Genomic DNA, 268,331 nt, shown 5'->3' with positions numbered 1-268,331 from the left:
ATTCTATATTAGTGTTTTTGTGCATAAGTGATAGATAGATAGATAGATAGATAGATAGATAGATAGATAGATAGATATGCACCACATTTATTTTCCCTTTTGTTTTAGGGGGGCACAAAAATAATAACTTGCCTCCTGGCATCTGGTATGAACTTATGCCACTGCGCTAATGCGATCATTTCATTTAGACATTGCAGGGACGAGCTCCTTTCGAAGCCCCTGTCCTTGCAAGGTGAGGCAGAGAGTGACTGGGGAGACAGTGGGTGACTGGGGAGGCAAAAGGTGATGGAGGAGGCAATGGATAACAGGAAGAAGCTGTAGGTGACAGGGAGAAACAGTGGGTGATGGTGGCAGAGGGTGGCATGAAAAGGCAGAGGGTGACTGGGGAGGCAATAGGTGACATAGGAGGCAGTGGGTAATAGGGAGAAGCAGTGGGTCACAGGGGGTAGGCAGAGGGTGTCGGGTGACGGAGAGGCAGTGGGTGGCAGGGAGAAGCAAAGGATGGCAGTGGGTGAGGGGGAGGCAGTGGGTGGCAGCAAAAAGCAGTTGGTGACGGGGGGAGTGGGTGAAAGAGAAGCAGTGGGTGGCAAGGAGCAGCATAGGGTGTCAGGAAAGACAGTGGGTGACTGGGGAGGCAAAGGGTGACATAGGAGGCAGTTGGTAACAGGTAGAACGAGTGGCTCACATGGGGAGGCAGAGGGTGACAGGGAAAGACAGAGTGGCAAGGGGTGACTGGATGACAGGTAGAGACAGGGTGATAGGGGGGAGGCAGATCATGGCATGGAAAGGCAGAGAGTGACTGGTGAGGCAATACTTGACATAGGAGGCAGTGAGTAATAGGGAGAAGCAGTGGGTGACAGGGGAGGCAGAGGGTGACGGAGAGGCAGTGGGTGGCAGGGAGAAGCAGAGGATGGCAGTGGGTGACAGGAGGCAGCAGTGGGTGGCAAGGAGCAGCAAAGGGTGGCAGGGAAGACAGTGAGTGACTGGGGACGTAGTGGGAGGCTAAGGGTGACATAGGACACAATAGGTAACAGGGAGAACCAGTGGGTGACAGGGGGAGGTAGTAGATGAGAAAGACAGAGGGTGCAGTGCGTTTCAAGGGGGAGGCAGTGGATGACAGGGGGAGGCAATGGGTTTTTAATAAAAAAAAAAAAATTCTGTTCCCCCCTCCAGTTCCCACACTGTGGGCCTCATTCAGAGGCGGTCGGAGGATGCAAGCGGTCGCTCAGAAACTGGGTGGTCACTTGCATCCTGACCGCCCACCTCTGTTGCGGTCATTAGGCTGTGGGTTAACACCCACAGCTCTAACGACCGCTCGGGTGATGGTCGCGATGGTCAGAGACCATTGCGACCATTGAGGCTTACGACGAGACCCTAGGGTAGGGTCTCCCTTGTCATAAGCCCCGGAGAGCTTCTGGCTCTGTCTGAGCCGGAAGCTCTCCACTGACATCACTAGTGATGTCAGTGGGGCCTCCCCCAAATGGTGGGTGTTCCCATGGGAACGCCTCCGTTTGGGCTGCCACCCCCCCGGCCCGCCTTCCAAACGGGGCGAGCTGTCAATCAACATCGACAGCTCGCCCCCTTTGGAAAGAGACCCACTACGACCGGCGCTGTCGGTCGTAGCGGGTCTCACGCATGCGCACGACGGCGCCGGCGTGCGCATGCTCTGTGGGGGCCATCGACCCGGTCCGAGCGCATCGGCGCTAACGACCGGGTCTGAATGACCCCCAGTGTGCTCCCCTTTTCCCTCATAGGGTCTGTGCTCAACACTCCCCTCATTCCTCCTCCTGCTTAAGTTTCTTCTCCCTACACAGCAATCAACACACATTCTGTGTCCTCCCACCCTGGCAGCAGTGGTCCCCCAGGCTGCACTTACTTAACAACATCTGCACAGACTGCAGAGAGAGTCTGGCAGCTGGCACCTCTGAGTCTGCTGCTGAGGCTTGCTGCCTGTGTGTCAGTTTCTGCTGCTGGGCAGGAGGACAAGAGAAGCTGAGCACTGGGGTGGGGGCGGGGCTGCCTGATGACTCCTCAGATCTCTCAGGAAGTGATCCGAGGAGTCTGAAATAACAGACAGTTCAACTGGTTTCACTCTCCTCAGAGGGGTCATCAACCTCACCCCATGTGAGTCGTGACCCCAAGCTGGGATGGCCGTGACCCACTTTGAGGTCACGACCCACAGTTTGAGAACTGCTGCTCTAGTCTAATCTATAGTGTCAGATCACCATCTGAGTGTCTCTGTTGTCAGCCTTCCCTTTGTATGTGTCTCTAGTCTAATCTATAGTGTCTGCTCACCATCTAAGTGACCCTATAGTGTCAGCCCTCCCCCTCTATGTGCCTCTGTAGTGTCAGCCCTCCCCCTCTATGTGCCTCTGTAGTGTCAGCCCTCCCCCTATATGTGTGTCTATACTCTATAGTGTCAGTTTACCATCAGAGTGCCTCTGTAGTGTCAGCCCTTCCCCTCTGTGTCTCTCTAGTGTCAGCTCACCATCTGTGGATCTCCATAATCTCAGACCTTCCCTCTCCGTGTGTTTTCCTCACTTACCTGTATCTTCTCTTCCTCCTAATGGTGGTTGAAGGCTCCTCACTGACAGCCTCTTCTTAAGCGCACTCAGCGCTGACGTCACGTGTGCAGAGAAGGGGAAAAAATAAAAAATAAACTTTATAGGACGGGTCACGTGATCCTAGCCCCGGCCCTCATGCCTGCTTAATGCAGCAGCGCAGGCACAGGGAGGCCAAGCCTGTCATGGGAGGAAGGGAGCAGTCCGAGCTGAGTCGGAGAAGCTCCGGCTGGGAAGCCTCCCATGCCCCTCCCTCTTTAATCCGGCTCTGCCTCATCACTGGTGTGTGTGGCTTTGTGCAGCTGCAGCTCTGCTGGGTGGGTACACTTCTTGGAGGAATCAATTCTTGGCAGCTAGCACTGGCTGTGAGCCAATGAGAAGCTACCACTTGGCAGCTTCTCATTGACTGGCGGCCCGTGAGCCACGATTGGCTGGCGGCCAGTGCTGCAGTTTACTAATACTGCAGTCCGGGACCCAATACTCCAGCCCCAGATATATGTCAGCGCCTCCGCTGATCGAGATGTGTCCCCAGCGGGACATATCTCTATACAATGCCACTGCTGTTCCAGCGCTGGGATCCCATACTGGATCTCAGGACTGGTACACTCTTTAGTGAGGCTAAAATGAAGTGGGGCCGGGAAGTGGCGGTATGTCATACCACCGTATACCGCCCCACTTCGACCACTGCCCCAGATTATACCATCACCCAAGCCTATATCGTCATCCCATCCTGTGTTGTGTATAAATTACAGCTGCGCTCCTCATTAGATTGGGGATTCATTGTCCACTTTAGTGGATGTGAGCTCCATTTTAGTCCATATCATCACCACACCCCCTACACATCTTCTGACCTGTGCTACAGGAGGAGCAGTTGCACTCTGGGATATGGTTGCATGGAGTTGCCCCTCTGACTCGCTGAAATTCATGTAGAGGGACCATGGGTAGGGACTGGGAGTAGGGACACTATAATCAGAGAATGCAGTTTTAGCTGCTTTATTCCATTTTTTTAAACCATATACTCTGAAAATGTTTATGCAAATCTCAGCAGAGGTGTTTTGTGATGCAATGGCTAACGCGGACACACACACAGAAAAAAAAACCAGATTGATTGATTGAATTAATTTTTGGGGGGCACTTGGGAGGGAGAGCACACGAAGGAGGCAGTAGCCTCTTGATAAACGACACAGGCAGCACCCCTCTGCAGCTACATTGCTGATAAATGTGGCTAACGCGCGCACACACACAGAAAAAAAATACTTTATTTTTTTCACACTCGGGGGGAACGCACCCCTGAATGAGGCTGCAGCCCCTTGAAAAATTACACAGGCAGCATCCCTGTGCACCTACGATGCTGATAAGTGTGGCACTAACGTACACACACATACACACACAAAGAAAAAAAAATTCACCTTGGGGGTGAAGAGCACCTCTGATAACACAGCAGCACAGCTAGCTAGCCAGCCCCTATGGACAGGACAACAGTCAGCCAGCCCCTTTGGACAACAGCCAGCCCCTATGGAGTGGACAGGACAACAGCCAGCCCCTATATGAACAACAGCCAGCCCCGCACCCTATGCACATTAAGCAGCCAGCCCCTGAGTGACAACAGTAGCCAGCCCCTATGCCCAGCATCAGCAACAGCACAGCACAGCGATCATATTCACAGCCCCCTCCCTCTTCACTCTTCATAGCTAGAATGAAAAATGGCGGCGATCGTGGGACCTTTTATACAATCCAAAACCCGGGAGAATCAGACAACGCGATGATGATGTTTTGCCTCATTTTGAAATCCGAGTCAGGCGGGGAAAACCCAAGCCGACTCGGATCTGCCTCATATCTCCTAAGTTCGGGTGGGTTCAGATGTCTGAAATCCGAACCCGCTCATCTCTTTTTCAAATCAGCACTGTAATGTGTGCCGTGTAACAGTGCAAGGGCTTGCTTGTGCTCTCTTCTCTTTCCTCCTCTTCCTTTGGAGAAGATGAGGCGCAAACTGCCGGGCAATATCTCCCAATAATATTTTTTTTCTAAAATATATTTTAGAGTTCTAAATTTACCAAGCTCTTGATATCTATTAAAAGAGGACACATTTCTATGACATTAAGGGGTGATTCAGATGTGGATGCTGTTGCAGTAGTGACTGCAAATATTGTTGCAGTATCTACTTTATGTTAATGCACCTTGAGATGGGCGTCCTATGAAGACGCCCAATGGCAGTGGCACAAATCCGCCAATGTGTGTACCAAAATTATCTATCGGCAGACCATCGGCCTATGGCAGGCGCAAAGGGACCATGGCCACCGATGCCAGTGAAATTGCTTCTTTAGACGCAGTTGCTGACACTGACACACCTGCGTCATGTCCCTGTCTGTTAGCCCCCCATTTACTGCCCAGAAAAACCCATCAAAATTGCCTTCCATTCAATTTCGATCTGCGCCCCCCCCAGAGGTAGCCGCTGGGATGCATGCACAGTGCCTCTCGGACACATGCGCAGAGGGAAGACTTGAGTTACTCAGGTGACTGATGTTCATTAAAGTGATCCGATGGCTGTATCCTTGGACATAACAGCGGATCACAGAAGCCGGCAGGAGACGTCTATTTACACAAGACACCTCCTGTGGCATTAGCAAATTTACACAGAGCTGCCGTGTCCAAGGACGCTGCGGCTGTGTGATATGCGTACAACTCTGAATCAGGCCCCTAGTGCACTGTACTCCCCAAAAATTGTGGATTTTTCCATCCAAAACTTTTTTTTTTTAGTGCATATCTTTTTGCAGATGCAAGTCTGGATTGGGACTGTGGCCCTGATTCAGAGCCGGATGCTCTGAAAGAGCGCTTGCTCTGAATCAGGGCGTTTTTTTTTTTTTTTAGGAGCGGCCTCCTGGCCGCTCGCATAGCTGTGGGTGACCACCCACAGCTATTGCGAGCGGCCAGGATGATGGTCCCGATGGTCTTGACCATCGCGACCATCGGGCTTGCGACGAGACCCTTGTGGTAGGGTCTCGTGGCCACAAGCCCCAGAGAGCTTCCGGCTCTAATAGAGCCAGAAGCTCTCCCACTGACATCACTGGTGAATCACTGGTGATGTCAGTGGGGCCGCCCACAAACGGCAGGCGTTCGCTTGGGAACGCCTCCGTTTGTGAAGCCACCCCCCCGCCACGCCTACAAAACGGGGCGAGCTGTCGATCAACATCGACAGCCGCCCCTTTTGCAGTGAGCCACGGAGCGAGTGCTTTTTGCGCTCGCTCTGGGGCTCGCGCATGCGCACTGGGCCGCCATCGACCCGCTTGCGAGTGCTATGCGCTTGCGAGCGGGTTTGAATCAGGCCCTGTGTACGACTAGAGAGCTGGAATGGGGGCTGGGTGGGCGTGGAGATCCAGTAAAGGGACGTGCAGGTGCTAAAAATTGCAGTAAGGGTGTGTATGTGGGGGTATTGGGGGGACCAGGGGTAGTAATATGTAACTTTGCCTAGGTCGCCATGAAAGCTTGCACCAGCCCTGACTGTTTGGCATAATGTGAATTGTTGGGACTATTCTTTGGTTGGCTTTGAACCAATCATAAAGGCAGAGGAACCCACCGCAAAGCACACCGCCATATTGCAGCCACGCTCAAAATCTTAGCAGCATCCTCTTCTGAGCAGGAGGTACCAAACTACTGTTCTTTGTTACACCCATTCTACAGCAACGTGACTTGTAAAATATCTTGGTGGCCCTAAGGGTTGAATCTGGGACCACCCATTACCAAGTGTCTAGTTTTGCCTATGGCGCCTACTTGTGCTTAAAATGTGCACAATAAAAACATTTGTAAAAATGTTTTGTGACTAATAAAGTGTATATGTGCAATAACATGTGAAGTATAATTTGTAAACAGTTTGAGGTCTAAATCTTATTAAGGCAATTGCATAACATATACAGTGTCTCAGTGCATGACTTTTCAACCAAAAGTGATGAACATCAGTCGTTTTGATGGTAAAAAGTAAAATGCAATTTATTTACTATAAAATAAGGTATAACCAAGCACCATAAAATGATTCCACAGTTAATATAAGGCAATAAAAAAACACCAAATAGATGTAAAAAAAGACTAAGTAAGATTTAAAAACAACGAATAGGTATTGAGCTGATCTCGCATTCAGGTCAGGATAGCACAGCTAGCGCGTTTTGTCTGGTTTACAGGCTTATAGATTAAAAAACATCATTGAATTCAAGTTCATCGTTTTCATTCAAGGTTTACCGTTTGTGTTATGAAAATAGTTTAAATGTATCCATTTAAGATGCCTTTACTTTCCTCAAATTTACATGGTGTTTTCATTAAAGACTGCAGTGCCTACCCGTCGTTGCCAAGTGATTATTAATTTTATTCAGTTATGCAGAGTAATTATTCATTTTATTCAATAATACTGAATTGATGTTTAAAGTATTATGTGGATGGAGACTCTCTCACCTGGTTATCAGTGAGATCAGCCAGTATGTCTGCTTAGAGCCATGCAGGCAGTGTGGCCACCTCTTTCACTGGGATCATCTGGAGCTTAGCAGTCACAAGCTCCACCCCCCAGATTACACTAGGAGCTGCTGCTGGAAGAAGCCCAATATCTCTGTAATGGCCATTATAGAGATTGTATTGGTGTGTGGAGAAAGGGTTGGTGTATGTGTGTGTGGAAGGCCGTGCACTGAAGGCCGTGCTGGGAGCAAGTGCACAGCTGCAGCGGCAGATGGAGATGTGTCCCCAGTGGAACACATCGACGGCCGGCGCTGGGATGCTGTTTCTGCTCCCAGCACCGGGTTAACAAAGATGGCGTGTAGCCGGCGCTGGGACAGAGTGTCAGTCCCACCTAATTAATGATTGCAGACACCAGTGTTGAACTAGAAAACACGTATAGTGGGCGTTGGCATCAGCGCTAATTTCAGGAAGGATGTGCAAACATAATAGTATATTAAAATACTTATTAAATTTATTGAAAGCACAGTGTGCAAAAAACGACAATGGTAAAATCCACAGTACAGCAATAAATAAAATGACATAAGATATAAAATGCAATGGGAGCAACAGTGAACGCCATGGCGAGCCGCTTTCATAGCCCCGCCCACTCGCAGCATCTTATATTATATGCCGCAGACCGGGTGCAGTCAGTCCGATGGTGAAGGAGGAAAGAAGACCTCATGAAGAAAAGTAGATGAGCATCGCGACAAGAGCTCCAGCGCCCACGGAAGAAGCCTGAATATGCCGCGATCAAAAAGAAAGAACAGCGGCGCTGGCTGGTCAGGACGGGACAGCGGCAGAAGAATTCGGCTGAGGACCGGAGAGGACTCACTATTGGTGCCCTGAAGTAGGCAGGCCCATGAGTCTGAGCCCTCATTAAGATGGGAACCCAGGACATTAGGCCCAGGTTCACTTTTTGTGCCCTGCAGTAGGCAGGTTAGTGGCCTGAGCCCTTTGAAGTGCCCTTGGGTATTAGACCCAGGGGACTATAAGTTTATTTAGGCAGGCATAAGGCCCATGGTAAATGGCCCTGGTTAGTAGGCCCAGGTAACTAAAATTATGAGTAAATAAGCAATCCCTGCATATTTTATTACAGAGGTGTGATTAGCTTTGCGGCACTCACCCTCAAGCTACCCCTCACAGGGAGAGCTGACAGACTCCCACTAAAGCAATGTTATTTTCTTTTGGCAGCTAGAAGAGGAGCTGGCCAGCTCTAGTTAGGCAGGTAGACAACACTTAAAGGGACAGTACCGTGATTTGCTTTTGTTGTAAAATTCCTGTCTGTTATTGTGGTTGTTATTCCGTGCAGGGCAAACGTGTTAGAACTTTAATGTTAAATGTTGTGCCGCACTTCACACACAGTAGGTTGAGGGTGATGTTGTTGTAGTTAGTGTAGTGGTGTGACACACTTAAGTTAGGTTTAGGCCCTGCACGGCTGTGGTGTTTGGTTATCTCCTTACACAGACCTGTAGACAAGTGAACAAGAGTGGACACTGTGAGAAACATCTGTGCGTGTACTGTCTCTTACTGTCTGTCTCTTCCTGTATCTTTCCTTCTGGGCGGACAGTGGACCTTAGACTCCGGTGCAAGGTTGAGTCTTCACCTGGTGCGCAAGTACCTATTGGTGAAACTCGGGATCTGAGGCCAAAAGTGCCAGTGATCAGGGCCATAACTAGGGTAGTGTGACCAGTGCCATGGCACAGGGCACCGCAAGGCAGGGGGTGCTGATTGGGCCTGTCAATTTTCCTGTTTATTATCATTCTCACTTGTAGCTTCCTCTTCTCATCCCCAGTATCTCCTGGCCTCCCCTATCTCTTTCCTGGCCCTTACCCATAAGGCAATGGCACTTTATCGGGTGCACTATCATGTTCCTATATGAAAAATGGGTGGGGGGAGCGCCAATGCTCTTTCTGGCACAGGGCCCCAGAAAGTCTAGTTACGGCTTTGCCGGTGATGATCTTCACTTAAAACCCGAATCCCTATTTCAAGTGGTTCTCAGTCCAGTAGACGCACGGTCTGTTTTGAGGAAGAACGGCCCTCACTTCATCTCCTTCCTGCTAGGTCATCATTACCGTGTCCAGTTTAGCATACAAGGATTGTCTGAAGGTGAGAGGGTGCAACGCCAGGTAAGCACGCACCTCTCTTACATGTGTATAGCCTATGTTAGTTACTGAGAAAATTTCAAGAAACATTTCAGTGAAAACCTGATTAATATCCGTTAAGTAGCTAGATTATCACGAACATACTTACAAACAAACAATTTTAGATAGATATAGATAGATAGAGAGTTAGGGGCCTATTCATTAAGCCTTGGAGAAAGATAAAATGGATGGAGATAAAGTACCAATCAGCTCCTGTCACTTTTCAACACAGCCTGTACAGTGACAGTTAGGAGATAATTGGTTGGTACTTTATCACTCTCCACTGTATCACTATCCAAGGCTTAGCGAATAGACCCCATAGAGAGAGAGATAGATTATGGCCGTAGATTTCACAAACTTGAAAAACACTTAGATCATCTGTGAATTTAATTTTGTGTCTACAGTTTGCGAATGTCCAGGTACATTTTTGCGAAAAATTATTTGCGCAATTCAAAAAATCTGAGGTGTCTGATCAATGTCCAATATACACTTTACCTTTTCACATGCTAGTACCTATTGCAAATGGCAGTGAGAACGAATAAACTGTTATCTTTCTTTAACATCCCCCACCTGCTATAGGTTATAAAAGGGGGTAATGAGAAGGACTCACTAGTTAAATTAACCTTCTTTTTTCAGCCTCCCAATCTAAAGTTTAATTTCTTCCTAACAACATATTGGGATCTAACTTGACCCCTGAATGATTATTTTCCAGGGATGTAATATGTTGATCGGAGTTTAACGCCCCATTGGCATTACAACTAGAGATGAGCGGGTTCGGTTCCCTGAAAACCGAACCCACTCGAACTACGGGGATCAGAGGCAGATCAGAGTCTGCTCGGGTTTTCCCGCCTGACTCGGATCTGAAAACGAGGCAAAATGTCATCATCCCGCTGTCGGATTCTCGCGGGTTTTGGATTTTATAAAGGTCCTGCGATTTCCGCCATTTTTCATTCTGGCTGTGGAGAGTGAAGAGGGAGGGAGCTGGGAGCTGTGCTGTGCTGTTGTTAATACTTGTTATTGTTAATTGCACGCTGATGCTGTGCATAGGGACTGGCTACTGTTGTCCATAAGGGCTGGCTGGCTATCTGTTCTCGTGTCCAACTCCATAGTGGCTGTCTGCTGTTGTCCTGTCCATAGGGGCTGGCTGGCTGTCGTTGTCCTGTCCATAGGGGCTGGCTGGCTGTCATTGTCCTGTCCATAGGGGCTGGCTGGCTTGCGTCCTGTCCATAGGGGCTGACTGTTGTCCTGTCCATAGGGGCTGGCTGTCCAGGGGTTGCTCTGTCCTTCAGGAGTGCTCTTCACCAACCCCCAGTGTAAAATTAAAGAAAAAAAAAATAGTGTTAGCCACACTTGTCATCAGTGCAGGGGTGCCGTGCTGCTGTCTGTTAAGGGGCTGCTGCCTTTTTTCAAGGGTTCACCCCAGTGTTAAAAAAATAAAAAATAAATAAACAATTTTTTTTGTGTGGCGTGTTAGCCACACCTGTCATCGGCGTAGGTGTGCAGGGGTACTGTGCTGCTGTCAAGGGGCTGCTGGCTCAAAAATAAAAAATAAAATTTGTGTGTGTGTGTGTATGTCAGCCACACCTGGCTGTCACTGTCATTGGCGCAGCTGTGCAGCTGTCTGTCGAGGGGCTGCTGCCCAAAATAATAAAAATAAAACCAACATTTTTTTTGTGTGTAGTTGTATGCATAGGGAGTATGGAGGACAGTCACATGACTGGAGAGCAGGATCCAAATACCAGTCTTGTAGCTATGGGCAGCAGTCATGATGATGATGCAGGGCCGTCAGCATCATCAATGAAGGCCGATGTACCAGGACTTGAGTCAGGCCAAATAGTCAGGGTAAAAAAAAAATAAACTTTCACCCTGTTAAAGCAAAAAAAATTTAAAAGCTAAGTCAGCTTTAGAAAAACAAAAAATTGGCAATATGCCATTCACTACATGAAGTGGCAAGGAAAGGATAAGGCATTGGCCTGTATTTATGACTGATGGTTCTAGTGATAATTTAAGCTTCTCTGCTTGTAGAAGAGGTACAAAAAAAATGTAAATTGTTAAGACGAGTAAGACACCGGAACCAACTGTGTGCTCGGAAAAATCAGAAATCCCAGAGGAGAGTCCAAGTGTGTTCGCAGTTGTCTGACCTTTCTAATACTATACTTGAAGAGGATCCTCCTTCAACCATTTGTGTGCCTTCTGACGTAGAAATCGAGGATGCTTCTGTGGAATTGCACGAGGAGAATGAGGATATTTATGTAGTTGGCGATAACAAGGATGATGAGGATGTTGATGCTGATGATGAGGATGTTGATGGCGAGGATGCTTGTATAAAAATTGTAAATCAGGCAACAGTTGTTGCCCATGGTGGGAAAAATCCCATTGTTGCCATGCCTGGGACCAAAAAATCCACTTCTCATGTGTGGCATTAATTCCACCCAAACCCGGACAACCTTTGCCAAGCCATTTGTAGAGGTAAGGACCATATCCATCTTGGAACCTCCTCCCTGTTACATCACTTACAGCGCATTCATCAAATCGGAAAGGGTACAGAAATTTTGGGGACAAAAAAAACAAACAACAATCAGTCCAGTGTCACCAAGCTGCTCCCTTCTATCTGGATCCAAGCACCTGCAATATCCACCATCAACTGCATCATCATCGACATCCTCATTTGTGATCAGAAGTAGTCCTGCATCCAATATCATAAGGACTGACTCCTCTCCTATCCGTTATTCCTCAGAAGGATCCTTGAGTGCTACGTCTGTTGCTGCTGCTGCTGTTGTTGCTATAAGTGGATCTTCACCCCAGAAGGGGACCAGGAAGAAGACTACTTTTAGTAGTTCAGGAAGTTCAACAAAACAATTGACTATCACACAGTCCCTTGCATTGGCGAACAAGTATGACAGCAAACACCGAGCTGCACAGCGGATTACTGATGCCATAACAGCTATGCTGGTATTAGATGTGTATCCAGTGTCCACCATTAATGCAGTGGGTTTTACCCAGTTAATGGAGGTCCTGTGTCCCCGCTACAATGTGCCTTCTAGATTCCACTTCTCTAGAATAGCAATTCCCAATCTGTACAAGGGCATTAAAAAAAAAATCTTATTAATGTCCTCCGAATTGCCGCTGTGCCCACTGTCCACTTAACCACAGATATGTGGACAAGTGGGACAGGGCAAACTAAAGATTACATGACTGTGACAGCCCACTGTGTAGGTATATTGCCTCCAACTGTGCAAACAGCAGCAGCATCTAACAAATGCCAGCTCATTCAGAGGCAGGCTACTATGTGCATCACCGGTTTCACTAAGATGCATACCACTGAGAACCTCTTAGAGAAACTCATGGAAATCATTGCAAAATGGTTTACCCCACTTGGACTCTCCTCTGGATTTGTGATTTCTGACAATGCCAGCAATATTGTGCGAGCATTACATGTGGGTGAATTAGATCACATACCATGTTTTGCTCACACAATTAATCTGGTGGTGCAACATTTTTTTAAAAATGACAGGGGCGTGCAGGAGATGCTCTCGGTGGCCAGAAAGATTTCTGGACATTTTCGACATGCAGCAACTGCATGTCGCAGATTGCAGAACCAGCAAGAACTGTTGAATTTACCCTGCCATCAGCTGAAGTAAGAGGTAGTAACTATGTGGAATTCTACCCTCTATATGCTTCAGCGGATGGAGGAGCAGAAAAAGGCCATCCAAGGCTAAACTATGACCTATGACATAGGGAGAGGAGCAGGAATGCATCTTAGTCAAGCACAGTGGAGAATAATTTCCATGTTGTGCAAGGTTCTCAAACCCTTTGAACTTGCCATACATGAAGTTAGTTCAGACACTGCCAGCTTGAGTCAGGTCATTCCCCTCATCACACTTTTGCAAAAGCAGCTGGAGAAACTGAAGGAGGAGCTGAAATGGAGTGATTCTGCTAAGTATGTGAGATTTGTAGATCAAGCCCTTCATTTGTTTTGACAGGATCCAAGGGTGATCAATCTCTTGAAATCAGATCACTATATTCTGGCGACCATACTTGATCCTAGGTTTAAGTCATACCTTGTGTCTTTCTTTCCAATGGCCATAAATCTGAAAAGATGCAAAGAGCTGGCGGTGAAAGAATTGTCAGCTCTAGCGGAATGTGACATGGCAGCATCTCCTCCTTCAGTTTCTACAGCTGCCAGTAAAAAAATAAATTTTCCTAAGAGACCCACTGCTGGTGGTGATGCAGATCAGTCAGCAAAATCTAATGACATCTGGTTGGGTCTAAAAGAACTGCCTACAATGAGTGACATGTCTATCGTGACTTTGTCTGCTACTGTCACCGTTCAGAGAATGGTGGATGACTATTTTAGGGATAGCATCCAAATAGGCATGTCAGACAGTCCGTTTCACTACTGGCAGGAAAAAGAGGCAATTTGGAGTCCCTTACACAGACTGGCTTTTATGTACTTAAGTTGCCCACCCTCCAGTGTGTACTCTGAAATAGTTTTCAGCGCAGCCGGGAACCTTGTCAGTGATCGTCGTAGGAGGTTACTTCCCCAAAATGTGGAAAAGATGATGTTCATCAAAATTAATTACAAATTCCACGAGGAAGACCTTTACCAACACTTAAGTGCAAAAAGACATTAGCGTCTGACTCTGTAATGGTGGATTCCAGCGGGGACAAATTCATATTGTGTGAAGAAGAGGAGGATGCACACACTGATGGGGATGACAATGATGAAGACGATGACGACATCTTATCTAATGTATTGTAAAGCCAGTTTGTGTATGGATCATTGCCACCAAAGTCCACTGCGCATTGACAGCTTGTTTTTTTTTGGGGGGGGGGCAAACAAACCAATCATTTCAGCCACAAGTGGCAATTCCTGTCACTGAAGTGATTGGTTTGTTAAACTGTGAATGCCCTGTTTCATATAAACACACACAACATAAGGGTGGGTTGGAGGGCCCAAGGACAATTCCATCTTGCACCTTTTTCCTTTCCATTATGTGCTGGTTGGGGCATTGCTGCCTGACATTTTTAATGTTATGGTTTATGAATGTCCAGAAATTGGAATGGCCACAGACAGCATCTCCTGCATGCCCCTTTCATTTTTTTAATAGAAAATTTTGAACCAATTGCTGCTTGTTGTGTCAACCCAACGGCACAAGTCGCACAATAGTGACATTCAGCCAAGGGTTCTCAGCCCTTAAGGCTGCTACATGGTCCAAAGGCCGCATCCTGCTTCATGGCCCAAAGGCCAGCTGTCGTCACTCCTCACCAGCCCTCAAGACTGTAATGGCCGCAACTTGCCAAGAATTCTAGGCCTCAAGGCTGTTGCAGGACTAATCATAGCTCTGCATTCCACTACTACTCAGCCCGGAGGCTGCATCAACAATTAACTATCAACTATCAATTCTTCAGCCAGGGACTGCACCAATTATCAATTCTTCAGCCAGGGGCTGCATTGATTATCAATTCTTCAGCCAGCCAGGGGCTGCATTACTAATCCATTCTTCAGCCATCCAGGGGCTGCACCAATTATCAATTCTTCAGCCAGGGGCTGCACCACCAATTATCAATTCTTCAGCCAGGGGCTGCACCACCAATTATCAACTCAGCCAGGGGCTGCACCAATTATCAATTCTTCAGCCAGTCAGGGGCTGCACCAATTATCAATTCTTCAGCCAGCCAGGGGCTGCACCACCAATTATCAATTCTTCAGCCAGCCAGGGGCTGCACCAATTATCATTCTTCAGCCAGGGGCTGCACCATCAATTATCAATTCTTCAGCCACCCAGGGGCTGCACCAATTATCAATTCTTCTGCCAGGGGCTGCACCACCAATTATCAATTCTTCAGCCAGTGGCTGCACCACCAATTATCAATTCTTCAGCCAGCCAGGGGCTGCACCACCAATTATCAATTCTTCAGCCAGGAGCTGCATTAATTATCAATTCTTCAGCCAGCCAGGGGTTGCACCAATTATCAATTCCTCAGCCAGGGACTGCACCACCTATTATCAATTCTTCAGCCAGCCAGGGGCTGCACCAATTATCAATTCTTCAGCCAGGGGCTGCACCACCAATTATCAATTCTTCAGCCAGGAGCTGCACCACCAATTATCAATTCTTCAGCCAGCCAGGGGCTGCACCACCAGTTATCAATTCTTCAGCCAGCAAGGAGCTGCACCACCAATTATCAATTATTCAGCCAGCCAGGGGCTGCACCACCAATTATCAATTCTTCAGCCAGGGGCTGCACCACCAATTATCAATTCTTCAGCCAGCCAGGGGCTGCACCAATTATCAATTCTTCAGCCAGGGGCTGCACCAACAATTATCAATTCTTCAGCCAGCCAGGGGCTGCACCACCAATTATCAATTCTTCAGCCAGGGTCTGCACCACCAATTATCAATTCTTCAGCCAGGGTCTGCACCACCAATTATCAATTCTTCAGCCAGCCATGGGCTGCACCACCAATTATCAATTCTTCAGCCAGCCAGGGGCTGCACCAATTATCAATTCTTCAGCCAGGGGCTGCACCACCAATTAGCAATTCTTCAGCCAGGGGCGGCACCACCAATTATCAATTCTTCAGCCAGCCATGGGCTGCACCACCAACTATCAATTCTTCAGCCAGCCAGGGGCTGCACCCATTATCAATTCTTCAGACAGGGGCTGCACCACCAATTATCAATTCTTCAGCCAGGGGCTTCACCAATTAATAATTCTTCAGCCAGTGGCTGCACCAATTATCAATTCTTCAGCCAGGGGCTGCACCACCAATTGTCAATTCTTCAGCCAGGAGCTGCATTAATTATCAATGCTTTAGCCAGCCAGGGGCTGCACCAATTATCAATTCTTCAGCCAGGGGCTGCACCATCAAATATCAATTCTTCAGCCAGCCAGGGGCTGCACCAAATATCAATTCAGCCAGGGGCTTCACCAATTATTATTTCTTCAGCCAGGGGCTGCACCAATTATCAATTCTTCAGCCAGCCAGGGGCTGCACCACCAATTATCAATTCTTCAGCCAGGGGCTGCATTAATTATCAATTCTTCAGTCAGTCAGGGGCTGCACCAATTATCAATTGAGCCAGGGGCTGCACCAATTATTAATTCTTCAGCCAGCCAGGGGCTGCACCAATTATCAATTCAGCCAGGGGCTGCATTAATTATCAACTCATCAGCCAGCCAGGGGCTGCACCACCAATTATCAATTCTTCAGCCAGGGGCTGCACCACCAATTATCAATTCTTCAGCCAGCCAGGGGCTGCACCAATTATCAATTCTTCAGCCAGCCAGGGGCTGCACCAATTATCAATTCAGCCAGGGGCTGCACCAATTATCAATTCAGCCAGGGGCTGCACCAATTATCAATTCAGCCAGGGGCTGCACCAATTATTAATTCAGCCAGGGGCTGCACCAATTATTAATTCTTCAGCCAGTGGCTGCATCAATTATCAATTCTTCAGCCAGGGGCTGCACCAGTTATCAATTCTTCAACTAGGGGCTGCACCAATCATCAATTATTCAGCCAGGGGCTGCACCAATCATCAATTCTTCAGCCAGGGGCTGCACCAATTATCAATTCTTCAGAAGGGGGCTGCACCACCAATTATCAATTCTTCAGCCAGCCAGGAGCTGCACCAATTATCAATTCAGCCAGGGGCTGCACCAATTATCAATTCAGCCAGGGGCTGCACCAATTATTAATTCTTCAGCCAGGAGCTGCACCAATTATCATTTATCAACTCTTTTTACTTCAGTCAGTAGTTGCGCCAACTATCAACTATCAATTCTTCAATCCTCAAGGGGTACCCCATGCATCATCTTTGCACAGTCCTCAACTCTATTGATCAATCAGTTTTGAGCCAGATAGCTGGATGCAACGTTTTGGCCCTTTAAGTTTAACTAGATGAAAAAAAAATCAATATTGTGGTCAAAAGTGACTGGAAACGAGTGAGAATAAATGTTATTGAGGTTAATAATACCGTAGGAACAAAAAAAAGGCCCATTTTATGTGAGTGTAGCTGTTTTTATGATTTTTTTAAAGAAAAAATCCAGATCGAAAACCGAAAAACAAAACACGGAGGTGAGGTTTTGGCAAAACCAATCCAGATCCAAAACCAAAACACGGGGGTCAGTGCAAACCTCTAATTACAACTCTTCCATCCAGATCTGTATCAATGAGCTCACAGCAGGTAGAAGGGAATCTTTGGCCCTCCAGTGGTCACTCTTATAACCGTCTCATCCAACAAATTAACAATGCAAATATAAAAGGGGATAAACCAAGATGACATACCTATTTTAGAAACACAGTGGTAAGAGGGAAGAGCAGGGTAATAGGCAGAAAACTAAACAGTTACAATAACAAAAAAAAATGAATCATGGTAAGAAATATAGTAATTCACTATATTATATGACTATAATGTAATAGACACAATATTAATGGTTAACTGTTTATACAGTTTTTTTATGATAGAAATCTCTTAACAAAACACAAACACATACAGTAAAATAAATAATCGACAGTATTATTTGAAGACTTATTGTGCGTACACACGGTACGATAAAAATTAACGATATGAATGATAACGATATCGTTCATCGTTTTATCGTTCATATCATTAATTTTTAGGTACCGACCAACTTGCCTATGACCAACGACGCATGTACTCGCATGGACTATAAAGTTATCGCTCCATAGGGGTCCGCGATCGTTGATCGTTTGTGGTTTTTTGGTGTGTGGATGAAAGATATCGTTCATTCAGCAGATTGTTCAGCGATATCGTTATCGCTGATGATCGTCCCGTGTGTATGCACCATTAGGATGTGAATCAGTGTTGTTGCTGTTGATTCAAGTATAAATTTGTATTAAAGTGACTGATTCAAACCAAGCTGGCCCAGTTTTTAGCAAGTTAAAGATCTCATGAGGTGTGCAACAACTAACAACTCTCGGTAACACAAATGAACACTATACTTTACTTGGTTATATCTATATTCTATACAAAGCGATATCCTTTTGTCACTGTTTCTAACTTGTTTAGTGGATTCAGGGCTTGATTCACTACCGATCATGCACGCAGTTCAACTGCGATAGTATGATAATCCATTGCGATCGCCATGCCATCGCAGTACAACATAAGGACACCCACTTTAACTTACACACATTCGTAATGTTTAGCAAGACTGCAAAACCATCGGTACCCTAGAGTAGCATTGCAGCTCACGCACCCTTTAACAAACTCTGACCTTACTCAGGAATTGCTAACTTCCTCGCAGGCTATGAGTGGATAATCTATGCATACCCCTGCAATGGCGTTCAAATACACTGGCACACCTGTGTTTCCCCGCCCACCCCTCCAACACCACCCACACACGGCACTTCCTGTCACTCTGCAATGGAAACAATAAAAGTGTGGGAAAGGCCCAACCTTCTAGAATATAATCAAAAAATATATATAAATATAAAATGGTCCCAAATATGTCCACAAGTTCACTAGAAAAATAGAAGAAAGTTTCCTCCTTCAATTTTCAGAGTAGAATGATTCCAACAAATAAGATCCTCGTGGTTGACATGCAAAAAAAGGAAAAATCGCAATTTAGCGTAATATGTTCATTTTAATCACATGGCATGAATAATAACATAAAACAAACATGTATCCAACATTTAAAATCCTCCACCAATATCAAAACAGCGTACCAGAGATGGCGGTGTATAATGCACACCCATTCACATATAGGCCATAAAATCCAAAGTCTCACGGGTTCAACCTGGAATGGCAGCTCCTGGATGTGCACTCCTCGCCTTGATGTTGAAAAATCCACTGGTGCTGTGTTCCTTTACCAACGCGTTTCAACTCCTATTTGGAGTCTTTTTCAAGGTGTGTGTAGTTGGTGGTTTAGTCAGTCCTTAAATATCCCTTACTACCCTCTGATAGGTCAATCTGGGTAGCAGGAGTTCAATAATAAAATCTATTTATTCATTATAAAAATAAAACAATAATATTACCTTTATAAATATAGACACATCTAAATCCGCTTTTATAAATCTAAAATAGAAATAGATAATATAAATAGCGCTTCACTCCTAGAGCGCACCGTCCAGTGGGGAAACGTCACTTCCTGTTTACACAACACCTGGAAGTGTACCGCCAGTTTCCCCGACATGAACTAACCATATGGCCCTTAACACGGCTCGTGTCAGCCCGGATGTCCTCCCAACAATACGGTCCTCTCCACAGCGTCGCAACCGGAAGCTACACTCGCGCATCCCCGCCGGTGCACAGGAACAAACCTGTCCTACGCACTCTGCAATGGGTCTGCATAGTCACTGCAGTCTTCATCGCTGTGGCCGGTTCGCGCATACGAGATTCTGGCAACAAACGTGGCAGCTGGGTTGTAATACCTCCACTTATATAGCACAGTCCCTGGCACACAGCACCGTCTCTGGTATGTGGTTCAGAGGCACATCGTCTTACAATGTAGAAAAAACTAAGGAGATGCGTGGAGATGTCGCACATGGGCAATAGCTCACTAAGAATCCAGATCGGAGGTCGCAGCAGTGGTGCAACTCCAGCAGTGACTAGGATTTTAATGAAGTAGACGGGAAGGGAGAATGCCAAAGGCATTATGCCAAGACTGTTGTATTGTTAGTTATTAGTTTTATCCTTTATTTATATGGCGCCACAAGGGTTCCGAAGCGCCTAACAAGTACAAAAACAAAGTACAGAAACAGTACATAAAAACAGTTGAACAGAACAAGAAAACACTGACATACAGTATAAGACATTGCAGGACAAGTACATGGTATATAAACATTGCTGCAACAGTAACAGGATGGCAAAAGTCAAGGGTTAGGTGCTGTTATAAAGGAGTATAGAGTAGGTAACAATATAAGCAAAGGAAGGAAAAGCACATGAGGGAAGAGGGCCCTGCTCATGAGAGCACATTCTAAAGGAGAAGGGCATATAGACAGGGGTGACACAGATGGGGTAGACAGTGAGCATGGAACAGAGGGTTAGAATGACAGATGGTTGGATTCTGGTTTTACATTATGTGAGCAAGTAAGATTTACCCCTCTGACATTCTACTTTACGTGACAGTACTTGTAGGTGTCTGCGGAATGCCATGGTTGTTACTGTAGGTGTCTGTGGAAATCCATGGTTGTTACTGTAGGTGTCTGTGGAAAGCCATGGTTGTTACTATAGGTGTCTGTGGAAAGCCATGGTTGTTACTGTATGGCTAAGGTGTGAACCAGCAGTCTCAGGTAAATGTAGAAATTGGTGAAAGTAGTTGTTGTAAAGAGATGTTCAGATGTAAAATAATGATAACTTGTGATAGAGTGTGGATTCCATAAGGCACATTTATTGATTTAGAGGGTGATGGGGGACACATGGGGTTTGCAGGGTATTTATTCCGTATTAAAACCACTGTGTTTGTGTGGGGCCTGGATTTGGTGATATGTCACCAGATAATAAAAGCAGAAGGATAGAGAAGTAGATATAGTTGTAGGAGGTGTGTAAAAGTTTTCTATAGTGACACAATGAGGCTGTAATAGTCAATGTATGATAAAAAGAAAGCTCATGAGTTTTTAGAGGAGGGGAGTGAATTAATATGGCTGCAATGAGCACAGAGAGGTGAGATGCAGGGAGAGTTAAGGATGTTATATCCTTAGAGAAAATATAAAGAATAGTTTTGATTAAAGGAAATGTGTACTACATGATGAGTATTAGGTTTGTTACTTTAAAAAACTGATTTCCTTAAAATGTATCTAAATCTGAAATTACCTTAGATGTTGGTCAATGTTTGTTCAACTGTTTGATTTGTCATGTTATCACACTTTGTGCCTATAACCCCAGCTGCCCCTATACTGAATATAAAGGAGTGGTATCATTGATTAAGACAGGCTACATCTGACTCAATTGGTTTGCTGATCAAAGGAGATAACTTGCTCTGAGTTGGAGCAAAAACCAGGCCAGATATATACCATAAACCAGGGGTTCCCAACCACGGTCCTCAAGACACACTAACAGTCCAAGTTTTAAGGATAGCCACACTTGAGCACAGGTGACTTAATTAGTACCTTAGTTATTTTGATTTAACCACCTGTGTTCAAGCATGGATATCACTAAAACCAGGACTGTTGGTGTGCCTTGAGGACCGAGGTTGGGAATCACTGCCATAAACTATGCTTCACTGAACAATATAGACTATACATGTAAAAACAAATCTATGCAAGAGAGGAAATATCACATACATTTAAAACTGCACATGATTGCATGAAGGTCTATGCAGAGTATATATGCAGTAGGCAGGATGAGAGAGGAAATATCACATACCTGAGGGATGAAATGAAATAAACAGATGATTAGTCCATATTCATGCAGGATAACTGTTTGATTAACTGTTATGTTATCACACTTTGTGCCTTTAACACTTGGTGCTTTTAACCCCAGATGCCAAACAGCCCCAGCTGCCCCTATACTGAAGATAAAGCTGTCAGCGGACACCGATAATATTTTTTAACAATACAATTACATTAGCATTCTCCAACATATCAGGCCTGATTCTGATTTGGGAATAAAGAAATAAAAATAAAGTAACTGTGCACCTGGACAAACCATGTAGCATGCACAAACAAGTGTAGTCATGCACCACAGGGGCGTGTTTGTGCATTAGATTTGCATATAGCACATGTACTGGGTTTTTGGAATTGTAGAGAGAGCAGAGCAATGAGCTGCAACACAAAAGATGTCATCTGTGGAATTGTTTTTCCACATCTTTTGTTTTGCAGCTCTTTGGACTCTCTCGGTGCAATTCCAAACATCCAGCACATGTACTATGTGCAATGCTAATGTATTTGGCACAGACTCTCACAGCAGGTATATTATGCAATTCAGTTCTGACTGAGTAAGTCTATGACTAGTAACTTAAATTTATGAAACCGGGGCCTGATTCCAGTGTACAAGGCGTGATGCACAGGCGTGATGATTCCAGGCCTGATGCACAGTGGCAAGGATATGGCTGTGCAATACCATCTAACTAAAATGCAAATACAGCAGGAGGTGTCTGTAGGAAGTATGCAGACCCTGGGCTTGGCACGCCTACAAAAAGGGGGCGACACACCCCGTTTTGTACAACAAAGTCATGGTCGCCTCTCCCGCTCTGCCCCAAACACTGCAGCATGTCAATCTATGACTGTGGGCCTGATTCAGCAAGGATCACAATTTCAAAGCTGCACGCAGGCATATACTGTAGTGTGTAGTGCACGCAGACAGCTTTGCAATTGCGATCCTTGCAGATATGGTAATGCAGCAGGAGTCATCATGCCTCCTGTGCATTACTTATCCAAGCTGCATTGTCCAACGCAGCATCGGATGAACTGCGTAATATCAGCTGGTTAAGGTGACCCATGGGGTCACGCAGCCGGCCGCCGCAGTTTAAAGGAAGAGGCCAGGAAATCTCTCTCAACCGACGGAGATCCTGGCTTCTTCCCTCCCCACCAACGGCGGTGACACTCCTCTATTTCGGTTAAACGGAGGCTGTCACCACCCCCTCCCCGCCCCCAAATGGCTGCAGACTGTCAATCACTGACAGTCTTCTGCCAGTTTACGTGCAGCCTTGCAGACCCATTCTGCACATGCGCAGAACGGGTCATGTGCCTGCGCAGATTCCCGAACATCAATAATCTGCACTAGTGTGCACTGCTGAATCAGGCCCTGTGAGCGATCACGCAGGACTTGTTCTGCACATGTGCGGAATGGGTTCATTGAGTTACGTACATATCAGAATCCGGCAGACAGTTACTATTAGAACTTACTTACATATAAAGATAAGGCGTCTTAAAAGCTGACTACAGTTGATCTGAAGCCAGCAGAGCTGGTTCTAGACCAAGTAGAGCCCAGGGTGAATAGTCCCTTTGGTGCCCCCCTTAAAAAAAATCTATACTGTTTTTTGTGTGTACTAAATAAAAATACACCTTACCTATATAGTGGTTTCTCTGCAATGAGAAACCTCTGCTGAAAATAATCCTCCTTGGGCAGACAGTGTCTTCAGTCAGCATTCACTATTCATGTAGGAGTTCACAAGGGTCCGGGGGATGCCTGTTTGTGTAAACCCAATGTCATCACCATTCAACAGAGGTTCAACCAGACTCGTGACTCCTGTGTCAGCTCCTGCCCCATGTCCCCGCCAGCCTCCTTGCCTCTGTGTCTCTCCAGCCTCTTCCTCCTGTCACTCCAGCTCCATATTTCCAGTCTCCTACCCCATCACTCCAGCCTCCTGCCCCATCTCTCAAGCCTCCTGCCCAGTCACTTCAGCCTCCTGATTCTGTCACTACAGCATGCTCTCTCTCCAGCCTTCTGCCCCATGTCTCTCCAGCCCCATCTTTCCAGATGGGGCTCCTAATAAAAGGCCCTACCAGCCCATCTCTGGAAGGCAAGCAGGGACACCACTGGAAGTGAGTGGCCTGGACAGCGGCTCAGCCTCAGCTCCTTTTTGCACCAGGGAAGGGAGGATGACGTGATGTTGTGACTTCAGCATCATGATCCCGGCAGCCCTGGCTTCGGCCAAGCAAAATAGAGGAGCTGTCTGTCACGCTACTGAGCACTTTGACTTTTTCAGAGACGCAGTAGGGACATAATGGTGGTGCTGCAGCTGTAAGGGTCGAGCGATTTGGCGTACCAGCCTCTAATTTCTTAATGGTACTTCATACTGGCCCATACCGCCGTACTTTCACCACTGTAAGGGGTGCAAATTCATATTTTTTTGCATGTGGTGTAAATACCGGCTACCGTTGCATGTAGCCCACAAATGCTGGACAGCTTTATTTACACTGGAATTTAGATATAAGTTTGGACATATATCTCTCAAATCTTAAGAGGCCCATACAAGGTGCGATTATGCAACCGGTCCGACTGATTGGTCCGATTTGGTTGCAACATCGCACCGCGTATGGGCCTGATGTTGTACAAGGTGTGTTCCCGTGGGGTCGTACATCGCATCTCCTGTTCGTACTGCAAAACCGGTTGATCAGGGGTTGCGATGTGCAATCCCATACAGTGCTATGCGGCCGAGGCAGGAGGGAGCCGGCATATCGGACGGTCGGCCACCCGTGTATGGCCGGCATAAGTCTCTCTGTACATTTTAAATCTGCCCCAACTGCAGTGCAACATGGTTTTACCAGGGGGGGTCATTCAGACCCGCTCGCGAGCGGCAGTACGCTCGCAAGCGTGTCGATGTTCCCCACTGCGCATGCGCACGACGGAGGGAGCTCCGTCGTGCGCATGCGCGAGACCCGGGGAGCGACGGGCTTTCCATCGCTCCGGGTCTTGCACCAAAGGGGGCGTGCTGTCAATGTTGATTGACAGCACGCCCCCTTTGGTGGGCGTGCCGGGGGCGTGCCTGTCAGACTGAGGCGTTCCCATGGGAACGTCTACCGTCTGAAGCCGGTCCCACTGACATCACTAGTGATGTCAGTGGGAGTGATTTTGGCTCTGATAGACCCAAATTCACTCCAGGGCTTGTGGCAGGGAGACCCTACCGCAGGGTCTCCGTCGCAAGTCCAGTGGTCACGATGGTCAAGACCATCGCGACCATCTTTTTGGCCGCTCACATATGCTGTGGGTGATCACCCACAGCTATACGAGTGGACAGGAGGCTGCTCCATTTTCATGGAGGAGGGCCCTGATTCAGAGCGAGCACTCTGGTCAGAGCATTCAGCTCTGAGTCAGGCCCAAGGTGCACTGTTATTTGCTCTTTCTTGCTTTATCCCAACTCAGAATCAGGACCATTGACTGTCAACGAAATGTTGCATATCTGTCACTGCCTATAATGCCGATAATTTATTTTTTGCTTTCATTCTGTTTGTTTCCTTGAATTTTCTGCTGGCAGCCTAGGCTAACACTATTTTTTTTTTTAAGAATATTTTTATTAGTTCCAAAGAATATAAAATAAAAATATAGTAATACCTGACATTTTTATAATACAAATAAGGATCGAGAATGATAAACATTGAAAGGTATAATCTCAAATAAGTATTGCATTAAAACAAATCATAAAAAATTATTTAAATGAACAGTACAAAGTACTAGAGAAAAAAAAATTAACTACTGTATATATAAGAGTACACTTCAGAACTTCACCTTTTCTCAATTTTCCACCTAGGTAATTTAAAACCCTGCACCCAGAAATTACTGGGGCAGAGGGAAAAATTTAACTATCATAAAACCTAAATTAACCCTAAGCATGTGAAAAACAAATAAAAGGCTTCTCTCACAGTGTTAAGACAATAATAGTTATGATAATAGAACGTAGTGTTGTTTCTTGTCTTAGCCAATGAGCTAATATAGACCACCAGGGATAAAAGTGCTAACCCAGGGTAATATATATAGCGCAAACCATGAGTAGTAGTAAGGGTAGGGAAGCAATTGCCAAGTGTTCGTGTACCAAGAATACTATTCACATAAAGATAGGAAGATTTCCCCATAAAATTAGAGAATTATTGTTGAGAAATATGGTAACATATTGCTTAAACCAGACGATTGGGTCTTAAGTTACCGCTTATGTAATGGCACCTAAAAGGCCACTAAAAATATACAATATAAGGTATGTGTGGGGACAAATCGAGTAGAACTGGTATCTGCTATATGCCACCCAATGTGCTGAAGCATAGGTAGCGTACTGCGGGAATGCTCCCATACCCATATACAAATCCCAAATGTCATGGAAATGAGGATCACGATCTGCATCAGAACTGTACATTGCTGTAAGACAACTGTAAGATGGTGGGGCAGGAGTAAATAATGTATCCTCAAATATGTGCATGGGCATAGAAACAACAGGCAGAGTTTCAGGGCTAATATGAGTATCATCACCAGTCTCCAAATCTCTCTGTATCTGTATTGGAGTAAGTGGACAAGGGGCTTCGACTTTCAAATGTGCCAGGTCATGCCCCAAATCAGGGGTATGGGTTGTTATGTGAACAGGGTTATGGTCTAAGAGTGACAGGATGCGGTCAAATTTGGCATCAATATAGAGTAGCAAGATCTCTGCCAACTTTATGGCCAACTGGTTTGCAAAAGCTTCAGTGAAGGACACTGATGACATGACTGTCACTCCTGATAAAAAGGAAGGGACAGGGGGTAGGGGAGAACATGTCTCCTGTTGAGGAGTTTCAGATATGAACATATTACAAAACATAGTGTGACACTAGAAAACAGACAGAAAATAAATGCAGATTGCAGAATATTAAATAGTGTCAGTTGCAATTTCAGTACTCACCACTAGATGTCAGTAAAGAACCAGTAGAAAACACATACTCATCGAGAATACTGGTAATAAATAAGTCGGTAACAGTCAAAGAAAATAGAGTGATAACAGCTTTGATAAGTGACAGTCCCCACCAATCTTAGCAAGATAGTACAGGGAACGTCCATTGAATGTCCAATAAACGAGGGTGGTGTACTTTAGCAGCTTTTTGATAACACAGGAAGTTTATATGGCAGCATGCAAATATATCACCCAACACCTTCAATAATCAGCTCCAGAAGAGTAGGCACCAGCCAGGCACCAGCAGGATAAGTGTTGTTCAGACTCCAAAAAGCAGCAGTAATTGCACAACAAGTCCCAGACATCAAGCTCCAGCAGCCACAGGCATCCAGGAGAGTCACCACACCTGCAGCTCACAGCACAGGAAAGCAGATGGCAGCAGGGAAGGGAATCGGATAACAGGGCTGTGTCAGCAAAGCATTCAGAACAACCCCAAAAGCAGCCACCACCTCAATCAGGTAAGCAGCAGCCAGATGGGGGGTATAGAGGGAGGAACTGCTGCTGACAGGCTCATGCCAGGGGGGCCCTGGCAGTCATGCTGATGGCTGGACTCCGGTGGAAATATTGTTCTCCAAGAGAATAGCCTCACCAAAATATTCCCTACATCAAGGACAACTTATAGTGGTAAGATGGAGCCCTGTTTTCAGTGTAGATGAGGAGGATGGAGGCAGATTCTGCAATGACTCTCAGGAGACTAGCTAAAATGCGGCCATACTAGATGCCCCGCCCACCGGAAGTCCGGCTAACACTATTTTAAAGCTTTTTTACACTAGAAAAGACTGTTCTGGTGATCCTCATAGAACTTGCACCTGCTTTCAGCAGGCTCAATAGATACAACTTTTTATAGAGACAATACCAGTTTGAGGGATGTGAGATCAGGTTGACTCCCAGGACACAACACTGGGGGGTGGCATGGTTGGTACCCCAATGGCACCTGTTTCCAGCTTGCGAGGCGCCCATAAGGCTACAAATGGAGATGCATCAGAGTTACCTCTGAATGTATATCCCCCATAGTTGCTCCAAGTTGTGTGCAGTAGGTAGGCTATTGCATACAACTTGGTAGAAATCACAAGATCCATCTGCAAACTAGACAGGTGGGCAATTGTGAATTAGCCCCTAGGAGTGGCAATGTGCATAACTAAATTCTGCTAAATATTCTGCAGCCATCCTAATGTTGCTGTGTTTTAGTAAAGCTGGTCTACAAACAATTAACACAGTATTGCTTTTGGGGGAAAAGAAGCAGAAATACTTTGTGAGAAATTTGCCTGCACATACTGTATTCAGGACTGAGCAAAGACCATTTTCACAGACTTATTTGTGTGTTAAACTTGAAAAGCATATTATATACTTGTGACAACTTTCTCTGATGAATTATATCCTCATCATGGAGTTGCCATGTATTGAGTAAGGACTGAGGGCCTGATTCATTACGGATTGCAGCTGCGTTCGCAATAGCAATTACACATGAAGTCTCACTGTGATAGCGATCGCAGTGGATTAGCATACTATGCCATCGCAGCACAACATGAGGACGCCCACTTTACCTTACACACATCCGTAATCCTTAGCAAGACTGCAAAACCATTGGTAACATTGAGTACCATCACAGCCTCACGCACCCTTGCACAAGCTCTGACCATAATCAGGAATTGCTAACTTCGTTGCACGCTATGAGTACCTAATTTATGCACGCCCATACTCCGTGTTCAAACGCACTGGCACGCCTGCATTTCACCGACCACCCCCATCACCTCCCACAAATGGCACTTCCTGTCAATCACTCTGCGATGAGTCTGCATAGTCACTGCGATCACTGGGTCTGATTCAGAGCCGGACGCTCTGACAGAGCGCTCGCTCTGAATTAGGGCTGGGCATTTTTTTTTTCAGAACGGCCTCCTGGCCGCTCGCATAGCTGTGGGTGACCACCCACAGCTATAGCGAGTGGCCATGATGATGATCGCGATGGTCAAGACCATCGCGACCATCGGGCTTGCGACAAGACCCTTGTGGTAGGGTCTCATTGCCGCAAGCCCCAGAGAGCTTTCGGCTCTAACAGAGCCGAAAGCTCTCCCACTGACATCACTTGTGATGTCAGTGGGGCCGGCCCCAGACGGTAGGCGTTCCCATGGGAACGTCTCCGTCTGGGCAGCCACGCCCCCGGCCCGCCCACCAAATGGGGCGTGCTGTCACTCAACATCGACAGCACGACGGAGCCGGTTCCATCGTGCGCATGCGCACTGGGCCACCATCAGTCCCAATCACAGTGGCTGGTTCACACACCTGCACTGATATGCATATACATGCGCAGAACGCAACGATCGGACCATTTTGTGCGTAATCGCAGTTGCGATAAGAGATAACTGGATACAACAGTTTTGTGTTCCATAAATGTTATATATTCGCACCTCCAAACATTTCCAAAGGAAGGCAAAATTAGGATCTTTTCATGATCCACCTGATACACCCACACTACATCCAGAAAAATCCAAATAACCTTAATTATATTCACCTCAACCACACTGCGTTATCGTGAAGCCCCACGCAGTCCAAGTCTACAGATCAGGACAGTCCCCCTAAAATAGGCACTAATGCCAACGATGTAGGTTGACCGTTGTTGTGGCATACTTGTTAATATTTTCCTTTTCATATAATACCTGGGTCTGTCATTTCTGTATCTCTAGGTACTGTATGTATACATTATTAAAGTAAAATAATTGCGGTCCGATCAGCATAAGTGGAGTTCCAAAGCCCAACTAGGTTTATTCGCAAATTCAAAATAAAGAGTACCGCCAATACACAAAGCACAGCGCGGTAGATAACAACACAAGGCTTCAATCCTGAAAGCACTGACTTTTCAAGGGTCAGTGTTGTACAATTTGAAGGGTAACATTCACATAGGGCCTGATTCAGAGGCGCTCGCTGTTTGCGAGCGCTCGCTCTGAATCAGGGTGGATTTTTTTTTCAGTAAGCCTCCAGGCCGCTCGTAAAGCTTGTGTGAGCGGCCTGGCGATGGTCGTGATTATCGCGATCATCGGCATTGTGAGGAGACCCTAAGGTAGGGTCTCAGCACTCGCAATGCGGAGTGGACTTCCTGCTCTAATAGAGCAGGAAGTCCACTACTGACATCACGAGTGATGTCAGTAGGGCCGCCCACAAATGGCAGGCGTTCCTTTAGGAATGCCTCCGTTTGTGCAGCCACCCCGCCTATCCGCCTACAAAACAGGGCGAGCTGTCGATCAAAATCGACAGCCACCCCGTTTTGTTGCGAGCCCCGGAGCGAGTGAAGTTCTCACTCGCTACGGGGCTTGCGCGCCGCGCATGCGCACTGGGCCACCATCAACCTGCTTGCGAGCGCTATGCGCTCGCGAGCGAATCTGAATCATGCCCATAGTCCACACGGAATAAATTCTTTGGATACGTGTAGGTATCTGTGTATACTCAATGTCGGCTCCCTTTGTCCAAGTGGCTGTAACTTGCTAAAGCCAGCAGCTCCCGCCAAAGAGTATCCAATGCTGAAGGGGTGGGTCTTCACTGATCACATCGGGGGTGGAGCTAAGCTCTGTGTCCCTTTTGCCTGGGGAGAAAAATAAAAATATTGCCGGGCCATTGGATCTCTACCAACGATAGCAAAAACCATCGGCCATCGATGGCCATCCCTAATTTCTCTGTTATTTATAGAAAGATGTTCACGTGGGATTTGTGGGAATGTGGACCTGTGTCAGCTGCAAGCTTATATGTGATTGATCAAAATTTTAACTACCGTATATACTCGAGTATAAGTCGACCCGAATATAAGCCGAGGTACCTACTTTTACCCATAAAAACTGGGAAAACTTACTGACTCGAGTATAAGCCTAGTGTGGGAAATGGCAGCAGCTGGTAGTGCCCCCAGTAGTAATTCCCCCTGGTTGTGCCCCCAGTAGTAATTACTCCTAGTAGTGCCCCCAGTAGTAATCCCCCCTTTCAGTGCCTCCAGTAGTAATCCCCCCCTGGTAGTACCCCCAGTAGTAATCCCCCCCTGGTAGTGCCCCCTGTAGTAATCCTCCCCTGGTAGTTCCCCCAGTGGTAATCCCCCCTTTTAGTGCCCCCTGTAGTAATCCCCCCCTGGTAGTGCCCCCTGTAGTAATCCCCCCCTTGTAGTTCCCCCAGTGGTAATCCCCCCTTTTAGTGCCCCCTGTAATAATCGCCCCCTGATAATGCACCTTGGTAGTGCCCCCTGTAGTAATCGCCCCCTGGTAGTGCCCCCTGATAATGCCCCCTGGTAGTGCCCCCTGTAGTCATCGCCCCCTGGTAGTGCCCCCTGTAGTCCCCCCCCCCTAGTAGAGAGAGACGTGAAAAGAATAAAAAAAAAATGAACACTTACCTTAAACTCCCGCTCCTGGTCCCGCCGCTGTCCGCTCCTCCGGCCGCTTTGCATGGGAGAGACGTCGTCATGACGACGTGTCTCCCATCACCCACTGCGGGAGCCGGAAGATGGCTCCCGCAGTGGGAGCAGCAGCAGCCGCTGAGAGTCTGACAGATTCTCAGCGGCTGCTGATTACACCAACACGCAGCTGCCGGCTCCGGCGGCTGTGTGTTTGGCAGTGTGTAGCGCTGACCGAACTCCGTCCAGTCAGCGCTACACTTGACTCGAGTATAAGCCGAGGGGGTACTTTTTCAGCACATTTTTTGTGCTGAAAAACTCGGCTTATACTCGAGTATATACGGTAATAACCCATATTTTAAGTGTTCTAGATATATTGTGTTAGCAGCAGCAAGGGCAATCACAGTTTTAGCATTTAAACAGCTATATTGTTATGCTGGCTTTATACCGTATGGGGTAGATTTACTAAAGTTTGATTTTACTCGATTTAAAATCGATGATAATCACTCAACATCGATGTTGTATTTCTGAGGCTAAATCACACATTTACTAATACTTAAAACCAAAATAAAAATTTTCTGTTAGTAAATGTTTTAGGCCCAGAAGCACAACACTGATGTTGATTTTCATCGATTTTTTTTAGTAAATATTACCCCTCTGTGTTCATTACAATCTTTGGCTATTTATTCATTAATTGAATTATTTTTAGCAATACTGTTGTTTAATTCACAAAGCTGGCAGGACAACAATTTCTCTACTAATTCACAGGGTCTGATTCTGAGTCACAGGCAATGCTGATGTTCACGTAGTTGAGCGATTTTCTAAAACTGCGCAAAAATTCCTGAAAACCCCACCGATGCATGCGGACGCACAAAATTGCTGCTGCGATTGTGACAGATGGTTTCAGAAATAGGGTGGAAAACTGATGGGCATTTCTGGGCGGTGACTGGGAGGTGGCCTTAAGGGAACACGAAAAGAGTCCATCTCTTGGGTGTGTTATTGCAGTGTCAAGGGCCTATCTATGAAAGTGGCTGCGTTCCCAGATGCAGAGCCACAGCCAAAGGAGAGTCAGATGGCGAAACTGCATTTGCCATAGGGCTGATACAACAAGTATTGATGGTGCGCCAATGGTGGCCTCTAAAAAATAACTGGCAGTGTTACAGAGCGCAGAAAGCGGTTGTCACAGTCCTAGCACATTCAGACGAAGGCTACTACACCAGGGGTAGCGCTAAAACTAGCATTTGCATATTATCCTGGCTGCAACTCCAGCAACAGACGCAAAAGCAGATGCAGCAGCGTCTATCTCTTAATCAGGCCCATATTGTATTATTTAATGTGACTTAACAGTGATCTGTTATATTGTGAGAGGAATTTAGTTCTGGAATGAACTGTTTTTGATTTGCCTATTAACATTATCTTAGTTAGTTATTCTGACTGCATCCTCATCATTTTGTAGGAAAGAAAGAAGAAAAGGAATCTGTATATGTGCACAAACATTAAATTATAACCTTTATTAAATTTACATTAAATGACAGCAAAGCGAAATATTTAATTAAAAAATATATAGATAAAGAATGTGTGTGCAGAATGAAAAAGTGACTAAAAATAAAAGAATATATATTCTTTTATGTTGCCGAGTGCCTTGTTCCAGTGTCTATCAATAAAGGGTTAATACAATATCCTAATATTAATGTCTGGTGCTGTTATTGCTGTGTCCTATATATCAGTGTAATTCTGCATTTGTTTGATCACTCTATTTATGAAAACCACATAAATAAAATTATTCACTGTTCATATTATGTACAGATGTAACTTAACTGTAAAAAATACAGAATGTTGCAAATACAAAATTGCTATTATAATTCTTCACCCTCATCGTCATCATCCCAGTGAGAGTTTATATTGTTTACTATATATTAAAGGAGTGGTTTAATTAATGATGTATAATGTAATAGCTAAAAAGGATCAGCGTAACCTTGTATTTTCAATTCTCTTTAGTTTTTTTTATTTATTTTTTTAATTTAGTTGTTTTTGTGAATTAACTGTTTTATTTGCTTGTGACTGATCTTAAATGTTGGCAGACACACTCAGTGCTCCTTGTTCTTTTGCCTTCTTTGCTTTGTATAAACCTGTATGTTGATTAGGTAGATGAGAAGTTGCATTTTCGCCAGGTAAACAAAAAGACAGAGCGACAGAAGTCTTCCAAACTTTATTTAATGCCAAGTTTATTACAAATGGGAAGTAGTTACCATACCGGCGGTCGGGATGCCGGCACTCAGAATATCGGCGGCAATATCCTGACAACAGTCGGAATCCCAGCGCCGCCAGAATCCCGGCGGTAAGTATTAGGGATGGAGGTAGGTTAGGCGCTAGTGGGATGGCTAGGGTTAGGCTGTTTTAGGATTAGGCTAGGGTGTGTGGGGGGGGAGGGTTCAGGCTAGCATACCTTCAAAGTGTCAGGATTCTGACTGTCGAGATGCCGCTGTCTGTATTTTGACCACCGGGATCCCGTACCCATTTCAAATACCAGCCTGACAGTGGTAGTACTCGTACAGCACTACCATGTAGCAGTTGTGAGATGTAAAGCTCAGATCAGCAGGAAAGAGTAAAAGTGTCTAAACATCCTCTTTGGATTCCTCACATCACCAAATGAAAAATTAGGCCACACCCATTTTGTTAAAAATCAGAACATTGCTGCTAAAATGTGTTCTTTTGGTAGATACCTCTTTGGAAAACTCCCTGAAACTATGGGCCTCATTCAGAGGCGGTCGGAGGATGCAAGCGGTCACTCAGAAACTGGGCGGCCGCTTGCATCCTGACCGCCCGCCTCTGTTTCGGTCGTTAGGCTGTGGGTTTACACCCACAGCTCTAACGACCGCTCGGGTGATGGTCGCGATGGTCAGAGACCATCGCGACCATCGGGGCTTACGACGAGACCCTAGGGTAGGGTCTCACTTGTCGTAAGCCCCGGAGAGCTTCTGGCTCTGTCAGAGCCGGAAGCTCTCCACTGACATCACATGGGAACGCCTCCGTTTGGGCTGCCACCCCCCCGGCCCGCCTTCCAAACGGGGCGAGCTGTCGATCAACATCGACAGCTCGCCCCCTTTGGAAAGAGACCCGCTAGGACCAGCGCTGTCGGTCGTAGCGGGTCTCACGCCGGCTCCCTCGTGCGCATGCGCACTAGACAAACATCGAGGCGGCCGTGCAGTCGTAGACCGTACGCCCGCCTCTGAACACAGCCCTATGTGCTAGTGTAAATGTTCTCTTCATCACTCACGTATATCATTATAACAATTATAGGGTAACCAAGAAATTAAAATTTAGCAAAAATAATGGAAAGCTACAGAATTCATATATTCTTCCTTAAGGAAATGTAAATAGTGAAAAATGCATTAGGCATGTCCAAGAAAAAAATATTACAATTATTGTTTTATGAATTTAGAAGTTTACTTTAGAGGAGTGGTTCGGATTTGGGTTACTCTGACAAAGCCCATGTCCAAATCGCAGAGTTTTATTTGACCAATCAGTGAGTATTAAAAACAGGAATCCTCAGAAAGAAGCAGCTGTTGTCATCGATTGTCAGAAAAATGGAGGGAGCATTACCCAACAACCAGTGGCGGCACTGGGGTCAGTGATGCCCAGTGCGGCAAGTAGACCCCTGCGTGTCCAAAAAGTGGGTATGGCCTCACTAAGAGGGGCGTGGTCTCATTGCAACCCTCTGGTTTCATCACTCTGGGCTGGCTCAGCACTCCCGGAAATTCAGGGCTGCCCCCAGAGACTCTCTCCCAACACTGCCGGCTCCTCCTCAGTGACCGGAAGCCCGGTGCTGCACTGTGATGTTAGTGTGCAGCCCCCAGCTCCCTGTCACTAAGGAGAATCCAGCATTTTGGTGTCATCCCCTCGGAGGGTCCGCACCCCCCTAGTTACGCCACTGACAACAACAGAGGCCCACATGCTGCATCAGGCTCAGCCTAGGGAAATTTAAGTAAGAATGGTGAGTGCTATTGTAGGGTTGGGCACATTTGTGTCCTGACCGTACTCTGGAAAGGACACACACACTATAAGCTCAGTCTTATGATGTGTCGAGCTTTTCAGTACTAGCATTTATGCCAAGGTTTCATCAGTATCAACAAGTGGCTTATTACCTTATGCCTAAACAATATTATAATGTAATGAAGAGTCCTATACATAAAAGAAAAAAGTGTATGGATAGTATTTTTAATAAATGCAAAAGTCACATTTATTATGTAAAATATAATTCAATACAAACACAAATACTAATTACATTAAATTCTATTACATTAAGTGAAATTAAATGTTATTACATTAAGTTTTCCACTATAAAAATAGTTTCCTGGAACAATTCAAATAGTTGGCAGTGACGTCATATAATAATATAATATAGCTTCCACACTACAGTATTAAGTTGCACCAGCTGGAGAAGTGAATCCACAAACATCCAATTAGATGTGTCTAACTAGTTCTGCTGTCATCAGCTTTGCTGCACCAGCTCTCCATCAGCCGCAAAAGGTACGCCCTTGTCAGGCAATATGTGTTTATTTCCAGGTCTACCTCAGGTGCAATTACACTAACATGTCCTTACTGTACCCTGTCTACATTTGCCCTGCCCTTCCCTCCCATCATTACTGTTCTCCAGTCATAAGGAGTCACAAATGTAAGATGTGACCAAAGGTGCAGTCAGATTTATGTGTGCACACTGTCTGTATGGAGATGTATCCTCATACACTGAGAGTCTATATACGCCATATGGCGTGAGACGCCCGGCACAACAGTGACACTCCGAGATGAGTAGCACACCGTATTTTTCTTTCCATTTTGCTTCTTAAGCTGGGTTCACACCTGAAAGATATACCTGCAGATGATGGTTGTTCATACAAACTGAACAACCATCAGTGCCATCTGGCTGGGGGTCCCACTGCCGGGGTTCGCATGGCGCCCCCCTCCCCAGTGGCCTGTGCAGTAAGTGTACGGGCAGTTGTCTGACCAACCGTACACTCAGCACGATGTGTAGATATATCTGCAATGGGCTGTGCTGCACAGCCGACGTGATATACTGTATGTCTGTGAACGATGTTGTTCACAAACATATTGTCTGTACACACTGGCCGATGTACACACAATATGTGGTGGCCAGTGTGTACCCAGCATTAGTCACATCGCAGACGCACTGAAAAGCCATTCACAGTGTAAGAGAGAGGCCAGGCTGCTACATTAGCCACACAGGAATTGGTGTACCACACGTACAAAGTCACAGATCAAGCATAACGGAATCTGGCAGCAGGAAAAGCCACGGCTGCTTGGATTTGAGCCTTTCTTACACAGATTCAGACTGGGTCACACACAGATGTACAAATGTTGCACAACCAAGAATATTGGGGGTCATTCAGACCCGGTCGCAAGCACCGATGTGCTCGCAACCGGGTCGATGGATGGGGCTGCGCACGCGCAAGCCCCGGAGCGAGAGAGAAACTCTCTTGCTCCGGAGCTCGCTACAAAAGGGGCGGCTGTCGATGTTGATTGACAGCTCGCCCCGTTTTGTAGGCGGGCCGGGGGGTGGTTCCCAAAGGAACGCCTACCGTTTTGTGGGCGGCCGCACTGACATCATCAGTGATGTCAGTGGGGAGCTTCCTGCTCGATCAGAGCAGGAAGCTCCCTGGGGCTTGCGAGTGCCCAGACCCAACCTTAGGGTCTGGTTGCAAGCCCCGGTGGTCGCGATGGTGATCACCACCGCGACCATCACCATGGTTGCTAGCTAAGCTGTGGGTGGTAACCCACAGCTTGGCTTGCGACAAGGAGGCCGCACCAAAAAAACAGAAGCGCCCGCCCTCATTCAGAGAGAGCGATCGTTTCTTGCGACCGCCTCTGAATGAGGTCCATTGTCTTTTAAGTTATTAATAAATATGACAGTGGCATCTTTGGTATAAAATATCATTAAATACCAACACTTTCCATATTTGTTGCTTACTCCTTCCATAATCAAATCGCAATCTGCTTTCCAGTAGTTTTACAAACAGAAATGTCATATAATATGAGCAGCACACTCATACATCTAGCTTACACTTGCTCACCCCTTAAACGCCTCCACAGGCATAAGTCAGCTATATGTATAAATCTAGATACAGAGGAATGAGGACGCACTTTTGATGCACATGCACAATAAGGAAAAGCGGACTATGCCAAAAAAAATTTAATTGCTATACATCCAATTCTAAATAATTCCCATAACATATATTGTTAGTGTTGCAAAATGATGAAATGATTGAGAAAGTAGTTGGTCCAGGATAAAGTAGATGTTCTTCCAGCTAGTGCAGTGGACTGACTCCTTGGTGGCCACGGATAGGCCTCTCCCTCTGTTGCTCTTGTTGCAGTTTTAGAGCATGCATAGCTCTTCGGTAAAGCTCTGTAGAAAAGGAGAGTTGTCATTATTCCGGGGACAGAAAGGCAAATACTTTTAATGCTTCAAAATCAACACTTATTTTTGTAATTGAGGATGCCATTACATTTTTCTACAGGCGAGCAATGAAGAGCAGAACTAAGATTTTTATGAACATTTTCAAATTACTGTTTGGTAATGTATTAAGCTAATTATCACCTAGGGGCCTATTCCATCCGGCCCCCCATCATTTATTACAAACTCCCGGTGATTTGCAATGGTGAATACATAATTACCGGAGAAATTAAGTATTACTCTGGTGTGGGGACAGCAGCTCCAGAAAGCAGCTGTCTCTGCAATCCCCTAACACTGCTACAGTATCTGTGATACAGTGATAGTTACCGGACTGTGCCGGCCTTCTGCACATGCGTGACTCAAGGTCACACATATGTACAGCCAAAGGTTGCGCTGTGCAGAATCAGCAGATGGATCCACTTACCTTTTCGCAACACCTGGGGGTAAATTTACAAAAGTTCGATTTGGGATTCATTTTTATGAATCTCTTAAATCATCTGAAATCGAATTGAAATCGAACTGCAAAATCCCTTAGCATATCTCAAATTGACTAAGATTCTATTTTGCATTCAATTTTGTTAAGAATGGATTTGATGTTCGATTTTGCATGTTCATGTACAAATCGAACTTCAAATCGCACTCCAAATCGAACTTCAAATCCCCAAATGAATAGAAGTGCTAGGTGCTTTCATTTTTAGCATGAGCAGGTCAGATTGACACAGATGCATGCATACATCAGTGAGATGCATGCATGTTAGTGTAAAATGTTTGTTAAGTGTTAATTTAAAAAAAAAAAAAATGACGTGGGGTCCCCCTTAAAAGCACAACCAGCCTCGGACTTTCCATAGCCAGTCCTAGTAGTATAAATACAGGAGAAAATATGCGTAGGGTTCCCCTGTACTTACCGCAACCAGCACCAAGCTCTGAGCCAGTCCTGGTTCTGGAAATACAGGGGGGAAAAGTTCCCTAACCAGCACCTGACTATTTCTTGCTGGGACCTGTCTGTTAAAGACAATGTTTACACTTCTATTTTTACACACATTTTACACTATCCAGGGGTGCCAGGGACAGCCCCGGGCTATCAGCCGAGGCCTGGAGTGCCCTGGAGAGGGGGACCCCTTTATTGGAGAGGTCTCCAACTCCCCAGGGATTCCCGGCCTGGGCTGACTAGCAGTTAGGGGTAATGCTTTGGCCGGGGAACCCGGTGATAGGGTTTCCCTGGCTGTTGGATTTCCCCCCTTCCCCCTTCCCCACTAGAAATAGCAAGGTGCTGGTTATGGAAATTACAGGGGAACCCTACGCAATTTTTCCCTTGTATTTACACATCCAGGACTGGCTATGAAAAGTCCAGGGCTGGTTGTGCTTTTAGGGGGGACCCCACATCAATTTTTTTTTAAAATGAACACTTAACAAGCTTTTTACACTAAGATACATGCATGTATATCACTGATGTGTGCATGCATCTGTGTCAAATAGAAATGCTCATGCTAATATCGAAAGCATGAAGCACTTCTATTCATTTGAGGATTTGAAGTTCGTTTTGCAAATCGAATGTTAGTAAATGAAGAGCAGGGCCGGCTCGAGGCATGTTCAACCTGTCCGTTCGAACAGGTGCCACCCTAAAGAGGGCGCACCCCTCCCAGCCATTTCCGATTGCAGCGGAACAGTCACGTTTTTCGGGCACTGCCCTGCTGTTCCACCTGCAGGATGAAGTGTCCCGCTGGTGGTCGGGAGGCTGGTCCCGGAGTAGAAGAACAGGGAGAGAGCAGGGGGCAGCCCAGCTACTGACGTAGCGCTGGGCTCGCGCCCCAGCATGACATTAAATGAGAGGCATGCAAGGTTTGGGGCATCCGGGTCACTCGCTGCACAGGGCCCGGCTCCTGCTAGATGAAGGGATCCTATATTCTTCTATGGGAAAACATCAATGTGGTTTCAGAAATTCGATTTTGAATTAAATTAATTTTTCTGTTCGATTTGGGCTTTAGTAAATCCCCTCTAAGAAAATGTAATGGAAAATTGAACCAAAATCGAATGGAAAATTGAACAGAATCCAAAATCGAACCTTTGTAAATATACCTCTTGAACTCTTTCCCATAGGAAGGAGCGGGGCAATGGGAATCAGTGCCATGTGAAGTTTCAGTTTTCTGAGTTTGCTGAATATTAGGCGGAATTAACACTTAGGGGTATATGTACTAAACTGGGAGTTTTTAGAACTGGAGATGTTGCCCATAGCAACCAATCAAATTGTATTTATTATCTTCTAGAACAGGGGTTCCCAACTGCGGTCCTCAAGGCACAATAACAGTCCAGAATTTAAAGATAGCCATACTTGAGCACAGGTGACTTAATTAGTTCCTCAGTTATTTTGATTTAACCATCTGTGCTCAATCATGGATATCACTAAAACCAGGACTGTTAGTGTGCCTTGAGGACCGAAGTTGGGAATCACTGTTCTAGAAGATGCTAGTTAAATGTTAAGTAGAATCTGATTAGTTGCTATGAGCAACTTCTCCATTTCTAAAAACTCTTACCTTAGTAAATATTACCCCTAATATTCTGGAAATATAGTCCTATTTTTGTAAAGTATTAAGAATTGAAATATGTAATTTTTGTGGACTTCCAGAGCTATGTAAAGTTTTTGTCAGATACTGGTGGTTAATATCATTCCTCCACAATTGTCACATATACCATATTTTTCAGAGGTAAATTATTGATTGGAGTTCCAATGTATGTTTTTTTTTATGTTGCTGATCAAGAACTGTTGGTATATCCTAGTCCTATGTTGGCTAACCTTGACACTCCAGCTGTTGTGGAACTATATATCCCAGCATGCCCTGCCACAGTTTTAGCATGCCCTAATAGCAAAACTGTAGCAGTGCATGACAGTTCCATAACAGCTGGAGTGTCAAGGTTAGCCAACACTGTACTAGTCTGACGTCACTTGGTCCTTTTATTTATATACCATTTTGTCTATCCTCTGGGTTTTTTAATTCTGCTTTATAATATAATATTTTATATACATTTAATGTACTAAAGTGTTTTTTATGTTTTATCAGTAAAGTCAAATACTCTTGATGTTTAAAACTGGGCTCACGTTGTTTGATTTATAGCAACACCAGCGCCTCATATATTCTTTTTTTAGTGTTCTTTTCTTTAAAGAATCTAGCCATTCTGTTAGAGGGCCTCATTCAGCAAGGATAGCAGTGGCTAATACCCATGTTCTGCGCATGCGTATACATTGCAGTGCGCGTGCGAGAACTAGCTATTGCGATTGGGACTGCATTCACAGGGGCTACGCAGACCCCTTGCAGAGTGATTGACAGGAAGCACCATTTGTGGGTGGTGACAAGGGAAACGCAAGCATGCCAGTGTGTTCGCACGCCATTGCAGGGGCATGCATAAATTATCCAGTCGTGTGAGGTCTCAGCCTGCGTGGAAGTTAGCAATTTCTGAGTAAGGTCTGACCTTGTGCAAATGTGTGTGAGGCTGTGATGGTACCCGATTGTACCAATTGTTTCGCTATTCTGCTAAACTGTGTAAGATAAAGTGGGCGCTCTTATGTTGTGCTAAGTGCATTGCAATCGCAGTGGATTAGCTTGCTATCTCAGTTGAACTGCGTGCATACGCAATATTGCGATCCGTAGTGAATCAGGCCCAAAGGCTGCTGTGTTGTCTATACAAGAAGGTTCCGTACTGTCAGTACAGAACATATTTGGACGGGATGTCATAGGGGGATTGTGCGTTCAAACTCAGACCTTATCACACATTTGGAAGGTCTGAGTTTGTCCCACAACTCGGCAAATGTAATAGCCTGCGAACTTGTGAGTTCGAGGCCATTACATTATGCAAGTCTGTGTGAGTTTTCTCCTATGAAAACTCTGACTTTGTAATGCGACTTTCATTACAAGGTTTAAGTTATAAAGCAGCCTTCACACATGAGTGAGATACGTGAAGGCTTCTGTGTTTAAAAAAATAGTAAATTGTAAAAAAAAAAAATGACGTGGGGTTCCCCCCTAAAAGCACAAACAGCACCAGGCTTTTGTTAGTTCTGGTTGTGAAACACTAGAGAAAGCCACAAGAACCACCTATAATCCCTGTAGCTATTCACGTCCACTTGTCCAGTAACATCCACGACACCTGAAAAAAAAATCCACACTCAGCAACCCCTTGGTTCCGGTCCTCTTCAGTTCATGTAGGCATCAACGTCATCGGAAAAAAAAAACGGAGCCCACGTACAGGTATTATCCTCTAAGGACAGTACCTCGCGAAGGATGGCTCAGTAAATTTAATAGCTCGCCTCTCTCAGCCAATGAACGCTAAGCGCATGCATTGCTACAAGAAATGTTGCGGCTGAGCCCTCATTCATAAGGTAGCGTCCTTAGAGAACGGTACCTGTGCGTGGGATCCAGTTTTTTTGTTTTCCGAAGACGTGGATGCCTACATGGACTGAAGAGAACCGGAACCAAGGGGTTGGTGAGTATGGATTTTTTTTCAGGTGTCGTGGATGATATTGGACAAGTGGAAGTGAATAGCTACAGGGATTGAGAAGAGTATGCGTGAGTGTGAATGTAAGTGTGCATGTACGTTTTAATAAAATGATACTGTCACGGTGTGTTTGTTTTGTTGTTATTTGAGTATTTCTTTAACAGGAGGACTACAAGTCACAGCGGGCACTTGATGCAAGGCCTTGCTGAGACTTGTAGTCCCCCTGTTAAAGAGAATAATCACTACATTTATTAACCCCACAGGGGTGTGGGGGGGGGGCCTGGAGAGGGGGACCTCAATATTGGGCGGTCCCAACCTCCCCAGGGTTCCTTGGCCTAGGCCGACTATTGAGGGGTGCTGAATGCTTTGGGACCCGGTGAAAGGGTGCCACGGCTGCAGCCTTACACCCCACTAGAAAGAGTCCGGTGCTGGTTGCAAAGAATATGGGCGACCCCTACTCATTTTGTCACCCGTATTTCCAGAACTAGGACCAGCTCACTGAGCCTGGTACTGGCTGAAGAAAATACATGTTCTCTCATTCTATTACATTGTCCGAGTTCTAAATATGTGAGAGTTTACTGCTAAACTCTGACATTTTAAAACTTGGACCCTATTATATTTGACCCTTTGTGTCATTTCCCAAATAAAGCATAATCAGCACAAAGCTAAATGACAAATTGCTCTCATAACTACATTGTTTGGCAGTGTTCCACACTGATTGTGATCAGCAGCGATTCACGGCCGATTTTAATCAATACAACTTATTGATCTCCCTCTGTGTGCAGATACCAGATCCGGCATACGCGCTAAAGCCAATTTCTTGCTTTGGGACTACAGTATGCTGAAATCCACAAGATCCGTGTGCACTGCAACTTCCATGCATCTCAATTAGACTCAGTGACTGTAGGAGAGCTCAGTGACCATCTCTATGTACAGCAGCAACAGTTCTTTACTTGCTTTTCTCTCTCTATAGATAACAAATTTCATGTAAAAGAAGTACAGTATGTCCTTGAGGGAAAATAAGTAAAGTGGTGGAACAATAGCAAAGAACAACAATGTTTATAGTGTTACTAAACAATGTAGCACGGGTAGCATCTAAATGAAAAAATAAACATAAATGTCCGACTTAATGGAACTATGAATATTATATAGCACATGCAAACATTGATTGAACTCACCAAATGTGTTTCCCATATCTCCAGTACAGGCTCCAACCTCATAAGATTTTATTTGTTTCTTTGAAACAGATTTTTTCTTTTTCTTTTTTCTCTTGTGATCTGGGTACAGAGGTACACAGCAAATACATTATTTCAGTTTTTACTCAGTGTGTAGTCTGTCTACAGTCTTTACTGTACTTGCTCACAGAGCCGGCCCTAGGCATAGACAAACTAAGCAAATGCCTAGAGCATTTGGAATGCCTAGGGTCATCTAAGCCTGCATAGGGCCGGTGGAGGTTTGGTGCAAGGCACAGCCGGGGCACCTACTGAGACTCTGGCAGCTGCTACTGCAGCTTTGTAGCGTCCACGTTCGGAGTTCAGCTGACAGATCCGATTGGGCCTGGCAGCAGCAAACATTGAGTGGGCAGCAGCGGAGCAACATGCAGCAGTTTGCGGGGGCGGAGCACCTGGACGGCGGCAAGTGGTTAGAGCCGGGCCAGCTCTGAGGCATCACACAATCAGAATGAGCTTCTGCGCATGGGCAGTAAGTAAATGGTCGCGGGAGGGCTGCTGCACCATGTGACTTTGCGAAGCTCGGAGTAATGAGTCACACCTCAGGGCTCTGGGTTCCGACTCCAGCAATCATCACACACAGCTGCGGCCTGCCAGCCAGAGATGGGAAAAGCAGGTCTGCCACCCGCAGCTTGCTGTACTTGAGTCGGACAGCTCTGCAGGCTGCGCTCAAGTAAAGTAAGTTTGCAACTGGGGTGCTGGGGTGCTGTCGTGCTCACTGCTGAGAGAGGGGGCTCTGCTGGGATAGTGGTGGTGGGTGAGGGTGGGTGCTGATACCATACTGTGCTGGCCACACCACTATTCAGGATCCCACGGGGAGGGGGGCACCACCCAAAATCTTGCCTAGGGCATTAATTTGTCTTCTGTCTAACACGCGTCATTTTTAAACTTATTCTATGTTTTTATTCTCCATTTTTTATCATCATAAATTCTGAAAAATTGAATGACAACAGTCTAATATTATATAGTTAAATACTACTAATTTAAGGCAATATCAGCATCACATCCTTCATAAGAAAGCGCTTGGACTAACTCGCTGTATAATTGTTTATTTTTGATTATCTCCTATAGCAGATACAGGACAGTTTACAATTAATTGGAATTAGTAGCCAAGTAATATATTCAGTTTATCTGCACCATCTGTCTAAGTTTGCATATAGTGTCAATCTAAGTATAGATATTAAACCCAAATTCCTGCTCAGTAAGCAGTGCACAGCTTCAATGGGGGGCTGGAGATGCAGAAACACAGGGGAATGAGGCTAGAGAGACACAAGGGGGATGAGGCTAGAGAGACACAAGGGGGATGAGGCTAGAGAGACACAAGGGGGATGAGGCTAGAGAGACACAAGGGGGATGAGGCTAGAGAGACACAAGGGGGATGAGGCTAGAGAGACACAAGGGGGATGAGGCTAGAGAGACACAAGGGGGATGAGGCTAGAGAGACACAAGGGGCATGAGGCTAGAGAGACACAAGGGGGATGAGGCTAGAGAGACACAAGGGGGTGAGGCTAGAGAGACACAAGAGGGATGAGGCTAGAGAGACACAAGGGGGATGAGGCTAGAGAGACACAAGGGGGATGAGGCTGAAGAGAACTGAGGAAAGTGGCTGGAGAATATCCACAACTGGCAGCATTACTGGCACATTACTTCCACTTTTGCACCGACGGGGGTGATGGGGACGGATGTGTTGGGGAGGAGGGACCATCATCTATTTCGCCTCCAGGCACCTGAACTTACGCCCCTGACACTCACACTCTGATTTAAAAAGATTGGTCACATACTCGATAGACAATTGTAATGCAAACAAGGCCTCGGAAATGGTTCAGAATTTCTATACTTGTAAGTAAGGAATCTCTGATCTGCCCACAGCAAACACAAGGTTTCACCTGTAAATCCAGGTGCATTTACACAAAAGTAGACAAGTAAATTCAGAAAATAGCATCTGCCTGCAGCTGTGCACATTTGTATTTATTAAATTGACTTAATTGTGTAAGTTGTAAGTGGGCAGAGATGGAACAATCTGAATATTTACAAAGGTAATAAATATTTCAGGAGATATCTGTCCTGTTTACTTGTGTAATCGTGTTAGTGAAGACATGGCAGCACCATGATGTGCGAAGGGCAATGGGAAGCTAGCAGTTAGCTCTAGACAAAAGTAAGAAAGAGTGGAGGGGGCAGGGTACTCTAGCAGTACAGAGTAGTGATGTGCGGCTGCTGACAGACTGGTTAGAGAATATTGTGGTGTAAAATGCACATCTGTACATGCACTTTGTTTATTTTGAGTATCAGATAAAGTCTTCTAGATCCATTCAGTTGTGTCTTCCTTTGATGTTAGGGATCCAATGTCCCTTTATGGTGGTGCAATGTAGTTACCTTCACTCGTTGCCTGGATTTTATCCTGTGTCTCTGGAGTGATCACAGTTCTGTGTCCCACCATGTGATACAGTTGAGCATCACTGGAAGAAGATACTTTAGCTTCAGCTCCTTCCTCACTTTCCCCACCTCCAGCTACATTCAGATGATGAGGTTGGCCACTCTCCTTCACTCTCACCTTCCTCCTCCTCTTCTTCATGCTACGCAGATTGTATCCCGAGCCTGTCTATAGATAGAAACTCAACATTTTTATTTTGAAGGAAAAAATCGGCACAGAATGTATAATAACAATTGCATTAATTATATGCACAACAGCATAAGGTTAATATTTTGTGTACGTCTTCTGTCTGTGTGTGTGATTGTGTGTTTCTGTGTCTGTGTGACCCTGTGCATGTGTGTCTTATGTGTGGAGTACAAATTAAATGAGGTGGATGGTAGTGGAGGAGGAGTAAATTGAATGCGTGTGGTATAAAATGTTGACATTCAATGAGAATGTCAACATGGTCATAATATCAACATGCCTATCATGTATTTGATCATGTTGACACAGTATGTTGACACAAATATGGTAGAATGTCAACATATCGTCCCTGGAGGCCCAGCGGTTACCTGCTCCCAACGGCTGCAGCGTCATCTTCCAGGTCCTGGTGGTCATGTGACTGTCAGTTCCGCCTAAGTCATCTGATGGAGTAAAGTTCCGGTGGCCCTATACCTAACCCTAATCCCCACCACTAGCCCCCACCCCCATAGCCTAACCCTGTAACCTAACCCTTTAGTCTAACCCTAAATCTCCGATCCCGCAGCCTAACCCAAATGTCGACATTTTCATATCTCCAAATTTCAGATCTGAACATGTCGATATGTTTCCTGTTGACATTTTAACAATGTTTATCATCATAATGTCAACATTGTGGTGTCAACATTATGAATTACAACATTGTTATTGTCGAATTGAAGGTGCAGGGTGGAGATAAATGAAGTGGAAGAAATTACTTTTGACAGATCTGAAGAGAAAATTAATTACATGGGTGGTACTAATTGACTAGTTAAGGTGCATGAATTGAACTGAGGGTGGCATGAATTAAATTTAGGACATGAATTGATCAGGCATAGACATGAATTGATGTGGATTGAGAGTTATGAATTGTACTTACCCACCCGTGTTATCACAGGTTGGCTGGTCACAAGGGTAGTCTGCTGTCTCTGCAAGTCATAAGGTATATAGATGTAGGGTGCTGCTGCTAGGTTGTATCACTTAACACCACCTCCATTATATTCAGGATGACTGTCTGTTCCCTGGTACTTACCTGGCTGAGTGGAAATGAGGAGATCCCAGCACACTACATTGTATCCTGACCTGCTGCTACTGCTGCAACATCTAACACAGACTAAGCTGATGGACAGAGACCATTACACATTCTTTAGTCCCATAATTCTCTCAATTTTAGACCATAGACTCTATGTCTAGTGCCCCAGGCCCCCAAAGCCTTAACATAGATCTAAGGGGTTTATTCATTATCCCTTAATTTCTACAAAAGTAGGTGAAAATGTAAATTTTCACCTACTTTTGTAGAAATTAAGCATCGGGGCCATTCATTACAAAGGTAACACTGGAGATATAATTGATATCTTCTGCTTACCTTTCAGTCCCGATCTGGTGTAATGTCCCCAAAGAATAGTATTGGGACCTAAATTCATTAAGCTTAGAAAATACTACAATTTTTAAACTTAACAGAGGAAACCTATGCCATCTACAGATGGCATTGATTCCTGGAACCATGCTCCTTCTTATGTAAAAGGAGGCACAGGTTGCAAAAACAGATCCTCTACCCCTGTTCGCTCCCTCTGTATGACATCAGAATCTTCATGCACATGCGTGAACCCCAGTTCCTGCATGCATACTAACACTGGTGAGTCAGACTTGGCAGTGCTAACTTTTACTGCTTACAAATTAGCAGTGCTAAAGATTGCGGGGATAGCTGATTTCCAGATAAACTGTCCCTGCTTCGGAGCAATATTGAGTACTGACATTTTTTCCACGGTAATCTAGAAAAACTAATCACAGAATAAACTACAGAGTCTTCTATCACGATACTTGAATATATGTTCCCCTCTGTACAGCAGGATTGGAGTGGCCAACAGGGGTACAGGGAAAATTCCCAGTGTCTCCAACTGCCTAAGGGGCTCCCCTTCCTCTGGGGTCAGGTTACAGACTGTGCACTGAAATTATACATTGTTGCTCTAGTAGAGGGTCAGTTGCCTGGCGGAGCAGGACCATGGATGAACATGGGTGCTTGTTTCACTCCTTTAAAACCACATTCAAGATTTGCCCTCCTGCCAATCAAAGTGTGTGGTCGCCACACACCTCTCCGTCCCCAACTCTTGTTGGCTGTGGGCTTTAGCACAGTTATTGGAATGCCATTGTAGCTCTACATTCATTCACTTTCCTACAAATAATTCAACACAGAGGTGAGAACTTTGATAGTTGCATTTTTTACAATGGTATGTATTTTGCCTTTACTAGAGCTATAGCAGTTCTCATTGAGTTTTAGGGGCCCATTTATCATTCTATATTTGCGGCTATGTCCCCGAAAACACCCGTTTTCAGGCATTAACCACAAATAATTAGTATGCCCCGGATGTATTAAGGAGGGAACGCAGCAGTCATCTGCCATACGTGCTGCGATCCCTCCATTCTCACAGGCAGCCGCATCCCTCCGGAACCCTCCCCCAGGAATGGCCACCGCACATGCGCAGTCAGCGGGACTACGCATGCGCGGCAGCCTTAGGGAGCTCTCTGACTGCATGTGCCGGATAATACATCCCAGCACTATGATCGCATCTTGCAATGCTATCATGGGTGGTACTGGTATGCCCAGATGCAATCGCGATCATTAATAAATGGGGGCCTAAATAATGTTTGATAATGTCATCAGAGAATCAGTCTGTATCAGCTTCCAAGATACATCTCAGTTGTATCACATCCTTAGAAAGTTAATGTTTTACAGTTAGAAAAGGTGTGTAGAAAGAAAGTGAGTCCTTCATAGAGTTCTAAAAAGCCTCACGTGCCCCCAAGGGGTGAAAAGCGTTAGATGCTTTGGTGCCACAGGGGAGAGACAGATGGGGGCCTTAGACACTGGTGCGGGGATTCCCTATTACATGTGCAGTGCATTAATGTGGTATCTATATATATATTATACAGTATATACACACAGAGAATCATTATCATGAGCTTAATTATTATACATATGTAACATTATACTGCATACCTAGGACTGTATTAACTGCATTACATTGCTGTTATCAACCTGGTACATTATCATGCATAGGCGTCTTTATAATGGGTGCTAGGTGTGCGGTGCACATGGGCCCCTGGGTCCAGGGGGGCTCACACCGCACACCCTGCACCCATAGGTAATTATACTTACCTCTCCGCCGATTCCCGAAGTGCTGCTCCACAGCGCCGGATCGGCTCTGCAGAGCAGCAAACACTCACTGGGAAAATGGCGGCGGCATGAAGCCAGAATCTACAGCGCTTAGTGCCGCTGAGCCGCAGACAGAGAGGAGGGGCCCAAACGGAGGCTGCACACGGGCCCCCTCCTCTCTTAAAACGCCCCTGTTATCATACATGCATTAGTATTTACTATAACTATATTTATAAATGGACCCAAACCATGCCCTCTTTAATGGTTGTCCAAGCCTCTGTGGTAGCTGGCCACACCCCCTTAGGCATGGGCCCATCACTGCATTCCCCTAGTGGGACCTTCATGCCCCAGTCCGACACTGCAGTAAAGTAGACCTAACCTGAAAGGATTACTTTCGTAAAAGCAATGTAAACTACATCAAATATTGTATAAATGTACACATATTATTGTATATAAAAATTTAAATGACAAATAAAGTTTGGAACAAAATTATTAAAATTTTTGTAAAAAGCATTTCCCCATTTTTCCTGATATACTACAATAAAATATGCTCCTAAAAAAGTCTGATCTGTCTAAAGAAAACATAATAAAAACAATATACTGTACAGTATAATTTGCTTGGCTGAAATTAAAAATAAAAATCTTATTCCCGGTGTGCCTTACTTCACTTTGACTGTCAAACGAAAAAAGTCACGCCCATAAACATTGTGAAAACTGAAAACATAAGCACTGGTTTGGTCACACAGGTTAAAACAAAATATTAAGAAGGTTAATGTGCTTTTTGTAGAATTACCATACTACCCCTTTAAACCGGGACACTCATGAAATACACAGGTTCTGTGGCTAGCTGACTTCAAGCCTTCATTTCACCTGGTTTTAATCATCCAAAGAACCTGGCTAATATATGAGTGTCCCGGTTTAAAGGGATAGCATGGTAAACCTAGCTGTACGTAATCAATTAATGAATTAGTCGATTATATGATTAATACCTGTGTCAACATGTTTTGAAGAGGCTTCAGTGGTCTTTTTTTGCCACCAGGAAACGGTTTGTATTCCACAAGATCTGTGCTGCTGTCATGAGGCACTTCCATTCCTGACAGGCCACTAAAACGCAAAGTACAAGTCAAATGAAGTAGTAAAGGTGCGTACACACGTAACGATTTTTTTAACGATTTAACTATAACGACGTCGTTATCATTCAAAAAATCGTTCAGTTTCTGAGTTATAACAATGAACGAAAATCGTTCAAGCGCGCTCCAGTTTGTAGTTTGTAGTTCATTTCAGATTGTCCAACATAACGATTTTCATTAAGGGAAGGAACATTTTTCGTTCATAGTTGTAAAAATCGTTCATTACACTTCAAAAAATCGTTCACTTTTCAAGGGAAAATCTGACAGATAATCGTTGGTTACAAAATCGTTACGTTTGTATGCACCTTTACTCAGTACAGCTAATGCTGACCATACACTGCCAGATCAAACTTGCCATTGGACAAACAGACCAATTATCTGACATTGCCATACTGTACATGGTGAGATACTCCGTGTGTCTGATGGCGAGTACATCCGTGCACAAATTATCATATGCTGGAAGATTTTTCATGCTGACAGCTGCGGCCATGCACTGTGCAATTATCGACCTGAGCAGCCAATTATTGTCAATTAAGTCTGTTGTGTTGTGTTATTGGCAATGCTATATGCCATGTTATGTTACAGTATGCCATAATCTGTTACTTATAACGCAGAGAGCACACTGGGAAGGTATATAACACTAAAAATCTCCCTGTTACTTTTATTCCACCCAGAATTCCTCTATACCTTTTGCTATTGTGGCAAAAGTGAAACTGATGATGTGCCCCATCCTTGAGGCAGTGGTATAGTCATCATGCTTGCAAGGCCCATGGGTACATACAGTAAGTCCTAGGAGGTGCCCGTGCCACACATTCTGCACCAAGGACCGACCAATTGGGCTCGCTGAGAGGCGCTCGATATACATGTCCAGCCACATGTTCTTCCTGGTGATATGATCGGAAAGTGGCACTGCAGAGGGGCCAGCTAAATCCCTGGCACTGTGCCAGATATATCACCAGAAAAATGGTGCAACTGCATGGTGGTGGAGGGCAGGCTCACTGCTCTTCCACCCCAGCCTTGATGACTGTGCCCCATGCTGAATAGCATGGGTTGTTTTGGGGAGGGATTTTGGTTTATGTATTTATTGCCCTAGCTCAGGGGTTCTCAAACTTTTTTGCTCTGGGACCCCGTCTAACAATAAAAATGATTACAGGACCCCAGCAAGTTACTGCAGAATGACTGCCACACATGCGTGGTCAGCAGACCGTTCATGCACAGTAGCACTATGGAGATGCAAAACTGAAGTGAGGTATCTGCTAATGCAGGGGCAGAACTATGGGAGACAATGGAGGCGCCTCCTCTATTGCCCACAATATAGTCACCCCACTTAAGGCTATTCTATATTAGAATGTAAGCTCTCGCAAGCAGGGCCCTCTTCCCTCACGTGCTTCTTCTTGCCTTACTTTTACTTTCATTTACAATGGCACCTAAAACTTGGTTACTGACACCCTGCTGCTTATTTAGGTGCTATGCAGCATTGTTTATAAATCATGTACTTGTCCTGCATTGTCTGTACTGTTAATAACTGTTGTCTTGTGTGCTCATTTGTTTCTGTACTTTGTAAGGTGCTGTGGAACCCTTGTGGCGCCATATAAATAAAGGATGATAATAATAATAATTAGTGTTTTTGTGCATATGTGACAGATAGATAGATATGCACCACATTTATTTTCCCTTTTGTTTTAGGGGGGCACCAAATTATAACTTGCCTTCGGGCATCTGGTATGAACTTACTCCACTGCGCTAATGCGATCATTTAATTTAGATATTGCAGGGACGAGCGCCTTTCGAAGCCCGTGTCCCTGCAAGGTGAGGCAGAGAGTGACTGGGGAGACAGTGGGTGACTGTGGAGGCAGTGGATAACAGGAAGAAGCTGTGGGAGATAGGGAGAAACAGTGGGTGATGGTGGCAGAGGGTAGCATGAAAAGGCAGAGGGTGACTGGGGAGGCAATAGGAGGCAGCGGGTAATAGGTAGAAGCAGTGGGTGACGTGGAGGCAGAGGGTGTCGGGTGATGGAGAGGCAGTGGGTGGCAGGGAGAAGCAAAGGGTGGCAGCGAGAAGCATTGGGTGGCAGGGGGAGGAAGTGGGTGAAAGAGAGAGGCAGTGGGTGACAAGGAGCAGCAAAGGGTGTAAGGGAAGACAGTGGGTGACTGGAGAGGCAAAAGGTGACAGGAGGCAGTGGGTAACAGGGAGAACGAGTGGCTCACATGGGGAGGCAGGGGATGACAGGGAGAGACAGAGGGTGATAGGGGGAGACAGATCATGGCATGGAAAGACAGAGAGTGACTGGGGAGGCAAGAGGTGACTTAGGCAGTGAGTAATATGGAGAAGCAGTGGGTGACAGGGGGAGGCAGAGGGTGACGGAGAGGCAGTGGGTGGCAAGGAGCAGCAAAGGGTGGCAGGGAAGACAGTGAGTGACTGGGGAGGTAGTGGGAGGCTAAGGGTGACAAAGGACACAGTGGGTAACAGGGAGAACCAGTGGGTGACAGGGGGAGGTAGTAGATGAGAAAGACAGAGGGTGCAGTGCGTTTCAAGGGGGGGCAGTGGGTTTTTAATACATTTGTTTTTTTCTGTTCACCCCCCTCCAGTTCCCACACTGTGTGCTCCCCTGTTCCCCCATAGGGTCTGTGCTCAGCACTCCTCTCATTCCTCCTGCTGAAGTTTCTTCTCCCTACACAGCAATCAACACACATTCTGTGTCCTCCCACCCTGGAAGCAGCGGTCCCCCAGGCTGCACTTATTTAACAACAACTGCACAGACTGCAGAGAGAGTCTGGCAGCTGCTGAGGCTTGCTGCCTGTGTGTCAGTTTCTGCTGCTGGGCAGGGGGACAAGAGAAGCTGAGCACTGGGGTGGGACGGGGCTGCCTGATGACTCCTCTGATCTCTCACAGTGATCCGAGGAGTCTGAAATAACAGACAGTTCAACTGGTTTCACTCTCCTCAGAGGGGTCATCAACCTCACCCCATGTGAGTTGCGACCCCAAGCTAAGATGGCCGCGACCCACTTTGGGGTCATGACCCACAGTTTGAGAACTACTGCCCTAGCTAATGTAGGCTATTACCAGGCAGTTTAAAAATACCAACACAGATTGTGATTTAGAGCAAACAGTCATGGATTGCCAGTGGTTTAGTTTTTACCCTCCTAATTGCAAGGTAGTATAACCATTGATTTAGAGATGCCAAAAGAATGTCCCTCTGGTCTCTATATGTGCTGTACAGCCTCTGGTTAAAACTATGAAGTGGCTGCTCTATATTACCTGCCATTCTGAGGTCTCACAGACGCCCTCGGGTGCATGCTCTCTTTATGCTCTGCACTCTCCTGTAATATACGAGCACTTAGCATGGTATAGCTGAGGGTCACAGACCTCAAGACCCAGCGCAGACCCTTTAGAATAGCCCAGTCTTGATAGAAACGGAGGTCTGTGCTCGCAGCGCATGGCTCCTGGAAAATTGAAGACAAGAAAATAATCTATCAAGATGGTTAATTTTACAACATTCATTTATTTTTCTTCATCACATTCTGCTATACTGTGCTTTTTTATTACCCACAGTAACATATCCAATATACTGAGGAATTGCTGAAGGGTAAAATAAAGAGGAAAAAGTAAATGTGTAAATCTTGAAATATATTTTAGTTTTTGGGGGAACCTATCAGGGAAAGATTGTGCAATGAGAGTTGAAAGACAGTTTCTTCAAACTGTCTCTATAAATCTAATGTAATTGCCATTTTAATGTAGTTCAAAGTGTACTGAACATTATGTATTTGTCTTAGAAAATGTTCCTGTATGCTACAGTGTGCTGATGCAAATAACTGTTGACTAACATGAATTCATTAATTTACATTGTTTGATTGTAACGTTATTTGTGGGTATAAGTAAACAGATTTAGCTAAGGAATGGTATATCTATGCTGCTGTACTAGATAAATATTTTGTATGGTTCTGGTATAAAAGATAGACAGGTATTAGAAGACAATGTCTAGATAGACACCAGATGTTAGACAGGCAATAGATCGACAGGGACAAAAAGTCAACACAGTAAAGGTTGTCATGGAAGAAAGTCGAAGAAAGGTTGACACAAAAATAGTCGAAACACAAATGGTCAACACATTTTTATTTGTTTTCTAACCCTAATCTTTACCCTAGTCCTCCCCTTGGTGTCTAACCCTAACTGTTGGGATGGGTACCTAACCCTAATCGTCCCTGTGGCCGTAGGCCGACCACACGTGATTAAAATGACTGCCACGGCACTGAAGAGATTAACCCTCATGCCGCGGCACCATTTTTAAAGGGACCTTTGGGCGCAGTGCACCACGTACTGCGAATGTATGGGTAATGTGTTTGAACATGTCATTCAATGTGCTTTGCGCAGTTGTGGAAATTTACTTTTTAAATGTTTAGCCTATGCACTTATAAGGAATGTATACGTTGTTTTGTTTTAGAAGGCTGTAACATTTAAGTCAAATGGTTATGAGACATTCTCACCTCCTAGTGATATGTAATTATCCTGATGTAGTGAAAAAAACCCTTCGTTTACATCACTTTCATTGAAATGTGGGCTAGGAAGGCTCCTCTGTGTACAATACCCAGCACGTGTGGAAAAAAACTATTTGTTTTTTAAGGAGCTCCTATTGGGTGTAACTTCCTAAGAACTCAGAAGGTGTTAAAACTGGGAAATCCAAAACTGGTTTTAGTTGTAGATATGTAAAAGGACGAATGCAATAGAAATATGCATTATATTTACCTTTTGAGAGACAGTATATGCTAACTCAATTTATGCTTTAGGAAGCCAACTGATTTTGGGTGGTGAAGAGGAAATTAGGTTAGTATCTTTAAAATGTAAGATGTGTTTATTTATTTATATTTTGTGAGCTAGCATGATTGGCTAGAAGGAACCCAGGGTGGAATTGCATCTCAATCCTGCGACTAACAGAATTGAGCCAAACGCTATTCCGTTCTCCGGCTGTTCTGGGTAAGAGCTCCGTGTCTCCAAGTTTAAGCCCTCTGCCAAGCTACCGTGCAGACCTGGTCCATTGCGAGGGATCAAGAGGAATCAGCCGACACCAATCAGAGGGTGTGGCCACAGCTAGTCAAACGCATACGCAGCAGAAGCGGTTCCAGGTGCCGAGGTAGGAGCCTGACTGTACCTAAAAAGCAGTTCCAAACGCCGATGGTAGAGTTTGGTGGTGGCAGCTTCAGTAAACGCCCACGGCACAGTGGGCGGAGTCAGTGACAGGCGGTCACTGACGGTGAGTGGGGGTCCGAAAGCGCTAACCCGTGATCAGGGCCGGCCTAGGCGATAGGCGTCCGGTCACAGTCCCTTTTAGTGCCTAAGCCTAACCCTCCATCCTGGGACCCAACCCTAACCATCGGTGAAGGGCCTAACCCTAACCCTCCAGTAAGTGCCTAACTCTAACACACACACCCACACAAAAAAAACTATGCTGACCATTTTTATGTCGACTTTTCAACCTTTTGTACCAGTCTATTTCTACAGTGGCGACCATTGCCCCTGTCGACCTATTGCTTGTCTGACATGTAATCAGCGACACTTACTCAACTATGCAATTCCCCAAATTTGCAGCAATATGCAGCAGGGACAGGGCTATGATGACACAAATCACGTTGTCACGCACCTTCCATTTCTCACTTGGACCTTCCAAAGATTTATAGTACTGCTTTGGTTGTAAAATATCTAACAAAGCTCTTTGGCACCCTGGCTGTGCAAGGCACTGAACTGATCGCCTTCCTTGGATTTGCCCATGGCTGAGGGACTCACAGTACACCCTGTTCACGCGCCACCTAGTGGTGCTATAAATACTGTTTGTTATATTTTTTCTAAGGGGGCGTGACCACACCTCCCACAATTAGGCTACGACCATGATAGGGGCTGACACAGTGGGCACACATTTATACGTACAGAAGGGCTGGGCTCTCATTTATAGGTACAGAAGGGCTGGGCACACATTTGTAGTGATACAAATGCTGGGCACACATTTGTAGGGACACAAATGCTGGGCACACATTTTTTGTAGGGGCAAATGCTGGCAAACATTTGTAGGGACAGAAATGCTGGGCACACATTTATAGGGCCACAAATGCTGGGCACACATTTATAGGGACACAAATGCTGGGCACACATTTATAGGGCCACAAATGCTGGGCACACATTTTTTTGTAGGGACACAAATGCTGGGCACACATTTATAGGGCCACAAATGCTGGGCACACATTTATAGGGACAGAAATGCTGGGCACACATTTATAGGGACAAAAATGTTGGGCACACATTTGAAGGGACAGAAATTCTGGGCACACATTTGTAGGGACAAAAATGCTGGGCACACATTTGTAGGGACAGAAATGCTGGGCACACATTTGTAGGGACAGAAATGCTTGGCACACATTTGTAGGGACAGAAATGCTGGGCACACATTTATAGGGACACAAATGCTGGGCACACATTTATAGGGACACAAATGCTGGGCACACATTTATAGGGACACAAATGCTGGGCACACATTTGTAGGGACAGAGATGCTGGGCACACATTTGTAGGGACACAAATGCTGGGCACACATTTGTAGGGACACAAATGCTCCTGGGCACACATTTGTAGGGACACAAATGCTGGGCACACATTTGTAGGGACACAAATGCTGGGCACACATTTGTAGGGACACAAATGCTCCTGGGCACACATTTGTAGGGACACAAATGCTGGGCACACATTTATAGGGACACAAATGCTGGGCACAGAATTTATAGGGACACAAATGCTGGGCACACATTTATAGGGACACAAATACTGGGCACACATTTATAGGGACAGAAATGCTGGACACACATTTATAGGGACACAAATGCTGGGCATACATTTATAGGGACACAAATGCTGGGCATACATTTATAGGGACACAAATGCTGGGCACACATTTGTAGGGACACAATTGCTGGGCACACATTTGTAGGGACAGAAATGCTGGACACACATTTATAGGGACACAAATGCTGGGCACACATGTATAGGGACAGAAATGCTGGGCACACATTTATAGGGACAGAAATGCTGTTTATACATTTATAGGGACACAATTGCTGGGCACACATGTATAGGGACAGAAATGCTGTTTATACATTTATAGGAACAGATAGACATGTTCAGTTACAGTTTTTTAGAAAACTGAGGTATGTAATGAGTGGTTAACAAATATGAAAGGAATTAATTGATAATGTGGGGTTTAATTTATTATGATGTGATTAAGAAGTTAATGATGTTGAATGGGTTAATATGATGAGGCTGACTAAATTAATGTTAAGCAGGAGGATGATATTGTATGGCAATCACACTGGAGTCTACATTCTGTATTGTATGGCAGTTACACATTTGCTCTCTATATCAGTGGTCTCCAACCTGTAGGTCTTAATTTTGGTAGCTCACCTGGCTGCAGAACTGCCGAGTCAACTAGGAGGAAGTGACCTCTGACATGTGCTCCCCCGTGACATCGACGCCATGGGTGGAGCCACAAGGAAGCACGTCAGGTGATTATTACCTTCAATTGTTTGGTTGATTTTTTTTCTACAATGTTAGTAGCTCCTCAGGAGGTTTAATTTTTCTAAAGTAGCTCACACCTCAATTAACGTTGGAGACCACTGGCAGTCACTAATCTGCTCTTTGTATTATGTAAAGGTCACTAATCTTATCTCTGTATTGTATGGTGCTCACTAGGATGACAAATAGAATTGAACCTCTCTCTGTTTTTAAGAAAATGAATAAAAAAATCAATACTGCATTAGATAAAATGATTTGTTCCTCAAAGATTTTTTTTAATGCTTCAGAGGTAGTATATAAAACCAGTATGCAGCAACATGTTTTGGAGAACCTATATCTTCTGAGGGAGCAAGTGTAGACTCTGTGAAACATGGTTGTTGCATGCTGGAATTATCTACTGATCCCTTCTCTATATTTTGCATTTACTTTTTGATATATATATATATATATATATATATATATATATATTAGGGGTGAGCGGGTTCGGATTTCTGAAATCCGAACCCCCCCGAGCCCCCCCCCGATCCGAGGCCGATCCGAGTCAGGCTCGACTTTTCCCGCCTGACTCGGATCTGAAATCGAGGCAAAACGTCATCATCCCGCCTTCCGGGTCTCGCGGGTTTTGGATCCTATATAAGGTACCCGCGTCGGCGCCATTTTCTCACTCGGGGCTGTGGACAGTGAAGAGGGAGGGTGGGAGTTAGGGCTGGCTGGGCTATGTAGTGTAGTGCAGAGTAGTGTTGTGCTATGCTGCGCTGTGCTGCTGTTGTCCATAGGGGCTGTGTCCACTACTTCAAAGTCCATAGGGGCTGGCTGTGTTGTGCTGTGCTGCTGTTGTCCATAGGGGCTGTGTCCACTACTTCAAAGTCCATAGGGGGTGGCTGGACTGTGTTGTGCAGTCAGTTGTCCATAGGGGCTGTGTCCACTCCAAAGTCCTGTGCAGTGTCCCAGTCCTAAAGGGGTGCTGTAGTGTTGTCCAGGGGGTGCTCTGTCCGTCAGGGGTGCTCCCCCCAAGCTAAAAAAAAAATATTTTTTCTGTGTTTGTGAATTGTGTGCACAGTAGCCGCATGTGCATCAACAAAGTAGTGCCAAGCGTGCGCCTGTGTCATAAGTAAAGGGCTGGCTGGCTTGACCGTTAAAGGGTGCTGTAACCCCCAAAGTACACTCCAAACCAAATAAAAAAATATTTTCTGTGTTTGTGAATTGTGTGCACAGTAGCCGCACGTGCATCAACAAAGTAGTGCCAAGCGTGCGCCTGTGTCATAAGTAAAGGGCCGGCTGGCTTGACCGTTAAAGGGTGCTGTAACCCCCAAAGTACACTCCAAACCAAATAAAAAAATATTTTCTGTGTTTGTGAATTATGTGCACTGTGGCTGCACGTGCATCAACAAAGGAGCAGTGCCAAGCGTGCGCCTGTGTCCCATAAGTAAAGGGACGGCTGGCTCATTTCTTAAAGGGTGGTGTAACCCACAAAGTGCACTACTCTCCAGCAAAAATAAAAAAATATTTTCTGTGTTTGTGTGCGCCTTAGCCGCACATATATATCAATATAACATAAATGGAGGACCAAACTTTCTCCGATAAAAATAAAATAGGAAAAGATCAAGAACCACTTCCTCCTAGTGCTGTTGCTGCTGCTGGGAGTTGTTCATCATCCCAGAGAGGAAGTAGGAACACCACTACTTTTACTAAACAATTGACCCTCCAACAGTCCCTAGCGATGAGGATGAAGTACGACAGCAGTCATCCTGAAGCAAAATGTATAACTGAGGCCTTGACTGCTATGTTGGTGTTAGACGTGCGTCCGGTATCCGCCATTAGTGCAGTGGGATTTAGACAATTGATGGAGGTAGTGTGTCCCCGGTTCCAAATCCCGTCTAGATTCCACCTGCATCCTTAAAGCAGCAGCGACAAGCGTGCGTCTGTCTGTTAAAGGGTGGTGTAACCCTCAAAGTGCGCTCCACAAACAATAAAAAAATTCTTCTTTTTTTTTCTCTTTGTGAAATGTGTGGGCTGTAGCCGCACCTGCATCCTTAAAGCAGCAGCGACAAGCATGCGTCTGTCTGTTAAAGGGTGGTGTAACCCTCAAAGTGCGCTCCACAAACAATAAAAAAATTCTTCTTTTTTTTTCTCTTTGTGAAATGTGTGGGCTGTAGCCGCACCTGCATCCTTAAAGCAGCAGCGACAAGCGTGCGTCTGTCTGTTAAAGGGTGGTGTAACCCTCAAAGTGCTCCAAAAAAGAAAAAACTATTTTTTTTATGTGTTTGTGACTTGTGTGCGATGTAGCCGCACGTGCATCAACACAGTAGCAGCGCCAAGCGTGCGCCTGTGTCATAAGTCAAGGGCCGGTTTGGACATCTGGTCCGGACTGAAGGACGTGCCAACAATTTCTGACAAGTCTACTGTCACTGCATATGATACTGTCCTCAAAGCAGCAGCGACAAGCGTGCATCTGTCTGTTAAAGGGTGGTGTAACCCTCAAAGTGCGCTCCACAAACAATAAAAATATTCTTCTTTTTTTTCTGTCTTTGTGAAATGTGTGGGCTGTAGCCGCACCTGCATCCTTAAAGCAGCAGCGACAAGCGTGCGTCTGTCTGTTAAAGGGTGGTGACACCCTCAAAGTGCGCTCCACAAACAATAAAAAAATTCTTTTTTTTCTGTCTTTGTGAAATGTGTGGGCTGTCTGTTAAAGGATTACATCGGTGACAGCATCCAAGTAGGCATGTCAGACAGTCCGTACCTGTACTGGCAGGAAAAAGAAGCAATTTGGAGGTCCCTGTACAAACTGGCTCTATTTTACCTGAGTTGCCCCCCCTCCAGTGTGTACTCCGAAAGAGTGGTTAGTGCAGCCAGGAACCTTGTCAGCGAAAGGCATAGGAGGTTGCTTCCACAAAATGTGGAGAAGATGATGTTCATAAAATGAATTATCAACTCTTCCAGGGAGACCAGCCTCCAGAAGGTACAGAGGGACCTGTGGTTGTGGATTCCAGCGGGGACGAATTAATACTCTGTGAGGATGAGGATGTACACAACACTGAAGAGGGTGAGGAATCGGTGGATGAGGCGGATGAGGACGACATCTTGCCTCCGTAGAGCCAGTTTGTGCAGGGACAGATTAATTGCCAGCTTGTTTTGTGGGGGCCCAAACGAACCAATCATTTCAGCCACAGTCGTGTGGCAGACCCTGGCGCTGAAATGTTTGGTTTGTTAAAGTGTGCATGTCCTGTTTATACAACATAAGGGTGGGTGGGAGGGCCCAAGGACAATTCCATCTTGCACCTCTTTTTTTTCTTTGAATTATGTACTGTTTGGGGCCTAGTTTTTCAAACTGCCATCCTGTCTGCCACTGCAGTGTCACTCCTAGATGGGCCACGTGTTTGTGCCGCCCACTCGTGTCGCTTAGCATAGTCATCCAGCTACCTCAGTGCAACCTTTTGGATATAAAAACACTATTGTGAGGTGTGAGGTGTTCAGAATAGACTGGAAATGAGTGGAAATTAAGGTTATTGAGGTTAATAATAGCATAGGAGCAGAAAAACCCACAAATTCTGTGATTTTAGCTGTTTTTATGTTTTTTTTTTTTTAAAAAAAACAGATCCAAAACACAAAACCCAGAACCCAAAACACGGAAGGGTGGTTTTGGCAAAACCAATCCAGATCCAAAACACGAAGAAAGATCCAGATCCAAAACCAAAACACGAAAAGTGGCCGGTGCACACCCGTAATATATATATATATATACACAATTGTTTGGTTGTATATATTATTTGGTTACAATAAATTGATTATTTCTCATAACAATCTTTTGGTGTTCAATTATCAGATATTTATCGATCCATTTTATATTTCTGGATCACTCTAAATATCGCCGGACATCAGGTTAATAAATGAATGTGCATGGTGCATGTACATCCTAGTTAACAGATGAGAAAAATAAATATAACTACTGTACAGTAATTCCAAATAAAATAAATATAACTATTGTACCCTCTATATTTCACAGATAGATTATTAATACTGGTTTCAATAATTGCGTCATTTGTTTCCTGTTTGATGACCACAAACCATCACAAAGTGGACAATTCTGATGACGGCACATGCAAAACAGAGGAGAAAGCCTATTTACTACTTTATACAATATGTTATCTCCAAATACAGCAGCTGCTAGTACAGAATGGAAAAGATGACGTCACGTACGATTCTGCAAAGGGTCTTATTCTCATTCACCAGTTTTTCTAGTGACAGCAACTCAATAATTTCACTGGGGAGAAGTGCACCAGCTTTGTCCTGCTTATTGGCTAATCTGAAAAAGAATAAAGTATTAGTTATTTCTATTGAATATGGGTTTTCACTTAGAAGAAAGATTTGTGTGTAGAAATGGGTGTTATGCACAACATGCAATTTTGCAATCCAAACAAAAAGTAGAAAGTAGAAAGGACGGGGAGAATGGAGCACAAATGTAATAGCAGAAGGCAGAATATGGTCCAGAACTGAGAGAATGGGACGGAGAATAAATCATTATTATTATTAATAATAATTTGTGTGTCCCAGGTGTAGATGTGTATTGGGTGATGTGCACTTTTGCTTGGAAAATGGTAACCACTGTGCTTAGAAGCAGTTAGGGTCGGGAGGTAACCAGTGGCGGATTTTGCCTAGGGGCTGCGAGGCTGCAGCCCCCCCCAGTAAAATCCGCCACTTCAGTGTAAAGTCAGTGACTGCACTCTCTACACTACTGTGACTGACAGTGGCTGCCTATTGGAAGCGCCACCTGCCAATCAGATATACAACAGGCAGTCTCAGGGGGAGGTGTCTTCTCCCCCTGGGACTGCCAGTCCGGACTGCTATTAGCAGAGAGCGGGAAGCCGCTACTCTGCCTTTTCACCAGCTCTAACCGGATCCTAGGGGCAGCAGACGATGCAGCCCTTTGGAAGCCAGTTACATGCGCAGCCCCCAGCCGCTAATGCACATGCGCGTGTCCCGTTGCCTGACAGATTGACGCCAGGACCTGCATAAAGAGGTGAGTGACCCTCGCGTTTTCCGCGATGGCAGCCCCCTTCATCTAAGAGGGTAGGAGCCGCCGCTGGAGGTAACCAACCTCCTTAGGGGAGAGATAGCTTCTAATAGTTTCCGGATCACCAACTAGTATTTTAATTATTGCTGTGTGTATGACGTTTATGATATACAGTATATGTGTTACAAATGGACATAAGCAAGTGTGACAGAATGATAAAAGAAGGTCACCCCCACATTTACAGTGGATGCACGGTCTGCACCAAGAGTATAGACGTTTGTAATACCGCATACATCACATCCACTGCCTTCATCACTAGGGAGGATCTCACATTGAAACTAGGTACACACTAGACGATTATTTTTTTATTTACCTTTTCCCAGCGGCTGCTAGTCTCAGCGGAATTGGTATGGAAACCCGGCTGCCGCATGGCCGGCAGTTCGATTCCCGGCAGCGGCACCCCGACAGATCAGCAGAGCCCGGCAGCGGAAGGCCGACAGCGCTGGAAATCCCGATCGTCTCTAAATGTAAGTATAACCTAACCTAACCCCCTAACCCTCCTTAGGGGTGTCTAACCCTAACCTCCCCCTAAGTGCCTAACCCTAATCCCCCCTTCCCCGCTGCCTAAACCTAAGTCCCCCGGGGGGGTGCCTAACCCTAACCTCCCCGCGGGGGTGCCTAACCCTCCCTTCCCCTAGCCTAACCCTAACCCTCCCAGGGGGGTGCCTAACCCTAAGTCCCCCCCGGGTGCCCTAAACCTAACCCTCCCCCCTCCGCTGCTGTCCGCTCGCGGCACCCGGCATTCCTTCGATCAGGATGCCGGGTGCCGGTCTCCCGGCGTCGGGTAAATGACAGGCGTCTAGATATAGATGCCGGTCATTTATCCCACGCCAGGATAAAGCAGCCGGGAAGCCGGCTGTCGGTATTAAGGCAGCCGGTTTCCCGACTGCATAACGTCTCAGCAGCCGCTGGGTGGTGGTTCTTCTGTGCTGACCGATCAGAAGTGGTCGACAGCACTGCAGACACTGCGGAAGGGTGCAGGCAAGCTAAGCGACCGGAAGGTCCCTCTGAGAGCAGCAGCTGTGGGAAGATTATTTTCCTGCAGCTGCCTTTACTGTTTATTTGACTAGTCGGAATAATGTGACCAGATCATATATAGCACTGCCTGGTATGGTCGGTAAAATGTGACCATGTCAGGCAAGTGGTTAATGGTCTTCTGATGGCAAGAGACAGCTCCCAACTGCCATCTCACAGGCTGTGTTTGAAAAATGACAGTTGGGAGCTGATTGGCTGGCACCTTATCACAGACTTATCACTTTTCACTCTGTCTCCTAACACTGCTTAGTAAATAGACCCCTCAATCCTTCTGGATCTCTCTGCAGCATTTGATACAGTGGACTGGATGGCACAGTCCTTAGCTGGTTCAAATAATTTCTCACCAGCAGGTCACAGAGAGTTTCTTCTGGACTATACTCATTATAACCAGTGCCACTTCCAATGTGGTGTCTAACATGGTTCTACTGTATACTATCTCCAATGCTTTTAGCAGTATACATGCTACCAGACATCATGGCCTGGTCTACCACTGCTATGCAGATGATACACAACTGTACCTGTCCTTTGCTCCAGGTACTGAGAACCCAATACCAACCCTAAATAGCTGTCTTGCTGAGCTCCATGAGTGGATGAGTGCCAGTTGGCTGCAAATGAACCCTGATAAAAACTGTGGGCCTGATTCAGAGCCGCTCGTAAGCGGCCACTCGTTCGCTCTGAGCGATGTTCGCACAACTGCGCATGCGTATGGGTCGTAAAATGCGCATGCGCAAACCATTGCGGTCGGAAATCGTGCGCTCGCAAAACAGCGAGGGGCTGCTAATTTGATTGACAGAATGTACCGTTTGTGGGTGGTAACAGAGGAAGTGCTTGAAAACGGGGGAGTGGAGATCCGAACGCAGGCGTGCCTAACGGTCAAAAGGGCGTTTAATTGGAGTGCATAATTACTAAAGGAGCGTCATCGACCGCGTCACTTGATTGTCTTTTAGCCTGAACTGCTCACAGTGATAGCGGTAAGAAAAACCTACCACAAGCACTGCGAGCAGTTCAGATGCCTTTCGATGTACCCGATTAATCTAATAAATACCGGAGATGACGTGTGATGCGAACGGCAAAAGGGCGTCTTTACAAAATAGCGAGCGCATTTTTCGTTCGCTCGCTCAGACAGAGAGGCGTCAACAAACGGCAAAGAGCGAGCGCTCAATTTAAAAAAATGCGTAGGGGTCCCCCTATAATTAAAACCAGCACCGGACCCAAAATGACTGGGGTTTAATGCCACAGCCCGGAGACCCTATTACCGGGTCTCCAGGGCCAAAGAATTCTCACCCCAAGTCGCTCAGGCCAAGCCGGGGTCCTCGGGAGGTGGGGACCCCCAAAAAAGGGGTCCCCCCTCTCCCAAAACCCCAGGCTTGGTCTGAAGCCCGGGGCTCTTCCCCGCACCCCTGGGCTGTGGGTATGTGGGTAATAAAGTGGAAAATCAAAGAAAACTATTGTATTTTACAGTGGAACTACAGGTGCCAGCATGCCTGCCCTTTGGCACTTGTGGAACTACAAGTGCCAGCAGGCAGCCGGCACCCATACCTCCACTGTAAAATAAATAGTTAAATAAAGACAGTACACACAAATCGTATACAGTAAAAGTTTAATACACACATACCTCACACATACTTACCTGCTGCCAGATGTTCCCATGAAGAAATCCGTGTGGAATGACCTGCAAAAAAGATCCTATACTCACCTCCATCCTCGCGCTGGTTTCCGTAGCATCCAGTGGGGGTCTTCACAAAAAAACAAACCGAGTACCAGATCCATATACTTACCATTAGCGGTGTATGTGTGTGACCACATACACCGCTAACCGGCTCCCGACTGTTCAGTGAGAACTGTTGAAAAAACGTGAAAAAATCCACCTGCTGCATGCACCTGCAATCCCAAAAACACCTGACCCATACTTGCAGCCCCCCAAGAAGCCTATTTCGCTAGTTTTTATGCTTGTCCCCCCCACTTTTCACCCCAACAATTACATGTCTTTCTTGGGGTGTTCTTAGGTTTTTTGTTATTTTTCTATGGCTGATTTGTCCTTTAGCGACTGTCCCAAAGGTTGTGAGTCATTTCCCCACATTTGCACCCCAAAATAAAGATTTTGCACTTCTTTTCACGTATTTATTGGAGAAACTTTTTTGCCTATTACAATGCATTGAGTTTCCGCTTAGGGGAAAAAGTCCTGGAATTGAATTAGGAGATAAGTCGCGGACAGGCGAAAAGCGGCAATAGGCAAAACTTTTTCACCAATTACGGCTTTTCGCATCTAATTGAATCCAGCCCATAGACTACTGCAATGCACTCTACTTTGGTTTCCCAGCTAAAGAATTACACCACTTGTAGATGGTACAAAATGCAGCTGACAGGCTATATACCAACCAGAGAAACTACAAATTTGGTAAATTAGTGCACTGCGAAGATGCTGTATATATAATTTATTGATTTATTATATACAAACCACAAATATAAAAACAATTGTTTCATAAAGAATAGAAAAATGCAGACTATAAAATTAAATATTAAAGCAGTGGTGTCAAACTTTGGCCCCTTCAGCTGCAGTGGAACTACATATCCCAGCATGCCCTGCCACAGTTTTGTTATTAGGGCATGCTAAAACTGTGGCAGTGCATGCTGGGATATGTAGTCCCACTGCAGCTGGAGGGTCCAAGTTTGACACCACTGCCTTAAAGCAATAAAATATATACTGTCAACTTGTGGCCACAGGATATTATTTATGCGTGCATGCTTCCCTTTCTAAAAAAACTAAAAAACAAGCCTTGTCCTGGAAAAGGGCCACTGTGCGTGTATCATGCCAGCCAGCTCATATACACGCACAGTCACCCTTCACCAGGATATTGTATCTTACTAACAATGGGTGAATACAATAAACCTACCTGGCATGTAATAAATTATAAATTAATCAATTCTACATTTAAACCCATGCATGGGAACATTATTATTATTAGTGTCTATTTAGTAGATACTGAAAATAGACGCTCATTTACAGTACCTAGTGATAAGAATTTTATTAATTCTATTACTTTTTTCATCATGAAGCGTATCTTGCCCTTTAACAAAGTGTTACCCATGTTTGTAACATGTGCTCATGGTCTCATGAATGATAGGCATTGGGAAAATTTAACTTTGTTGAAGAGAAAGTGAAACTAAAATATTGATACTGTAGTACACAACTTTAATCAACAGATGGCGATAACAGTCAGCTTTCTACCTGAGGTCTATAAAGTGCTTTTATCTCTCTAGCGCTCTGCAGATTTGTATTCCTTATTTGTATTATGCAGCTGTCCCTAAATTATTAATCAATTTTTCTCTTAATGTACTCTGCTTGTCTGCCTTACTACCTTAGGTCTTTATCTACATTGTCTTCTTTTTCTCTGAAACAAAAAGAAGATAATGTAGGACAATGTACATTGCCCTCTCTTCACTTGCTTTTGTTTTTAAAATGTATACTTTTTACCTTTCCTTGTTCAATTCTCCTTTCTTTCTTCTGTGCTACCTATCCATGGAGTCTGTTCATGTAGATTGGATGATGATTATTAGTTTGATGCAATATATAGTTGTGCTAAGTAGCAATTCCTGTCCAGTGAAGCGATGCGAAAACAGTGGCCCTCTGCGATCCTGGCTTCAGCTTCGGTCCCCAGAAATATCGCAATCTCGGCAAGCTGGACCTGTCTGGTGGAGCAGCAGATCAGACAGAGCAGTGTGGGGGGGCAGTGGGAAGTCAGCAGTATGAAGTGACCCGGCATATGCGGGTCACTTCACTAATATACACGATGTGTCCTTCTACATCTATCAATAAGCCACACAGTGCGACATGCCTGGCATGAGCCGCCAGGTCCCGTGCACCTCTGCTAGCGTTGTGCGTCTTTTTTTTTGTTGAAAATTAATCTAAGTGGCAATGCGATGTAACTAGGATGCACCAGGAGATGTGTGACACTTGTATATCTGTGTGTGACTGAGTCTGTAAACGGAACTTGGCGTGGAAAAAAGCAGTGGCCACTGCATCGTAGCACTTTGTATGATGATTCAGAGACTAAAGGTGCCCATCCACTAGCAGATCAGGGAAAGATGGTGCGATTACAACATCGTAATCGTACAGTCGTAACCCTAGGGGGTGCAGTGCCTACAGTGAACGATTGATCGTTCAGTGTAGGCACATCAATATTCCCCGAACATGACCAGTCTGTCGTTATCAGCAGATTGGCCTGCATATTCGGCCGATGATTGATGTCGGAAACGACCAGCGGGAGCGCGCATGCCTGGTCGTTTCCGACATTTGGATGCACGATTTGCGGCCGATTACTGAGCAATTGCACGATTACGATGTCGCAATCGTACAGTGTAATCGGCTAGTCGATGGGCGCCTTTAATCGCACACAAGTGTCACATGTCAAATTAATCAGCACAGTCTCCTGGTGCATCCTAGTTTCATTGCATTGAGACTTAGATTTTCGCGAAAAATACGTCTCACACTAGCAGTGTCTCACGGGACCTGGCACGCCGGGAGGGGTTGTTTGGCATGACTGAAGCAAAGATGTGCGAGTAAACATCTGTATTTGCAGGATAGAGTGGCGTCGAGGATGGAGGTAGAGTGAGCTGGATGTGGGAGGGTAGGGGAAGCAGCAGTCAGCAGTATGAAGTGACCCGGCATACTTCTATATTCACTCGGAAACCTCCTCATCAGTGTAGTATTCTCAGTGTCCCGGACACAAACAGGAAGCAGGGGCAGATTTTGTTTCTTTGCCATGTTTTCCCTGGCTACTTCTGATTGGCTGGGGTCAGGGAAGGGGGAGGATAGAACAGGGAGAAGGCAGGAAGACAGCGGTCTTCACTGCTATTCTCCCCTAAGGCTATCATTACTCCATCCTGAGTGTATGGGGAAGAGATATGTACACTAATCAGAGGCACTTCTGGAGAAATCTTGATTTCTCCACGGTAACCCCTTCTCTGAATGGGACAAAGGTGTGAAAGACTCTGTTATCACTGATAAAGGGCTGCTCATTGCTACATGAATAGACCACCATGTCTTACGAGCCAATTTTCTCATCCCCCACCAGGGACGGACTGGGGCTGTTTGGCAGTCCCCTAATGCGCCTCCCAGGAAAAGGGGCGTGGTCACACATCATGGGGCGTGCCATGAGCTACGGGGCGTGGCCTCACTGCACGCCCCCCCCTTTTTCAGTGTACCGGCTGAGCAGAGCGCTGGGAGGCGGAGCTGCTCGGCCAGGTTTGCAGCCGAACCGGCCCATCAGCCCTTCTGGCATTTGCCAGAAATGCCAGATGGGCAGTCCAGCCCTGTCTCCCACAATATCCATGTGGCAATGATAATTTCTTATTGTTACATATCATGGCAATAAGAAACAATTTTTTTGGTGGACAATTTATCAAGATTTTACAGAAGGGCCAGATAAAGCCTTTGGCGGCCCGAGGCACTTAAGACTCCTCCTGCAGCCTATTGTACACTGGCAGTGTGGTCCACCAAGGCGGGGCGGGGCAGAGCCCAGGGCATTCGCCACTTTTAATCTAGACAGTGGTTCCCATAAACACCTGTCCCTGCTTACGCTTTCACTGTACTGTCATTCGGTCACGCATATGCAAGCATGGACTGGCAGGAACAGATCCAAAGACTAGAAAATGTAGCCTATACAAGTAATACAACATGTGCCACGGTTCGTCCTGATCCTCTATCCACTGCTGTCAGCACAACTCAGTACACTGCTCCTGTTATCTCATAAAGCTTTTATTTTGCTGTCTATTGTTAATACTGTCTTTTTGGATTGCCAGCTCCTATTTTACTTTGAAAGAAGAATTTGTTTCAGTTCATTGTCATGTCTATTTATTAAAGGGGCTCCATCCTACCTACTAAAAGGCTACAAGTGGCATACTTCCCAACATTAGAGGGTAGTAAGGTAATTAGGACTGGGGACATGGCCATGTCATGGAGGGGGCATCTCCACATGAAGCAGGGGCTTGTCTATTACCTGCAGCATACAACTGGTGATAGGAAGTGGACAAAAGAGGGATTAGGGGCAACTTCTCCACTTTATCTTTCTTTGAAGCAGTGGCGGTTCTAAGAGTGGGGGGTGATAAGGGCGATTGCCCCCATAGCACACAGCCCCAGCCCCCCACCCGAGAGACAACATGATGATCAGAGTGGATCATAACACACAGCTGTACCGCTGTTAACGGTGCTCAGAGTAAGCAGCACACACCCGCAGCCTTGCAGGAATTCTCATTTCACGTAAAACAGGGAAACCCTGCCCATGTTCTGGCAGATCCAAGATCATAAGTCCAATAATGTGCATTGAGGTAAATGGCTGGGGAGGCACTGGCTGGTATCACAGCCAGATTTACACATACATATATGAACCTGAGGGTTCATGTCGGCATTATACAAAGGTGCAGCAGTGTATAGTTCTGGAAATTTGGTGAGTTTTGATAAGGCATGTGCAGAAAGGGTAGACAGGGGAGGCAGTGCCTCACCCGCCATACACTTTTTACTCCAGAGTTTTGACTATAAAAATTATTAGAGTAATACAAAGAAAAGATTTATAATCTTTTCTTTCATTTTTTCTTATAATTTTTATTGTCAAAACTCTTGATTATACCAAAGTATGACAGTAAAGGCTCTGCCTCACCTTTCTCACCTGACCGCATATCACTGCATAAGTCACTCACTGCTGCCGGGAGTATGTGCACCCTGTGTGATGGTGTGTGTGTGCCCTGTGCCGGTACACCGCCAGGTGACTGTGTATAGTGAGCGGAATGGTAAGGGTGACAATCTCCAGGGGAAGGGTGTTTGTATTATACAGGGTGACTTCTGGGGAAGCCCCTATTATTTTGAGAAATATTTCCTATACCCAAAGAACGACCACTCATTAAGGACTTTTGTGATAATAACGGTGAGTACTCATTACTACCAATATGATTTAAAAAAAAATCAAGAATTAAAAGAAAAGTTTATTTTATGGTGCGTATGTTATTAAACAAATTGCACACTGCCGACACGTAGCCTTGGTATAGGGTAATTACATGCTGCAGCCATGTAGCCCAGGTATGAGGTCATTGCACGCTGCAGATGTGTAGCCTAGGTATGAGGTGCCTGCACTCTGCAGACATGTAGCCCAGGTATGAGGTGATTGCACACTGCAGTCATGTAGCCCAGGTATGAGGTGATTGCACACTGCAGTCATGTAGCCCAGGTATGAGGTGATTGCACACTGCAGCCATGTAGCCCTGGTATGGGGTCATTGCACGCTGCAGACATGTAGCCTAGGTATGAGGTGCATGCACTCTGCAGACATGTAGCCCAGGTATGAGGTGATTGCACACTGCAGTCATGTAGCCCAGGTATGAGGTGATTGCACACTGCAGTCATGTAGCCCAGGTATGAGGTGATTGCACACTGCAGTCATGTAGCCCAGGTATGATGTGATTGCACACTGCAGACATGTAGCCCAGGTATGATGTGATTGCACACTGCAGACATGTAGCCCAGGTATGAGGTGATTGCACACTGCAGTAATGTAGCCCTGGTATGATGTGATTGCACACTGCAGACATGTAGCCCAGGTATGAGGTGATTGCACACTGCAGACATTTAGCCCAGGTATGAGGTGATTGCACACTGCAGTCATGTAGCCCTGGTATGAGGTGATTGCACACTGCAGTCATGTAGCCCAGGTATGAGGTGATTGCACACTGCAGTCATGTAGCCCAGGTATGAGGTGATTGCACACTGCAGACATGTAGCCCAGGTATGAGATGAATGCACACTGCAGACATGTAGCCCAGGTATGAGGTGAATGCACACTGCAGACATGTAGCCCAGGTATGAGGTGATTGCACACTGCAGACATGTAGCCCAGGTATGAGGTGATTGCACACTGCAGTCATGTAGCCCAGGTATGAGGTGATTGCACACTGCAGACATGTAGCCCAGGTATGAGATGAATGCACACTGCAGTCATGTAGCCCAGGTATGAGGTGATTGCACACTGCAGTCATGTAGCCCAGGTATGAGGTGATTGCGCACTGCAGACGTGTAGCCCTGGAATGAGGTGAATGCACACTGCACTCATGTAGCCCAGGTATGAGGTGATTGCACACTGCAGACATGTAGCCCATGTATGAGGTGAATGCACACTGCAGTCATGTAGCCCAGGTATGAGGTGATTGCGCACTGCAGACGTGTAGCCCTGGAATGAGGTGAATGCACACTGCACTCATGTATCCTTGGTATGGGGTCATTGCACGCTGCAGACATGTATGGGTAAATTTACTAAAGTGAGAATTTTCAGAAGTGAGTTTTAGAAGCAATGTTGCCCATAGCAACCAATCAGATCTACTTAACATTTAACTAGCACCTGTTAGAACAGGGGTCTTCTACCCGTGGCCCGCGGAGCTGTCGGGTGGCCCGCCGATCGGGGGGTGCTGTTCCCCAGCGGCCAGCCACCATGCTCCATTTGCCGGCTGCCCACTGACATTTTTTTTACCAGCGGGCGGGCGCCCGGCTCCCTACCTGCACCACCAGCCGGAGGCTGGAGCTCACTCCTGAGCTCTGGCTTCCGCAGTGTGTGCAGTGCACTATGGGAGAGACGTCCTATAGTTCAGACAGAAGAGCAGTGGGGCGGGCCGGGGGCAGCAGACGTGGGAGCAGGGTTTAAAGATAAGTAGTAGTTTTTTTTTATTTGTAGCTTCACTACTACTAGGGGGCATTACTATTAGGGGCATTTCTTTTAGAGGCACTACTACTAGGGGGCATTACTATTAAGGCTATTTCTTTTAGAGGCACTACTACTAGGGGGCATTACTATTAAGGGTATTTCTTTTAGAGGCACTACTACTAGGGGGCATTACTATTAGGGGCACTAATACTAAGGGCATTTCTATTAGGGGCACTACTACTAGGGGGCATTACTATTAGGGGCACTATTACTCAGGGTATTACTATTGGGGCACTACTATTAAGGGGCATTTCTATTAGGGGCTTGTACTGGGGGAAATACTACAGTATTAGTGCCCCTACTTGGGGCACTAATACTGGGGCATTGCATAGTGGGCACCACTCCTGGGGACACTAATACTGGGGCACCACTAATGGGGGCATTGCATAGTGGGCACCACTTTTGGGGGCACTACATAAGGGGTACTACTACTACTGGGGACACTGCATAAGGGGCATTACCACTGTGGGCTCTACATAAGGGGCAGCAATACTGGGGGCACTGAATAAGGGGTACTACCTCTACTGGTGGCACTACATAAGAGGCATTACCACTGTGGGCACTGCGTAATGGGAAGCACTACTGGGGGCACTGAATAAGGGGTACTACCACTATTGGGGGCACTACATAAGAGGCATTACCACTGTGGGCACTGCATAAGGGGCACTGCACTACCACTACTGGGGGCACTGCACATGGGGCACTACCACTACTGAGGGAACTGCATAAGGGGCATTGCATAAGGGGCACCACTACAGTGGGCACTGCATTAGGGGCACTACTGCTGTGGGTATTAGGTGTAAGGGGCACTACTACTGTGGGCATTGTGTATAATGGGCACAAATGTGGGCATTGTGTAAAAGGGGCACTGCTGTGTGTCATACATGAATAAGGGACACGACTATGTGGTGTAATGTGAATTGGGTGAATCAAGATTGTGCTACTGTGTGGCGTATAGCTTAGTGGCCCTCGGGCTTGTTCGAATTTTTAATGTGGCCCACACTGTGTAAAAGGTTGAAGACCCCTGTTCTAGAAGATAATAGCTAGAATCTGACTGGTTGCTATGGGCAACATCACTTCTAAAACTCACTTCTAAAAACTCTCACTTTAGTAAATTTACCTCATAGCCTTGAATGCTAGTAATAGTTGTTGCTAATTTTTATTTTTGAATGTGTTATTATGTTTTCATTTACTTTGTTTGTTTGTTTTTTTCTATGCATTAGCCCAAGCTATGAACTAGAATATGTTTTGCTCTTTCAAAAAGAGGTAAATTCACTTTGATTTATTTAAACAGTTATAGATTGAATACAAGTGGACCCAAAGTTTCTATAGATAACCAGGGACCTCATTCAGAGGTGGTCGTTAGTTGCAAGCGGTCGCCCTGAATCAGGGCGGCCGCTTGCATCCTGAACGGCCGCCTCCTTGTCGATCGTTAAGCTTTGGGTTACCACCCACAGCTTAACAACCGACCAAGTTGATGGTCGCGATGGTGATAACCATCGCGACCATCAGGGCTTACGACCAGACCCTAAGGTTGGGTCTGGGCACTCGTAAGCCCCAGGGAGCTTTCTGCTCTGATGGAGCAGGAAGCTCCCCACTGACATCACTGATGATGTCAGTGCGGCCGCCCACAAAACGGTAGGCGTTCGTAAAGGAACGCCTCCATTTTGGAAACCACCCGCCCGGCCCAATATTGACAGCCGCCTCTTTGGTAACGAGCTCCGGAGTGACAGAGTTTCTCTGTTGCTCCGGGGCTTGCACACGCGCAGTACGGCCGCTGCGCGTGCGCAGGCCAAACCATCGAGTCGGATACGAGCGCATCGGCGCTCGCGACCGACTTTGAATGAGGTCCCATATACCAAGCTGCTGTACAGGGGTGTATCTAGGGGTCCGAGCGCCCCTGGAAAACTAAGGGACAGGCGCCCCCATCCAATGATTCAAGGATTGCTTCCACAGGAAATAAAATAACACACACTGATTCGTTGCCCCCACAGCCAGAAAATAAATAAAAACAAACATTGATTCCTCCCAGCCCCCTAAAGAAGAATGAGTGACCACTGGGCTGTCACAGATAGCTGCAGAGCTAATTGCAGGAGACCAGCCTGCAGTCGCTTCAGAAAGTCTAGACCAGTGAGTGTTGCCCTCCAGAGAGTCTAGACCAGGCCAGTGGGTTGGAACTTGGTCCCACTCCCTCCCTCAGCTCATCACCGTCCTCAGCCCCTCATGACCGTCCTCAGCCCCTCATGACCATCCTCAGTCCCTCATCACTGTCTTCAGCCCCTCATCACTGTCCTCAGCCCCTCATCACTGTCCTCAGCTCCTCATCACCAGACCCTCATCACCTCCCTCAGCCACATCACCGTCCTCAGCCCCCATCACCTTCCTCAGCCCCCATCACCGTCCTCAGTCCCTCATCACTGTCTTCAGCCCCTCATCACTGTCCTCAGCCCCTCATCACTGTCCTCAGCTCCTCATCACCAGACCCTCATCATCTCCCTCAGCCCCTCATCACTGTCCTCAGCTCCTCATCACCAGACCCTCATCATACACCTCAGCCACTCATCACCGTCCTCAGCCCCCATCACCTTCCTCAGCCCCCATCACCTTTCTCAGCCAGCCCCCATCACCTTCCTCAGCCAGCCCCCATCACCTTTCTCAGCCCTCAACCGCCATCACCATCCAGCCACCATCACCTTCCAGCCCCCATCACCCCATCAAAGACAGATCCCAACTTCCTCGGCCCAAGTCCTCACGCTGCTGTACACTCCTCCTGCCTGCTCAGTACTCACCTATACAGATCCTGGCAGCTGGAGTCAGCAGTGTAGCATGTGCCCTAACTGCTCCCTAACCCCTGATGTGAAGGGCATCTAGATGCTGCCATTAGGCATGTGTCCTCTCCTCTATCAAAGCACGCATGGTGTGTGACGTCACACGTCACTTAGGGGTCACGATGCGTGGCCGCCCAGTGATGCCAGATCTAGACTCTGTAGTGATTGTGAAAGACTCAGTGTGTATGTGTATACTAAGTCAGCTGGGAAATCAGCAGGGCGGGCAGCGGGGAATTGGTGTGCCCACAAAGGGATAGAAATGGCTGTGGGTGGCACCCCCGGGTGGCGCCGACGCCCCCCTCGGCCGGCGCCCCTGGCAAGTGCCATCATGGCCGATAGAAAAATAAGCCCCTGCCACTGTATGTTGTCCCCTAGAATATAGTATAACTGCTATACCCAGTTGTTTGATTTGAAGTTGTAATTTACCTCTTTTTATGAGGCTAGAAAAGGATGCTTAGGAGAGTGCTCTGGCAGTCTTTCTTTTTTACTTGGTTTCGTTTACAGTGCATGCTATTTTGGGAGATTACTGTAACTGTGAAAAATATATTCCTGACCTTGGCATTTGTACTGTATTTTCTTAGGACAGGGCATAATGACAAGTGAGAAGAGTGTGAAATTTGAAATGTAAGGGGGAAAAAAGGGATAGAAGAAGCAAAAAGATAAATAATAAATGGAGACAGGAATAATTACACAAAGCTATGACATAAGGTAATTGCCTGAAAATGGGAGGAGCCAGGACTGAAAGTGGAAGGAGGAATGAGTAGATGGGGGAGGAGTCAGTATTCATTCTTAAACCACCCCCCTTAAAAGAAAAGTCTAGATCTGCCCCTGGTTTGATGCATCTCCCCCTATATATATTTTGTCTGTTTCTCACATCATCTGCAAGGTCATTCAATTCAGTCTGCCTAGAGTGTGTGTTATGATCCTGGATTCTTTCAGGCCCTGAGTATGGCTTGTTCCTGCATTGCTGTTTGATTTCTGGTTTTGTTTTTGTCCTGTCTTGGATTTCCACCTTGCTACCTACCTTAGTGGCTTCTGCCAGGATCTGAATTTGCATATTATTATCTCTATTATTTTGTTTATATCTTATGTTATATTTTGCACATTCCCTAGCATGGTGTTTGCTTTGTGCCCCTCTGTTTCATAATTTCTCCTATACTGTATAATTGTTTTGTTCTGGCACATGCAATAAACATTGTGTATTCATATTTTCAGTGGCCCAGAGTTGATGTACAACTAAAGAAATCTGGAAATACAATATGCACTGATCATGGCATGCTGTTTCTAAAGCTTGGACATGATCAAAATAAATAGTTAAACTGTACACTTTTGTTGCCTTCTGAATCAGATGATTGTCTGAGACTTCTGTATATTATTCATGGTCTTCCTTCTGTGGGTCTAGCCAAAGCCATTCTAAACTTCCAGAAACACTAGTCCATTAAGGTCTGAAATGTCCCTGCGTCATTGAGTAGGCACAAATAATGACCATTGCATTTATATGTCCCATTGCTTCTTTTAAAGAAGATTTTAGCCTGTCCAAATACTTGCAATGACTTCTGCACTGGTGAGAGGGGTAAGATGCCCATACACTAGGGATGTGCGCTGACCCCCATGTTTTGGTTTTGAATCTGTATCTCCTTGTGTTTTGGATCTGGAGTTGGTTTTGTAAAAACAGCACCTTGCGTGTTTTGGTTTTGGTTCTGTTTTTTTTTTTTTTAAATTGATAAAATCTGCTAAAATCAGGGAGGAGGGAAGGCATTTACGAAAAATATTTTACTCATTCACATCAGTCCTTGCCCCAGAAGAATCCTTGAGCGCTATGTCTGCTGCTGCTGCTGCTGCTTGAGCGCTATGTCTGCTGCTGCTGCTGCTGGGAGTGGATTTTCATCCCAGAAGGGGACCAGGAAGACTACTAGTAGTGCTTTAAAAAACAATTGACTGTTTTCCACTTCACTAGAAAAGCATTTCCAAACCTTTACAGGAACATTAAAAAACTTAATTAGTGGCTTCCAAAATGTCCACTTAATCACAGATATGTGGACAAGCCAAATGTAAGATTTAAGATTTAAGGTCTAAGTCTTGCATTGTGTCTTTCTTGAGAATCCTTGACCACATTGCCTGCTGCTGCTGCTGGGAGTGGATTTTCATCCCAGAAGGGATGAAGACATTGTGTCTTTCTTCCCAATGGACACAGATATCAAGAGATGCAAAGAGCTGTTGTTAAGCAAATAGTCAGCTCAAGTGGCATGTGATGTAGTTGTGGCTTCTCCTTCAGTTTCTCCAGCAAGTGCATCTGCCGAGAAAAAACTAAACTTTCTGAAAAAAAACCACTGGGGATGCAGATGAGTCAACACAACCAAGTTCTTTTGTCTTGTGCCCAGGCATGACAATGGGCTTTTCCTTATCATAGGCAACAACTGTTTCATCCACTGGTGCCTAATTTACACAAACGTCATCCTCATCAACAACATCCTCATCATCAACATCCTTATTAGAGTCAGCTATACAAATATCCTGCTCATCCTGGTGCACTTTCACAGAAGCATTCTCAATTTCTATGTCAGCATGTTCACTTGTGCTTATATCATCATAAGAGACAGAACCACCAGTCATAAATAAAGGCAAAGGCCTTAGCCTTTCCTTGCCACTGCATGTGGTGAAACTGGGATATTGCCAATTTTATGTCTTTATGCAGCTAACTTTCCCTTTGATGTTTTCTTCTTTACCACTGTAAAAGATTGGTTCTTGATTTTAGATGCCCTGACTTAAGCCCTATATGCCCTTGGGTATCAGCTTTAGTAGATTATGTAGATGGACTAGTATCATCATGACTGGTGGCACTGGCAGCAGTGCCAGCACTAGTACAGTATGTGGTTCCTGCTCTCCTCTCAAATCTCAACTGATCATTCTCCATATCAACAAACATGAATGAAGTGGGATACAGCACACACACGTCAATTTGTACCAATTTTAAATTTTACACTGTGGTATCAATGACCTACAGTGTCACAAGATTTTTTATGAATAAGAAAAGAATAACACACTGTGCTGCCACTTACAGTGTCACAAGATTATTTCTGAATAAGAATAACACACTGCGCTACCACTTAGTGTCACAAGATTAATTATTTATGAATAAGAATAGCACACTGTGCTAACACTTAGTGTCACAAGACTAATTATGAATAAGAACAACACACTGCGCTACCACTTACAGTGTCACAAGATTAATTATTTATGAATAAGAATAAACACACTGCGCTACCACTTACAGTGTCACAAGATTAATTATTTATGAATAAGAATAACACACTGCGCTATGAATTTTAGTGTCACAATACATGGATGATAAACTGCGGTCTGGCCGGCAGTGTCACAAAACAATAATAGCACAGCTAAGTTGCTAACGCACACACACAAAAAAAATATATATATTTTTTTTGTGGATTGATATTGATATTATTAATTTAATTTCACTTTTATTATTTTTACACTGGGGAAGAGCAGCCCCTTGATGAACAACACAGACAGCACCCCTTTTTTATGGACAACAAAACACTCCTGCCGAGTGCTGACAAACCACCTGCAGAGTCACAAATAAGTGGACGATAAACTGCGGCAGTGTCACTGAACAATAATAGCGCACAAGCACATAAAAAAAGCACTTTTAATTTTTTTAACTGGGTAAGAGCACCACTAATTGACAGATCACCCCCCTGGACAACACAAAACCCCTTTATTGACTGCAACCCTAGCCTGATGGACAGGACAAAAACACAGAAGCAGCCACAGTTAATTGACAGGACAAGTGGCACAGCAGCTGCAGCACCCACTGAGGTAAGTCCCCCTTTATATACTGCAGCCTAAGTCCCTTTATGGACAACACGGTAGCAGCCTTCAGGCCAAGACCCAGACAGGACACACACACTGAGTGACTGACAGTGACTGACCACATCTGCTAGCTTCTCTCTCTACAGTCGGAGTGAAAATGGCGCCGATCGTGGGGACCTTTATATAATCCAAAACCTGCGAGAATCCGACAGCGGGAGGATGATGAATTTTGCCTCATTTTTACATCCGAGTGAAGCTCGGTTCTTGCCTCGGATCTGGAACTTCGGGTGGGTCCGGTTCTCAGAGAATCGGACCCGCTCATCTCTACCATACACGGTGCGATATAGCAGCCGATCCGACAAATTGGATTGATATTGCTGCTATATCGCACAGTGTAAGGGCATGATATCGGCCAGAGCGTGCTCCCGTGGGGTTGTACATCGCACCCCCAGATCTTACTGCAGGTTCAGTTGATCTGGGGTTGCGATGTGCGATCCCATGCAGCGCTATGCGGGTGGGGGAGGGGGGAGCCGGCATATCGGGCAGTCGGCCACATGATCACACCATGTGTGGGTGCTGCCCTATATGTCGGACGTTGGATCCCCCGTCGCATAGGAAGGTGCATATAGCACCGTGTATGGGCGGCTGTAGGCATATCAGGAGAAACATGTATTCAATTTACAGTGATCAATACAGAAGGGCAACCTAATAGGTTTTTCATAACAGCACAATAGTTGCTGGCCAGCGATTCTGGTTTCTCGTCACCTGAGCATCCAGTACTGTATCTGCTTTAATAGCTGGCTGCAGTCACCATTGCTCATGGAAAGTATGTAATTGGTTTAACCAGGTCCGGTCACCCACCTCTTTTTTATGGAGTAAGATATAGCCTCAAAGCAGGGCCAGTTCTACCATTACGCCTGGTACGCAGCTGAGTAGGGCACCACATAGTGGAGGGTGCCTCAGCTGCGACCATGTGGGCTGCGGGCAGACTGTGTCTCTGTGACACAGCTGCACCGCGCGTGTAGTGATGACCGGACGGAGTTCGGTCAGCACTACACAGTGACAAACACACAGCCACCGGCGCTGGGAGCTGAGTGTTTGTTTTGATTAGCAGCCAATGAGTCTGTCAGACTCTCATTGGCTACTGCGCCCACTGCCGAAGCCGAACTGGAGCCTTCCGGCTCCCGCAGTGGGTAATGGGAGAGATGTCATGACGTCTCTCCCATAATGCAGAGAGGCCCGGCCCGGACTGAGGAGCGGATGGCGGCGGCCGGGGCGGAAGCGGGAATTCAGGTAAGTGGTTTAATTTTTATTACATGTTTGTCTACTGGGGCACTGCATAGGGGGGGGAACCTCCACTGGGGGCACTACAAAGGGGGGACTACTACAAGGGGGTGGCTACTACTAGGGCACTGCATAGGGGGGGAAGTGGGGACTACTACAAAGGTGGGACTACAACAAGGGGGTGGCTACTACTCTGGCACTGCATAGGGGGGAACCTCCACTGGGGGAACTACAAAGGGGGGACTACTAGAAGGGGGTGGCTACTACTGGGGCACTGCATAGGAAGGGAAGTGGGGACTACTACAAAGGTGGGACTACTACAAGGGGGTGGCTATTACTGGGGCACTGCATTGGGGGGAACCTCCACTGGGGGCACAACAAGGGGGGGGACTACTACAAAGGGGGGCTGCTACAAGGGGGTGGCTACTACTGGGGCACTGCATAGGGGAGGCACCTCCACTGGGGGCACAACAAGGGGGGGGACTACTACAAGGGGGTGGCTACTACTGGGGCACTGCATGAGGGGGGAACTACCACTGGGGGCACTGCATCGAGGGACCACTACTGGGGGCACTATATAAAGGGCAATATTGGGGGTACTGCTTAGGGGGGCGGGGGGAACTACAACTGGGGCCACTGTTTAAAGGGCACTGCATAAGGGGTACCACTATTGGGGGCACTGCATGGGGGGGACTACTACTGGGGGCACTATATAAAAGGCACTGCATAGGGGTAACACTACTGGGGGCACTGCACAGGGGGGACCACTACCGGGGCACTGTAAAAGGGGCACTGCATAGGGGGGCGCCAAAATATATACTCGCTTACCAAAAAATTTGGGCTAGGGCCGGCCCTGCCTCAAAGTATACACAGTCCAGAAATCAGTATAATTCCCCCACAACTGATCTGTCAGCATCTTCAGCTGTCTGAGGCATGACAGAGAATCACAGCTTCCCCCCTTTTATAGATTTCACCATTCAGGATACACATCTATGTTGTCCTTTTGGTGGACTGGAAACCCTAATATATGTGTATGTGGCATTTAGTGCTGGGAGAAACAGGAGGAAACATAAGATGGTGATATAAGAAAAGCACTGCAGGGTATAGTTGGAGACAGCAGCAACAAGAGTGGAATATTATTTCAGAGCATTATCACTTTAAATTATTATTGGCATATTACACTCCAGTAGATGTTATTACTAACGACATATTTTTTGAGGGGAAACTATGTAAGTATCTGGTGGTATGAGGTAGAGAGCTCTAGAGAACAGATGCACACAACAGAATCATGGAAGCATGAGCTAGAAGAGGTGACCAGAGAGGAAGGTTTTGTGAGAGGACACTGAGATTAGGAAAGAGATGTACAGAAGTTCAATGCAGTTGAGAGTTTTATATGTTAAGACCAGGATTTACAATGTTCCCCTGTGTGTGATTAGGAGCTAGTGTAGAGTCTGACAGTGAGGAGACTGGAGTGCAGCCACAGACCACAGAGTAGAAGGATGCAATAGTTATATAAAAGATTGAATGTGAGAGATACAGTGATGCTGAAGATGACATTCAGTTGTTAGAAAGTGAATAAGAGTGCATAGTTAAATGTTATACCAAAAAATCAAGTTTGGGGAACCAGAGATTTGGGAATGCTACCTATAGTGTCAGGGGCGTTTCTAGAGAGGAGGGGGCCTTTGTGGAGTCTCCGACATGGGCCCCCACCTCTCCGTCCGGCGGCCGGCTGCCCACTGAGTGGTGCGCGGCTAGGGCCGCACTTATAGACTCTGGGCACTAGAGTGTGCCCAGAGTCTATTGCGCATGCACAGGTAACCGGGAAAATGCCCACAGCGGGCATCTTCCCTGTACTGCGCATGCGCAAATTACGTGAAAATGGCAGCGGCGGCCATCTTCCAGCTGTTTTTACAGGCGCAGACACCGGAGCCGACATGGGACTCTGGAGAGGTAAGTTTTATGGGTACAGGGTGTGCAGTGCGGGCCCCCCTGAATTTGTAAAGAATATGTGAACATTATAAAATATATTAATAGCCCAAGAAAGTAGTGTAGAGGCAAAATGAGACTTAAAGTATAATATTAATAAAGAAAATGAAGCATAATTATTATGTTCCAGATCTTACATTAATAGTGGTTTCCCAGCCACTCTGGGGTGTTTCAGTAGGCTAGCCAGGATGCTTGAAACTTCCTTTATACGTCCATGGTCACTGGCATCCACTACAAAGACAAGCGCATGGGCATGAGGATAGTACAGCTTCCAGTTGGCCCTTGCCTTTTGTCCACTGGGGAGCTCAAGAAGAGTGAGGTCAAACTGATCAAGGCGAAGCTCAGTTCTGAATGGATCACTGGATGAAGACATCTGACATGAAGGAACTAAAAGAGAATAACAGATTTGTATACTTGGGATACATTAATGCAAATGAGTCCTTAATTGATTTCATGCTTTTAATTAATCAAATGAAACTAAGCTCATTACTGTCATGGTAACTTAAAAAAAACTTGCCAAATAAAGTAACTCTATACAAAAAAAAAACTAAAGAGATTTTACTTTACTTCTACTTTATTTAGATTTTACTTTACTTCTACTTTATTTAGATTTTAGATTTTACTTTACTTCTTACTGATCGCCTAAACGGTCTCTTATCGGAGTTCGTAAATTGATACATTTCAGCGAAAATACAATTATCATTGCCGCAAGATCCAACAATATAGATTCTTAATATTTGGAAACAAATTAAGAGAGCGGCTACTGAGTTAATATAAAAAAATATATATTTTATTTTCACAATAATATTTAATACTGTATATGAGCCAATTATATATTTAAAAAAAAGTAAGAAGCATAAAATATCAACATTATTTCTCTGGCCACAGACAATATATATAACATCAATTAATTACATGCACCAATAAAAGTAATATACAGTATCTGTAATGTTAGTATATTATTAGGAGCAAGAATGATCAGTGCCTTATAAGTTCACTTAGCAGCCTTAATAGTAACACAGTTCCAGTGATTATACTATATATTCAGGGTCAATAAACTGCTCCCTTAGATATGATTCGTTAGAATAAAAGGAAAGGAATCTAGGAAAAGCTTCTGCACCAGTAAATAATTTATCAGAAATAAATGTGGAACTTGAACATAATGAATTCAATATTTGTACGATGTCTGGGGCGTGCTGCCCGGGACAAGATTAATCATACAAGAAAATAAAAAAGAACACAGAAATGTCCCTTTGTTGGCGCCAACAAAGGGACATTTCTGTCTTCTTTTTTATTTTCCCTTAGATATGATGAAGTTTACTGGGTATCAACACCGTATATTATAAAATATGCCCCATAGTGCTCTGCTTGGGAATTTAGAGATGTTCTCTCTTTGATAAATAGGTCCCTTAGAAGATTGTAGCACATTTGTGCCCTCCAGCAAAAATAAGTAGGGCACAGTGCAACTAAGCTTACAGTTTGTGATGAAGGATTTCGTAAGTGGGAGTTTCCCAGCTTGCTCCATGGGAGGCACGTTATATAAGGTTGGGAGATTTTCAGGATTGAACACCATTTTTAAATTAACAAACGTAGTATATTAGTACAATCGTATTTTACAATTGTATTTCAAGTGTATTGAAAACAATCCCAGGGTTGACTGGTCTGTATCAATCCCATTTTATTAACGCAAAAAATATGTTTATTCAGAGTCAGATGCAAAGTGGCTGAAAGTGCCGAAGTCGTTGATTTTTTTATATTATGCGAGCATCTGTCCATCTAGTTAAGTGTAGCCGTCTTCATGCGTATGGTCGCACCACCATTGTTTTTCCAGCTGAAGCCGCCATACTCACTCTCGGCCCATGCAGGGTGCAAAGGATGCTTCTGAGGCAGGCGTCCACCTTCTACCTGGACGTTTCAGACATGCACAGAAATTCAGGTAGGTTCATGCCTTTGACACTTCCTAAAAGACGCTTCTGTTCCATACGTCGGCACAGTAACCCCTCAGTTGCCTCCCAGAAACGCCCATTTTACAGAAGGCTAAAGCTGGGCATCCACTATACAATTTTCTGTCAGATATCTGTCCAATCTGGCTAGTTGGAATGAAAACCTGGTAATGTATGGGAGCAAACAGGGGCGGAACTATGGGAGACAATGGAGGCGCCTGCCACCGGGCTCCAGCTCTGAAGGGGCACCCTCTCCATTATCCACAACATATTCACCCCACTTAGGGCTGTAATTATATACCCGGAGTATACCGTCAGCGCCGCCCAATACATTGCACCCCTTCCCGGCACCTGAGAAGCCACCATACACTAGTGGAGAACTCCATGTCAGACCATCAGCTGCTGCCTTCGTCTATCTATATCTATCTATATCTATCTTCGTCTGCATGGGAATTGCTACATTACAGTGTCGGCGGCTGTGACGAGGGGGGGCACCAAATTATAACTTGCCGCCGGGCGTCTGGGATGAACTTACGCCACTGGGAGCAAATGACAATCGTCCATTTGCTCACAAACACCTGAAAATAGTCAAAAAGTGGTTGTTCAGACAAATTGGTTAAAATACACAAATTTAACCAATTTGAACAATTTTTTTTGTCCTTTTTTCAGTGATTAAAATCATATGATCGACTGTTATTTGCTCCCATACATTACCAGGTTTTCATTCCAACCAGCCAGACTGGACAGATAATTGTATAGTGTATGCCAGCTTAAGTCTGCTAGAGATCCTACTTGCGGATGCTTCATGTGATACATGCACAGACCACTTTTGCTATTTTTGACATGTGCAGTCTGCAGAAAATTGCAAGATTTGGCCGCTTTTCAACTTGCATCCACCATAGAATCATTCTCAGTATCTCTATGTTCATACTTCTGTGACGAGACTTTATATTCTTACCTTTCTTTATAACTCTGATTAATGAGCTTTTCCCAGCATTCTCCAGCCCCAAGAAGAGAACTGTCACACTCCTGCAAGAGAAAGTCACCCAATGTATATCACACCATATATATATATACACATGACTGGTCTGCCTGGACTTTGACCATAGGTTCTTTTAACAACCAGCCTGGCTCTGACATTCCTGCTTTTCATGGAGTGCCATTGAGGGGACGTGTCATGTTCCGCCCAAAGGACAATATAGCTACACGAGACAGTGGGGATTTAATTAAGTTTCTGAAGCAGCGGGAGACTCTACACTAAAGTACTAAACATGTCTTTTGTTTTAAATTAGTTGCAAACTAATTAAACTATAGTAGGCACACATGGTCTGATTCAGACCCGTTCGCTAGGCTGCACTCGCATGTAGCCTGCCGATGTTTGAAATCTGCGCTTGAGTATAATACGCAGTGCGTGTGCGTGAACCAGTCCATGCGATCACGAAGCACTCGCACCCTGTACACAGACGCCCCGCTAGAATGAGTGACAGGACGTGCCACTTGTGGGTGATGACAGTGGGTGGTTGATGGAAACAGGGGTGTGGTGGTGCGAACGCAGTCATGTCTGTGTGTGCATCTGAACGCCGTTTCAGGGGCGTGCATAATTAAGACGCAGCGTCAGCATACACGGCACATGGCTGAATTACACACTGCAGCACTCGCAGTGCTTGCGGTAGGGTATGGTTAGCCACAAGTGCTGAGTATGGGTCCGATGTTACGTCATGTTACCGATTGTTTAATACACTTCCTGGAGATGATGTGTGTTACTAAGGGAAAGTGGGTGTCTTGTGTCAGGCTGGTGGGCGTCTAAATACATACCGCGATCGCATGGCAATACATAGTGGGCGTGCTAATATCTTGCTAGTGATCGCGGGATTTGCATACTTTGGCAGCTGATGGGTGTGTGTGAATGCATCCTAGCGAATGGGTCTGAATCAGGCCCACAGTTCAAACCTCAAGCCTATAACATAATTTTTATCATGAAATTTGAACATAAATTTACTGATTATGGACATAAATCTAGTCACAAGCCGCCTCGCTGCCAATGCTGTGCAGGGTGAAAGCCGGACAAGCGTTCGCTGAAGTCTCCTCCTTCCTCCTGTTAGGATCTGTGGTAGCAGCATATTGTTTGCAGTTCCAGTCTTGATTGCTGCTGAGGCTCTGCACTAATTACTACCTGCTGTGTGCAGTATCAGGTGCACACATTGAATATCCTGTCTGTGCAAAGCCCAGGTGCACAGTAGTCTGTCATCAAGGGAGACTTGCTCTGATTGGGCTCTGTCTCTGTTAAATTCCAGCCAGCCCTGCACTCAATGCCGGTGATAGCGTACACGTGTTTCCGGTTGTTGTTTTGGTCTCCTGTTTCACAGTCGAGTTCCCAGCATCTAGCCTGCTTCCCTGTTACTGCCGTTTGTGTCATCCAGGCGGCACGGTCTGCATTTGCACCAGCTGTTGTTTGTGTCATCCAGGCGGCACGGTCTGCATTTGCTTCAGCTGTTGTTTGTATCATCCAGGCGGCACAGCCTGCACTCAATGTTCCGAGTGCGCAACCCAGCGTCTTATGTCAACCCGGAGACACAGGCCCCACATCAGAGTACGCAACCTTGTGTATACCACTGGTGTCATCTGAGCGGCATTAAGCTCACCTCAGCATCCTGTGTACGCACCCTGTGTACAAACGCTGGTGTCATCACGGTGACACTGTGCGCACCTCAGCGTCCTCTTGCCAAGTTCTTCTGCCCTCAAGGCAGCATCCAGCCAAGAGGCTGCTACCGGCCCAAAGACTGCACCACAGCTTACTGGCCCTCAGGCCCCCAACCAGCCCAGAGGCTGTTACTGGCTCAAAGGCCGCACCACAGCCTATTGGACCTCAGGCCTCAACCAGCCCAGAGACTGCGACCAGCCCAAAGGCCGCATCACCACTCATAGGCCCACAGGCCTCAACTAGCCCAAAGGCCGCATCACCACTCATTGGCCCACAGGCCTCAACCAGCCCAGTGGCTGCTACCGGCCCAAAGGCCGCACCACCTCTATACGGCTGCATCTAGCCAAGATACTCCAGTCCTCAAGGCAGTGCAAGACTTTTACCCCACTGTTTGCTCTGAGCCTTAACATTATCACCGGCCACAAAAAACATTATACTCCCGCAGGGTTTGTGAATTTTCCATCATGGACCCTGGTCAGAATACGGCTCAGATCCTGGCCAGTCAGATCCAGATTTTGACACAAAAAGTGCAGGAGCTGTCCCTCCGAGTTCAAGATACCCGTGGTGCCACTGCATATGCTACGGTTGAGCCTAAACTGAACCTTCCTGACCAGGTTCTCCGGAAATCAGAAAGACTTCTTAAATTTTAGATAGAGCTGCAAGCTCTATTTCAAACTCCAACCCAGGTCCTCGGGTTCAGAGACCCAGCAAGTAGGCATTATTATTTCCCTGCTTCAAGGTGACCCACAGACTTGGGCCTTCGGACTCTCTTCCTCCAGTCCGGCTCTTTTGACTATAGATGCATTCTTCAAGGCACTAGGGTTACTCTACGATGAGCAAGATAAGGCAGCTTTGGCAGAGGCAGATCCCTTAAACAGGAGAATAGGGCTGCAGAAGACTATTGCACGGAATTCCTCAAATGGTCTGTTAATTCTGGGTGGAACGATCTGGCCCTGCGTAGTCAGTTCAGCTGAGGCTTGTCAGACGAGATCAAAGATATTCTGGTCCAGTATCCAGCCCCAAGTTCTCTGGACAATATCATGAGCTTGGACATTCGTGTTGATTGCCGGCTTTGGGAATGCAGGATGGAAAAGAAGTTACCTCCTCAAACCCCACGGTCTCCATTATGGACCGCGCCACCCTACTTCGATAAACCCATGCAGCTGGGAGCGTTTCGCCTTCCTCCTGAGGAAAAACGCAGGAGCCGTTCATTGGGCTTATGTCTTTACTGCAGAGGTAAAGGTCATATGGCCCAGCTTTGCCCTCTGAAGTCGGGAAAAGCCAAGTTCTAGATGAAGTTGGGGAGATTTGTCTAGGCCTTGAATCTGTCTCCCCGGAGACTACTGTCCTGGTCCACGCAGTGATTCATCTCTCTAACGCACAGGTCTCCATCCCAGCATTTATCGACAGTGGTGCAGCAGACAATTTTATGGACTTGTCTTTTTTCTAGGGATGTGCAGGCTCGGTTCTACTCGGTTCCGTTCGGTTCTTTTTACCGAATCTTATTGGGTTTCAGCTGTCACGAGTTTTGGATAGCCAATAAGATTCGGTAAAAAGAACCGAACAGAACCGAGTAGAACCGAGCCTGCACATCCCTACTTTTTTCCAAACCCTTGGGCTGACTCCGCTGTCATTGTCCACTCCTGTGTCAGTGATTGGATTGGATGGATCCAGTCTTTCCAAAACCTCAGTCCGGTTCCGAACTCCTCATGTGCAGCTGTCAGTCGGGGTTCTCCATCGTGAGGAACTTTCTTTTCTGCTCTTACAGTGTCCCTTGGCTCCAGTGGTCTTGGGGTTACCCTGGTTGAAGAAGCATAACCCTGTGATCCAGTGGCAGAACGGTGAAAAAGAAAAAGCCGATGTCCTGCCTCCTCATCATTCCTTCGACTGAGCCATCGATTTGCTGCCAGGTGCCAGGCTTCCCAAAGGCCGTTTATATGCCCTGTCCTTACCAGAGGACAAAGCCATGCATGACTATATTCAGGAGGCCCTGGAGAAAGGCTTCATTCATCCATCTAAATCCCCAGTGGGAGCGGGATTTTTCTTTGTGGAGAAAAAAGATGGATCCCTCAGACCCTACATAGATTTCCGTGGACTGAATCAGATCACAGTCAAAAATGCGTATCCTTTACCTCTCATCTCTGTTCTGTTTGATCAACTGCGAGAGGCCTCCATCTTTTCTAAAATAGATCTTAGAGGCGCATACAACCTCATTCGCATCAGAAAAGGAGATGAATGGAAGACGGCATTTAACACACATTCTGGACACTTTGAATATCTCATCATGCTGTTCGGCCTCTCCAATGCCCCAGCCGTCTTCCAAGATTTCATCAATGAGGTTCTAAGGGATTTCTTGGGAGTCTTTGCAGTGGTTTACTTAGACAACATCCTCGTCTACTCAAAGTCTGTAGAGGAACACCAGGGGGAACATACGGCAGATCTTACAAAGTCTCTTGGCCAACAACCTATATGCCAAATTTGAGAAGTGCGAATTTGACGTGAATGAGCTGTCATTCCTGGGATATATAATCTCTTCACAGGACTTCTCTATGGACCCTGGCAAGGTAAAAGCCATCTTTGATTGGGAACAACCCACTACAATGAAGGCCATCCAGCGATTCCTGGGCTTTGCTAATTACTATTGGAGGTTCATTAAGTCCGTCTCCTCGATTGTGTCACCCATTGTGGACTTAACGAAGAAAGGAGCAGAGGTTGTGAATTGGTCTCCTGAGGCTATTCAGGCCTTTAAAACTTTGAAGGAGGCATTTGTGTCAGCTCCTGTCCTCCACATTCCAATCCTGAGTTTCCCTTCATTGTCAAGGTTGATGCATCGGAAGTTGGAGTAGGTGCTATCCTATCACAGAAGGATGTCAAAGATGGCAATCTTCACCCGTGCGCCTTTTTCTCCCGGAAATTTGATTCAGCGGAGAGAAACTATGACGTGGGCAATCGAGAGCTGTTGGCCATCAAGTGTGCCTTTGAAGACAGGAGGCACTGGTTAGAGAGGGATAATCATGTGGTGACGGTTCTCACAGACCATAAGAATTTTGCCTATATTGAGACTGCTAAAAGGTTGAACAGGCCCGCTGGGTCTTGTTCTTTACTTGATTCAACTATGTGATCTTGTTCAGACCGGAATCTAAGAATGTCAAGGCAGATGCCCTGTCTCAAAGTTTTTCCACCACTCATCCTCCAAGGGCCTCAGAAGAGAATATTGTGCCGACTTCCAGAATCCATTTTGCTGTGACCAGGACCTTGGCAGATTCTCTTAGCGCTTGTCAGTCGGAAGCCCCTCGTGAGACATCAGCTGTAGTGCTCTTTGTCCCTGAGAGACTGTGCAAGGAAGTGCTGAAGGATTCTCATTCTTCCAAGATGAGGGGTTATCCTGGCATCACCAGAACTCTGGAGCTGATGTCCACGGGAATTCATCTTGGCATGCGATGTCTGCACGAGAAATAAAACTCTCCGAACCGCTCCTCAGGGGTTGCTGTGTCTTCTTCTTATGCCCTCTAAGCCATGGTCCCATATTACTATGGACTTTGTTGTCGACCTGCCAGTGTCCTCACATAGCTCTGTCATCTAGACCATTGTGGATCTGTTCTCCAAAATGGTGCACTTTGTTCCCTTGAGCAAGTTACCATCTGCTAAGGAATTGTACACTATTTATCCACGTGGTATGCAGTTTGTTGCCCGGTTTTGGAGATGCTTCTGTGCAATCTGGATATCAATGTCAGCCTGTCCTCTGGATACCATCCACAGTCCAACAGTCAGACAGAGCTGGCAAATCAGTCGTTGGAGCATCTCCTCCGCTGTTAATTTCCAAATGTCAAGACGATTGGGTTCCACTTCTGCCCTTTGCAGAATTTGCATACAAAAACTCCTGCCATTCTGCGTCCTCCGTCTCTCCGTTTTTTTGCACCTATGGAACACATCCTAGGAGTAATTCATTCAAGTCTTCTACTACTGGAACTCATGTTTCTTCTTCTGTGTCAAGGCTACGGTCAGTATGGAAGAAGGTATACCTTGCATCTTCAAGCATCTGGGTGATCCAAGGCACGGGCAGACAAACATCGGAGACCGTGTAATTTCAGAGTCGTGATCTGGTGTGGCTATCGTCCAGGAACATCAATTTGCGCCAGAGGTTGCAGAAATTGGGGCCAAAGTTCATCGGGCCATTTCGCACCATTGCCCAGGTTAATCCCGTAGCCTTCAGGCTGAAGTTACCAAAGACCCTTAGAATCAACAGCACATTTCATTGTTCTCTCCTCATACCAGTGTTCTTTTCCTCCAGGTTCACTTCTAGACGTCCAGTCAAACCTCCACCAGTTCTCGTCCAGAGGTGCCAAGAAATTGTGGTGGAGAAGATTCTGGACTCTAGATTTTCTCGTGGACATCTTCAGTTCCTGGTACACTGGAAAAGGTATGGACCAGAGGAGCGTTCTTGGGTTCCAGAAAGATCTCTGCATGCTCCCACCTTGCAGAGAAGATTCTTTGAGAACCATTGAAGGTGCCCTGATGCAGACACAGCAGCCAGGAAGGAGCCAGAGGAGGCACAGCTATCAAGAATTAAAAAAAAAAAAAAACGAACCAACACCATCAAATGGTAAAAAAAAAACTACCATGGGAACAAAAACATTGATGGTTAGTAATCGTTGAATTCTGATGTCAATTCATAAGCTGAACCTGCAGGCCGAGAACTGGAGGCACATCCCATGGAAGTCAGTGCTGTTCTTGGACAGGGGCACCACAGTGACAAAGCTCAACAGGAAGACCAGGAAAATACAGGGTACATTGTGGAAAGAGGACATTGCTAATCACCATGTTCAGCAGCCGGGGAGGGGTGTGAATGGAGGCTGCGGAAATATGCACAGGTGTCCCAGCCACAGGGACATGCTGCTGATAATGCTTATGGTAGCTGCAATACAAATATCTCATCCATGATACTCCTGATCCATAATCAACCAGCTTCAGGGTACCAGCAGGGGGTGTTGTGGTGACAGTGAGATGCACGGGGCAGGAGTGAGAAGAAGGGGTTGTGGTGAGATGCAGAGGTCTGTGATGAGATGCAGGGGGCTGTGTTAAGAACCAGTGGCAGGACTGAGAACCAGGGGTCTGTGGTGAAATATAGGATGCTGTGGTGAAATGCAGGGGGTAGGAATGAGAAGCAGAAGGCTGTTGTGAGATGCAGGGGACTTTGGTGACATGGCGTAGGTTGTTATTAGATACAGGGGGTTGTGGTAAGATGAAATTGCTCCTGTGAGAAGCCGGGGCAGGTCACTAGTATAGCATATAACAAATATGTCATGACTATAGTTTTCTGTAACAAATGTTAAGTTTAACCCCCAGCCTTACTTGATTGGTTCTTGCTTAATCTGCACCCAACGCCAGCAATGAGAGAATAGATGGAACATTGTCCAGTGTCTGGTAAAAGAAGGAAATTCAGTGTTAGCATTTTTAATCATAACAACAATACAATAATCCATGGCCAGAATAAAGCAAGGCTTTGTTTGTTTGTTGATTTTCTTTGAATAATGATTCCAACTATTGGCACGCCAAGTGGTTTTGGTCCCTTTAGTTGAATATCAATGTCATTGTTCATTAAAGCACAACTCCCTTAAGGCCTTAACTCCCCATCCACCACATTATATACATTTTAAACATTATGGGCCTAATCCTAAAATTGGGGACGCATACGTGGCCGCATTCCCGTCTGGCCGCGGAAGCTTACATACTAGTCAATGCTATTGTGATAATGTCAATTATACGGAGGTCTGCATGTGAAAGGCCACTGATTTTACTTCCGCTGCCTCCTTCATTAGTATCTGGACTTCTTGCCACCACATGCTGGGTGCAAAAGATCCATCTGAAACAAACATCTTATCTCCATCTGCACCCTACTATCGAGTACAGCAGTCAGCTGCATGCTTACAACACACCCATGACACTTCCACAAGACGGAACAGTTCCCTGCATCCACATGGGCACCGCCCAGAAACTGCCCAGAAACGCCCATTTCATGGAAAGAGTGCTCCATGGATGGACGGATCAATCTGTCCACACTTGCAATTTCTGTCTGGGGGCCTTACTCAGAGAGGTACGCTATTCTGATTTTTTACACAGTTGACCGATTGTCGGTAAACTTTGCATACGTCTAAGTTGCACAATGCATGCACCAAGGTACATAATTGTAGTTGCTCGCAGCGACTTTTTACTCACAGTGTGATTGACAGTCAAGGAGCATTTGGAGGAGGTAACGGGAGAATGGCGGCAAAACTGCAGGCATTTTGCGACTGTCTTGGGGCATGTCACAGCTTGCGCTTGAGATTCAGTACGCAGATAACAAGAGCTCTGAAATCTCAGTAAACGTGGCCATTCCGCAAGACCATAGAGATAACCAGATGGTTGATCATCGAAGGATCTGCCACCAATGCTGCCTTTTTTTTCGCAGTTGCTTGGATTTGCTGAGCCACCAGTGGGCATCTCAGTACATATCCTGGTGGCTGCAACATTTTTCATATTTTCACTCAGCAGATGCATACAAGGATGCAGCAGTTAAGGCATTTAGTACATCATTGAATCAGGTCCTGTGTGCGTACACATTGTCAGCGATTGCTATCTACTGCACTTGCGCAGTTTGCAGATATCTGTGAGGGCAGTCTGCAATTGCACTTTTGTCCGACTCATAACCAGGCAGTTTATGTAATACAATGCCCCCAGTTCATATTATACGTTACACTGTAGTGCCCCAGTTTCACAGAGATATACAAGTGTTGCATATCGACTTAATCAGTGCACCCTCTTGGTGTGTCCCAGTCGAATCGCATTGCGACTAAGACACACTTTCAGGCAAAAAAGACGCTCAGCGCAAACAGTCACACGGGACCTGGCGTGCCAAGAATGGTTGTTTGGCGTGACTGCAGCAATAATGTATGAGGATACAGATGTATTCAATTATTGTAAACAAGTCTGCTCTGGAATGTGGGATTGATTAGATATATTATTTCTCCCAAACCAAACGCATTAGGGGCCTGAGATGGAGCGCAAAGGCAGATCGAGCGATTGTCATTGTGCATGCATATAAGCCGCAATGCGTGTGCGCAGCAGTCGCACTGCGATTACAGATGCACAGAGGAATCTATCACAAAGTGAGTGACAGGCTGTCAGCATTTGGGGGTCGTAACAGAAAGTGGTCATAAAAACGCAGGAATGTCTGGCCATCTGAACACCATTACATGGGCGTGCATAAATTAGCCCTTGCGATCTTTACACAGCTCTGCGTGTTAAGAGAGCTACCAAATCTGCAGCAGGCCAGACCTCCAGCAAGGCCAAGATGGCAGCTCGATGTTACCGATATTTATGCAGGTAAGCGACGTTGTATGCATGTGATAAGGCCGAAGTGGGCTTCCTTATGCTCAGGTGCTCTTTGGAATAGTTAGCATATTTTCACAGCTGCGTTTCATGCGGCATCGCAACTGCGTTAGCATTAGCATCCGTCTCTGAATCAGGCCCTAGTAGATGCCCTCAAATTACACCAGCCAACGTACATACTTCAGGTATATTTTTATGATTTTGGGAACTCCTAGCTGTAGTGGAAATATACATTTTTAGTCAAAAACAGATAAAATATCCTATGCAGGTGGTTGCCTTTCCTGTTCAAAAGAACACCATAACTGAATGTATATACTGAAGAAACTACACCAACCCTCTCTCAGGCTTCCTCAGTGATTTACATGCTAATGAGAAACCTTCCATGTGCTCTACCTTTGATATTTCTTGACCACCATTATGTTGGTGATAAATGCCACAGGATTACAGAACTTAACAAAAGGGAATGACAAATAAAAAACTACATAAATAGACAAACAAGAACCAACAGTAGAGAAGAAATTAAACAAAAAGTCCTAATATTACGCTTATAAATTATAACTGGACTATTTCCATCGACCCAAGGCCTTAATCTCCACCACTGAGAATACCGCCACTACAGCAGATGTAGCAGCGCCGATCAGGAACAAATGCATGCCAGTCTACTGCTGTGGGTTGACGACACTCTAAAGCCAACCAAATTGGTACTCTGTTAGTGGAGTACCGTCAATATGTATGAGCCATGAGTCGGGCACATCCAGGTGCAAGGACACATACTGTTTATCAAGGGTAACAGGGCAGATTCGGTAATCCCTAGAGGGAACCAATGAAATGCACCTACTGTACCGCTTCCAGTTTGATCTGTCTTGTCGTGACTAAGTCTACAGAGGATCGACCCTACACCCACCAGGACATCCAAGCAGAGCATAGCAGCATCCACCCACCTGGAGGAGGCAACCAGCTCAGAACTCCGTGACCTTTCCTCCATGAAAGGTCACAGAAAATGCAACTTTAGACAACACTTCCTCTTACCAGGAAACAACCACCTCCTCAACGGCCACTAGGATGTACGGGAGCAGATGTGCATCAATAGGTCTCCTATGGTCAGCTACTGCCCGGGAGATGCGCGTCCAAACCTTTAAAGCTTTCACAATGAGAAAGCTTTTAGTAAGGTCAGGAAAGCCCTTTAACTTGCAATAAAATGAACTCCCATCAGGGAATTATATACATAAGCCTGGGATCTGCCAGAGACATAGAGATGCCAAATAAAAGAAAGCATTGATTGATGGCTCCCCTTTACTTCCATGTTTGCGGCAATGAGAAAAAAACTTCCCACTCTTCCCGTGCCTAGCGATAAGCTTGCAGACTGCCAGGGGCTAGAGATCGTTCTGCTAGGCCCTCTATACCTGTTTGATCACCTGCCAAACATGAGAGGGACAAGGCATACCAACTTTATCAGCAAGAGGAGCCAAAGATCTTAATCTAGCCCACTGAAACAGAGACAACACATCAGCAATCTTGTTCTCCACCCTAGGCACATGCCAAGCTTTAAACAAATATTACAATGCAAACAGGTTAAGATTAGCTGCACGAGCAAATGAAAAATCATCAGGGACTAAGCAGTTTGCAGAGTTATCGCATGTACCATACCAAGGCTATTACACTTCAGCAAAATTCTGCAAGTGCGCAACAGATTGCCCTAGATTTCCAGGGTGACCATTATGGGGAAGAGTTCAAGAAGAAGATCATTTGTCAAACCCGTCACTGCTCATGCCTCAATCCAGGGAGCCATGCACCAGGAACCGCTAAGGTAATAGCCCAACCCTGTAGAACCTGCTGCGTCTGTAAACAAATGCAGCTGAAAACTGTCAGAAACCATGGCAATCCAAAACCGAACATCATTAAACTCCTTGAGAAATCCATACAGACAGGTCCCACTTAATCTCCTATTACAATTGACTCAAATGATGATGCTTAGATATCTCCGCAGTGGATCTTTTCAGTTTCCGACAAAAAATCTCATGCTCATGGGTATAACCCATTCAACAGTACTTAGGTGGCCGTCTGGACTTAACTCAAGATAGTAGAGCCTTACATGGTTATCCTAAGGTTACTGGATGTTATGCGACTGTAGGACCTCAGGAGGGAGTGAGATATGCAATGGAGGAGTTGACAGAGTGACTAAGAGCTGACAGACATCCCGATGGCTATGTGGCCTTAAGTACCAGGAATAGACTAAAAAGCCAAGGTGAAGCTTGAACAGCTGATAGAAATACAGACTGATATGTGGCTTTGAGAGCTGAAGTATGGCTACTAAAGTCGAGGTGCAGCTTGTGAGCCTAGATTCGACTTTGAGAGCCTGGGTGTGGCTGGAAAGCCAAGATGTTAAATGCAGAGATGCTGCCTTGCGGGCCGTGGTGCGGCTTGCGAGCTGAGGTGCGGCTTGAGAGCCGCGGTGCAGCTTTGAGAGACGGGGTGTGGCTGGAAAGCCGAGATGTTAAATTTAGAGATGTGGCCTTGCGGGTCGTGATGACAAAGCCTCAGAGAATATCACAACTCACAGAGAAATAGAACTCTAGATGATGAAATGAGAGCAATTGCTTAGAATCTCAGAAGCACAGACAAAAGCAGGCACAGACGGACAGATACACGACTGGCAGGAACCGGAAGCACATATCAGAAACGCTATAGCCGCCAAGCCAGCGATGGACCAACAGGCTTAAGAAAGGTGCTGAGCCAATAGATACAAGGCAGGTGATTAATGGAATTAACAGATGAGGAGGAAAGTCATCCAGTATCTGGTGCCATAGACCGGCGTTCTAATCTCCTAGCAACTGGAGATGCCGTCCCAGTACGGCGTGTACGTTGTCCAGGAGCAGGATTTCGGGAGTTTGACTGGCGACCTGAAGGAGAGACACCCTGAGCACGAGTAAGTAACAAGGCGCGTTGGCGACTTGTAACAGGAAGGCAGCAAGACCTAGCGCAGTCTTGCTGTTAGTTAAACGACTCCAAAATTTTTAAATAAAGCTTGCCATGAAAACAAAAAGTGACCACATCTATCAGAGTCAGCAGGACCAACACACAGAAAGTCATTAAGATAGTGAGTTATCCCATGACCACCACAAGAAAATTCAACACATCAATGGAGGAAGATGTTGGACTGCTTAAATAATGCACAGAACACCCCATAGGCAAACATTTGTCAATGTAATGTCCATCATCAAGGTGAAATCCTATGAACCTGAAGAATTTAGGGTGCAAAGGAAGTAAAACAATGTTCAAAGCCTTATCAAAAGATTGGTATAACACTGAACAAAATTCAGCTGATATAGCATCATTACCAGATGATCCAGATGGATAAGAAATATGCAGAATGAGCCTGTATTTCCCAGGAATCTTCTTAGGAACCACCCCTACTGGGGAAAGATCAATCAGGGGTTCGGCAAAAGGATTTGCGTTATGAGCGTAATGCACCTCTTTGGTAATGTTATCCTTAACTACATGAGGCAATTCAAATGCAGACTTCAGGTTCTTGGGGGAACCTGTGTCCACAAAACCACTAACTGGCAAATGAAACCCCAAACTAAAACCATGGAACAAAAATGCAGCATCCTGTCCATTCAGGTACCAGTCTAACCATTTGGACATTCCCGCGAAACAGAAGGGGTGGGTGCCTTACACAGCAGCTACTGGATCCAACTTGCTTGATTGCTGTTGGGCCGCAAGCTTGAATCAATTGGATACTGGGAGAGCTCCATCACATCGCAAAATGGCACTGCGGGCAGGATGTGAAAGTAAATGCAAAGCATCTGCTCTTAGAAGCCTACTGCACATTCACTCTAACAGGGCAGAAACCCTATGCGCAAGAGGTACATCAGGTGCAGCACATGAAAGCCGTGTGATCACCAGCCACACCTCCACATCCTTGCAAGTCCATCACATGCCTACCATCTTGCTTACAATGAAACTCTTCGTCATATGCATACCAAGCCATGTATCTGGATGATCTCTGCATGCTGTGCACCAGATGAAGGTTCTTTATGGTGTTCATCTGGGCACGTTTCCTGGTAGCAAGAAGATAATATATAAAATCCTGCTAGCCATTTCCCGTGTGACTTGAAATCCTCCAAGCTGATTCCATCCTGGAATCCTTTTTTGCTTTCTCTTTAAGAGCGAACATGTCTACAAAATATCTTTCATGAATCTCATTATGATAAGTTGCTCTCAAGCCTCACAATACAACGTTATTGTCACAGAGTACAACTCCAGGGATCACACTAACAACTGTTTTAGCAATGCCCTTGCCCCTCTTAACACAATGCGCCTACCTGGCATGTCTATTCGCTGCAAGCCTAGCATATTTTACACCCTGCTTATGTGCCCTCATAGAGCTATGAGAATCAGATAGAAGAGAGGAGGAAGACACAAAGAACTAGAATCCACAGAATCCAGAAGTGACCCACCTTACTCTCATTGCGGATCACCATCAGATGCAACAGATGACATCTCGTCGTCCATGGCCACAACACTTGTCATTCCCAGCACCATCATCTAAAAATTATGAAAGCACAGCAGATTTGTAGACCGTTACTAGTAAAATGATGGGCCTTTCTGAAAATCATTGAAAAAGATATGTAATGTAAGGGCGCAGATTGCTAGATTGGGAAATCCTAAAATCGGGCAACAAATCTTCAAATTGTTCAATTGTGGTTTTCTGACTGCTAATGTATGGGCTTCATAGATTGCAGATTGCAACTAAAAAGTGATTGGAATTGGTAAATCGCTATTTGCGAGCGCTCGCTCTGAATCAAGGCGTTTTTTGTTTTTTTTTTAAATCCGCCTCCAGGCTACTCGCATAGCTGTGGGTGACCACCCACAGCTTTTGCGAGCGGCCTGGCGATGGTCGCGATTATCGCGACCATCGGGCTTGCGATTAAACCCTTGGGCAGGAAGTTCACTACTGACATCACGAATGATGTCAGTAGGGCCGCCCACAAACGGCAGGCGTTCCTTCGGGAATGTAGCCATTTGTCCAGTCACCCCCCCTCCCCGCCTATAAAACGGGGCGAGCTGTTGATCCACATCGACAGCCGCCCCGTTTTGTAGCGAGCCCCGGAGCAAGTAAACTTCACTCGCTCAAGGGCTCGCGCACACGCATTGCGCACTGGCCGACCATCGACCAGCTTGCGATCAGCAGATTTGCAGACTGTTACTAGTAAAATGATGGGCCTTTCAAGATTGGAAGCTCTGTGTTTGCTGACAAAGGCCCTGATTCAGAGCCGTTCGTAAGCGGCCGCTCGTTCGTTCTGACCGATGTTCGCACATCTGCGCATGCGTACGGATTTTAATACGCATGCGCGAACCAGTCAGTGCGGACGAAAATCGTTTGTTCGCTATATAGCGAATGCCTGCTATTTTGAGTGACAGAAAGAGGCGTATGTGGGTGGTAACAGGGGAAGGTGCTTGAAAACGGGGGAGTGGAGATCCGAACGCAGGCGTGCGTAAAGGTCAAAACGGGCATTTTAAGGGAGTGCATAATTAATACAGCAGCATCATTGACCACGTCACTTTGCTTTTTTTTACTTAGAACTGCTCGCAAAATAGCGGTTGAAAAAAACAGCCACAAGAATAGCGAGTAGTTCATACGCTGTTCGATGTACTCGATTAATCTAATAAATAGCGGACATGACGTATGGTGCGAGCGGCAAGGGGGCGTATTTTTCAAAATTACAACCGCAAGTTTTGCTCGCTCGTTCAGACTTAGAGGCGTGAACAGACCGCAATTAGCGAACGGTTCATTTGAATAGCCACCCCTTGTTTTAGAACGAACGACCGCAAATAGCAAGCGGCTCTGAATGAGGGCCAAAGATCTGTAATGTATGGGCGCAGATTGCTAGTTTGGGAAATCCTAAAATCGAGCAACAAATCTTCAAATTGTTCAATTGTGGTTTTCAGATTGCTGATGTATGGGGGCCTTAAAGCCTTTCATTTTCATTTTTGTTACAATTACAGCCACTCATCCAAAGCAAAACTTGGTTAGGTTCACCCAAACCCAAACTGCTCATCTCTAAATGGATCATGTGATTGTTGTTCTGTATAAATGAATTGCCCTTAATCCCAGTTTTCAGGCACATGATAATGATAATATTGTGCTCATGTGCGCAGAGGTTACAATCTCATAGCTCACCAGGTGTAAGGCGTCGTTAGACAATCAGTAGTCACCTGCTGTGTGCAGTGTCCACAGCAGCTGGGGCTCTCTCCACTTGTTCTATTGCTGGCCATTTTCTTGCTAGTCCAGACTGCAAGCTATAAAGGATGGTGCACAGTTCTGCTTTAAAGTGGCAGTTACATCTTAACCCAGGACCGCAACTAGGGGTGAGCGAGTGATGCCGCTGCCCAGAGTGCAGGGCGCTGGGGGCAGCACTATCGCTGTACCCATGGCAGCTGCATTTGGCTTGCCAGTAGAGCTGCAGCAGAGCCACCCGAAGCATCCAGTAGTGTTCTTCCTAATGCTGATGGCCCTGGCCACTCAGCGTGACATCATGATACCACATGTTCGGGGGCGGCACAGGGTGGAAAATCACCTTGCTCCGGCGTGGTTTTTATCAAAGTCATGAAGCCTATCTAAAAATAGGGTATTTAAAGTTACTCAGCTGTGGTGAAATTTAGAATTTTTAAAGGTTCTTGTTCTTGGGGGTGGACAACCTGGATAATCTAATAATTTTATTATGTAGGTGAACTATGTTACAGTGAGTTTGAACAATGTTTGCCAACCTAACAAATAAAGAATTATTTCACCAGACATGGGTTGTGAGTGTCATCTTGGAGGTGTCAGTTGCACAACGCATTTAACCAGTGACGTGCGGTGAGGTCAATGGCTGGGGAGGCACACAGTTTTTATATAAAAAATCTGGTACATAACAGGGAGTATGATAGGGGAGGGAGTGTGACAGTGGAGGCTCTGCCTCCCCTGCCTGCACGTCCCTGCATTTAATGTACATTTACAAACATGTTCAATTTACATTTTAAAAAAATGTGACTGGACTACCCACCTAATGTATGATTGCAGCCACCTGTGTTGAACTAGGTAATTGATGAGACAGGTGTTTCAGCACAGGTGTCTGCAATCATACATTAAGAGGGAAGTCCAGGAACAGAGCATTTTGTACCGGGTGGAATGGGTCATGTTGGAGGGTCAGCAGATGTGTCCTCATACATCTAGCCTTCTTGCGCACTAAACAGCCCTAGTAGTCGCGCCATGCTGTGGCATGACTCGGTAGCACCGAGCGTCTTTTCGTGCGACTTTTTACCTTCAAATGTGTCTTAGTGGCTGTACCTTCAAATGCGTCTTAGTGGCTGTAACACTGTAATGAAGCTTTTCGTTTGCAAATACACCCACAGTCGGACACAGAACATAGGCATGCTGCATATCATTTTAATTAGCAGAAGCTGATTGTGCTAACTATTCACATCTCTGTGCGAATAAGATGCATTTGAAGGTAAAAAGTCACAAGAAAAGACGCTCGGCACTACAGAGTCACACAGAGGTCCCGTATTGTGTAGTGCGACTTGTAGTGCACGGAGGATAGATGTATGTGGACACATCTCTGTAGGTGCAGAATCAGACTTCTGTGACTGTCCACTACTCTCAGGGCCGGATTATAGGCAGGGCGGCCGTCCACGGGTCCTCCCACACATTGCCCCTACCCTGCCACCTCCCTGGCTAGGATGGCTCCCATCAGCATCGCTGACTCTACTACTACAACTGCAAAGCCCTCCTCCTTACTCACCTTCCAGTCCGGTGTCTGTTTCCCTCTGCCGGGGTGGATGTGCTCTGCGCTCTTCGCCTCCTCCGAACCCACTTCAGCCTGGTGCCACAGGGAGGCTCCATTTGCCAGGCGCCCGCTGAGATTTTGTTACCAGCGGGCGCCAGGCTCCCTCCCCACAGTGCCAGCCAGAGGCTGGAGCTCACTCTTGAGCTCCAGCTTCTGGCTCTCCCCACGGGCACTATGGGAGAGATGTCATGACGTCTCTCCCATAGTTCAGAGGAGCAGCCAGGCAGACCGGAGGCAGCAGATGCAGGTGCGGGGCTTAAGGTGAGTATTGTGTTTTGGTATTTTTGTGTACGCGGTTTCACTATAGGGGGCATAACTTCCATGGGCAATATTGGGGGCACTACTATAGGGGGCATTTCTATTGGGGGCACTACTACAGAGGGCACCACTACTGTGGGCACTGCATAAGGGGCACCACTACTGGGGTCACTGCATAAGGGGCACCACTACTGGGGTCACCTGCATAAGGGGCACCACTACTGGGGCACTGCATAAGGGACACCACTCCTGGGGGCACTGCAAAAGGGGCACTACCACTACTGTGGGCTCTGCATAAGGGGCACCACTACTGGGGGCACTGAATAAGGGGCACTACCACTGTGGGCACTGCATAAGAGGCACTACCACTCCTGGGAAAACTGCATAAGGGGCATTACCTCTACTAGGGACACTGCAAAAAGGGCACCACTACTTGAGGCACTGCATAAGGGGCACCTCTATTGGGGGCACTGAATAAGTGGCATTACCACTGTGGGCACTGCATAAGGTGCATAACCACTGGGGGCACTGCATAAGGGACACTACCACTACTAGGGGCACCACTACTGATGGCACTGCATAAGGGGCAATACCACTACTTATGCACTGAATAAGGGGCACCACTACTAGGGGCACTGCATATGGGGAACCATTACTGGGGGCACTGCATAAGGGGCACCACTACAATGGGAATTGCATAAGGGGCATTATAAGTAAGGTGCACTACTGCTATGGGCATTGTATAAGGGGCACTACTACTGTGGGCATTATGTGTATTAGGGGCACTACTACTGTGGGCATTATGTGTATAAGGGGCACAAATGTGGGCATTGTGTAAAAGGGACACTGCTGTATGTTATACATGAATAAAGGACACTACTATGTGGTGTAATGTGAATCAGGGGTGAATCAAATGGAAAAAAAAAGCACCGATGGGGGAGTTCTCTAGGACCACTTTAAGCACTGACTATAAGGATGCAATTTACCCTGCCCCACCCCCTACAGTAGCCACCATTCCACTCCAGAAGTTTTCCCAGATGCAACATTAAACGGTTGGAAAGTTTGAAATGCCCAGATTCACCCAGCTACAGTTTTGGCCATCAAGACAAACAAGCTCATGCATGCAGCAGTAAAAAGTGATGTATATGAGCATAAACAGGTACATGATGTCAATAAGAAGAAACTGTATTTATGCTGTGTGGCTGCATTATTCCCCACTCACTAATGACCGAACTGCTTCCTCTATCCTAATCTTAGGATCATCTTTTTATGTTATCCAAAAGATTTTATAGTTAATGATTGTAGGCTTGTCAAGCAACATATATTTATAGATTATATAAAATAAAATCTAATATTATGAGTGTTTGTACTTACTGATGTGCAATTTCCAGATTGATTAGTGATCTTATGTGACTCTAACATATCAGCTAAAGTGCTACAGAAGTAAAGAGAGTCTAAACACGTAATGGTAAAATGATGCACAGGATACTACAATACTAAAATTGGCTTAATAAATCCGAGGCACATTAATAGCCATTTATTAAACAAGGTACAAAAATGCACGAAAACGTGTGAATCAGGAAAAGCTCAAATACATTTCTGTCAATTTCTTTTTAGTAGCTCTTAGATTAGAGTATGTACTTACATAAAAAAAAATTTTTTTTTAACTTTTACAGAATCTCAAATTGTCAGTTAAATAAAAAGAAATTAACATCAGCACATACTGTATGTATTAAAAGAGAAGTCTAACTCTTATACTGTAAGACGTAAAGCACACTACTGTAATAAACAGGTAAAACATTATTTTATCAAGACAAAAGCAAAATGCAACACTATGATTCAGATACAGTATCTATTAAAGAACCAATTTGATATTAAAAAAATAAACTTACGGCAAATTTGTTCTGGATGTCCACACGGCCCCTTCCATTGCATCGTCTGCTAATCTATAATCCTGACTAATTACTTTAGGTTGCAGCTAATCTCAGACAGGAAAAAAGAGGATTCTGGGAAATACAGTCCGCAAATCTCAATTAGTATGGGATGATGAATGTTTTTCTCTTTCCCAGGAGCCAGTGAGTGACCTAATTACCAGCAATATCTGCTTCTGTATACTGCACTATATAACTAATGTAGAATACAGGCTGCTCAATCTCTGTTGTAGAACTATTAGGGGTATATTTAGTAAAGCAGTGGTTCCCAAACTGTGCGCCGTGGCACCCTGGGGTGCCTCCGGACACTTGCAGGGGTGCCTCATGTTGGTGGTTCAGTACCAAATCAAAATGTTTATTGTCAATGTAATGAAAATATGTGGACAAATAGAAGCACAAACCTGTCCACCACCACATAACTGAGCCTAATGCTGGCCATACACGCTGCAATTATCGGGACGATCCGCCCGATATCGGCGGATCGCCGCGATAATTGTAGCGTGGGGGGGGCCACCGAGGGTTAAATATTGCTCGGTCGGGCATGCTGGATTGTCCAGCATGCCCGTCCGATGCGATATTTACCCGGTAACTGTCGGCCGCATCGGGCAGTGTATGCCCAGCGCGGCCGACAGACAGACATTTCCTGTGTTCCTTCCTACGGAAGGAACAGGGAAATGTCTCCTCCCCCGGGGGCGGAGCGCGGATGTCGGGCTATACACTGTGAGATTTCTCTCACAGTGTATGCCGCGGACATCTGCGGCTGGCAGCCGGTCAGATAAAATGTCTGTCGGTCTGACAGACATTTTATCTTGTCGTGTATGCCCAACATAAGGATGACAGGTAAGCACAATTTACTTCACTTTACTAAAAAAAATTCAGAATTTCTGAATAACAAACTTTTGGCTTAGGGGTGCCATGAAAACAATGCTGACACACTAGGGCACCGTGATTCAAAAAAGTTTGGGAACCACTGTACTAAAGTGTTGCTGTTTTTTTCAGAAGAGGAGATATTGGGCCTGATTCAGAGCCGCTCGTAAGCGGACGCTCGTTCGTTCCGACCGATGTTCGCACAACTGCGCATGCATACGGATTTTAATACGCATGCGCGAACCAGTCAGTGCGGCCGAAAATCGTGTGCTCGCTAAATAGCGAATGCCTGCTATTTTGAGTGACAGAGTGAGGCGTTTGTGGGTGGTAACAGGGGAAGGTGCTTGAAAACGGGGAGTGGAGATCAGAACGCAGGCGTGCCTAAAGGTCAAAACGGGCGTTTTAAGGGTGTGCATAATTACTAAAGCAGCGTCATCGACCACGTCACTTGGTTGTTTTATAGTTAGAACTGCTCGCATGATTGTGGTAGGAAAAACCAACCACAAGAATAGCGAGCAGTTCATACGCCGTCCGATGTACTCAATTAATGTAATATATAGCGGACCTGACGTATGATGCGAGCAGCCAGGGGGCGTTTTTTTCAAAATTACGTTTGCATGTTTTGTTCGCTCGTTCAGACATAGAGGCGTGAACAGACCGCAAAGAGCGAACGGTTAATTTAAATAGCCAGACCCTTTTTCTGGACGAGCGAGCGCAAATAGCGTCTGGCTCTGAATCAGGCCCATTGCACATTGCAACCAAACAGATTTTAGCTATTATCTTCTAGAACCAGGGTGGGGAACCTTTTTTCTGCTGAGGGCCATTTTGATATATTATTATTTGTGGGCCTGGTGTAGGCCATGCCCCCTTCGTGTGATGTCACATAGGGGTGGGGCCACAATCGGTGGTGATTACAGCAATGCCCGGAGTATCCTGAGGATGCTCCGGGGAGCTGTAAGGGCAGCGGTGTGACCATCTGAAGTGTCCTAAGGACGCTCCAGGCTGCACTGCTGCATAGATTCTGGCTGCAGGATGCCATTCTAGGCACCCTGCTTGCCCGATGAGGCTAGCAGAAAAAAGCTCAGAGGGCCAGACCAACTGATTCCGGGGGCCTTATACGATCCCCGGGCCTGAGGTTCCCCATCCCTGTTCTAGAAGGTGCTAGATAAATGTTAAGTAAAATCTGATTGGTTGCTATGGGCAACATCTCCACTTCTATAAACCCGCACTTAATAGTTAATATACCCCTTAGTCTCAGCATATCTACCTTCAACCTATAGCACTTGCTCCTTTTGAATTACAGGTGATACTTGGTAAAAAGCATGTTATTTGCTGTTTAAGATTGCCATATAGAATAAGGCTGCCACCTGCATCACTACTAACGGAAAAGTCACATGAATTTTGGTGACAGAGTCTACAGTATGTGAACTTGAGGTTGGACCACTTTAATTATTTTTGTCCTAATCTTCCACCTTTCCTTGAAATAATACTTTTTTTGTGTCCCTCTTCCTCTGCAGGGTCCTTCCCTCACTTAAGGCACACATCCACTTAAAGACATGAAAACGACTGCACGATTACGACATTGTAATTGTGCAGTCGTTTGTCAGTCTGTGATGTGCCTACACTGAACGAGTGAATTCATCAATTATCTCCTAACATGCTGAACCTGACATTATTGTCAGGTTGTCCAGCATGTTTGCTCAATGATAGATGTCTAAACGACCAGTGGGAGCGCACATGGCTGGTCATTTAAAGGCCCTCATACATCAGCAATCGATTGCAAATAGCAGAATTGCCACAATCGATTGTGTATAAATATCTGCAATGTATGGGCTTCACAGTATGGGGGCCTTATGGTGTATTCAATTCAGTTGATTGCTGTTATCAGTCTGCGACATTATCATTATCAGAATTTACTATGTAAACCTTAAAGGCCCCCATACATCAGCAATTGATTGCGGCAATTCAACAATTTGCAATCGATTGTGTATAAAAATCTGCAATGTATAGGATTCACAGGTCGCAGATTGCAACCAAAAAGTGATTGGAATTGTTAAATCAGATTGTCCAACATGTTGGATGTCACAGATGGCCTGGGGCTGTAGATTGCTAGTGTTTGGACATGATCAGCAGATTTGCAGACCGTTACTAGTAAAATAATGGGCCTTTCAAGATTGGCAGATCTGTGTTTGCTGTAATCGATCTGCAAATCACTGAAAAAGATCTGTAATGTATGGGCGCAGATTGCTAAATTGGCAAATCCTAAGATCGGGCAATAAATCTTCAAATTGTTTAATTGTGGTTTTCAGATTGCTGATGTATGGGGGCCTTTAGACATTTTTCTTAACGATTTGCAAACGATTTATGAATGATAACGATATCGTTATCGTTCAATCGCTCAATTAAATCGTCTAGTGGATGTGCCCCTTTACAGTATAGCCTGGACCTTCTCCAATCACCTTCAATTTAGACCCAACAGTACAGGTGTGAATTAATACAGTTAATGATTACAGGTGGCCTAAAGGCCCCCATACATCAGCAATTTGAAAACCACAATTGAACAATCTGAAGATTTATTGCCCGATTTTAGGATTTCTCAATCTAGCAATCTGCGCCCATACTATACAGATCTTTTTCAGTGGTTTGCACATCGATTGCAGAAAACACAGGTCTGCCAATCTTGAAAGGCCCATTATTTTACTAGTAACGGTCTGCAAATCTGCTGATCATGGCCATACACTAGCAATCTACAGCCCCAATCCATCTGTGAAATCCAACATGTTGGACAATCTGATTTAACAATTCCAATCACTTTTTGGTTGCAATCTGTGACCTGTGAAGCCTATACATTGCAGATTTTTATACACAATCGATTGCAAATTGTAGAATTGCCACAATCAATTGCTGATGTATGGGGGCCTTTAAGGTTTACATAGTAAATACTGATAATGATAATGTCCCAGACTGATAACAGCAATCAACTGAATTGAATACACCATAAGACCCCCCCATACATCAGCAATCTGAAAACCACAATTGAACAATTTGAAGATTTATTGCTTGATTTTAGGATTTCCCAATCTAGCAATCTGCGCCCATACATTACAGATCTTTTTCAGTGATTTGAAGATCGATTGCAGCAAACACAGATCTGCCAATCTTAAAAGACCCATCATTTTACTAGTAAAGGCACCCATACATCAGCAATCGATTGTGGCAATTCTGCAATTTGCAATCGATTGTGTATAAAAATCTGCAATATATGGGCTTCACAGATCACAGATTGCAACCAACAAGTGATTGGAATTGTTAAATCTGATTGTCCAACATGTTGGATTTCACAGATCGATTGGGGCTGTAGATTGCTATTGTATGGCCATGATCAGCAGATTTGCAGACCGTTACCAGTAAATTGATGGGCCTTTCATGATTGTCCGATCTGTGTTTTCTGCAATCGATCTGCAAATCACTGAAAAAGATCTGTAATGTATGGGCGCAGATTGCTCGATTGGGAAATCCTAAGATCGTGCAATAAATCTTCAAATTGTTCAATTGTGGTTTTCAGATTGCTGATGTATGGGGGCCTTTACGGTCTGCAAATCGGCTGATCATGGCCATACACTAGCAATCTACAGCCCCAATCCATCTGTGAAATCCAACATGTTGGACAATCTGATTTAACAATTCCAATCACTTTTTGGTTGCAATCTGTGATCTGTGAAGCCCATACATTGCAGAGTTTTATACACAATTGATTGCAAATTGCAGAATTGCCACAATCGATTGCTGATGCATGGGGGCCTATAGCCTTGGGTTGGCAGTATAATGTAACGTATGTTTAATAATTAATCAACCAGAGTAAACAAGGCAGAGCACTAATAATATAGAAATCAATTGCTTCTAGCTGCACCCACCTGTGACCCTGTGTAAGCACAAAAAAAAGACAAATAGTCACTACTTAAATATACAAAGATGGTGTTGCTATAATTGTATACAATTAAAACAAAAACAATCTTGGCATGACAGACATAATGATCAAGACATCACTTTGTATTAAAATTCTTAATATAATAAATAACAAATACACAATATACACATACAGTATGTAAAAGTACTGAATATTCTATATGGTATAATGGTCTATTAAGATACCACTGTATAAAAGTCTTTGAAAACACTTAAGGGGCACATCCACTAGCAGACTTTGAAACTACTGCACGATTACGATATTGTAATTGTGCAGTTGTTTCATTGTCTGTGCTGTGCCTACACTAAACGTTCAGTCGTTCAGTGTAGGCACATCAATCATCCCCTAACATGCTCAACCTGACGTTATCGTCAGGTTGACCAGCATGTTCGGCCGATGATTGTCGGAAACGACCAGCAGGAGCGCACATCGCTAGTCGTTTCCAACATTAATGTGCACGATTCATAAACGATTGGACGATAACGATATCATTATCGTTCAATCGCTCATAGAAATCGGCAAGTGGATGTGCGCCATTAGGGCAGTATTCAATCAGTTTCACCACCACGATAAAGTTCCGTCTGCCGGACTTTGCACCTACATTGCGTCTTTTGGCCGCGGAAACTTATCGTGCACGTCCCCGCTATTTGCCGTATTCAGTTCCAAAAGACGCGAAAACGGCGACACGCAAAGTCAGAACAGACGGAAAGTGGTGTCAGAATGGGGGAAATCAGCCTGAACCCCCCAAAAAGAAGCAGAAACATTGGGGATCAAAGTAGTAGTGCCCAATTAGTCCTAACAAGTGGTGAAGAATAGCATAAAGCAGTATGTTTTGGAGAAAATAAGTAGTCCTGGCAAATTTGGGGTACATGAAAATGGGTGCAAGAATCTTTTAAGGTCTCTAAAGTGAAGTTTTAATAAAAGTGAAATTCCTCCATTATAAAAGTACCTGCATTCCCAAAAACACTTGCCCCCTTCTTAGAGCACCCCCTGAACCTTATTTCGCTAGTTTTTGAATTTGCTCCCCACTTTGTACTTTTTTGCCCCCAAAATGAAAGTACTTTTTTGGGGTGTTCTTAAGTTTTTTTAAGAAATGTTTTGATGCAGTTGTCCTTTGGGGGCTGTCCCATGGGTTCTGAGTGGTTTCTCCACCTTTGCACCCCAAAATAAAAAATTGCACTTCTTTTCTCCACCTATTCAGAGGCGAATCTTTTTCCCCTATTACATTGCAATGACTTTCCGTGTACGCGAAAAGTATTTGGAATTGAATACAGAGATAAGTTTCCGACAGGCGAAAAGACTCAATGAGCGATACTTTTTCGCGGATCTCGGCGTCTAATTGAATATGGCCCTTAGCTGGTATGTATTACTAAGCCAATGTATAATAACCTATTATAAGTAGTCTTTTATGCTTATGGGAGATAAAAAAGTAAAAAGCATTGCACAGCAGCAGTTCCTACTTATGTAAAGGCGATGAGATGCTGTGGGCATTGTGTATAAGGGGCACTACAACTGTGGGCATTATGTGTAAAAGAGGCAATACTGTGGGCATTGTGTATAAGGGGCACTACTGTGGGCATTGTGTATAAGGGGCACAACTGTGTGGCATTATGTGTATCAGGGGCACTACCACTGTGGAATTATGTGTATACAGGGCACTTCTACTGTGGCATTATGTGTATAAGGGGCACTACTAATGTGTGGCATAATGTGAATAAGGGGTTTAAATAAAAACTGATCCACAAGCAGCAAAGACAACACTACTATTTTCTACAATTTACAAACTCAGGAATATTATAATTCAGCACGGTCAGGAATATCGTAATTCAGCAGGTCAGTGCTGGTTTGGTACTGCTTACTTTGGAGATGTGGGGCAAAATTTACTAAGCGGCGGGTTCTAAACCCCGGCGGTGTGGTGGCGGTTTTGCTATCTGCAGATTTACTAAGGCCAAAACCGTTGCAAAACTGCTGTCAAAACAAATTTTAGAATAGAATAGAACAGAGCTGTCATTTAGAAACCGATGCAAAACACCATCAAACCACAGCAGTCTCCTATGCCTGTGCGGGGGAGCGATCACACTGATCGCGCGCCCCCTGGCTTTGCGCTGGGCTGAGGGGGCTCAGAGTGCCCCCTCTCCCCAGCGGCGCTGCAAATCTTTTTTTTTTTCCCGGCAAGGGGGCGTGGCCACGCCTCCCGCGATTAGGCCACGCCCCCTTTTACCGGGGCCCGCCACGGCTCTTGGCGGGCCTGATTACAGACACCTGTGTAAAGCTGGTTTAAGAACTGCAGAGACACTGGGGAAACTGAGCCTGAAATAGTTGCCCAGTTTATAGGCTCGGGGGTGACTAGTGTTAGGGTTCCTGTACCTGCGAGCCCACTGAAGAAATGTTGCTGGATTGGAAGACTTTGTATGACATCTTGCCTGTAAAACTGCCATATCCTGTAAACCATATCCTGATTCTTGTCACAGTAGGTACAGTATATATGGTGCAACTGTACTATTGATATCATGTCTCTATCACACCGTATATTCCCAAATATTCTATTTATATTTACAACATTCAGAAGGTCAACCCCAAAAGGTCACCTGGTTTTGAATGTTGACAGTCAATAGATCGACCATCATTTTATGGACATATAATTAGGTCGACAGTTTAAATGGTCAACACATTGAAAAGGTCGATATTTAACATGTCGACCCATGTCAACACTTTTTTTTCGTTATTTTACCCTAACCCTAACAATCATGATAAAACATGTTAAATGATGACCTTTTTAATGTGCCGACCATTTAACCCTGTTGACCAAAATACATGTCTACAGAATGTTTGTCGACCTAATGACCATGTCGACCTTTTGAAGGTTGACCAATCAACCAGATACCACAGCAAACAATTGGACAGAATATGATTAAGTGAATTTCTTCAGCATTGGGATGAAGGAGAGGTAGTACATGTACCTGCTTCTTGGCTGAACTTGTTGGCAAGTAATGGATTGCAAAAAACTTGTAAGGGCTACTGGAAGGCAGATGTGAAAATAGGGCAAGCTGAACTTTTAAAGCAAGATTGTATTATTACTATGTACGTCCTGTGATAATAGGAATGAATGCCCTACAAACTGCCCTGAAGAGCGGATAGCTGCTTTGAAAGGGAAACTACAAGTGATTGCCCCGGTGGACAAAAGACTCTTACAGCAGGCTATACGACTCCTCCAAGTACAGCAAAGATTTGCTAATGCAAATGGAGAGGTGAACAAAGCAAGAGTAATGGATCGCAAACCGGTAATTCTGGGCAAAAACTCAGAGACCATTGCCTGATGCAAGGCAAGAATCGGACCTAGTGAAGTTATTATCAAATACTATAACAAAGATGGACACAGCTCCTTTGTCGTGGCTCGTAAAAGTTTCCGGCAGAAGAGCACGAGTCCGAATACTAAACCCTCATAACTATCCAGTTCAACTATATAGAAAACATCCAAAGGCCAAGCTGACACAAGTGACTTTTCAAGATGTCGTAGCGATTAAATTGGACATAATTCAACAAAATTCTGTGATCAATGTTCAAACTGAACTGTAGAGACTCAGTGGTGGGAAGACATTCAGATCGGGATGCAAACACATCTGCAATGGAAAAGATGGGAGCCATACAATGAGTAAAAAGAAAAGAGAAAACTTTAGAAAATAACTTGCTAAAGGGGTTATGTCCTCCTATCAGTATTTATCAAATAGCGGTAAGTTTAACGTTGCTGTTTGTCACTTTATAGATTACTCCATCTATAGATGGCAATACCAGTAAGGTCCCCATTGCCGCCAAATGGGAGCCAGCAACAGCCTTTGGAGTTTTAGAGATGCCTTCTAGGCATTGCCAAGTGCCCACTGGGCATACATGCCTACCCTCCCGGTTTTTGCGAGAGGCTCCCGATTTTTCAGGTAACCCCCCGCACCCCCGGAAGGGTAGACATTTCTCCCGCATTCTGCCCACTTTCTAGTGAAGTGGGCACAATGAGGAGAATTCCAGCGCCGATTGCGGGTCTCCGTGAAGGGGGCGGGGGCTTAATGACGTGTTTCTGCATGAATTACGTCATTTGGCCCACCCCCTATGTAAATTATAGCCAATCGCAGCAATTTTACCGCAAGGGGGCGGGGCTTAATGATGCAACTCATCAGGCCCCACCCCCGTCACCACCCTCCTGCTTCTCTTACCCGGGCTTCTCCCGGGAAGAGATATTTCAAGGTAGGCAACTATGCCACTGGGTGAAAGTGTAATATGCATGCACAGACTGGCCATCGCACATGCGCATAACACAACTGGCTGTCACTGGCAGCGATAGGCTGCCAGCAATAGCGAGGAGGATTCCTATGAGAATGATGACATCGCCTGAGGGATAAGTAATGTTAAATAACTATGGCATATAGGTTAGTATCACTGCAATGCTAAACTAAATAGGTCACTGGAAATAAGGATCTTTGTTAAATGGGACCCTACAGTATGTGTAAAAAAAACGCACTTTTACCTCAGATGCAGCTTTACTGTTTAGTAATTCTACATTGCAGAGCTTAAGTGTAAATAAAGAATGTTCGTATTGCAGATTCAGCATTTATATTTAAGTAAAACTACACCACAGAGTTTAAGTGTAAAGAAAAGACTATTTTACCTCAAGGGCGAGGAGGGAGCTGAGGAGGGGAAGGGCAGAGGAGGGAGTTGAAAGTGGCAAAGAGACGCCAGGGGTTTCAGGACTGGGAGGAGATGAAGTTCTTGAAATATGTTTGTTTGGAGAGGGACAGGGCAGCACTGTAGGATGAGAGAATAAATTTGAAATGGAGGAAGTCAGCCTTAGAGCGTGATTTTCTCCACTGACGCTCGGCAATTCTTGAACACTTTTGCAGGTACCTGGTGCATTTGGAATGCCAGGGTTGTGGACCTGCGAGGGTGAGTAGTTGTTGCCGAAGCAACAGAGTCAAGAGCAGAAGTAAGGGAGGAATTGTACAGGGAAGTAGCTTGTTCAGGACAGGAGAGAGAAAGGATAGGGGAGAGAAGAGAGTCTAGCAAGGAGGAAAAAGCAACAGTGTCAATAACGTCAATGTTCCGCTTAGTAATGGTGGCCTTAGGAGGTAAAGGAGGAGAAGGAGAGAGGGATAGGTTAAAAGAGAGAAGGTTATGATCAGAGAGGGGGAATGGGGAATTGGAGTAATCAGAAATATCACAACGGTGAGTAAAGACCAAATCAAGTGAGTGCCCACTCACATGGGAGGGTGATGAGGTCCATTGGGCGAGCCCAAATGAAGAGGTGAGGGTAAGGAGTTTAGCTGCAGAGGGTTCTGTGGGAATGTCAATAGGAATATTAAAATCACATAGGATAATGGAGGGAAGATCTGAGGAGAGAAAGTGAGGAAGCCAGGAAGCAAAGTTGTCAAGGAATTTGGAGGGCGAGCCAGGGGGATGGTAAATGACAGCTACTCTGATGTTTACTGGTTGGAAGAGGCGTATAGCATGAACCTCAAATGTTGGGAATGTAAGGGATGGTTCAGAGGGTATTAGCTGGTAGGAATAATTGGTGGATAGAAGGACCCCAACACCACCACCATGGCGACCCCCAGGCCGGGGTGTGTGGGAGGTGAGGCCCCCAGTGGATAGAGCAGCAGGAGAAGTGGTGTCAGAGGGTGAGATCCAGGTTTCAGTAATGGCTAGGAGATTCAGGGAGTTGGAGATGAAAAGGTCATGAGTGGGTAACAGTTTATTACAGACTGACCTGGCATTCCAGAGGGCACAGGATAGAGAGACAGTGTTTGTGGGGGAGATGTGAATAAGATTATCTGGGTTGCTGTAACGTGGAGTTAAGATAAATTTGTGATGGTGCGGTCACCTGAGCTAGAAAGGGAACCTGTAGGAGGTGGGCAGGGGGGGAGATATGGATGGCAGTGGGGTGAAGTGACAGGGAGAGGAGTGTAGGAGAAGGGTTTGGTGGCAAGATAGTAGGACAGAGGGGGGGTAGAACAGGAAGAAAGTGGAGTAGTGGGAGAGGAGGGAAGAGTAGGCAGACAGAGGAGGGGGGAGAAGGGGAGGAGGAGGTGGAAGAGATAAGGGGGAAAGGATAAAGGTGGAAGCAGGGGGCAGAACAGAGAATAAGGTAGAGACTGATTGAAGGAGAGAGTTAAAGAAAACTTTGTCATGGTGTTTTAGAATTAAACAAGAGGAATGATTTTTAGAAATGTAATTGAAATACGAGTGCAAGAGATTTGTAGAAATGCAAGTGAAAGAACAGTGATGGTAAATATGTATGTTGATAAACACGTTTGTTATTGAGAGGATTAAAAGTGTGGATGTAATGTGTGCAGAATTTGAATAACACAGATTTTAAGCAGATAGAGGATGTGAGGCTAGGCAAGAGAGCTAAGATAAAGGACAGTGGGCCTAATTCAGACCCGCTCGCGAGCTCTGAGCGCTCGCAAGCGGGTCGATGTTGCCCAAGTGCGCATGCGCACGACGGAGGCGGCTCCGTCGTGCGCGAGACCCGAATAACGACAGCCAAGCCGTCGATATGGGTCTCGCACCAAAGGGGGCGTGCGGTCGATGGTGACTGACAGCACACCCCCTTTGGTGGGCGTGCCAGGGGCGTGGCTGCCCAGACGGAGGCATTCCCATGGGAATGCCTACCGTCTGGGGCCGGCCCCACTGACATCACTAGTGATGTCAGTGGGAGTGCTTTTGGCTCTAATAGAGCCAAAAGCACTCCAAGGCTTGTGGCAGCGAGACCCTACCGCAAGGGTCTCGTCACAAGCCCGATGGTCCCGATGGTCTTGACCATCGCGACCATCATTTTGGCCGCTCGCTATAGCTGTGGGTTGTCACCCACAGCTATGCGAGTGGCCAGGAGGCCGCTCCAAACAGTAAGAGGGACGGCCCTGATTCAGAGCGAGCGCTCTGTCAAAGCGCCCGGCTCTGAATCAGGGCCAGTGTTTCACAGAGGAAAAAAAAACTGACATGGGGACAAGGACAATAAGCATTGAGATGTATGAGAGTATCAGAAAGCCAGCATTAATAATAGCAATAGAACTGTTGTTTTCCTGTCTGGATTGAACAGGGAATCCTGGATTACAGTCCTGATTCTTTAGACCGTTGAGGTTTGTTCTTTGTTGGGTCTTATAGTTTCTTCCTTCTGTTTTCCTTTGGTTTAACGCTGGTCTAACGCTACAGTTAATGCACTTAAAAAAATCTGCACCATCCAGCTAGCTATCCAGCTAGAAACACACACTTAATGGAGCGTACACACGGTCAGATTTGTCAGACTTGTCAGATGAACGACTGAACGATTAAACGATTTGAACGATTTGGACGATTTGACCAAAGTTTTGAACGATTGAACGATTGAACGATTTTTGACTGCATTAAAATGAATGGAATCGTCCAAGTCTGACTGCAAACCCATCAGATGTCAGATATCGTTATCTGACAAACGGGAACGCGCATCGTTGATCGTCCATCGTTCAGGCATGTCAGATATGAACGATTTTCCTTCAGATATGAACGACTGAACGATTTTTAAATCGTTATCGTCCATATCTGAAGAAAAAATCTGATCGTGTGTATGCACCATTATATTGAGAAGCAGGCAAGTTTGGACACTAATTAATACAAACCACCCATTGGCCCTCCACAAGAAAGCTAGCAATAACAATGGCTAAAGTCAACAAGGAACACATACCAAACTTCTAGGACTAGTAACAAATCAGACCTTCACTACAGTCAATAGACTGAGAGAATCCTTATAATAATTTAACTAGTACAAATCATAAGGCATTAGAAACAATAGCATAAGTATTCAGTAAAGAATAAGCTAGTTACCTATAAGTAAAATAAAGCAGGCACAGGAGATGGAATACTCTGCAGTCAGATTCAATTAACTAGTACAGCTGAGGCTGGGACATACAAATACAATGCAGCAGAATATGCTGGGACCTGTAGTCGTTTACCTGTTGATTAAGGACAGAGAAGAGAGGCGGGGTCAGTTCAGTCAGGGTAAGCAGAAGAATTAACTAATAAATAATAACGCTGTTTATCTTTATAATAAGCGAGAAAGTGTGTGTGTGCCCTTTTTTGCACAGCCAGTTTTGTGCCTAGCTCCACCAAATTTGGCATGGTGGTGTAGTTTGACTGGGATTAGGTTTTTGGCTATGTTTTAAGTTAGGTCATGGAGGTCTACATGGTGCCCATCAAGTAGGCCGTAAACTCTCTGATTTAAAGTTTTTTAAGCAAGTACGCTCAGGATATCTTCCAGTGCCTAAAATTGCACTGATGTGAAGACACAGGCTGATATGTACCAGTTGGGGGGCAGGCAGAGCTCCAACAGAAGAGCAATGAGTCAGAGGATTGACTGTCACACTGCACCTGCACTGACAGTTACTAATTTCCTTCAAGTACATTTTCATATCCATGGTCTCCTATTTTGGTCTGCAGAAATTTCTGCTCAGCAACGAATTCTGTTCTGCAGTGATTTCTGAAACCGCAGTGATTTGGGAAGCTATACTGATTTCTGCCCTCTTAGTCACTCTGCTCCTGATATACCCCATTCCAACAAATCAGAGAATACACCTGCATCCACAGTCATTTACTCCTAAATTGCATTGTTATCCAGGTGAGAAAGACTTCTGTGTTCCCTGTCAATGCTTTCCCCCTTTAGTATACCTCATCACATCTCAGTCTTTAAAAGTGTGTTCCTTTTTAAGACCATTCACTGTTAAAGCACAACTAAAGACTAAAGGGGTACAGTATATTTACTAAAGTGAGAGTTTTTAGAAGTGGAGATGTTGCCCATAGCAACCAATCAGATTCTACTTAACATTTATCTAGCACCTTCTAGAAGATAATAGCTAGAATCTGATTGGTTGCTATGGGTAACATCTCCACTTCTAAAAACTCTCACTTTAGTAAATATACCCCTAAGTTTCAGAATTTCCATCAAAAAAATGATCCAGTCTGGGTCGCAGCTCCTTAGCTGCTAGAAGTAAAAGAGAGGCAAGACATGTGGAGACCTCAGAAGAAGTACAAGCAGATGTTAATAGATCAATAGAATGGGGTTACAGACGAAGACAATGTAAAAAATTAAGTCTGCAGATGTCCTTCAAGGTCCGTTCTTCAACCAGGGCAATGCCGGGTATCCCAGTTAGTATTCAATATGTCTACACTACAGAGTGCATGTACAATGAATAAATTGGTGAACATTAACATAGCAGTTTCCAGTACTCCGAACTTAGGGGGTGATTCAGCTTAGGATGGAATTGCAAAGCTGCACACAAGAAGCTCTGCAATGCCATTGTTGCAAACATGCAAATGCAGCAGGAGGTGTATGACACAACTGTAATCACTCGAGAGATGGAAAGAAAGTGCACCAGCACAGCTGCAACGTATATATATTGACATATTTCTAGTGAGAGTAAGCACAACTTAACGTAAATAAATTGTCAGATTGAATTTTTATGGATCTTATAACTTGTATTGATGTTGATAGGCAATGTAATATTCAAATGTTAGAGAAAAAGTGTAATTCAAGGCACCTATGGGTATATTTTCTAAAGTGCAGGTTTTTAGAAGTGGAGATGTTGCCCATAGCAGGGCTGGCTCCAGGGGTATATACAATGGAAGAAAAAGACACACCAGCACAAAAAACTAGGGTAGTGAAAATAAATTATTAATAAAAATAGTCCAATAAAAAATGTAAAGAAATAGTTCATATTAAAAAGTCCATAATGAAGGAGGGTATAATAAAATTCCCAGGTTATTGATCGTGGATCAGTCTTCAGATTTCCCTTACGACAAATGTGGAAACATGGAACATAGAAGAAGATCCACTATAGTGTATTACCATTTATTATGGATAAAATTTCACATAAAACAATCTATAAAACACCAGACATTTGATAAAATAAAAGGCATTTAGGGGTAGCCACGGCCTGTGTAAGATCAGTATTAAGTGCCCCACCACGCATGACCGAAAAGGGAGGCGTGGTCTAATTATCATAAGCCACAACCACTAATGATGCTATTTGGGGGCGTGCCTGTATGGCATGCCTCCCGTGTAACGTCAGGCTGGAGTGCGACCATTAATGGGTGCGTTGTCTAATTACCATAGGCCACATCCCCCTAAATTACATTATTTAAGTGCGTTCCCGAATGGCATGCCTCCCGTGTAATGTCAGGCTGGGGTGAGCCCAGCACTCCGTCACTAGCTGGTCTTCCCCCAGCCCTCTCCCGGCACTGAATGGATGCTGCGCACATGCGCACAGCAGCCATTCAGCTACTCTGGGGTCCGGCACTGCCGGCGGTGGGGGTGCCCAACCTCCCGACAAGACCACCTGCGGGACACTTCGGCCCATGGGTGGAACAGCAAGACAGTGCTGTCACGCTGAAATCGGGATGTTGGGAGGGGTGCGCCCTCTATGGAGTGGCGCCCCTGTTCGTCAGCACTGGTCGAACATGCCTCAAGCCGGCTCTGGCCCATTGCAACCAACCAGATTCTGGTTTTGTCAGTTTACTGTCCACAGGAAAGGGAAACTCTCACCTCTCTGTAAAGTAAACATTTAGCACTGTCCAAGGTTGAGACTCCACTGGAGTGACCCAGCACCAGACCGAGCCCAGACTTACCTAGTGAGGTATCACAACTGAAGTATGAAGTGAAGGCTGAACTGTTTAGGGAATGTTTGGAAGGAAGAAGCGAAGGAAAAAAAAAAGTAAAAGACAATATTATAATCAATGGGCAGCGGGCCTGATTCAGAGATGTACGTTAATTCGATGATTAACGTACATCTCCAATGTTGAGAGGGTCTGCGTCTGCACAGGACACTTTCTGTGCATGCACAGAACGGGTCTGTGATCTCTCTTGCAGACCACCCCAAGCATTATGGGGCGTAGTGGGGGCTTGCCTGGTCATCGTTCCCGGAATATAGTGGCATGTCGTCCCCGTTTTCTGGAAAAGACAAAGCCAGGGTCTGTGTTGGTGGATGCAGCAAGCTTTCCTAGCCTCGGCTGAGCAGGTCGTTGCTCATTCTGAGTAAGCCTAAAGGTGAGTACACATTAGGCAATGTCGACTGATTCGGCAGACATATCGCCGACATCGATCAGTGTGTGTGTACGCACTATGTCGGCCCATGTGCACTCCCACAGTTGTTCATCACATTGACAGATCTGCCGTACATGCAGCTCAATCTGTCAATGTAGTGATCTATGCCACGCAGGTTAATGTAGCCAGTACCCGACATATCGGGCGGTTGGTGTAATGTGTACAGGCCGCCCAATATCACACACATTGGTAAGTGTGTACCCAGCTTTACTCAGATTGGCAATGACTGTGAAAAGTGTCTTGGTTTTTTCTTCCATATTATTTTAGCAACACTTGCACTTCCTCATCATTATCAAAGTTTATTTATAAGGCGCCACAGATTTTGCAGCGCTATACAGAGTAAGACAGGTACATTGTTTCCCTTTATGTTGTAAGCAAAATAGTGTATGGGGGCAAAAAATGACCAAATGGCAACGCATACATACAGATCTGCATAATAATATACATAAAAATTACACATAATCAGAAAAAAAATAAAAGGATGATATTTTGAATCTTGGCAGAGGATCTCCACTGGTCTGTTGCTCCCATTCAGGCTTTAGTAACAGCCAGGTGGGACGAAACTCCACCCTATTTTTATTGCACTTTTGCTACAATACAACGCTGCTTTGGCTTTCTTCATCATTATTGCTTATTATTGATTATATGAATCAGACAGTGCTTGACGATAATGAGGGAATACTGAGTGATGTTTTATGCATTTGCCTACTAGAGAACAAGTTATAAACAGCTTTTACTTGCTTTGAATCTGTTTTCATTAATAATTATATAAAGGGTGTCAATCAGGCAAAGACTGACAAGAGCCAGTTGCTCCAAACTTTACATTAACTAACCGTTTTATTAAGTTAACTTAAAATTAAATCTATATACTGTACATTTTTTTGCATTTTAACAGTGTTAATTTTACTTTTAAGGCAAACAAACTAACCAATAAATAAGCAATGTGGGAGAAAGCTAAATGGTATTTTTGGTACAGTCCAAAGAAATGCTGTAATAATAACCATAGAAAAGAACAGCTTTAAAATGGACAATTGTAGTTTCACAACTCCTGGGGGGAAATGTAATGGACTGTGCTTTGCACCAAATTTCTAGAAAACAATTAATATAAAACACAAGCTGCCACAACTTGTACATTGGACCTGATTCAGACCCTCTCGCTATGATGCATTCATAGTAGTGCAACCTTATTCACATTACACTACACATAGTGTCCCTTCCTTATTCACGTTACAGCATGCAGTAATACCCCTTCAGCAGCACCTCCCAGACGCAGTAAGATCTATCCAGCAGGCAGCACCTCTCTGCCCATTGCCCATCAGCACCTGGTCCCCAGGCAGCACCTCTCAGACTCAGGCAGATCTATCCAGCAGGCAGCACCTCTCTGCCCAGTGCCCGTCCCTCTCCCAGCTGAGCTAACATACTTAGAGGTCTATTTACTAAGCAGTGTTCGGAGACAGAGTGAAAAGTGATAAGGTGCCAGCCAATCAGCTCCCAACTGTCATTTTTCAAACACAGCCTGTGAGATGGCAGTTAGGTGCAGATTGGCTGGCACCTTATCACTTTTCACTCTGTCTCCTAACACTGTTTAGTAAATAGACCCCTATGAGACAGACTCTAGTATGACCGTCTGTCTCTTCTTCAGCCAGGCCTGGGAGTGGGACCATCCCTGCTGCAGTGGCTTCTCTTGATGCCTGGATGATGGGTGCTGGGCGGTGGTGGCTAATGGAGGTGGAGCCATGAGTTGTCACTCACGACTCAGCTCTGCAAAGGCCCATGGTAGGAGTGGCTGTGGCTGGGCATGCTCAACATGCCCTCCTATGGCCATCTTACTTGTATCCAGAATGAGCTTCTGCACATGTGCAGAATCTCATTCTGACCGCTACGCTGCCCAATTGAGCTGATCGCGGTAGTGGCAGGCGGTGTGACAGCTGTCACCATGCCCGGCTGGCAGCGCTGTCAATATGGCGCAGCCGCAGAGCCGCGGGATGCCGCTAAGATAGGGATGAGCAATAAGTGGCCCATCCCAGCATGCACTGCCTCAGTTTTGCTATTTAGCCATGCTAAAAATGTTGCAGTGCATGCTGGGATTGGTAGTTCAACAACAGCTGGAGGGCCACTTATTGCCCACTCCTGCTCTAGGCCATTCCAGATGCCCTAGGCATTTGCCTAGGATGCCTATGTCTAGGGCCGGCTCTGTGCAATACCGTCCACATCTGAATCAGACCCTACTGGAGAGTGCTAAGGATCCATCTCCCAGTACCTTTTGCAAAACACTATCTGCAGATGGCGTTAGGTACCAGGGTAACTACCAGAGCCAAGCTCCGGGATGCATCACATTCTAAAGCTTGGTAAGTTTGTCCAGAAAGCTTTTGTAATTGAAAATGGGAGATTGCAGCAGATATACCCGATATCTGCTGCGGGTCCCCTGTAGATACATTTGTGGGATACTTATTATTTGCGGGTACCCCCCCCCGAAAACTTTTTTTTTTGCTATTAAAAAAGTTAACAAAATACATGTAGTGAACACCAGCAGGTATAATGTATCAGGGATGCTGAAATCCCAGAGACTAATGGTGCCTTTTATACCAGACATATTTTTCACTATGAATACACAGCTGCAATTTAATGAAGTTACCACCGGATGGCACTGAATGAAAATATAGGGTCTAGTAGGTTGCATATTTCTTTACCTTTATTATTATGAAAGCACCAGCACAGTCTGCTTAGCAGTTATATGAGACTTTTGGACCACTTAGAATGCAGATTTAATTGTAAAAACACTGTACAGTATGCTTGGTACTATTAAGTATAACAAATGCATGGGAAACATAGACATTGCACTGGTGCTCAGGCTGATCCTGATTAAGGGCCTGATTCAGCAAGGAATGCAGTTGCTTATATGCACGCAATCGGTCGATTAATTCGCACTGCGCATGCATTGCAGTGCGCATGTGCAAGCCAGACACTGTGGGTCTCATTCAGACCCGCACGCAAGTGCCGATGTGCTCAGAAGCGGGTCGATGTAGAGGCCCTGCGCACGCGCAGCGGACAAACTGCGTATGCGCAAGCCCCGGAGCGAGAGAGAAATTCTCTCGCTCCGAGGCTTACTAAAAAAGGGGTGGCTGTCGATGGTGATCGACAGCTCGCACCGTTTTGTAGGCGGGGCGGGGGGGGTAGCTTGCCAAATGGAGGTGTTCCTGACGGAACGCCTGCCGTTTGGGGGCGGCCCCACTGACATCACTCGTGATGTCAGTGGTGAGCTTCCGGCTCTAATAGAGCTGAAAGCTCAATGGGGCTTGCGGCAGACGAGGTCCTACCACAAGGGTCTCGTCGCAAGCCCCGATGGTCGTGATAGTTTTGAGTCAGACCATCGCGACCATCAACCTGGCCGCTCGCTAAAGCTGTGGGTGGTCACCCACAGCCTAGTGAGCGGCCAGGAGGCCGGGCCGAAAAATAGATGCTGCCGCCCTCATACAGAGCGAGCGCTCGCATTTTGCGCCTCTGAATGAATTCTTGTGAGCGGAACTGCAATCGCAGAGACCACGCAGTCCCATGGCAGAGTGATTGACAGGAAGTGCTATTTGTGGGTGGTCGGCCGAACTCAGGTGTGCCAGTGCGTTTCAATGCTGTTGCAGGGGCGTGCATAAATTATCCACTGCGATACCAGATGCTGCCTGAGGCGTCATAGCGTGCACAAAAGTAAGCAATTCCTGAGCAAGGTCTGGGCTTCCCTAACTGTCCGATGTTACCGATTGTTTCTCTATGTTGTCAAAGTATACGGACTTGGCAATTTTTTACACGATTTGCCCAATTCTGACGAATCGTGACGACAAATCGTGTAAAATATGCCCAAATCGTGAGTTTCCACTCACAATGACGATGTGCATACCCGCTGGTCGTACATCGCATCTTCAGATCTGCCATGCTATAGGGCAGATTTGCCAACCGCAGTCACAATGCACTGGAATAGTTAGGAGGCACGATAGATTGTTTGTCACATTGGACAGTTTTTTAACACCAAATCGTGCCCACGACTGCCGGGGAGCTGCTGGGGAGAGTTCAAGGGGAATTCAGACACATTGTCGGATCGTGAGCACATCACCAAGTGTGTAGGCACCTTAAGGTTAAGTGGGCGTCTTTATGTCAGGCTGCGATCACAATGTGAATGCAAACAATTACACGTCACCGCTGACATTAGCAACTGCGTTGCGTGCTTATAAGCAGAATAGCAATCCATACAGAATTAGGCCCTAAGTTCCCACAGGCTCTAGGTAAGATACTGGTTTTGAGTCCCCCTCTTCCTTTCAGTCCATTCTGCTCTATTCACTTACAAACACTGATCATTATACAAAATATGCACCAAAATAGCAAACCTAATACAGATTGGGCCTGATTCAGAGTTGAACCATACTTAACTAACACTTTTATTTTCCTACCTGGGAGTTGCCCAGAGAGGAGATACAGATGAGAGGGGCGGTAGACTATTTGCAGTATATTTAACTAGGGGACAGGGCCAAATGCCAATTCTCATAGACTTGTGTCATTAGGAGTACATAAACTACTAAGTGAACAAGAAACTAGTAACTTACAGTACATTACAGTGCAGGATATGGCTTATATACTAGAGATGTGCGCTGACCCCCGTGTTTTGGTTTTGGATCTGAATTGGTTTTGTCAAAACCGCCCTTCCGTGTTTTGTTTTTTTGTTTTTGTTTTTTTTTGTAAAAAAATCAGGAAGGTATATTAGTGAACAGACCTTCTCCTCCCCCCCCCCCCCCCCTTATTTCCCCCCTTTATTTTGCTTCTATAATTTGGAAAATTTTTATATTACTGTAAGATTTGTTATGATTACAGCAAATTATGTTGACGACTTAATTGAGTTTGTCTTGCTATTTGAACTCTCTATGTTTTGTGATTACTCAATTTTACCTATGTGCAGCAATTGATGTATGTAAAAGATTCTTTTTCTCAAAAAAAGATTTATAAAAACAACAGCTAAAATCACAAAAAACGGGCCTGTTTTGTTCCTACAGTATTATTAACCTCATTAGCATTTATTTCCACTCGTTTCCAGTAAATTTTGACCACCTCACAATATTGATTTTTTTTCATCTAGTTAAGGGCCAAAAGGTTGAAGTAAGAATAGTTGATACTTGATAATTGGTGCAGCCACAGGCAGCACCCCTGCACAGCTACGTTGTTGATAAGTGCGGCTAACGAGGACACACACACAGAAAAAAAACACTTTGATTAATTTTGGGGGGGGGGTTTTACACTGGGGGGAGAACACCCCTGATCAAGGCAGCAGCCCCTTGATAAACGACACAGGCAGCACCCTTGCGCAGCTACATTGTTAATAAGTGCGGCTAACGCGCACACACACAGAAAAAAAACACTTTGATTAATTTTTTTGTTTGTTTTTTTTTACACTGGGGGGGAGAGCACCCCTGAACGAGGCAGCAGCCTCTTGATAAACGACACAGGAAGCACCCCTGTGCACCTATGTTGTTGTTAAGTGCGGCTAACGCGCGCGCACACACACAGAAAAAAAACATTTTGATTAATTTTTTTGGGATGTTTTTTTCAACATTGGGGGGGGGGGGAGAGAGCACCCCTGATGGACAGACCACCCCCTGGACAACACAGCAGCACCCCTTTATGGACTGCAGTGACGCAGGAGCCACTGAAGCCCCCCTCTTCTGTCAGCACAGCTCCTATAGACATAGAGTGGACAACAGCACAGCCCTGGACAACAGCCAGCCAGCCCCTATGGCAGGGGTTCCCAACCATGGTCCTCAAGGCACACTAACAGTACAGGTTTTAGGGATAGCCTTACTAGAGCACAGGTGACTTAATTAGATCCTCAGTTATTTTGATGAAACCATCTGTGCACAATCATGGATATCACTAAAACCAGGACTGTTAGTGTGCCTTGAGGACCGTAGTTGGGAATCACTGCCCTATGGAATACAGCCAGCCCCTATGACAAGTGACAACAGCAGCAAGCCCCTATGCACAGAAAGTCAGCAACAGCACAGCACAGCTGCTATGGACAACAAGAGCACAGACCCCCCCTTGCTTCCTCTTCACTCTACACAGCCGGAATGAAAATGGCAGCGAGCGCGGAACCTTTTATACAATCCAAAACCTGCGAGAATCCGAAAGCAGGATGATGACATTTTGCCTCACTTTGAGATCCGGGTCAGGTGGGAAAACCCAAGCCGGCTTGGATCAGACTCGGATCTGCAAACTTCGGGTGGGTTCAGATCTTTGAGATCCGAACCAGCTCATCTCTATTATATACAGTACATGCGGAAAGTATTCACAACGCTTCACTTTTTCCACATTTTGTTATGTTACAGCCTTATTCCAAAATGGAATGAATTAATTTTTGTCCTCAAAATTCTACACACAATACCCCATAATGACAACGTGTAAAAAGTTTTTTTGAGATTTTTGCAAATTTAATAAAATAATAAAAAAAACACTAAGAAATCACATGTACATAAGTATTCACGGCCTTTGCCATGAAGCTCAAAATTGAGCTCAGGTGCATCCTGTTTCCACTGATCATCCTTGAGATGTTCCTACAGCTTAATCTGAGTCCACCTGTGATAAATTCAGTTGATTGGACATGATTTTGAAAGGCATACTCCTGTCTATATAAGGTCCCACACTTGACAGTGCATGTCAGAGCACAAACCAAGCATGAAGTCCAAGGAATTGTCTGTAGATCTCCAAGGCAGGATTGTCTCAAGGCACAAATCTGGGGAAGGGTACAGAAAAATATCTGCTGCTTTGAAGGTCCCAATGAGCACAGTGGCCTCCATCATCCATAAATGGAAGAAGTTCGGAACCACCAGGAATCTTCCTAGAGTTGGCCGGTCTTCTAAACTGAGTGATCGGGGGAGAAGGGCCCTAGTCAGGGAGGTGACCAAGAACCCGGTGGTCACTCTGTCAGAGCTACAGCATTCCTCTGTGGAGAGAGGAGAACCTTCCAAAAGGACAACCACCTCTGCAGCAATCCACCAATCAGGCCTGTATGGTAGAGTGGCCAGACGGAAGTCACTCCTTAGTAAAAAGCACATGGCAGCCTGCCTGGAGTTTGCCAAAATGCACCTGAAGGACTCTCAGACGATGAGAGACAAAGATTGAACTCTTTGGCATGAATGCCAGGCGTTATGTTTGGAGGAAACCAGGCACCACTCATCACCTGGCCAATACCATCCCTATAGTGAAGCATGGTGGTGGCAGCATCATGCTGTGGGGATGTTTTTCAGCGGCAGGAACTGGGAGACTAGTCAGGATAGAGGGAAAGATGAATGCAACAATGTACAGAGACATCCTGGATGAAAACCTGCTCCAGAGCATCTTGACCTCAGACTGGGGCGACGGTTCATCTTTCAGCAGGACAACTACCCTAAGCACACAGCCAAGATATCAAAGGAGTGGCTTCAGGACAACTCTTTGAATGTCCTTGAGTGGCCTAGCCAGAGCCCACACTTGAAAGATTGAACATCTCTGGAGAGATCTGAAAATGGCTGTGCACCGACTGTTCCCATCCAACCTGATGGAGCTTGAGAGGTCCTGCAAAGAGGAATTGGCGAAACTGCCCAAACATAGGTGTGCCAAGCTTGTGGCATCATATTCAAAAAGACTTGAGGCTGTAATTGCTTCCAAAGGTGCATCAACAAAGTATTGAGCAAAGGTTGTGAATACTTATGGTAATGTGATTTCTTAGTTTTTTTTTTTTTTTTTTTTATTAAATTTGCTAAAATCTCACAAAAAAACTTTTTACACGTTGTCATTATGTGGTATTGTGTTTAGAATTTCGAGGACAAAATTAATTTATTCCATTTTGGAATAAGGTTGTACAAAACATGAAAAAAGTGAAGCGTTGTAAATACTTTCTGGATGCACTGTACATTGCTGCAATAGCGATTAAAACACTCACAATTGACAACAGGGAGTTAGCAGTCAAGTGTTAGGTGCCCTTGTGGGGAGTAAGGAGTAGAAGAAAGTGTAAAGAGAAGCACACGAGGGAAGAGGTCCCTGCTCGTGAGAGCTTACATTCTAAAGGGGAGGGGAAGGCAGACAGGCCTGACACAGAAGGGGTAGATAGGGAGGAAAGAACATGAAGTGGGTTAGGATGAGATCCGGAAAGCACTGATAAGTAGTGGGTCTTGAGAGCCCGTTTGAAGACTTGTAGAGAGTTGGAGAGTCTGATACGGAGAGGGAGAGAGTTCCAAAGGTAGGGAACAGCATGGCCAAAATCTTAGAGGCAGGAGTGGGAGGAAGTAATCAGTTGGCAAAGGGAGGCGGTATGCATTTGCTGAGCAAAGTGGATGGGTGGGAGTGTGAAGGGAGATGAGGTCAGAGATGTAAGTGGGAGAGGATTGGGTGAGGGCTTTGTAGGAGAGTGTAAGAACCTTGAATTGACATCTGAATGTGAGCCAGGGTAGGGCTTGAAGGAGAGGAGAAGCAGATGTAGAATGTCTGGAGAGTAAGATGAGCAAAGCAGCAGCATTGAGGACCAATTGTAGTGGAGAGAGGTGGGAGACTGGGAGGCCAGATAGGAGAAGGTTACAGTAGTCCTATCTGAAGATGACAAGCTAGTGGATGAGAATTTTAGTAGCATCCAGAGTGAGGAAGGGTCTAATCCTAGAAATATTTTTGAGATGGAAACAGCAGGATTGCGAAAGGGGCTGAATATGTGGTTTAAAGGAGAGGGAGGAGTCTAGGATAACTCCAAGACAGCACACTTTGGGGCTAGAGGAGATAGTTGTGCCATCAATAGATAATGAAATTGTGGGAAGTGAGGTAATGGAAGAGGGTGGGAAGATGATCAGCTCAGTCTTAGAAATGTTACGTTTAAGAAAGCGCTGGGACATCCAGGAAAAGTTAGCAAAGAGACAGTTAAGGCACACATCCACTAGACGATGAAATTGAGCTATTGACCGATAACGATATCATTATCATTCAATAATCATTTGAAAATTGTTTGAAAAGATGTCTAAAACGACCAGCGATGCGCGCTCCCGCTGGTCGTTTAGACATCTATCATCGGTATAACATGTTGTACAACCTGATGATAACATCAGGTTCAACATGTTATCAGATGATTGATGTACCTACACTGAACGATTGCTCGTTCAGTGTAGGCACAGCGTTCAGTGTTTGTACACTGACAAACGACTGCACGATTAGAATGTTGTAATCGTGCAGTCGTTTGCCTTACTTCTAGTGGATGTGTGCCATTAGAGATACAGGTGAGGAGAGAGGGGTAGAGGTCAGGGGTGGAAAGGTACATTTGAGTATCATCAGCATAGAGATGATATTGGAGGTCAAAAGAGTTGATGAGTTCACCTAAAGAGGATGTATATATGGAGAATAGGAGAGGTCCAAGAACAGAAACTTGGGGAACTCCTACTGTTATAGTGGAAGTGGGGGAAGAGGAGTCATGAGAGGAGACAGAGAAGGAACGATCAGAGAGGTAGGTGTGAGATTGTGAATTTACATTTCTTGTTTATATATTGTCCAAGTTTTCTGGTTTTTGGATGTTTTGAAGTTAGAGTGGTCTCCTGCTGTTTGACTTCTAATAATCAGTAGATTATTGCAAACATCAGAATAAACTTGCAGCAATGCTTGGTTTTGATTTACCTAATAATCAGTACATTATTGCAAACATCAGAATAAACTTGCAGCAATGCTTGGTTTTGATTTACCTAATAATCAGTAGATTATTACAAACATCAGTATAATAGGTGCACAAATCCAATTTCATATGGCTGACATTGACCATGTTGACATTCATAATGTCGACATCATGTTGATATTGGTCAACATGTAGACAGACACCATGTCGTCATCTAAAATGATGACATTCTTAAAATGCTGACGGTTAGTTGCTGGGGGATGTTAGAGATAGGCACTAGAGGGAGGGTTAGGGACAGAATATTTACCAGAACACTGCTCCTCAGAGCAGCGGGTAAGCAGAGGAATAGATGCCGTGCGTATGCGCACAGCATCTATTCACTAGTGTAAGGCGAGCCTGGGGGCTGCCAAGCATCTCAGAGTGTCCTGGGCATGCCCCCACAGTGACATAAACAGGGGTGCTGTGAGGTTCCGCTCTGATTACCCAAGCTTTAAACTCCAACCCCTTTTCAGGCGCACGCCTCTGTAGCATGCAAAATGTTCCACTTCTTGAGACTTAAAAGTTGGGAAGTATGCAGTTATGTACACACCAGTGGAATCCCTATCACTACAGACAGCCCAGTTGCTTAAACATTAGTATGGTTTATTGAAAGATATGTGATGTACAGCCATACTCACTGTGATACACTGGTTATAATAGGGCTGAGCTTGAGCGGAGAGGGGTGCTGGGTGTCACCAGCCGGTAAAATCATATTCATTATATAACCATAATAGTCATTACATAGCTTAGTGCCAGAATCTTCTGCAAATGTGCGGGTCTCCGCGAAAATGGCACCTGAGCCGTTTTCCCTGGGACAGCAGTACTGCGCATGCGCGAGTCATCGGGAAAATGGGTGCCGCCATTTTCCCAGTGATTTTTGCTGCTCTGCAGTGCCGTCTCAGCACTGCAGGGCAGCACTACAGACAGGTAAGTATAAGACTATATGGGTGCAGGGTGTGCGGTGTGGCCCCTATCGATTCCTACCTATCTATACCTTCTAAAACTGATTCCTGCCTATACCTTTTAAACAATATTCCTTCCTATACCTTCTAAAATTGTGGCTATTCAGCGTAATGAGTCGCACAATAAATAAATGCTTTCAGACTTTGAATGTGGTTCCAAAGCACAAAAAGATATTATTCAATATAAAAACAGATGGTTACACATTGAGATCTAAATACAATTAGCGCAACTAAATCATACAGACCCAAGGTACAATTGTTACATATGCACGCACTCTGGGCCCAGATACCGGCATCAGCATTAGAAACCTCCGTCAACAGCACAGCAAGAATTCTCAAGACTGGGGTTAGAGAGCGCACATATACTGTATACTCTTGCAGGGATAGGCAATACAATAGACAAGTTTGACATGATTCTATTGGTTCTTCTTAAAGGTGCTTTTGTTACAGGATAGTTCATAGGTCAATTCAAATAGACACAAACAGCCTCCAACCGCCCTTTGTGTCCTTTTTCCCGCTGCATGCTAATCTAAGCTGCTAACATTACAGAGTACATTTTAATGTTTTAACTCTCTATAGTCCATAGTTTGCAGACGCATGTTCCGATCCTCTCACCGATGATACCGGAAATCTGTTGAGACACAGTGGATCAGTACAACACCAAACACGATCTGCTTACCATGTACTAAACCTTAGATATCAAATAATCTTTATTTCACAACATTAATAATTACTGAATAAACCTTGAATATTACACTTTAATACTAGGGAACCTTTTATGTAAGTGTGCAGTGTGTAAGTATTGGGGAATAGGGAAAAGATGCTAGTTAGCGCTGTGCGACTATGTTTTGTGGGGTACATTATGGTACGTGTTTTGCAGGGATAATCATTTTATATGTTTTAGTGACTGTCTGTAATTACATGGTGAGGACTTTTAACTTCTTTCTATTGCGTGGGAATCGCACAACGCTAAATAATAGCATCGCCGTATGTACTTATAATGGTGTGTTTCACTAAAATGGCACTGGGTGGCCAGTCGCAAAATGGCGTCTCATTGCCATTTGCAAAATGGCGCCACGCAGATATAATTTTAAACCGATCCTATCTGAGCCAATTATCCGGCTTCGACACCCCCCTGGACCCAGGGGCCCGTGTGCACCACACACCCTGTACCCATTATAGATATGCCCCTGGGCATAATCCACCAAGTGAAAATGCAACACTAAATGCAACCTTCAGAGGGGACCGGACCAGGCTACTAGTAGGTAATACCACTGTATACACCTGAAATCCGGGATCGCTCAGCTTACCTAGATCGCCACAGCTGGAACATTACATTTACCATCAGCAATAATACCACATATATAATAATAAGCACATATATACGGAGCCAAAAGGAATACTGGGCCTGATTCAGACCCGGACGCTATTTGTGGCCGCTCGCTCTCAAAAAGGGGCCGGATATTTAAATTAAGCGCTCGCTCTTTGCGGTGTGAGGACGCCTCTATGTCTGTGCGAGCGTCCGCTAAATGCGCTCGCTATTTTTTCAAGACGCCCCTTTGCCGTTCGCATATCACGTCATCTCCTGTTTTTATTAGATTAATCGGGAACATCGAACGGCATCTGAACTGCTCGCAGCGCTTGAGGTAGGAATTACTTCCCGCAATCACTGCGAGCAGTTCAGGATAAAAGACAACCAAGTGACGTGATCGATGACGCTCCTTTGCTAATTATGCACTCCCATTAAACGCCGTTTTGACCGTTGGGCACGCCTGCGTTCGCACAACCACTCCCCAGTTTTCAAGCACCTTCCCCTGTTACCACCCACAAACGGCACATTCTGTCACTCAAAATAGCAGCCCCTCTGTGTTTTACGAGCGCACGATTTCTGACCGCAATTACTGGTTTGCGCACGCTCATTGCGAACCATACGCATGCGCAGTTGTGCGACCATTGCTCAGAGTGAGCGTGCGGACACTTACGAGTGGGTCTGAATCAGGCCCACTGTCCCGATCCAGAATGTGTGGACTCTTCATGAACTACATCTTATTACTGTGGAGTTCTTCATATTTCATTCTATAGGAGTGTCGAAACCCATTAGAAATACACCACTTTAAAAACTACATATTATTTTTTAGGTTCATAAATATTTTTACAGAGCACTTTGTATTTTGATTGCCATCACTTTATCCTATCAGCCTCCAATACTCAAAGGATAGAATGTTATTAGCTATTGCTTTACTGCACTAATTACTGAAGCAAGCATATACATGTGAAAAAGATATGTGATATATACAAGGATTCATATTTATTGGATTCAAATAATATATTGTTATTTGAATTGCATATTGTACTGATGGTTCTTAGGGGGTGCCCCCAAATATTTTTTAATATGAACATTTTATACATATGCCTTGCAAATAAAAAAAACATAATTTATTGTAATATTATCCCATTTTGTGAGATTTTACATAAAAAGACCTTACCCTAACATTGCAGCTTAGGGTTAAATTATTTTTCATGAGGATATATATCTAGAGATTTATCTGTAGATATCTATATCTATAAATATAGCTATATCTATAAAACCACACCATTAGCAGTATAATCCCTGCCCCAGGTCAGCATGTCTACCATATTACTTGACTTGAGTCACACAATTTTTACTGCGACACACACTGTCAGTCTGTGTGACTGACACACTGACTGTGTTATAGCGCCTTACCAGCAGGTCAGCCAGGCAGCCCAGGAGGTATGTGGATACCCTTCCCGACGATGGCGACTGGCAGGGCGGGCGGCAGGTTCTGCCGCCCCCAGCCCACAGCACTGAAAGATGGGCGCTGGCGGCCTGGCGCTAATGTTCTTCCGCGGGTCGCAGCTCCTCTCCCTCTCTCCTCGGCTGTGCGTCCAGCCCTAGCCCTGTTTGCGTGATGCGCCTGCGACATGAAGTCACATCGCCCCTTACGAGCAATCGGACAGCCGTCCATTATAACCACAGTGCAGCTGTATCACAGTGACACAGTTTGCCTGTGGCTTGCCTCTACTGCATTGTTTTATTAAATAATAAATTAGGAAGGTCGCAGCCAGGGCGCCCTCCACTATGTGGCGCCCTACTCGGCTGCGTACCTTGCGTAATTATAGAAAAACGGCCCTGAATAGATGGCGTGTGCAGGCGCACAGCATCTGTTCACTACGGGGAGAGCCTGGGGGCAGCTCGGCATAACACGCCCCCTGAGTGTTTAAAACAGGCTTGCCAACCCTCCCTCATTGTTAGGGAGACTCCCTGAAATAGTAGCGATCTCCCTGTCTCCCTGAAGAGTCTGCCAATCTCCCTGATTGTGCCTTACCCACATTATGTATCTGAGATATATACATTCAAATGTGATCATTAGTATAATTTCCCTGCATATGTTATAAGGCACAATGATCCCTATGGCTACATGTATTTTTTGAAAAGTATTAGTGTGTTTTCATCAACAAATAGATTTTACTAACTGCTTTGGGTCTCGTTTACATTTGGATGTGTCAGTATTATGGCACGCCTCTCACATGTAGCAGTACACGTTCGCTTTACCGCCACGCTCATAGGTGTTTCTATCACAATCTCCCTGAAATGGTTTTTCAAAAGCAGGCAAGTATGGTTTAAAATGGAGGTATGTTGTGAGAACACACCACTTCACCGCACGGCCACTCCCCCTATATGGGCATGCGCACCTGTGATGCATGGGGGTCCTGCTTCTCCAATCATTTAACGATAATCGTTTGAAAAAATCGTTCACTTTCTGAGTGAAACGATGAACGATAATCATTCATGCGCGTTCACGTGTGTGGTTTGTAGTTCAGTCAGACTTGTCAACTCAATGATCTTCATTAAGGGAATATGCAAAAATCGTTTGTAGTTAAAAAAAAATCGTACATTACACTTTAAAAAAATCTGACAGATAATCTGACAGAAAATCGTTCATAAAATCATTGGTAACAAAATCGTTGTGTGTGTATGCAGCTTTAAGGAGCGTACACACAAGACGATATGCTCCCTGAGCGATATCGTCTAGTGTGTCCCCAGCAGGGTGTGCTCAATGTCGTTCATGACATTGACGATATAATTTACGATATCGTTCAGCGCCGGGCTCTCTCCCCCATTCCCCAACATGCTGCAACCTGACGACATCGTCAGGTTGGCCTACATGTTTATTTGATGAACGATAATGACGAACGACCCGCGGGAACGCGCGTCGTCGTTATCCTTCATATTTTTGATGTTGAAAATGGACGATTAATTTGTATTGAATCTGCTACACTTGTTGCTAAAACTGGTTTTACACTGTTCTTCAGTGCAGCATGTTTAACAAGCCACAGCATGTTTGCAGCACTCTGATCTCTGTGTCTTATTGGGTGTGACTCGATTAGCCTTAATACACAGCTGGTACTGTCCATTAAAGTCTCAGGAGCTGTTTAGTTTTGTGGAATATTCTATCCTCTCTGCAAAGTAAAGGTGCCCATGCATCAGCAATCGATTGTGGCAATTCTGCAATTTGCAATTGATTGTGTATAAAAATCTGCAATGTATGGGCTTCAAAGATCACAGATTGCAACCAAAAAGTGATTGGAATTGTTAAATCAGATTGTCCAACATGTTGGATTTCACAGATGGACTGGGGCTGTAGATTGCTAGTGTATGGCCATGATCAGCAGATTTGCAGACCGTTACTAGTAAAATAATAGGCCTTTCAAGATTGGCAGATGTGTTTGCTGCAATCAATCTGCAAATCACTGAAAAAGATCTGTAATGTATGGGCCCAGATTGCCAGATTGGGAAATCCGAAAATCGGGCAATAAATCTTCAATTGTGGTTTTCAGATTGCTGATGTATGGGGGCCTTAAGACCACCAGAGATGTACGGGTCTGCATTTTATAGTGGTCTCCAGATTATAGCTAGCATTCTTCAGTGCTCTCTAGTATGCACTCACAAATTTTTGGGTAGTCCCCTGGACTCCCAGAAGAGGGGGTGGATCTCCCACATCGTGTCCACTTCCTAGTGATGGGAAGAATAATTCCTGGAAAAGTAGGTGCTTAGGGAGGGGGTGGGGCCAATATGACGAGATAGAATGAAATGCACATCATTTTAGCCCTCCCATCGGACCCATGATTTACTGCATTATGCGACAGGGTGGGGACTAAGAGGCATATTCAGTTAGGTGCGAAAAGCCGTTTTCGGTGAAAAAGTTTAGCCGGTGTCGTCATTTCGCCGGTGCGGAAAATCAATGCATTGGAAACAGCGAAAAAAAGAATAGCCTATGAAAGCTGTCGGAAAAAGTGCAGAATTGGGGTTTTGGGGTGCAAACTTGCGGAAACCACCCTGCACCCTTAGGACAGCCCCCCAAAGGTAAACTGTGTAAAAAAAAAAAAGAAGTTTAAAAAACTTAAGAACACCCCAAAAAAGTACTTTCATTTTGGGGGTGAAAAAGCCAAAGTTGGGGGACAAACTTAAAAACTAGCGAAATAGTATGCCCCATGTGTTTTTAAGATTGCAGGTGCTTGCGACAGGTGGATTTTTTACGTTTTTTAAAACTTCACATTAGCAACTTCCAAATATGCTAGCACCCATTTTCATGTACCCCAAATTTGCTGGGACTAGTTATTTTGATGAAAAAATATTGCTTAATGCCATTCTTAACCACTTATACAAAGACGCTAATAGCAAGCAATTGAGAGAACTAAAGTACCATGAATAGCTTTATTAGGGGTACTAGAACACTCCTATAGTAATCCCCAATGTTAGACCTTTTTTTTGGGGGGTATAGACAGTTTTCCCCATTTTTGACAGGACTTTTCGCTAGTTCCAAATTCACCGGGTTCCGTTTTCGCAGCTTTCTAATTGAATACGAGGATAAGTGGGGACGCGCGTGATACTTTTTCACATGGAAAACCAACGAAAACGGTGAAATGTCCGGCATGCGAAAAGTACTCGACTTTTCGCGGCTAATTGAATATGCCCTAGAGTACGTGAAGATCCCCAGGAGTGATCACCAGTATCTCCTCTCCGGGCTTCTCTAGAAGAGTAGAAAAATATAAAAAGGCAAGTATGATAAGGAGTAAAAAGATCCTGGCGCACCCCAGTCTATTTATTCAGCCTCTATATATTGTGCCAGGAGCCAACCAACATATAAGGATTGTCAATCATCACACAAAGAATACAATACAAGAAAACTGTTAAGAGATACACAATATAATTCATTATATTAAACATTTATTAATCTGAAAAGATTTTAAACTCCCGGGCAGAACTGGATTAAGGGGGGGGGGCACTCTCCGCCCCTATAAGCTAAACACACAGAGGCGTAACTAGTGTTGGCATGCAGGGCAAAATGAAAAACATCACCCCATAAAAAAAAAATAATTCACATTTCGCCACATAGTAGTGCTCCATATACACTCTATGCCACACAGTAGCAGTTCCTCTTATATATGTTATGTCACACTGTAGTCAATGCCCCTTATACACATTATGCCACACTGTATTCAATGCCCCTTATACATATTATGCCACAGTGTAGTAACAACTTATGTGATCTGGGCCTAATACTCAGGGCCACTTACAGGAGCACAGGCCTAAGGCCTGATTGCTTCCACGGTGGTCTAGGGAGAGATAATAAATACCATTGGCCAAAGGCCGCCTACTGGTATGCTAGGAGAGGCTGCGGAGCTTCATGAGCTCTATTTCTTCCCACCACTGCAGAACTCACTGGGCCTCAACTTATTTCTTTCAGACACCTGCTCCCAGTGCTTGCTGCCACTATCTGCCACCAATGCTGCACTTGCGGTGCTGAGATCTAACATTTGATTCCAACGCCGACTTCTGTACTGACCTGACTGGTGGTGCCACCTCTGCCAGGCCTGCCACAGCACCCAGGGCATGTGCTCCACTCGCCCTACCCTAGATACGCCACTGCATACACACTAATCGGCCATTCTATGTGTCGGGCTGACATTAGTCAAGATGTCAGTGGTCCCTGCAACAAGTGTACGGGGGGTCGGCGGGTCGCCCGTACACACCCGCATTGACTGTGCAGCAGTGCAACCTGATTTTGAGCACAGAAACAGACAAATCTCAGGTGCACAACTCCAAATTATTGATAATATAAAAATATAAAAATGCAATAAAATTTTGCAATCAATAGAAGTTTTTAGCATAATCATACCCACCATATCCAGGTAACCTCTTTAGGGTAGGTCCCTAAAATACTAGGGTATAAATCCAGAGCCCAAACTGGCCCAGCTAAGCTGCCCCAGGGCACCACCATAGTAAGAAAAGTGTAGTGTAAAAGAATAAAGTATAAAGAATGAAAATAAAAAAGTGAAGTACATGTATAATAAACAAACAGTGAAGGGTTAAAATGTGTTATAAAAGAAAAATGTGTTATAATGCGGTGCCCTGAAACAGATCAACCAAAGCAATCCAGGGGACCCATGCCCCAAAATTGAACCAAAGTTGTACTACAGTATATAACTTGTAGGACTTACCTAGAATTGTGCCTAATACCAGTGTGCATATACTATACCAGACTCCATGATTATATATCAATAAGGAAGGGTGTTAATCCAGACTGTGGGCGTCTCCTTTCCCTCAAGTGTGCAATAAAGCATATTAAAACAAGAGATATGGTAAGAACTTACCTTTGTTATCTCTGTTTCTACGAAGTCCATAGGGTCCACAGGGTTGACCTTGGGGTATAGCTGGATCTGGATCCACGGGCACCACGCAGTTAAAGCTTTTGCTGCTCCCAGGATGCACTTGGGTCCATCCTCCTCTATACCCCGCCCCCGAGCCACAGGCACCTCAGTTGGTAAGCAGCCAAGGCCGGAGGAGGAGACTAAATAGAGAGAAGGAAGACTGGAACACACAAGAAACCATACTCACAGAAAACCAGTGACCAGCAACACAGCCCATTTGAAGCCAGGTGCGTCAGGGCGGGCGCCCTGTGGACCCTATGGACTTCGTAGAAACACAGATAACAAAGGTAAGTTCTTACCATATCTCTTGTTTTCTACTTCAGGGTCCATAGGGGGTCCGCAGGGTTGACCTTGGGGATGTCCCAAAGCAGTTCAACTAAGGGCGGGGACGCTCCTGTGCAGAAAGGAGAATCCTGCGCCCGAAGGATGCATCCTGAGAGGCAAAGGTGTCAAACGCGTAAAACCTCAAAAACGTCTGAATGGAATATCAAGTGGCTGCCTTGCACAGCTGAACAGCAGAGGCACCACGTCTAGCAGCCCAAGAAGGACCCACAGACCGAGTGGAATGAGCATTAACAGAGGCTGGAACAGGTAAACGTTCCTGTATATAAGCCTCCCTAATAACAGAACAAAAAGAGGACAAACAAAGAATCGGATCCTCTAACAGAAGCAGTCCGATCAACATAAATTCTGAGAGCACGGACAACGTCCAACGAAGCCTCGCCAGCTGTAAGATCAGGGGACTGAAAAGCTGGCACCACCAGTTCCTGATTGATGTGGAACTTAGAGACAACTTTAGGCTAAAACTCAGGACGAGTGTGAAGCACTGCTCTGTCCTGGTGAAAAATTAAGAAGGGGGAACTACAGGAAAGTGCCCCCAACTCGGATACCCTCCTGGCCAAAGCAATTGCCAGGAGAAACACAGTTTTAAGTGTTAACCACTTGAGGTCAACCGACTCAAGAGGTTCAAAAGGAGGTCCCTGCAGGATCCGAAGAACCACCGCCAAGTCCCACGGAGCCACTGGAGGCACAAAGGGAGACTGGATTCTAAGAACACCCTGGAAAAAGGTGTGAACGTAAGGCAGGGTAGTGATTCTACGTTGGAACCACACAGACAGAGCCGATACATGAACCTTCAGGGAAGCAAGACGTAAGCCCAGGTCAAGACCTGACTGCAGAAATGCCAAAATCCTAGAAACCCTGAACACCTGAGGATCAAAGTTTCTGGACTCACACCACTGAAAGTAAGTGTGCCACACTCTGTGGTAAATCCGTGCAGAGGCAGGTTTACGCGCCCTCAGCATAATACTGATGACAGAGCTTGAAAAGCCCCGGGACCTTAAGACGGCTGTCTCAAGAGCCACACCGTCAAAGACAGCCGACCCAAATCTGGGTAAAGGCAAGGCCCCTGAGACAGCAGGTCCCGATGCTGAGGCAGAAGGAACGGGGCATCTACGGACAAGCTCCTGAGATCGGAGTACCAAGGACGTCTGGGCCACGCTGGGGCCACCAGTAGAAACATGCCCCCGTCCTGTTTGATTTTTCTTAGTACCCGAGGTAGCAGGGAGATCGGAGGGAACAGGTACGCTAGGTGAAATGTCCATTTCACCGACAGCGCGTCCACCAGGCTTGCGCCTGCGTCCCTTGTCCTTGAGCCGTACACAGGTAACTTGTAATTGTGACGGGAGGCCATCAGGTCCAACTCCAGCAGTCCCCATCTGTCCACAAGAAGTTGAAACACCTCTGGGTGAAGCGACCATTCCCCGGGATGCACGTCGTGACGGCTGAGGAAGTCTGCCTCCCAATTGAGGACTCCCGGGATGAAGACTGCCGAGATTGCTGGAAGGTGGCACTCCGCCCAAGCCAGGATCTGAGACACCTCCGACATCGCAGCTCGACTGCAAGTTCCTCCCTGGTGATTGATGTACGCCACCGTGGTGGTGTTGTCAGATTGAACCTGAACTGCTCTTCCGTGAAGAGCGGTGCCTGACGACAGCAGAGTCCTGTACACGTCCCGCAGCTCCAGCACGTTTATGGGAAGAACTGCTTCCTCCGCAGACCAATGGCCCTGAAGGGACAACGAGCAGGTCACTGCCCCCCAATCCCGGAGACAGGCATCTGTTGTGAGCAGAACCCAGTCCAGGATCCAAAAGGGCCGAGCCTCGATGAGATGAGCTGGCTGAAGCCACCAAGCTAGAGACTGGCGCACTTCCGAAGACAAGACCAGCGTCTGGGATCGGATCCGGTGAGGTAACCCGCCCCATTCTGATAGAATCTGCTCCTGCAGGGGCCTGGAATGGAACTGGGCAAATTCCACCATGTCGAATGCTGACACCATGGACCCTAGGACTCTCATGGCCGAGTGGACCGTCACCCTGGCACTGCTCAGGCAACTGTGTATCCGCAGTTGTAGGGATGACAGCTTTTCTGGAGTCAGGAAAATCCTTTGCTGACGAGAATCCAGAAGGGCTCCCAAAGTAACCATCCGTTGTGATGGGATCAGAGATGACTTCTTCCAATTTATCAACCACCCGTGTGCCTGAAGACAAGCAGTGGTCAGGTGGAGATGTCGAAGAAGTACCTCCAGGGAGCTCGCCAGAAGAAGGTAGTCCAGATACGGCAGCAGCCGTATACCCTGGCCCCGAAGGTGGGCGGCCATAATAGCCATCACCTTGGTGAACACACTGGGAGTCGTGGAAAGGCCAAAAGGCAACGCCCGAAACTGGTAGTGATGTTGCAGGAAAGCAAACCTCAGATACCGCTAGTGTGCAGGTGCTATGGGCACGTGGAGATAGGCGTCCTGGATATCCAAGGAGACCATGTAATCCCCGGGTTCCATTGCCAGAATGATGTAACGTAATGTTTCTATCCTGAATTTGGGAACCCTGAGGTATTTGTTCTAGAGACTTCAAATTCAGGATAGGGCGATGAGAACCATTGGGCTTCTGTACCAGAAACAGAGTAGAATAGTACCCCGTCCCGCGTTGAGACTGCGGAATGGGAACAATGACCCCTGCTTGTAGCAAGAAATCTGGGAAGCTGTGGTCTTGTCCAGAGAAGAACTCATGCAAAAAAACTGGTGGGGCGGCCTGAGCTGAAAGGACAGGGCGTACCCCTGAGAGACTACTTCTCGAACCCAGGCATCCATGGTGGTCTTGTGCCAGCACTGGGCGAATTGGAGAAGTCGGCCTCCCACTCTGAGGTCCCCCAGAGGGAGGCCCGTCCCATCAGGCAGTAGGTTTATCCTCCTGCTTGGAAGAAGGGCGCCGAGCACTCCATGCCTGTTTCTTGGGCTTGGGTGCGGCCTTGGTCGCTGAATGTCTCGGGAAGGACTGACCCTTGGCCTTACCTTGAACCCGAAAGGACCGAAAGGCAGAGCTCCTTACCTTGGTCGGCGCTGAAGTCGAAGGAAGGAAGGCCGACTTGGATTTAGCCAAAGTATCTACTATCTTGTCCAAGTCCGGACCAAATAGTAACTCTCCATTAAAAGGCAAGGCCTCCAGACCCTTTTTAGAGTCCGTATCTGCTCGCCAAGACCTCAGCCACAAGGACCGATGAGCAGACACAGCTGCAGTCGAAACCCTAGAGGTCAGCAGGCTAGCATCCAATGACGCTTCCCCTATATAGGAAGCAGCATCCCTCATTTGCCCAATTAATGCTCTCTGGATATTGGAGCATCTTCTGGAAATGTATCCTCCAAAGCGTTAGCCCAGCTCTCGATGGCTTTAGCCACCCACGAGATGGCCATGGACGGGTGCGCCACTGCCCCTGAAAGGGAGTAAATGGATTTCAAACAGATCTCTACCTTCCTGTCCGTGGGATCCTTTAAGGAGGAGATAGACGGCAACGGCAGCGTAGCGCTCTTAATCAAACGGGTGACATGGGAATCCACCGCTGGTGGGGTCTCCCACTTCCTGCAATGAGCTTCAGGAAAAGGGTAATTAGATGCCAACCTCTTTTGAGGCTGGAATCTCTTACTGGGCATCTGCCAGGCCCCCGCCATATGATCCGTCAACTGGTCAGACAAGGGAAAGACACTCGAAGTTACCTTGGTCTTTTTAAAATTAGGGTACTTAGACTTAGGGGCCGGTGCATCATCCTCTATATTCAGGATAGCCCGCACCGCTCTAACCAATGCCGGCACATTTATGGAGGACTTAGTCTCCATCTCCTGGGCCATGGCGTCTGAGTCAGAGTCCTCGTGGACTTCTCCGTCATCTGAGGACACATCCGAGTCCGACAGCTGCACCGTCAGAGAACTCACTACGGGACGCTTGGACGCCTTAGAGGGCAAATCACTCTGCAACATCGACTGAAAAGCCGAAGATGAGGCAGCCAAACTCTGTACAGAGTTAGAAAGGACATCCACCTATGGTGGAGGAGCCGCTTGAGGAAAACCCGGAAAAGGCACCACAGATTGCTGCGTCATAGGGGGGGACTGGACATACACAGGTAACCCCGCATAAGGCCCCACAGTCTGAGACCCGGGGGGAGACTGCAATAATTGCGGAATACCCGGGGAACGGGGGATGCTAGGCTGGGGCAACGTCCTGATAGGTACTGCAGGTGGAACAACTAAACGGTCCACAATTGACGCCAGCACCTGTGAAAACATCGCCCAAGGAGGATCCTGCGACATAGGGGGTTTAGAGGGGCCAGGTACCAGCTGGCACCGCACGCACAGACCATCCTGAGATAGTTCCTCCCTATCCACTCCTACAGAACAGCATCTGCAGGAAAGCAACACAGGAGCCACGGAGTGCTCAATTTCCTCGTCAGACATGACACAATATGCAATAAATCTGTACCACAAGGAAGAGATGTTATAACACCAGCGCACTCACAAGTATGCAACACAAACAGTCCACGATATGGCACTGAGTAGCATACAACTGTATGTGACCGACCTCACAAATACTTGATTAATATAAGTGAGGTCCACAGAAAAGCCCTTCCCCCACACACCTATCGGGCCGTAGGAGAATAAAAGGGACAGGTATAAGCTGACAGTAAGTAGAAAAAGCACATACAGGCAGCACTAGCAATAGTCACATACAATGCAGAGGATATGTTATATATACTCACTGCACCTTTACACTACAATGAACCTCCCAGATTCAGTGTCTGGGAGGGCTATAGCGCTGTGTACACTGTCCTCACAGGGGAGAGGTACGCAGGGGGACCGGGTCAGCACCGCCTGGGAGATCTGCTGCGTTGATGCCAATAGAAGATGGCCGCCGGAGAGCTCTGAGGAGGAGTGGCCACAGTAGGAGCAGCTCAGCGACGCCAGCACACGAGAAAAGGCACGCTGAGCTGAGGGGAGGAGCCACTAAACCAGGGAAAGCTGCCTCCCCTGGTTAGTGTTTAACCCCATGGATGCCAGTTCCCTTCCTGTCCTTACACCCTGGTGGTCCAGCGGTCATGCAGGGTATTCCTGTGAAAGGGGAGCCCGCCGCCGGTCTGTCCCCAGAGACTGGCGGCAATAGACTGCATTTTCCAGTGCTGCTCGCGGCTTACCTTGTCCCCGTGAGCCCGGCAGCAGTCAGTGGGAGGTCCCGGAGCCACGCTAGTACTGACTCCGGGGTCCCGCTGCGATCCCCAGATCAGTACTGGCGTCGCAGCGCCAGCGGGGATGTTGGAGCGGCAGCTTGGACGTCCAGATGGACAGTCTGATGCTGCCGCTCTGAAGATAGAAAAAATAAACAAATAAAATCTTCTTTTTAAAAAAATTAAAAATAAGCTTAGAGGCTGCTACTGCAGCCCCACTGTGCCAGGGTGACCAGACTCCGGCCGGGCACCAACTAAAACTGCGGTGCCTGTGGCTCGGGGGCGGGGTATAGAGGAGGATGGACCCAAGTGCATCCTGGGAGCAGCAAAAGCTTTAATTGTGTGGTGCCCGTGGATCCAGATCCAGCTATACCCCAAGATCAACCCTATGGACCCTGAAGTAGAAATGGAGTATATGGGAAAGATTCCTGGACTGCACAACCTGAATATATATAATGGGAAGTGCTACCTGATTAGACTAATTGCAGGCACAGAGACAGACAAATCTCAGGTGCACAACTCCAAATTATTGATAATATATAAATGCAATAAAATTTTGCAATCAACAGAGGTTTATAGCATAATCATGGCCAAGGTTATGGGCCTATCCACCATATCCAGGTAACCTCTTTAGGGTAGGTCCCTAACATACTAGGTGTGAGGTTCTGAATTTGTTGTGGACTCAGGGTGGTGATAGAAGCAGACACAGGAGCCGACTTAAATGAAAAAGTGGGGTTTTTAACAAGGGACTGAGAAGACATGGGAGTGGCAAACAAAAGTCCAGGTATAGCACTAAAGTGCACTTGATAACTGTTGTGAGGGTTAATGAACAAATGTCCAGGCAGAACAGTCCAGTATAGGTATGGTGAGCTAGAACAGAATGCAGACTTGATGAGCTGTAAGTGAATGCAGGTTTGGTGAGCTGTAGCTGATGCAGACAGAGGTAGTGAAGTCCAGCTGGGAGTGAAATGAAGCAAGGTGCAGGGAAACAGCAGGTTCAAGTACTCAGGCAGGTAGAAAGGTAAATGGAGGAGGTAGGGGAATCCAGCAGGGTTTGGAGCAGGTTAGGAAAAGCAGGCTTAGGCAATGAATCCAATAGACAGGTTTAAGCACAGGAACACTCTCTCTCAGCTCTCGCAGAGAAACACGTTGCACTGGCAATGCAAGGGAGCTCTGAACTCCCTTAAATCCCCAGTGCTCAGCCATGACTGGTCAGAGAGGAGCATGTGACACACCAGGATAGGGCAACTAGGTCAGATGTCCGGAGGCAAGATGGCGGCGCCCATGCCAGAACGGAACGGAAGCACCACCAGGCCTAACCAGACCAGAGTGACAGTATGCCCCCACAGAACCATGCACAGCCAATGCTCTTCGCCAGGCACCACCGCCACACGCCCCTCGCCATAGCATCCTCACAGGTATTACCCGTCGACTACCATGCCGAGAGACCCTGGTCGTGACAGTAGGGTTCAAATCCAGAGCGCAGGACCACCCAAACTGGCCCAGCTAAGCTGCCCCAGGGCACCGCCATAGTAAGAAAAGTGTAGTGTAAAAGAGATAGTTAGGAGCAGCCACAGCTGCATATAAAGAATGAAAATAAAAAAGTGAAGTACATGTATAATAAACAAACAGTGAAGGGTTAAAATGTGTTATAAAAGAAAAATGTGTTATAATGCGGTGCCCTGAAACAGATCAACCAAAGCAATCCAGTGGGACCCACGCCCCAAAAATGAACCAGTTCATTTTTGCACTACAGTTCAAGTTGCACTACAGTATATAACTTGTAGGACTTACTTAGAATTGTGCCTAATACCAGTGTGCATATACTATACCAGACTCCATGCTTTTAAACTGTCGAAGCCGGATGATTGGCTGAGAAGAAATCTTAAATTAATATCCGGCGACGCCATTTTGTGTCGCCATCTTGCGTCATCAGCACAAAACTATTGTGTATGATGCTATATTAGATTATTAGCATCGTGCGTCTGCTTTGCTACCGCTTATTGTTGAAAGTCCTATCAAAACCTATACGCACATTAAATAATACATATAAAATATACAAGACGCACAACGCACAGTTGCGCTGTTTATCAAAGCACAGATAAGCACAAAACACATAGACGCACAGCGCATACTAGCAACTTTACACAATATTATCACTCTCACACATGCAATCACTTATAAAATGGTTCCCAAGCACTAAGCTTAATATTAGAGGTTTTATTAGCTAATACTTATGTTGTGAAATGTAAAGTATATGATGTTTAAGATATAGAGACTAGGAGACAAGACATGTTTGGTATCATTCTAAATCACTGTTTATTTGCAGATCTCCGGTTCTATCGGCAAGGAGATCGCATCATGCGTCTGCAAGTTATGAATCATAGGAAATTAGTGGTTAGAATGTATCTCTGTATGTAGTGTCTTTTGACTAGTTTAGACCAGTTCTACGGCGGAAAAACCACACAAAGCAACATCTGAGGAACTGGGACATACCCCTAGTGACGCTGTATGAACTGTCCAATTACCTGCATCGTACCAGAATGTCCAGGAGCAAGACCCAATGGAAATCGGTTAACTAGTCTCTTTGTTCTGTAAGGTATATAGCCTGGGTACTGGTTATAGTATACAGCCATTCTTCTTGGATGACCACAGGCTTCTGGATATACGACTGTATACTGGGACCAGTGCGCACGCGTATGTATCGGCTTGTACCTTTTGTAATTACTTGCTTTTTGCGCTAATTGAATAGATCACAGCGTGTTATACTTTTCATTGAATAATATAACTTTTTGTGCTTTGGAGCCATAATTGGATTGGAAAGCAATTATTTCTTATGCGACATTTTGGGTTCATAGATTTAGGGATATCAATAAAACCAATAAGGAAGGGTGCTAATCCAGACTGAATGTATCTCCTTTCCCTCAAGTGTGCAATAAAGCACATTAAATTGAGTACATGGGAAAGATTCCTGGACTGCACAACCTGAATATATATAAAGGGAGGTGCTACCTGATGAGACTCATTGCGACCTTTAGTGTGTCGACCTTCAGACCCTGTCGACCTTCAGTCCCTGTTGACCTATTGCCTGTCTATCTTCCACTGTCTACTCAAACATTGTCTATTTACTGTACACCTAATGATCCACACCCGTAGTTTAGGGACGGGAACACTTTCACAAAACAGGGGTGTGACGACTGATGGTCGCGATGGTGATCCAATGCTGCTTTTTTGGACAAAGGCAGCAGTTGGCAGAGGGCGTATTTTAACAAAAGATGCCACTTAGATCCGCTGTGCCCGAAGACATAGCACCAATCCACACAGCGTCCACATCTGAATCAGCCCCCCTGTTGGAAGTATAGAAAGCACAGAGGATGTGTGGGCATAAATGTAGCAAAGCTAGAGAGCACAAAGCAAAGAAATCATACACAAAACGGCACTGCTAAAACACGGTGATAAGTTGAATAATATCTGTCCTTGGGACAGAGTAATTATACAGTGGAGTGGAAAGGGTTACCTATAGCGAGCTGTGTTTACAGCTGGTCTGTGGCTATATTAGGAAATGGAGTGATCTGTGTAGAGAGGGTGTGTAGAAAATGAGCCTGGGAAAAGCAGCAGGACAGAAAGTTGGCTCAAGGTACTTGAACATAGAGTGTAAAGTGCTTTTATCATACTGTATGTCGCCTTTTCAAGGAAAAAAGAAGGGTGTGGTTTATTTACATAGGTTTGCCACATTGAGCCAAACATACAAAGTCATTTGAAGATTTGAATTAGGATGCACACCTCAAACTTTGCTTTTATCTTATTGAAGCCTATGAACACAGCCACATTATATTTGGTGCCAAACACAATAAAAAATATTCCCACTAGATTTATTTTGAATAACACTTATCAGTAGCAGTATAGCAACATGGCACGCTCTGTGGAAATAAAGGTTGAAGTAACATAGCAAACAATGGTTCATAAACGGTTCAAATCTGCATGCCGTGCATAGCAACAATATGCTTTGTGTGTAGTACACTGCACAAACATTGTATATACAGTACTGTGCAAAAGTTCTAGGCAGGTGTGGAAAAAATGCTGCAAAGCAAGAATGCTTTCAGAAATAGAAGTGTTTATTTTTTTTATCAATTAACAAAACGCAAAGTGAATGAACAGAAAATAAATTTAAATCAAATCAATATTTGGTGTAACCACCCTTTGCCTTCAAAACAGCATAAATTCTACTAGGTAAACTTGTATAAAGTTGGGGATTTTGTAGGATTATAGTCAGGTGTATGATTAACCAATCATACCAAACAGGGTGATAATGATCATCATTTTCATTGTTAACTGAAACAGAAATAGCTGTGTAGGAGGCTTGAAGCTGGGTGAGGAACAGCCAAACTCAGCTACAAAGGTGATGTGGAAGATAATTTCATGTCACAGGTCATACACCTATGTGTTTTCAGGGTAACTATCCTATTATTTCGACGGAAATAATAGGATAGGGTGAAAAAAAACATTGTCGAAAATCGGGGCTAATCGGCAAAAAATCCCCGTTTTTCGCCGATTGCAGGGGGGGGGGGTTGTCAATTAGTGCCCGAACAATGTTCGGGGCTAATTGAATACCGCTCTTTATTTATTGCTTAATATATCCAGTCTATAGCCCAGCACAAACTAAGTATCCTAGTGCCCAACATATTCAATTACAAGTCCAGCGTTAAAGTATCATGCTTGCCATGTACATCAAAACATTTGTATCCTCCAACTGTCAAACTTTACGCAGGACAGTCCTGCTTTTTGGGGACTGTCCTGCCATCCCAAACATGGGCCTCAGTGAACCTGTGGGGCAGGAGTGCTGGACATACCCCCAGAGTGATAGAAACGGGAGAATGCCTCGAGCATACGGCCCCTTCCGCAAGACCGCGTCCCATTTTGGGCACATGTGCCTCTGACATGTGGAAGGCGTCTCAAATTTTAACTCCTGTATGTTGGGAGCAATGCAATAATAAATATATACATCCACATCCTGCTAACACACACCTCCATATAGTCCCTCTATGAAAGCTTTATTATACAACTATATATATATATATATATATATATATATATAATCGGTTTCTTGTTTTCCTGACAGAGATATATGAAACACCACATAAATACATACCTAGAGAAAAATGAAGGGCGCCAAAAATGTGGATATCAAAAATAATAAATAAAAAGAGGAAAAAGATCCCGTAGGACTGCTGCTTCTAAGGAGGTGCTGAACCTCGCCAAATGACCAATAGAGAGAAAAAGGAAGGAGAGCAGTACAACTAACAGGATACAAATAAAAACATTTAATTCACAATAAATTGAAATAGATAACCATAGGAATCAGGTTAGGAATACATATTAAATAAACATAGATAAATAGATATAGAACACACATGTGAAGTCAGAATATATCATGAAAACAAATAGCAGCTGCATAAATGACATATGTGAATAGTAATGGATACAAATTATCAGATAGTCTCATGCATGAACTGAAAGTTGTAACATCACTTGTAATTGTATCCACATGAGGTCCAAAGCACTGAGTGTAATAGATAGATACAGTGTAACCGTTGTACTGACACACCAATGGGCAAAAATACCAAATCCTTAATGGGCAGACAAAGTACTTTCATTTGGATGGTAAAACTGATGTTAGAGATAGAAATGGCTAGGTCTGTCCGTATATTGGCCTGCTAAAGTAAGGTACCTTACAGTGGAGAAGTTGCCCAAATCCAATGGTGAGGGAGAGCCCCAGCTGACTGTCTCTTCCATAGCGTCCCGTCTATCAGTGGAATGTACCTGCAGTAGTGAGCCCGTGTAAGCAGAAGGTATCGGGGCCGTGCTGGACGCTGGAAGGCGTGTGAGTCACCACAAGACACGTGGTGTACTAAGCGTGAAGGGATCCCACGAAGTCGGCTCTAAGTCAGTGCCCCGGTGTCCTAGAAGGATAATCCAGGCCGTGGGAACACTCTCACTGCCGGACCTGAAAGCGCCAGTCGATGGGTGACACTCCTGGCACAGTGGAATAGCCAGTGGGTGTGTCAGATGCTGCTTCACGTAGTGGGGATTCAAACTGACGTCACAAGCGGGATAGTGTGCTTCTTGATGCGTTTCTCAGCAGTAAGCCGTTTCCTCAAAAGCAATGATGGTCTGTCAGGGATGTCTCTCTTTTAAGAGGCCCACTGGACACTGGGGTATACGGTCTTTAGGTCTACATTGTCTAGATAGACAGTGTTTAGGTAGACAATGGAAGATAGACAGGGACTGAAGGTCGACACACTAAAGGTTGACTGGTAAGGTCGACAGGTACTGAAGGTCAACAGGCAATAGGTCGACAGGGACTGAAGGTCGACAGGTACAGGTCGACATGCAATAGGTAGACAGTGACTGAAGGTTGACGGGCAATAGGTCGACAGGGTCAGAAGGTCGACACACTAAAGGTCGACTGGTAACAAGGTCGACTGGTAACAAGGTCGCCAGGTATGAAGGTCGACAGGCAGAAGGTCAACAGGGTCATTAGGTCGACACACATAATCAACGCGCAAATGGTCAACACATGTCAACATACAAATGGCCGACACATGTCAACGCATAATCGACATGTGAATGGTCAACACAGTCGATGTGCAAATAGGTCACAACATGATCGACATTCAAATGGTCAACACTCATAGCCGACATGCAAATGTTAGACACAGGTCTACACTCATATAGTCGACATGCAAATGACCACCACAGGTCGACACTCATGTAGTTGACATGAAAATGGTCGACATGTTTTTGGTTGTTTTTTTGCCCTAATCTTTATTCCTAACCCTCCTCTTGGTGCCTAACCCAAAGTGCCTAACCCTAACCGTCGGGGTAAGTGCCTAACCCTAACCGTCGGGGTAAGTGCCTAACCCTAACCGTCGGGTTAAGTGCCTAACCCTAACCATCGGGTTAACCGCCTAACCCTAACCGTCGGGGTAAGTGACTAACCCTAATCGTCGGGATAAGTGCCTAACACTAACCGTCGGGATAAATGCCTAACCCTAACCGTCGGGATAAATTTGACTATATGAGTGTCGACCTACTGCCTGTCGACTTTGTTACTAGTCGACCCGTCAGAGTAAGTGCCTAACCCTAAAAAAAAAAAAAAAGTGTCGACCATTTTACTATATGAGTGTCGACTTACTGCCTGTCGACCTTGTTACTAGTCAACCCATCGGAGTAAGTGTATAACCCTGACACAACCCTAAAAAAAAAAAAAAATGTGTCGACCATTTCACTATATGAGTGTTGACCTTCATACCTGTGGACCTTCATACCTGTCAACTTTGTTACCAGTCGACCTTTAGTGTGTCAACCTTCATACCGGTCGACCTTGTTACCAGTCAACCTTTAGTGTCGACCTTCTGACCCTGTCGACCTATTGCCTGTCAACCTTTAGTACATGTCGACCTTCAGTGTGTCGACCTTCAGTCCCTGTCTATCTATTGCCTGTCTATCTTCCATTGTCTACCTAATCACTGTCTATCTAGAAATTGAAGACCCATTGAACCATACCCGGCCAATGGTGTAAGGTGAGTGTGAATTAAACACCAGATTCCAGTTGTCGACCAATTAGACACATTTTTAAAAATTGACTAGAAATGTGTATCAATTTGAAAACATTAAACACAGAAAAAGCAGGTACATTAGTTAAATATATAGATTGAATTAAATATATACATAAATATCATAAAAAGCCATTCCTAAAAATAAATGTATATATATATGGAAATATATAAACATAGAGAGATATAAACTAATAATATAAGTCCATTATATATAAAAATCTAAATACATATAAACAATACACCGTTTATGTCAAAAATAAATATATTTTCTAAATACATACCTGCCTACTATACTGTAGTGTCCAGGAGATTACAGGAATTTGTTTTTCTGTCCTGGAAAGGGACAACCCTTCTACAGCAGAGGAAATTGCGCAGTGAAGTGGGTGGGACCATGATGATGGTATTCGCTGCGAATAGAATCATTGTAACTCTCCCTTTCACTGTAACTGTACGAATCCCTGGGTCATCAGCCTTCAGGAATCTCCCGGAATGGTTTCCTACAAAGTCTGGAAACTGTACAAATTAACAATTAAAAGTAATCATTGAACTGTCATATAGACATACATACACTCCTGTACACACACGTACACTCCTGTAGTGCGATCCATAGAGCAGTGCTTAATATACCTAAAATTAAGCTGCATACACACATACAACGATTTTTTTAACGATTATCGTTAAACGATATCGTTTAACAAAATCGTTGTGTGTGTATGCACCTTAAGAGTAATGCTGGGCATACACTATACAATTATCTGTCAAATATCTGTCCAATGTGGCTGGTTGGAATGAATATCTGGTAATGTATGGGAGCAAATGATAATTGACCATGTGGTCCCAAATTACAAAAATTGTCTTTCACACAAATTGATTACATCAAACTAATTTAACCAATTTAAACAATCATTTTTGTATGTTTTCCAGTGTTTGGGACCATATGGTCGAATATCATTTGCTCCCATACATTATCAGGTTTTAATTTCAACCAGTCAAACTAGACAGATGTCTGACAGATAATTGTATAGTGCAGAGGTTCCTAAACACAGTCCTCAGACACCCTAAAGCTGGGCACACACTAGACCAACTTTCATCCAACCATCCAACTAATTGATTGGTTGGAATGAAAATCTGGTAAGGTATGGGAGTAAATGAAGATCAGCAATTTGCTCCTAAATGCCAGATAACAGATAAAAATGAACGTTCAGACAAGTTTGTTAAATGTTTGATCTAAACCACAGGTTCTCAAACTTGGTCCTCAGGACCCCAAACAGTGCATGTTTTCCAGGTCTCCTCACAGAATCACAAGTGAAATAATTAGCTCCACTTGTGGATCTCTTAAAAAGTGTCAGTGAGTAATGAAAATGTGACCTGTGTGGGGTCCTGAGGACCGAGTTTGAGAACCACTGATCTAAACAATTTGTTCAAATAGTTTTTGTCCATTTTCCAGCGTTTGGGAGCAAATTGTTGATTGTCATTTGCTTTCATACCTTACCAGATTTTCATTCCAACCAATCAACTAGTTGGATGGTTGGATGTAAGTTGGTCTAGTGCAGTGTTGGCTAACCTTGACACTCCAGCTGTTGTGGAACTATATATCCCAGCATGCCCTGCCACAGTTTTAGCATGCCCTAATAGCAAAACTGTAGCAGTGCATGCTGGGTTATGTAGTTCCAAAACAGCTGGAGTGTCAAGGTTAGCCAACACTGGTCTAGTGTGTGGCCAACTTAACAGTCCAGGTTTTAGAGATGTCCATGCTTGACCACAGGTGACTTAATTAGTACCTCAGTCAATTTGATGTAACCACTTGTGCTCAACCATGGATATCTCTAAAACCTGCCATACTTGCCTACTTTTGAAGAAGCATTTCAGGGAGATTGTGAAAGCAATACCTATGAGCGTGGTGGTAAAGCGGACGAGTACTGCTAAATCTGAGAGGCGTGTTTTAAATCTGACATATCCAAATGTAAACGAGTCCAAAAGCAGTTAGTAAGATCTATTTGTTGATGATAACACACTAATACTCTTCAGAAAATGCATGTAGCCATAGGGATCATTGGGGGAGATGTATGAAGCCCAGGAACGATATAAGCGCACGTTAGGTGTGCTGATAGCGCTTCTCCCCGATGTATGATCTGGGGTCTGGGCGGTAAATGACAGGGGCGCTATGCACCTCTGTCATTATCGGTGCTGCTATCTACAAGATAGCAGCGCCGATAGCCTGGGCCATGTACGAACGGTCATACCACATGACCGTTCGGCCGGCTGTAGCTGTCGTTATGCGAGCTCCCGTTTGTAGTTTTCATTCATCGTCCGAACTTCCTGTCCAACCTGACGAGAATGTCACGTTGAACATGTTCGGGGATGAGGGAGGGAGCCCGGAACTGAACAAAATTGTTATTGATTTCGTTCAGTGTTGTGCTATTAGCAACACTGAGCACACCCCTGCCAGGGACACACAGGACGATTTTCGTTCGGGGGGAAAATCGTCCCGTGTGTACGCACCTTTACATTACAATATTGTTTTTCCAGGTGCAAAAGTTGAAATTTTTTTCTGCTATGCTTCCAATCTGATTAATGCTGGCCACACACTAACGCGATTTGGAGCCAATTGAACGAATTCAGACTCATCGAATGATGCATTGTGTGGAAATCATATAGTATTTAGGTAGGATACGATCTGATGCGCGCTCCCGCCGCTCTTAAATCGTATCGTATGATCAGATGTGCGGCCCATATTATCTATAGTAATCGCATGCAGATCGTGTGTAAAAAAAGCACCAAATCGTGTGGTCGGGACTGCCAGGGAGCTGCCGGGGAGTTCAAGGGAAATCGTATGATGAATCGCATGGCGCTAGTGTTTGGAAAGCATAAGAACCCCTTGTTTTATATTTCTTCATAAGGAAAATACAAATAAACAGCCTAGCCCCCATTTAGGCACTAAATCACTGTTTGACCCCTGACTATCCAGTGGACAGCTAGGGGTAAATTTGCTAAAGTGAGCGTTTTTAGAAGTGAGTTTTAGAAGAGATGTTGCCAATAGCAACCAATCAGATTCTACTTAACATTTAACTAGCACCTTCTAGAACATAATACCTAGGGCAAAATTTACTAAGCGGTGGTTTGACGGCGGTTTCTATTCTATTCTAAACCCCGGCAGTTTGGTGGCGGTTTCTATTCTATTCTAAACCCCGGGGGTTTGGTGGCGGTTTTGCAGCAGTTTCTAAATGACAGCCCTGTTCTATTCTATTCTAACATGTGGTTTGGCGGCGGTTTTGCTATCTGCAGATTTACTAAGGCCAAAACCGCTGCAAAACTGCCATCAAAACACATTTTAGAATAGAATAGAACAGGGCTGTCATTTAGAAACCACTGCAAAACCGCCACCAAACCCCCGGGGTTTAGAATAGAAACCGCCACCAAACCGCCGCTTAGTAAATTTTGCCCCTAGAATCTGATTGGTTGCTATGGGCAACATCTCTTCTAAAACTCACTTCTAAAAACTCTCACTTTAGTATATGTACCCCCTAGTATGTTTACCGCTCTTTCAGCAGATTTGTTGAGTCATTCTCCAGCCTCTTGCAGCAAAGTCCTACAAAGTTAATAAGCTGTATCTACAGCTGTCTGAGGGAACTCTTGGGATAGACAACAGGGGGAATGTAAAAGCTTCAGATTTTGCAAAACTAACGCAATTCTGACAATTTTCTAGCAATTTTCCGATTGGTCAGTGCACAGCAATTCCACACTCTGACCAATCAGAGTGTTCCCATTCATTCCTGAGGTAGTGGCCGCGTGTGACCTGCCATTCATGACGGGACCGTCTTAGAGGTAGGCTAGTTTAGCATGGTCCTTTTTTTTTTTTTGCCAAGTCAGTGGATGCTACTTAGACCGTTTTGTATGGATGTAAGTGAATAATAACAATAGGGAAGGGGGTTGTCGGGGAAGGTGTTTTTTTTTTAATAAACTACTTTATCTGCAGTGTGTACCATACTTTTCTTTTCTTTTACAGGTACAGTACAGATGCCAGTAAGCACTGTATGCTAGTGCATGCTGGCATTTGTGGTTTCTCAAGTGCCAGCATGTCCTGACAGACATCTAAATTGGATATGACAAGGCTAGCTGGGACCTGTGCGACAGCAAAAATTTATATTCTATATTTTGACAAAGATTTGTTAATCCCTCACCCACCACACAAGGAGTATGGGAAATGTCCCTATCAACGGGATGCAGTCAGGAAGCAGACGGTCGAAATGCCGACCACCGGCTTCCCTACTGTCAAATCCCGGCAGGGTACTAATGACAGGCGTCGAAATCCCGATCCCTAAGGGAGGGTTAGGGTTAGTATTACTTACCAAAATCCACTGTCGGGATCTTCACCCCGACTGGGCTTCCAGGGTCGGGATTTGAACCGCCGGCCATACAGCCGACGGTAATACATACTGATTCCCTATCAACAAAGGGTTCATTTTTCATTCGAAAAGAACCTGCATTTTTATTTTTTTTGTGGAACCCACTTTACTAGGGATTATATATAGAATTTAAAAGGGAGGCGATGTGATCCACAAATACTAGTTTCCAAGTATATTAAAAAAATGCATAACGGCTTTGGCTGAGAATACATTACACAATCCAATATGCAGGTTCCCAAGAAAAACTATAAACTATGCAGTAATTCCATAATCTCACTTTTAGAATAAAAAAAGATACAAGCAAAGATGTTGCGTACCCATGTATGCTATGAAACGATGTATAGAAGTGTATGTTTCTAGCAGATGGAACAAATGTTACACAGATTATAACCATCAAGAAACATATTATATCATACTTGCCTACTCTACCCGGGACTGCTGGGAGCCTACACATTTACACAGGACCGGCGCTAGGCTTCCCTGTGCCCAGCGCCGTTCCTGTGCTGCACAGCCGAGCCCCTTCCCTCCTCCTGAGCGCTTACCCAATAACGTCAGGAGGAGGGTGGGAGGCGGGCTCAGGCTGTGCAGTTTAACACACACATTGCCGCCAGCGTGGCAGCGATGTGTGTGTTAACCAGCAGCCAATGAGAGTCAGACAGACTCTCATTGGCTGCTGCTGCACACACATCACCGCCGTGCGGCGGCGATGTGTGTGTTAACCAGCAGCCAATGAGAGTCAGACAGACTCTCATTGACTACTGCAGCGCCCACTGCAAGAGCCAGGCTGGAGCTTACTCATGAGCTCCGCCTTCCGGCTCCTGCAGTGGGTAATGGGAGAGACGTCATGACGTCTCACCCATAATGCAGAGTGCGCCAGCCCGGGAGGACTGACGCGGGGAGGTGGGAGCAGTGGCCAGAGCGTGGATTCAGGCAAGTGTATTTTTTTTTTTAACTTGTGTGTCTGCACTACTGGGGACTACTACTGGGGGCACTGCATCGGGAGGGGGAACCTCTACTGGGGACTACTACTGGGGGCACTATATAAGGGGCTTACGACTTGGGGCACAAGGGAAACTACTACTGGGGACACTATATAAGGAGCTTACTACTATGGGACCACTAATGGGGGCACTAAATAGGGAGGACCACTACAGGGGGCACTGTATAAGGGCACTGTATAGGGGGGATCACTACTGGGGGCCTGCATAAGGGGGACCACTACTGGGGGCACTGCATGGGGGGGGGGGCTACTGCTGGGGGCACTATACAAGTGGCTTACTACTAGGGGCACTGCACTGGGGGACCACTACTTGGGGCACTAAATAGGGAGGATCACTACAGGGGGCACTGTATAAGGGGCACTGGATAGAAGGGATCACTGCTGGACCACTATGTAAAGGGCACTGCGTAAGGGGGACCACTACTGGGGGCACTTCATAGGTGGGGCCACTACATGGGGCACTGCATAAGGAGGACCTCTACGGGGAGCACTGAATAAAGGGAACTAATGAGAGGCTGCATAAGAGAGACCACTACTGGGGGCATTGCATACTGGGATACTGCATAAGGGGCACTACTATGGGCCTGCATAAGAGGGACCACAACTGGGGACATTGCATACTGGGGGTACTGTATAAGGACACTACTGGGGTTAAGGTGCATATGGAAAGGAATGTTCAGAGTGACTATAAAGGGGTGTGTGTCATATTGACACGCCCCATTTTTAAGTGACCACGCCCATTTTTCACCACGCACATAGGGCCCTGGGCTCCAAATACCCTAGTTACGCCACTGCTAGTGTGTACACTCTATATAGTGGGTTCTTGGATTTAGTGAAATTTGGACGACCATTGCATTGTATAGTGTGTATCCAGCTTAAAAGACAAATTGCTTATTGTGTATGATATATTACCATTTACACACTATAAGATTATCTGTCCAATCTCGCTGGATGGAACGAAAATGTGGTAATGTATGGGAGCAAATGACAATTGACCATTTGCTCCCAAAAGCCATAAAATGAGCAGAAATGGTCGTTCTGACAAATTGGTAAAATTAAATGGATTTAATGAATTTGACTGACCATTTAAGTCTGTTTTCCAGTATTAGGTAACAAATAATTTATTGCCATTTGCTGCCATACATTACCAGATATTCTTTCCAACCAGACAGATTGGGCAGATAATTTGATAGTATGTAGCTAGTTTAACTGTGTCATCATAAAGCCACTACCTCAAAATATCCATTATATAACTACTGTACCATATACTGTATGGAGCAACCGGAATCGGTATGATTTACCCCCGGACCCCTGCCCGGCGGTTGGAATCCCGACAGCGGCTTCCCGACAGAGGAGGAAATCCCGATCGTCCTAAGGTAAGTATTGTCTAACCTAACCTCCCCCCCTAACCCTCCCTTAGGGGTGCCTAACCCTAACCCCCCCTTCCCCGCCGCCTAAACCTGTCCCCTGGGGGATACCTAAACCTAACCCTCCCTTCCCCTAGCCTACACCTAAGTCCCCCGGGGGGTGCCTAACCCTAACCCCCCCTTCCCCGCCGCCTAAACCTAAGTCACCTGGGGGATGCCTAAACCTAACCCTCCCTTCCCCTAGCCTACACCTAAGTCCCCCGGGGGGTGCCTAACCCTAACCCCCCCTTCCCCTAGCCTAAACCTAAGTCCCCTGGGGGATGCCTAAACCTAACCCTCCCTTCCCCTAGCCTAAACCTAAGTCCCCCGGGGGGTGCCTAACCCTAGCCCTCCCTTCCCCTAGCCTAAACCTAACCTCTCGGGGGGGGGGTGCCTAAAGCTAAGTGCCCCCCCCCCCCCCGGAACCCTAAACCTAACCTCCCCCCCCGCGTGGCCTCCGGCATCCCTTCGATCGGGATGCCGGTCTCCGGTCTCCCGGCATCGGTAAAATGCCAGGCGTCTAGATTTAACCCTCGCCGGGATTAAGCAGTTGGGAAGCCGTCTGTCGGGATTAGGTCCACCGGCTTACCGACTGCATACCGGAGCAACCACATGCTTTGTAATGCTACCACTGTAGTTCCCTAATAACAACCAAGGAAAATTCTGGAAAAGCACACTCATTCAGATTCAGTTTATTATAATCCTTTATTCACTCATCCTGGAGTAAGAATGGACATCAGAAGCCCAGCATTGAATGGTTGCCTGGATTCTGACATCAAATCAAGTGATGAGATGGCTACTCCGGCTGTCCACTCGCAAGTGGGTCGATGTTCTGCACTGAGCATGCGCACGACGGAGGGAGCTCCGTCGTGCGCATGCGCCAGACGCGACGAGCGAAGGACTTTCCTTCGCTCGTTGTGTCTGATCAAAGGGGGCGTGCTGTCGATGTTGATTGACAGCACGCCCCCTTTGATGGGCGTGTCGGGGGCGTGCCTCCCTGACGGGGGCGTTCCCAAGGGAACGCCTCCCGTCAGAAGCCGGCCCACTGACATCACTAGTGATGTCAGTGGGAGTGATTTTGGCTCTGATAGAGCCAAAATCACTCCGGGCCTTGCGGTTGAAAACCTCAACCGCAGGCTCCGGCTCGCAGTTTCGATGGTCGCGATGGTCAAGACCATTGCGGCCATCAAACTGCACGCTCGTATAGGCTGTGGGTGGTGACCCACAGCTATACGAGCGTCCAGGAGGACGCTCCATAGTTATGGAGGACGGCCCTCATTCAGAGCGCGCGCTCTGAATGAGGGCCTAAGTCCCCTGTGCATAACTATGGCTATTCTTAAAACCTGGACTGTTAGTGTGCCTTGAGGACCGTGGTTGGGAACCCCTGGCCTAAAGAGTGAAGTGGGCAAGAAGTAGAGAAGTTGCCCGTAGCAACCAATCAGCTTCTACCTACTTTTTTTTTATAGAATGCACTTATAAATGCTAGCTAGAAGCCAATTGGTTTGTATGAGTAACACCTCCACTTGTCCATGCTTTAGAACAGTGGTGTCAAACTAGGGCCCTCCAGCTGGGTATACGTTTAGGAAGCCGGCGGATGCAATGCCGACCGCTGGCTTCCAGACTACTTAATTCCGGCGAGGGTTAAATGACAGGCGTCTAAATCTAGACGCCTGTCATTTTACCGATGCCGGGCGCCGACAGCCGCGCTTAGGTTTAGGGCTCCTGGGGGGACTTAGGGTTTGGCTAGGGGAAGGGGGTTTGGGGTTAGGCACCCCCGGGGGGAGGTTAGGGTTAGGCACCCCCCCGGGGGACTTAGGTTTAGGCGGCGGGGATGGGGGGGATTAGGTTTAGGCACAGGAGGGGGGGGAGGTTAGGGTTAGGCACCCTAAAGGAGGGTTAAGGGAGAAAATTAGGTTAGTTTATACTTACCTTTAGGACGATCGGGATTTCCTCCTCTGTCGGGCTGCCGGGATTTGAACCGCAGGCAGCATCATACCGAATCCCTCCAGCTGCTGGGGACTACATATCCCAGCATACCCTGCCACAGTTTTAGCAACCCTATTAGCAAAACTCTGGCAGTGCATTCTGGGATGTGTAGTTCCATTTGCAGCTGAAGGGCCAGAGTTTGACACCACTGCTTTAAGAAGGTTTAATACATTTCCATAATATGCCTTTTTTTTCTATACCATTACCATTTATATAGCTGTACAACCAGACAATGTTTATTCATTAACAGCAATCCTTGTCTCATAAGAATTTACAATCTAGAGGTTCTCTATTACAGGCACACAAGCAATAGGTCCAATTTAGTCAGCATCCATTTAACCTACCAGAATGTTTTTGAACTACTGAAGAAAACTGGAGCATCCAGAGGGAACTGACGCAAACACATGGATAAAGGCCCCCATACATCAGCAATCTGAAAACCACAATTGAACAATTTGAAGATTTATTGCACGATTTTAGGATTTCCCAATCTATCAATCTGCGCCCATACATTACAGATCTTTTTCAGTGATTTGCAGATCGATTGCAGCAAACACATATGTGTCAATCTGGAAAGGCCCATCATTTTACTAGTCTTGGTCTGCAAATCTGCTGATCATCTCCATACAATAGCAATCTACAGCCCCCAATCCATCTGTGAAATCCAACATGTTGGAGAAACTGATTTAACAATTCCAATCACTTTTTGGTTGCAATCTGCGATTTGTGAAGCCCATACATTGCAGATTTTTATACACAATCGATTGCAAATTGCAGAATTGCCACAATCGATTGCTGATGTATGGGGGCCTTAACACAGACAGTAAATCCATGCAGTTAGCACCCCAATCAGAATCAATGTGGTCTTTTTTCTAAGCCTTGGATGGAGATAAAGTACCAGCCAACCAGCTCCTGTAATTTTTCAAACACAGCCTGTGACATGGCAGGAGCTGACTGGCTGGTATTTTATCTCCATTCACTAATACTGCTATTATACCTAAATTTCGGGTCTGGAACAGGGGCCCTGATTCAGAGTCGGACGCTCTGACAGAGCGCTCGCTCTGAATCAGGGCCGTCCCTCCTTCATTTTGGAGCGGCCTCCTGGCCACTCGCATAGCTGTGGGTGACCACCCACAGCTATAGCGAACGGCCAAAATTATGGTCGCGATGGTCAAGACCATCGGGCTTGCGACGAGACCCTGTGGTAGGGTCTCGCTGCCGCAAGCCCAGGAGTGCTTTTGGCTCTATCAGAGCCAAAAGCACTCCCACTGACATCACTAGTGATGTCAGTGGGGCCGGCCCCAGACGGTAGGCGTTCCCATGGGAACGCCTCCATCTGGGCAGCCACGCCCAGGGGCACGCCCACCAAAGGGGGCGTGCTGTCAATTACCATCGACAGCACACCCCCTTTGGTGCGAGATCCATAACGACGGCTTGCCCGTCGTTATTCGGGTCTCGCGCATGCGCGCGACGGAGCCGCCTCCGTCGTGCGCACTTGGGCACCATCGACCCGCTTGCGAGCGCTCAGCGCTCGCGAGCGGGTCTAAATCAGGCCCAGGGTTCCAAACCGGATCAGACCCTGATCCAGGAAATTCCAGAGTCGGCGCCGTTTACACTGGAGCTGGGTCTGCAGTGACCCGGCTCTTCCGGCGTGGAAGTGGACGCTTGGAGATGACGTCATCTCCAAGCACCACTAAAGCGTCCGGGATGCGGCGTGCTCCAGGTCATCGTGACCCAGATCGTGTTGTTTACACTGCAGGGTTTCACGGGTTATTCCAGTGTTAACCCTGCAAGTTACCTGGGTTGGATTGCCGGGTAGCTCGACCCGGAAATCCAACCCTGTCCCCTTTTACACCAAGGAGCTATACCGGTTAACTCTGCAATAACCATTTTTGCTCTGGTGTAAAAGGGGTATAAATCTCCATCCAAGGCTTAGTAAATAGACCCCACAGCCACAGCTCTAGTGCTGGGAGGAAACAATGTTAATCACTATATAAAATTAAATAATATACATAAACTGCACAGGCATATAAGCACAAACAGTAAGTTGGTTTATTGAAAACAGTAAATAGACTATCTTGTCAGTTATACTCACAATTCATACTAAAGCACATGACAAAAAGCTGCACAGAAGATAATTAGGAGAGCAATCATGTGATTTTTGTAGTCATCAACATTACTGCATGCCAAACCACACGTCACTGAAGGGGGTGTGCACTGCAATTGAAAGGTTCTCGTTTACATTTCAAAAAGGTATTGCTGTCACTTTTGCTTAAAGCTATTAATCTGCTACAGCTACATAACGCTTTAACAGATACGTGTTTTTGTTGTTTTGCAATCAATAGAGCATGAAGCTATGAATATAAGCATTTAATTGCATACAAAAGCCTGCGAACAGTATATATATATTATATACAGTAACAGGTCTTTGTATGATCCAGGAACAGGGCGGAAGCTAGGGCCCAGCAGAGCTGAGCGACACACCTGCTGCTGGAGATCACTGCAGACTGTAGAAGAGAGAAAGTAGAGCCGTAGAGCGAGACAGCTGGGGAGACAGAGATAATCCAGGCGTGAGACTGGTGTTGGTGTGGTTGCAGCATTAGTGATAAGGGCCACGCAGCAACAGGTAATTCATTCTTATCAGGTCTGGGGGGGAGGGGGAGAGGGCACATCAGGACAGATCTATTACCAGATTCACCTGCCTCTTCTACAGCCTGACCTGGGACCTGCCCATCTACTGTAATACCGAACAGCTGTCAGCAATAATTGGTATGCAGTGCTGGCAGCAATAAGTGGCATGTGGTGGCACTGCCAGCGCTTATCTTGCTTAGCAGAATAAGATTATTTCAGATCTGCTCTCTGCACATCTGCCTACGTGCCTGCTAACTGACTACAACACAACTACGTCCCCCTTACAGAGGAAGAAGAGAAGGTGTCTTGTGTTACAGCTGCTGCATGCCTGCTGGGACAACTCCTCGGGGGGCACTGCCAGAATGGATCAGGTGTGCGAGGCTCAGCAGGCTCCCCCGCTTTTGCTAGAGAATGGGGGCTACGTACCCGTCAGGTCCTGGACTCATCCCCCCATCAGTATCCTAACCTCCACCCTGCTGTTCTGTGCAGAAACTGTGGCTGCTTGTGTGGTGTCAGCGCAGTACAGCCACACGGAGGACACCGTCTGGATGTCTCTGACTATTGTCTTCATGCTGATTCCTTCCATCGTGGTGCAGCTCACGCTGACCTTTATACACAGGGATCTGGGCAGGGACCGACCCCTGGTACTTCTGATGCACTTGCTACAGCTCGGGCCACTCATCAGGTATAGTAGTAGTGATGTATGTACACACTCTCTATCTGTCCTCATATACAGTGTGCACTGTGGGTGAGATGTATCAAACAGCGAAAAGAGTCATCCAGTAGAGAAGTTGCCCATAGCAACCAATCAGCTCTGAGGTAGCATTTATCAAGTACATTCTATAAAATGATAGTTAGAAGCTGATTGGTTGCTATGGCAAACTTCCCTACCAGACCACTTTGACACTCTTTTAACTGTTTAACCCATCTCCTCCATATGTATATTATGGGAGGAGTAATAACTCACAGCCGGAAACACAAAGGACCCTTTCACCAGATACCTCCCTCCTTGGGCATAGGTTTTCCATATAGCTGTCTGAGCAAAGACACAACATACAGGATAGTGCGCACTTCAGCAAAAGACCTATAAGCAGGAATAGCACCCACAGAACAGCATTGTACTGTACTTATTCAAAATGTAATGTTAGTTTTATTATGATTCTAAAGGAAAAGTGCAATTATATTTAATTTTAGAACATTAGTAAACCAAATTAACCAATTCACTTTCCGCACTAATAATTTATTCTTTCCTGGTTCACTACCAGAAAATTTCATATCTCAAAAGCTTGGTAGACACTAGTAGATAAAGTCTGCAGATCCGATAAATGGTGTGACCTGACAGAGTGATTATCAGATAGGCGTGCACCCGTACACACTGAGCAATTTTTAGCTCAGTGTGTGCTGTCTTCAACAGGAACGGGAGGTCGGGAACGAGATAGCGTGTGCAGCACATCAGATCCCGACCTCCCGATGTGACCGTTGCAAAAGCATTTGAAGCAGTTTATTGGCTAATGCTCCCGCATGCACACTATACCATTATCTGGCTGATCATACAGTTATCGGTTAATCGGACAGATAATTGTATAGTTTGTACCCAGCTTAAGTTCTGAGAAAAAGTCTGTACAAATACAGCTGAGTGTTTAGCCGGGTACACACTGAGTGATGTGTACCGGCACGATATGTTGGCCCGATGGGCCGACATGTCATACCCCGGGTACAATTAAGACCAAGGTAATGATGGACATAACGATCCCTCGTTCACTGCTTCATTACCTCTAACAGGGCCGCATGCGATGTCCGGTTGGATGTGCAGCACGACTGACTGGATGATGCCGTATTCGACCGCGGGAGTAGGCATATTGGCCGTACACACTGAGCGATGCGGCCGATATGTCGTTCCGATTTGGCCGGAAACTCCATATCGTGCCGACATCGTCTCAATGTGTACCCAGCTTTACACCTAATTCTAGGTACACACCTGAATGATTTCACTTGCAATATGATTGTTTACGATTTTCAGTGAGTAAACAATCTTGAGAACATCAGATTTCAAGTGTACACACTAGCATACCTCCCAACATAATGCGAGTTCAAATTTATGTCTGAAGGCATGTGTGCCTATAAAGAGTAATGGTATTGTAGGAAGGGGGTGTGGCATGTGGCAGGTCTCTGGGGGAGTGCCCAGCACTGCTGGAAATGCTGTGCTGCACCCAGGCTCTTCCTGCCCTGTGAAGATGTTGGGGTATATTTCCAAAATGCGAGTTTTGAGAAGTGGAGATGTTGCTCATAGATTCTACTTAACCATTTATCGAGCACCTTCTAAAAGATAATAGCTAGAATCTGATTGGTTGCTATGGACATTATCTCTACTTCTAAAAACCCACACTTTATTAAATATACCCAGTTGTGTGCATGCGTACAGCATCTAGTCACTCATGTGAAAGTGCTCCCCAACTTTCCCCCCCACAGGACACTGCAGCCTGCAGGTGGGACAAAGGGGGCAGTTGGGGGGTATGCACTAGTTGTTTTTCGTTCTAATCTGAACGATTATCTGTCCTAAAATCTTCACATAGGTGACAATTCTGAATTAACTATTAGAAAGATTAATGGAAATTCATACACACTAATGTACAGGATATCGGCTCTTTGTGTGGATAGATGTCCTGCAGCAGCTCAGATGCATTCATCCGATGCGACGATGCAGCTGAAAATTGTCTGATCGGCCTGATTATTGCATAGTGTGTACTTTACTTTTAATTATAAGATTTAAAATTGTACAATTCAAACAATTGATCTTATATATTTATTACCAGTTATTTATATAGCACACACCTATTCCGCAGCGCTTTACAGAGAATATTTGGCCATTCACATCAGTCCCTGCCCCAGTGGAGCTTGCAATCTATGGGCCTAATTCAGACCCGCTCGCGACTACTCGCAAGCGGGTCGATGGTGCCCAAGTGCGCATGCGCACGACGGAGGCGGCTCCGTCGTGCGCATGCGCGAGACCCGAATAACGACGCCGTCGTCATGGGTCTCGCACCAAAGGGGGCGTGCTGTCGATGGTGATTGACAGCACGCCCCCTTTGGTGGGCGTGCCGGGGTGCCTTTGGTGGGCGTGCCGGGGGCGTTCCATGGGAACGCCTACCGTCTGGGGCCGGCCCCACTGACATCACTAGTGATGTCAGTGGGAGTGCTTTTGGCTCTGATAGAGCCAAAAACACTCCTGGGCTTGCGGCAACGAGACCCTACCGCAAGGGTCTCGTCACAAGCCCGATGGTCAAGACCATCGCGACCATCATTTTGGCCGCTCGCTATAGCTGTGGGTGGTCACCGACAGCTATGCGAGCGGCCAGGAGGCCGCTCCAAAAAGAAGCAGGGATGGCCCTGATTCAGAGCAAGCGCTCTGTCAGTTTTAATTTTTGTGGGGTGCCAATTAATCTACCAGCATATTGTTGGAGTGTGGGAGGAAACCGGAGTACCCGGAGGAAACCCACGCAAGCACAGGGAGAATATACAAACTCCGCACAGTTATCTTATGGTGCATAACCCTGCAATACTCCCTCTTATAACCCCTTTACACCAGAGTTAAAACCTCGGTTATTGCAGGGTTAACCCAGGTAGCTTCTTGCTGTAAAAGGGGCCAGGGTTGGATTCCCGGGTCGAGTGATCCGGCAATCCAACACAGGTAACTTGCAGGGTTAACACGGGAACGACCCGCGAAACCCGGCATTGTAAACGGGTAACCCGGGTCGTCCAACCCGGTTCCTCTTTACAGCATGAGGACTTCCGGGTTTCTTAGCGCTTGGAGATAATGTGATCTCCAAGCGCCGGGAGAAGTGTTCCACTGCACCCATGTGCAGTGTGAACGGCGTTGATCCGGTAATAACCTGGATCGGTGCCGTAGTGGAAAAGGGGTATGTCCAGAGTTTGACCCATTTTGGAACTGTGGGCCTGATTCAGACCCGCTTACTAGAAAGCGTTCACACGCAGACTGCCGATGTTTGCATTGTGCGTACGAATCGCAGTACGCGAACCAGTGCGAGCGATCGGGATGCATTTGCTCACCGCGCATAGACTGCCCGGCTGAATGAGTGACAAGAGAAGCCGTTTGTAGGTGGTGACAGGGGCTGGCCATTAAAACCGGGGGAGTGGGGCTGCGAATGCAGGCGTGTCTGAGCGTCTTAACGCCGTTTCAGAGGCGTGCATAATTAAGAGGCAGCGTCATAGTACACGTCACTTGGTTGAATTTTACACTGAAGTGCTCGCAATGCTTGCGGTAGGCTATGGTCAACCACAAGCGCTGCGTATGCATCCGATGGTACCGATGTCTGAGCGTCTACACTGCCTGGAGATGGCGTGTGCAAGTGGGCAGCTTAAGGTAGGCTGGTGGGCGTCTGCATACACAAAGCGATCGCACGCCAAGACATAGTGGGCGTGCTAATGCCTTGCCGTGCGATCGCCTGCCTTCCCAAATTTACTTTACGCATCGAGCGAGCGAACGCATCTAGCGAGCGGGTCTGAATGAGGTCCTGTGTTCCAAATCTCGGGTCAGACCCTGGACTTAGGTGGAAAAGCAGTATTACACTGTTTGTTTTTGTTACTAAAATAGGAATAGGCCCAGAATGTGATTTATCTTAAACCCTTACTTCTTAATCATTATAAACATGACTGCATTAAATGGGGATGTTATTTATATATATTTCTAATGATCCAGTATGGAATCTCTTAAATGAATGGTGTTTTGAATAGGGTAATAAAATGGCATTAAGACTCAGGGCCGTATTCAATTAGCCACGATAAGCACTGTTCGGCGAAAAGTTTTCGCCGGTGACGTCATTTCGCCAGATGAAAACTTTTCCCCGTATTCAATTGCAAAGATTTTTTGCTGGTGCGAAAAGTCTGCGCATAGTATCCAGCGGAAAAGATTCGCCTATGAAAGCGGGCAAAAAAAAGTGCAGAATTGGGATTTTGGGGTGCACAGTTGCGGGAACCCGTGCAGCCTTGGAATAGTCCCCCAAAGGTAATCTGCGTGAAAAAAAAAAAAAAAGACTTTAGATCACCCCAAAAAAGTACTTTTGTTTTGGGGGCAAAAAAGTCCAAAGTTGGGGGCCAAACTTAAAAACTAGCAAATAGACTCCAGGGGGTCCCCCAAGTATGCCCCAGTTGTTTTTTTTTTATTGTAGGTGTTTGCGGCAGGTGGATTTTTCACTATTTTTAAAACTTCACTTTAGCTACTTTAAAATATGCTAACACCCATTTTCAGGTACCCCAAATTTGCTGGAACTACTTATTTTCTCAAAAAACCCCTGCTAAATGCTATACTTCACCACTTATGCAAAGACGCAATATAGCATCTATTGAGACTATTTAAGTTCCCCCAAATACCTTCAGCAGGGCTATTCGGGGGTATCCATAGTGATCCCCCCCATGTCATTGCATCTTTTGGGGGTTGTCAGGCTGATTTCCCCAAATCTGACAGTAATTTTTGCTTGTTTGCATTTCGCCGGGTCCCGTTTTCGCCGATTTTGAATTGAATACGGGGATAAGCGGCGACGAGCGTGATACTTTTCCTAATTGAAATCCAATGATGACGGCGAAAACCTCGGCAGCGGGACTTTTCGCACCTAATTGAATATGCCCCTTAATCACAAGTGTTTGTGCTGGGAATCAGGAGTGCAGGGAGTGTCCCCCTTGGGAGCTATACAGTACTGCTTACGGTGGTGCAGATATGGCTTCAATTGCCCTGGATGAGCAACCTAGTTATGAAGCAGCCCGCACAAGGGTTCAAGATTACTCTCAGGACCCTGTGGATATAATATGGTGGAAAGGAAACATCGCAGTATAAGGAGGAAGCATTGTACTAAAACGAATTGTTGTATATGTCAAAGCAACTAGATAGATTTATAGTTAAAGCAAATGCTAAAAAATTACTATAGATGCTTACATTGCATTCTTAAGCAGTTTCTTACTGCCTGCAGTTTATTTACGTAGGCGCGGTTCAAGGGTTTGGTGTGTGGGCAGGAACAGATATATATTCAGTTCTCTTTACTCAACATAGTTCTCAATGCAATCTCTGTGTTTAAAATGTTAATCTGCCTGAACACTTTTATACTGTAGTCCTTGCAGCGAGGTTGCTAGGAAACCTGGTGATGACACAAAAATAAGCAGCAAAATTGAAGCAAAAAATAATAAACGACCAAACTGTAGAATAAAACTGTGCTAGTCATTGTGATAGTTGTGCTTACAGTTCCCTCTGCCCTCTTGCTTTCACCCTGAACTATCCTTTTCTGCAGTGCACTCCCAATCACAATTAGTGACTCAGAACCTTTCTGTCCGCCTGTCAGGGTCATTGAGTGCTGCTGTTTTTAACTGTTATTTACTTAGTAATCACAACACACAATAAATAGGTCCCTATCAGTCCTATTGTGATAGACTTTTTTTCATTGTTAACAAAGCTGGCCACACATTAGACCAAGTTACATCCAACCATCCAACTAGTTGATTGGTTGGAATGAAAGTCTGGTAAGGTATGAAAGCAAATGACAATCAGCAATTTGCTCCCAAACGCTGGAAAATGGACAATAACAGTTGTTTGAACAAATTGTTTAGATCAAACATTTAATAAACTTGTCTGAACGACCATTTTAATTTGTTTTCTGGCATTTAGCAGCAAATTGCTGATCATCATTTACTCCCATACGTTACCAGATTTTCATTCCAACCAGCCAACTACATCAATGGCCAAAAGTTTTGAGAATGACACAAGTATTGGTTTTCAAGTTTGCTGCTTCAGTGTTTAGACCTATTTGTCAGATGTTACTATGGTATACTGAAGTAAAATTACAAGCGTTTCATAAGTGTCAAAGGCTTTTATTGACAATTACATTAAGTTTATGCAAAGAGTCAATATTTGCAGTGTTGACCCTTCTTTTTCAATACCTCTGCATTTCGCCCTGGCATGCTGTCAATCAACTTGTGGGCCACATACTGACTGATGGCCGCTCATTCTTGCCTAATCAATGCTTGGAGTTTGTCAGAGTTTGTGGGTTTTTGTTTGCACACCCGCCTCTTGAGGACTGACCACAAATTCTCAATGGGATAAAGGTCTGGGGAGTTTTCTGGCCATGGACATAAAAATCTCGATGTTTTGTTCCCCGAGCTACTTGGTTATCACTTTTGCCTTATGGCAAGGTGCTCAATCGTGCTGGAAAAGGCATTGTTCATCACCAAACTGTTCTTGGATGGTTGGGAGAAGTTGCTCTTGGAGGATGTTTTGGTACCATTGTTTATTCATGGCTGTGTTCTTAGGCAAAATTGTGAGTGAGCCCACTCCATTGGCTGAGAAGCAACCCCACACATGAATTGTCTCAGGACAGGTGTTGGGATTCTGCCGCCGGCATTCGGAGTGCCAGATTTCCCACGTTCGGGATTATGACCGCATCCCTTTAAAACATTGACCAGATTCTACAAGATCTCTTCAATGCCTATCAGTCATGGGCTATTACATTTATCCCGTAGTCTTAGATTGTAATTTCATATGGACAGGGAAATCTTGTTTAGTTATTGTTTGATTCTTTTGCATTAAAATTTGCCTTAATATTTCACTCTTTCCAGCTCTTCTCTCCAATTCACCTTTGTGTTTTTGTACTCTATTTCTCCTATTGGCCGTGCCTCCTAACTTCTCAATAACTTTGCCACCTGACTTTTCCATTTCCTCTCCTACAAATTACTTTTAGTATTTGTGGATTTCAACATCCCCTTTGACAACATATTTTGCACTGCTGCCTCTAAACTCCTAATTCTTAACTTCTATGGTCTATCCGAATGATCCACATATCCCCCTCCCTGCATCTTGTGTTCTCCTTCTTTAGTGATATCTCCATCGTCACCAATTCAGTCTTCCCCATCTTCCTTGACCATGATCTCCTTTACTTTGTACTCTCCTTACGCCCTCTTAAGTCATGTGCACACAGTGACACCTTAACAGCATTTATCCTATCCTCTCCTTGAATTCTCTTGTACACATCCGCACCCCCATTTCTTCCCAGTCCTTCCCCAATGCTGTCTACACTGCCACACTTTCTGATGCATTTGATGCTGCAGCCACATCACTTAGGCTGGGTACACACCTAAAGATTTTCTGTCCAACTAGTTGATTGGTTGGAATGAAAATCTGGTAGGTATGAAAGCAAATGACAATCAGCAATTTGCTCCCAAATGCCGGAAAATGGACAAAAACTGTTGTTTGAACAAATTGTTTAGATCAAACATTTAACAAACTTGTCTGAACGACCATTTTCATCTGTTTTCTGGTATTTAGGAGCAAATTGCTGATCATCATTTACTCCCATACGTTACCAGATTTTCATTCCAACCAATCAACTAGTTGGATGGTTGGACAGAAAATCTTTACGTGTGTACCCAGCCATAGTCTCTGCTACTTTAGACCCAAACCATGGCAACCCCCACAAGCTCCACTACTTCCAAAGGTCTTCTGAGCAGCAATGGAGGAAATCACTCTCTGATGCAGACTACTTTCCCTTTGGATGAATTATTTCCTTTTACTACAAACCTTGCTTCCCTTTTGCAACTGTCATTGCATTTGTCTGTCCTCCCTCACCTCCAGCCTCCTCAGTCACCTCTCTTGACTTTGCCACTTATGTTTAAAGACAAAATTAACATTATGCAACACAGAATCACCATCAACAGACCCACCTTATTTGTCAATATTCTTGCTCTCCTCTAGCTTTTGTCCTCTTCTTTTTTAACCTGTTCCCTCCAAGCTCCTCAGTACTCGTTCCCTCAACTCTTCCGACATCTTGCTTACCTCTTTAATGCTTCCCCACAGTTGTCTTCTTAGTCTTCAAGCATGCTTTTTTCAAGCAAGTGTTCTCTTGACTCTTCGTCTCTCTCCAACTACTGGTCCCCTTTGCTTTCAATATTCTTTTCTTTACCGTTTCCGGTCTTGCTTTCGTTCACTTTACTCCACTGAAACTAATCTCACCAAAGTTACCAATAATATTCTTTTAGTACCACTTCTCCTTTTTCATAAGTCTTGAACTCTTTGTTGCTTTCGAAGCTGTTCACTCTCTTCTACTTGACAACTTTCACTCCTTTGTCGTCTGTCCTGGATTTTCTCCTACCTCTCTGGCCCACCTCACTGACTATATTTACCTCATCCTTCGATCCTTTCCTCTCTCTTTCGAGGTCCATCAATGCTCTGTCTTTGGCTCTCTCCTCCCCTCTATAGTGAACTAATCTACGTTTTGGCCATTACTTAGAGGTAGGTGTATTAAGCCTTGGAGAGAAATAAAGTGGAGAGAGATAAATGTTACAAATTCCGTTGCCCACTCCATGTGACACCACAAGAACCCAGCTAGCGAGATCTTCCACCAATAACAACCGCCTGTTGTTCCCTTAGAACTAGGATACATTCACCGGTACTTAGGCGGCCGCCTGGACTTATGCTCGAGGTAGTAGTGGCTCACATGGAGATACAGGGGAATTCAATAGGTAAATAATGTACAGTTAGGACTGACACAGTTGATGATGATAAGGATATCGATGGTCCAGATGTTGTGGAGTACAGTTTGGTTTTTTAGACAATAGCTTGGGAGCCGATGGTGTGGCAGCTGTGCCGATGGTGCAGCAATGGTGCGGCAGTGATGCTGATGGTGCGGCAATTATGCCGATGGTGCGCCCATGGTGCCGATGGTGCGGCTATAGCCGTAGATAAACAGTCTAGGGTTAGTAAATGGCTCTGAGAGCCGATGGTGCGGCAAGTGTGCCGATGTTGAGGCAGTTGTCATAGATAAACAGTCTATGGTTTAATAATGACTTTGAGAGCTGATGATGCGGCAAGTGTGCCGTTGTTGCAGCGATGGTGCCAATGTTGGGGCAATTGCCGTGGACAAACAGTCTATGGTTTGATGATGGTTTTGAGAGCCGATGGTGCGGCAGGTGTGCCGATGTTGCAGCGATGGTGCCGAAGTTGGGGCAATTGCCGTAGGATGAACATTGGCAGCACGGGAGCTGCTGGATACGGCTAGGAAGCCGTTTGGAGATTGGTGGTAGCACGGAAGCTACTTGGAGCGGCCTGGAAGCCGTGTGGTGAACGATGGCAGCACAGGAGCTGCTGGATACGGCTAGGAAGCTGTTTTGAGATTGGTGGCAGCACGGAAGCTACTTGGAGCGGCTAAGAAGCCGTGTGGGAGTTCAGTGAACCGGAGAACAGGAACAACCTGACTCTGCAGCCAGGCTGAGGGAACTCACAGACACTCTATAGTCGCCCGGTTGACACAAGCAGCTGAGATGGTCTAGGCAGGGGCCTAAACAGCAGACAGGTGGATTCAGATGCTGCAGTAACACATAATGGAGGCAGTGAGGTGGAAACACTGCACGTAACAAGATAAATGCAGACAGACAGGATTGTGGTGTAATACTGCAGGGCTGAATGGAGACAGGATCCAGGTTCAATAACCAAAGTACTCAGTAGACCGGCAAGCACTAGGAACTGAACACAGCAAACATATACTGGTAGTGACACAGTCAAGACAGGATTTCCAGCTTCCTGCAAAAAGCCAGAAAATGGACATGATGCAGTATCCCAGTAACCACTATGACTGGGAATTGCCACCAAGATGATTTGCTAACCGCAAATCCTAACAATAAAGTACCAACCAGTCAGCTCCTCACTGTCATTTTACAGGCTGTGTATGAAAAATGACAGGAGCTGATTGGTTGGTACTTTATCTCTCTCCAATGCTTGGTACATCTCCCCCTTAATCTCCCAACTACTTCTCTTCTGTCCTCACATCGGTGTTCCAATACAAACTTAACATGTCAATATCCAATTTCATTATATTTCCCCCTGTAATTGCCACTATACTTAACCACATCGCCCTCACAGTTGATAACATTATGCTCTCTCCTGTTCCCCATACTTGGTATCACCCTTGGTTTTCCTGTTGCATGCGTTTCCCCTCCTCATCTCTGCAAATCCATTCACTAGCTCTTCATTCCTCTAAATTTCAGTTCAAGCTTCTCACACTCACTTACAAAGCCCACATGAACGCTCTCCTACAATAATTTGTGACCTTGTCACACCCTCTGCTCAACCATTCTACTTTGCGTCTGACCTTCACCTCTCTTACTACGCTTTGCTGTTTGTCATATCATAACCTCCTCCCACTTCCATCTCTAATATTTTTCCCCTGCTGCTACCCAGTTATGGCACCCCTTACCTCACCCTAGCAGATTCTCCTCAACCTACAATCCCTAAAGCGCTGCTTTAAAACTCACCTCACCTCTTCGTGCTTGGCTACCCTATTCCTTGATAGACCCTCGTGTTCACTCCTTCTTCCTCAGTCCACTGCATCCGTTCTATCCCAATTGTTTCTACTTTCTCTCATCCCGCCCTCCCTCCAGAGTGTCAGCTTTCATGGGCAGGATCATCTCTACCTTTTGTTTAAAATTTGTCCCCTGCCCATCCACCTCATCTGTCCCTTGTCATGTCTTTTTTGTGTGGCTGCTATGCTTTGTCTACTTGCACACTTGTGCTACCAAGATTCGTTGTATTCAGGTTTCCTTTTTATTCTTAGGGGTAAATTTACTAAAGTGAGAGTTTTTAGAAGTAGAGATGTTACCCATAGCAAGCAATCAGATTCTTGCTATTATCTAGCTATTATCTTCTAGAAGGTGCTAGTTAAATGTTAAGTAGATTCTGATTGGTTGCTATGGGCAACATCTCCACTTCTAAAAACTAAAAAATTTACCCCCTATTGTATTCATGTACAGTCAGGTCCTTAAATATTGGGACATTGACAGAATTTTCAGATTTTGGCCTCTATTCACCACCACAATGGTTTTGAAATGAAACAAACAAGATGTGCTTTAACTGCAGACTTTCAGATTTAATTTGAGGGTAATTACATCCAAATCGGGTGAACGGTGTAGGAATTACAACAGTTTCAATATGTGCCTCCCACTTTTTAAGGGGCCAAAAGTAATGGGACTATCAACTCAAAAGCTATTTCATGGACAGGTGTGGGCTATTCCCTCTTTATTTCATTATCAATTAAGCCGATAAAAGGTCTGGAGTTGATTCTAGGTGTCACATTTGCATTTGGAATCAGTTGCTGTCAACTCTCAATATGAGATCCAAAGAGCTGTCACTATCAGTGAAGCAAGCCATCATTAGGCTGAAAAAATCAAAACAAACCCATCAGAGAGATAGCAAAAACATTTGGTGTGGCCAAATCAACTGTTTTTAACATTATTAAAAAGAAAGAATGCACCGGAGAGCTCAGCAACACCAAAAGACCCGGAAGACCATGGAAAACAACTGTGGTGGATGACAAAAGAATTATTTCCCTGGTGAAGAAAAACCCCTTCACAGTTGGCCAAATCAAGAACACTCTCCAGGAGGTAGATGTATATGTGTCAAAGTCAACAATCAACAGAAGACTTCACAAGAGTGAATATTGAGGGTTCACAACAAGATGCAAATCATTGGTGAGCCACAAAAACAGGAAGACCAGATTAGAGTTTGCCAAACAACATCTAAAAAAGCCATTACAGTTCTGGAACAACATCCTATTGACAGATGAGGCAAAGATCAACTTGTACCAGAGTGATGGGAAGAGAAGAGAAGGAAAGGAACTGCTTATGATCCAAAACATACCACCTCATCAGTGAAGCATGGTGGTGGTAGTGTCATGGCGTGGGCATGTATGGCTGCCAATGGAACTGGTTCCCTTGTATTTATTGATGATGTGACTGCTGACAAAAGCAGCAGAATGAATACTGAAGTGTTTCAGGCAATATTATATGCTCATATTCCGTCAAATGCTTCAGAACTCATTGGACGGCGCTTCACAGTGCAGATGGACAATGACCCGAAGCATACTGCAAAAGCAACCAAAGAGTTTTTTAAGGCTAAAAAGTGGAATGTTATGCAATGGCCAAGTCAATCCCCTGGCCTAAATCCGATTGAGCATGCATTTCACTTGATGAAGACAAAACTGAAGGGAAAATGCCCCAAGAACAAGCAGGAACTGAAGACATTTGCAGTAGAGGCCTGGCAGAGCATCACCAGGGATGAAACCCAGCGTCTGGTGATGTCTATGCGTTCCAGACTTCAGGCTGTAATTGCCTGCAAAGGATTTGCAACAAAGCATTAAAAACTAAAAGTTAGATTTAGTATTGTTTAGTTTGTCCCATTACTTTTGGCCCCTTAAAAAGTGGGAGGCACATATAGAAACCGTTGTAATTCCTACACCGTTCACCTGATTTGGATGTAATTACCCTCAAATTAAATCTGAAAGTCTGCAGTTAAATCACATCTTGTTTGTTTCATTTCAAAGCCATTGTGGTGGTGAATAGAGGACAAAATCTGAAAATTCTGTCAATGTCCCAATATTTATGGACCTGACTGTATGTCTTATCTGTTTGTTAATTGTTTGGTTCTACCGTATTCTAAATAAATAATGCAGATGATGTCCAGTACTGTGCAGTATGTTTGTACTTTATTCATACTGAGGGTGGGATGTACTAAACAGAACAATGAGGTAATACCCCTAAAAATGCAGTTTTCGGGGGGTTCACCGCATTTCCCATATGTACTAGGCGTCCCGGTGGGTAACGCCATCTTCATTTCATGTGGCGTTACCCAATAGAAGCCTATGAGCTTCTTTTCGGGACGTTCCCCCCCCCCCCTCTGAGAGGGATCCAATTGGATCCCTCCCATCTACCCCTGCAGCATGCGTCCTTCTGCACGTGCGCAGAGGACGCCAGAGGGACTTCTGGGTATCAAACTCGGAAGTCCCTCTATCCGAGGGCATCGCTAAGGACAGCTCTTATTGGGTGATCCTTTGCGATTTTATCCACAATTCTAAGAACATACCGCAGTAATCAAACACATTATGTACCCGATAAGAGGCGAGCTGTACCGCATCGCGGATGCGATGCTTAGTACATCCCGCCCTGATTGATGTTGGCTAATTTTGTGTAACTTATTTAAAAATAGATGTCAGCTGCATTTAGTAAGTCTTGCTACATACTTATCTGCTGTTTGCAATTACTCTTTATAGTGCTTGCATAGTCTCGGATGGTAGTTCATGACCTCATGCTAAAATAGGTTCATCTGTCAGCCACAAATCATGCAGCCTGTACTGCTATAAAAGAAAGCTACATTCATTTATGTGATAATGAGATTCTGTATTTGTAGGATATGTCTCAGTGTTTACTCAGCTGCTAAACGCCACAGACGGTTTTTGTTTTCAGCATCTTTTTTAGAAAAGAACGTGTTATCTTAATAGAATCCTTCTTATTACCTGCTGTAATTGCAATCATTAAATGTTGAAAATACTGTGTGCAAAGAGGCATTGAGACTCTAACCTATTTCACACAGGACACAATGTACAGCTACAGTACTGTTTGTTCATGGATTTAGGAACTGAATTAGCCAGGCCTGATAGCTATAATTTATGATGGGGAAATTTAAATTTAAAGGGTGAAATATAAAGCATAAAATAAGCTGAGTCAGCATTGCGATAACTTTGCGATCACTCAAGCAAGATGAAAGCCATCGCAGAGTGAGTGAGGCTGTGGCGTTTCGGGGTGGTGACGGGGGAGTGGTTGGAGAAACGCGGGCGTGTTTGTCCGTTTGAACGCTGTTGCATTGGCGTGCATAAATTAGCCACTGAGACGGCATACGCTGCTTGAGTACTTACTGCGTACAACAAGACTTGCAGTTTCTGCGGCAGGTCAGACCTGCTGTAATTGTGTGTGAGGGGCCGATGTTACTCAATGTTCCCGATGTATACGCAGTACTGAAAGGTATTACGGAAGTGAGATAGCGGTAGTGGGAGTCTCTATGCTGGATGTGCGACATCTTTGCGACTACATTCATTAGCATATTTTCGCAGCAGACCTCCGTGCGTACTCGCAGCTGCAATAGCGATTCGTAGTGAATCAGGACCTAAATATACATAGAGTAAATCAGCAGATATGAATTTATTGTGTGTGCATCCTTTTTTTTTTTTTTATTAGATGACTCTGGTATCATTTATTTTTTGGGTTACAAACTACGATATTGTAGAATGTATAACACACAACTGCGTACTGATATTTTTTTCTTTAGGTTTGAGTGGGAATAGTTTTCTCCATGGATTTCTAGAAAGCATAGAGTATGTCTACAACAATCCATTGAAGTGTCTTTCAAACCTTACCCTTTCACCATCTAGATCACCTGTATTGTAATCAGAGCCAGATCGGGGCCAGATCGTGTTAGGTGACCTAAGCCCCCCTCTCTACTGCCCAGCATGCTGACTGGTAAAGAGAACCGTTTATTCAAGATAAATGTCTTGAAGGTATATATTATATGGTTAAGTGTTAACTGGGTGTGTGTTTAATAACAACTTAACATAAATAAACACACACAAACATAATATACACACACACACACACACACACACACACACTCATTTTCTGGTTATGTGTGTGTAACACACAGATAATATTATCTGGGTATGTACAGTATATTAATGTTAATACACACTGCCAACTAACACAACATTAATATACCAACACACACACACTAATATACCCAGGCAACATCAGCACACACTCCATACTTGCCTTCTCTGCCGAAACGTCTCGGTGGCTCCCGAATCTCAGGTGGCTTCTTCACAGACAACCGGTGGTCAATGGAAACATTTATTATTCATTTATTACCAGTTTTTAATTAGCGCACAGATATTCTGCAGCGCTTTACAGAGAATGTCACATCCATCCCTGCCCTAGTGGAGCTTACACTCTATGTTCCCTACCACGGACACACACACACGCACACACACACACACACGTTAATTTTTGTTGAGAGCCAATTAACCTACCAGTATATTTTTGGATTGTGAGATTAAAAATATAAGCATTAAAAATACACAGGATCACACCCGGAGGTTACAGCACTCATGGGGTGACTGTGATGGATCACAATGGTGTCAGGGCAGATAGCTAATTAGACATGCAGCCACCACCAGCCAGAGTTGGATTAAGGCTTTGGGGGGGCCCGGGGCACTTAAGACTGATAGGCCCTAAAGAGCATCATTTGTGACATAGAGATAGTGCAGGGGATACTGGGAGGGATCCTAATTGATTGGAGAATTATGTGGAAAAAAGCCCATAGGCTTCTATAGCAACGCAATTTATAGAAGCTTAGTACATGGGGAATATGGCTAAACATCTGAAAACAGCAGTTTTCAGAGTTTTTTACCACATTTTGCCATTAGTACATCCCACCCATTGTCACATACATATATACAAATACATAGTTACACACATTCACACATATATACAGTAACACACATACATAGTTACACACTAATACACATACATACAGTCACATACTAATACACACACACACACACACACACACAGTCCACACTCTTATATACGCATAGTCACACACTAATTCACAGACATATATAAATACAGGCACAGATACACATACAAACGCATAAATACAGTCAGTCACACACATACACAAAGTCACACACACTGAGGGGGGGGGAGGAGCGGGTACACTTTACCCGGGCACGGGCTTCCAGAGGGGCCCGGCAGGGGCCTGGGTCTTGCACCGCCCCCTCCCTCCCTCCCTCCTCCCTCCCTCACAGGGTGCTGGGATGCAGTGGGAGATTGCTGTGGCTGCCCCTCCTATGCCTGAGGGGGGGGTGCGATCACACTGATCGTGCCTCCCCCCTGGCTTTGCACCGGGCTGAGGGGCTCACAGTGCCCCCTCCCCGGCGCTGCAAAAGTATTTTTTTCCCAAGGGGGCATGGCCACACCTCCCATGATTAGGCCACGCCCCCTCTACCGAGGCCCGGCGGCGCTCTCTACGCCCCTTTTTATATATACCAATATATACCGTGTAACCTGGGGTATTGAAATGAGGATTCCAGACAGGCAGGTATTTTTGGTAAAGCAGTGGCTTTTTAATAGCAGCAAACACTGCACCTTAGCTTACATGAGGTTAGGCCTGCACACATACAGGCTCATAACATAAAATAGACAAACAAACAAATATAAAAGTCTGAGCACTCCTTGTGCTAATCAGTCAGCAGTGGCTTGCACAATTTGGGCATGCTCTCCCAGCATAGCCCTTGGACCCTTGCACCCTTGTCCCTAGTTCCTGGCTGCTACTCGGCATCAGGTGTGTGAGAGTTTTAAACCCTTCCTGGGCTCCAGTGAATATTCCAGCTGGGTCTGTGTAAATGTGAAACCCTGGAATTCCACACCTCCACTGCTAATGCAGAATGCACAGGTTTCAATCCGGCCTCCCTTGGAGGGAGGCGATTCCACCAGAATGTGGGTAATTCAGACAACCCCTCTCACCACAACAGACATACATACACAGTCACACAAATGCATACAGTTACAGGCACACATACAGTGCATCCGGAAAGTATTCACAACACTTCACTTTTTCCACATTTTGTCATGTTACAGTCTTATTCAAAAATGGATTAAATTCATTATTGTCCTCAAAATTCTACACACAATACCCCATAATGACAACGTGTAAAAAGTTTTTTGTTTAGATTTTTTTGTGTAAATTTTTAATAAAAAAAAACAATAAAAAGGTGCCTATCCACTAGACGATTAAGTGGAGCAATTGAACGATAAATCGTTCATAGATCGTTTTCATATCGTTTGCTAAAATGTCTAAAACGACCTGCGATGCGCGCCCCTGCTGTTCGTTTAGACATCTATCATCGTGCAAACATGCTGGACAACCTGACGATATCGTCAGGTTCAGCATGTTTGCAGATGATTGATTACCCTGCACTGAACGACTGCTCGTTCAGTGCAGGCTCATCACAGACTGACAAACGACTGCATGATTACAATGTCGTAATCGTGCAGTCGTTTTCAGATCTGCAAGTGGATGGGCACCTTAAAAAATCACATGTACATAAGTATTCATGGCCTTTGCCATGAGGCTCAAAATTGAGCTCAGGTGCATCCTGTTTCCACTGATCATCCTACAGCTTAATTGGAGTCCACCTGTAGTAAATTCAGTTGATTGGACATGATTTTGAAAGGCATACTCCTGTCTATATAAGGTCCCACACTTGACAGTGCCTGTCAGAGCACAAACCAAGCATGAAGTCCAATTAATTGTCTGTAGACCTCCGAGACAGGATTGTCTCGAGGCACAAATCTGGGGAAGGGTACAGAAAAATATCTGCTGCTTTGAAGGTCTCAATGAGCACAGTGGCCTCCATCATCCGTAAATGGAAGAAGTTCGGAACCACTATGACTCTTCCTAGAGTTGGCCGGCCGCCTAAACTGAGCGATTGGGGTAGAAGGGCCCTAATCAGGGAGGTGACCAAGAACCCGATGGTCACTCTGTCAGAGCTACAGCATTCCTCTGTGGAGAGAGGAGAATATTCCAGAAGGACAACCATCTCTGCAGCAATCCACCAATCAGGCCTGTATGGTAGAGTGGCCACACGGAAGCCACTCCTTAGTAAAAATAATATGGCAGCCCACCTGGAGTTTTCCAAAATGCACCTGAAGGACTCTCAAACCATGAGAAACAAAAGATTGAACTCTTTGGCGTGATTGCTAGGCGTTATGTTTGGAGGAAACCAGGCACTGCTCATCACCAGGCCAATACCATCCCTACAGTGAAGCATGGTGGAGGCAGCATCATGCTGTGGGGATGTTTTTCAGCGGCAGGAACTGAGAGACTAGTCAGGATAGAGGGAAAGATTAATGTCGCAATGTACATAGACATCCTGGATGAAAACCTGCTCCAGAGCGCAATTGACCTCAGACTGGGGTGACGGTTCATCTTTCAGCAGGACAACGACCCTAAGCACACAGCCAAGATATCAAAGGAGTGGCTTCAGGATAACTCTGTGAATGTCCTTGAGTGGCCTAGCCAGAGCCCACACTTGAAACAGATTGAACATCTCTGGAGAGATCTGAAAATGGCTGTGCACCGACTGTTCCCATCCAACCTGATGGAGCTTGAGAGGTCCTGCAAAGAGGAATGGGCGAAACTGCCCAAACATAGGTGTGCCAAGCTTGTGGCATCCTATTCAAAAAGACTTGAGGCTGTAATTGCTGCCAAAGGTGCATCCACAAAGTATTGAGCAAAGGCTGTGAATACTTATGTACATGTGATTTTTGTAGTTTTTTTTTTTTTTTATTAAATTCGAAAAAAATCTCAACTTTTTACACATTGTCATTATGGGGTACTGTGTGTAGATTTTTGAGGACAAAACATAACAAAATGTGGAAAAAGTGAAGCGCTGTGAATACTTTTCGGATGCACTGTACACCCATATGCTGAGTCTTAAGTATCTTGAGATGTGGCCTCATCCACATACACACCTTGTTTACTACTAGTCATAATCATCATCAGAACAGATTTGCACCTATACCAATTGCAAGAGATACACCTCCAACGGGAAACAGTTGGGAAGGCGGCGGACGCAATGCCGCCCGTGGGCTTCCAGACCGTTAAATGACAGGCGTCGAAATCTTGACACCTGTCATTTTACCTACGCTGGCATCCCGATGGAAGGGATGCAGGGTGCGGATAGCCGTGCGTGTGGGGGGGTGGTGGTTAGGTTTAGGGCTCCCGGGGGGGACTTGGGGTTAGGCCCCCTCCCCTCGGGAGGTTAGGGTCAGGCTAGGGGAAGGGGGGGTTAGGGTTAGACCCCCCCCCCGGGGGACTTAGGTTTAGGAGGCGGGGAAGGGGGGGGTTAGGTTTAGGCACTTAAGGGGGAGGTTAGGGTTAGGTACCCCTAAAGGAGGGTTAGGGGTAGAATAGGTTAGTTTATACCTTCCGACGTTCGGGATTTCCACCTGCGTCGGGCTGCCGCTGCTGGGATTTGAACCGCCATGCGACTGGTGGTAAATCATACTGATTGCACCTCCAACCTGTTATATTTTCTCTCACACCCAACTCTGTATAGCATGCAGTACCCCCTCCCACTACCTGGACAGTCGCTTGTGACGGTCTGTGATCGGAGCCTCTCTCAAATCTACATCTCTCTGCATATTTTAAATCTCATACCCCTGCAGTGTAACATTAATTTGCCAAGGTGCAAAGTTGCTTGTGTTGCTCCCAACTTAGAATCAGCCCTATTATGTGCATGGCTACTGTACATACTTGTCTAATTGTTAGTATGTGTTTGTCGCTAGCAGTTATAAAGCAGTTAAATATCTTCCCTTCCTCATCACTTCTTACACAGCATAATGCTTTGAGTAGGAGAGGTCTCATTTTATTGTTGCGAGATGTGGGGATGACACAGAGTATAACTCCTTTAAAAGATGGAGAGGATTTTGCATCTTTTATACTACTTTATACCAGGGGTTCTCAAACTATTTTGCTGTGGTACCCCGTCTGACAATATATATTATTATTGGACCCCAGCAAGTTATCGCAGAACAGTGTCCCTATATATTTAGAAGTAGCTATTTTTTTATGGTGGAGTAGTGATTATTCTCACTGATAGAATGCACAAGTGACGAGAACATAACCGTTTTCAATAAATAGAACTTATGCATATAATAAATATGAAATGTCATTTACTTACTGAGTAGAATGGGCGAGCTTGTAGTGTTTAACACAAATCCTTGAAATTGACACACAGGGCTCCTGAGATTTACTGACACACAGGGCTCCTGAGATTTACTAACACACAGGACACATTAAATCTACTAACACACAGGACACATTAGATCTACTGACACACAGGACACTTGAGATTCATTGAAAGATATGACACCGGAGATTTACAAGAACAGTGATTCCCAACCTCGTTCCTCAAGGCACATTAACAGTCCTGATTTTAGTTATATCCATGCTAAAGCACAGGTGGTTAAATCAAAATAACAAGTCACCTGTGCTCAAGTATGGCTATCCTTAAAACCTGGACTGTTAGTGTGCCTTGAGGACTGTGGTTGGGAACCCCTGCACTAGAGATTTACTGGCACATAGTAACACCTGTTAGTTACTGACACTCAGGACACCTTTAATTGACTAAATCTAAAAAAGGCAAAGCTGATTAGAGGCCCCTGCAATAGTCCCCTATGCAGAACCTTCTTAAATGCTTTCACACATCTCCATACTTTTCTTACCTGCCAATGTTCTTTTCTCTTTGACTTCTCTCTCTGCGCAGTCTGATTCCTCAATGAGTCAGCGTCGGGCATGAGGGAGTAAATTGTGTCAGGCTCCCCGACTGCAGTGAGCGCCCTGATCAATGCACCTGTGACCCCATGGTGGGATGGTCACCACTTGCATTGGAGTTGTGACCCACAGTTTGAGAACCCCCGCTTTATACTAAAGACACTAACCACCATTAGCAAGAAGAAACCTATTAGAAAACATCTTGTTTTACCATGAAACTCCTTGTTGAATATGTTATACTAATAGTGTATGCGCCCTGTACCTAGAGTGTGAAAGTATGCAGAAAAGTCTCATATTTTCAATTAAGGCAGAAAATGCATAGTGCAGTATCCAGCATAAGCTTTGTCAAATAATGAGTCTCGGAGAATAACACCATGTGAAAATTCACTATGGAGATGCAGCTAAAGAAAAGAAAAGTGGTGGAGGATCACAAATGATCCAGGTGACAATACAAATCCTGATGAAGTGGATAGAGCTATGAAACCATTGGCCTCGCTGTAGAACAACACGTGCATTCCATAATTCATGGGAAAGTGTGAGCACATGACTTGTGGATAGCCCTGCAGGCAGTGTATGACAATAAAAGGTCTGGTGAGGATAAACCTGAGACATACACTGTACCTTACCCAGGGCTGGCAACAGAAATATTTGGGCCCGGTACACTGATGTCTCTGGGGCCCCCACCTCACCACCACCCCTGACCCCACCACCTTTGACCCCGCACTTACACATCCCTCCCCTACATGTGTGATATGTGATGCATGATCCTGTTAATTGAAATATATGCCAGCCTTTAAATAAAGTAAAAATGCAGTAAGACTTACCACACTGTCTCTCTGATGATGCAGGCTGTAGTTCTTGTCTGCCATCTCTTCAAAGGTCTTGTTGGCCGTGCTGTGGATGCCACAGGTGTAGGAGGGAGAGACCCTCAGTCCTCAACCCCTCATTACCTTTGTCATCCCTCAGCCTCTCACCATCATCCTCAGCCCCATCACCTTTCTCAGCCCTCAGCCTCTTACCACCATCTTCAGCCCCATCACTTTTGTCAGCCTTCAGCCCACTCACCTTCCTCAGCTCTATCTCCAGCCTCAGCATCATCATCCAGAGCCTCCATTAACCTTCCCCATCACCATCTTCAGCCCCCATCAACCATCCTCAGCCCCGTCACCTTCCTTACCTTCCACCTTCCGTAGCCTAATCACCTTCAACAGCCCCTATCACCTTCCACAGCCCCTCACCACTGCAGCCTGCCATGTCAGCATGCTCCTTCAGTGATAGTTGCAGATGTCCAAGATGTTATGGGCAGGGACAATGTGCGGAGTCACGCCCAGGTCATGTTTGAGCCACCTGGAAGAGCCCAGTGCTGCCCGGGTCAGGCTACAAGGGAGATGCGCAGCGGTGGGTATGGGTCCCATTGGCGGCTGCACTGCATCCACTGGAGCAGAGAGTCCGTGGCCCCATTTTGTACCCCTATGGACCTTGGGGCCCCTATGGACCTCAAGGCCCAGTACAGGTGTACCCTTAGACCCCTCCCTGTTGACGGGCCTGGCCTTACTAAACTGAGTGCATGCAAAAATATTAATGGTACATTGTCAAGATATCCACTAAGCCCAAAAAGCCTCAATACAAGTGTTTAATTTGTCACAAAGTGGGACATAGAGCCTCTGAATGCAGATTCAAGTGGTGTGCAAAAGAAGTATGATAAAAGAAACAAGTCAGCTTTAAATGTCACATGAAGGATTGCTGGTACATTGACTCGGGAGCCACATGACATTTCAGTTGCAATCAACAATGGTTTACATCATTGAGCACGTGACTCTTTACCAGTCAGAGGGATTGGAAACAGGGTCCTTACAGCCACAATAGTCAGGATAATCACGGTATGTCTGAGAAGGAACGGTGAGACCATTGTCGCAGACATTCAGGATGTGTTACTCCTGCAGATTTGGGGACTAACCTTATCGCCATAAAAGTTCTAGAAAGAAAAGAATTCAAGGTCAAGTTCGCAGAGGGCAAGTGTATTGTGCAGAGCAAAAAGGGGACTGTGTTAGCGACAGCAACACTGTGCCAACATCTATACATCCTATAGTGTTCACTCTAGCTCCGGCAGCAGGCATGGTGCCGGAGCTAGAGAGGGCACCTTTGTGCGTGCGGGCACCCGAAAAGGGGGCATGGCCATTGAAAAGGGGGTGTGTCTATAAGTTGCTCTTGGGGGTTGTGCCCGGCACTTACGGACACGCCGGGCAGCCCCAAAGTGTCTCCGGCGATGACCGGGTCACCGCACATTTCTCCACCCGCGGGACACTGCGACCCGTGGGTGAAGACAGCACCCGCAGGCTGTGAGGGCAGGGCGCTTCTTGCCCTCCAGAAGGAGGGTAGGGTGCCGCGCCCCGCTAAAACAGCCTAGCGGGAATGCTATGCTAGACCAAGAGGAGTGTTATGCAATGGTGGCCTCTGATTTGAGCCAGTCTATGAAGTTGTGGCATAGGTGAGTGTATTATGGTTGAATACTGCCTGGAAAGTAAAGAGTACAGACTATGGGACATTACAAATAAAAAGCTTATAAAATCCAGAGGGAATCTGTATGTAATGCCGGCGGACTAAATACCACGCTGGAAGCGCGAAGTGCCAGGGTCATGACGGGCTGGTAAGTACCCTAACCCTCCCTTAATTGTGCCTAACCTCCCCCAGTGATGTCTAAACCTAACCTCCCCGCACCCTAAACCTAACCCTCCCAGGGTGGTACCTAACCATCCCCCCGCGGCTAAGCTCTAACACTACCCGGCTAACCTTCATTCAGGAAGCCTTCTGTCTAGATTCCGGCGTCACATCTAGACAGGCGTCGGGATTTTGACACCTATATTTAGTCCCTTGTCAGAATTTAGATGCTGGGATTTAGTCACATGGCTTCCCGGCCATTGGCATTTTGACCGCATCCCATACAGAGTTGGTGTCCATGAAACCGCACCACCTAGTGTAAAGATGGAACAAGAATCTTCACACAAGTTTATTATGCTGGGTATGCCGACAGCTGGAAGCGTGTCAGAGGTAGAGACTGCTAATGTGGATATCCAATCAGAGAGCAGGAGTTCTGTGAGAAGCAATAGAGGAAAACCCTCTAGAAGATATGAGTTCACAAATATTGCTTTCTGTGAACAGCAAGATATCCAACTGGGAAGAATAGAAATTGGCAATAGATAAAGAACTGGCATCATTGTAAGACAATGATACATGGTCGGTTTTTAACAGGCCAAGTCAATGTAAGACAGTCAAGAACAAGTGGGGCATTTCTAAAAAGCTAAATACAGACTGAACTATTGCCTATTTCAAAGCCCTCTTGTCGTTAAAGGATATGCACAAAAATCCAGAATCGACTACAGGGAAATCTTGCCTGGTGCAAGGTGCAGTACATTACATGTACTCATTGCCATAACTGCCATGCATGATTTACTTCTGTACCAATTAAGGTGCATACACACCTAAAGAGTTTCTGTCCAACCATCCAACTAGTTGATTGGTTGGAATGAAAATCTGGTAAGGTATGAAAGCAAATGACAATCAGCAATTTGCTCCCAAACGCCAGAATATGGACAAAAACTGTTGTTTGAACAAATTGTTTAGATCAAACATTTAACAAACTTGTCTGACGACCATTTTCATCTGGTTTCTGGCATTTAGGAGCAAATTGCTGATTATCATTTACTCCTATAATTTACCAGATTTTCATTCCAACCAATCAACTAGTTGGATGGTTGGACAGAAAATCTTTAGGCGTGTACCCAGCTTTAGACTTTGGGGCATATACAAAGAGAAAAGCAACAATCCTGCATCTGCAGGGTTTTTCCTGCAGGTGCGTGATTATTGCTATTCAATTAGGTGTGGGGTTTGTGATCTCCTCCAGAGCATGACCAATTTTTCCTAAAAATCCATATTTTATTTTATTTTTTTTAGGATATTATTATTTTTTTTTTTTTAGGAGAAATGGTCAGTTAATGCTCTGGGGCTCTCGGCAGCACCCCTCCTAATAATTAAGCAATTGGAAGTTTCCAATTAACTTAATTAGCCAGCAAATACCTTCCGAAGCATTGTCTTCTTCCTCCAGCGTTGGGACCCGTTCTCCTGCACCAGCTGTGTGTGTCAGTGTAAGTATGTGTGTGTGTGTGTGTGTGTGTGTGTGTGTGTGTGAGCCCCCTTGGAGACAGCTGCAGAGAGAACTACATCTCCCAGCAGCACCCTGACATTCCATCAGCCCTCTCCCCAGTGCAAAGATGGAGGGGAGATGACTGGGAGCCATGGAGACCAACGGACCGGTAAGTAGGTTTTTTTTTTTTTTTCTGAAAACCCTGCGCGCATCGCTGGTCGTTTCCGACATTATAGTGCACGATTAATGAGTGATTGAACGATAAGGACGTCATAATCGTTCAATCGCTCATTAAAATCGCCTAGTGGATACGTGCCTTAAGATTTAGCAAGTAACTGTGAACCTGGACAAACCATGTTGCAATGCAAGGGATGTAAATACATTAGTTTTTTTTGCATGTGGGGTAAATACTGGCTACTTCTGCATGTATCCCATAAATACTGCACAGCTTTATTTTTACACTGTGATTTAGATTTCAGTTTGGACACACTCCTTTCAAATCTAAATCTCTATGCACATTTTAAATCTGCAGCATGGTTTTACCAAGTTGCACCATTATTTGCTATATCTTACTCTATTTCCAAAGCTGAATCAGGCCCAGAAATAACAAAAGCCATATCCCCTAAAAGCGAGGTAGAGGAAATGAGGAAAGTTCCTTTTCAGAGCTCTGTATAATATAATGTTTAATGGAAGCATTGGAACTCGTCCAGACGACATCACACATGTTGTGAGCCAGGTGAACCAATTGCAATTAACCCTGGGAAACTACACTCTCCCGCAGTTATAAGAATCCTGGGATACTTAAAGGGTTCAGTTTTCAAAGTCTTGAATTTTTGTATTGAAATTTTTCTGTGATGCCGACTGGGTTCAGATGAGGATGACAGTCGTTCATTTATGGGATAGCAGATGCAGCTGTCAGTTGGGCAAGCAGTAAGCAACCAACTCTTGCCCTATCCACCACTGAGGCATAGTGGATGGCACTTACTAAAACTGCCAAGGAGACTCTGGCCCTGAATCAGCAAGCAACGCACAATAGAGAACGCACGCACTTGGCCGATTGTTTTGTACTGCGTATGCATCGCACAGCGCGTGCGCGAACTAGCCAGTGTTTTTCGGGTAAGTGTACGCAGACTACACGCAGCGTGCACGCAGGCCCCTTCCGGTATTGATTGACAGGAAGTGCCGTTTGTTGGTGGTCGGGCGAACGCAGGCGTACATTGATGAGACTCCGCGCACACAGGAAGTTGGCAAGATCCTGCACAAGGTCTGGTCTACCACTATTATGCAAATGTGGTTGATGGTTCTAGTTGATACCGATGTTTACGCTAACTTGCATACTGATCAGGCTTTGAGTAAAGGGAGATGAGCGGCTTAATATAGAGCTGGGCGTCTGCATCTTGTGATGCTGTCTCCGTGCATATGCATTGATTAGCATATCCTCGCAGTGGCCGGGTGCTTGCGTCTGCTAGTATGCGTTCCTTTCTGAATCAGGCCCTCTGTGTAAATCAAGTCTTTTAGCCGAGATGAAACTACCAGCATTGAGTTTGACAATAAGGGGAAAATTTACTAAGATTCGAGTTTTTAGAAATGGAGATGTTGCCCATAGCAACCATCAGATTCTAGCTATTTTCTTCTAGAAGGTGCTAGTTAAATGTTAAGTAGAATCTGTATGGTTGCTATGGGCAACATCTCCACTTCTAAAAACTCTCATCTTAGTAAATTTACCCCTTAAGCTGCCCATCCACTAGATGATTAAATTGAACGAGAACGATATCGTTTGCAAGTAGTTTAGAAAAATGTCTAAAACGACCAGCGATGCTGGACAACCTGATGATAACGTCTGGTTCAGCATGTTTGCAGATGATTGATGTGCCTACACTTAACGACTGAACGTTCAGTGTAGGCACATCACAGACTTTGAAACGACTGCGTGATTACAATGTCGTAATCGTGCAGTCGTTTTGAGGTCTGCTAGTGGATGGGCAGCTCAAGAGTGCTATAACACCAAGCACAATGGACGATCTAAGCACATTGCTATTAGCTATTATCCGTGATATAGTGGAGAAAAGATCTATCAGTGTAACCTATGTAGCAAGTGAAGATAATGCCGCTAATATGCTAACAAATTGTTGAAACAAAAAGTGTGGACTGGAATATATTTGAAGTGTTGAAATGTTTCACTGTTTGTTGCATAACCCCAAATGTGTTTGGTTGAAGGTGGACATTGCTGTCAAATGCTCTTGTAAAGTATTGATACCTCTAAATCTATATACCCAAAATGTCGCTATTTAGTGCTACAAGTCGCATAAGAAATAATTGCTTTCCAATCCAATTGTGGTTCCAAAGCACAAAAAGTTATATTATTCAATGAAAAGTATAACACGCTGTGATCTATACAATTAGCGCAAAAAGCAAGTAAATACAAAGGTACAAACCAATACATACGCGTGCGCACTGGTAGAGTATGCAGTATCTCAATCCTGAATCTGCGGTCACCGTCACCCAAGGATATGGAGAAATGACTGACTACTGCCCCAGCTCACAAGCCTATATTCGTACAGGTTTAAGAGACAACAAAGGCACAGAATAACAGATGCTCACTGGTTCTTGCTTCAGGTTACTCCATTCATTGATTAGTTCATATGGTGTCATCAGAGGTATGGATCAGCTTTCCAACCGCTTCTTTGTGTAGGTTTCCCTCTGAAGAACTGGTTTAAAATAGCCAAAAGACACTACATACAGAGGCACATTCGAACCACTAATTCCCTATAAATCATAACTTGCGGGCGCATGATGCGGTCTCCTTGTTGATAGAACCGGAGATCTGCAAATGAACAGGGATTTAGAATGGTACCAAACATGACATGTCTACTAGTTTCTGTACCTTAAATATCATATACATACATTTCACAACATAATTATTAGCCAACAAAATCTAATATTAAGCTTAATGTGAGGGAACCTTTTTACACATATGCATTCGCATATGTGCGTCTGTATAATGTTCATATGTATGTATGTATGTGAGTACGCATGTGAGCGTCTATGTGTGTGTAATTCAGTGAATTTGTGATGGATATATATATATATATATCTCCAACAGCAGCAGGTATGGCACTCCAGACAATAAACCAACCAAGGGCAGCGTATAAAAGTCAACGTTTCAATGTCTTTAATCACATTTTCCTCAGGACATACAAATAAACCAACAAGTCGCTTACCTTATACCCCCAGTGAGACCGCGTGTACAGGCGGGGCGGGACCACTCACCCGGCCGTCGGCACAAGCCACTGATGTCATTTCCGCGACACCCACATGTGACCGGAGGACGCGTCAGCCTGACACCATCACCATAGTAACCATACACCAAAAGTGAACAAAACCTGCAGCAAAAAATACTATCAGCATCACAATGTACTTTAGGTATATTCATAGCCATAAATACTACTCAGATAACATCTAAAGAAATAGATAAATATTACATTAGAAGACAACAAGAATATTACAGAACGCCTATAGATAACCCATTAACATGACCAGGATAACTCTAAATGAGGGAACTACAAGTCATAATACAGTATTAAATTAAACAGTGAAGACCATGATGCTCATTGAGCCCCTTGGGAGCAAGGGTTCCCAAACTGTGTATCCACCTAGCTTCACTCTGTAATAATTTCAGACCCCGTTTGCCACCCCTAATAGAGGACGGAACGTGGTCTATCATTCGATAACGAAGTGCTGCCAAAGAGTGTGATACCAAAGCAAGGTGTCTAGCGACCGGTTGGTCACTAGTACCTTTGATCAATGCAGCACATATAGAAGACCGATGTACTGCCATCCTCTCTTTAAATGGTCTTTCAGTCTTCCCAATGTAGGACATCCCGCACGGGCACACGATCTGATACACTACATAAGGAGTATTACAAGTCAATTTATGTTTAATAAAAAACTTTTTGCCAGAGAGAGGATGGCAGAACACATCACCAGGGATTAAATATCGGCACGTGACACATGTACATCTAACGCACCAAAATTTACCTACTTTACCACCATCTACATATAATGGGGTAATGTCAGTTTTCACTAACATATCTTTGAGGTTGCGCCCACGTGTATAACAAGGCATCAGTTTAGTCTGGTTCAGTCTGACAGGGAGATTGGTCTAGGTCAAAGGCCAACATTTTTTAGCTGTACTATTGATCCGGCTACTAGCCTGACTGTAATGGTTAACCCAAGGAAGAAACTCCTGTTTCTCACTTAAGTCCACACTCTTCAACAGATCCTCTCTATTAATCCTCAAAACTTTCGCTTTGGAAGATAATAAATCTTTCAATGAATATCCTCTTTCCAAAAACTTTGCTATCATGTTGTCCATCTGTTCTTCTGTAAGCACAGGGTCTGACGTAATGCGTCTAACGCGTAACAGTTGCGAATAGGGTAAACCCTGGATTAAAGAACGTGGATGACAACTTGATTTATGAAGTAAATTATTACGATCAGACTCCTTTGCAAACAAACTGGTCTTGATTTTCCCTTCTTCTAGGAAGATAGACACATCTAAGTAATTAATACGGAGTCACTGATATTATAAGTCAACTTCTCCGGACTATCACTTCTATTGTGTGCTTCAATAATTTTAATCAAATCATTTTTAGGACCTCACCAAAAAATTAATAAGTCATCTATATAACGCGTATAGAAGGCAATACGCCTCACAATTTCAACATCAGCAAAGAAAAGCTCCTCCTCGACTGCAAACATAAAAATATTAGCGTACGATGGGGCCACACTGGACCCCATCGCACAGCCCATTAACTGAAGAAAAAAATGCCCATCATACAAGAAATTTTTTTTTGTAAGTATGTTCCATTAATTGCAAAATCACGTCCAATTCAGGACCCTCATAGTCCAGATGTTGTGTCAAAATTTTTTTTAGAATCCTCAAACCCAACTCATGTGGGATAATTGTATACAGGCTACAAACGTCCAGGCTACAAAGCCAAATTTATTCATCAAAAGGTGGTAATGTCTGTAACTTCCTCAAAAGTGTTGAAGTATCCAATAAATAGCGAGGATGTGAGCGAATACAAGGCTGAAACAAAATATCCAGATAAACTGATGTAGGATAGAATAATGAATTCCTGGCAGAAATGATAGGCCGGCCCGGCGGGTCTACCATTGATTTGTGTAATTTTGGAATAGTGTAAAATAACGGGACTAATGGAAATGGAGGCAACAATACATCTCTAAGTATGACAGGTATCAAATTATTCTCTGCCGCATTTTTCCAGAACTAGTTTCAAATCTTCCTTGAAACGATTGGTAGGGTAATTTTTCATAAACAGTTATATCATCCAGATGTTTAGACACCTGTGCTTTGTAATCAGATAAATCCTGAATTACTAAGGCACCGCCTTTGTCTGCAGAACGAAATATCAAGTCCTTGTTATTTGACAATTCACGTAATGCCCGTTTCTCAGACTGATTCAAATTATGTCTTGTCTGGGGCAAAATCTCTACCTCCTTAGCAACCTCAGTGCTTAGGACATAAAAGTCTTAATAGTAGAGTTGACAGACTGAGGTTCAAACGTTGACTTAGGCAAAAATCGAGACAATTTTGCAGGAATTTCAGGAGATAATAAATCATTTAACTCTTCTGTACCATTTAATACATTATTTCTCTTGATTAATATGAGGTATTTTTGGGGGGAAGGGGTTATGTTTTGTATTACTATTTTTTTTTTTTTTTTGTTCCCTCTTACATGCCTGTAATCAAGTCTTAAACAGCAAGGGGCTAGACCAAGTTTTATCACTAGAATATTGAATTCTGTCATATATAATTATCTACTATATTTTGAACAATATCGACACAAGCAGGACTCGATCATGGTTAGGACCCATTTTTCTTTATAAAATGAACATCTATTTAATATTTTGTAACTCGGTAAGGGGCCTAATCATCATTAATTGCAATAACGCCACACAAATTATTGATCTAACTCTCCACGATTTGCAGTGACATATCCAAATCTACCAGAGCAGTTTTATTGCTCCAGTGCCAGGTTTGAAAAGCAGCTGTCCTGCAAAGTTCTAATATTAACACTTTCGCCACTAATAGTAGCAGCAAACGTTTACACTTCCAAGTTCTAGCCTGGCCGTGTTACTGCACAGGTGTAACCTTAGGTCATACATGACCACTGCAAGGGCCGGAGTAGGTGAAGTGATCCGAAGTGATCCCTCTTCACAATCCAGATCTCCTATAGACCATGATGTGCAGTGAGGTAAATGGCTGGGGAGGCACACATGGATATGGATCTGAGTGCTGGGAGCATTCTCACCCCTTACTCACTGTAACTCTCCCCTCACTACACTAAGCCTCAGTGTCCTTTGATTCTCCTACCTGCATCACTGTGTCTTCTCTTGCGGTTGCTGACTGAGCACTGCATTGCACTTCCTGGTCACATGACACATCCAAGGCGTCCATCAGTGCTCAAGGCACACCCGCCATACTCAGAGGCATGCCTCTATTAGCTCTCTCTGTGCAGCTTACTGCCTGTGGTGTGGCCCCGTCCCCATCTCTGCAAGCAGTGTCTAACTATACAGAAGCGAGGCTGAGCTGTTGCTGCCTCATCTCTCGTCTCCCTGCAGTCCTAGGGAGCTCTACAAAGCTGGTGAGTGTTAACTATAAAAATTATTACAATAAACAAAGAAGATGTTTAGAATAATACAAACAAGATATTTATAAAACTTATAATCATTTTTATATCTAGCTCAGGAGTGTGAAAAGGGAGGTTCTGCCTACCCTGACTACACGTCCCTGACTATAGGAAGGGTGGGGCTCAGCGGGCTATGAGCATCTGATAGTGGCGTTAGTTCCCGCAGTCAAGCTCCAAAAACATTGTTTTCTTAGCTTTCTGAATAGTCATTACCATACTAGTGTATGGGGACATGTGCCACATCGGATCTTCTGTTCACACATAGATATATTTGTATTGTGTGATTTGACAACTTTTTCGGATGCAGAAGGAATTCAATTAAGTAATTATCAACTCTACATACGATCAGCTGCAAGGATAGTATATATCCTTTACTGCTTTATACAACAGGACTTCCGCTTCTTCACAAAGCCGCCCTGCTGTGGAGAAATGCGTCGAACTTACGGAACCTATTGCATTTTTTTCTATACCACACTTAGTTCCTATTAGGACTACCTTCATTGTGGTGGCCGGCCTGCTGGATCGGAGCCTTCAGGCTACTGAAAGATCATCTTTTGACCGCGGGCTTCTGCAATCTGTAATACAGGACTCCTGACTGTGCTCCACTAGCAGTGAGATTGTACCTCATTCCGATAGCGAGCCGAGCATTGCTGGTCCCGGCAGGCAGTAAATAGGATTGATTGTGACCTATATGGAATTTATGCCACAGACGCTGCTACGGTGAAACACTGTATAACACTGTTGTGTTACATTTATTACTTATCAGCTACCTGATCCACTGCATTCATTAATACTGTATTGAGACTGATTGAGATCCCTTGGGAGCCTCTGCAGTTATATATATTTATATATATATGGGGATTGTATCTATATTATGACTTTCACTTCTGCCATTAAGTTTGTGCTGTTTCTAAAGGCCACTTCACAAGAAGAATATAATACGGAGTTCTAACAATCTTATTGATTGGAACTTGTATCACATTGGAGTGTAATACATCTACCCACATAAAAGGTAGATACTATGTGATGTTTTGAATATATACAAGCTCAATCTATTAACCAGTTACTCCACCGCTGTATTGTGCAATTAAGGGCTTATATGTGTGTTACATTTAGCGATTAGCTACTTTTATTGTTGCATTTTGTTATTGAGTGTCGGTATCTGTGCTACATTTTTATTTTATTTATTTGTCCCACTTACGAGAGTTATTTTTATATATTATGTTTTTGTATTAAATTGTTATTCTATCCTCTTTGTGTTGGTTTGTAAATTGAGCGCCACCTGCTTTTATTTTTATCTGTTCTTTGTAAGAGGGCTGGAGTCCCTCTTTCCTGCTGAGCAGTTCGCTTTTTACAACCCAGATCTTGAGTACAGTCGAGTCTAGCGCCACGACTATTACAATCTTCCCCTTAAGCCCCGGTTAGCATACAGGAAGATTCGGTGGGCATTTTGTTAAATATAACCAAAAATTTTCCCCCACACCCCATTTTTGTTTGTTTTTTTGTTGACCTACAAAATACATATCTGCAGTGTCAAGACAAATAAAGAAGACGTGTAAGAAATCCATGTTCAGGGAAACATATTACAGAGCCACAACCAAGCAAAAGAGAGAGTATGGCCATGATGACTGGAGATTAAAACCGAGCACCACCACTGAAACCCTCCATATTATATCGTATAGTAAGTTGAAAACTCTTTCTTAAATCTTCTTTAACAGCTGAGGAGAGAGTGCGTACATAAGGGAGCCAGACATTGACATTTTTTTTTTGCCATTCCTTATTTATTGACTCTTCTACCCAGTCCATCATAAATAGAAATTAAACCCTAGGATGGACTAGTGTCAATGGGGGAGGGCTCTGTGTTATCTGCTGTGACTGCATTGATTTTTCTAGTTGCTGCCGCTACAAGACCAAAAGTAATTTTTGGCCCTAGGGGAATTGTGTTATAGTGGTCACAGAGAGTATATTCCAAAAGGAAACAAACCAATATGGCAGCTGCTCAAATCAATCTGGCAGTATTGTTCAGGTGCATGAAAGGGAGGGTCATACTAAGTAGAAAAAAGTGGGGGTTTTAACCCCCTATTGTTCCTCAGCACACTGAATTCTACCTGCAACAAATACATGAAGACTATATGGTGATAGAAATTCAGAGATATTAGTTGCATGCATTTGCAAATCCATGGGAAGCTGCTAGGCCATGTCACGGCTTCTCTGATACTAGCAGTCCCTAACACTAAGAGGTTCACATCTGGGTCTCAGGGCACCCCAAAAATCATCCAGCCCAGGGCATCACACGGAAAAAGGAAAAAGAGTGACAGTGAAGTGTAAAGTATAGGTGTGTGAGAATAATTAATAAATGTTGAAGAAGGGGTTAAAATAATGTGAGAAAATTACATGAATAAAAAACAAACATAACAAGTGATATATGATGCCCTGAGGAGGCCTAGCCAGAGTAGCCCCGGGGGCCCTATGCCCAAACGCTCACCTCCATAGGTAACATATTTGCCAATTATAAGGCCTCATGATAAAGGCACATATATATTTTGTCACTTGTAAGGCCTTATGATATATTCCAAAAGGCCCAGGGCCCAGTAACTTGAAAATGGACCTGTAGGGTGTCATATGGTTGCAATGTATGCTTGCCTCTGGTTCCCCGCATTTATAACAATTGGAGTTGGGTGCCTCACCAATAAGACATTTTTTAATTTGGTGTGCATGAGAATATATAAAAGAGGTGGGGAGGGTAGCTAGGGCCTGCCAACGCAATGTACCATCCACACTACTACTGAGGCTACTCACAGTCAGTCCACCCAAAACCGTCTGCACATAGCTAATGGTTTGTAAAAATGGAAATAGAGGGATCGTTAGGGTGAGAAAAGCATTCTTGTAATTGGGAATGCATAAGTGTCCGCAAAGTTTGGGCATTTAAAAACAGATATAAATTTTTAAACCTCCTATGTACCACATATGAAAATAGAGAGAGGCTCTAGCAGGTGCAAAAGAGGGATTGCCCCTAAGCGATAGAAGAGGGAGGGTGAATTCCGCCTAATTTGGGCTTCTGCTGTAGTTTTATAGAGATTGATCCGAGGGCACTACCCTGCAGGGGCGGAACTACCGACGGTCCAGCCGGTGGACTGCACTGGGGCCTGCCGCAATATAGGGGTCCACACTGCCCGGTGCTGTTTGTAATTGGCAGGCTGCAGTGCAAGGCTGTGACTGACCCGGCCTGCAGCTACACGCAGAGCGGACCAGGGCACAGTACAGTCAGACTCAGCACTGCAGTGCACTACTGGGTAATAAATCCCAGTAGTCTCTGCAGTGGGATCAGAGGAGCATGTGTTGAGCTCTGATTGGAGGAGACCATCACATGCTCCTCTGACCTGGAGTTTAGCAGCAGCGCAGCCTCATGGGTGTGACTCATTGTGAGGCTGTGACTGCTGCTCTGCCGGCTGCCTGAGGATGCTGCTGATGAGTACACTGTGTGGGCACTACAGGTGGCATAATGTGTGGGGACTACAGTGTAGCATAATGTGTGGGTACTAGAGATGGCATAATGTGTAGGCACAAGTGGCATAATGTGTGGGGACTGCAGTGTAGCATAATGTGGGGGCACTACAATGTGACCTATTTTGGGGGCACTACAGTGTAACAATGTGTTGGCACTACAGGTAGCATAATGGGGCACTATAGTGTGACATAATGTGGGGGACACTACAGTGTGGTATAATGTGTCGAGCTCCCACTGCATCTCCCTGTCACCTCTCCCTGTCACCCACTACCGCTCCCTCTCACCCACTGCTTTCCCTGTCACTACTGCCTGTCACCCTCTCTCCCCTGTCACCCACTGCCTCTTCCCTCTACCTGTCACCCACTGCCTTTCCCTGTCACCAACTGCCTCTTCCCTCTCACCCTCTCCTTGTCACCTTCTTGCCTCTCTTTGTCTACCTCTTGCCTCTCCCTGTCACTCACTGCACTTTGAACTTGGAGTGGAGCAGAGGAGGGGGCCCAAAGCAAATTTTTTCACATGGGCCCACCACTCACAAGTTCCGCCACTGCCTTCCTGTCCAAATAAATGTATTCAATGCTTGATTAAGGAGTCCCAATTCTCTTTTTTGTCATCAAAATTGGCAACATCTGAATTATATAAAGAAGTCTGGGGAAGCTTATCATTTTGTATAGATGACATCTGCCAATATAAATTAGTGGGAGGTGAGCCCATTTGGTGAAATCTGAGTAGGTTATTAGTAAAAGCGGTGTGTAATTAACCTCATACAATTTGGAAGAGTATGGGGAATCCTGATGCCCATGTATTTCAGAGTAGAGACCGCCCACCGAAAAGGAATGGAATCTCCCCATCCCAGTCTAGCCTCCCTCTTGGAGCCAAACCCAGAGAAACGCGTTAAGGTGTTGGGGTGACTACCTTCTGCTGCAGTCTGTTTTATTGATGCCCTCCCTGACACTACTACTATATACTTGCTATAATCCCCCCCGTCATAACCGCTCCTTGAACACAAGGGACTATATTATTACTGCTATTTGGGTGAGCAGCCCCAGCGGTTATTACCTGCCCAGTTTGCCACCGGATGCAAAAGAAACCCTTCGGATCAAACGGAAAGTGCACTGACATCATCCTTCTACTACAGATCCCGACCGCATCACTGTTGTTGCGGCTGTGACTGGAGACCCGGTCACAGTTACGGATACATTAACAGCTTGCTTTCGTGGTACTGCTCAAATTCACACATGCTCTTATGGATAAAATTACTAAGAGATCAGGACTGAACCATTCTTTCTTACAATTAGAAGGTAAGATGTTTAAATTGCGGGGATTTCTCAACATTTGTTGTAAACCTCTGAAGAGTCATTACTTTAGATAAATAATAGTCTGATCTAGATCCACTATTGGAGAGGATTGCTTTCTGAATTACAGTTTGGCAGCTATCAATTGACATTTTTATTTATTTACTATTGCTGTGTGTTTTTAATAAATATTATTTTATTTTTGTCTAAAAGTGCTACCTCTGTTTTTTATAATTAATTGTAAAGCCTGCAATCTCCTCGAAGGCTATGAGTTTCGATAATAAAAGAGGCATGGCCACTTCTCAGATTGGAAAAGTTAAGGAGCAGGTCATCGGCGAAAGCCGAAAACATAACCTTCATGTGGCACAGTGTAATGCCCATTTATCTTGACTTGTTAACAGTGTCTCAAGAGAGGATCTAAAGCCAGATTAAATAGAAGTGGAGACAATGGGCAACTCTTGTTTTGTGCCCCTAGTGAGTTGAAAAAGACGAGTATTTAAGGAATTTATTGTGAGAAAAACTGGGGGATTATGGTACTAGGTATTAAAGACATGTATAAACTCAGGGCCACAACAGTATGACCACAATATGACCTGTCCTTTTAATTTCATGTGTCCAAAATATGGCTTCTAACAGGAGCCCTTATTCAGGGCCGGACGCTCTGAAAGAGCGTTCACTCTGAATCAGGGCTTTTTTTTGTTTTTTTTGTGGAGCGGCCTCCTGGCCGCTTGCATAGCTGTGGGTAACCACCCACAGCTGTTGCGAGCGGCCAGGATGATGGTCGCGATGGTCAAGCCCATCGGGCTTGCGACAAGACCCTTGTGGGTAGGGTCTCGTGGCCGCAAGCCCAAGAGAGCTTCTGGCTCTAATAGAGCCGCAAGCTCTCCCACTGACATCACTGATGATGTCAGTGGGGCCGCCCACAAACAGCAGGCGTTCGCTTGGGAACGCCTCAGTTTGTGAAGCCACCCCCCAGCCACACCTCCAAAACGGTGCGAGCTGTCGATCAAAATCGTCAGCTGTCCCCCTTTTGGTGCGAGACCCGAAGCGACGGAGCGCCCGTCGCTAGCCGGGTCTCGCACATCGGAGCCGGCTCCGGCATGCGTATGCGCAGTGGCCAAACATCGACCCGCTCGCGAGCGCATAGCTCTTGCGAGCAGGTCTGAATCAGGTACAGGGTGCGGACATTAAAAAAGCCAGTCTGAGCTTTGTGAAGCTGTTTCGGGAGCAACATTTGAAGGTGTTGGGCCATGATCCTAGAAAAGATTTTTAAATCTTGGTTTATTAAAGAGATCGGGCCGATATGAGGATACCGGGGTAGGATACTTGCCTGGAGGCACTGGGTAAGATAGAGTTAGATAGAGTTTAAAAGGTAGATAGACAGGGGTGTTATTAGGAGGTTTGGCGCCCAGATAGGGAATAAACAATGCCCCCACCTATCATTGCCACAGGCCTAATTACCCCATGAACCTAGTGCCCAACAACCTGGTAGTCTAGGGAGGGATTAATGGTAGCCTACCTGTCCGGTCCTCAGCTGCATACTTCTGCCGCTGGCCCATCCTGGCCAGCGGCACCACCGCCGGTGCTCTTCTGGCTGGAGCCCGGCGTATTCTGGCCTCTTCCACGCCTGCCGGAGCTCTTCCCACGAGTTTGCAATGTCTGCATCTTCCGCCCACCGCTGCTGAACTGACTTTTCTGCCCAATGACGTCTGACGTCAGACAGATTAGCCAGCCATAAAGCGGCTCGCCATGATTGCCTCGCCGCGGCCACTTTCTATTGGCTGTTGGTCCGCAAGCCGTAATTGGCTCGCGGCCGGCATCAAATTCAAATGGCAGTCGGTCCACGAACTGCACCCAGCTCACAGTCGGCGCCAAATGTCACCCGCCACTGGGAACAGCCATGTGAGATGTGTCCCGCCGGGGGACACATCTTACCGGACTACAGGACTTCCGGCGCTGGGATCAACACTTTATCACAGCGCTGCACATTGCCCAGGCCGGCAGTGCCCACCCTTTGCCAGGCCTGTCAGTAAGTGCCCAGGGCAAGGTGCCCCACACGCACCCTCCCCATGGTACGCCACTGTAGATAGATGTGGAGCAACAAGCATGGAGAGCAGTTTATAATATGCCGCTGTAAAACCATCAGGGCCAGGGGTTTTATCGTTTGTTAATTTATTCATTTGTGCAGCTATTTCCTCCCCTGTTATCGGGGAAATGAGGGATTCCCTATTAGAAGGTTAAAGTTTGTTTAGATTGGCCTGGATCATTCACAGGGGCTGAATACAAAGATTCAAAATAGATTAAAAAAGTTTTCTCTATACCCTTGGAGTCCATGGTAGACTCAGAGGAGGTTAATTGAATAGTGAAAATATATCTAGGAGAGCCTGAGGATTTGATTAAATTTGACAATAACTTACCTGTTACCCCATCTAAAATACCGGTTTCTCTGAAAATTGAGATTTAGTTGGGTCTATACCATACAAATACAATCATAAACCCCTTAATATCTTTTATAGTCCCTGGAATGAGAATCAAAAGGTTCCTGAAGCAACCTGGAATAGGCAGCAGCCACATCTGCACTAGCACGTTGAAATCGCTGTTGGAGCTTTTTCTTTTTATGGGTGACATACGCTATTATGTGACCACGCAGAAACGGTTTGGAGGCCTACCAGTAGAGACTGATGTTTCGGCTATGTTTAATGTTCTCATTTTGAAATGGTGAAGTAGGTGTCACTGAAATCCTCCGAAGAGGCTAAATAATCGGGGAACCGGCAGTTAAATGAGGAGAGATGGGGGGCAGTCAGTTGATGTGTAAACCATGTGGGATCGTGATTAGAGATCAGAATATGCTGCATCAATAGTTCTATGGAGCAAAATTTCAGGCAGTAACCAATAATCTAGCTGTGAAAGCGAATAGAAATAATATTCCTTCAAATCAGGGTGTAAATAACTCCAAGGGTCAAATAGTTGAAAGGAGTCCATAAGCAGAGTCAGAGTGGATGGTGCGCCTTGTTGACATCCTATCGCCCAGGGCCCCCAGATGCATCCACAGCAGGTTTCATAACTGTATTAAGGTCACCCCCAACTATTGCAGAAATCTCCTTCCAACCTTGGAAAGCGGCACACATCCAAAAAAATGGGGGGCATTGGGGCCTGGGAGAGCATATACACAGGTAAAAGTAAGTAATTCTTGTAAAATTGACACTTTAAGAAACAAAAATCTGCCCTCCGTATTAGGCCACTCATCGACTATGGCATAGGACACTGATTTGCTAAATAAAATGACCACCCCTCTTTTCTAGTGGTGAAAAATGCACTTCTATAATCGCCTACTCAAGTGTCAAGTATTGGGCTCTCTGGAGCTCATTCAGACCCGATCGAAAAGATGCAACGCTCGCTGCTGCCGATGGTATGCAGTGTGTATGCATTGTGCGCATGTATTGCAGTGCGCATACCTTAGCGAAAGTTCACAATGCATTAGCTCGCTGCACATAGACAGCCCAGCAGAGTGAGTGACAGGGGAAGCCATTTGTAGGTGGTAACAGGGGCTGGCCATTAAAAACGGGGGAGTGGAGGTGCAAACGCAAGCTGAGCATCTCAATAGCGTTTTGGAGGTGTGCATAATTAAAAGACAGCATCATACTAAACGGCACCTGGCTTGTTTTTACACTGCAGTGCTTGCGGCAGGGTATGGCCAACCTCAAGCACTGCGACAGCATCCATTGTTACCCGATGTACCGATGGTTGCATACACTTCCTGGATATGATGTGCACAAGTGGGCGTCTTCAGAGAGGCTGGTGGGTGTCTGCATACACTATGTGCTCGCTCTCTAAGAAATACTGGGCGTGCTAATGCATTGCTGTGCGATAGCACTGCCTATGTAATTTGCATACACATCGTGCGAGCGGCTCTGAATCCGCTCCTTTGCTTCTAGTGCGTTTCCTGTAGGAATACTATGTCAGGATGGAATTTTCTCAAAGGTCGCAACACCATTATACATTTAATAGGCAGTGCCGTAACTAGGGTATTTGGAGCCCAGTGCAAGCTGAAAAATGGAGCCATCCCCCCATGTGCGCGTGCAGAAAAAGTGGATGTGGCCACATGCCAACATGACACACCACTATTTCTCTGCACTCTGGGAACATTCCTTTCCATTCCATATGCGCCTTAATGTCCCCAGTAGTAGTGCCTCTCTTGCAATGCCCACTGTAGTAGTGCCCCTTATACAGTGCCCCAGTAGTGTCACTTATGCAGTGCCCCCGGTAGTGGTCCCCATTATGCAGTGCCCCCAGTAGTGGTCCCCATTATGCAGTGCCCCTTACATAAACACAGACAACAACAAAAAACAATACTTACCTGAATTCCTGCGCCCGCCGCCGTTCACTCCTCCGTCCTCTCGGCCTGCTTGCACTGTGAGAGAGACATCATGACGTCTCTCCCTTAAGCCACTGCGGCAGCCGGAAGGCGGAGCTCAAGAGTGAGCTCCAGCCCGGCTCTGTCCGTGGGTGCAGCAGCCAATGAGAGTCTGTCTGACTCCCATTGGCTGCTAAAACAAACACACCGCCGCTGGGTAATAAGAGTGTACTACCTGGTGCTGGCGGCGGTGTGTTTGTTACCGCGTAGTGCAGACTGCACTCACTGCGGTGCGCACTACACTGACTGAAACGGACTGGGGCCGGCAGCGCCCCCAGTCCAATGGCACCCAGGGTACGAGCCCCAGCCAACCCAAACTCTAGTTACGCCACTGTTAATAGGTGTATTCAATCCTTCAATGGTCCAGGTCAAGAACTTTAAGGATTGCTTGCTTAGTGGGCCCTGTGAACTATTAGAGGCAAAGGTAGACATTAACCAATCCCCTGTCTAGGGAAGGAGTGGTTAACAAATCAAACATAAATTGCCCCTGTTCTACCACAGCGCGCAGGACAAGGCAGGCTTAATAAGTGACCCCAAACATATCTAACATCAGACATAACATTGAATTCGTGGTCATCGACCATGGCAATGCAATAAAATTTAGCATGAAACAACATATTATTTGACATTTTGTGAACCCAATAAGATTGCCTAAGATACAAGTGAAACCAATAATGAGGAGAAAAGCACAGCCAACAGAGCTGCACTGAGATGGCTACACAGTTAGGACTACAGCATAACACCCCACATTTGGCAGACACCTCAATATATCTCCTAACCTGAACAGTAATACAATGCAATAACAATAAAGTAAATGCAAACATGAATGGCAAAATAAGTGAGCTAAGTGAAAGTGATACTTATCAATAACGTCCCCAAAGTTCAACCGTTGTCTTGTGACATGCAAGGGGAAGTTAGTCAAGGGATTGTAAAAAGTTGTGAGCAGGGTTGAGGGAGTCTAAATAGAATGACTTACGTTGTGGATCACTCAGGGTTTTGCCGGGTTGAGTAAAGTGAATGGGATGCCTTTGGCGAAGAGCTCTTTGCAGATAGGAGAGAACTCATGCAAAAGTAGGCAAGTATGGTAAGTGGTGGACTAATATTTTGGGATCAGTATAATGTGGAGGGGTATAATGGCAAACAGTGAGTGGAAATAGTGTAATGTTTGGGGCTTAGTGGTTATTACTCTCTCTTATTTATATGGTACCTCCATGTGTCCATAGTACTGTACAGGGATGGGAATACAAATATTGGGGGGCTAGCATAATTTGGAAGTATTGGGGTAACCATCATTATGTATAAAACTTATTTTTTATTTTTGTGATTATCTTTTATTTATAGGGTGCCGCCAAGTGTCCATAGTGTTATTCAAGTTAAAATGATAAAGGTACTCAGGCAATCATTGATGTACCCTTGATGTGTGAAGGGTGTGGGTACCACACTGCACTCCCTGCACCCATAGACAATACTTACCTGTCCATCTGCTCCAGAAATCTGCACATGCGCCGTAGAGCGATCACCAGGAAAATGGTACTGACAATATGTTCCTGGAAATCAGCAAATACAGAGTGTCAATGTCTACTACGTGCATGTGCCAGTGAGAGAAGAGTCGTCGCACGGAGAAGGCACACAGGTCCTCTAATCTCGTAATCCGCCCCTTTTCATTCAGTTTACACAGGTTCAAATAAACTATGCAAGGTAAAAAAAACAACTGAATATTTAGACAACTGAGTGACAGTTAAAAGCAGTAACACTTAATGACCCAGTGTTCTGGATAGCAGACAGAAAGGATCAGAGTCACTGCCTGTGAGTGGGAACGCACAGGAGACGGTGATATCGCAGAGTGAAAACAAGAGGGTGGAGGGCCCTGCTCCCGAGAACTCGCAGTCTAGGGGAGTAGTAGGTAAACCTGGGAAGAGACGAGGAGGGAGGTCTGAGGGCATGAGTGTGTGAGGAAGACGGGTAGGCTTTAATGAATAGGTGCGTTTTCAAAGCATTTTTTAAACCATGCAGGCTTGTAGACAGTCTGATAAAGCAGGGGAGTGTGTACCCGAGGATTGGAAAAGCAGCGTGGGAAATATAGGATAAGTGTAAGGGTAATATTGTTGCCAATTTTGGACATATGGTAATTCATGAGGCTTTATGGGGTGTGTAGACTAGTAGAGCCAGTTTGATAGATACACTAAATGTGTACTATGGATGTTTGTTGTATTAAGAAATTAAAAATTATATTTAAAAGGCAGATTTTAGTAAGAGAGAAAAAGGTAACAACTGCAGTAGCACTGCGAGGGGAATGTTCTGGGTTTCCAGACTATAGATAGAGTGTAAAAAGGTCGACAATGTCTAGATAGACACCAGATGTTAGATAGTCAATAGGTCGACTGGACAAAAAGGTTGACACAACACGTCGACATGTAAGAGGGTCGACACGTACAAATGGTCGACACAAAAGTGGTTGATACATTAATTTTTTTTTGGTTAGGGTTAAGCACTTACCCCGACGGTTAGGGTTTGGCACCAGGAAGGGGAGGGTTAGGGTGAAGATTAGGGCTAGAAAAAAAAATCATGTGTCAACCATTTTTTTGCATCAACAATTTTTGTGTCAACCTTTTGACCCTGTCGATCAGTTGTACCTGTCGACCTTCTTACAGGTCGACGTTTAGTGTCCCAGTCTTCCTATTGACTGTCTTAACATCTGGTGTCTATCTAGACACTAGACCTTTTTACTGTCTATCTGTTAATCCACACCCGAATGTTCTAGCAAGTAAACCAAGTGTTCGAGGAAAGGACTGACAGGCAGGTTGATGTTGCAACAGGAAACTGTGTGAACTGATAAAGACAGATATAAAATAACAGACAGTGAGGTAACACTAGGAAGGAAGGAATTTGACAGACCCAGAATGAATGGAGAAAAGCACTAGGGACGGTGACACACGATATATTGAATATATAGGGTGCAGCGCTCCGAGACTACCATTAAACACTAGTAAGAAAGAGTTAAGTAATGCGAGAAGTGAAAATAAGAGTGTTAATGTGCAAATTATAGGAAGATTATCATCGGGAGATTAATGAGTGAAATCAAGGACAACAACAACAAACCAGGATTTGGACTCCAGTAACAATCAAATCTGTGTAATACAAGACGTCAAGGTTTCCCAATTACTGTAGATTTATTCAGGAATAGCCTATACAGATCAGGAGACCCTGATCAACAATATCACCCCACTAATTCTGAACATCACTAAATAAAGATATTAATAGGAAAATATTTGGAACCCCACAGGTTTATCAGCAAAGTTTGACAATAGAATATTGAAGGTCATTGCCCAAGTTTATATGAAACTCATCTGACCTTAACGGAACTTACCTTCCTACTAATGTACTAGCAGCACAACTGAACAGTTTTCGTTTTATAGGATTATTAATTCACAGGGACTTTCTTTTTAAGGAAAAATTGCACATTTTTGTACATATTTGATTTTTATTAAGATTTAATTTATAATTCTTGAGACCAAAATGTATACTAAGAATGGGCGAGATTGCATTTTCATGTGAGTTTCCCCTGATTTTAAAACACATAGGCCCTCATTCAGAGCCGCACGTTAACAACAGTACGCTCGTTGCGTTCCGATGTTGACTAACCGCGCATGCGTCGGTGTTACACCGCGCATGTGCGTACGGCAGATTGCGAGCTTTTTTTCTCTCGTTCCTAAAATAGCGTACAGGAAGTGACATGTCAAATGTGATTGACAGAACAGGGCGTTTTTGGGTGTTGACGGGGGTGGAGATGAAAAAACGCAGGCGTGGCGAGGCGTTTTTGGGGCGTACATACATTAGCAGATGCGAACGTCAAATGTGTTCGGACCGTCTCATACGTCACTGAAACATCCGCTTTCCCTTCAAAATGCTCGCACAGCTTAGGGTCAGGATTACTCGACCACATTGGCGATGGCCTTCTCCTCCGTCCCGGGACTCCACGATGGTGCAGCGATTAATCGTGGCTGGTCAGTAAAGTAATTAGTGTTGGATTGAAATCCGGCTTGGTATGTGTTTGGAAAGCAGTTTATTGGGATAGCACAAAAGCGTACGCAGGTGGAAATCAGAGCTGCTAATGTCATGATTACATAATCAATTAGCGTACATTTTTGGGCTTTTATTTTGGCCACAATTTGGTGGTTATGGCCTATTGTAACAATAATGTCATCATCTTTTAATTAGCTCCCCTTTTTTTTTGTTTACTGTGGAATTTGCATCGCTATGTGTTTTTTTAAACGTTCCTTAAAGAGGCCTTTTTTTTTAAAAAAGAGGGTCAGTTTTTGCGTTTAAGGCCAGGATTAAATGTAACCCATTTGTACAATAATGTCACAATACAATGTCAGTGTTTTGTTTTTAATTTATTGTTTACACACAAACAAATTGGCATAATATTGTATTGCCTTTTTTTGTGGCCAAGATATTTGCTCAAAAAAAAAAAAAAACATAACTACTAACATAAGCGTAAATACAAAATTTAAAAACATTTCACAAGAAAGGAGAGGGAAGTTTTGACCAGAAAGGAATATGAGCCAAGCACAGAAGGAAAGTGGGAAAAGTCGCCATTGCTGTCACCGTTTTCTCGCCCGTTTGGCTGGGTGAGGGTGGGCGCCAGACCGGGTCCGGGATGCCATCGGGCTGGCCTGTCCAGAGGCAGATGTTGTGGCCTCTGGACTAGGCACAGGGCTAGGCACATTTGGAGGATTGCCTGATGTTGTGCCAGAGGTAGAGGATCTGGATGTTCCGGCAGGAAGGGAGGTCGGCTCCACCATGTGCTGGCGAACGAGCTGCTCCAGGGCATCGGCGATGCGGATGTTGGCCCTGGTATTTTCCGCCAGGGCCTGAGCAATGGTCACGTTGGCCGCAGCATTTTGCTCCAGGGCCTCAGCCACCCGTATCAGACTGGCGTCCATCCTCTGCAGAATCTCCGTATGGCAATCCGATTTAAAATTGAGTTCTGTGAGGAGGCCCACTGCCTGCGAGGGGGCACGCCCTGGACTGGCTTCTGCAGGGTCCTCAGCCGGATGTACTGGTTCCTCCCCTGCAGAGTCAGCAGAAATTCTGCGGCCAAGGCTCCCCTCTGGAGCAGACTCATCCGCCTCTGTCTCTGTTAGGAAATTGGAGAAAAGACTCACATTAGAATCTACATATTGGCACAATAGCATTTCTGAGTTGGTGACATCACAAGACTTACCTTGGCCAACATGAGGAGCCGCAAAGTCTGGCATGTCCGTATCCATGTTGGACACGCCAAACACCTCCACAGCCTGCACACACCCCTGTGCCATCTCTTCTAAGTCTGTCAACTCCAATGACACAGGGGTGGGACCCCCACCTGTCCCCCTTGCATGCCTAGCCCTGTCGGCAAGTTTTTGTTTTAGACGATATTTGAAGTCTGCCCATCTGTGGAATGAATTTGGAACCATTATCCTTTTTTTTACAATGGGGTTTGTTTATAGGATGGGAAAGTGTTTACTTACCGCCGTTTGACATCCCGGGCTAGACGGACATAATCACCCACCCTATTGACAGCAACGGCGACCTCCTCCCACATTCTCCACTTCTGGCTTTGGCTCATATTCCTGGCTGCCTGGGGCAGGATGTCAACGCACTTCTGGATCAAAACCTCCATCTCCTTGCTTGTGAAATGTGGCTGCCTTTTTTTTTTTGCAGCTTTGGCGGGTTGACTGGGGCCAGCAGTCTCTTCCATGTCATCCTCCTCAACTATTTGGGTAAATATGCAGATTTAGCCACTTCACAACTTGCACAATATTATGTTTTAAAATACTCATTGACACAAAATGCATGAAGGCCTTACCGCCGCAATTTTGACCATTGTTTCCCTGGTTTGAAGCCATGTCTCTGCTTCCAGCATGAAATCATCCAGAAATTCTATGTGATTTCGTGACGTATTTATACATGCGTCGTTAGTTTGCGGCCGCATCATTGATTGTGCGTCCCTATGATTCATCCTTAATTTGTGCGGGAAAATAAACACTATTTATGGCTTGGTGTGTGTGGATTCGAGGTGGGGTTGTTGGAGTGTTGTCGGTTAAGTGGTTTGGATTTGGTTGGTTGGTTGCGTTTGGAGGATTTTGGAGAGTTGTTTTTTTGTTTGTTTTTGCTACATTTCTTTGGTTTTTCCGTTCGCATTTTTTTCATTTTTTCAACATCCTTTCCTGATTTGGTAAGTTTTGTGCATTCAAATTTGTGGCCAATTGGTGTATTCTTCTGTTTTGTGGTTAGTTAATTTGTTTAACACTCATTTCATCTTTTTTAGTTTTTTTTTGTTTTCGGACCCAAAGAAGTTTTTTGAGGACATCTTATATATTCGAGTTGGGTAAGTCCATTTTTTGGCTTGCATTTGCGAATGAATTACGGCATTTTTGACTGTTGGTGTAGCGCCTTGCATTTGCGAATGAATTACTGCATTTTTGACTGTTGGTGTAGTGACTTGCATTTGCGAATAATTTACCGCATTTTTGACTGTTGGTGTAGTGACTTGCATTTGCGAATAATTTACCGCATTTTTGACTGTTGGTGTAGTGACTTGCATTTGCGAATAATTTACCGCATTTTTGACTGTTGGTGTAGTGACTTGCATTTGCGAATAATTTACCGCATTTTTGACTGTTGGTGTAGTGACTTGCATTTGCGAATAATTTACCGCATTTTTGACTGTTGGTGTAGTGACTTGCATTTGCGAATAATTTACCGCATTTTTGACTGTTGGTGTAGTGACTTGCATTTGCGAATAATTTACCGCATTTTTGACTGTTGGTGTAGTGACTTGCATTTGCGAATAATTTACCGCATTTTTGACTGTTGGTGTAGTGACTTGCATTTGCGAATAATTTACCGCATTTTTGACTGTTGGTGTAGTGACTTGCATTTGCGAATAATTTACCGCATTTTTGACTGTTGGTGTAGTGACTTGCATTTGCGAATAATTTACCGCATTTTTGACTGTTGGTGTAGTGACTTGCATTTGCGAATAATTTACCGCATTTTTGACTGTTGGTGTAGTGACTTGCATTTGCGAATAATTTACCGCATTTTTGACTGTTGGTGTAGTGACTTGCATTTGCGAATAATTTACCGCATTTTTGACGGCTTATTCATCATATAATCCAGTTTGGCTTTTCCCTTTTCCATTTTTTGGGTCCATTTGAACCCTATTTGACGTACGGTGTGCAATGTAGTTTTCATCGATGGGCAAATGTGTTTTTCCGCTATTTTCTGTGTTGGCTTGCAACAATTTTTAAACAAAAAAAACACCCTCTAAATTTTTGAAGTCTCATTGTTGCCTTTTTTACAGTTTATACATATCATGACAATACCCCGGCATGTAAGCAGCTATGGATGGTATCAGAAAGCTAAGTTGTTTTTTCTTACTTTTGGGGTGGGTCAAAAGCCTTACATTGTAAACTTTGAATTTCAGGTAGATCTGGGGCGAATTGTTCTGGCCCTGCTCCCGGAAGACGACCAACCTCAAACTCGTCCCAGGCGTAGGCATCGTAGGCATGCAAGGCCCCAGATATTTCGAACACGTGTCACCCTTTTTGGAATGCCCGATGATGAGGTTTTAAGACGCTACCGTCTACCTCCCAAAATCATCATAGACACTCTCTCATTAATAGAAAGTGATCTTGAGCGGCAAATTGACAGTCCAACAGCAATACCACCACTGACGCAATTTATGGCGGTGTTACATTTCTGTGCCTCAGGATCGTTTCAAACAACGGTGGGAATAGTGGCGGGCATCTCCCAATCCTCCTTTTCCCGGATCCTGAGGGCAGTGATGGAGGCACTTTTCAAGCACCTCCATCATTTTATTAAAATGCCTTTGGATATGGGTGCCCTTAGTGTGGCCAAGGCCAATTTTTACCAAATAGCTGGCTTCCCACACATCATAGGGGTTGTGGATGGTACTCACATACCACTTCAGCCTCCAGCACGGCTGGAGGCAATATTTAGAAACAGGAAACACTATCACTCCCTGAATGTAATGGTGGTATGTGATGCCTCCCTCCAGATCCTGTCCCTGAATGCTAAATTACCAGGAAGTGCACATGACTCCTTCGTCATCCGGCAATCAGGGATGTGGCAGAAATTAACCAACCTACAAGCTGGTGATGCGTGGCTTCTGGGTAAGTGGAGACCTTTAGTACATAACAATGTTAAGCTTGATACACAGTGTTCCTGATGTGGTCTATTTTTGTTCACAGGAGACAGTGGATACCCTTGCATGTCCTGGCTGCTCACTCCTTATTTGGCTCCCACACCAGGGCCACAAAGTGCGTATAATTCCGCACTTACAGCCACCAGGCAAGTGGTGGAGCGCTGTATCGGCCTTTTAAAAGGCCGATTCAGATGCCTCCACCGCTCTGGTGGCGAGCTCATGTATGTGCCGGATATGGTGTCTAAAATTGTGGTCCTGTGTGGGATATTTCACAACATTGCCATAAGGAGTGGTGTCCCAATGCAGCCAGAGGATGCCTTACCTGAGGATGGCCCCCCCGAGGTTGGTCGAAGGTCAGTATGTGGGGGGGCCATACGCGATGATGTGGTGGCCAGATTTTTTAGGTAAGTTTGTTCAAAACTCCAGTGTTTATACCTAATGTGTTTGTTTTTTTTTGCAAACATCTAATTTTTTTTTAATTTTCTCACCATCTTCTGTTTGTTCACATAATCTTTGGCACTCCAACGCTCACTACTTCCTGCTACCCTTACCAAACCTGGATCTGGTCCTTTTGGGCATATATTCTGGAACCCATATCGCAACGCCATGTTTGTGGAATCATGTTGGCATGGTCCTTCGTCAACCAGTTCTTGATTTTGTGTTTTTATTTATTTTTTTCTTGGTATGTGTTGTATTTGAATTTATCACTGTGTATTTTTTTTGGGAGTGACCACTTTGTTTTCTCTGTTATGTGGTGAATAAATGTTTGAAGAGTGAAATGGTCTTCCTTTTTTGGGACGTTAACAGCAAGTGTAACCAGGTTAACACAAGTTACATTTGACTAAGGGGTAAACCAGTACTGACGCCAGTTGAGCAAAACTGAAATATGTTTTCAGCTTTCCAATCCACACCAAAAGGAAGCCTGGCCCAACCTTGGGATTTGTAAGATTGGCCTAAGCAGCTTGCGCACCAAGTAGGAACCTGGAAAATGTAGAAATCTGAAATTCACACTACACCCAAAAAGGGAAATTACATTGTTACTGTTATGTGTTTCTGGTGTCTGTTTGACATACAAAGACAAAACACAATCTAACTTTTAAAAAAGGGAAATCCTTGCAGGAACTTATGTCAGGCTAAACTATCTTGGTTTTGGTTTTTAAAAATGAGCCACAACGTATATTTGTCTTTAAAAATTTATTTGGCAAATACAACAAAAAAAAAAAAACTAATGCCGAAGGAGGCCAGACAGCCGGTCGAGGGCCACCAGAAGGCCGATTACATGGTGGCGCATCTGCCCCACAACATCCGCCACCTCTTGCCGACGCCTCTGTTCCTCTGTGGGTGAGAAAAGTGTGTGGGTTAATACAACAATAGGGACTCCACAGAAAAACATTAAAAAAAAAAGAAATCACTCCTAAACCCAAAAACATAAATAAAAAGGGTGGGCTGGCAAAAATACAAGGCCTAGGTACAAATTCCCACAGGTATGATATGTGTATGCTTAAATCACCAGGAAGAGGTAAAGGCAAACCTTCACAATCAACAAAAGTCAAGCCACAAAAACACGAAGAAAGGCACGACACATAATTACATACAAACAGTTTGTGCTTTAAAAAAAAATAATAAAAAACATACCGGGAAACAAATCGGGAGCTCCGGCAAAACCTCCATGATCCTCCTCGGAGGATCCGTCATTCCCCAAAGAATGGGGCGGAGTTATGCTGGACTCCGGGGAGGGGGTAATTGGAAGAGGGGTGGGTGGAGGAGAGGGGGAAGTGGGACGGAGGGGAAGGAGGCCCGACATTTCCGGGAGAGGGTCTGGGAAGGATGGGGAGGAGTGGGGAATAGGCGAAAGATTTGGGGTGGAGTGTTGGCTGGGGGTTGGGGAGAGTGGGCGGGAACGCCGACGTTGACGGCGGAGTCTTGGCTGTCCCCCTAAAATATGTCAAATAAATTGCGTTTAGTTTATGGACAAATCCGGGCAAACAAACAAAATAAAAAAAAGAAAAAAGAAATAAAACCAAAAAAAATAGCAGTAGAATTAAAAATTCATAAAAAGAGGGAAAACATGCAGACGCAGATATGAGTACAAATAATAAATAGAACAGACAGGAAAACATGCAGACGCAGATATGAGTACAAATAATAAATAGAACAGACAGGAAAACATGCAGACGCAGATATGAGTACAAATAATAAATAGAACAGACAGGAAAACATGCACACGCAGATATGAGTACAAATAATAAATAGAACAGACAGGAAAACATGCACACGCAGTTTGCCCCACAAACACAAACATTAAAACCACAATACATAACACTTACTTGCCAGGATCTGCATGCGAAAGCATGCCAGCAAGCGGGGCGTTCGCCGTTGCAGGTCGGACCACCTGCGCTCCAGCTGCCCGATGTTGCGGCGTGATCCGAAGGACCGCAGGCGGGACCGTACCTCCGCATACGCGGAGCGCTTCTGCCGGTTGGTCATGGGTTCTGGCTGGCTGGTGATCCGGCGATCCATGACCTCCGTAAGCACCAGCAGCTCACGCCTGGTGAATGCGGAGGCTCTCATGATGGCAATGGTGTTTTTCTTAAAAATCATTTTTGATAAAATGTGTAAAAATTTTCTGATTGGCTAATGTATTTAGGAAATTAACAGGAGCAATTTTATTGGTTAGTGTATGAGTCATGTGTTCGACAGGGCCAGAAATCTCTGGAGAGTTAGGATAGGCTTGATGCAGTGACATGCGTAAGCAAATTTAAATAAAGAAATGAACCCAGGGAAATATGCGGGGATACACAGCAATAGTACAATTGTTTAATTGTGGTTCACATGTTTTTTAAACAATAAAAGCGAATGTTTCATCCGTACGTATTCTGCGGGTAAACACAAACACAGACAAGAGTAAAGTTTCTTGCATTGTGTTGAAAAAAAACAAACAATTAAGCTAATTGATACATTGATTGGCATGATACGATTGATGGAGGTAGGCAGAATAAAGGAGCAGGTAATCGACATCTGACAAGGCCACTTCCTGTTTATACTTGTGCGTGCGTTCCTTTCAAGCCATTTCGGGGATGTACGCTCGCTATTTCGTACGCTCGTTAGTTAGAGGAGGGGTCGTCAGAGTTTAGGGAGGAATTTTAGATGCGAACGAAAATACGAGCGAGCCATTGAATTTAAATATTTTTGTACGTACGCCTAACGTACGTGCGCCCGCTTGCGTGCGGCTCTGAATGAGGGCCATAGATTTGCTAAAGACAAACACTGGTGTAATGCTGGCCATACACGCTGCAATTATCGGGGCGATCTGCCTGATATCGGCGGATCGCACCAATAATTGTAACGTGTGGGGGGGCAACCGAAGGTTAAATATTGCTCGGTCGGGCATGCCGGATTCCCCAGCATGCCCGTCCGATGCGATATTTCCCGGTAAACTGTCAGCCACATCGAGCAGTGTATGCCCAGCCGCGGCTGACAGACAGACATTTCCTGCGTTCCTTCCTACGGAAGGAGCAAGGAAATGTCTCCTCCCCCGGGGGCGGAGCGCGGATGTCGGGCTGATACACTGAGAGAAATCTCACAGTGTATGCCGGCGACATCTGCGGCTGGCAGGCAGCCAGATAAAATGTCTTGTCAGTCTGACAGACATTTATTCTGGCCGTGTATGCCCAGCATAAAGCACATGATTACATCTGCAAAACACGGCCAAAGACACACAAATAGAAGTCAATGCACTGTCGAACCAACTCACAAGTACTTTCCATAAGCAGGACTAAAATACCGGGATTTACTAAGAATCGGGTTTGTAAACTCGTGCCAAAATAGAGGAGTCAAATAGACCACCTCCGCAATGGTGTGTTCTGCAAAAGCACTGCACAGATCTCTGATTTGTAGTCCCACTATGAAGAACTATATTATTTCTATATTTAACTTATTATTACCCCTGCACCCACCACCTTCAGGAGTGCAGGGAAGAGCAAGCCCTGGACTGGTTGATCCTTGGGGAGGGACACCATTTTATTTTTGGAGTCCCCACTTTCCGAGGATTGCCAGACCTGGGCTGACCAGTTAAGGGGTGGTGAATGCTTTGGAAGGGGGACCCCACGCTGTGTGTCTCCCTGCTATGACATTACCATCCCGGCTGGTTATAAGAAAAAAGGGGGAACCCCATGCCAGTTTTCCCCCAATTTTCCTATACCACAACGGGCTCAGAGGTCCAGTGCTGGTTATGCTTTTGGAGGGGACCCCATGCCATTTTGCTTAATTTTTACCCCTTTATTACACCTATAGCACATAAGCACTACAGCGATCACACTAAATCTGTGCAATGCTTCTGCAGTACACGATGCTCATAGGCATGTCTATTTCAGCCCAATACGACTGAACTCGCACACGTCAAACGCGATTCTGCAAAATACGATTCTTAGTATTCTTGATTGGGAAAAACTGTAACGTGCCCATTGTGCTTAGTGGCGGCTCCAGAGCTGGGGTTGCAGCACAGTCCAAAACTCAAATAGGGGTGCCACACCTACTGCCATTCCAAATGTTGCCAAACATCGCCAGCAGGGTGTGGGTCCCCTATTTGAATTTTGGACTGTGCTGCAGCCCAAGCTCTGGAGCTGCCACTGATCTCGACCAAACACGATTCTGAGTAAATTTACCCCTAAATGATATAAAAATAACTGTGGTGATAGTTAGATATTTATTGATTAAAAAATTTAAATATTGAAATATTTCAAGCCGTGTCCTATATTGAACATTACAGATATGATACTGTACACTTATAGATTTATATACATATGTGTTATTTATCGTGATTATGTTCTGTTTCGCATAGTTCGCCCTTCTCAAATTCTGGGCCTGATTCAGAGCCGGACAATCTGACAGAGCGCTCGCTCTGAATCAGGGCCGGCCTTCTGTTTTTTTAGAGCGGCCTCCTGGCCGCTCGCATAGCTCTGGGTGACCACCCTCAGCTATAGCGAGCGGCCAGGAAGAGGGTCGCGATGGTCAAGACCATCGGGCTTGTGACGAGACCCTTGTGGTAGGGTCTCGTTGCCGCAAGCCCCAGAGAGCTTTCGGCTCTAACAGAGCCGAAAGCTCTCCCACTGACATCACTTGTGATGTCAGTGGGGCCGGCCCCAGACGGTAGGCGTTCCCATGTCACTCAACATCGACAGCACGCCCCCTCTGGTACGAGACCCGGAGCGACGGTCTGCCCGTCGCTATCCGGGTCTCGTGCATGCGCATGACAGAGCCGGTTCCGTCATGCGTATGCGCACTGGGCCACCATCGACCCGCTTGCGAGCGCATAGCGCTCGCAAGCGGGTCTGAATCGGGCCCTCTATTCCTAATCTCTCCTAATAAGAGCCATTCCTAAACATGTGGTCTATTTCTTTGGAGTCTCATTTCTGTGTGTTGCTGGCACGATTACTCGAAAAAAGAAAGTGGTGCCATTGCTAAGAGCCTGACTACACATTGTTACTCATTTCTATTGTATAAGAAGTTATTCTGTACAATTCATAGTTATGTGTGATTCCAAAACCAGTGCAGCTGTAAGAAGCAGAATCGGTATGAATTACCGCCGGACGCCCGACATGGGTGAAAATCCCGATCGTCCCCAGGAGGTATTTACTAACCTAACCCCCTAACCCTCCTTAGGGGTGCCTAACCCTAACCTTCCCCCCAGTGCTTAACCCTGATCCCCCCTCTAAGTGCCTAAACCTAACCCCCCCCCTTCCCCGCCGCCTAAACATAAGTCCCCCGGGGGGTGCCTAACCCTTCCTTCCCCTAGCCTAACCTCCTGGGGGAGTGCCTGACCCCTAAGTCCCCCCCGGGAGCCCTAAACATAACCCCCCGCCGCGGCTGTCCGCAGCGGCGCCCGGCATCACTTCGATCGGGATGCCGGGTGCCGGTCTCCCGGCGTCGGTAAAATGACAGGCATCTAGATTTAGACGCCTGTCATTTAACCCTCGCCGGGATAAAGCAGTCGGGAAGCCGGCCATCGGGATTACGTTCGCCGGCTTCCCGACTGAAACAGATTCATATGTAATGTTGAACTGCAAGGGTGCCCATGTGGTGTGATACTGCAAAGGTATTCAGCTTGGCTGTGGGCCTGGGTTCTTGGTCTTTTGAGAACCTAGAAATAACCCTGCTGTGATAACATAGCACATTCCAGTAAACCATACACATTGATTGTACTGTATGTAGAGGAGGGATACTGCAATCAACACAAACCCATAATTTCAACACAGTAGGGACAGAGGGCTCTGAACCGATCCCTTTTTACAACCCAGACTTCCTTCACATAGAAAGGAGCGCACTCCTGGAACTTATGCCATCTGAAGATGGCGTAGGTTACCACAATCAAATTCTGGAAACTTGCAGTTTTTGGAGTTTGATGAATGAAGGATCACTTACGGTACTAGTGTATGGGGACGGCATGCCACCTCAGGAATGGAAGGTAATCAGGAGTTCAGTGATTTCTTCTCTGTTATCTTTATAACGAATGTGTCCATTCAGGGGCGTCAAGAACCGTGAAGGGGGCGTGACCTAATCGTGGGAGGCATGGCCACGCCCCCATAGGCATAAAAAATAATTTTTGAAGCGGCGCTGTGCGTCTGGGGAGGGGGGTGCTGTGAACCAGTCGCAAAGCCAGGGAGGGCACCATCAGTGTGATCGCTCCCCTCCACAGGCATAGGAGACTGCTGTGGCTGCTACTCAGCAGCCGCGAGCAGTCTCCCACTGCAGCCCAGCACACAGCAGCTTGTTGGGTTGCTGTGAGATAAGAGGGGGGGCGGGGTCAGACCCGGGCCCCTGTAGCAAGCCCAGGCCCGGGTAGTTAGTATTAGTATAAAAATAATCTTTGAATCTAATTTAGGGAATGATGAATGGGCTAAGTGCTCGAGAGCTATTCAATTACTTAACGCGACTAGCCCCGAGGCTGCACCTATCACGGATTTCTGCTTGCACCACAGGAGTCTGGCTTCAGGGCTGGTCGCGTCCTTAGTCCAGGAGCTGAAGCTTAACGCGGCTAATCCAGGACATTATTGTGGGAAAATGTGGACATTGTGGGAAGTGAATGTGCCCCGAAGCTACATTTATCGCAAATAAAATGAATCGCCCCCTTGTTCATTCTCTGTGTCTCTGAATCTCTCACTGTTTTTATATCTTTCTCTCTCCCCCCTCACCCTCTGTTTCTCTCTCTCTCCCTTTGTTTATTTCGCCCCACTCTCTCTCTCCCTGTTATTTCTCTTTATTGTTTCTCACTCTGTATATCTCGCTGTTAACGCTCTTTTTTCTCTTTTTTTTTTTTAACTGTCTTTTTCTCTCCCTCTAGTCTTTCTCTCTCTTTCAAATAGCTTCTCTCTTGTCTGTGAGGCGTGATTGTGCAGATCCTTCCATGCATCCTCTATCTAGTGCTGTCGATTGTCATTGATGCACATTTTGCACTATCTCTAGCCCATCTGAATTACCTCACATTCTCGTGAGAATATCTCCGGGAAGTTGGTCTCAGAGCTATTCAATCTAGCTCACTTTTAAGCTGACTAAAGGATGTCTCAGGAGGGTGCGAAGAGAAATCTGGCTAAAGTGCCAGCAGTGAGGCTATTTGCCAGCTTAGCGCGGCACTAACAGCCTCACGGCCGGCACTTCAGTTGGAGAATGGCGGTACTAGTGACTAAACACCCAAGTTAAGTCACGAGATCCGCCATTCTCCGACTTAAGTTGTTATAGTCAGACTAAACATCTCGCTGAATTAAAAAGCTACAGGACCAACTTCCCAGGGGTATTCACAGCGTGCTGAATTGAATCGCCCCCTATGTTCAGTAGTGGGAAGAGTTGCATTTTACGATATGCTCCCATAAGTTTATGGTGGAGGATCTGGTGGGAGAATATCCACAGATAAAAAACCGCTTTAAAAAATTGCATTGAAGGTAGAAATGCTGACATTAAGAAATTCTGGGCAGAAATGTTACCCCCTAGACCAGTGGTTCTCAAACTCGGTCCTCAGGACCTCACACAGTTCACTTTTTGCAGGTCACCCAGCAGGTGCACAGGTGTATTCATTACTCACTGACACATTTTAAAAGATCTACAGGTGCAGCTAATTATATCACTAGTAATTATGTGAGGAGACCTGCAAAACATGCACTGTTTGGGGTCCTTAGGACAGAGTTTGAGATGCCCTAGACAATATTTATTCAATAAATATACTGTATACAGGTACAGGGCCGTAGCTAGGGTGGTGCGGCCGTTGCCACCGCACAGAGCGGAGGAAGCCCTGGGGCGGAACCGGCCGCCACCGCAATCTTTACTTGCCGAGCGCCCACTGTGATGTATGACACTAGCGGTGCGCCCGGCTCTTTCAGTATGGTCCAGAGATCCACCTCCTCCCTTTGTTTAGGGGCGTTGCCAGCGCCCGCATGCTGCTCTGCTCCAGCCCTGACAGACCGGATCCCTGGGCCAATTGCAGTGCAAGGCAGCGGGACGGCGTCCAATATTGGCGACTGGTGGTGTGGGGGACGGAGCCCAGCGGCTGTCGGACACACATTGTGGAATTAGTGAGCAGGACATGATACTAGGAGGAGAACGCTGTCAGCTATCAGTAGAAGGTAAGCGGCTGTGGGTAAGCCGGGAGTGGTGCTGCTCAGGGGGTCCGCTCCATGTGCGGGGGGATAGATGTATGGTGGGGAGGGGTTTCATGGATGCCCACCCCGCTCCTCGCCATCAGTCTATCATCCCTCACATGGAGCGGACCCACTGAGCAGCGCCGCACAGTACCTTCTCTGCCAAGTGAGGAGCCATTAGTGAATGCTGTAGGGGCCCACCCTGTGCCAGGTACTAAGGGCCAAGGGCTGCCACCCCCACTATCTGCCAACACCCAATTATCTGCCATCCTCCTATTCCCTGCCACCCTCACTATCTGCCACCCCCAGCCTGTCCCCATTATCTACCACCCTCCTCTGTCCCCTGCCACCCCCACTATCTACCACCCCCTGCCAGTGAACCCCAATATCTGCCACCCCCAGCCTGTCCCCATTATCTACCACCCTCCTCTGTCCCCTGCCACCCCCACTATCTGCCAGTCAACCCCAATATATGCCACCCCCAGCCAGACCCCATGATGATCTTCATGGTGCGGTCACTAGCAGGTGAGTGCAGCCAGCTGCAGGAGCTCACATCCCCCGAGGAAGTGACTCAGGGGAGGGAGGAAGTTACCCAGGGACCATTCAGAGGAGGAGTGAGGGTTGATGTTGGGTGCCATGTGCCAGCTACTGTGACCGGGTGCCCATGCCCACCAGCAGTGTGTACTGTATAGAGTGCATAGTGCCTATCTTCAGACTACATGAATTGTGCTCGGAAGTAGAAGTACCAGCATCCCCTGGCTGTCCGGATGGGGGGGGGGACCCTTTTTCGCACAGGGCACCAAAATATCTAGCTACGGCTCTATACAGGTATAAGAAGAAACTCTGAGCTGAGTTGAGTGTTCAGTTTAGCTAAAGAAGTTACCAAATTGAACCGACCTGGGTGCTTTGCCTGAGCATGTTGATTAATGCAGTACAGACACTTAAGAGTCTTGCACAAACTGGAAGATCTCAATCACATGCAACCACATTGGCTATCCAAATTGCTGCATGTGGGCAACTTAAAAAACTTGATATGTGCACCATATGATTTAGATTTATGACATGTTTGCACTCTCCAAAATATTATGTAAATTTGGCAGGGAATAACTAACCTAAAGTTGATTTACATTTTATTCATTGTATGTATTTCAAATTTATTCCATATTCATGTCCTCTATGTAATCAATTACTTCTAGCCAGGACTCCATAATGTTACGGTTTTATATTTTATAATGAATCCAAAGCATATGCATATTAATGTAAACATCCCACTGCACTGTCTCCTAGATGCGTGGAAGCACTAACAGTATACTGTCAGATGGGGCGTGAGGAGGAGCCATATGTGAGCATCTCACGGAAAAAACATTTACGTGGCTGGGGGCAGGCTGAAGAAGAGGAACAGGAAGTGGGACATTCTTTGAGAAGATTGGCCACACACCGCAATGCCTTCAAGCGCACATCTGTCATTCAGGCCTTCCTGGGTTCAACGCCACAGCTCACCCTTCAACTGTACGTCAGTGTCTTGCAAAGATATGTCCCAACTGCACGAGGTGAGATGCTGTACCAGGCATATTGCATAAATCCTAAATGCAATGGCTAGTGCGTAATTAATACATAAATCATTATAGTCTGTTTCCTTTTGACATGACACAACCAATAGCATAGTAAATACGTGTAATTATGTTTGAAAATCACATTTGTAATGATGTAGAGAACAAGGTACATTTGTGTTTATAAAACTTTATATGTCCGCATTTTGGGCATGATTTAGATTTGGGAATAGAGTAAGAAAGAGCAAGAAACTACGTACCTGGGCAAACCATGTTGCAAATGCAAGGGGTGCAAATCATACTTGCCAACTCTCCATGATTGCCATTGAGACAACCTGAAATAGCAGCAACCTCCCTCACTCCCTGAAGATTCTAGCAATCTCCCTGATTGCACCTTACCCCCATTATGAAGCTGTTAGAGATATTAATATATATCTTATATATAATTTTCATTGCTCTGTTTATTTATGTATTTGTTTGTTTGTCTGTCTGTCCGGTTATGCATTCGGACACCCCTGCACCGAATAGGATGAAACCAACGCGAAGTGGTCCAGTTAGATCCTGGCCAGGTTTTAAGGGCTTAGGGTCCAGGTCAAACCACCCAGAGCCTGTTCTGAGCCTTCCGCTGGATGGATTTGGACGAAAACTTCAGAGTGGTAACAGTTAAGGAAACCCCTCTGGAATAATGCAAGATCACATGGACATGAAATATTAAACAAAAATATTTATTGAGGTTTGCAAATGATGGCAGGGTAATGCAGATGAATTTGAAAAAGTGAATAAGCAGGGTACACAGGAACAGTGCTGGAAATACAGAGCTACCATGAATACTTGACTGCAGACCGGTAAGTAAACACAGATTTCAAGATTGTGAGATAAAAGGTTCAGATAAGTAAAAAGTCCATACACTTACATAGGCTGGAGACACAGAGCTTATGGGTAATACCTAAGTATTGCAGGCAGGAAGATCCCAATGAACAAGACAGACTGAACTGGACCACAGACCAAATGAATTAAAAGGCAAACAGACAAACAATGACCAGCACTCACTGCTGGTTGCAGACAGCCTACAAGGCTGGCAGAGAGGTGTGACTCATGATATAATTAATCACAAATTCACCAGAAAGCAGCACCTCTGGTCAGGACCAGAACTGCAGAACATATCTGACAGATCTGGTGACCCCTACTGGTGAAAAAACACACAAAACAGAAAATACAAACCGACAACACTGACAGTAACATTGGATCCCAGAAGACATGCTAGGGGGTTTAGATCCCGGTCGGACCTCCCTTTGGTGTATACTGAGCAGAACTTTGACCCGGGGATGCTAGGCAGAACTTTGACCCGGTGATTCTATTCTGTTTCTGGGCCTCCCACTGAATGGATTTGGATGAAAACTTCACAGAGGGGTGACAATTGGTCTGGGATGCCTAATGGAGTGATTGGGGTTCCGATCGCACCTCACAGCGGAGTGCGCCGGACATTACTTTGAACAAGGGAGTCTGTTCTGGGCATTCCATTAGATGATTTTGGATGACATACTTCACAGAGTGGTAACATTGGATCCTAGTACACATACTAGGGGGTTGAGGTCCCGGTCGGACCTCCCATTGGTGGACGCTGAACAGAACTTTGACCCAAGGACGCTGGGAAGATCTTTGACCCGGGGAGCCTATTCTGGGCCTCTACTGGATGGATTTGGATGAAAACTTAAGGGGTGGCAATTGGTTTGGGATGCCTAATGGAGTGGTTGGGGTCCCGGTCAGACCTCACGGCAGAGGGCTCCGGGCAGAACTTTGACCCAGGAAGCCTCTTCTGGGCCTTCCACTGGATGGACTTGAACGACATAATTTGGACGAAAACTTCAGAGTGGTAACATTGGATCCCAGAAGACATACTAGGGGGTTGAGGTCCCGGTTGGACCTCCCGTTGGTGTACGCTGGGCAGAACTTTGACCCAGGGAGTCTATTCTGGGCCTTCCACTAGATGGATTTGGATGAAAACTTCATAGAGGGGTGGCAGTTGGTCTGATATTTTTAAGGGAGTGGTTGGGGTCCCGATCAGACCTCACAACGGAGTGGACCAGGCAGAAGTTTGACCCAGGGAGCCTGTTCTGCGCCTTCCACTGGATGTATTTGGACGACATCACATAATAAAACTTAATAACTTGAAGATTCAAACCCGGGCAACGACAGGTACTTCAGCTAGTGTGTGTGTGTGTGTGTGTGTGTGTGTACGTGTGTGTGTGTATATATATGTATATATATACATATATATATATATATAGATATATATATATATATTACTGTATATACATACATTCAAATGGGATCATTAGTATAATTTCCCTGCATTGGTTATAAGGCACAATGGACCAGATTCAAAGTTGAACTCTATTCCGATGTTTACACAGTTGAGCGATTATCAGTGGTTTGCGCATTCGTCACAGCTGCATTGCGCAAGAATTGCAATTCTGCTTGCTGTGAGGATTCACTTACAATTGATTGAAAGGGTGTGGGTGGTTACAGAGAGTTCTCAGAGAATTTATGCCTGCCCTAGTAACGGCGTTCAAATGGACAGGCACATCTGCTTTTCTCTACCATCCCTCCGTCACCACCCCCAAACGCTGACCTCTCCTCATTCACTCTGCGAGGGCTTTGTGTCTGCGTAAGTGATCGCAGTGCTATCGCAATGCTAACTCCCGCACGTGCACTGTGATACATGCACAGTATGCACCATCGGGCTTTCTGCGTACGCTGTTGCAATTGCGATCCGTGATGAATCAGGCCCAAAATTCGCAAATGTATTTGCATTACCGTACAACTCGGAATCGGGCCCAATGATCCCTACGGCTACATGTATTTTCTGAAAAGTATCAGTGTGCTTTCATCAAGCAAGTAGATCTTACTAACTGTTTTTGGGCTCATTAACATCTGGATGTAAGTCAATTTTATGGCATGCCTCTCAGATTTAGCAGTACACATCCACTTTACCGCCATGCCCATAGGTGTTTTGAAAATGCGTTTTTCAAAAGTAGGTAAGTATGGTGCAAACACTTACATTTTTTTTTTTTTTTTTTTTTGCATGTGGGGTAAATACTGTCTGCTTTTGCATGTAGCCTGCAAATGTTGGACAGTTTAATTTCTACATTGCAATTTAGATTTCAGTTTGATCACACCAGTCTAAATGTCTCTGCACATTTTAAATCTGCCCCACCTGCAATCCTAGATGCACACTTGCTCTTTCTTACTCTATTCCAGGCCTGGCCAAAACGTCAGTAGCGACCAACGAGCCTACAGCAACTGGGAACGCTGATCTCTGAAGCGAACAGAGGCCAGCGTTCCCAGTGATGTAGTGCGCGGATGAAGTCATGACGTCACCCGCGATGTAAGGAGCTTGTGCGTCTGCTGGATCCTGTTAGATCCAGTCAGCGACAGCGGGAGTGACAGCGGGAGCCCTTACGGCGTGGAGCGGTACCCAGCGTGATGTTAGGTAAGTACTGCACGGGTGTGGGGGCTGTTCTGCCCTGGGAGGGGGAACTAGTACTGGGGACATTGCATAAGGGGCACTACTTTAGGGGGCATTGCATAAGTGGCACTGCATAAGGGGCACTACTACAGGGGGCACTGCATAAGGGGCACAACTACAGGGGACATGGCATAATGGGCACTACTACAGGGGGCATTGCATAAGGGGCACTACTACTGGGGGCATAGCATAAGGGGCACTACTGGGGGCATAGCATAAGGGGCACTACGACAGTGGGCACTGCATAAGTTGCACTATTACTGGGAGCATTGCATAAGGGACACAACTACAGGGGGCATTGCATAAAGGACACTACTACTGGGAGAACTGCATAAGGGACACTACTACTGGGGGAATTGCATAAGGGGCACTACTACTGGGAGCACTGCATAAGGGACACTACTACTGGGGGAATTGCATAAGGGGCACTACTACTGGGAGCACTGCATAAGGGACACTACTACAGGGGGCATTGCATAAGGGACACTACTACTGAAGCATTGCATAAGGGGCACTACTACTGGGAGCACTGCATAAGGGACACTACTACTGGGGGAATTGCATAAGGGACACTACTACTGGGGGAATTGCATAAGGGGCACTACTACTGGGAGCACTGCATAAGGGACACTACTACTGGGGGCATTGCATAAGGGGCACTACTACAGTGGACACTGCATAAGGAGCACTACTAATGTGGATATTGTATAAGGGGAACTACTACTGTGGGTATTATGTGTATAACGGGCACTACTGTGGGAGTTGTGTATAAAGGGTGTAACATGAATAAGCCTGTGTGTCGTAACATGAATAAGCCACCCCCTCCCCGCTCCCAAATGGCAGCAGACTGTCAATCACTGACAGTCTGCTGCCAGTTTACGTGCGGGCTCGCAGACCTGCTCTGCACATGCGCAGAACGGGTCTAGCGCCTGCACAGATTCCCAAACATCGGGAATCTGCGTTCAGCAGTGCACTAGCGTACATTGCTGAATTAGGCCCTATGTGCTGTATAATGTGAAAAAGATTGTGCTACTGAGTGGCGTAATTTGAAGTGGGGGATACTATGTGTGATTTCGGCAGGACACAAAGTTCACGCCCCCTTTTGCTGCAAGGACACGCCCGTTTTTGGCATACCACGCCCCTTTTTTGGGCTCGGGAGATCAGAAAAAGGTTTTTAGCTTTAAAAGTAGATCACCGAGTCCAAAAGTTTGGCCACCCCTGCTCTATTCCCTAATCTGAATCAGGCCCTTTGTACCATTTACTTGGCCATTTAATTAAAAATGGAAACATTATTTGATCTCTACATACTGAAGGCAATCTGGTATTATGATGGATTTTTGATTGTGGAAACCTATATTGACAACATTCAAGTTTGGAAACCATGGAGTAATACTGCCACCTGCTGTAATGGTCTGGGTATATAATACTATGGGCCTCATTTACAGGGGTGTGGATTAAAAGATCTACACTGTTTAGATAAACAGTCAAAAGATTGACACCAACTTGTAGACAGGCAATTTGTCGACAGGTACAAAATGTCGACTTGTTCAAAAGGTTGCCATTGGAATTGTCGACACCTGTTTTATTTTGTATTTTATAACCCTAATCTTCACCCTAACCCTCCCCTTGGTGCCTAAACCTAACACTCCCTCCTGGTGTCTAACCCTAACCGACATGGTAAGTGCCTAACCCTAATTGTCCTTCCTAGTGTCTAACCCTCCGGTAAGTCCCTAACCCTCCTAGTGCCTAACCGTCGTAGTAAGTGCTGAACCGTAACCGTCCCTTCTAGATCCTAACTATAACCCTCCGGTAAGTGCCTAGCCCTAAAAAAAAACATGTGTCGAACATTTTTTTTACGTCGCCCAGTCCAATGTCGACCTATTGTACATGTCGATCTTCATCTATGTCAACCTTTTGTCTGTTGACCTTTTGACCACATTTTCTACCTGTCAACCTATTGTCTGTCTACCAGTTGGTGTCTACTTAGACACTGTCGACCTTTTCATTGTCTATCTATTCACTGCCATCCATTTACAGTTAGTATCACAGCCAAAGTGTGCAATTAAAGTGTTTGTATAGGTTCAAATTTGCTCCTATACAAATCAAATTACAATGCAATATGGTATGTACAGGTGATACATGAAAATACTTTCTGCTGCATAAATTAATGTGCAGTTTTGTTTATACTATTATGGAGAACACCTCTATACGTGTAAATATATATTGCTAGTGGGTAATAGGAGTACTTATTTTTTGTATGCATATGTTATTTGTCTTCACTGTTATCTTAAAGCAATTTAATGTACTTGGCTCATCAGTTCTCCCTGTTTCCATTCAGCTGTCCTTATGGTGATGTCTCTGGCTTCCACGACATATGGCGCTTTGGTTCTTAATGTCTTGGCAATCCAAATCAAATATGATGACTACAAAGTGCGGCTGAGCGTACCAGCCTTCCTCTGCATCATTTTATGGAGGTGTCTGGAGATCGCCACCCGTGTCACTGTGCTGGTGCTTTTCTGCTCTGCACTTAAATCCTGGGTGGCTGTTGTGATCTTGGTGAACTTGGTTGCTCTCTTCCTCCTGCCATGGGTATGCTTCTGGAAGAGTGGAAACAGCCTTCCAGAGAATGTGGAGAAGAACTTTAGTCGACTTGGCACAGTCATTGTTTTGGGCACAATGACCTTGTTATACTCTGCCATCAATATGTTTTGCTGGTCAGCTGTCCAGCTCAATTTATCAGACAGGAACCTTATTGATCAATCCCAAAACTGGGGAAGATTAAGTGTCCACTATACTTTTAGATTAATTGAAAATGCAGCCCTCATTTTACTCTGGTACTATTACAAAGAGGATGGGTTTGAGTATTTTTGTTCCCCTCTCCTCGTGTTACAGTTGTTGGTTGGATACTGTGCTGCAATCTCATTTATGCTCCTTTTCTACCAGTACTTTCATCCGTGCCGCTCACTTTTCAGCCACAATGTGTCAGACTTTTTATTGTGCGTCTGCTGCAGAAGAGGACTGAAACCTGAACACATGAAGGATGAAGGACGGGAGTCTGTGGTGTGAGGAGGGTGCTCCAGGGTATATATATTTGTGGTTGCAATTGACCATGGAGTTATACTTACCACAAAGTGCAGCTACCCATGTGTTACACAGGTTAAGGTATGTGGTCTTCCTGCCTTTGGTGGCCTGTCATACGCTTACCGTAACTAACAAAACCATGAATGGTCCAAGTATATATATGAGGAAAATGTGTTTCTTTACTAAATTATTTTGTGTTAAGAATGTACAATGTTGCCACACATGCTTTTATTTTTGTTCAGGTTACACAGAACCAACTTGGCAAATCCTGTTTCACACATGAGCACCATTTCCCCTTGTCCATCATTGCTATTGATGTATTATAAATCAACTGTGCCTTTTGTACATTAAACAGAGCTGTTACTGTGCATACTTCACAGATACTAGCACAATGATTCTTTGGAAGAACTTCTTATGTGGCTAAAATATAATACTAGCCTCATTCCACCCCATTCTCAGCTGTATGCAGACCCTGTTATCTGTTGGCTTGTATACAGACCAGCAACTATTGTATGGTGGTTTATGTATAATACAGTGCCCATTGCTTGTGGCTAGCATACAAAACAGCCCATTTGCTAGTAGTAGAATGCTTTTAGAGGATTGTGGGACAGAAAACATTTTCAGACTATGATAGAGCAGGTGGATGGCATTCATCTTATTGTATAGCACTGAGCCCTGCTGCCAGAGTTCAATGGAGGGGAGCTGCTATAAGCCGATAATAAGGAATTGGAAAGGGGGTAGTGGCAAGGGCTTGAGGAAACCTGACGTACCCTTATTCATAGGGGAAGCATCTGTCCACTGCCTCAAACAAGCCCTGCTTATTTCATTAATGTCTGCTAAGTCATCATTACTTATAGCAGCAGCTGTTTTAGAAACTATGACAAAAAACAATCTAAGCATCACAGTTATCCAGGTTTATATTTGTCAGTAAACTAGTGATGTCAGTACTATGAACCGTCTTTTGTTTTTCTTACTGGAAAGATCATTCAAGGGTGTAACAGAAGTGTACTTTGTGGCTAAAAGTGCAGCCTTGTTCTTTAAGGATGACATAAGCGCTTCCAGTCATGTTTGTACAACGTGGTGCTGGAATAACTGGTTACTCCTGTTGCACTGGGAAAGGAGTACAACCATATAGGGAAGTTGTGGGGAATGTTCTCTGTTGACAGATGTCAGTCAGTGGGAGACTTACAGAAAAAACACAGATTACCTCGCAGTTTAAAACATTGATTACTGATGATAAATATTTTCTAAATGTTTTAATGTTACTGAAATATTGCTCAATTGCACCATCAATTGCACCATGGAGCATTGTCAGGAGACAACTTGCAGCAGTTTTAAAGGAATTCTCCAACCTTAATCTTTATTTTAATATGTTGCATATAGTGGTCAGTTAGTTAAACAAAATTGCACTTACCCTCGCCCTCCTATCTGTGTAGTCAATTCCTGACTGCTTTCTTGTTTGTCAGTGCTGTTGACAAGGTTCCTTTGAATGTGTGCCTGCATAGTAATTAAACAAAACTCAAAGTTTACTGGGGCAGGACCAGGCATTCTATTATTAGGCAGCGGCAGCCTGAAAGCCTTGTGAATGGAATGTCAGGAGATGCCACAGTTGAGTGTGGATTTTGCCAGTTTACTCTGCAGGGCAGGCACATTTCTATAGTATTTTACACTCAACAACTGTCAGCCATGACTGCTCTGGAAAGTGGCTGTGAACTTGCTGAAGACAAGGAGCATATTTATTTAAAATAACAAACAAACCTAAACGTTACAGCATTTTTTTGCAACTTCTATTATATTTTCTGTTATTTGTAATTTTTTGCTGGTTTTAGTGCCTTTTTGTCTAAATTCTTTAAATTACTTTTTTGTTGTTTGTTTTTTCCTTCCTAAGAAACAAACAACATCTGTACAACCGTTTTGTATTAAAATAAATTGTTAGTTGTGAGGATCCCGGGTTTATGTGTGCGTTATTTTCGCCCTCTTAGAGGTTTAGCTCTTTCTCGCACGGTCCCTTAATGAGTCCCTTTAGATCGCACAGAAAATGATACAATAGCAAAGGTACAACGATACTTTTATTTTACGTACACACTACTTCTACATGGAAAATCAGCAACTACAAAATATTATACAGTATATAGAGAATTGCCAGTAGTATTAGCTAAACTTTGGGGATCCCACACACATGTCCCTACAGCAGAGGCCCCTTTAGTGGTAGGAATGTGAACCGTTACTCCGTCTCACTTACCTGCCTTGGCGGTGTATCTTTCACCAGGTCTTCTGCGTACAGCCAGGTCCCTGGCTTTTGGTTCCCGGCCGATTGGCCTGATGGTCCTCTGCTCGCCAAGAGCAGGGTGTGCCGGCCAGTCACCCAGCTCCAACTGGCACACCAGTCGCACGCCACGGGACCGCTCCTGTGGGAGCGAACGCGTGCGCTCCGTGGATGGCAGGCTGGCAGGATCTCCCGACTCCTGTGCCCAGCCTGTGTCCTGCCACTCAGGCTAGGAACTCCACTCTACTCAGATCTCAGATCAAAACTCCCAAAAACCCCTGCGGTTGGCATTTTGAAACATCTGATGTTCCCACGGTTAGGTGACACCCGAGTCCTAGTATTGGTTGGTTTGAACGCAGGGGCTGGATACTGACACAGCATACTACTACAAAGCAACTTAATCATATTGCTAAGAGGGCTGGCTCCTCTGGGGCTGTAGAAGGAGTCACTGTTAACCCCTTCTATCATTTGTGATGTCAGAGGCCTTCCAGCTGATTATAGCTTCCTGTCTTCAGCAGAGATACCTGGCTGCCTGTACATTCCATTCCAGTGGGAGGGGAGATGTCTCCCCCTGCATACTTAAAACACATTACAAAATCATTATATATGACTTATGCATCTTATACATAACATATCAGGCTTTAGAGATATTATACACTAGTAGGCACAAACACTTGTATATACAGTTTACCTATTACACACAGTAACACAACATGGTCAGACCCATTTATATAAGGTCATATTAATGTGCAGTTCCGTCCCCAGCCCAATATGTGATGCGCACACACTCCATCTGCATTATAATGGGTCAAGTTCCACTCACACACAGAGGGCATGATTCAGACCCGGTCGCTAAACTGTGCTCGCTCGGTAGGGGTGATAATCGCACATCTGCGCATGCGTATGATTCGCAGTGCGTGTGTGCAAGCCAGTCACTGCGATCGGGAAGCGTGCGCTCGTTGTAAACAGACTGAGCTACTATGAGTGACAGTGCAGTTTGTGGGTGGTAACGGGAAGGTGCTTGTGAACGGGGGAGTGGTGGTGCGAACGCAGGCGTGTCTGAGCTTCAAAACGAAGTTGAATGGGTTTGCATAATTAGCAAAGTAGCGTCATTGAACACGTCACTTGGTTGTTTTTTTCCCCTGAACTGATCGCAGTGCTTGCAGTGGGGTAGGGTCTACCTCAAAAGCTGTAAGCTGCTCCAATGGCTCTCTATGTTACTGATGATTCATACACTTCCTGGAGATGACGTGGGTTAAGGATGAAAAGTGGGCATCTTTAAACACCAGCGTATGGTCACTGCTGTCGCTCTCTAAGACATAGAGGGCGTCCTTAAGCCAGACAATGTGATTGCGGAATTTGCATAACCGGCCCCTTTTGGCAGCGAGCGAACGCAGCTTAGCGACCGGGTCTGAATCAGGCCCAGAGCTGCCTCATCTGGGCCCTCTCCTGATTATATGTCCTTCCTGCCCTTATACACTGGAAAGGAGGAACAGGCTGTTAAAAGAACACGATTTTGGGACGACCCAAGCTGCAGGGATGTAACAAGCTAGGAGGGGGGGGTCTTAAGTCATCACATTAGTCATAAAGGTTAAATCAGGCTAATAAAGCTGGTGATTAATTGATATCTTAGAAATGTCCTTTGTTCTGTATGGTTCTTTTTAAATTGATAATTATACACAGTTAAAATTCAGGGCTTACCTTCTATAGTAAACTGCTTTATACTAAACATCTAAAACAAAACATATATAAAACTAGATTAGTCTACACGTCATACGGCGCAATACACCCAGCTCAGGGAGGAGTAGCATACAGTCTTTTACTTTAAATTATGCTTCTTATTCACATCGCAGACACACCAAAATAAAACTCAAAGTGTACTAGAGATGCTGAGAATTACTTTGACACACGTACAAAGTCACAGATGAAGCACAACGGAACTTGGCATGAGAAAAAGCCACGACCGCTCGCATTTGTGCCCCTCTTACTCAGATTCAAACTTATTCACACACAGATATACAAATGTCGCATATCAAATTGATTGATCAATTCAGTCTAGCTAAGTAGTTTTATCGCTTCCGGTTGCTTTATGTATAGGATTAATACTCACACGAGTGAGAAATATGCACATCTGAGTTGCCCGGGGCCTGGCGCACCCAGATGGGCGACTTTAGCAACAGTGTATGAGGACACATCTGTATAGAAAACAATTACTTCTTAGAGAGTACTCAACGCATATGATATTTTTAGTAGAAAGGAATACGGGGGTATAAAAGGCAGCATCCATTTTAAATATGTGCACACTTTGCTCAGTGACTAGTGAGGCTTCTGCTAGCATATGGCTATTTGAAGCTGAAACGAAGGAGGGAGAGTTGCTCCCACATGCCCCTGCTGATGGAGATTAGGGAGAACAACCCAGAGGATTATCGCAACTACCTGTGTATGGATGACCCCACCATCCAGGAGTTGTTGCGTCTGGTGACCCCCTATATCCAGTGGCAGGACACCAGCATGAGGAGGGCCATCCCACCTGAGGAGAGGCTCACTGCAACGCTGAGGTACCTGGCTGCAGGGAGGTCGTTTGAAAACCTGAAGTTTGGTATCCTCATTTTCCCCCGGGCTTTAGGGCGCATCATCCCGGAGACCTGTGATGCCATTGTCAATGTCCTGAAGTTCCACTACTTCAAAGTAAGTAAAACATTACACATTTTATTCTTGTGAAAGAAAAACTTGTTTTTATTTTTTAAAACACACTGGGGTTTAGTAAAACAACCAACATGAGTGTAAATATCTAAAAAATATGTGGGTACATAAATGCAAAACCAACATGGCTGATTTATTTTGTTTTAACAAACCAACATGGTATATTAACTATATAAAAAGTGCTATATCCGCAAGTTTTATGTCTCCCAATAGCTATTCAGCTGCATAGTATACGGCATGTCCGATGATGGATTGAACAGGCCAAGAAGTACATGGCACAAGTCCAGATTGAGGCCTCGGCAAACAACAATCTGTCCTTGTGCCATTCACTTAGTGACCCCGTCCAACCCACATCATCAACACTGTATACCATGCAGTGCCTATTGGGAGACATAAAACTGGATGATAGTTGTAAATAATTTACAATTAATAATTAAAAAATTGAGGGAGATCCTCATCCTCTTCAACATGGCACTATAAACAACTTCAGAGGATGTGGACGTGTTGGTGGTTTGAGGAGTAAGATTACTGGGATGGGGTGATGGGGTTTGTTCCATTATTGGTGTGGCCTGGTAGGTTGGTGGAGGGTAACTATGGGATGTAGATGGGCCATAGTTAAATGGCTGCAGCATTGTCTGGGGGACAGTGTCATCCATGAGCCTTGTAGTGGTTGCCAGCTTCTTCATTCTCCCCCGGATTACTTTATCATACATAAGGCATTGGGCATGGATTTGCTGGCTTTCGTCCATTTCCCTCAGACTGCTAGCTATTTGTGTGCCCAGGTGGTCAAACATGTTCGGGGGTTTAGTTAATGCCTGCTTGACCTGGTTTAAGAGATCATCTGGTTGATCCTGGGTATTACGCTGGTATCTCCGGCGTTTAGGGGCAGGTTGTGGTGTTTCTGCCTCGCTACCACTTTGGCAGGCAATTTGCAGGCTGACCGTTTTTTAATGTTAATAACATGTTTTTCAAATGTTTTATTTTATACTTTTTTTATTCTAGTTCCCAACAACGGTGGAGGAGTGGCAGACCATTGCTGAGGAGTTTGAACGGAGATGAAACGTCCCAAACTGTGGTGGAGCAATAGACGAGAAACATGTCCGGATTACCCCACCTTCACACAGCAGTTCCTTTTATTATAACTAAAAAGGATTTTTCAGCATAGTGCTCATGGCGGTGGTGAGCGACAATTATAAGTTCATTTTTGTTAATGTGGGCAAAAATGGCCATGCTTCTGATGGGGGGTCATTTAAGCAAACACTCTTCTATGAGAGACTTAGCTCCAACCGCCTGAATTTGCCACCAATAACGGAAACGAAGCACGGCCCTATGTTTTTGTGGCTGATGAGGCGTTTGCTCTCCATGAGCATTTGCTGAAGCCGTATGCGCAACAGGGCCTTACAAAAGATAAGCGCTTCTTCAATTGCAGTCTATCCAGGGCTCGGAGAATAATTGAGAACACATTTGGCATTCTATGCAGTCGCTTCCGGGTTTTCCATACATCAAGAAATTTACGTATGGACAAAATTGATGCAGTTGTTTTGGCCTGCTGTGTCCTCCACGATTTCCTCCGGAAAAAAAGTACTATCCAACAGAGGACATCAGACACAGCTGTGGCAGATGACCCAGAACATCCAGAGGAAACAGTCCCAATGCTCTATGTGGCCCCATCTTCAGTCTCATTAACAACAGGAATTGGGCGGGCTAAAGAGGTCAGGGAGCAATATATGGCCTACTTCAACGGAGTGGGAGCAGTACCGTGGCAGGAGGACAGTATCCGCTAATGGACTAGGGTGGACATGTGAACTGTAAAAAGAAATTCCATATAGTGTGTAATTAATATATTTTATATTTACTACTTCACAAGAGGATGCTTGTTCCATGTCTGGGTTGTCCACTACAGGGTCCTCTGGAAGACTCTCCACCATTAAGGCCTGTGATGTTTGCTGAGGCTCCTGCTCATGCAGGAATTTCAGAAGGTCAAAGTACCACAGCGTACTTGTATATGTGTCATCTGCCCCCGCTCCGGATGCCCGGGACTCCTGTTGCTTCATTTCATCCTTGACATATACAGTCCTTAGATTTTGGATTTTGGCCTTGACCCAAACTGGAGACGCCTCATCATGAAAGGGCTTGCTAAACTCAACAAGCTCCTGGATTGCAGCGGTTCGCTTAATTTTATTCCGGTATTACGGACTTTTAACTCGCCACAAACACTCATGAGCGTGGAAGAGCTCAATAAACCCAGACACAAACTGCCTTTCTGTGGCACTTGTCATTCCTGTTGGGAAAACAGATTGCAAAAATTTAAACGTTTGAATGTGTTATAATAATTAAAATGAGTTTTAATGTTTTAAATATGTAAATAATAAATTTTTAAACATGTTTAATAAGTTTTAATGTTTTACCGTTTGACTAAATACATGGTCTCCTTTTTTTTTGAGTAATTTTTTCAGAAAAGGGATATGGAGCATACACACGGTCAGATTGGTCAGATTTGTCAGATCTGTTAGATGAATGATTGGAACGATTTTGATTTGAACGATTGAACGATTTTTGACTGCATTAAAATTAATGGAAATCGTCCAAGTCTGACTGCATGTCCGTAAGCGCCGGGCACGCCCCCAAGTATGACGAAAAGGGGACGCGTCTTATAGACACGCCCCCTTCTCATGACCACGCCCCCTTTTCGGGCGTGCGCACAAGGTTGCCCTCTCTAGCTCCGGCGCCCTGCCTGCCGCCGGAGCTAGAGTGAACACTAGTCATCTGTCACAAAATTGAGGAGGGGAGCGTCCAGGGACATCGTACATCGCATCGTGCTTCATCAAAAATGCGTACAATGGGTGTCAAATCATACACGATAGGTCGAAATCTTTTTGCAACACCATTTGATCTACCATGCCGATACTCGACGCCGGGGAAGCGCATTGGCATTGTAATCGCGTATGAAAACAATATTTTTCACACGATTGATCGTTACGATCAGTCAAAAATGGCCATATCATGTGAAAAATCGCCCTGTGTATGGGGGCCTTAAGAATGGCACCCTAATGGTGTTTTTTTTTTATAACACAGTACCCAAGCATGCAACACAATGCCTCACAGTGCTCCTAGTAATGGCACCCTAATGGCTTTTTTTTAACACAGTGCACACAACAGTGTTTTATTTTTAACACAGTGCCTGAAGTACACACAGTGCCTTACAGTGCTCCTATGGTAGTGGCACCCTAATTGATTTTTTTTAATAACACAGTACTCCTAATGGCTTTTTATTTTAATAAAATACCTGTATGAACCCCTGAACACACAACACAGTGTTTTTTAACACAGTACCTGAAACTCTGAAAACACACAACATAGTGCGTCACAGTGCTCCTACATGCAAAAAGCGTCACAGTGACCAATACAGTGATCGTTGCAGTGACTGCCATATAATACAAAGAGCGTTGCAGTAGTTGCCAGATAACATAGAGAGCATCGCAGTGACCACCAGATAATTCATATAGCGTCGCAGTGACCGCCAGATAATACAGAGCGCATCACAGTGACTGCTAGATAATACAAAGAGCATAAAAAACAACCCATCCCGGGGCCAGCGCCCCTCCCTCATCCTTCACCCTGTGTGGACACACACCCTGCACCATCATAGTTATGGCCCTGACAATTTGAATAGGGATACTGTACTATACAGTGATAGACATATCATTGTTTAGCATATTTGGGGATCCATGTGCTAAGCTGAGATCAGAATGGAAAAAGCAGAGAAAATCCCCGTACATATAGCTTCTTAGCTTCTCGATATGCACTAAAGTGATTTCACTGACTTCAGCCTGCTAGCAGGCTACAATGGCCACCTATGGCAGCAGTAGAGTCCCAGCTATTACTAAAGGGAGAGGTCACTTACCAGTAGGAGTTTTCTTCAGCACTGTTTTCTCCTCATCTAGGTACTGTTATCTTCCTCCTGCAGTGTAAAGAGAGAGAGAAATCAGGATGTCTTCTTTGTCTTTTGTTAATAAATCTTTGCTGCAGCTGCTGTGCTGGACGGGAAAGAGGGTGAGTGCTGTCTGCTGACACCGCCGAGGGGGGTGACTTAGTGTTCACTATCCTCGGCTGTGATATTTATAGCAACTATCGCTGTAGCCGCCTTCTGCTTGGCACCAATAACTGGCGAAGGAGGTGTTTTCTCTGTGTCAACTGTATTTTTAGTACATGGACCCCAAGGTCCTTAAGTAATAAGCATGTACTCCTGCACAGGGGTGTATCTAGGGGTCCAAGCGCCCCAGGCAAACTAAGGGACTGGCACCCCCCTCCAATGACTGCTTCTACAAAAAAAAAAAAAAACACACACTGGGGGTAGTTTAATTCACACACATGAAGAAATAGGGAGAGTATAATTTTTGTTTCTCCTTTTAATATATATATATATATATCTTTTATAGAACTTACTCTATTGCAAACCACTATATAGAATTTTTTTTTTGCAAAAAAAAACACAGGAAAAGCTTAAAAACAGTGAATCAAAAACAAATAATTTACATATATTCAAATTGGGCTATCTATACAGCATTATGCTTTTTAACAACTGATACCTTCACACCACCATTAATTTACTGGGATGATAACTCACATGAATCTTCTATATTATCCCACATAAGAATGAAGACAATCCATATGGATCATATCTTATTCTCAACACAGGGTTAGCCACAACCTATAGCCAGTTCCCCCAAACTGAAGAAAATACAAATTTATTAAACTTACACTGGGGGTAGTTCAATTTACATGCCTGTAGAAATAGGGAGACTATATATATATATATATATATATATATATATATATATATATGTATGTATACACAGTCCAAGGTGCGGCACTCTTGCTATAAATAATACCATACACATCAGGCCATCAGGATGTAACGTTTCGGTTTATCACCGTCTTCAGAACATAAAAGTACAAGTACAAACATCTTACCTTTATAAACACCACCCAAGTGAACGCCGTGCAGCCAAAAACGGGACCCAGCACCCGATCAGCAGACGCCGGCTAGTGACGTCATCGCGCATAGCGCGTGACGCATGTGAAACCCATCATCAGGCATATGGTTGCTATGGAGACAGAATCAACAGTGCAATCACGATTACATTGCTCTCAATTTAAATCACTAAAAACGCTATGCCATAGTACTTATCAAACTGGACAAGCATGACTATATATCATAACACATCATAAAAATAATGATAATAATAATAGGTACTGAACACTCTACAAGAAACATGAAAGAGGTAGACATTCATTAAGCCCCCGTGGACTAACAAAATCCAACCTGTGGATCCATCGGGATTCACACTTTAATAATGCCAGATTCCGATCACCACCTCTATTAGAAAGAGGAATGTGATCGATCATACGATACCTAAGACTGGCTAAATTATGTCCTGCATTGGCATAGTGTCGGGCAACCGGCTGTTCACTCGTGCCATTCGCAATAGCAGCCCGAATGGCCGAACGGTGCACACCCATCCGTTCCTTAAATTTCCTCTGTGGCTTTCCAATATATGACAATCCGCAAGGACATATAATTTGGTAAACCACAAAGGAACTATTGCATGTCAGATGGTGTCTGATACGGAATTCCTTGCCAGAGTGGGGATGAGAAAAGGTGTCACCAATAATCAAATGACGGCAAGTAACACATGAACACCTAAAACAGCCCCAACGCTTATTGGACAAAAAATTTTTAGGTGCAGAAACCCCCATACCAGTAACATCAGTTTTAACTAGGAAATCCCTTGGATTTTTGCCCCTGGTATAACAAGGCATAATAGATGTTTCTGTTAAACCCAGTGGCTCATCCTTTGAATGATGGGCCATGATTTTTTAGAAATGTTATTTGGGTTGATAAAAGGGTTAAAGTTATTAACCCACGGGAATTTCTTATTATCCTGACTCTTGCTCTTGGGGATCAATAATTGATTTCTATCCATAGACAGAAGTTTTTCTTTAGTTTCTAACAACATTTGTAAGGAATATCCCCTAGCAACAAATTTTTCAATAAGAGCATCCATCTGCAGACATGCTGTTGCTATATTGTCATTAATCCGCCTTACCCGAATCAATTGAGAGTAAGGCAAACCAGCTTTAAGACTGTAAGGATGGCAGCTACTCATATGTAATAACGTGTTACGATCAGTCTCCTTTGAGAAAACTGATGTACTAATACCGCCATCATTATGAGTGATACATACATCAAGAAAATTAATGCATTTCTGGTGCATATTATAGGTAATCTTAACAGGTTAGATGACAAATTATGTTGTTCGATAAGTTTTTGAAATGTCTCTTTCAGACCATTCCAAATTAAAAATATATCGTCTATGAAACGAGTATAGAATAGTATCATAGAACTAATGACAGAACAATCAAAAAATAATTCCTGTTCAATACCAAACATGAATGTATTCGCATAGGCGGGGGCCACTGAGGACCCCATAGCACATCCCATCAGTTGAAGATAATGCCTCCCATCGAACAAAAAATAATTCTTTGTCAAAATGAATTCCAGAAGTTGCAATAAGAAATTAATGACTGCTGTATCAAATGAACCATCAGCTGATAGAAGTTTTCTCACCGCTGCCATCCCAGATAGGTAAGGAATCACCGTATATAAGGTTATGTCGGCACATATAAGCCAAATATCAGATGGTAATGTCTCCACTGTAGCCAGTTTATTCAGTGACATTGTAGTGTCCAATAGAAAGTTTTTATGACCTTGTACTAGCGGTTGCAGGACTGTACCCAAAAATATTGCAATAGGCTGTGATAACGATCCACGGACCAAAATAATTGGTCGACCAGGAGGTGGAATAATTCCTTTATGCATCTTCGGCAATGTGTAAATTAAAGGGGTAACAGGAAATTCTGGAAGCAATATCGCTTTGAGTTTATCGTCAATTAGTCCCATATCCTGAGCCATAATAAGGCATTCAGGCAGTTCTTTTCTAAATGTTATGGTGGGGTCACCTTGTAATTCCTTATACACCATAGTATCACCTAATTGGCGATAGATTTCTTCTTTATACGATGATACATCCTGAAGTACAACACCTCCCCCTTTGTCAGCAGGACGAATGATAAGGTTACAATTAGAAGATAAAGATCTCAATGCATTCCGTTCTAGTAAGGTCAAGTTCGGATGTACAGGGGAAATTTTAGAGGCTAGTTCAGAAACCTCCTTGTCCACCAATCTCATATACGTCTTGATAGCCGCATTAGAAGATGCAGGTTCAAATGCTGATTTCTTCTGTAATTTCCTTAGTTGTACAGGGATTTTTTTAATGCCAATATCTGGTAATTTTTCTTTGGTTTTCTCCTGCTTGTAAAAGAACTCTTTTAAGTTTTAATTTTCTCTGGAGATTGTGTTTTTCAATCTGCCAGGTGAAATCAATAAAGGAGGTAGTTGGAATAAAGGATAAACCTTTTTCCAAAAGACTCTGTTCAGCCGCAGTTAATTCATAGGACGAGAGATTGAAAATGATCTCCTTCGTGGTAGTGGTGGCTTTCATCCACGTCCCTTCCCTTTTATTCTGCCCACCTCTTCTAGTTGTACCCCTGCGGCGGGGCCTTGTTTTCTGGTGGTAACCCCTAAAGGGGCACAGGTTATTTGTTGTGTACTGGTGGGTATCACTTCTGAATCACTGGCAGTGCTGACCATTTCTTGTGATTATTCTGTATCAACAATGGTCTTAGGGTACCGATTCCTCCTGAAAAATGGTAATCTCCTCTCATTAGTTCTATTCCCAGACAGCCATTGGTAAACGTTGTGATACTCGTAATCAAGTTCGACCTTATGTAACTTTTCCTTCTTAAATTTAACGAGGTCACGTCTGTAAACAGCAATCTGATTATTAAGCTTGGCGATCCAATCAGTTTCTGCATCAGCTAACAAATTCGGTAAATGCACTGATTCAAAAGAGGTGATTTTATCTTTGATTAACACAAATTCTTTGTTGGACTGTTCGATCACTAGCAGAATGAAATCATATGAGCATTTGTTTAAAATGCCGATCCATTTCTTGCAAAAGCTCGGGTCATTCCTGCCAATAGTCGGGCAGTTCTTCACCCTGAAGCCCCGCAGTATTTTTTTGGAACGATAATAATCGCTTAAGGAGATTGCATGGTATTGAAAATCTACCTCCTTTTTCTTTAATCTCAGGAGGTCACGGTATAAGATATCATAAGAAGCAAGTTCTGGAGCATCATTTAAACAGTCTTTGCGTAGAATGACTTCAGCTTCTATATCAGAGTATCCAAAAGTGTCCCCTACTGGGAATAATGATGGATTAAATAAAAAATCATCAGCTGGTAATTCTGCCATACTGAAATATGTAGAGGTGTAGATTGAATATATTAATCAAGACAAATAGGGGTATTCAATATGGGAGCGATAACATCGTTTTTGCGTTAATATCGCACTTATGATGTCATTATCGCAGATTTTAGTTTTACACCGTATTCAATTTCAAAGACTTATCGCAGTTTTGTCTTTGATAAAAAACGGTGATAACTTTTCACCATTGAATAGGTGTCGAAAAAAAGTGCAGAATTGGGGTTTAGGGGTGCAGGCTTAAAAAAAATAGCCTGCACCCCTGGGAATGACATTTAAAAAAGAACTGTGTCAAAAAAAGTTTTTTAAAAAAATAGGGACACCCCAAAAAATTAATTGAAAAATTGGGGTAAAAAAAAAAGGGAAAAATTTGTTTAACAATAGGGAAATAGGTTCAGGGCTATTCTGCAAGGATGCGGCAGGTGTTTTCTAGAATAGATTTATAGCGGCAGGTGCACAATTGCAAAATTTTTAAAAACTTACTTTAGGGACATCAAAATATGCTAGTACCCATTTTCATGTACCCCAAATTTGATGGGACTATTTAAAAAAATGAAAAAAATAACCTAAGTGCTCTTCTGCATCACTTCTTCAATGTCGGGAAAAAACACCTGCTGCGGCTATTTAAATCCCCAACTTCATTTAAAGGCTAAAACGGGGGTACTCATAGTGATCCCCCATGTTTTTACAACTTTAGGGGGGTCTCACAATTTTTTTAAGGAAAAATTCGTAACTTTACGCAAATCCAACTTCGGAGGCTCCCGTTTTCGTTAATTTTATATTGAATACGGGCCCGATACTTTAACGCAGGTAAAAACTCCGATATGAAACGTTAACTTTGACAGTGAAGTTAACGTTTCATATTGAATACCCCTCAAAGCCACAAAAAGCCCAGTATATAATAGTACTCCGTTCTATCACAGTCACAGTTCCCTAATATGCCAATATAAAAACAAAAAAAATTTGTGTATACACACAATAATCCAGATCAGAGTTGCTGCAAAACAGACAAATAAACGGTTCCAAGGGTTGATGATAAATAATTAATCCAGTGGGTGCCTTGACAAAAAATGCTTCACCGCCACCGTGAAGCAAATTGTACATACACATGGGAGGTCCGGCACTCCATTCAAAGTGATTATACTTCACAAAGTGCCATCACATAATAATCGAATACACAGTCCAAGGTGTTCACTTGGGTGGTGTTTATAAAGGCAAGATGTTTGTACTTGTACTTTTATGTTCTGAAGACGGTGATAAACCGAAACGTTACATCCTGATGGCCTGATGTGTATGGTATTATTTATAGCAGGAGTGCCGCACCTTGGACTGTGTATTCGATTATTATGTGATGGCACCTTGTGAAGTATAATCACTTTTGAATGGAGTGCCGGACCTCCCACATGTATATATATATATATATATATATATATATTTTTTTTTTTTCAGTTATAACACTTACTACATGAAAAGCACTGTTTATTAATTTCTATATGTCAACAACACAGGAAAAGAGGGCATCAATAACAAACAAGATGCATTGTGGGCAAGATAATTTGCATATATGCAAATTACCTTGCAAATAGAGCTTTGTGATTGATGTGGTGCTTGCGCTCTTTTCCTGCACAGTTGACATATTGGAATTAGTGAGTGGTGATTGATATGTGTTAAGTATTGTGGGAGAAGAGATATATTAGGAATAAAAAAAAAAAAATTACTCTCCCTAATTTTAAATGTTTCTGATATAAAGGGACATATAAGAAGGTTAATACATACTAGCTGTCAATGGAGAACACTGGCAAGAGCTAAGGAGACAGAAGGAGACCAGGGATCTTTGCTGCAGCTGACTGTGGGACACTGCTAAGAGCAGAGGAGACAGGAGATCATGTGCTAGTGATGTCAGGCTGAAACAGTTCCCCCCCTTGGCCAGGCGCCCCTGGATGGCCAATAGGAAGATACGCTCCTGCACTAAACTTATAAAGAAATTTGTATTCTGGTTTAGATGTGGACCAATTACAAACAAATCAGAGAAGTGTGTCATGCTGATGTTTTTGCAGTTGAGTGATTATAGACTATCTGTGCATGCGTCTGAGTTGCACTGTGCATGAGTCAAACTCCATTACCGTAGTCGCAAGCTGCAACTTTTTATTTGCAGAGTCACTGACAGTATAGGGCCATTTGGGGGAGGTAACGGGGTGTACCGTCAAAAATACAGGCGAGTCGCTGTCTACATCTGCGATCCCATACGCTCAAAACATGGCTCCAGCGTCTCAGTTCTGCCGGCCATTCTGCGAGACCATAGGGGTCACTCAGGAGACCGAGTATCGAAGGATCTGCGTACGCAGCTGCATGTTAGTATGTAGTTACTTAGATATGCAATGGTGCATGTGGGTGTCTCAATACACAGCCGGGCACCTGCGACATTAGTATATTTTTGCATATCCTATGCGTGCAAAATCGCAGCGGCAACGGCAGTAGTGTACTTCTCTGATTTAGGCGCCAAATCCTTTGTAGCACATCATTATTATTTTTTAAAAAAAGTATATACCGGTTTTAGGCAAAATACAGTTCTGTATAGTATCAATTATAATTTCTAAATTTCTAATAGTTATTCTTTGAACAGTATATGTAACAACAAAAAGCTGCATGATGGAGGCTGGACTATGATTCATCAAGGACAGAGCTCCAAAATGTACTCTTGCAGCCACTTAGAAATTGGTTCTTCCCTGCTGCTAAGTTAATAAAGTTAAGTATTTAATTTTGTGTGTGTTGATATTTTATTTCAGTCTTCCTTAACAGAGAGTATTAAATGGTGTTTAAATCTAGTGTTGGTCAATTCTGATTCTAGTGCCAAGTGTGAGATTGGGTAATACGTGCACATTCCAGTACTTTATATTGTACCCTCAGTTATCTATTTATTAATGCAGGAGGTTATTTTATAATGTCTTTACTAACTATAAATGAGGCTCTAAATGTGAAATCAATGTAACTAGATGATGCAGTTTTGTTCTTTGTCATTTTTCAATCGATTGCAGAATTGCCACAATCGATAGAAAAAGGGAAAGATTTGTATACACAATTGTTTGCAAATTGCATAATTGCTGCAATCAATCTCTGATGTATGGGGGCCTTCAGTTATATTGATTTAACCATCTGTGCACAATCATGGATATCACTAAAACCAGGACTGTTAGTGTGCCTTGAGGACCGAGGTTGGGAATCACTGCCATATTATGTTGCAGTGTTCAGTATATGTGGACTACATGCAGAAGCATGAGAAAACAAATGTATTTGCACCACAACATGGCTTCTCTCAGTGTAAATTTACAATCTTTAGTTAAAAAATATATTTTTTTAGCTATATCTTTATTGAGAGGATGAGAATTAGATAACAATGTTTTTTCCAAAGTGATATATAAGAAAACAGTGACAAAATTAACATTTCAATAGACTTTACGCAAGACAAGCAAAAATTGTCATCCAGATCAGCCAGTGAATCACAAAAGTGGACAAATGATAATCAACCATTGTTACCCACTGTTCCATAGAATACTATAGTGAAAGAGCTTTTGGAGGAGCAGTCAGAGATGAATACAGGGTAGAGAGAGACGGAATAGGGACAGGAGGGCAAATCGGGTTGACACTTGCTTTAAAAGGGAAGTGCACTGTTTGCCAACACTTCTATATTGTACCATGAGGTTAATTGGACATCTTTTCTAAATGTAACATTTTGTAAAGCATTTCGGCATAGGAAACATATATTATTAAGGGCCTGATTCAGAGATCCACGTAAACCATGCACAATGCCGATATTCACTTAGTCGACTGATTATTTGCCACTGTACATGCGTGAAATATTCTAAAGACCCCTCTGGCGCATCCATTACCCAGACTGTATGCACAAAGGCGCTGCTGCATACGGGACCAATGATATCAGAAACCAAGAGGCAAAACAATGGGCGTTCCTGGGCGGTGGCCTGAAGAGAACGCAAAAAAAGTCACATGTAGCCGGTGTGTCAGTGACAGCGGCTGCCTTCCCCGATCCATCCACAGAAGCCATGTTCAGATGGAGAAACTGCACCTGCATAAGGCAGATATAAGTAATGATGGTGCATACAATAGTGGTAATTATCACTGGTGGTGTAACAGCGTGCACGAGTGCTGACAGTGAGAATCTCAGGGCTTGCACATTTAGGTGCAAAAAAGTACAAAAGGGGAAGGCTGATACTAGCATTTGAATAGACAAGAGGACCACTGATAAGTTAACTACTACAAAGAGGGAGAGGCACAATATGGAATATACAGATGGGAGGAAGGAGGACAGCAGAAACATGATACATAAATATGGGGGGGGAGGGGACAGTACAATAGGGAGAATGGGGTCTATTCACTAAGCCTTGGAGAGGGATAAAATGGAGAAAGATAAGTTCCAGCCAATCAGCTTCTAACTCAGTTTACAGGCTTTTTGAAAAATGACAGTTAGGAGCTGATTGGCTGGGACTTATCTTTCTCCTTTTTATCTCTTGCCAAGGCTTAATCAACAGACCCCAATATGAGGGAGAGGAACACAATACAGAGTATATTGGGGGAGGAGAGGAACACAATACAGAGTATATGAGGGGAGGAGAGGAGCACAATACAGAGTATATGAGGGGAGGAGAGGAGCACAATACAGAGTATATTGGGGGAGGAGAGGAGCACAATACAGAGTATATGAGGAGAGGAGAGGAGCACAATACAGAGTATATGAGGAGAGGAGCACAATACAGAGTATATGAGGGGAGGAGAGGAGCACAATACAGAGTATATTGGGGGAGGAGAGGAGCACAATACAGAGAATATTGGGGGAGGAGAGGAGCACAATACAGAGTATATTGGGGGAGGAGAGGAGCACAATACAGAGTATATGAGGGGAGGAGAGGAGCACAATACATAGTATATGAGGGGAGGAGAGGAGCACAATACAGAATATATGAGGGGAGGAGAGGAGCACAATACAGAGTATATTGAGGGAGGAGAGGAGCACAATACAGAGTATATGAGGGGTGGAGAGGAGCACAATACAAAGTATATTGGGGGAGGAGAGGAGCACAATACAGAGTATATTGGGGGAGGAGAGGAGCACAGTACAGAGTATATGAGGGGAGGAGAGAAGCACAATACAGAGTATATCAGGGGAGGAGAGGAGCACAATACAGAATATATGAGGGAAGAGAAGAATAATTTAGAGTATATGGTGGGAGCACAATATGGAGTATGTGGGAGTTGAGTAGAATAATAAACAGTATATGGGAGGAGCATAATGCAAAGTATATGGTGGGGTGGATGAGCTCAAAACAAATTAGAGTTGGGACATACGAACTTAGACACATACAGACATATGGAAGGATGAGACAGAATATACTGTATATATTATGATTGCAATATTAGCGCTATCTACAGTAAATAAACCCTCAAAACACGTTATAGAGGGTGGAAATGGGGTCAGCATTTAGAATATTGCAATCATAGTATATATTCTATTGTTTTTGCATATATACAGTATATATATATATATATATATATATATATATATTTGCTATTTGCCAGTGACGTGTGGTGAGGTCAATGGGTGGGGGGGCACATATGTATAAAAACACAGTTTTTATATCAAAGCTCTGGAGCATGACAGGCAGTATAATAGGGGAGGGAGTATGACAGGGGTGGCTCTGCCCTGACCGCACGCTCCTGATATTTGCACCCAGGGCTGCTGAGAGCCGCGGCGGGCCTGGGTAATAGGGGGTGTGGCCTAATCGCGGGAGGCGTGACCATGCCCCCTTCCCCCCCCAAAAAAAAAGATTTGCAGCACCGCGTAGCTTCGCTGCGCGCTGGGGAGGGGGGTGCTCTGGGCCCCCTCAGCCCTGCTCAAAGCCAGGGGGGGCGCGATCAGTGTGATCGCTGCCCCCCACAGGCATAGGAGACTGCTGTGGCTGCTGCTCAGCAGCCACGAGCAGTCTCCACTGCAGCTCAGCACACGCTGTGTGCTGGGCTGCTGTGAGGGAGGGGGAGCGGCACCGGACCCCCGCCGGGCCCCTCAGGAAGCCCGGGCCCCGGTAATCTGTACCCGCTCCCCCCCCTCTCGGCACCCCTGTTTGCACCATTGTGCCACTGTGTACAAGTCTGTACAAGCATATCTGTAAAATTGATATGCAAAGCAGAGACCTTAGAGGTACTTATAATGGGGGAAGAACAGCCACTCCGGAAATATAGATTGTAGATGCAGCTGATGTCTCACTGGAAGTGACCTCACATTTGTTTGTCCCTGTCCCAGAAATCCCCCCTGGCCCTTATCCCCTCGGTGGCCATGTTGTGTATGTAATTCATACGTAAAGTACATGCTTGCAGCAGTTCTGTTGTCAGTTAAGTTTCTCACTTGTTCCACACAAATCTACATGGGTTATCTGTTAGGATCTGCGGGTAGCGGATCATCGTAGCGGATCATCAAACTGGCAGGTCCCAGTTTTTTTTTGCTACTGGATACGGTTTCTTAAGTTAGCCACACATCTAAAATTGTATGTCCAACCAGCCAACTAGTTGATTGGTTGGAATGAAAACCTGGTAAGGTATGAAAGCAAATGACAATCAGCAATTTGCTCCCAAACGCTGGAAAATGGACAAAAACTGTTGTTTGAACAAATTGTTTAGATCAAACATTTAACAAACTTGTCTGAACGTCCATTTTCATTTGTTTTCTGGCATTTAGGAGCAAATTATTGATTATCATTTACTCCCATACGTTACCAGATTTTCTTTCCAACCAATCAAATAGTTGGCTGGTTGGACAGATAATCAGATGTGTGGCCATCTTTATACTAATCTGTTTGTGTACAGCTTAGAGCCTGTCATTCCTGCCTGTCTGTGTGCTCACATCATGTGCTCACTAATTAACCAGATGTCTGTCTGCAGAGCAGGTACACACATGCCGTTGATTAGGAATTACTCTCCAGGAATTGGTTTTGATTGGGCCCTGCTTCCTTCAAGTTACAGCCAGCCCTGCACTCAATGCTGGTTATACTGTCTGAACTGTCTGACTATCCAGAGTTTCATCAGTTGCTGTTGCTTCCAGTACCTCTGTGATAGTATTCTTGTCGTGCCAGTACTCAGCCCTGCTGGATTGCTACCACTTGCATCTTTAGTTTGGTGAACCACTTATGCCACCTGCAGTACTCTTACACTCCAACATGACCCGTTCCATTAGGTACAAAACACTCTGCTCCTGGACTTCCCACCTAATGTATGATTGCAGTCACCTGTGCTGAACTAGTTAATTGATGAGAAAGGTGTTTCAGCTCAGGCGTCTGCAATCATACATTTAAAGAGGAGTCCAGGAGCAGAGCAATTTGTCCTAATGGAACGGGTCATGTTGGAGGGTCTGCAGTACTCTCCACCCTGCTGGCTCTAGTTTATGTACCTTCTACGTGTGAGTCCACTTGCTTGTCATCAGGTTCCTGCATCACCGGCTCCCTAGCCACATCATTGGCGCAATCACCGCACCATCAGCTTACAAGCTACATTACCGGCTTCCTAGCTGCATCATCATTGCAATCACCGCACCATCAGCTTACAAGTTGCATTACCATCTCCCTAGCCACAACATCGGCGCAATCGCCGCACCATCAGCTTACAAGCTACATTTCCGGCTCCATAGCTGCATTATCGACGTAATCACCGCACTCGACTTACAAGCTACATCACCGGCTCCCTAGCCGCATCATCGGTGCACTCGCCGCACCATCAGTGTACTGGCTACATCTCCGGCTCCCTAGCTGCATCATCGGCTCATTAGCCGCATCATCGGCGCAATCACCACGCCATCTGCTTACGAGCTATATAATCAGCTAACTAGTTGCATAATCGGTGCAATTGCCGCACCGTCAGCTTACAAGATACATTACCGGCTCCCTAGCCGCATCATCGGCACAATCGATGCCTCACCACTTATATTACCAGCTCACTAGCCGCACCATTGGCGCAATCAGTGCACCATCAGGTTACTGGCTACATCACTGGCTTCCAAGCCACATCACCAGCTCATTTGCCGCATCATCGGTGCAACATCAGCTTACCAGCTACATTATCGACTCACTAGCCGCATCCACGGCTCAATAGCTACACCTATGGTCTCTGACTATTCCGCAGGCTGCGCAGCCATACCATTTGCTTTCTTACCACCTCATCGGAGTCCAGCCGCACCACCGACATTCAGCCGTATCTTGTATCTTCGGTTTTTGAACTTTAGGTTACTCTCTGTTTCCAGTTTTTAGTGACATTAAAGTCACCAGTTTCGTTTTTACCACCTTGTCTGTGTCTCTCTCCTTACAGGTTATTCTGGTCATCTGCTCGCAGACTACCGTAACATTATCTCTACTGAAGGTTTGTTCTACAGGTGTAATTTCCCTCCAAGGCATATCTATAGTTTGCAGCTAGGATGTAGTCCTCCATACAAGTCAGATTAACTCTGCCAAGGTCAGGAGGTTGCTGTAAATTGAACAATGACATTCTATGTTAATTTACTCCAACTTAACGGCAGGCCAAATAGGATAGGGGTAGATTCTTCAATGCTTTGAAATGTAGTAATGTGCATGAATACAAGGAAATTGGGAAGGGTGGTAGATAATGTGAAGCCCTGGATAGATTAATAATTCATTTTACAACTGTTTTGCTTCATTGGAACACACCCCTGCTTCAATTTTAGGGGCATATGTATCAAAGCTTGATGTGAGATAAAATTGTGAAATATATATCACCAACCAATCAGCTCCAAACTATTAGCCTGCAAAATGTAAGTTAGAAAGTGATTGGTTGGTGATATATACAGTATCTCACAATGTATCTTGCATCAAGCTTTGATACATATGCCCCTTAGTCTGATTAGGAGACTTAGGAGCACCACTGGACGATGGTGTGCGGGATTTGGAAGTAAAGTCAGGGATCATTGTGTGAAGCACTTTGGGGCTGATGGAGAGTGAGTAACACACTTGTTTCTTGCATGATTTTACCCTGCGTATATTCAGAAAAGAAATGCAGATCTGCATACACCTGGTGCTTACAGTATGACTCTAATGGAGAGGCAAGAAAGGGTGGGACAGTGCATTCTAATGTACAGTAGGCCAAGTATAGGGTAGATACAAATGCGGGCTGATGGTGACTATTAATTAGCCTTTTGAGAAATGCCCCCTCCTGATTACACTGTAACATGACTGTATCTTAAAATAATCTACTTATAACACAAATATCTGTATGACCGTGTCTAATCATTGGAGTGTGTCTGCATGCAGGGTTTTATCTGTGCCAGAATGTGCTAAGCTCTGTTGAATATGGCACACTGCTTATTTTTTATATGAAATGTTTTTGGCTATTTTTCTAGTAAAATAGGTTCAGGAACTCTGGGTGGAGCTACTGGCGGTCGAGCTACAGAAAAACAATTGTATGTATATATATATATATATATATATATATACATACACACACACACACAGTATATGGTATTTAGACAAGAAGGCACTCAAAATGGACTTTAAAATAAAGCTTGTCTTATGGAAAATGTTGGCACAGGACATTAGGTCATAGTTAATGAGAGGTTCAGGAACTGAATTCCTGCTTTTCCTGCTAAAAATAGCCCTGGGAATATCCATGTGTGGCTAATGCACGGTTAGTCATTTTGTTAATATGTGTATTGAAAAACTCCTCATTTAATAACCTATGTATAACTATAATAATAGCTTTCTGCTTTCAAAATTCAATGACTATACACAAAGTCAATTCTCTGCTCCTGCTACACACTCCAATCATGGCCATGGCAGTGATCCTGTATCCTGCACATGTGTATTACAATGAGAGAATGTAAGTGAAGGGTCTGTGTATTAATATCTGTCAGTGAGAGTCTATGTGACAGTTCTTGTCACGGTGTGATTTGGATTCGATCCGATCTCGTATACGATTTCCCTTGAAATTCTTTACGATTTGTGCCAACAAATGGAACGATTGTACAAACGATTAGATGTGTTGTAGAATGATTGCAAATGCAGCAAACAACCTCACAATGTATCTTCTGGAATCTCAATAAGAGAGGGCTTATCTAGGGGGTATAAAAGGCAGCATCCATTTTAGATCTGGGCACACTCTTCTCTGTGACTAGTGAGGCTTAGTTTTATACCCTGCTGAACGTTGTACATTGCTATTGTGCTTTGCTTTGTTTTGGGCTTGCCTTTAACAAAGTGTGTTCTATACTACATTTTGTGGTGATGGATTCCTATCGCTATAAGCTTCTGCTAGCCTATGGCTATCTGAAGCTGAAAGGTGATGGAGCTGAGGAGAGGAGGAGGAGGATGATGTCTAGCTGGACCATGGAGTGGCTGATGAGGAGGGAGACTCGCTCCCATATACCCCTGCTGATGGAGATTAGGGAGAGCAACCTGGACGATTACCGCAACTACCTGCGTATGGATGATGCCAACTTTCAGGAGTTGCTGCGTCTCGTGACCCAATACTTGCCAACTCTCCCTGATTGTCAGGGAGACTCCCTGAAATAGCAGCAATCTCCCTGACTTTTTGAAGAGTCTAGCAATCTACCTGGTTGCACCTTACCCTAATTATATATAAATAAAAACAGATATATACATTCAAATGGGATTATTAGTAGCGTTTCTCTGCATTGGTTATAAAGCACAATAATCCCTATGGCTACATGCATTTTCTGAAAAGTATCCGTGTGTTTTCATCAACAAGTAGATCTTACTAACTGCTTTGGGGCTCATTTAACATTTGGAAGTAAATCAATTTTATGACATGCCTCTCAGATGTAGCAGTACACGCCCACTTTAACGCTGCGCTCACAGGTGCTGCTTTCACAATCTCCCTGAAAGGCTTTTTCAAAAGTAGGCAAAGATGAGTGACCCCCCATATCCAGAGGCAGGACACCAACATGAAGAGGGCCATCCCGGCTGAGGAGAGGCTCATTGCTACCCTGAAGTCTGAGGTAAAAAATCAACCAACATGGCTGTAAATATCAATAAATGTATTTGCACTTAAAAGCAAAACCAACATGGCTGTTTTTTAATGTTTAACAAAACCAACATGGTTTTAAATGTATAAAAACTATTATATCAACTAGTTTTATCTCTTCCAATAGCTGGTATATGGTGTGTCAGATGACGGATTGAATAAGCCAAGAAGCACATGGCGCAAATCTAGATTGAGGCCCCTTTGGCATTCTCTGCAACCAGTTCAGAATTTTCCATATGGCTATAAATCTTCTGTAATCTTGGCCTGCTGTGTCCTCCACAATTGCCTCCGCAAAACTTTATCTATACAACAGAGGACATTAGACACAGCTAAGGCAGACAACCCGGACCATCCACAGGAGACATTACAAATGTCCTCTGTGGCCCAATATGCAGTTTTTGAGACAACAGGGACTGCGCGGGCTAAACAGTTCAGGGAGCAATACCTGGCCTACTTTAATGGAGTGGGGGCAGTACCATGGCAGGAGGACAGTATCCGCTAATGTTATATGGACAATTGTGGACTAGTGAACTTTGAAAAAACATTTGGCATGGTGTGTATGCACCATGTCTGTACTTACCACATCCAAAGAGGACAGTTGTTCAATTTCTGCGTTGTCCTCTTCCTGCTCCTCAGGGACACTCTCGCCCATGAGCACTTGGGAAGCTCTCTGCGGCTCCTGCTCGTGCACTAACTTGGGGACGTCGAAGTACCACAAGGTACTAGTATATACCTCATTTGCCCACCACTCCAGATGCCCGTGACTCCTGCTGTTTTTTATTTTCTTTCATGATGTACACCACATGTAAATTCTGTATTTTAGCTTCCCACTTCGGGGAAGCCTCGTCATGGTATGGCTTGCTGAATGTGACGAGCTCTTCAATGGCAGCAGCTCTCTTGGATTTATTGCTGTAGTCTTGCCCCTTAATGCTCCACAGACATTCGTGGGCGCAATAGTGCTCGAGAAAGCCGGTGACAAATTGGCGCTCTCTTGCACTGGTCATTTCTGTGGGAAAACAACAAAAATTTTAATTACAATTTGAAAGTTTGAATGTTTTACCAGTTTAATTATTTTAATTAGTTTATATGTTTTTAATGTTTTCAAAATAATTTTTTTAGCCTGTGTCAGTGTATATTCATAGTACATTTAAAAAAAAAAAAAAGAGGGGAACAACTTGCATTGTGCAACACTGTCATAACATTGGCTGGGGCAGTGGGAACATTGCGGGTGCGATGGATATTAAACATTGAAGGGCTAGTACGTTGGTGGGGCAGGAGTTAATACACGGTGGTGCAGTGGTTAATACGCATTGGTGGGGCAGGGGTTAATACACATTAGTGGGGCAGGGGTTAGTACACATTGGTGGGGCAGGGGTTAATACACATTGGGGGTGCAGTGGTTAATATGTATTGGTGGGGCAGGGGTTAATATGCATTGGTGGTTCAGTGGTTAAAACGCATTGGTGGGGAAGGGCTTAATATGCATGGGTGGGGCAGTGGTTAATATGCATGGGTGGGGCAGGGATTAATATGCACTGGTCGTGCAGGGGTTAATGTGCATTGGTGCTGCAGGGTGTACGATGGTGTAGTAGAATATAGGTGATACTCACTTCCAAACTGTAAATTCCACTAGACACACGATGCTGCTGCTGCTGGTCCTCTTTTCTCCAAAACATTGTCTGTCACAAAATGGAGGAGCAAAACAAAACAACGTACGATGTGTGTCACATCGTATACGATAGGTCGAAATCTTACTGCAGGTTCAGTTGATCTGCAATGCCGATACATGATGCCAGGTCGCGCATCGTAATTGTCCAGGAAAATGCCACTTTTTACACGATTGGTCGTCATAACCGACTGAAAACGGCCAAATCGTGTAAAAAAATTGCACGATTTGGCCGTTTGTATGGGACCCTTAGCTTACATATGAATCTTGGTACTATGTGATTTACTATCCACAAAACATACAGGCATGTGCAGCACATGATTTAATGCTATGGAAATGCACCTTTTTAACCACATAGCAATAAGCATATCTATTTTCCAATTTTAGATTTTTCACTGTACAAACTATATTTCTGCTGTTCATTTTGAGCCGTCTTCTTAAGCCTGATCAGCATTTGCCATTGTCTCCTGAAATTCCATACACTGAAAACTTGTTAATGTTAAGCAAATCATAATTAAAGGGACATAAGAGACACTTAGGAGGGTTTGCTATTGTCCAGAAACTATCCACCTTGAGTTCAAATCATCTATTCCACCATTTGTACACCATTTGTTTTTAAATATATGATCCCATAGCTGGAAATATGGGATGCAATCATAATGTTGACAATCATAATATCTTCACCACAATGTTGACAGTTATGTCAATATTGTTGAAATGTCAGCAGGCAACATGTCGACACTCTCAGAATGTTCACAATGTTAAATACTGACATGTGAAATGCCAACATTAGTGTTAGGCTATGGGAGAGGTTAGGTTTAGGTTGTGAGGAGCGGGTTAAGGGTAGGGATTATGGTTAGGGGGAGAATGCTCACCGGAATGCCGCTAATCAGATGTCTTTGCCGGAACTGCCCCATATGTGACTGCCAGGACCTGGAAGTCGCTGCTGAAGACAATGCTGTCATTGGTACCAGGTAAGTCACCGCTGGACCACCAGGGACGGTATGCCAACATTTCAACAGTGTCCATAAGATGAATAACAACATGGTCGATGTCGACATGCTAAGCATGTAGACATTTCGACCACGCCAATATGCACGCCAACGAGTTTTTTTTATTTGTTTGTTTTTTCACTTCTTTATTATTAGAAGAAATAACATGTGCATAATTTATCGCCACATCTGCGAGGGGTAGAGTGTGCCAGAAATATTTGTCCGGGCTCATGTATAGCGACAGTGGGAGCCAATGAAAAAAATTAAAAGGAACAGCCACTATAAGAGGTATCTTTTCAGACAGTGTATAAAAAGAAAGCTGTCAAACAGTTTCTCATACAAATATAAAGAGAAGATGAATGGAAAATTAGCCACAGGCAATTCAAGAAGGAGACGAAGAAAAAAAGATAAGGAGATAAAAATACTAACAAGTAGGAGGATAGAGACAAGGGGAACGGGGAAGAAGGTAACATGGGCAGCAGCTGGTTCTGGAGAAAAGCATAACAATAAGGTGTAGTATGTATGATATACAAAAGAAGGAGCGGAATGTGTATGTGCAAAGTTAAGTGTCCCCTAGGAGATCGAAGTTGTGGGAATACCACGGATGCCAGACCCTATGGAAGGCCTCAACCTTATTGTGCAGGAGGCTGGTGATATATTCCATGGATGCCCCATACCATATGTTATTAATAACAGCAATCATGGAAGGTGAGTTGGGCTTCTTCTAGTCCGTGGTTATTTGCAGTTTTGCACATGTGTAGGTTTGCACAATAGTAGGGTCAGGGGATCCCTAGACACTTGGACACCCAAAATGTGGGTCAGTAGGGCCACATAATCCCAAAACATTTCAATAATCGGGCATTCCCACCATATATGAAGGTAAGTACCCTCCAGGCCACAGCCCATCCAGCATAGATCGGAAGCATGTGGGATTGTATCTTGGCAGGGACTAAATGCCACCTGGTATATACTTTATAGGCATTTTCTTGTATAGCTGTATTCATTAATTTGCTAAGGCGTTTGCTATAGCTTGTGGATGAGCGACCACCTCTCCTGGCCCATGACACCCTTAAATCTTGCTCCCAGGCCACCTTGAAGGGGATGGGGACACAACGGCAGCAAGAGAAGAGAGGTTGACCCTGTACCTCCAGGATTATATATGCACTTCCATCCAAACATTTAGCAGAGTATAGATTTAACACGATGCTGGGAGTCTAGGCACTGGACCCATAAACTCCCCATTGTCTGATATGTGCTCCCTCCTACCAACATGAGTAAAACATCTTAAACCATAACCAGAATGAAATAAAGACACAGAGACTTACTTAAGGGGAACTTTAAGTCTTAACCAACTAAGTAAAGATAGAAGGAAAGGATAGACACAGTATAGTGGCGCGGAAAGAACAGCCCCACTAAGCAATATCACTATCTGCACACTCACTCACTCACTCAGATCTTTCAAATGGGAGGTGACCTAAGCCATGTATTGGAAGGGAGAGCACCTCAAGCTGCAAAGACAGATAGCGACTGCAGCCGTTCTATCCCGCCACAATAAAGCTGACACCACACAAAAAAAAAAACCAAAGGAGGGAAGGCGGGAACTGATTTCACAGCAGAAACTCTCTAAAATGGATGCCGCAGTAGCTCTCAAATGGCCCTGAAACCCCACAACAAACACAATTCAATAGGTTGAAACTCTCCTAACCCCACCCACAACATTATGTCACCATAACCATTAATCCCTGCTTGTCCGGAGGCAGACCAACAGACTCGGGTGTTTAATTAACTGCTTGCATATAAAATGCATTCCGTCTCTCTAACCCATGGGTCTTCAACCCGTGGCCCGCGGGTCAAGGCTGGCCCGCAGAGCCGTTCCCCGTGGCCCACCAATGGTTAGTGTAATAGGACCGCAGTGAGTGCTATCTGCACTACACAGAAACAAACACACTGCCGCCGCCGGCAGTGTGTTTGTTTTGGAAGCCACTGAGAGTCAGACAGACTCACTGGCTGCTGCGCCCACTGCAGGAGCAGGGCTGAAGCTCACTCATGAGCTCCGCCTTCTGGCTCCCGCGTGGGTGATGGAAGAGACGTCATGACGTCTCTCCCATAGTGCAGAGCAGGCCGGGAGGACGCCGGACGGAGGAGCAGACAGCGGCAGGCGCAGGGTTTTAGGTGAGTGTTGGGGGGTTTTTTTTGTGTCTTTGTCCAATATATGTAAGGGGCACTGCATAGGGGGGACCACTACTGGGGACGCAATACAAGGGGCACTACTGGGGGAACTGCATAGGGGGGACTACTGCTGGGGGCAGCTATCTGACATAATTAATGGAGTAGGAGGGACAGTTATGGGGCATAATTATAATTGTGGGAGGAGGAATGCCGTTCTGGGACCTAATTAAAATTGTAGGAGGGGGCAATTATGGGACATAATTGTGTGAGGAGGGGCAGGGTCTAGATACCGCAGTATAGCTTAGTGGCCCTCGGGCTTCATTGAATTTTTTAATGTGGCCCACACTGTCTTAAAGGTTGAAGACCCCTGCTCTAACCTATCAGCAGAGTGTTTTAGCAGAGTATAGTTGCGATGTAATGCATAGCAGAGTGTGCAAAAGACATTTGTGGATAACTGTTTGTCCCAGATAGCTTGGTAAACAAGTGTGTCAATACACTTGGTCATAGTATATGTGATGGTATGTGTTGCGCAGTTGTTTGGCTGGTGGCGGTTAATCCACAGGTGATATAACTTAACCAATTCTTAAGTTTATTGAATCTGGTAGAAACAGCAGGTAACAAAAAACACAGGGCTATAACGGGTACAGATGCAATAGAGTAGAAGCAGCCTGGAGCTTTTTTTGGTATTGCTGGGCATTGTAGTGTGCTGAGTGTCTGGGTGTAATGGACACTGGTGGATGGTAGCGTTAATGTCCCCTAATACAGTAGTGGTAGGATAGTGTACTTGTGGCAGCCTAGGATGCTGGGTATGCAGTCAGGAAATTTCGACAGCCGGCTTCCCGACTGTGAAATCCCGGCATGGGACTAATGATAGACATCTAAATACCAACATCATCAGCCCCACGCCGAAATTCTGACACCCGGTATGCTGAACGTAAGTAAGCCGGGCGTCGGGACCTGTTAGCCGTGGGGGGGGGGGTTAGGTTTAGGGACTCCCGGGGGGACTAAGGGTTAGGCACCCCCCGGGAGAGTTAGGATTAGGCTAGGGGAAGGGGGGCTAGGATCAGGCACCACTGGGGGGAGGTTAGGGTTAGGCACCCCCATGGGAGGGTTAGGGAGAGGGGAGGGGGGGTTAGATTTAGGCACCCCTGGGGGAGGTTAGGGTTAGGCACCCCTAAGGGATGGTTAGGGGGGTGAGAGGGGAGGGTTAGGATACTTACCAGGCACCGTCTGGTTCTTCAACTGCCGGACTTCCGGCGTCGGTATTTCATCCACCGGGCTTAGGTCCGGCGGTATGTCATACTGATCCCGGATGCTGATACTTCTGGTAACAGCATGCAAGTCTCAGGGCTTCATCCACTCAGTGTTGACACCAGGGAGAAAGACGGGAAAAAAATCGCACATGTGCAGTAGCGTATGTAAGAGGTTGTGCTTGCTGGCTGTGCTCCGGGAGGTCCTAGAGACTGCCAAATCAGCCAGTCTGCTTGTCTATGGATTAAAATATATATTATATATAATATGTGTAACAGCACAAAAAACACTAAGAAACAATAAGGCAAGACCAAAACTTCTTCTTGAATACAATCTTAAGACACTTGGATATATTTCTTATATGGCGCAATTCCTCCGGGAATATGTTCTCATGATGCACATGTCATAAAAAATGATATAAACAACATAGAGGTGGGAATTCAATTAGGAGCGATAAGTCGCTTTTCTGTGAAAAATGGCTTTTAGTGCAAACTTGTACTTTCATTAGCCGTGACTTTTCACGAGTGTGAATTCTTCACACCATTTGTGGCTTAAAGTTTTTACCACCTCCTGAGTAGTTGAAAACTTGTGCAAAACCCCTATTTTTGGCTACAAATGTCGGGACTTGGAGCCTGATTCAGTAAGTATCGCTGATGCGATCGTGGCTGCAAACGCGTACGCAGTTCTGCTGTGAAAGTATGCTAATAGTTTCAATCGCAAAGCCCTCGCACGGACAACATGCTGATGCCCACTTCCCCTCTCGTACATCCGTAATAGCTTGCAATCCAACCAAAACATCGGTAACATCGAAGTACATCGGAGCCATTCACACGTTAAGGCAGGTCTGACCCTACCACTATATTGCTAACTTTCCTGCACGCTGTGAGAGCTCAAGCTGCATATGCATGCCCCAGCAACGGCGTTCAAACGCACTGGCACACCTGCGCTTCTCCGACCACACTCCCATCACCACCCCCAAACGGTCCTTCCTGTCAATCACTCTGCAATGGGTCTGCGCACTCACTGCGACAATCGACCGTCTGCATACGCTTTAGCAGTTGCGATCCTTGCTGAATCAGGCCCACGGTTCAGAACCACTGGGACACTCTCCGTAATGACTAATTAGGCAAAAAGTTTTTGGTAATGAGTTTAAGTTGGCCAATAATGACATGTCATGTTTGTGGTGAAAATGTGTAAAGTACAAGAAAATGGGTTAAATAATTGATGCAAATAGTTATATGGAGGTGCTATATGAGTGGGATAGGTGTTTTTTAAGATTGCAGGTGGGTGTTAGAGGCGTATTTTGAAGGTTTTATAAAAGTGTCTTTAAATGACAAAAATATATACTTTCAGGCAATTTTATGCACCCCCAATTTAGAAAGAACATTTATTTTGCCAAAAAACCACTTGCTTTCTATCATTATTCCACCTTTTTTACAAACATGCATATAACAACCATTTGACACAATTTAAGAACCCCAAATACTTTCATATTGTCATCCTACATCACTTTGCCTTTATGGGGGTACGGCCAGATTTCCCCATTTTCACCTATACTTATTGGCGGTATAAGCATGAAGAATTTTTGCATGACTGCCGCTTTGCGACTTTTAAAATTGAATTGCCCAAAAAATGGGTGCGTGCATAGACACGATAAGCGGAATTCGAATACGAAGGGTGCAAAAACTTAGTGCACTAAAAGTTACCACATTATCGCACCTAATTGAATTTCCCCCTGTAGTGTAGTATGCAATGATGTTTGAATCCACCACATGCCACACAATTAGGATAAAGGTAAAACTTCTCCTGGGGTTACTAAGGGTCCCCACCACTCCCAATGGTAGTCTTCCTACCAAATATAGCACCTATGTATGCCTATCATCCTCACATAAATGAGTTGGCTCTCCAAGAGTAGTTCAAGTGTCTTAAGATTGTATTCAGAGAAGTATTGTTAAATCTTATTCTATTTCTTTGGGCTTTCATTAATTTCCTTAGTGGGTTTTTTTTGCGCTCTATTACACATTTTATATATTTGTTTGGATGTATTGTAATTTCACCTTTGTGTATTTGTGGTTTTATCCAATGGAATTGTACTATATATTTCTTTTATGTATTTTACATATTTGAACTACTCTTGGAGAGAAGTATATCCAAGAGTCCGTATGGATTGAGGCAACACCAGGGCACACCTCATTCAACATGAAAAAGATAGGGCTCCGCATTTTGGGCATTTTACATTGATGTTGAATAAAGGTCTTCAAATGGATATATATTGGAAATGCAATGTAGGAGATACATCATATCGGTGACACATGTCCACAAAGGACCGTGGAGCAAAATCCCCAGCTACTGTAAGTGTAAAAACTGGTCTATGCCCGAAGAAAGCCAAGGACGTGAATTTTTTTATCTATAAAAACAGTTAAAATCATGTAATTTAGGCCTGTTTTTGTTTCTACAGTATTATTAACCACAATAACATTAATTTCCTGTCATTTCTAGTCAATTTTGACAACCTCACTGCTCATAATATTGTTCACCAATATTGTCCAAAGGCTGGCCGGCTAAACTAAGCAACAGAGCAGCGGCACAAAAACACACGACAGCTTAAAAGACTATAGCACATCTATGAAACATTGCCACACAGCAGTGGCAGACCGGATGGCAGTTTAATAAACTATACAACCTCATAGAAACCAAGAATGTTCTCATTAATCAAGAAATAGTTTGGAGGCCTGAGGGCAGTACAGGGAAATGGAGGTGGAGTATGTATATAGTGGAACACAGGTAAAGAAAGAAGGGCTGATTAGTTAGTTAATTTAATAGTTTGATTGAAGAAAATGTAAGATAAAAAAAACAACAATTACAGAATTATGGAGTTTATTTAGCATTACTCAGTAATATGCACTAGAGAAATTATTTACAGCAGTCAACAGAAATGTTTGAGTAATTGTAGATCATTAATAAGCAGAAAATCTTTCTGATTGTGGACTAGATTTAGGAGAAAAAACATGGTATTAACCTTCATACTCAGACTCTCTGGTGCACCTCAAAAATGTACTACAGGGGTGTGTTACCCAATAAGGATGGAGGGTGGGGTGGTGGGTAGTATTGCCAGTTGTCAGCCTCCTAATATTTGTTAGTGTAAGATAGGCTGATTTGGAGTTTGTAGCTCTGCAGTGCAACTATTCCTTTTCTTGGCTTTTTGTTTCAACCCTTGTCAGGAATCCTTGGCTATTAACATTGTATTTTTTTCTGGTTAAAATGTGTTTAAAATTAGTAATGTATTGGAGCAATAACCAATAAAAATGTTTGTCTATGCAAAAAAGATCATCCCCAATGTTCCCCAAAAATATACCTCATAATGAAAAGAAAAGTAGTGCAAGATGGAATTGTCCTTGGGCCCTCCCACCCACCCCAATGTTGTATATTAAAAAGGAAATGCATAGTTTAACACTTTTGTGGCTGAAATGCTTGGTTTGTTTGGGCCCTCACAAGCAAGCTACCAATGGCCTCAAGGCAGCTGACAGTGTTGTTAATGATCTTTACAGTGACAAGATGACATCATTATCATCCTCACCCTCATCAGTGTTAATAACTCATCCCCGCTGGAATCCACCATTATAGAAGTTTCTGTACTTTGACATCATTAGTGGGAAAGGTCTTCCTCATGGAATTTGTAGATCATTTTTATGAACATTATCTTTTCCACATTTTGAGAAAGTATACTCCTACGCAGATCGCTCACAAGGATCCCATCTGTGCTAAACACTCTTTCCGAGTACACACTGGAGGGTGGTCAGCTTAAGTAAAGCATAGTAAGTAGGTACAAGGGGTTCCAAATTGCCTTTTTTTCCTCCCAGTAGTCAAAGGAACTAGGACCGGATTGCCTGCCAAAAGGGCCGATGGCCAGATGGGCCAGTCCAGAGTTAAACCTGCACTCTGCTCGACTGGGACACTGATGGGGGCCTGCCGCGTGGCCAGGTCCCCATGACTCACAGCAAGCCCCCTATACTTGCCCGAGGTGGAACGGGAAAGTATTTTTTTGCTTTGCCAAGAGCCATTGGATGCTACATGGAGAAGAGGAACGAATCTATGCCAGGAGGCAGGTAAGTATATTTTTTTTATTACAGGTAACCCATTGGAATTCTACATGGACAAGGGGACAGAACAGCTGGCAGCAGGTATGTGTGAGTGTGGTAAGTAGGTGTGTGATAACACTTTACACTCTATGTTGTGTGTTTCTTGTGGTTTTTTAACCACTGTTTTTACTGTGGGAGTATGGGTGCTGGCCGCTTGCTGGCACTTGTAGTTCCACAAGTGCAAAAGGGCAGGCACACTGGCCACTGTAAAAAACAATAGTTTTACCCTATTTTCACCTCTATTACCCCTGCTCCCACCGCTCCACGGGTGTATGGGAGGGGGGGTCCCTTTATTATACCCACCTCCCCTCAGAACCCCAGCTTGGGCTGACCAGCTTGGGGTGAAAACTATTTGGCCGGGGAGATCCCGTGAAAGGGTCCCCTTACTGTGGCATTACACCCCGGCCAGATTTGAGCCCAGTGCTGGGTTTAAAAATAGGGGGATCCCTATGCAATTTTTCCACCTTTTAAAACTAGGACATGCTCAGCAGCACAGTGCTGGTTCCAAAACTATGAGGGACCCCTACTCATTTTTTCCCTCGTATTGTTAGGAACCAGGACTGACTGAGGTGCTTGGGGCTGGTTATGCTTTTGGGGGCAATCCCTACATATTTTTTTTTTTAAATTAACCCTTTAGAGGCAGAAACATACACAAATCACACTGATCTGTTTATGTTTCTGCCAAACTCACAGCTCAGGAGGCGGTCTATTTGAAACTTCTATTTAGGTCCAAGTTTGCTACAATTACACACGTGTTTGTAATCACGATTCTTGGTAAAGTCCTGAGTTGTATCTTTTTCACTGAAAGTACTTTTGAGTTTGGCCGAGTGTGTATTAAATAGTGTTTGCAATCTCACCCGAGTTTGTCTTTAGAAAATTTGCGAGTTGATTGAAATCTCAACCAAACACGAATCTTAGTAAATTTACCGTATGTGTGACTTAAACCTAGGATTAAGTATGGTCACCAAAATGTAGTGATCCAATTTCAAGATGTTGACAACCCTTTGGTCATGGTGAAGCGAATACAGTTAATCTACAAGTCCAACATACTTAGCGTAATCGCTTTGTTTCATCTCCTCCTTTAGTTTCTCAAGCTGATTTTCCATTAGTTGAATTAAGAGAATCACCTGACTCAAGCTGGCAGTGTCTGAACTCACTTCATACGTTACTACTTTGAATGGTTTCAGTACCTTGCATAACACGGAAAGTTTTAATCACTGTTCTATACTATGGTACATTCGACCTCCCTATGTCATGGCTTGTTGTGTAAGTTTGGATGGCTTGTTGCTGTTCCTTCATTTGCTGAAGCATATAAAGGGTGGAACTCCACCTTGATACTACCCGCTTGTCCACATATCTGTGTACAATGGCATTTTGTAGGCCAGGAATTCGTTTTTTTTAACGTTCTAGTACAGACACGGAATTGTTTTTCTGGTAATTGGAAGTAAGATTAAATTTGGTAGTGGGAACACAGGACCTCAATTAACTATCTAAAACCAGATGCATTAAGGACAGATATTGGATGCAGATCTATTACTAGCATAGCCATCATGGCTTCAGTGATCCTCTGAGCAACTGTATGACAGCTTTCATAATTGCTTCCTCTTGGAAAGGATTGTTTCACAGTCATTTGTTTCTTTGTAACTACTAGTAGTCTTCTTGGTTCCCTTCTGGGATGAAGATTTACCCCCAGCAGAAGCAGGCCTAGCACTTAAAGATTCTTTTTAGGAATCCTGGATAGGGGAGGAGTCAGTTAGCCTTAGCAAAATGGATGCAGGACTATTAATGAGGAGATTAATGATGAAGGTGTTGTGGTGAAGATTGCAGGTGCTGGGATATAACTTAGAGAAGGGAGCTAGCTGATACTAGACTGCTGGTTGTTTTTACTTTAGCATAATTTTCAGATTTTGCCAAAAATTTTGCATGAACTCACTGTAAATGATGTAACAGGGAGGAGGTTCCTAGATGTAAATGTCCCTACCTCTACTTACAGTGGCTTTACAAATGGCTACAGATGGATTGATACTTGTTTTCAGGATTTGGGTAAAAGTAATTCCACACATAAAAGGTGGATATTTTTGTTTTATGCCCAGGCATGACAATGGCTTCTTCTTATCAAGGGCAAGAGCTTCCACTGGTGCCTGACATACACAAACAACATCCTCATCATCAACATCCTCTTTAGTGCTAGTGTCAGCTACACAAATATCCACCTCATCCTGTTGCACTTCCATAGTAGTATCCCCAATTTGTATGGCACCATCTTTATTTTTGCTGCTCATTCCCACATTTGTAAAGGATGCAGCAATGGTGGAAGGAGGCCTATCTAAGAGTACAGTATTAGAAATGTCAGGCTCACACATAACACTCATGGACACCCTTAGACTCTCCTCAGAGATTTGTGATGTCTCTGAACACACAATTTGTTCTTCAGCCTTAGGCCCATATTCAATTAGTTTCACACCTGCGATACTTTTTCACCTGCCGGACTTTTCGCCTACATCGCATATTTTAGCCGCGGAAACTTATCGTGCGCATCCCCGCATTTCACTCTATTCAATTCTAAAGGACGGCAAAACGCAACCCGGCGAATGCAAACCAGGCGAAAAGTACTGTCAGAATTGGGGAAATCAGCCTGACGCCCCCTAAAAGATGTACATGCCCCCGAATAGACATAATAAAGTTATTTGGGGTACTTAAGGAGTGTCACTTTGTTCTAATTAGCATCTTTGCACAAGTGGTGAAGAATAGCATTAAGCAGTTTTTTTTTGTAAAAATAAGTAGTCCTTTCAAATTTGGGGTACTTGCAAATGGGTGGAAGCATGGTTTAAAGTATAGTTGTAAAAAACATAAAAAACGCACCAGTAGCAAGCACCTGCAATCATAAAAACACCCACCCTACTTGCATATCCCCCAAAAGTCTATTTTGCTAGTTTTTAAGTTTGTGCCCCCACTTTGCATTTTTTCACCCCCTTTTTCTAAGTAATATTTTTTTTTTGGGGGGGGTGTTTGACGCAGTTATCCTTTGGGGGGATGTTCCAAGGATGCTGAGTGGTTTCCCCACCTTTGCACCCTAAAATAGTGATTTTGCACTTTTTTTCTTCACCTATTCATAGGCGAAGCTTTTTCGCCTATAACAATGCATTGCGTTTTCGCATACGCGAAAAGTGTTTGCAATTTAATACGAAGATAAGTTTCCGCCTGTCGAAAAGTCGCAATCGGCGATACTTTTTCGCGGATTCCGACTTTTCACGGCTAATTGAATACGGGCTTTAGTTGTGTTTTTCTGCACTGATTTACCTGTTTTCATTTTGACACTTCTTCTAGACTCTGAGTGAGAAGTGTTGCATCGTCATGTGAGGTTACAGAAGAAGATGCCTGACTGACAGCAGTTGCAGAACCACCACTCACAATAAAGGCTAAGACCTGAGTCTTTTCTTGCCATAGCAATTGGTGTATGGCATGTTGGCAACTTTATATTTATCGGCAGGAAATTTTCTCTTTATTATTAGAGGTGATGTTCTTTTTATTTAGCGCTGATATTAATGACAACTTCACACTGTGACTGACAGCGTTGATATCAATGTTTTCTTCACGCAGCGACTCACAGTGCTGATATTAACGCTGTGTCATGGCACCTACTGAGAATTATTGTTTAACACAGTACCACTTGCTGCCCTAAAAGTGAACACACACAGGATTTACACACAAAAAATAGTTTCTTTTTTTTAACAAATGACCACAAGATCACACAATACACTGCTTCTAAATGCCCTTTTTTAATGAAACACACAGTGGACCCTTAAAAAGAAGACACGATGATAATGGAGTTTTATGTGCATGAATGAATGACAGACACAGTGCCCCTGCTTTTACTGGCTTTAGGTATACTACACACAGTGGCTGTAGATTTGATGCCAGGAAGGTGAGGTTTTGCCTAATTTTGAGATCCAAGCCCGACGGAGGTGACCTAGTTGGGACGGATCCCATTGGATAGTTGAGATTCTGGTGGGTTTGGTTTGAAGGAAACCGAACCTGCTCATTTCTAGTACAGCGCTAAATCAAGCCATTTGTTTAGCTAGTCCCAGTGCCGTAACTAGGGTAGTAAGAACTGTGCCATGCTACAGGGCACCGCAGGGCATTGGGCGCTGTTTGGGCCT

The 268,331-nt window shown here is 45.0% G+C and overlaps 2 protein-coding genes across 4 annotated transcripts; one reads left to right on the top strand and one right to left on the bottom strand.

Annotated features, from left to right (window-relative positions):
* Positions 1–35,206: 35,206 nt before the first annotated feature.
* On the bottom strand, positions 35,207–162,856 carry ARL13A (ARF like GTPase 13A). Of its 3 annotated transcripts, none has more exons than XM_088467385.1 (11): positions 162,737–162,856; positions 98,780–98,867; positions 92,304–92,372; positions 85,209–85,279; positions 82,445–82,694; positions 61,726–61,831; positions 53,236–53,420; positions 49,837–49,951; positions 45,423–45,648; positions 42,999–43,097; positions 35,207–37,287 (listed from the first exon to the last, which is right to left on the bottom strand). In XM_088467385.1, the coding sequence occupies exons 2-11, from the start codon at positions 98,788–98,790 to the stop codon at positions 37,190–37,192; spliced, it is 1,230 nt and encodes a 409-aa protein (XP_088323511.1). In that variant the 5' UTR covers positions 98,791–98,867; positions 162,737–162,856; the 3' UTR covers positions 35,207–37,189. The 3 variants fall into 3 exon arrangements, with proteins under 3 accessions (XP_088323511.1, XP_088323512.1, XP_088323513.1); XM_088467386.1 differs by lacking the exon at positions 162,737–162,856 and adding an exon at positions 117,017–117,084; XM_088467387.1 differs by lacking the exon at positions 162,737–162,856 and adding an exon at positions 104,302–104,337.
* Positions 162,857–163,277: 421 nt separating this feature from the next.
* Positions 163,278–231,493, top strand: XKRX (XK related X-linked). The gene is made up of 3 exons (XM_088467384.1): positions 163,278–163,957; positions 222,684–222,946; positions 228,814–231,493. Exons 1-3 carry the CDS (start codon positions 163,635–163,637, stop codon positions 229,539–229,541), a joined length of 1,314 nt encoding a protein of 437 aa, XP_088323510.1. The 5' UTR covers positions 163,278–163,634; the 3' UTR covers positions 229,542–231,493.
* The last annotated feature ends 36,838 nt before the right edge of the window (positions 231,494–268,331 follow it).

Source organism: Taudactylus pleione, unplaced genomic scaffold, assembly GCF_031769625.1.
Source record: "Taudactylus pleione unplaced genomic scaffold, aTauple2 ptg000009l, whole genome shotgun sequence".
Taxonomy (NCBI): domain Eukaryota; kingdom Metazoa; phylum Chordata; class Amphibia; order Anura; family Myobatrachidae; genus Taudactylus; species Taudactylus pleione.
Note: the sequence above shows the minus strand (reverse complement) of the source record. Positions and strands in the feature narration are given on the sequence as shown.

What these genes read in the sequence shown, in the direction of transcription:
- ARL13A (XM_088467385.1), bottom strand. An exon ending in ATTAAGCAAGAACCAATCAA is followed by an intron (nt 85,280 to 92,303) that starts GTAAGGCTGGGG and finishes TTTCTCTTGCAG; the next exon opens with GAGTGTGACAGTTCTCTTCT. An exon ending in AATCAGAGTTATAAAGAAAG is followed by an intron (nt 82,695 to 85,208) that starts GTAAGAATATAA and finishes ATTCTCTTTTAG; the next exon opens with TTCCTTCATGTCAGATGTCT.
- XKRX (XM_088467384.1), top strand. Translation starts at nt 163,635, where the DNA reads ATGGATCAGGTGTGCGAGGCTCAGCAGGCTCCCCCGCTTTTGCTAGAG. An exon ending in CAGCTCGGGCCACTCATCAG is followed by an intron (nt 163,958 to 222,683) that starts GTATAGTAGTAG and finishes ACTGTCTCCTAG; the next exon opens with ATGCGTGGAAGCACTAACAG. An exon ending in ATATGTCCCAACTGCACGAG is followed by an intron (nt 222,947 to 228,813) that starts GTGAGATGCTGT and finishes GTTTCCATTCAG; the next exon opens with CTGTCCTTATGGTGATGTCT.